We start from the raw sequence: 275,458 nt of genomic DNA, 5'->3' as shown, positions 1-275,458 counted from the left end.
AACTACCCATATAATAATTCTGGAGCATCTATTCTTATTACCGTATGTTGTGCCATTCCTCTATTATTCCTGCTAGAAGTTATGAATGACTTACAGCAGTTTGGTGTTACCAGTGGGGGTGGGGAGAACCCTGCACAGTCGGACATTATCCAATCAGTGCTTCATGAGGTTTCATATGGCTAAAAGCTTTGTTTTCAGTCTGGCTTTTAGGTCCCTCCCACACGTCAAAGATTGGAGCTAGGTGCTGAAAATTTCATTATTTGCAGATCTGAGCAACACCTGTTACCTCTTCAATTTACATAAATTTATGGCTTGTCCTTGTTGGTGCGGCAATTGTTGAGGACAGTATATAGACTGTATAAAATAAGACATTCTTGTGGAGACTTTTGGCCTATACATCTGGAGCACTTTCCCAGTGTATTCTCCAAATACGCAGTGAGAATACAGCCTTACCTGCACCGACACAAAGTCGCCACCTGGATTTAACTAAGCAAACAGTTCTGAGCCTCCCATTGGATAATTACTGCCTGGGCGATTTATCTTTCAGCTGGCAATAAGTTATTTAACCCCGACTGGTGCAATGAGTTGCTTCTCATTTCTTAACCATGTCGAAAGACACGTCTCGTGGTCGTGGAAAAGATGTCAGTCTGTTTGAGAAGGGTCAGATCATTGGCATGCATCAAGCAGAGAAAACCTCTAAGGAGATTGCAGAAACTGCTAAAATTGGGTCAAGAACTGTCCAACGCATTATTAAAAACTGGAAGGATGGTGAACGAATCCGACTAAAGCATTCCCGGCAGTCATGTCAATTCTCCAAACTTTTCATGTCCTATCTAATTTCTCAGTAAATTTCTCCAAATCCACAGTTTTGAATGTTTCCATTCCACTAAGTGAGCAATCCGATTTACAAGGCACTACTCCTTTTCAATGGACTGACCACTCGGTTACGTTTCTAGGTATAAAACTTACTCCTGAATTTGCACATTTATTTCAGGAAAACTTCCAGAAGATGCCAAGACAGTTGGAAGATCTGATAAGTTCCTGGGATATCCCCTTTGTTTCATGGTTTGGCCGTAGATCTCTCATCAAAACAATACTCTTGCCGACTGTCTTGTATCATCTTCAAGCCCTTCCTATTCCAATCCCCAAGACCTTTTTTTTTTTTTAAAGAATACAGAGAATTTTCTTGAAATTTCCAACAAAATAAGCTAGGATACCTTTGAAATATATAACCTTACACCCCACTAAAGGTATCCCAGATCTACATAGTTATCACAGGGCTATTTTATGTCTTAGATGTCTGGAATGGTTGCGGCCATACACAGGTTGATTAGCTATACTAGCAGAAGAAGCTATAGCTAAGCTACCATTAAGATCCCAGATCTTTTTGGACTGCTCTCACAAAGACCAAATGCTCCAGAGACACAGCTCTATAACCAGATGCTCCATCGAACATTTGATCGACTCAAACCTTCTGGAGCACTTGATGCCCAATCGTTTAGCTCTCATACAAGTTAGAGATATACTATGCCATTCCTCCATTTACTTTTAGAAAACCCTTCCTGAACAGGTAAAATTGATAGATACCCCGGTTCTGTCCCTATGCCCGGACGATGATGCCCCCTCTTACGCGGACTTAAAAAAAATCACCCGGAGTTAGCCAGCCTATCTACGTTTCAGGTTGCCCACTGCTTGCAATTTATCAAACAACATCTGAAAAATGTTCCTAGTCAAACTGATCACTCTGTGTTTGACAAAATGATATTGCAAACAAGAGAACCGAAAAAGAAAATCTCAATTATATACCCTCATTCTCTCCTTAACGTGCCCCAAAAGTTACCCATTCATTTCCAAATGGGAACAGGAACTAGATATCCGGTTCTCTCGGCAGGATCTGAACAGCTTATTGATTGCTCCATGGAGGGTATCCAGGTGCAGGAAAACGGCTACAAAGTCCTCACCCGGTGGTATTATACACCACAGCGTTTGTTCACAGAGGTTAGCCCCCTATGTTGGAGATGCGGCACGGATACGGGGACACAGAGCCATATATTGTGGACATGCTCAAAAATCAGTCTGTAAGACTCTTTCAAATATATGTGAGTCACACATTCCAGTCTTTTGGAGAGTATGTCTATTTGGCGTGTTCCGGGATCTTAAAAGCTCTAAACAAACACAAAATCTATGTAAAATTTTACTTGCATCAGCTGGATTACTTGTTGCGGTGTACTGGAAACAACTGGAGCCCCCACCTATGCAACAATGGTTTCAGAGATGCGATCAACTCTATCCATTGGAACAAATTGCTCACTGGGATTCCCAAACACCCCAAAAATTCTCAAGCATATGGAGTCCTTGGCAAAAATTTAGACGTTTTACTGTATAACGAGATCAGAGATCAACTATGACTATAAATCCCTTGATTCACTTAGGTACTTTTGATATTACAGTACATATGCGGTAATCTCTACTTGTACCAAAGGTTCTGACACTGGTTAGCGTCTACAGTGGTCCCCCCCTTCCTGCCCAGCTCCTATCTTCCCCTCAGACTTTCCTCGTAACCCCTCTGTTCTTTTGTTACGATTTATTTTCAAAGATATATGGCAAGTGATGGGAAGGTATTGTTTATTCTACTTGCCGTGTAGACCTCATTCAATCCTGTATAACTTGATCACTGTACCAGCACTCTATACTTCTGTCCTTGGTTATGATGCCAATGTTTTGAGCTCAGGTTCTATTGTTCCTTGTATGTGTTTTCTAAAACCATTAAAAACAAATTTTTAAAACAAAAAACTGGAAGGATAGTGGGGACCCATCGTATTCGAGGAAGAAATGTGGCAGGAAAAAAAAATCCTTAATGATCGGCGATCACTTAAACGTTTGATGAAATCGAAGAAAAACAACGGTAGAACTCAGGGCTATGTTTAATAGTGAAAGTAAGAGCATTTCCACACGCAGAATACAAAGGAAACTCAAGGGATTGGGACTGAACAGCTGTGCAGCCGTAAGAAAACCAGGAAAAAAAAAAAAGGGCTTCAATTTGCTCGGGAGCCCTAAGATTGACTCTGGAGCAATGGAAGACGGTGATGTGGTCTGATGAGTCCATATTCACCCTGTTCCAGAGTGATGGGTGCATCAGGGTAAGAAGAGAGGCAGATGAAGTGATGCCCCTATCGTGCCTCCTGTGGGGGCAGCGCTATGATCTGGGGTTGCTGCAGTTGGTCAGGTCTAGGTTCGGCAACAGTATGTGCCTCCAAGAATGAGGCCAGCGACCACCTGAAAATACTGAAGGACCAGGTTATTCCTTCAATGGATCTGTTCTTCCCTGATGGCACGGGCATATTCCAAGATGGCAATGCCAGGATTCATCGGGCTCAAATTGTGAAAGAGTGGTTCAGGGAGCATGAGACATCATTGTCACACATGGATTGGCCACCAGAGTCCAGACCTTAACCCCATTGAGAATCTTTTTTTTGGGACAGGCAGTGTATCTGTATGTGAAAGAGGTGGGTTTAGCTCAGAGGATTTTCTGGACTGGATACAAGTGTAGCAAACCCTCAGCTGTGAGATGGTTTTGCTCTGTATAGGATGAAATCAGACATTTTATATGATAAGACTTGCTGGTTTTTCAGTTAGAATAGCGTAGTCTAGGGTTGTGGCTGGCTGATACCTGCAGTCACCACTAGGGGGAGCTCTCTGCATACCTCTATTATGGAGGTCAATGTATAAACAGTACACAGTGGGCTCCTGAGCTCCCTCTAGTGGGCACTGAAGATTCACTCAGGGAAGATGTAAGAAAAGGATGGCCGTTCTGGCTTGTCATGGGAGGCATGTGGACAGAGATTTGTTATTTGGCCTCCGCAGAGCATCATGGATATAAAAACAGAATGATAGACTTGATTATGTGCCAAGAAAACGGGCGTTTATGGAAGGTACAAGTACCGAGATAAGCGCCCAGTCATGTAAAAGCTGGGCTGCGTACCAAATACGGCTGCATGGAGCGAAGTGCCTGAAGACCATTATAAACATTAACCCATTAGTTTCTGCCCAAAAACATTTCCGCCATTCCTGAAAAATGTCCCAATCGCAGAAGTGATGAAATGTAATACGTGTACTGAGAAGTCCTGCGCTTTTCCTTTCCTGTCTAAAAACGATGTTTTACTATATGCAAATGAGCCTGTAGGAGTAATGGCAACGCCCCTGTTGTTCCTGGAGGCTCATTTGCATATAATACATAATTTTTCTCATATAAAAAACATGGGACCAACACAGATGCCTTCAGCTGCCAGGTGCACATGTAACAGGTCAGCCAGCGTCATAGGTACAAAACTGCTGACAGATGCTCTTTAAGAAATTTCTTTAACCACCTCCGGACCGCCTAACGCAGATGTGCGGTCCAGAGGTGGCAGCCCTGCGCACGACGACGCATATACGCGTCATCTCGCGAGGGCCGGGATTTCCTGTGAACGCGCGCACACAGGCGCGCGCGCTCACAGGAACGGAAGGTAAGCGAGTGGATCTCCAGCCTGCCAGCGGCGATCGCTCGCTGGCAGGCTCGAGATCCGAATTTTTTAACCCCTAACAGGTATATTAGACGCTGTTTTCATAACAGCGTCTAATATACCTCCTACCTGGTCCTCTGGTGGTCCCTTTTGTTAGGATCGACCACCAGAGGACTCAGGTAGGTCAGTACAGTCGCACCAAACACTACACTACACCCCACCCCCCCGTCCCTTATTAACCCCTTATAAACCCATGATCACCCCATATAAACTCCCTGATCACCGCCCTGTCATTGATTACCGCCCTGTCATTGACCACCCCCCCTGTCATTGATCACCCCCCCTGTCATTGATCACCCCCCCTGTCATTGATCACCCCCCCTGTCAGGCTCCGTTCAGACGTCCGCATGATTTTTACGGATCCGATCCATGTATCCATGGATCCGTAAAAATCATGCGGACGTCTGAATGGAGCCTTACAGGGGGGTGATCAATGACAGGCGGGTGATCACCCATATACACTCCCTGATCACCCCCTGTCATTGATCACCCCCGTCATTGATCACCCCCCTGTAAGGCACCATTCAGACGTCCGCATGATTTTTACGGATCCATGGATAGGATCCGCAAAACACATGCGGACGTCTGAATGGAGCCTTACAGGGGGTGATCAATGACAGGCGGGTGATCACCCATATACACTCCCTGATCACCCCCTGTCATTGATAACCCCCCCTGTAAGGCTCCATTCAGACGTCCGCATGCATTTTGTGGATCCGATCCATGGATCCGTAAAAAATCATGCGGATGTCTGAATGGAGCCTGACAGGGGGGGGTGGTCAGTGACAGGGGGGTGATCACCCTGATTACCCTGATCACCCCCTGTCATTGATAACCCCCCTGTAAGGCTCCATTCAGACGTCCGCATGCGTTTTGTGGATCCGATCCATGGATCCGTAAAAAATCATGCGGATGTCTGAATGGAGCCTTACAGGGGGGGTGATCAGTGACAGGGGGGTGATTACCCTGATCACCCCCTGTCATTGATAACCCCCCTGTAAGGCTCCATTCAGACGTCCGCATGCGTTTTGTGGATCCGATCCATGTATCCATGGATCCGTAAAAAATCATGCGGATGTCTGAATGGAGCCTTACAGGGGGGGTGATCAATGACAGGGGGGTGATCAGGGAGTCTATATGGGTGATCACCCCCCTGTCATTGATCACCCCCCCTGTCATTGATCACCCCCCCTGTCATTGATCACACCCCCCCCCCCCCCCCCCCCCCCCCCCCCCCGGTAAGGCTCCATTCAGCCATTTTTTTTGGCCCAAGTTAGCGGAAATTTTTTGTTTGTTTTTGTTTTTTCTTACAAAGTCTCATATTCCACTAACTTGTGTCAAAAAATAAAATCTCACATGGACGCACCATACCCCTCACGGAATCCAAATGCGTAAACATTTTTAGACATTTATATTCCAGACTTCTTCTCACGCTTTAGGGCCCCTAAAAAGCCAGGGCAGTATAAATACCCCACATGTGACCCAATTTCGGAAAGAAGACACCCCAAGGTATTCCGTGAGGGGCATATTGAGTCCATGAAAGATTGAAAATTTTTGTCCTAAGTTAGCGGAAAGTGAGACTTTGTGAGAAAAAAACAAAAAATCAATATCCGCTAACTTATGCAAAAAAAATAAAAAATTCTAGGAACTCGCCAGGCCCCTCATTGAATACCTCGGGGTGTCTTCTTTCCAAAGTGGGGTCACATGTGGGGTATTTATACTGCCCTGGATTTTTAGGGGCCCTAAAGCATGAGAAGAAGTCTGGGATCCAAATGTCTAAAAATGCCCTCCTAAAAGGAATTTGGGCCCCTTTGCGCATCTAGGCTGCAAAAAAGTGTCACACATGTGGTATCGCCGTACTCAGGAGAAGTTGGGGAATGTGTTTTGGGGTGTCATTTTACATATGCCCATGCTGGGTGAGAAAAATATCTTGGTCAAATGCCAACTTTGTATAAAAAAAAATGGGAAAAGTTGTCTTTTGCCAAGATATTTCTCTCACCCAGCATGGGTATATGTAAAATGACCCCCCAAAACACATTGCCCAACTTCTCCTGAGTACGGCGATACCACATGTGTGACACTTTTTTGCAGCCAAGGTGGGCAAAGGGGCACATATTCCAAAGTGCACCTTTCGGATTTCACAGGCCATTTTTTACACATTTTGATTGCAAAGTACTTCTCACACATTTGGGCCCCTAAATTGCCAGGGCAGTATAACTACGCCACAAGTGACCCCATTTTGGAAAGAAGACACCCCAAGGTATTCCGTGGGGGGCACGGCGAGTTCCTAGAATTTTTTATTTTTTGTCACAATTTAGCGGAAAATGATGATTTTTCTTTTTTCCTTACAAAGTCTCATATTCCACTAACTTGCGACAAAAAATTAAAAATTCTAGGAACTCGCCATGCCCCTCACGGAATACCTTGGGGTGTCTTCTTTCCAAAATGGGGTCACTCGTGGCGTAGTTATACTGCCCTGGCAATTTAGGGGCCCAAATGTGTAAGAAGTACCTTGCAATCAAAATGTGTAAAAAATGCCCTGCAAAATCCGAAAGGTGCACTTTGGAATATGTGCCCCTTTGCCCACCTTGGCAGCAAAAAAGTGTCACACATCTGGTATCGCCGTACTCAGGAGAAGTTGGGGAATGTGTTTTGGGGTGTCATTTTACATATACCCATGCTGGGTGAGAGAAATATCTTGGCAAAAGACAACTTTTCCCATTTTTTTATACAAAGTTGGCATTTGACCAAGATATTTTTCTCATCCAGCATGGGTATATGTAAAATGACACCCCAAAACACATTCCCCAACTTCTCCTGAGTACGGCGATACCAGATGTGTCACTTTTTTGCTGCCAAGGTGGGCAAAGGGGCGCATATTCCAAAGTGCACCTTTTGGATTTCACCGGTCATTTTTTACACATTTTGATTGCAAGGTACTTCTCACACATTTGGGCCCCTAAATTGCCAGGGCAGTATAACTACCCCACAAGTGACCCCATTTTGGAAAGAAGACACCCCAAGGTATTCTGTGAGGGGCATGGTGAGTTCCTAAAATTTTTTATTTTTTGTCGCAAGTTAGTGGAATATGAGACTTTGTAAGAAAAAATAAAAAAATAAAAATAATCATTTTCCGCTAACTTGTGACAAAAAATAAAAAGTTCTATGAACTCACTATGCCCATCAGCGAATACCTTAGGGTGTCTACTTTCCGAAATGGGGTCATTTGTGGGGTTTTTCTACTGTCTGGGCATTGTAGAACCTCAGGAATCATGACAGGTGCTCAGAAAGTCAGAGCTGTTTCAAAAAGCGGAAATTCACATTTTTGTACCATAGTTTGTAAATGCTATAACTTTTACCCAAACCATTTTTTTTTTTTGCCCAAACATTTTTTTTTTATCAAAGACATGTAGAACAATAAATTTGGTGAAAAATTTATATATGGATGTCGTTTTTTTTGCAAAATTTTACAGCTGAAAGTGAAAAATGTCATTTTTTTGCAAAAAAATCGTTACATTTCGATTAGTAACAAAAAAAGTTAAAATGTCAGCAGCAATAAAATACCACCAAATGAAAGCTCCATTAGTGAGAAGAAAAGGAGGTAAAATTCATTTGGGTGGTAAGTTGCATGACCGAGCGATAAACGGTGAAAGTAGTGTAGTGCCGAAGTGTAAAAAGTGCTCTGGTCATGAAGGGGGTTTCACCTAGCGGGGCTGAAGTGGTTAAAAAAAAGTAACAAAAAAAGATTTTTTAATTATTTTTTTTTTATTGTTGCCAAAGTTCATGTTGCCTCAGATTTTCTGCTGTAAACACATTAAACTTTCCTCTCATGGAAGTGAAGATAACATACGAGACACATGTGAGATATATATATATATATATACTCTTCTATAGATTCTCTCTTTGGTGATGGGAACAGAACACCTAATGTGAAATCCTATCCGCGCTGTAAACATCTTCTGGATCTTCCGTGGTCACAGGAGTCTCCTACTTGGCCATGTTGTAGAAGTACAGTGTTCCAGTTAAAGGGGTAATCGGGGTCAGGCTGGCTGCTAAGGAAGGGCGACCCAACTACCCTACTGTTATTAGAGATGTTATTGTTATGAAATATGGTTCATTTGGTGGTAAAAGCAGAATTGTGTTATGGATTCCTTTACCACGGACCATAACGTAATTCTATGACTGAACGCCTTTAGAGGCGTTCCGTTATTTAATCCTTCATAGTAGAAGTCTACAGATCCGTCCCGTTTTGCAGCCCATAGACTTCTATTATGACAGAATGCCTTTAAAGGCGTTCAGTCATAGAACTGTGTTATGGTCCGGAATCCATAACGCAATTCTGCTTTTACCACCAAACGAAGCGTGAATTTCTAAATATGAGATTCGCTCATCTCTAGTTGTTATGTAGTGTATCCATAGCAACCAGACTGACTTAAACTGTATAGGCGCTAGGCCGCCAACAGAGGCAAGCACAAAGTTGGTGGGGGGCCCCTTTAAGTGGACAGCCGCTGCCTTCATTCCTTTTGTTTTCTCAGGCCAGGAAGATGCTTGTAAGGGCCACGTAAATGTGAATGTCAGACGATGATAATTGGTTAATCCCAGAGATTATTAAGTTAACCCTTTCTGTAACCTAGTGCCATGCGCTACCATAAGACACGGTACTACGCCGCGGCCGCCTGTACAGACCGGAACATCGCTATTGGCAATTTCACAAATACAGATGATTACAACACAAGGGAATTGACCTACGCAAAAAGTGCAACTTAAGAAGACATTGAAAAGACAACAGACACGTAAACGGAAGAGCACGGCCTAGAACTGCAGCTCCTTCTGGATACCCCATAGTGTGTCTGCGCTCTTCCTGAGGCGCTCCTCCTCCTCAGCCTTCAGGGTCATGTTCACCACATCTGTAATGCCCTGGTTACCCAGGACGGATGGGATGCTGAGGAAGACGTCCTCCTTTACACCGTACATTCCCTGGAAAAGAGGCATATATACTGAATATCTGTCACATGGGAGCAGTATTATAGTAGTTATATTCTTGTACATAGGAGGCAGTATTATAGTAGTTATATTCTTGTACATAGGAGCAGTATTATAGTAGTTATATTCCTGTACATAGGAGCAGTATTATAGTAGTTATATTCTTGTACATAGGAGGCAGTATTATAGTAGTTATATTCTTGTACATAGGAGGCAGTATTATAGTAGTTATATTCTGGTATATAGGAGGCAGTATTATAGTAGTTATATTCTGGTATATAGGAGGCAGTATTATAGTAGTTATATTCTGGTATATAGGAGGCAGTATTATAGTAGTTATATTCTGGTATATAGGAGGCATTATTATAGTAGTTATATTCTGGTATATAGGGGCAGGATTTTAGTTGCCCTTTTATAAAGTAGACACCAGTCCAGTGAGAATCATGTACCTTCACCATAGTGGAAATGGGATGAACGCGTCTGAGGTTCTTCAGGGTAGTTTCAGCAAGATCTGCGACTGAGAGGCCGATGGCCCAGGACGTGTATCCCTTCAGCTTGATCACTTCATATGCACTACAAGAAATGCAGATTCTCCATCAGTAACATTCTCCACCATGTATAGCAGATGAATGATAACGCGAGTGTAAAACCATATGAACCAGGGTATAATATAGAACAGGTCATTCACATTTCTGACAATGTATAATATTACTAGATGGGATTAGTGTATTTTTTTAATATCCAGATTGGATGGCGCATGAACTGGAATTCCCTACAATTTAATGCGACTCCACCTTTGATTAGCATTGCTCTGTAGTCAACAGGAGGATCTGAAGTTTGTCTCCACATTAGTCTATTGGTGTAAAGGTAACGGAGCCAAACGTCTGACACCAGCGCAAAAGGAGAGTCAGAGACCATTGGAAAAAGCCAGTTTTCAAGACCCCCAATCTCTATGATAGATAAGGCCAAAAGCCAACACGCTCTGCTGGAACACCCACAAACTGCTGGATTTCTGACATTGACTTTGCAGGAGCAAAGAGTTTGGCCTGTCACAGACTAGAGACATTGGTTTTGGGTAAATTGTGACTTTTCAGTAATTTTACTTGTAAAGCAAGTTTGATAAATCAGAGCCCAAATGTAGAACTTGCCATTTATGTAACATATCTTCATTACACGGTCTGTTGCTTTCACTTATTTTACTTTTTTCCCCCCACATTGTAAATAATGATCTGTTGCTACCTGGAAACTGACAAGTTGCTGTTGACGGACTTTATTATTTATGTACAAGGACCCAGTGTAGCTCAATCCACACATGAATACATGGCAGTGATGCCTCCACCTAGTCTGATCTATTGAGATCAGTCAGAGCACCTACAGCCCGGTCAGTCAGTCAGAGCACCTACAGCCCGGTCAGTCAGTCAGAGCACCTACAGCCCGGTCAGTCAGTCAGAGCACCTACAGCCCGGTCAGTCAGTCAGAGCACCTACAGCCCGGTCAGTCAGTCAGAGCACCTACAGCCCGGTCAGTCAGTCAGAGCACCTACAGCCCGGTCAGTCAGTCAGAGCACCTACAGCCCGGTCAGTCAGTCAGAGCACCTACAGCCCGGTCAGTCAGTCAGAGCACCTACAGCCCGGTCAGTCAGTCAGAGCACCTACAGCCCGGTCGGTCAGTCAGAGCACCTACAGCCCGGTCGGTCAGTCAGAGCACCTACAGCCCGGTCGGTCAGTCAGAGCACCTACAGCCCGGTCGGTCAGTCAGAGCACCTACAGCCCGGTCGGTCAGTCAGAGCACCTACAGCCCGGTCGGTCAGTCAGAGCACCTACAGCCCGGTCGGTCAGTCAGAGCACCTACAGCCCGGTCGGTCAGTCAGAGCACCTACAGCCCGGTCGGTCAGTCAGAGCACCTACAGCCCGGTCGGTCAGTCAGAGCACCTACAGCCCGGTCGGTCAGTCAGAGCACCTACAGCCCGGTCGGTCAGTCAGAGCACCTACAGCCCGGTCGGTCAGTCAGAGCACCTACAGCCCGGTCGGTCAGTCAGAGCACCACTAAATAGAACACTTGTCAGCAGCTTGTTGATGGTTTTCATATAGCAAAAAGGAGTGAAGAGGGTCAACTAGCTGCCAACACATCTGTTATTCTACTAATGGGGTTGTCCAGGATTAGAACAGCTTGTCTGCTTTCTTCCAAAAACAGCACCACACCTGTCCAGAGGCCATGTGTGGTATTACAACTCAGCCACATACCAGACAACCCATGAACAGGTGAGGCGCCATTTCTGGAAGAAAGCAGCCATGTTTATCCAAACCTGTATAAACCTTTTAATTGCTTCACTTATGTATTGGTCCCCCGCACTGGGTTGATGAAGACAAGTAGAACACATGAAATGCCCAGCTTGTCCTCATACGAGTATCTGCCAAGTGGAGGAATCTGTGCAAACCAGAATAAGATCTGTCAGCAGTCACTTGCTGATGGTTTCCAGATTTATTTATAAAAAGAAAAATAAATTATGTATTTAGTAGAATAGTGGAGAGTTTAAACAAGGACAGGATTGGAATACTATCCTGTCTGTATGCACAGAAGTCTAAAGCTGTGATCAAACTACATCTCCCATCAAGCTTTGACTGCTGCATGCCTGACTGGAGTTGTAGTTTCGCCACACAGAAGCTTTACCTGTCAACCACTTGTTTGTGAACCTCCTTCCAGTTCTCCTTGTCGTTGTCCGTCCCCATGTCAGGATTCAGGGTCTTCAGGCTGACGCCGGCTACGTTAACCCCGCTCCAGACGGCCACTGGAAGAGGAAGGGTATAGTGATCAGCTTCACCCTGCTTTTCCAGACCCCTGAATGGCACTTCTATGTACGCCCTGACACCTGAGGATTGCACATGTTATACTGTGAAGATGAAGCAGAGCGAACCAACGAGGACGTCCCGGCAATGAGCGCCCAGTGCTCCAGAACCGTCCTGTACACAGCAGAGCCGACCAGCAGGAGGCTCCACTGCTTCACCCGGGTTTGCCATCTGACATTCAGCGCAGAAGTGATATAACCTTTGTGGAGCCTGCAGGGTGAAGGCTGCGGCGTCTGACCTACTTGTGTTACCGCCGTGACCTTTCAGAGGAGATATATATAGAGCGTGTCTAAGGGTATGTGAGGTTTCGTCTCACCACTGGAGTCTCCGTGTTCACCGATGATCCAGCCGTGACAGCTCAGGGGGTGGATGCCCAGCTTCTCTCCCATCAGGTAGCGGAAACGAGCAGAGTCCAGGTTGCAGCCGCTGCCAATGACGCGGTGCTTGGGGAAGCCACTGATTTTCCAGGCCACGTAGGTCAGGACATCGACTGACAAAGAAGAAAACACAAGTTAGAGCAAATAAAGGGGCCCCCAGGATATGCACCCCCTGCAGTCTACTGCACCGTCATCTACTGTACTGGGACTAGAGGTCCGGGGTGAGGCCGACCAGCTGCCTCCATTAGTGCAGCATCCTCATTGACTATGTCCCCCCCCTCAGGGGTCAGGTAGTCAATGTGCAGAGTCGCATCCCGGGACTCACCAGGATTGGAGACAATCAGCAGGATGGCGTCAGGACTGTACTTTACAATATTGGGAATGATAAATTTGAAGATGTTGACGTTGCGCTGCACCAGGTTCAGGCGGCTCTCCCCTTCCTGCTGACGGGCTCCGGCTGTCACCACCACCAGCTTAGAATTGGCTGTGACGCTGTAATCTGCAATAATAATAAAAAAAAATAAACAGTTTATCCATTGATAGAGTCTCGCGCCAGTGATGCCACGTGCATATTCAAGATCTCTGCTTGCTGCCAGTAAAATGAAAATGTTTTTGAATTTTGATCATGTCCTGCTCACACAACTGCACATTACCCTGCTACAGAAAGCTCCGATACGCAACCAGTCTGGACAGGTTTTGGCCTGAATGGAAACAATCATGGTTACCATTCACTGCCAGCAAGCAGAGATCTTCAAAAACTGAGGAAATGAAACGAAGTTGGTATAACTTTTAATGAACCCTTAGCTCTAGAAAAGTCAGATGACCCTCTAAAGAACACGTGCCAGCAGGATCAACACTATTAAACCAGACATGCTGCCTGATGGGGTTTATCCTGCTGAACAAAAGGATACCTGTCTTGTGAAAATCGGATGCAGCGTTCCAGAGGAAAAATACTTTTATTCTTTACATAAATATGGGCTTTCCATGCACTGAGGGGGAGGGGCCAGCCCTGGATAACTAAGGGTCCAAGCCCCGCCCCTCAGTGCAATGACGTCTTTATTTGCGTAAGGAATAAATGTATTTTTTCTATGGATTTTTCACGAAACAGGTATCATAACGATCAACCCTACCAGGTGGTACAACCAATTTTAATAGCTTTGTTCCTACTATTGGATGCCCTTTAAGAGCAGCTGGAGGAAATCAATAGTTCTTGATGGGTAGGATGGCTCAGGGATCATTTAAAGCCATCAGGAGGGCCCTTTGCTATGCATATCCATTCCCACAGGCCGGCTGGTGACCACTACTGTGACCCATAAAGGACTGCAGAGGTGGACTTACCTTTGCCAGACACAATCTTAGGAGTCCGCAGGAAGAGGCTGCCATGCTGTAAATCCATCATTTCGCCCTTCAGCTTGTCCTCAATCACGTCGACCAGGGCGAGCTCATCGGCCAGATCCTGCAGGGCGAATGCAAGAGGGAGACGTATGAAGCAGAGCCAGGATCCTACAGAGACCTCCGGGGTCAACGGTCAGAGCTAGCCTCACCTTCTGCAGGATACTGATGGCGCAGGCCATGCCCACTGCGCCAACGCCGACAACGGTGACCTTGTTCTTGGAGACGGCCGGCTCGGACACCACATTGTGGATCAGCTTCTCCTTGGTGCTTGCCATCTTGTCCTGTAGAAACATGCACAGAGCGGAGAGGTCACGTGCAGGTCATACATTAACACGCAGCCTCCACATCGGAGTCCGTAAACATCCAGGCGATGACGCAACCCAGCCACGGACCCGATCAGGTGACCCACGTCAGCAGACGTCTAGACTACTGGAGTTGTTAAAGGGTATTTCCACCTTTTAAAAATCTATTCATCTGGGAAAGCTGGACGACGACAACCCATTTGGCCGCAATGGTGGTCACCACAGTTTCCCAGGCTCCTGTATAGCCAGGCAGGACCGCCATGCGGAGTCCTGGAAAAGTTGGGAGGCAGTCTGTAGGACGCCACTTCCTATTATAACAGGACCGGTACAAACCCATCGCGGCCTGACCCCATAGAAGTGCCAATAATGATAGGGCGTTCCTTGAGCGCTGCAGTGCAGAAAATGTGAAGATGAAGCAGAGCCGACTTGGTTATCGTTCTAAATAAATACTGACCCCGGCCCTAGCACATGTTAAGGCATATTAGTTAATTGCATTATTTACAGGTGGTCAATCAGACCAAAAAAGCCTTGTTTTGTGCCATTTACTACACGTTAAAAACATAACTTTATAATTACTCGTCTACTGACTAAATAAAAAGTATTTAAAAATATCAGCTGCGTCACTTGGTTACACATCTTCAGTTTCGGCCTAATGGATTCTGAATAGATAAGGATCCGCTCAGAATGCGTCAGTTTGCCTCCGTTCCGTCTCCATTCCGGAGGCGCTGCCTGCAGCGTTTTGCTGTCCGCCTGACGAAGCAGAGCCAAACGGATCCACAAGGTAAGGCTCCATTCAGACGTCCGTAAAAATGGGTCCGTATCCGTTCTGCAATTATCCGAGACGGGTGCGGACCCATTTATTCTCTATGGGGCTGGAAGAGATGAGGAGAGCATACTATGTGCTCTCCGCATTTCCAGTCCGCAGCGCCACAAGAAAATAGAGCAGGTCCTATTCTTGTCCGCAATAGGCATTTCTATGGGGGTGCCGGCCGGGTGAAATGCCGTTCCGCAACGCACTACGGACGTGTGACTAGAGCCTGAGTCAATGGGGACGGTCCGTTTTCTCTGACACAATAGAAAACGGATCCATCCCCCATTGACTTTCAAAAGGTGTTCAAGACGGATCCTTCATGGCTCTAGAAGACATAATACAACCGGATCCGTTCATGATGGACACACGCGGTTGTATTATTGTAACGGAAGCATTTTTTTGCAGATCCATAACGGATCCGCCCAAACTGCAAGTGTGAAAGTAGCCTGATGCAGCTGGTATTTATAAATACTTTTTATTTAGTCAGTAGACGAGTAATTATAAAAGTAGCAATAAAAGTTAGGTTTTAATATGTAGTAAATGGCACATGTAGAATGAGGCTTTTTTGGTCTGGTTGACCACTGTGCAATTGCACCATGTGTGCCAAATTACAAACTCAGCTCTGCTATGTGTTTGCCAGCGTCATGTTCTAATAACGGCTCCTTGCGGCGTTTCCTCTGCATCAGAAGAGCTGGGACTTCACCCAAACGACGGCAGGAAGTGAAAGGCGGGGGAGGTAAAGCTCGTTATATTCACAGGCGGCGTACGGGCCTCGACTCGCCACAGGCACCGAGACAACAAAATCCGGCTGCGACGTAGGTGCGATAGCCGCCATACTGGGAAGGAGGGGGGGGGGGGGGATTGGTCTGAAGGCAGAGGATCAACATATAGATCATATATATCCGTACCGGACGGCGCCTAAATACCCGTAGATAGAGCTACATCTTCTAACACCTTGGAAACCGGTTGACAAGGTCACCTAGATGGAGGTTTCTCCTCTGGGGACTTCTCATTGTTTCTGTGACACACACTCAATCGCATCAGAACACTTAACAGGCAGATGTACTCAGCTCCATTGTTTTTTATGTTCCATGTCATGCTCAACCTGTGGCCCTCCAGCTGTTGTAAAACTACAACTCCCACAATGCCCTGCTGTAGGCTGTTTGGGCATGCTGGGAGTTGTAGTTTTGCAACAGCTGGAGGGCCTCAGGTTGAGCATGCCTGTTCTATGTGATGTGACATAACCAGACAGTAACCCTGCTGGCTGTCCTCCTATAGGCGCAGTCGGTGACGTCTCGGGTGCAGCAGCAGGAGGTTTGTATTCAAGGACACAGGGATGCAGCGGATCCCCTCCCCCATCACATGGTCCAGGAGGCTGCAAATAGATGCTTCATCCTACATGGACTTGTGCCCACTGAATTATAGATCAGAGCGCGCCCGGACCCCGGGAAGACATCCCTGCAAGAAGTCTCAGAGCGCGCCCGGACCCCGGGAAGACATCCCTGCAAGAAGTCTCAGAGCGCGCCCGGACCCCGGGAAGACATCCCTGCAAGAAGTCTCAGAGCGCGCCCGGACCCCGGGAAGACATCCCTGCAAGAAGTCTCAGGCTATTTTGAGGAACTGCCTTGGCATCCATTAACGACTCGAGGTCAAGTGATGTGACCTCTACAGAGTACAGTGAGCCCTGCCCCGTACTGTATGATGAGACCCCACGTATGGTGCCAACCCCCCCCCCCCCCTCCCCTGCACAGTTATTATGAGATGGCACCGTCCCTTTGAGGATCCCTATTAACGACCCATCGCAGGGGCTGGATGGTAATCAGATCAGAAGGGTTTAGGCCTCGGGTCACCAGCAGGCGACATGTTTAGTGCACCTGTCACTTGTGATGCATGGAACGGGGGGGGGGGGGCAACCCACTAGGTGGGCATGCTCGCATTTCTAGTTCCACCAAGCAAAATGAAAAGAGAGAGGGGGGGGGGATTGGCTAATATTGTCCAATACTCTATAGAAAACTGTTTCCACCAAGCAGCAGCCCCACCCGTCACGTCTGCACATCTCCCCCCCCCCCAGGACTGACTCACTGCAAGGATGCGGAGGACGAGGGGCACCGCGCCAACCTGACCCGACCCTGCAGCCCCCACTTGTGTCACAGACGCTTCTGCAACTGAAACCCTGGCTCTAAATACTGCGACGGGCCCCGCGAAGAACTGAGAAAGAGTGCAAACAGACATATGGGGATATGTGCAGTATATAGAGGTGCATCCCCCCACCAGGGCAGGGTATATGGAGGTATACACCCACCAGTACAATATATAGATGTATACACCCACCAGTACAGTATATAGATGTACACCCCCACCAGTGCAGTATATAGATGTACAGCCACCAGTACAGTATATAGATGTACACACCCACCAGTGCAGTATATAGATGTACACACCCACCAGTGCAGTATATAGATGTACACACCCACCAGGGCAGTATATAGATGTACACACCCACCAGTACAGTATACAGATGTATACACCCACCAGTGCAGTATATAGATGTACACACCCACCAGGGCAGTATATAGATGTACACACCCACCAGGGCAGTATATAGATGTACACACCCACCAGTGCAGTATATAGATGTACACACCCACCAGTGCAGTATATAGATGTGTAGCCACCAGGGCAGTATATAGATGTACAGCCACCAGGGCAGTATATAGATGTACACACCCACCAGGGCAGTATATAGATGTACGCAGCCACCAGGGCAGTATATAGATGTATACACCCACCAGGGCAGTATATAGATGTATACACCCACCAGGGCAGTATATAGATGTGCAGCCACCAGTACAGTATATAGATGTACACACCCACCAGGGCAGTATATAGATGTACACCCCCACCAGTGCAGTATATAGATGTATACACCCACCAGGGCAGTATATAGATGTGTAGCCACCAGTACAGTATATAGATGTGTAGCCACCAGTACAGTATATAGATGTACACACCCACCAGGGCAGTATATAGATGTATACACCCACCAGGGCAGTATATAGATGTATACACCCACCAGGGCAGTATATAGATGTATACACCCACCAGGGCAGTATATAGATGTATACACCCACCAGGGCAGTATATAGATGTACACACCCACCAGGGCAGTATATAGATGTACACACCCACCAGTACAGTATATAGATGTACACACCCACCAGTACAGTATATAGATGTACACACCCACCAGGGCAGTATATAGATGTACAGCCACCAGGGCAGTATATAGATGTGCACCCCCACCAGGGCAGTATATAGATGTGCACCCCCACCAGGGCAGTATATAGATGTGTAGCCACCAGTACAGTATATAGATGTGTAGCCACCAGTACAGTATATAGATGTACACACCCACCAGGGCAGTATATAGATGTACACACCCACCAGGGCAGTATATAGATGTACACACCCACCAGGGCAGTATATAGATGGTGTAGCCACCAGTACAGTATATAGATGTACACACCCACCAGTGCAGTATATAGATGTACACACCCACCAGTGCAGTATACAGATGTACAGCCACCAGGGCAGTATATATACAGTAACATCTGATTGTAACATTTTGTTGCAAAAATGTAAACTATAAACACAAAACACATCCACTGCTGATATATGATATGACTACATTGTATAGTGAAATTTTAAAGCTACAAGTGATGCTGTAATGTAATGTAATGTTGGGGTCCAGGGAGGAGGGACTACAGCGCTCACCTGATGCCCGTTAGGTGTCTTCCTCTCGCTGTTGCCGCACTCTGCTCTTCTGCGTAGGAGCTCTGGCGGAGGGATACAGTTTTATAACCGGCTCTCCGCTACGTCAGCGGTGATGCGACCTTATTTGCATAGGACGCGGACGTGCCCGGGCTCAGGTTCTGCGGCTAGCGGTAGGATCTGAGGAGGTGATACAGTAATGAGGCCGCGTGAATGAAGGGCTGAGGGATGCTGTAAATTAACGGGCTGTGACTGTGACATGGAACCGTCCGGGGGGACCTGTGACATGGAGGAGTCCGGGGGGACCTGTGACATGGAGGAGTCCGGGGGGACCTGTGACATGGAACAGTCCGGGGGGACCTGTGACATGGAGGAGTCCGGGGGGACCTGTGACATGGAACAGTCCGGGGGGACCTGTGACATGGAACAGTCCGGGGGGACCTGTGACATGGAACAGTCCGGGGGGACCTGTGACATGGAGGAGTCCGGGGGACCTGTGACATGGAGGAGTCCTGGGGACCTGTGACAGGCTGGCATGGAGATGGTGGTGGAATATGGGCAGCTGATCCTGCGTAAGAGAACAATTTACAAAAGTTCTGGTTGAGAATGTGCCAGCCGTCCAAAGACTAGTGACAACATGCCAGATACATATATACCACAACAAACTGCCAGCTGTAAAAGCCCCCATAATAATGTGCTGGGCACAGATCCCCTATAATAATGTGCTGGGCACAGATCCCCTATAATAATGTGCTGGGCACAGATCCCCTATAATAATGTGCTGGGCGCAGATCCCCTATAATAATGTGCTGGGCACAGATCCCCCATAATAATGTGCTGGGCGCAGATCCCCTATAATAATGTGCTGGGCACAGATCCCCCATAATAATGTGCTGGGCACAGATCCCCCATAATAATGTGCTGGGCACAGATCCCCCATAATAATGTGCTGGGCACAGATCCACTATAATAATGTGCTGGGCACAGATCCCCCATAATGTGCTGGGCACAGATCCCCCATAATGTGCTGGGCACAGATCCCCCATAATGTGCTGGGCACAGAACCCCCATATTGTGCTGGGCACAGATCCCCCATAATGTGCTGGACGCAGATCCCCCATAATGTGCTGGGCACAGATCCCCCATAATGTGCTGGGCACAGATCCCCCATAATGTGCTGGGCACAGAACCCCCATAATGTGCTGGGCACAGATCCCCCATAATGTGCTGGACGCAGATCCCCCATAATGTGCTGGGCACAGAACCCCCATAATGTGCTGGGCACAGATCCCCCATAATAATGTGCTGGGCACAGATCCCCCATAATGTGCTGGAGACAGATCCCCCATAATGTGCTGGGCACAGATCCCCCATAATGTGCTGGACGCAGATCCCCCATAATAATGTGCTGGGCACAGATCTCCCATAATAATGTGCTGGGCACAGATCCCCCATAATGTGCTGGAGACAGAACCCCCATATTGTGCTGGGCACAGATCCCCCATAATGTGCTGGACGCAGATCCCCCATAATGTGCTGGGCACAGATCCCCCATAATGTGCTGGGCACAGATCCCCCATAATGTGCTGGGCACAGAACCCCCATAATGTGCTGGGCACAGATCCCCCATAATGTGCTGGACGCAGATCCCCCATAATGTGCTGGGCACAGAACCCCCATAATGTGCTGGGCACAGATCCCCCATAATAATGTGCTGGGCACAGATCCCCCATAATGTGCTGGAGACAGATCCCCCATAATGTGCTGGGCACAGATCCCCCATAATGTGCTGGGCACAGATCCCCCATAATGTGCTGGGCACAGATCCCCCATAATAATGTGCTGGGCACAGATCTCCCATAATAATGTGCTGGGCGCAGATCCCCATAATAATGTGCTGGGCACAGATCTCCCATAATAATGTGCTGGGCGCAGATCCCCATAATAATGTGCTGGGCACAGATCCCCCATAATGTGCTGGGCGCAGATCCCCATAATGTGCTGGACGCAGATCCCCCATAATGTGCTGGGCCCAGATCCCCCATTGCCAGCCACAGATGCCCCAGGGGTCTTGAGCTTCTGAGGCCAGGGATAGATGTGATACAATCTGCCTCCAGAATAGACGGGGATGCGGTATAACCACATATCCTGCAGCGCTGTACAATCAGCTGATACACGTCCAGAAGACATTACTGAGTATCAGACCACAGGAGGACTGAGGGCCCTGCTCACAAGAGCTTACAATCTATAAGGACGGCACCTTCCTGCCGACCCCGTATCACGGCCTCCATGAATTGCACTCCCCTATAGGACGGCACCTTCCTGCCGACCCCGTATCACGGCCTCCATGAATTGCACTCCCCTATAGGACGGCACCTTCCTGCCGACCCCGTATCACGGCCTCCATGAATTGCACTCCCCTATAGGACGGCACCTTCCTGCCGACCCCGTATCACGGCCTCCATGAATTGCACTTCCCTATAGGACGGCACCTTCCTGCCGACCCCGTATCACGGCCTCCATGAATTGCACTTCCCTATAGGAGTGTTTCATCATATGGCCGCGTCATAGCAGAAGAATGTGCATTGTACAGATAATTAACTCTTTAGTGTGCACACAGCCCCACAGTGCCCAGCAATCACCACAGTCAGTTATATATCGCCATCACCCCCATCGTGATACATTTGCTTCATTCTGGAGAAGGAATTTTATTCCATATGCAAATGAGCAGTAAAGTGCACCAAGGGCGGGCCCAAACCTCTCTGTGCACCCTTGCTCCTCCTGCTTCCTCTGACAGTCCCGCCCCCTCCTGTTTGATTGACAGGGTCAGTTTCCTGCATAGTCATCTGACCCTATCAGGAAAAGGAAGCAGGGGGTGCAAAGGTGCACAGAGAGGTTTGGGCCCGCCCTCTGTGCACCTAACTGCTCAAGTGCATGCATGTGCATATATACATCTGTATGTTCACAGGATGTGACTGATTATGGTGCGGAATTATAAACTTATTATAGACCCGCACTGTCGTGCAACATGTCGCTGTTCCTTTAAGTGACCACTTTCTACCTCCAGGACGTAACGCGCTCCTCACTCTCATGACTGTCAGGAGGAAGTGACAATAATGGAGAAATGTCACACCAGCCTCTGCTTTCTCATATCCTGCCCTCAGTTATTTCATCACCCCCCCTGTCACACATGTATACCTTAACCCATTCACTGACCAATCACCGGTCTGTACACAGAGGAGGGGGCAGTAGTGAAGTGGTTGTAAATTCCACACCAGTGAATAATGGAGACCCAGAGACTCCGGCTACTAATGATTTCCAGTGGTAATGTGTGACGCGTCTGTATGCCAATGGTGTCCTGCCCGTGTCTATTATATTTATACCAACCCTGGTACATTACTTTTCTGATACTTTAGCTGATTGTAATGGTGAAGCAGGAGCCGTCCGCTCTCCATTTCACCATTCAGAGGCCGCGCTCCCCAGCAGCACGATGCCCTCACACATGGCGCTGCCAGTCTGTGGAGGAGAGGCGTGCCAGCCGGGAATCAGCCTCCGCTCCTCCTACACAGCAAGCACCATGTGTGACTGTATCCTGCTGCAGCAGAGCGGTGATCATCGGAGGAACCAGGTCAGTAGTTACTGGTTTCTTTTTTTTTAGTTTCCTGTGAAGGGACAGATATATATCCATAACTACTGTGAGGGGGCACATATCTAGTATAACTACTGTGAGGGGTCACATATCTGGTATAACTACAGTGAGGGGGCACATATCTGGTATAACTACTGTGAGAGGGGCACATATCTGGTATAACTACTGTGAGGGGGGCACATATCTGGTATAACTACTGTGAGGGGGGCACATATCTGGTATAACTACAGTGAGGGGGCACATATCTGGTAAAACTACTGTGAGGGGCACATATCTGGTATAACTACTGTGAGGGGGCACATATCTGGTAAAACTACTGTGAGGGGGGCACATATCTGGTATAACTACAGTGAGGGGGCACATATCTGGTAAAACTACTGTGAGGGGCACATATCTGGTATAACTACTGTGAGGGGGCACATATCTGGTAAAACTACTGTGAGGGGGGCACATATCTGGTATAACTACTGTGAGGGGGCACATATGTGGTGTAACTACTGTGAGGGGGCACATATCTGGTGTAACTACTGTGAGGGGGCACATATCTGGTGTAACTACTGTGAGGGGGCACATATCTGGTATAACTACTGTGAGGGGGCACATATCTGGTATAACTACTGTGAGGGGCACATATCTGGTGTAACTACTGTGAGGGGTCACATATCTGGTCATAACTACTGTGAGGGGGCACATATCTGGTGTAACTACTGTGAGGGGGCACATATCTGGTATAACTACTGTGAGGGGGCACATATCTGGTATAACTACTGTGAGGGGGCACACATCTGGTATAACTACTGTGAGGGGCACATATCTGGTGTAACTACTGTGAGGGGTCACATATCTGGTGTAACTACTGTGAGGGGTCACATATCTGGTATAACTACTGTGAGGGGGGCACATATCTGGTATAACTACAGTGAGGGGGCACATATCTGGTATAACTACTGTGAGAGGGGCACATATCTGGTATAACTACTGTGAGGGGGCACATATCTGGTATAACTACTGTGAGGGGGGCACATATCTGGTATAACTACAGTGAGGGGGCACATATCTGGTAAAACTACTGTGAGGGGCACATATCTGGTATAACTACTGTGAGGGGGCACATATCTGGTAAAACTACTGTGAGGGGGGCACATATCTGGTATTACTACTGTGAGGGGGCACATATGTGGTGTAACTACTGTGAGGGGGCACATATCTGGTGTAACTACTGTGAGGGGGCACATATGTGGTGTAACTACTGTGAGGGGGCACATATCTGGTATAACTACTGTGAGGGGGCACATATCTGGTATAACTACTGTGAGGGGCACATATCTGGTGTAACTACTGTGAGGGGTCACATATCTGGTCATAACTACTGTGAGGGGGCACATATCTGGTGTAACTACTGTGAGGGGGCACATATCTGGTATAACTACTGTGAGGGGGCACATATCTGGTATAACTACTGTGAGGGGGCACACATCTGGTATAACTACTGTGAGGGGCACATATCTGGTGTAACTACTGTGAGGGGTCACATATCTGGTGTAACTACTGTGAGGGGTCACATATCTGGTATAACTACTGTGAGGGGGCACATATCTGGTGTAACTACTGTGAGGAGGCACATATCTGGTGTAACTACTGTGAGGGGACACAAATCTGGTATTACTACTGTGAGAGGGCACATATCTGGTATAACTACTGTGAGAGGGCACATATCTGGTATAACTACTGTGAGGGGGCACATATCTGGTGTAACTACTGTGAGGGGGCACATATCTGGCCATAACTACTGTGAGGGGGCACATATCTGGCCATAACTACTGTGAGGGGGCACATATCTGGTAAAACTACTGTGAGGGGACACATATCTGGTATAACTAATGTGAGAGGGGCACATATCTGGTATAACTACTGTGAGAGGGCACATATCTGGTATAACTACTGTGAGAGGGCACATATCTGGTGTAACTACTGTGAGGGGTCACATATCTGATGTAACTACTGTGAGGGGTCACATATCTGGTATAACTACTGTGAGGGGGCACAGATCTGGTGTAACTACTGTGAGGGGGCACATATCTGGTATAACTACTGTGAGGGGGCACATATCTGGTATAACTACTGTGAGGGGGCACACATCTGGTATAACTACTGTGAGGGGCACATATCTGGTGTAACTACTGTGAGGGGTCACATATCTGGTGTAACTACTGTGAGGGGTCACATATCTGGTATAACTACTGTGAGGGGGCACATATCTGGTATAACTACTGTGAGAGGGCACATATCTGGTGTAACTACTGTGAGGGGACACAAATCTGGTATTACTACTGTGAGAGGGCACATATCTGGTATAACTACTGTGAGGGGGCACATATTTGGTGTAACTACTGTGAGGGGGCACATATCTGGCCATAACTACTGTTAGGGGGCACATATCTGGTATAACTACTGTGAGAGGGGCACATATCTGGTATAACTACTGTGAGAGGGGCACATATCTGGTATAACTAATGTGAGAGGGGCACATATCTGGTAAAACTACTGTGAGGGGACACATATCTGGTATAACTACTGTGAGAGGGGCACATATCTGGTAAAACTACTGTGAGGGGACGCATATCTGGTATAACTACTGTGAGGGGGCACATATCTGGTAAAACTACTGTGAGGGGACACATATCTGTTATAACTACTGTGAGAGGGGCACATATCTGGTATAACTACTGTGAGGGGCACATATCTGGTATAACTACTGTGAGGGGCACATATCTGGTATAACTACTGTGAGGGGTCACATATCTGGGCATAGCAACTGTGAAGGGGGCACAGTGTGGGCATTACTACTGTGTGCTGGCACAAAGGGGGAATAATTACTATATGGGGGCATTAAGGGGACTGGGTGTGTACAGTTATGTTTCAGGCAGAGTTAAAGGCATGGTCCAGTATGAAAACTATTTCTGCACCTATTGCTATTCTGCAGGTGCAGTCACTGTGTACATACATTACTTATCCTGTACTGATCCTAAGTTACATCCTGTATTATACTCCAGAGCTGCACTCACTATTCTGCTGGTGCAGTCACTGTGTACAAACATTACTTATCCTGTACTGAGCCTGAGTTACATCCTGCATTATACTCCAGAGCTGCACTCACTATTCTGCTGGTGCAGTCACTGTGAACATACATTAATTATCCTGTACTGATCCTGAGTTACATCCTGTATTATACTCCAGAGCTGCACTCACTATTCTGCTGGTGCAGTCACTGTGTACATACATTACTTATCCTGTACTGATCCTGAGTTACATCCTGTATTATACTCCAGAGCTGCACTCACTATTCTGCTGGTGAAGTCACTGTGTACATACATTACTTATCCTGTACTGATCCTAAGTTACATCCTGTATTATACTCCAGAGCTGCACTCACTATTCTGCTGGTGCAGTCACTGTGTACATACATTACTTATCCTGTACTGATCCTAAGTTACATCCTGTATTATACTCCAGAGCTGCACTCACTATTCTGCTGGTGCAGTCACTGTGTACAAACATTACTTATCCTGTACTGAGCCTGAGTTACATCCTGCATTATACTCCAGAGCTGCACTCACTATTCTGCTGGTGCAGTCACTGTGAACATACATTAATTATCCTGTACTGATCCTGAGTTACATCCTGTATTATACTCCAGAGCTGCACTCACTATTCTGCTGGTGCAGTCACTGTGTACATACATTACTTATCCTGTACTGATCCTGAGTTACATCCTGTATTAGGCCTCATGCACACGACCGTTGTGTGCATCCGTGGCCGTTGTGCCGTTTTCCGTTTTTTTTCACGGACCCATTGACTTTCAATGGGTCCGTGGAAAAATCGGAAAATGCACCGTTTGGCAGCCGCATCCGTGAGCCGTGTTTCCTGGCCGTGAAAAAAATATGACCTGTCCTATTTTTTTCACGGCCAACGGTTCACGGGCCCATTCAAGTCAATGGGTCCGTGAAAGAACACGGATGCACACAAGATTGGCATCCGTGTCCGTGATCCGTGGCCGTAGGTTTTAGTTTCATACAGACGGATCCGAAGATCCGTCTGCATAAAAGCTTTTTCTGATCTAAGTTTTCACTTCGTGAAAACTCATTTCCGACAGTATATTCTAACACAGAAGCGTTCCCATGGTGATGGGGACGCTTCTAGTTAGAATACACTGCAAACTTTGTACAAGACTGCCCCCTGCTGCCTGGCAGCACCCGATCTCTTACAGGGGGATATGATAGTACAATTAACCCCATCATATCCCCCTGTAAGAGATCAGGGCTGCCAGGCAGCAGGGGGCAGACCCCCCCCCCTCCCCAGTTTGAATATCATTGTGCGGCCCCCCCCCTCCCCTGTTGTTAACTCGTTGGTGGCCAGTGTGCGCACCCCCCTCCCTCCCTCCCTCTATTGTTTTAATACATTGGGGCCAGTGTGCGCGCCCCCCCCCCCCCCAACCCCCCCTCCCTCCCTCTATTGTTTTAATACATTGGGGCCAGTGTGCGCACCCCCCCAACCCCCCCCCCCCCTCCCTCCCTCTATTGTAATCATCATCGGTGGCAGCGGAGTAGAAGATTTTCATACTTACCTGCTTCTTGCTGCTGCGATGTCTGCGTCCGGCCGGGAGCTCCTCCTACTGGTAAGTGACAGGTCTGTGCGGCGCATTGCTGTCACTTACCAGTAGGAGGAGCTCCCGGCCGGACGCAGACATCGCAGCAGCAAGAAGCAGGTAAGTATGAAAATCTTCTACTCCGCTGCCACCGATGATGATTACAATAGAGGGAGGGAGGGGGGGGGGGGGGGTTGGGGGGGTGCGCACACTGGCCCCAATGTATTAAAACAATAGAGAGAGGGAGGGAGGGGGGGTTGGGGGGGCGCGCGCACACTGGCCCCAATGTATTAAAACAATAGAGAGAGGGAGGGAGGGGGGGGTTGGGGGGGCGCGCGCACACTGGCCCCAATGTATTAAAACAATAGAGGGAGGGAGGGGGGGGGGGTTGGGGGGGCGCGCGCACACTGGCCCCAATGTATTAAAATAATAGAGGGGGGGTTGGGGGGCGCGCGCACACTGGCCCCAATGTATTAAAACAATAGAGGGAGGGAGGGGGGTGCGCACACTGGCCACCAACGAGTTAACAACAGGGGAGGGGGGGCCCACTGGCCACCAATGAGTTAAAAACAGGGGGGGGGGGTCTGCCCCCTGCTGCCTGGCAGCACCTGCCAGGCAGCAGGGGGCAGTCATGTACACAGTTTTTTTGTATATTCTAACCTGAAGCGTCTCCATCACCATGGGAACGCCTCTGTGTTAGAATATACTGTCGGAAATGAGTTTCACGATGTAGCTCATATCCGACAGTATATTCTAACATAGAGGCGTTCCCATGGTGATGGGGACGCTACAAGTTAAAATATACCATCGGATTGGAGAAAACTCCAATCCGATGGTATAACAGAACTCCAGACTTTACATTGAAAGTCAATGGGGACGGATCCGTTTGAAATGGCACCATATTGTGTCAACATCAAACGGATCCGTCCCCATTGACTTGCATTGTAATTCAGGACGGATCCGTTTGGCTCCGCACGGCCAGGCGGACACCAAAATGACTTTTTTTTCATGTCCGTGGATCCTCCAAAAATCAAGGAAGACCCACGGACGGAAAAACGGTCACGGATCACGGACCAACGGAACCCCGTTTTGCGGACCGTGAAAAAAAACGTCCGTGTGCATGAGGCCTTATACTCCAGAGCTGCACTCACTATTCTGCTGGTGCAGTCACTGTGTACATACATTACTTATCCTGTACTGATCCTGAGGTACATCCTGTATTATACCCAAGAGCTGCACTCACTATTCTGCTGGTGCAGTCACTGTGTACATACATTACTTATCCTGTAGTGATCCCGAGTTATATCCTGTATTATACTCCAGAGCTGCACTAACTATTCTGCTGGTGCAGTCACTGTGTACATACATTACTTATCCTGTACTCATCCTGAGTTACATCCTGTATTATACTCCAGAGCTGCACTCACTATTCTGCTGGTGCAGTCACTGTACACATACATTACTTATCCTGTACTGATCCTGAGTTACATCCTGTATTATACTGCAGAGCTGCACTCACTATTCTGCTGGTGCAGTCACTGTGTACATACATTACTTCTCCTGTACTGATCCTGAGTTACATCCTGTATTATACTCCAGAGCTGCACTCACTATTCTGCTGGTGCAGTCACTGTACACATACATTACTTATCCTTTACTGATCCTGAGTTACATCCTGTATTATACCCCAGAGCTGCACTCACTATTCTGCTGGTGCAATCACTGTGTACATATATTACTTATCCTGTACTGATCCTGAGTTACATCCTGCATTATACTCCAGAGCTGCACTCACTATTCTGCTGGTGCAGTCACTGTGTACATACATTACATATCCTGTACTGATCCTGAGTTACATCCTGTATTATACTCCAGAGCTGCACTCACTATTCTGCTAGTGCAGTCACTGTGTACATACATTACTTATCCTGTACTGATCCTGAGTTACATCCTGTATTATACTCCAGAGCTGCACTCACTATTCTGCTAGTACAGTCACTGTGTACATACATTACTTATCCTGTACTGATCCTGAGTTACATCCTGTATTATACTCCAGAGCTGCACTCACTATTCTGCTAGTGCAGTCACTGTGTACATACATTACTTATCCTTTACTGATCCTGAGTTACATCCTGTATTATACTCCAGAGCTGCACTCACTATTCTGTATAGGGAACCTGTCATCAACTTTATGCTGATGTCACTGAGGGCAGCAGAAATTAGTTAAAGAAATGCTGATCTCAGCGCTGTCACTCATCAGCTAAAAGTAAGTGATTGCCGAGAACCAGCATCATAATCATTGCAGCCCAGGCCCTGAGAAGAGTCCTGGTTATCCATAATCTCCTGTTCTCCCGTCCATCTGCTTATGATTGGCAGTTCATTTCTAGAGAGAAAGGGAGAAAACTCATTATTAGGGCTCGTTCACACGACCGTGTGATGCCCGTTGCCGTATTGTGGATCCGCAATACACAGGCAGTGTTCCATGGCCATTCTGCATCACGGATGTGAACCCATTCATTTCAATGGGTCCGCAAATCCGGAGATGCAGAACAGAAGAACAGAACACTACGGAGTGCTTTCTGGGGTTCCGTTCAAGGCTTCCCCACCGCAAAAAGATAGAACATGGGATCCCCATGCACCTGCCCCACGGACGGTGCCTGTGCAATTTGCGGTCCTCAGCACGGGCTTCACACGTTCATGTGGACGAGCCCTTAGACTGTCAATCATCAGCAGGGAGAGCAGGAATTCATGAATAATCATGACTCCTCTCAGGTGGCCGTGACTCTTTTCCAGGCCCAGTCTGCCACGATTGTGATGTTGGTTATCGGCAACCACTTAGACCTCTTTCACACGGTCGTTGCGGGAAAAAGTGCGGGTGCGTTGCAGGAACATGCACGATTTTTCCACGCAAGTGCAAAACATTGTAATGCGTTTTGCACGCGCGTGAGAAAAATCGGCATGTTTGGTACCCAAACCCGAACTTCTTCACAGAAGTTCAGGTTTGGGTTAGGTGTTCTGTAGATCTTATTATTTCCCCTTATAACATGGTTATAAGGGAAAATAATAGCATTCTGGATACAGAATGCATAGTAAAATAGCGCTGGATGGGTTAAAAAAAATAATATATAATTTAACTCTCCTTAATCCACTTGATTGCACAGCCTGGCTTCTCATCTGGCTTCTTCTTTGCTGTGCACAGGAATAGGTGACGTCACTGTGCTCATCACATGGTCCAATCACATGGTTCATCACCATGGTGAGGGACCATGTGATTGGATCATGTGATGTGACATCACCACAGGTCCTTAGCTGGCAGCTCAACATTACAGAAGAAGACAAGAGATCCGCAACTACGCGATCAAGTGGACTCGGTGAGTTAATTTATTTTTTATTTTTAACCCCTCCATCACTATTTTACTTTGCATTCTATATTCAGAATGCTATTATTTTCCCTTATAACCATGTTATAAGGGAAAATAATACAGATCGGGTCCCCAGCCCGATCGTCACCTAGCAACCATGCGTGAAAATCGCACCGCATCCGCACTTTGTTTGCGAATTTCACACGGCCCCACTCACTTCTATGGGGCCTGCGTTGCGTGAAAAACACAGAATATAGAGCATGCTGCAATTTTCACGCAACGCACAAGTGATGCGTGAAAATCACCGCTCATGCGCACAGCCCCATAGAAATGAATGGGTCTGGATTCAGTGCGGGTGCAATGCGTTCAACTCACGCATTGCACCCGCGCGGAAATCTCGCCCGTGTGAAAGGGGCCTTACTTTTAACTTATAAATAACTTCTTCTGTAATGTTGAGCTGCCGGCTAAGGACCTGTGGTGATGTCATGGTGATGAACCATGTGATTGGACCATGTGATGAGCACAGTGACGTCATCAAAGGTCCTATTCCTGTCTGTCTCTGCTTTATGCTGCTGTTAGTATGGGCAGCGTAAAGGTGATGACAGGTTCCCTTTAAGCTCCTCTACCATCTCATCATAAAATAGACCCATTATGGTTGTACACAGTCCCTGCCAGGACAGGCGAAGAAGCAGGGTGAACAGGCCCTAATCTTTCTGGTATTGTGTGGCCATGGTGATAAGGGACGGACAGCAGCTCAAGTAATCACATTACTGGTCTGCGGATTAATCAGAACAGATCAATTACAAGAGCTGCAGCAACACTGGGCACATACTGGGCATAAACAGCTCATATGCTGGTCACATACTGGTTACAGTTGAAACCAGAAGTTTACATACACTATATAAAAAGACATATAAAATCAGAATAAATCTTTCCTGTTTTTGGTCAATTAGGATTACCATAAATATTATTATTTGCCAAATACCAGAATAATGAGAGAGAATGTTTCAAGGCATTTTTATTACTTTCTGCAATGTTAAAGGTTTACATACATAAGATTACTGAGCCGTTATACAATTCTGGATGGCCCATATGGTGACGTCATGTGTTTGGAAGCTTCTGTTTGTTGGCAACATCTGGGTTAATTAGGGACACACCTGTGGATGCATTTAAATGCACACCTGACGCACACTTCTTCTTTGTGCAGCGTCATGGGAAAGTCTAAAGAAATCAGCCAAGATATCAGGACGATAATTGTGGACTTGCACAAGTCTGGCTCAACCTTGGGTGCAATTTCAAGATACCTTAAGGCGCCTCGTTCATCTGTACAAACAATTATACGCAAGTACAGCCAAGATGGGAATGTCCGGCCATCGTACCGCTCAGGAAGGAGACGGGTTCTGTGTCCCGGAGATGAACGCGCTTTGGTCCGACACGTGCATATCAACCCAAGAACAAAAGCAAAAGACCTTGTGAAGATGATGGCGGAAGCTGGTGAGATTGTGTCAATATCCACAGCGAAACGAGGACTGGATCAACATGGGCTGAAAGGCCACTCTGCCCGGAAGAAGCCATTACTCCAAAAAGCCAGATTAATGTTTGCAAATGCACACAGGAACAAAGACCTACATTTTGGAGACATCTCCTGTGGTCTGACAAAACTAAAATCAAACTTTTTAGCCGTAATGACCATCGTTACGTTTGGAGGAAAAAGGGAGAAGTTTGGAAGCCTAAGAACACCAGCATCATGCCGGGGGCGGCAGCGTCATGTTGGGGGGTTGTTTTGCTGCAGGAGGGACTGGAGCACTTCACCAAATAGAGGGCATCGTGAGGAAAGAAGATTATGTGGAAAAACTGAAGCAACGTCTCAAGACATCAGCCAGGAAGGTAAAGCTTGGGTGGAAATGGGTCTTCCAAATGGACAATGACCCGAAGCATACCGCCAGACTGGTTACAGAGTGGCCTAAGGATAACAAAGTCAATGTTTTGGGGCGGCCATCACAAAGCCCTGATCTCAGTCCTAATGAAAATTTATGGGCAAAGCTGAAAAGGCAGCGACCAACTAACATGGCTCCGTTACACCAGTTCTGTCAGGAGGAATGGGCCCAAATTCCGACCAACTATTGTGAGAACCTTCTGGAAGGATATCCAAAACGTTTGACCAAAGTCATACAGTCTAAGGCCTCATGCACACGACCGTTGTATCATTCCGTGTCCGTTGTTCCGTTCTTCGTGATTTTCTGCAGACCCATTGACTTTCAACGGGTCCGTTGAAAACTCAGCTAATGGACCGTTTGTCATCCGCGTCCGTAATCCGTGGTTCCAGTCCATCAAAAAAATATAACCTGTCCGCGGTTTAAAATATAAACGGTCCGCGGACCCATTCAAGTCAATGGGACAGTGAAAAAAGGCACACAAGATTGTCATCCGCGTCCGTTTTTTTCCTATCATTTGCATGGCAAACTTGACTTAGGCTTTTTTTACTTTCCTTCGTGTCTGGTGATCCTCCAAAAATAAAGGAAGACACACGGAAACAAAAAACGGAAACGGATCACAGAACAACGGAACCCCATTTTGCGGAACGGTCGCGTGCATGAGGCCTAAGGGCAATGGTACCAAATATTAATGAAATGTATGTAAACTTTTGACTTTGCAAAAAGTAATAAAAATGCCTTAAAACATCCTCTCTCTCATTATTCTGGTATTCTGTTCCAAAACTACAACTCCCAGCATGCCTGGATAGCTTACAGCTATTAGAGCATGCTGGGAGTTGTAGTTTTGCAACAGCTGGAGGGCCGCAGTTTGGACATACCTGGTGTATGTAAACTTCTGGTTTGAACTGTATATACTGGACACATACTGGTCATGTACAGGACTCATACTAGCTGTATACTGGTCATGTACTGGATACATAATGGTCATATACTGAACACATACTGGTCATGTACAGGACTCATACTAGCTGTATACTGGTCATGTACTGGATACATAATGGTCATATACTGGACACATAATGGTCATGTACTAGATACATAATGGTCATATACTGAACACATACTGGTCATGTACTGGACACATAATGGTCATATACTGGTCACATTACTTGTCAGATACTGGTCATAGCTGGAAAATCTCTGTTGCTTTCCATCTTAATCCGCCGTCAGTTTTTCCACTTCCCTCGATAATATTTTTTTTATTGTTCAGAATCTGTACGTTTTCTTCCGACTCGCGGCTGCTCCAGAAGATCCGTCACATTCCATGAAGCCTCATTGTACCTGCACTATGGGTAGGATTCCTACACCTCATCCAGTACCCGAGGGCTCAGTGCATTACTACCCCCATCATTCTGGGAACTGACAACCACCTATATTTTCCACTGACAGTGGAGACCCCCTTTAAGTAAGTAAGTCATTAAATTCTAATTGATTTAAAGCAGCAACAAGGAAACCACTGTCATTTTCTGTCGTCCCCCAGGACCCGCTTCCATAGAAACAAAAAGGTCCCTTTACCAGTGTTGTCACAGGACACGCCCCTTTTGCACACAGTTGTATAAACCCCACCTCTTCTCTGTTTTGCAGACAGTCCAGGGGGAGGGGGGATTAAAATGGGAAGCCCAACTTGATGAGCGATGCACAAATTGCTTTAATTAGAGGAGAAGCATCTTCCAGCAGTGGCTGAAGGTCGACAAAATCAATCGTGTGACCTTGCGGTGTGCGGCGCCGACGTCATAAATAATAATGTATCATCTGGAGGAACCGTCACATGGATACAATGTTATTATAATTGTAGCACAGGATTTCAAAAACATGGCTGCTTTCTTCCAAAAACAGTGCCACAGCTGTCCGCAGGTTGTACGAGGTATTGCAGCTCATCCCCATTCACTTCAAGGCAGCTGAGCTGCAGTACCACTCAAAACCAGGGACAGGTGTGGCGCTGTTTTTGGACGAAAGCAACTATTTTCTAATCCCTTTCAGCCCCTTTAAGACAGGTAAACGTCAGAGACCCCCAAAAAATAAAGATTACAGAAGAATGGAGCAGAATTTTAAGGTAGGGATATTAGACAGTTTCAAGACGTCTGCTTGCTGTCTCTGAATGAAAACACAGTTACTATCCAGATGCTGAAAACCTGTCTTGATAATGTCCAGCTGGTTCGGGCACACGGCTGATTACAGGAGAGCGCTCTGATGCTCTGTAAGGTCCAGTTCACACTTCAGTTATTTCCATCAGTCATTGTGAGCCAAAACCAGTAGTGAAGCCTCCACAGGGATCAGGTGTAATGGGGAGATCGGCTCCCGTTCTGTGTTTCTGACCCTCCTAGTTTTGGCTCACACTCAGTGTCGGACTGGGGTACTTAGGGCCCACCAGTGTAACTGATTCTGGGGGCCCACCTTTGGGCTCCTGCACACAAACTTATTTTTTTCCCATGTCTGTACCATTAACTTCAATGGGGCCGCAAAAAAAATGAAAAAAGACTACGTGTGCATTCCGTGTCTGTATGTCCGCAGGGCCGTTCTGCAAAATGATAGAACATGTCCTATTATTGTCGGCCTTACAGACCAGGACAGGACGGTTCTATTAGAGGCCGGCGGTTCTGTTCCGCATAATGTGGAATGCGCCAACCCGGTATCCATGTTTTGCGGATCCGCAATTTGCAGACTGCAAAACATCCAACGGTCGTGTTCATGAGCCCTTACAGTGATAGCAGAAATATTACAGGTGAAGTATGATGGCGGACACTCACAGCACAATGCACAGACATACATGTGGCAGAATTTACACATATATGGATATCCTGCACTTAAGTCAGTCAGAAACAAGACACAGCAGCGCACACCAATCGCTCGTTGGACACGTGGCACACAGGACACTTATACGTGGCTCACATGCCACTGATGCATATGTCACATACTTAATCCAAAGAAAAAACTGGTGGTCCAGCTTCCCATAAAAACTTGCAGCTTTATTAATAACAATAAAAAAACTGTTATCCAAACATGAATCACATACAAGATCCACGATGTCTACGCGTTTCGGACTCCACAATCTCGGTCCTTACACATGACATACAGAAAAGGGAATGTTCACCTCTCTTTAAACATGTGGAGCACCAGGTAATCAAAACCTCGGCATCACAGGCTCAAAGGGGAAGGAGAACTAATCAGACACCAAAAACCAACACCCAACGATATAGTAAAATCTGCGTGTTTTCTGTTCAGACCTGTGGGAAAGCAACTTCCCAATTCAAACATCCAATACAGAATGGCTTAAACAGAAGAAAATACACCTTCTGGAGCGGCCCAGTCAGAGTCCTGACCTCAGCCCGATGGAGATGTTGTGTGACCTCAAGGAAGCGATTCACACCAGACATCCCAAGAATATTGCTGAACTGAAACAGTTCTGTAAAGAGGAATGGTGAAGAATTACTCCTGACCGTTGTGCACGTCTGATCTGCAACTACAGGGAACGTTTGGCTGAAGTTATTGCTGCTAAAAAAGGTTCAACCAGTTATTAAATCCAAGGGTTCACATACTTTTTCCACCTGCACTGTGAATGTTTACATGGCGTGTTCAATAAATACATGGTAACATTTAACTCTTTGTGTGTTATTAGTTTAAGCAGACTGTGATTGTCTATTGCTGTGACTTAGATGAAGATCAGATCACATTTTATGACCAATTTGTGCAGAAATCCATATCATTCCAAAGGGTTCACATACTTTTTCTTGCAACTGTATGCCTCACGGCAGAGGAGTTTTCGTTTGTGATCTCCTCCTCTATAATGGGACGAGTAACCCTTTCCACTCCCTGAAAAGAAAACTGGCTGCAGATACAGTGCGAGTTTCATTTATGGTCTGATAAATGTTTGCGTATTCTGCTTTTTATTTGTTTTAGAAACCTAGAATGTGTCGGCAGATAAGAACCATTTGGCCCATCTAGTCTGCCCAATATACTGACTACTATGGATAGCCCCTGGCCCTATCTTATATGAAGGATGGCCTTATGCCTATCCCATGCATGCTTAAACTCCTCCACTGTATTTGCAGCTACCACTTCTGCAGGAAGGCTATTCCCTGCATCCACTACTCTCTCAGTAAAGTAATACTTCCTGATATTACTGTTAAACCTTTGCCCCTCTAATGTAACACTCTGTCCTCTTGTAGCAGTTTTTCTTCTTTTAAATCTTCTCTCCTCTTTTCCCTTGTTGATTCCCTTTATGTATTTAGCAGTCTCTCTCATCTCCCCTCTGTCTCGTCTTTCTTCCAAGCTCTACATGTTAAGGTCCTTTAATCTTTCCTGGTAAGTTTTATCCTGCAATCCATGTACCAGTTTAGTAGCTCTTCTCTGAACTCTCTCCAAAGTATCAGTATCCTTCTGGAGATATGGTCTCCAGTACTGAGCACAATACTCCAGATGAGGTCTCACTAGTGCTCTGTAGAGCGGCATGAGCGCCTCCCTCTGTCTACTGGTAATGCCTCTCTCTATACACCCAGCATTCTGCTAGCATCTCCTGCTGCTCTGTGACATGGTCTGCCTACCTTTAAGTCTTCTGAAATAATGACCCCTAAATCCCTTTCCTCAGATACTGAGGTTAGGACTGTATCACTGATTGTATATTCTGCTCTTGGGTTTTTACTCCCCAGGTGCATTATCTTGCACTTATCAACATTACATTTTAGTTGCCAGATTTTTGACCATTCCTCTAGTTTTTCGAAATCCTTTTCCATTTGGTGTATCCCTCCAGGAACATCAACCCTGTTACAAATCTTTGTGTCATCAGCAAAAAGACACACCTTACCATTGAGGCCTTCTGCAATTTTGCTGATAAAGATATTAAACAATATGGGTCCCAGAACAGATCCCTGAGGTACCCCACTGGTAACAAGACCTTGGTCTGAATAGACTCCATTGACTACAACCCTCTGTTGCCTGTCCTTCAGCCACTGTCTAATCCATTCAACAATATGGGAGTCCAAGCCCAAAGACTGCACTTTATTGATAAGCCTTCTATGTAGGACAGTATCAGAAGCCTTACTGAAGGCTAGATAAGCAATGTCTACTGCACCTCCGCCATCTATTATTTTAGTCACCCAAACAAAAAAATCTATAAGATTAGTTTGACATGATCTCCCTGAAGTAAACCCATGCTGTTTTTCATCTTTCAACCCATGGGATTTTAGATGGTCCACAATCCTCTCCTTAAGTATGGTTTCCATTTATTTCCCCACTATTGATGTCAGGCTTACTGGCCTATAGTTGCCCGATTCCTCCCTACTACCTTTCTTGTGAATGGGCACAACATTTGCTAATTTCCAATCTTCTGGGACGACTCCTGTTACCAGTGATTGGTTAAATAAATCTGTTCATGGTTTAGTGTAACCTACATATTGTAGAAGACAATCTCTGCAGGTGATTAAATAAACTGCATAATCTGTGTTAGGGAACTTTCACACGAGCCTTTTTCTTTTCCTGGATTGAGTTCCGTCCTAGGGGCTCTATACCGGAAAAAAACGGATCCGTTTTATCCAGAATAGAGAGCATTCCGTTCAGGATGCATCAGTTCAGTCCCTCTTACGTTTTTTGGTAATTTTTCTCTCCGGCCCAAAATCCTGAACACTTGCCGGAATGCTGGATCCAGCATTCATTTACATTGAAATGTATTAGTGCCGGATCCGGCATTAAAATTGCCGCATTGAAGGATCCATTCTTCCGGTCCGCGCATGCGCATACCTTTAACTCTGTGGGGAAAAAAAAATACCAGATCCGTTTTTCCGGATGACACCGGAGAGAGGGATCCGGTATTTTAATGCATCTCTCAGACGGATCCGCATTCGGATCTGTCTGACAAATGCATCCGTTTTGCGGCCGGATTAGGCAGTTCCGGCGACGGAACTGCCTGCTGGAATCCTCGCACGTAAGTGTGAAAGTAGCCTTACAGTTCAAATATTGTCTTATGGTGTAATTCCTGCCATTCGCAGTAGATGTCACATTTTGACACACTGACGTATTCACAACAGATACATCTGTTACTACCTACCACATTTGTAGCTCCCTTTATAGGTGAGCACATACTGTAGGTGGAGCTGCTGATCGTTCCGGAAAAGCCCCATTTTATAATGATTTTTAATGACCTTTATCTCCTTGAAATGTCGGAAGCTGATGGACCGAGCACTGGGAGCCTCGGTGGCCACTGGAAGTCGCAGGAAGGCCAATCTCCTAAGGTCAGACAGGAGTCTCTGGTGCCAAATGTGATCTCTGACAAATGTCACTGACTGGCCCCTGGACCTCCTCACATGCCTCAGCTCCATGTAGGGGCGGAAGGACAAATGCAGCAGTCTAAGCCACTATGGGACCGACGAGTACGGTGTTTGCTATTGACACGTGCATAGCGCTCCATTCACACAGGCGACCTTCTGTTCTCGGGATTTTCAGCGATCAGACATTTATTGCCTATCCGGCCGTGTTCTCACGTGGTGAGGTGGATCTGCTGAGGCTAGTTTCAGAGCAATCCGGAAGTTCTCCGGATCCAGTGTAGCCGGATACTGCTGTTCACTGCCGGAGCCCATTGACTGTAATGGGAGCTGCCGCTGGCATACATGCAGGGGTCATCCGGACAACGTAAATGGCGACCAGCAGCCAGATTCCCACCAGATCCCATTATAGTCTATGTGGTCCAGTGGGAACGCAACATTATCCGGCTATGCCGAATCCGGAACTGATGTCATAACAGTGATGTAGCGGTGTGCTGTTCGCATCCGTTGCTCCGTTCCGTGGTCCACAAAAATTATGAGGCAAGTCCTATTGTCCGTTTTGCGGACAAGAATAAGCATTTCTATAATGGCCCTCCTGTTCTGTTGCACAAACTGCGGGAAGGCACACGGGCGGAATCCGTGTTTTGCGGATCCGCAATTTGCGGACCGCAAAACATGGCACGGTCGTATGAACAAGCCTTAAGGGTACGGCCACACAGTGACATGTGCCCAGCGACATATCATGTAATGATTTCAATGGTGTCGCAACACGACAATCGCAACAAATCCAGACATGCAGCCAGCCTTCACCCCTGCAGGAGTTCGTCAGCTTTGGGTGATCTCCAATTAACCCATTGATGTTTTTACATACGGTATGTGCAATGACCATAGTAGGGCCCATGATGCAAGTAAAAAGCGTAATGTATTTAGGTGTTAATGCAGCGTCAGTAAAATGCAGCCGGGATCCGGGGGCATCTGTGAAAACTGACCATACAGTCCGTCAGCTATAAAACCACAAGTGACATGCCCGACATTCCTCACAGACTGAGCGAGGACACTGCCAAAAAGGGGCTTATGTAACCTTTCAAGTGACAGCGAAGAACACAACACATGACCTTACTAACCGCTCATACAGACCAAACTATGGGAACTATTTTATGCTTTGCATCAGCTTTATATCCCTCATATGTAGGTGATAGAAATATTTGGCTTATATTTTTCACAAGAAGTACATTCCACTTATATATAGAATTACTGTACATTAACATGACTTATCCTGTACTGATCCTGAGTTACATCCTGTATTATACTCCAGAGCTGCACTCACTATTCTGCTGGTGCAGTCACTGTGTACATACATTACATTACTTATCCTGTACTGATCCTGAGTTACATCCTGTATTATACTCCAGAGCTGCACTCACTATTCTGCTGGTGGAGTCACAGTCTACATACATTACTTATCCTGTACTAATCCTGAGTTACATCCTGTATTATACTCCAGAGCTGCACTCACTATTCTGCTGGTGCAGTCACTGTGTACATACATTACTTATCCTGTACTGATCCGGAGTTACATCCTGTATTATACTCCAGAGCTGCACTCACTATTCTGCTGGTGATCTCTTTTAATGTGATTCTAATGATTCTCCTACTATTCATCTTCCGCTACTTGTACTCCTCATACATTATTCACTATGCTGGTAATTCATTCAATAAAACCCTGAGACGCATTGAAACGCGCGGGGGGGGCGATCGTCTTCTCAACACCTAAAGGAAATCCAAGCCCCCACAGAACATACAGACTGCGCCGATGTCCTCGTTGGATCCAGAGTCAGGACTTCATTGCTTCGAGGCTACAGAGCCGACCTCTGGTGTAATGAATGCAGGCAGCTGCTCTCTATGACAGTGGAGACCTCTGAGAACCTGCTGACTAGGCACAGCGCCGTACACTTGGGTGTGGCTAGGCCTGGTACTGCAGCTCTATACCATTCATTGGAATAGGACTGAGCTGCAGCACTAGGGGCAGCGCCTTCAGTCTGTTGATCGGCAGGGCTGTCAGCATATCCCAAGTTACAGTTCTGGAATACCTCTTTAAAGGGGTTCTCTCACTTCAGCGAATAGCATTTATTATGTTGAGGAAGTTAATACAAGCCACTTACTAATGTATTGTGATTCTCCACATTGCCTCTTTTGATGGCTGGATTCATTTTTTTTATCACATTATACACTGCTCGTTTCCATGGTTACAACCACCCTGCATTCCATCAGCGGTGGTCGTGCTTGCACACTATAGGAAAAAGCACCCGCCTATGTACGCTGCCATGGTCCCAGCTACCAGAGAGGTTGGCGCTTTTTCGTATAGTGTGCAAGCACGACCACCACTGATGGAATGCAGGGTGGTCGTAACCATGGAAACGAGAAGTGTATAATGTGATGTAAAAATTAATCCAGCCAGCAAAGGAGGCAATATGGACATTACATTACATTAGTAAGTGCCTTATATTAACTTCCTCTACATGATAAGCGTCACTTGCTGGAGTGAGACAACCCCTTTAAGGGGTTAATGGTTCTGATTTGTTGCTGCAGTGTGGTGTGTTTACCATATAGTGCCGCGCTGTACTACAACCCCCAGTGTGTGTCTGTGGCAGACCCCTATAAAATGATCCCAAGGTCCATATAATACTGCCGTCGGCCGACACAGGAACAGCTCCGTCCTCTGCGCTTACATCGGCGCTGGATTCCCCTGGATCTCACCCAAGATTTCAACATGAACTTTGCACAATCCCAATTACTAACACAAACACCAAGCCCAAAGGTCACTGCACAAGCGCCGCGCCGAGCCAGACAAGTAGTGCCTCCAGTCATTGAGTACATAGACATTACTTTTTTTAATAGCGATCAGAAGGTCTGCCATCAGCAGTGCACGCCACCATAGGGAAGGGAAATCCCAAAGATTTATCTGCGGGATCTCTGATACCACGGTGAAGCCTAGATCTAGTAAGAAATGGGAATCGACCTGTTACATCTCCCCCTGGTGGTCAACCATAGGTATGGGTTGTTCTATAAAGACCAGTGTTTCCCAACCAGTGTGCCAAAGGCTGTCCAGGCATGCTGGGAGTTGTCGTTTTGCAACAGCTGGAGGCACACTGGTTGGGAAACACTGCTATAGACCTACCTATATCTAACATCACGGTTTTCTTGATTTCCACATGTAGAACCGCAGTCTCCTCCAACTGCACCAATATCATAACAACATTACACAGACGGTGTCGCCTGAAACTCCTGGGCCACAGATAAAAATCTGTACCTGCCAAGTGCTGGAGACTTTGGGCCAGTTGCTACTTCTGCCAATCACTGACCACAAGTGGGAGATTGCAGCCAGGCCACAATACCAGACACAACCTGTAGACAGGAGTGGCGCTGTGTCACGGAGAAAGCAGCCTTGTTTTTCTGGAACTTTTTATTCTGCTATGACTTTGTATCTGATGGTGTAGCAAAAATGTCCAACAACAATCCCCATCATCCTTGTGTTCTTGTCCTACAGCGTCCAGCATCCACCCCTGGCGGGCACGGGGCCCCTCCGCGCTCTCGTGTAGATAATACGATTAGACGCCTGGCAGGACGTTTTCTCAGCTTCGCCTTTTCTCCTTGTTGGAAGGATTTAGTCAGGAATGTTCATTTCATTCCTCTAATGAAGGAGAAAAATAACAAGCGGAAGGGGCTTCACCCGCCACCCTGGCAGACAGCGGCGGAAATGTCCCATAGAGGGCAAAGGCAATCATTTACCTGTTAAGGACTGGGGTATTTTGGGCCTTGGGGGGGGTCATGGAAAAATATGTAATGGGTGGGGTACCAGAAAAGTGGCTGGATACATGTATACATGGTGGTTCAATACTCTCCATATTACATGGCCGAGTTATGAAAATGATATCAGGGCGAGCGACATGTACGGTGGGGGGGGGGGGGGGGGGTAGTAGAAATTCGGACTTTAGGCATGTACCGTAGGAGAAAGCCTCCCATCTCCTGCCCCGGCATACCCAGGTTTAAAGTATATTGCACAGTACACTTTTCTTGCGGGGTGCCACTTTATAGGTGAGAGCAACAGGGTTCCTATGGTTTTTTGTTTTAGTTTTTTATTATAAAAAAAGGTGCACAGCAGATGCCAGAAGGTCCCAGTTTTGGCATCTGTAGATGACTCGGGTCTATAGAGACATTCTATGTATGTGCCAGAAGTATCCGCCACGTTCGGCAGAGTTCACACTTCAGTTATTTCCATCAGTTAGGCCTCGTCCACGCTTCCGTGTCCGTATGACATATGCGAATTAAAACGTCCTTATATAATCCGGGAAGTTGTCCGTGAAGGATCTGTGGTTGGTCCGTCTGTCAGCTTTTACTCTCCGCGTGGCATCCGTAATCCGCAGACGTTGTTGCACAGATGGAAATTAATTTTTCATTAACATTTTCTACCTGGCTTCTGTGGAAAACGGATGCAACGCAGATGCTTGTCCGTGATTTTCACGGACCCATAGACTTCAATGGACATGCGCAGTGCGGGGCATGGATGAAAGTAGTGCAGGCATCCGTGGATTTTTTTGGTGGACACACAGACCGCAAAAAATTCACAGAAATGTAGATAAACCTGTTAAAATAAATGGATCAGTATGCTGTCCGTAAAAAAACAGAAGAGTGGACGAGGCCTTGTTGTGAGACAAAACCAGGAGAGGGTCATAAACACAGAACAAGTCGAAATCAAATCATTGCACTGGATCTCTGAGTAGAACTCACTACTGGTTATGGCTCACAATAACTGACGGAAATAACCGACCAAATAACTGCAGTGTGAACTGGGCCGTACAGTATTTTGGTGAATCCGGGCTGATAGCGCCGGGCTGACTGATCGGACAGCTATTATGCTGAACTTCAGGAGCCAAGAGTACAGGAGCCCAATATTAAACCCATAGGCGTATGCACAGGGTGTGCCGGGTGTGCTTGGTGTGCTTGGTGTGCTTGGTGTTCCTGGTGTGCGTGGGCACACCCAAATCAAGCCGACTCGAGGTTCTATCAGGACCGGGAAGCGCTATACTCAGCTCTTTCTTCCTGCTCCACTGTGAAGGCTGCGCACCGTGTGAGGCCGCGCTGTGACCTCACACAGTGCGCGCCCACACAGCAGACTGTACAAGAGGGTTACTGAGTGGGGGCCGTGAGGAGCGGCAGCATTCGGAGCAGGAATAGTAAGTGTTTTTTTTTTTTTCTTTGGGGGGGGGGGGCTGAATAGGGGCATTGGGGGCTGATATGAGGCACTGGGGGGCTAAAGAGAGGCTGCTGGGGGGCTGGAGAGGGGGACTGTGGGGGATAAGAGGGGCACTGCGGGCTGAAGAGAGGCTGCTGGGGGAATGAAAAGGGGCACTGGTGGCTGATATGGGGCACTGGGGGGCTGAAAAGAGGCTGCTGAGGGGCTGATATGAGGTACTGGGGGCTGAAGAGAGGCTGCTGGGGGGCTGATATGAGGCACTGTGGGGCTAAAGAGAGACTGCTAGGGGGCTGAAGAGGGGCACTGGGGGGCTGAAGAGGGGCATTGGGGGTTGATATGAGGCACTGGGGGGCTGAAGAGGGGCACTGGGGGCTGATATGAGGCACTGGGGGCTGATATGAGGCTGCTGAAGAGGGGCACTGGGGCTGATATGAGGCACTAGGGGGTTGATATGAGGCACTGGGGGTTGAAGAGGGGCATTGGGGGCTGATCTGAGGTCTTATTGGGGTCTTATTAACATTAGGGGTCTTATTGGGGCTGTCAGCTGAGGTCTGATTAACATTTGGGGTCTAATTGGTGGTCTGACCTCAGGTGTAATGAATTTTTTTTTCCAGGGATTTATTCTGATTGCCTGATTGGAGTCGGGAAGGAGTTTTTATTCCCCTAAAGTGAGGAAAATTGGCTTCTACCTCACAGGGGTTTTTTGCCTTCCTCTGGATCAACTTGCAGGATGACAGGCCGAACTGGATGGACAAATGTCTTTTTTCGGCCTTATGTACTATGTTACTATGTTATTGTCCCCCTCTAAAACCTAGGTGCGTCTTATAGGGCGAAAAATACGGGTACGTTTAAAAATGATTTCTTCTCCCATCATTATATTGATAGTGCGAGTCTGTATGTATGCAGAGTGTATTTGTGTATATATATGTGTCTATGTGTATATAATATGTACACGCGCACGAGTAGCATGTGTGTTTGTGCTTTAGGGTACACACACTAATGCAATAGGCTGCGCACGCCTATGATCAAACCCCTGCCTTGGGTGAGCTTGTCCTGTCCATATATGACAGAGGATGGAGTGTGCTCGCCATTTGGTGGTCACAGGAAAAAATGCTCTGCCACCTGGGGCTCTCTAGCTAATGTAAAACAATTCCCAGCATGTCACAGCAGACACGATACGCTGGGGTATCCCAATCAGCCTTCTTCTCCCTCTGGTAGCTGTAAATACAGTCCTATTAAGTTCCTAAGTCAGTCTCCTTCCCTCTCTGGCAGCTATAAATAAAGTCCCCCAATAAGTTTCCCAGTCTGCCTCATTTCCCCTCTGGTAGCTGTAAATATAGTCCCCAGTACATTCCCTAGTCAGTCTCCTTTCCCCTCTGGTAGCTGTAAATATAGTACCCAGTAAATTCCCCAGTCAGTCTCCTTTCCTCTCTGGTAGCTGTAAATATAATACCCAGTACATTCCCCAGTCAGTCTCCTATCCCGTCTGGTAGCTGTAAATATAGTATCCAGTAAGTCCCCCAGTCAGTCTCCTTCCCCCTCTGGTAGCTGTAAATATAGTATCCAGTAATTCCCCCAGTCAGTCTCCTTCCCCCTCTGGTGGCTGTAAATATAGTGCTCTGTAAGTCCCCCAGTCAGTCTCCTTTCCCCTCTGGTGGCTGTAAATATAGTGCTCTGTAAGTCCCCCAGTCAGTCTCCTTCTCCCTCTTGTAATTATAATCCCCACTAAATATAGTCCCCAGTAAGTTGCCTAGTATCCTTCCCTCTCTGGGAGCTGTACAGTCGTGGCCAAAAGTTTTGAGAATTACATAAATATTGGAAATTGGAAAAGTTGCTGCTTAAGTTTTTATAATAGCAATTTGCATATACTCCAGAATGTTATGAAGAGTGATCAGATGAATTGCATAGTCCTTCTTTGCCATGAAAATTAACTTAATCCCAAAAAAACCTTTCCACTGCATTTCATTGCTGTCAGTAAAGGACCTGCTGAGATCATTTCAGTAATCGTCTTGTTAACTCAGGTGAGAATGTTGACGAGCACAAGGCTGGAGATCATTATGTCAGGCTGATTGGGTTAAAATGGCAGACTTGACCTGTTAAAAGGAGGGTGATGCTTGAAATCATTGTTCTTCCATTGTTAACCATGGTGACCTGCAAAGAAACGCCTGCAGCCATCACTGCGTTGCATAAAAATGGCCTCACAGGCAAGGATATTGTGGCTACTAAGATTGCACCTCAATCAACAATTTATAGGATCATCAAGAACTTCAAGGAAAGAGGTTCAATTCTTGTTAAGAAGGCTTCAGGGTGTCCAAGAAAGTCCAGCAAGCGCCAGGATCGTCTCCTAAAGAGGATTCAGCTGCAGGATCGGAGTGCCACCAGTGCAGCGCTTGCTCAGGAATGGCAGCAGGCAGGTGTGAGCGCATCTGCACGCACAGTGAGGGGAAGACTTTTGGAAGATGGCCTGGTGTCAAGAAGGGCAGCAAAGAAGCCACTTCTCTCCAAAAAAGGGACAGATTGATCTTCTGCAGAAAATATGGTGAATGGACTGCTGAGGACTGGGGCAAAGTCATATTCTCCGATGAAGCCTCTTTCCGATTGTTTGGGGCATCAGGATAAGGCTTGTCCGGAGAAGAAAAGGTGAGCGCTACCATCAGTCCTGTGTCATGCCAACAGTAAAGCATCCTGAGACCATTCATGTGTGGGGTTGCTTCTCATCCAAGGGAGTGGGCTCACTTACAATTTTGCCCAAAAACACAGCCATGAATAAAGAATGGCACCAAAACACCCTCCAACAGCAACTTCTTCCAACAATCCAACAACAGTTTGGTGAAGAACAATGCATTTCCAGCACGATGGAGCACCGTGCCATAAGGCAAAAGTGATAACTAAGTGGCTCGGGGACCAAAACGTTGACATTTTGGGTCCATGGCCTGGAAACTCCCCAGATCTTAATCCCATTGAGAACTTGTGGTCAATCCTCAAGAGGCGGGTGGACAAACAGAAACCCACTAATTCTGACAAACTCCAAGAAGTGATCATGAAAGAATGGGTTGTCAGTCAGGAATTGGCCCAGAAGTTGATTGAGAGCATGCGCAGTCGGATTGCAGAGGTCCTGAAAAAGAAGGGCCAACACTGCAAATACTGACTCTGCATAAATGTCATGTAATTGTCGATAAAAGCCTTTGAAACGTATGAAGTGCGTGTAATTATATTTCACTACATCACAGAAACAACTGAAACAAAGATCTAAAAGCAGTTTAGCAGCAAACTCTGTGAAAACTAATATTTGTGTCATTCTCAAAACTTTTGGTCACGACTGTGTATATATAGTCCATAGTAAGCTCCCCAGTCAGTCTCCTTCTCCCTCTTGTAAGTGTAGTCCCCACTAAATATAGTCCCCAGTAAGTTGCCTAGTCAGTATCCTTCCCTCTCTGGCAGCTGTATATATATAGTCCATAGTAAGCTCCCCAGTCAGTATCCTTCCCTCTCTGGCAGCTGTATATATATAGTCCATAGTAAGCTCCCCAGTCAGTATCCTTCCCTCTCTGGCAGCTGTATATATATAGTCCATAGTAAGCTCCCCAGTCAGTATCCTTCCCTCTCTGGCAGCTGTATATATATAGTCCATAGTAAGCTCCCCAGTCAGTATCCTTCCCTCTCTGGCAGCTGTATATATAGTCCATAGTAAGCTCCCCAGTCAGTCTCCTTCCCCCCATTTTGTAAATGTAAATCCAGCCTGGCACCACAAACTACCCAATGCTTCACCATATCAAATTTGCCAACCATCCCGATTTTGCCAGGAAAATCTCACGAGACACAAACCTTGCCCAAAAGTGATTGTTATCGGGGGTGCCCAGGTTTTTTGGGTGGGGCTTAAAGGTCATGATTTTGACTTTTTAAATGTTGCCCAATATGCACAATATCCAGAAAGAAAAAAAAGAAACCATAGAACCCACGGCCGCCATCTTCCCCTAATGTGAGGGGCAATACTGGATCTGTACCGCTCGTCCTTGTAGGATCCCATCTTCATGCTGAGGTAGGGCGACATGGCGACCTGTGGTCATACGGCGCAAGACTGCAAGGACGCACTGCTACATCGTAACTGAAAATACCAAACGCGGTCCCCGCAATTACCACGACTCAACAGTGAGCGGAAATCCAAACCTGCCGGGTTTAGTTACGAGTTTAGGAGCACAACATTGCGACCTTACGTGGCCCACCGCGTAGCTCTAGCCTAAATGGGACTTGCGACATTGTCTAAAGTGGAATAAAGTTTCATTTGTACAAAATAAAAAGAAGCAATGCGAAGCACAGCGCTTCTCATTAAATTTCAATGTGTAATTAAAAATGTGTGTAATTGGTAAGTCAGGGTTACTAAAGCGCAGTTGGGCATAAATGTTTAGAATTGTCCCAGGGGACATTTTCATAGAATTCTATAGGAGAAGAGAAGTCTACTGCTGTGACGTATTAACAGTAAGGGTCTATTCACACGTCCGTTTTTTCTTTCCTGATCTGTTCTGTTTTTTGCTGAACAGATCTGGACCAGATCTGGACCCATTCATTTTCAATGGGTCCTGAAAAAAAACGGACAGCACAATGTCTGATTTTTTTTCAGGACCCATTGAAAATGAATGGGTCCAGATCTGGTCCAGATCTGTTCAGCAAAAAACGGAACAGATCAGGAAAGAAAAAACGGACGTGTGAATAGACCCTAAGTACTGAATAGGAAGCCATTTTGTTGGTGGGATCGGCTTCCGTAGTAAGCGTCATACGTCACTACGTTTTTAGCCCATCCCTCCTCTGCTCAAGGGATTCCACTGACGCGTTTGTGGCACGTCCCACGTGATTCGGAACAACCAATGTGCAACTCCTATCCCAACTGACCAATGAGCTTCCATTAGCGGCCGCCGGCTGTCACCGGGGCCCATGTGATTCTATCGAGCCAATCAGTGGTCGAGAGTGAACTGCTCTACGCACGGGCTAGTTTGGACTGCGCGAAGCTCCGTAGCTAGAGCCAAAGGAAAGGAAAAAGGAAGCGGTGAGCGGGGCCGCCTGGGAGCATGGAGCTGCTGCCTGTGTGCGCCTAACCGGAGCGGTAGGTGTCTCCATTCGTCACCTACCTGCGTGTACACACCTAGAGACCCACCGTGTACATATGTATCCATAGTAACCCCTACCTTATATGCGCTAATACACAGACCTCTATGCTCAGTGACTGCACCTTTACGTTGCCAACACCTCAGAAGCCCCTGTTACCTTATATATTTGAATACACCTGCAGTATGCCTTTATACAGTGCAGACCCCTCCCTTATATATGGTAATAGACTGGCCCCTACACCTGTCAGCTCTGTACCCTAATACTACACAGTCCTCCATACCGTATATATACTAATACTCCAGCCTTTGTGTAGCTGGGGTAAGAATTATGCATATGGAACGGAGACCCTAAATAAGGGCCCCTGAGATTAGGACCCGCAGGTGTCATCAGCGCCATAGGTTACACTGTTTATGCCTCTTTGCAGTTTTGCAACACTGCTGACTGCCAAATATTAGTAGGGCGCCATAGACGTAACCGCCGGAGCGATGGCGGCACCGATTGATGTGCATGTTGCTTTTATGTTTTTTTTCTCACCGTTCTGAGAATCTCTGCTTGCTGTCAGTGAATCAGACCATTTACAATCCAAGGCTCAAAACCCCCATCCTGTGTTACTGCTTCTCATGGCTTTGTTACTCTGTTTCCAGTCTGTGAGCCTGCAACAATGTATCAGCCTGAAGGCCAGGTTGTCTAGGCCGGATATGATTGTAACAGACGCCGGGCTGTCAGAGTTAGTGGTCTGTATAATCAAAAGTGACAGCAAGCAGAGATCTTAAAAATGATCTGTATCTGTAGTTGTCGCCATAGTGACCAGTCAGAGCTGGGATCTGACTGGTTGCTATAGGCCAGGCATGGCCAACCTGCGGCTCTCCAGCTGTTGTAAAACTACAACTCCCACCATGCCCTGCTGATAGCTGTATACTGTCTGGGCATGATGAGAGTTGTAGTTTTGCAACAGCTGGAGAGCCTCAGGTTGGCTAACCCTGCTATAGGCGATTGCTCCACTTTTGCCTTACACCCGTTTTAGTCCATTTCTGCCCTCCTTCCCAGAGGATCCTGCCGCACGTACGGACATATAGATGGTGGTTACTCAGCACTTGCTGCCTATAATCCTCTCCTCACGTGCCTGTGATTCATTCATCGCACGGGTTTAATTGCTGCCACTGACGTACGGCCAGAAAATAGGGAGCGGCGATTAGGATTTACTTTATATATAAGTAATGTACCTGGATCCAGGCCACCGATAGTCTCTCATTAGTGCAGCTTCATAGTTAAAGGGGTATTCCAGCCATTAGCATTCAGAAATGTTAGAAGGGGGGGGGGGGGGGAATCACCCACGGCCCCCCCCCCCCCCCATTGTATAAGTGATCCCAAGGCACCCCCAATGGTCTAACATTTATTGCCTACATCATGCAGATCACTCTGCTTTCTGGGGTTAGGTAGTGGTCACAAAGCTTTCCTGTGGGGGTGTCATTATTTTCAGGGTTGGGGTAGACTCAAAATGCTCTAGTTTAAGGCAGCAGTCAGGGGGTAGAGGATGAATAACGTGGTAAAATTGCCACCCAGGAGCTTGGGAATGCTGGGTGACAAGCCCAATGGGAGCTGTAGTCCCAGAAGTATTGAACAGGTACAATTAGGAGAGCACCTATAGGGTTAATAGACAATTATACTTCCTGACCCATCACTCCCACCATCCTGCCTGCATTCCTGCTGACGCAGATCTTATCCCCTCTTCTTACTGTGATGTGACTCATCAGATTATCCGCTCCGTGTCATCGGTCTCCTCACTGTCACCTTATGCCCGCAGCGCCCGTGCCGTCTCCACCATGGCTACGTCATCCGAAGAAGTGTTACTGATTGTCAAGAAGGTGCGCCAGAAGAAACAAGATGGGGCCCTTTACTTGATGGCGGAAAGGATTGCCTGGGCCCCTGAGGGGAAGGACCGGTTCACTGTGAGCCACATGTACGGAGATATCAAATGTGAGTGGGTGACGTAGGGTCCTGTGGTCATTGTGTCCGGATTGGGCCACTGTTAAGACTTTTGCTGCGTTTGTCGCTGATGTATTGTGAGTAGAAGCAGAAGACTGAATCAGTAGTGCAGACTAAGGCTTTGGGCCCATCTTCCTCTAGGAGACAGAATCCATAGTGCAGCCTCAGGCTTTCATCCCAATATACTACAGAACAGGGGCCAGCAACCTTTGGCACCACAGCTCCCAGCATGCACACTTGGTTAGCTGGTTTTGTAACTCCCATAAAAGTGAATGAAACATTATGGGAGTTGTAGTTGCAAAACAGCTGGCATGCCAGAGGTTGCTGATCCCTGCTCTAGAAGGAGACAGAATCAGTAGTGCAGCATCAGGCATTGATCCCACCTTACTCTGGAAAGATACTGAATGAGGTGTGCAGCCTCAGGGTTTCATCTCTTTCTACTGTACAAGGAGGCGATATCAGGATTTGATCCCACACTAGCCTAGCGGGGGACAGAATCAGTAGTACAGCCTCATGCTTTGCTCCCATACTGCTCTAGAAGGAGGCAGAATCAGTAGTGTAGCCTCAGGCTTTGCTCCCACCCTCCCTTTTACCTCCACATTAGGGCCCATTCAGGTGGCTGTATGAACGGGTCCGCACCCGTTCTGCAATTTTGCGGAACGGGTGCGGACCCATTCATTTCAATGGGTCCGCAAAAGATAAGGACAGCACACCATGTCCGCATCTGTGGTTCCGTTCCACGGCTCCGCAGAAAGGATGGAGCATGTCCTATTCTTGTCCACAATCGTGGACAAGAATAGGCATTATGGTTGGGGCCATGTGCGGTCCACAAATTGCAGAACGCACATGGCCAGTATCCGTGGTTTGCAGATCCGCAATTTGCCGATCTGAAAACACTACGGCCGACCGAATGAGGCCTTTAGCAAATTGGAAGCTCTGAAAGTGAGCAATCCCTTTAAGATCTTATTCTTGACGTCCATCTTTCTTCTCACATGCGACCTTTCCCCTGTTTACTTTCTCCAGGTCAGAAGATCAGCCCCGATGGCAAAGCAAAAGTCCAGCTCCAGCTTGTCCTGCACACGGGAGAGAACACAAACTTACATTTCTCCAATGAAAGCACAGCAATAAAGGAGAGGGACGCCGTGAAAGAGCTGCTGCAGCAGCTGCTCCCTAAGTTCAAGCGGAAGGCGAATAAGGAACTGGAGGAAAAGAACAGGTGAGGGCCCTAAATAGCGTACGGACTGCACTCTGCGCGGGGCCCCCAGTCTTGTGCTCAGGTTCTGCAGCTTTCTATTAAATCTAGCTATATACTTAGTGTGTGTGTATATGAATATATATATATTATAATATATATTTTTTTTTTCTTGAAGACAGTGGCCCGTATTTACTAATGTGAAAAGTGGGCAAAATGGCACAAAACGGGGCATCTAGGATTTCCCCACTTTTTCTCAACATGCTTGAAAAAGTGGGCTGAGTTTCATAGAAAAGTAGGCAAGGCTTAGGATGCAGCATTTTGCACCAAATTTTCGCGCAATTCTACTGTAAAAAAATCTGTTTCAAAGCAATGTCTATCCCTTCCCCAGATCTATCATCCAGCCTGCGACCCTGTGATAAATCTAAAGCCGGTCTAAACTTATACTTTCTACAGGCTTAGTAGATCTGGGCAATGGTTTTTGTTTTTGTTGGTACCATTTTGGGGTCTTTACTACTTTTTGATCTTTTTTTATTAAATTTTTGTGAGACGTTATGTTAGGTTTTATTTTATTTATATTTATATATATATATATATATATATATAGATTTTTTATTTTTTTTTCATGGCTCCTGCAGCCATTGGCTAAGTGTGTCAGTACTTGATGCTTCTAGCAATAATTAAAGGGAATCTGTCGGCTCCAAACCCCCCCCAAACTAAAGTAAGCAGTGTATGAGATTCCCCTTATAACGCTTAGCGCATCAGATCATTATGTACCCAAGTAGCAGCTGTGAGGTGGGCACAGGTGGCCCCCTAGGCATCAACCCACTGGGAAATTTCTCTTCTCTGTAAGGTCTATGGCCAGTCCACCTCTGATTACATTAGGGGGAGGGGTGACTGGGTGACAGAGAGAGACGGCTTCCTCTGTAATAAACTGACTGCACATAAGGGGTTAAAAGGCCAGGATCTGAGTTATCACCATTGCTGCTGATGCCTGGCTGTATATTAGTCTACTCCCGGTGTGGGATCATCTCCTAATGGTCCCCGGTGACAGTGCCAAATGCATATGGTGCATGTCGCAAAGTGGTTAAGGCTGGGTTCACGTCACGTTTTTCCCATCCTTTTAACATATACAAAAAACGTATACGTTAAACGGATGCCTCAGACTGATGCCGTACAGTGGCATCCGTTCACCATAGAGGTTCTATTGTAAAAAAAAATTGAATATCTTTTTACCGGTCTGTGCAGGAGACAAGAACGTATACGTTAGGGATGAGCGAATCAACTTCAGATAAAACATCGGAAGTCAATTTGCATAAAACGTTGTTCCAATACTGTACGGAGCAGGTGCTCCCTACAGTATTAGAATGTATTGGCTCCGATGAGCCAAAGTTATTGCTTTGCGAAGTCTCGCGAGACTTCGTGTAATAACTTCATAAATTAATTTGTACTGTAAAAAACCATTTCCCGAACTCATGTTCGGTTCCACTTTAATTAATTTATGAAGTTATTACGTGAAGTCTCGCGAGACTTCGCAAAGCAATAACTTCAGCTCATCGGAGCCAATACATTCTAATACTGGAGCTCCTGGAACTAAGTTTTATGCGAATCGACTTTGGATGTTGTATCCTCATCCCTAGTATTCGTCAAATGGAGGCATAAAACGTGATGTGAACCCACCTTAATTCAGTCAATCACTGCTTACATTCAGAGGCTGCACTTTGTTACAATGTATCAGCGTAGGAGAGAGACTTGTGCTGCTGCGCTCAGCTCACTGAGAACTGCCTAGGCCCACACTGTAACGAACTCATCAGCTTTGGCAGAACGCGTCTTCTGTCTCCGAATGTAAACAAAAAGGTTTCCGTTCAGTGACAGGACGTGAAACACTTTGGTTGATATGAAAGCAGAGTTCTTTCCTTCCTGCAGGATGCTGAAGGAGGACCCGGTCTTGTTCCAGCTCTACAAGGACCTGGTGGTCAGTCAGGTGATCAGCGCCGAGGAGTTCTGGGCTAATCGCTTGAGCCTCAACTCCCTGGAGAACAGCCTGTCCAATAACAAGCAAGACGTAGGGATCTCCGCCGCCTTCCTGGTGCGTTTTTTTAAGGGGGATTTTTATTAATTAAAATGTATGAGACGCTATTGATGAAATAAAAAAATTTCAATTTTTCTCCTAAGGCTGATGTTCGTCCCCAAACTGATGGCTGCAATGGTCTGAGATATAACCTGACCCCGGACATCATCGAGTCCATATTCCGCACATATCCAGCAGGTGGGTCTGTGATCATAATCACAGAGAATGCACCATCTCCAGGTAGATGTGGCCCTTGGTCAGATTTGAACCTTGGACCCCCAGGAAACATGTACAGAGGCCGGCCATACACTTTAGACTGGGATCACATCACTGTTTTGCCATTCGTTTAACGTATACAAAAAACGTACATGTTAAACAGACGTCTCAGACAAATGCCATACAGCAGCATCCATTCACCATAGAGTTCCACTGTAAAAAAAAAAAAAAAAATTCTTTTTATTTTTTCTTTACCGGACTCTGCAGGATAGAAAAGTGTGGTGTACTGTGCTTTTGTATCCTTTTATTTATTTATTTTCTTCCCCCCCCCCATGTGTATGTTAAACAGATGGCAAAAACATGATTTTAACCCATCTTTAGATGGTTGTCAGAATGCTTCTTTGTCTGAGAGCTGCTCCTGCCATGCCGAGGATGCATTTGTTCTCAGTAAAGGCTCTTTCACACGAGTGGATGCTGTGCGGCTAGTCCGCTGCGTGAAAGATAGCCAAATCCCGTTCTGGACAGCAGAGACACGGAGCAGTAACATGATTGATAATGCTCCGTGCCTCTCTGTGACCTTTTTACTATAAAATCACGGTGACAACTTTATCTCGCTGTGATTTGGTAGTAAAAAGGTCACAGAGGCACAGAGCATTATCAGTCATGTTAATGCTCCGTGTCTCTGCTGTCCAGAACGGGGCTTGGCTATCTTTCACGCAGCGGATTACCTGCACAGCATCCACTTGTGTGAAAGAGCCCTAAGGAGAGTGGAATAAGTCACTGCTAGTCACTGGAACATGTCCTATTATTGTCTGCATTACGGACAAGGCTAGGGCTGTTCTGTTAGGGGCCAGCTGTTCTTTTCCGCAAAATACGGAATGCACACGGATGTCATCCGTATTTTTTGTCGTGTACATGACCAATCATTCTTATCCCCACCTTCTACCAAGAGGGCAAAGTCTAGAAACTCAACCCCCATACACATTAGATGTTTGGCCCATGCTACTCTAATGTGTATGACTGAACTAGTGCCGCCCACGGAAGTTTAGCTCTGCCTGATTTAAATTCCTTAGAGCAGGGGCAGTGCCAATCATTTTCAAAGTATAGTACAAATCCGTTTATCCAGCATCGGGTAGTTCACAAAATTCCATTAGTTCGGTGCTTGTATCTGACTCAGAACTGCATAATTTTTTCAAATTTTTCTGTGTAGTGAGATTAATGACCTCTTTTTTATTTTTATTTTTTTGTGTTGCAGTGAAGCTGAAATACGATGAGAACGTTCCCCACAACATGACGGAGAAGGAGTTCTGGACTCGCTTTTTTCAGTCACATTATTTTCACAGAGACCGGCTCAACACTGGATCCAAAGACTTGTTTGCGGAGTGCGCCAAGATGGATGAGAAAGGTCATTGCTGCTTTATATAACGCCAACCTATTCTGCAGCGCTGTACACAGGGTCTAGTCACTGACGGGGCTCACAGTGTAATTTCTCCATCCTTGATTCACACACGGCTTAAAGGGGTTATTTGGGTTGTGCTGAGATCCCATGCGGCGGTCACTTCCGGGATCGTGTGCCGTTCATTGGGCACGTGATCCTAGCCTGGTGTTAGAACCCGAAGCACATGTATGAGTCTGAATCTCTCCCTAGCGCTATGGTGACAGATTCAGACTCATGCGCTGGTATCATGTGCCCCACCCCCTTAACAGTGACCTCTACAGTGCCCCACCCCCTTAACGGTGACCTCTACAGCGCCCCACCCCCTTAACAGTGACCTCTACAGTGCCCCACCCCCTTAACAGTGACCTCTACAGCGCCCCACCCCCTTAACAGTGACCTGCACAGTGCCTTGTCCTCTTAAAATGTGGCCTCCACAGCACCCCGCTACCCTAACGTGACCTCCACTATGGCCTGACCCCTTAATACCCACAGCGCCCCACGCCTTAATTATGACCGCCAGAGCAGCCCATCCCCTTAACTGTGACCTACAGTGAAGAAAAATGTCTGAGTCATGGAGACCTGATGTAAAACTGTGTGTATGTCAAGACTGAAGGGCCTGCGATCTCCTATTGGCTAATACAGGTCATGTGATGGTGCAATATTTGCATGTTTTGGGAATAACTCAAGAACTGTAAGTCATAGTTAGCTGAGACCTGGCCTAACACCTTCCTGGACACCTGTTGAGCCTATATGCCAAATTTGGTGCAGATCGCTCCAGTCATTTGGCTGCGCATAAAGGACAGACAGACAAATTCATTTTTATATATATGTAGGGGCATCATGCATTATGTAGTGTCCGCGTCCCGTCCCCTTTATTGTTTACAGGTACAGCACCGTGTATTATGTAGTGGCCGCGTCCCGTCCCCTTTATTGTTTACAGGTACAGCGCCATGCATTATGTAGTGTCCGCGTCCTGTCCCCTTTATTGTTTACAGGTACAGCGCCGTGCATTATGTAGTGGCCGCGTCCCGTCCCCTTTATTGTTTACAGGTACAGCACCGTGTATTATGTAGTGGCCGCGTCCCGTACCCTTTATTGTTTACAGGTACAGCGCCGTGCATTATGTAGTGGCCGCGTCCCGTCCCCTTTATTGTTTACAGGTACAGCACCGTGCATTATGTAGTGGCCGCGTCCTGTCCCCTTTATTGTTTACAGGTACAGCGCCGTGCATTATGTAGTGGCCGCATCCCGTCCCCTTTATTGTTTACAGGTACAGCACCGTGCATTATGTAGTGGCCGCGTCCTGTCCCCTTTATTGTTTACAGGTACCGCGCCGTGCATTATGTAGTGGCCGCGTCCCGTCCCCTTTATTGTTTACAGGTACAGCACCGTGTATTATGTAGTGGCCGCGTCCCGTACCCTTTATTGTTTACAGGTACAGCGCCGTGCATTATGTAGTGGCCGCGTCCCGTCCCCTTTATTGTTTACAGGTACAGCACCGTGCATTATGTAGTGGCCGCGTCCTGTCCCCTTTATTGTTTACAGGTACAGCGCCGTGCATTATGTAGTGGCCGCGTCCCGTCCCCTTTATTGTTTACAGGTACCGCGCCGTGCATTATGTAGGGCCACATCCTGTCCCCTTTATTGTTTACAGGTACAGAGCTCTGCATTATGTAGGGCCGCGTCCCGTGCCCTTTATTGTTTACAGGTACAGCGCCGTGCATTATGTAGTGGCCGCGTCCCGTGCCCTTTATTGTTTACAGGTACAGCGCCGTGCATTATGTAGTGGCCGCGTCCCGTGCCCTTTATTGTTTACAGGTACAGCGCCGTGCATTATGTAGTGGCCGTGTCCCGTGCCCTTTATTGTTTACAGGTACAGCGCCGTGCATTATGTAGTGGCCACGTCCTGTCCCCTTTGTTTACAGGTACAGCGCTGTGCATTATGTAGTGGCCATGTCCTTTATTGTTTACAGGTACAGCACCGTGTATTATGTAGGGGCCGCGTCTGGTATTTGCTTGGATGGGAGCGAGCTGCAGAAAGCTGCATATATAAATACCAGGTGTGGCCTTTGCTAACACTTGGGACGGTCACTTGTAAACAGCTGATTGTCAGGAGCGCAGGGAGTCAGACCCCGATTGACCTGGTATTGATGTCCTTCCCTAAAGACACTGTTCTGGGAATCCTTCTGCTTCCGGATAATGAACTTGTCTATTGATCTGTTTCTAGGTCTGAAGTCTTTGGTCTCCCAAGGGGTAAAGAATCCAATGTTAGACTTGATGTCTCTGGAGGACAAGTGTCTTGATGAGGTAAGATGATAGAAGATGTCCCGTGCTGGTCGTCCTGAAGGGTTTCGTCCCTTATGTGACCTGTGGTTCTCTATGCTCTTCCCGGCCGCTGTGTTGTTCTAAGTAGGTGACCATGATCTGTCTTCCTGTTTCAGGGATATGGGATGGCGTCTGTGCCATCAACTTCAAATGCAAAATCTGTGAAAGAGAACAGCAATGCTGCCATCATCAAACGATTCAACCACCACAGTGCCATGGTGCTGGCAGCGGGACTCCGAAAAGAGTGAGGTTTATCTCCTTCTCGCCCATATACATTACATAGCTGTCAGCTGCTCAGGAGTGTCCAAAGAAATGTCTATGGTTTGGCTTTAGGGCTCATGCACACGAACGCGTGCCCGCCGGGCCCATGCTGCAGACCGCAAATTGCACGGGCACCAACAGGTGTGCCCAACATCTGTGGACGAGGACCCATTCACTTGAATGGGGTCTGGACTGCAAAAATGGAGTGCATGCACAACTTCTTTGCAGTACGTGGCCACGGGCAGAAAACCCACTCTGTAGTGATTACATGGGCTTCCGATCCGTGCCTCAATTTCATTCAAGTGAATGGATCCGCATCCGTGGTAGGGTGTGCACACGGCTGGTGCCCATATATTATGGACCCGCTGTTTGCGGGCCACAGTATGGGCACGGCTGGGCAACGGCCCTGTGTATGAGCCCTTAAAGTGAATGTCTTAAAGCAGTGTTTCCCAACCAGTGTGCCTCCAGCTGTTACAAAACTACAACTCCCAGCATGCACGCACAGCCAAAGGCTGTCTGGGCATGCTGGCAGTTGTAGTTTTGCAACTGCTGGAGGCACGCTGTTTGGGAAACACTGTCTTAAAGGGATTGTCTCACTTCAGCAGATAGCATTTTTTTCCCTTCACCCACGACTGCACCACAAGAGAGAGAGGCTCCGCGCCCATGGACAGGAAACCTGAAGTACAAAAAGGCGGAGGCTCTCCTCCCACTTCAGTATGGTTTCCGGTCTCTGAGGGAAGCCTGTGGTACTGTGTGGCTTCTCCCTCGTGAATTAGCGGCACGTTCTTATGCGTTGGGGGGGGGGGGGAGTGGGCAGCAGAGACGCGGTAGCCAGTATTAGGGGGCTCTTGAGCGTTATGGAGGAATGTTGCTTGGTGGCATAGATGCGCACCTTGGGCAATTTCCTATGTGGCCCAGAGGAGAAGCGGTTGCTAGCGGCTTTTTTTCTTATATCGCCGTATTCTGACCCCCGTAACTTTTTTTTTTTTTTTTATAGTTCTGTCTACTGAGCTGTATGGGGGCTTAATTTTTGCTGGACGATCTGTAGGTTTTATTGATATGATTTTGGAATGTGTGCAAATAGGCCATTTTGAAATATATTATTATTTTTATTTTTTTTACATTACGCCATTCGCCGTATGGGATAAATATTTTTATATTTTAATAGTACAGGCATTTTCGGACACAGCAATGCCCATGATGCCCTCTAGGAGTCTACAATACTGACTAGTCAGATTTATTTTTAACCTATACTGTAGTTCCGTAGAACTACAGTATAACCTGAATTTGCAATTCTCCTATGTTGGCCTGCCACCTGCAGACCGACATAGGAACTGCAGCTCTAATACGCTGGATTTCTTCAGAGAGACTTAGGCTACTTTCACACTCGCGTTTGGTGCGGATCCGTCATGGATCTGCACAAACCCTTCTGTTCAGATAATACAACCGCATTCATCCGTTCAGAACGGATCCGTTTGTATTAGGCTACTTTCACACCTGCGTTAGGTGCGGATCCGTCTGGTATCTGCACAGACTGATCCGCACCTATAAATGCAAACGCTTGTATCCGTTCAGAACGGATCTGTTTGTATTATCTGTAACATAGTCAAAACAGATCCGTCTTGAACACCATTGAAAGTTAATGGGGGACGGATCCGTTTTCTATTGTGTCAGTGAAAACGGATCCGTCCCCATTGACTTACATTGTGTGTCAGGATCCGTTTGCCTCTGCATCGTCAGGCGGACACTTCTAGAGCGGAATGGAGGCGAAACGGAGGAAAACCGATGCATTCTGAACGGATCCTTATCCATTCAGAATGCATTAGGGCAAACTGATCCGTTCTGGACCGCTTGTGAGAGCCCTGAACGCATCTCACAAACGGAAACCAAAACGCCATTGTGAAAGTAGCCTAAGCACATTAGAACGAAGGACCAGCTTCCCTGATCGCCACATGGGAGAGCTAATCTTAACCCGGAAGTGTGCGCTTCTGGGTTTTTCGCCATTTAGATCCCATGATCGAGCTTGACCGCAACATCTAAAGCAGGCATCCTCAAACTGCGGCCCTCCAGCTGCTGTAAAACTACAACTCCCACAATGCCCTGCTGTAGGCTGATACCTGTAGGCTGTTCAGGCGTGCTGGAAGTTGTAGTTTTGCAACAGCTGGAGGGCCGCAGTTTGAGGATGCCTGATCTAAAGGGTTAAATGCCTGTGATCGTTATCATTGCCGGTCGTAGACATTAACTGCGGGCCTCTGCTGTTTGAAACAGCAGAGTCCCGCCAGCTAGTGTATCTGCTGCACGTGCGAGCGGGCACCATGTTTAAAGACTCTCCCAGCTTTCTCCACGCTGATTATACATTGCACTCAATAATAATTATCTGTGACTATGCAGGGGATTTGGAGCTCTGTAACCGAAAAAAACATTCTCCAACCATTATAAAGATGTATTTAAAAAGTGAGGGCGAACAAAATTAGGTCATAATCTTGTGGCTAAACTGTTTTCATAAAAGATTTTTTTATTTTTATTGCAAATCTTTACAGATAGAAACTGTAGCCTCTTCTTTGTGTTTGACAGCGCCACACACTGGTAGATGAGCTGCACTGCAAGTTTACTACAGTGCAGAATGACTGACTGAGAATTTTTTTCCCCTCCAGAGAAGCACAAAATGACCAATACAGTGAGACGAGTAGCACAGATGGCAATTCCCGGGACTCTGACTTCTTCCAGCCCCCTGTAAAGAAGGTAATAATGACGGCACTTCGCCCACTAGGTGTGAGCGAGGGGCAGCTGTTGCATGAGCTGTAGAGTAGATTCTTTGTCTTCTGCCTGTGTTATTTTGCTCCAGATCTGCCATATGTATCAGGACTACTGTATTGTTGATTGCTGTAGGTGAAGTTGCAGGAGGCCATAGACTATGAAGACTTAGAAGAACGTAAACGTATCAAACCAATAGCACTAAACCTCAAGAAATCAGATAGGTAAGTTGTAAACCCACGGACGATGTTAAAGGGGTTGTGCCAAGTTTAGATGTTATCCTCTATCCACAGATAGAGGATAATAAGTAGTTGACAACCCCTTTAAAACCAGCACTCTGTGCATCTGATGGTAATGTTTACTGGTTTATTATCTGGTGTTTCTGCAGGTATTATCATGGTCCAACTCCGGTCCAATCCCAGCAATATACAACCAGTCAGGATATTATTAACTCCTTCAATAGTATTAAACAACAAATGGAAAGCTATGTACCAAGACTAACTCAGGTGGGTGACGGGTATCAGTGCAGGTGACACTGTTACAAATGATGTGAACAATTCTAAACCACATAAAGTTGAGTCTTAAAGGAGCCCCGCAACCAACACTGATGTGCTGTCATATTCCTAATGCAGGACCTGAGAGGACGCAGCATGACCAAGAGATTCAGAGAGCTTCCCTGAGTCATGCCCTGCCCCCCAGACCCTGCATGTCAGTGTTTTGTTTCAGCTGGAGCAGTCCTTTAACCCTTTTCCCGACCACCGCTGTACGTGTATGGCGCTGCTCGGGTCTTTAAAGATGACGCCTGCTCGCAAGCGCCATAGCCACCAGGTTTCTGCAGTTTTAAACAGCAGACACCTAGGGCTAATGTCTGCGATCGGCGATAATGCAGTTTGTAGACATTTTAAGAGGTGTGCTGAGGTTTTTTTAACTGATGACCTATCCTATGGGATAGGTCATCAGTGTCTGATCAGACCAACATCCGGGACCTCGGACGATCAGCTGTTTGAGAAGACAGTAGCGCCATGGCCTTCTCATAGCTTAGCCTAGGCCTCTTGACCTCATGGTCTTCAGTCACATGACCTATGCGCAGCTTAGTCCTATCATGCCTGCAACTCTGCACATTGTCTGTACTCTCCTCACTTCCTAGATTATCATGCCTGCCACAGGTATATTTCTGTGGAGGCCTGCAGGGGGCAGTGCTCCATTGGAATTAATTGAATTCTTACATAACGTAAATACAGTCTATAGGAGTAGCGATCTTAAGATCGCATGTTAAAGTGCCCTAGTGGGACTTTGGTGAGAAAAAAAAGTTAAACATTTTTCATTAAAATTGGAAAAAAAATCAAATCAACCTTTTTCCCTATATTAAAAATAAGAATAAATTTAAAAAAATAAGGATCATTTGCACGGTCATGTCCCAAAACACCTATACTATTAAAATCTAAATGTATTTATCCCGTAAGGTGAAAATTAGAAAAAATCAAAATGGCTGATTCTCCATTTATTTGTCACTTAACTGCCCAGAAAAATTAAAGTACAGATTGCGCAGCAAAAAATGAGCCCTCACACAGCTCCATAGACTTAACTAGAAAAAAGTTTATGGAGAAGAAAAGAATACATTATTTCCAAAGTTTTAATTTCATTTTTAGTATTAAAACGCAAAAAAAACTATCCACCAAATGTGGTATCGTCGTAATCGTACTGATCCAGAGAACGAAGGTAACAGGACATTTTTACCGCATAGGGAACGTGGTAAAAACAAAACCAATAAAACTATGGCGGAATTGCTTTTTTTTTTTTTTTTCTTCAGCTTCCCACTACACTGGGAAGACAGGAAAAAAACTTTTACATTCCCACATGGATTCTTTGTGTCGTGGTTGGCTTTTTTTCTCTGCATTGCCCTTTCTGTGAATATGTTGTACTGATCTTGAGATACCTGGTGCTTTTTCCTCTAGTCCCATCCAAAGCTGCAGTTTAAAATAAATTTCATTTTTAAATTTAGCCATTATAGGAGGTGTACAGAAGAATCAGCTTGTTACAAATATGGCCTTCATCTCCATTGCATCTTTCTCTATTCTGATTTAGGTTCTTTCAAATAGCGCTGCTAGTAGTACAATTTCGGCTTTGTCCCCTGGAGGTGCTTTGATGCAAGGAGGGACCCAGCAAGCCATAAACCGTAAGTTCTGAGCTCCCTTCCACAGTACATGGATGATGGCAACATCCTGGCCAAGCCATCATATTTACAACCTCATCATTTAGATACACTGCTTAGGTATCCTATAGAATACCCGCCACCAGATATGGGATAAGTATATGATTGGGGGGGGGGGGGGGGGGGTTGGTGTCAGACCATTCCCACCAATCACCAGAACTGAGGTCCTGAGTTTCCCAGGTGAGTAGGTGTATTTCCGCTCCATTCATTCTCCATGGGACTGCAGGAAACGGCTGAGCGCTTTACTCGCCTATCTCCAGCAGTCTCATAGAGAATGAATGGAGCAGCAGTATACATGCTCGACTGGCGCTCCTTTTTATTTTGGACTCTGGAATCTCCTGTTCTTAGGATTGGATCAACTACTTGGAACAACCACTTTAAGGGCTGTTTCACACGAGCGAGTCCATTGCGGGAATCGTGCTCCGTGTGGGAGTGTGATCCTCTGCTCTGGACTTGCAGGAGCGCACAGCATTATCATGATTTATAATGCTATGTGTCTCTGTATTGCTTTTTTTTCCACAGAATCATAGTACCATAAAGCTGTCAGTATGATTCAGTAGAAATAAGGTCAAGCAGAGACGCATAGCATTATAAATCATGATAATGCTGTGCGCTCCTGCAAGTCCAGAGCAGAGGATCACACTCGCACACGGAGCGCGATTCCCGCAATGGACTCGCTCGTGTGAAACAGCCCTAAGGGTCTGTGGCACTTAAGCAAGCACTCGCAGCTCTGCTAAAGTTTAGGGGTGCTGGGTGATTGGACCCCCAGCAATTACACATCAAAGGTCATCTTAAGTAGAGACTATCACTGCTAAATCTTTGAAAACCCCGTAAACTATAAAACTGATAATAAAGATCTTTTTATATTTGGGATTTTCATCGATCGGTCACTTTGCTCCTTAGCAGCATTTTGTGCAGCATTTCTTTAGTGACTCCATAGTGGCAGGAGGACCCAACCTGTGGAGGGTTGTAATCATTGCATGAGCTGAATAAAGTTCCCCTTTCCCTTTTAGAGATGGTGCCAAACGATGTCCAGTCTGAGCTGAAGCACTTGTACGTGGCGGTGGGTGAGCTGCTCCGTCATTTCTGGTCCTGTTTCCCCGTCAATACTCCCTTCTTAGAGGAAAAGGTAAGTCATCGAGTACTACCTGCCTCTCTCGGATTCTATAATACATTGATATTAGAGTATATGTTACATAGTACATAAGGCCGAAAAAAGACATCTGTCCATCCAGTTCGGCCTGTCATCCTGCAAGTTGATCCAGAGGAAGGCAAAAAAAAAAAAACTGTGAGGTAGAAGCCAATTTTCCCCACTTAAGTGGAAAAAAAAATCCTTCCCGACTCTAATCAGGCATCAGAATAACTCCCTGGATCAACGACCCCTCTCTAGTAGCTATAGCCTGTAATATTATTACACTCCAGAAATACATCCAGGCCCCTCTTGAATTCCTTTATTGTACTCCCCATCACCACCTCCTCAGTCTCACCGCTCTTACCGTAAAGAATCCTCTTCTATGTTTGTGTGCAAACCATCTTTCCTCCAGACGCAGAGGATGTCCCCTCGTCACAGTCCTGGGGATAAATAGATGATGGGAGTGATCTCTGTACTGACCCCTGATATATTTATACATAGTAATTAGATCTCCCTCAGTCATCTTTTTTCTAAAGTGAATAACCCTAATGCTGATAATCTTTCAGGGTACTGTAGTTGCCCCATTCCAGTTATTACTTTAGTTGCCCTCCTCTGGACCCTCTCCAGCTCTGCTATATGTGCCTTGTTCACTGGAGCCCAGAACTGTACACAGTCCTCCATGTGTGGTCTGACTAATGATTTGTAAAGCGGTAGGACTATGTTCTTATCACCGCCATCTATGCCCCTTCTGATGCAACCCATTAACTTATTGGCCTTGGCAGCAGCTGCCTGACACTGGTTTTTACAGATTAGTTTGCTGTTTATTAAAATTCCTAGATCCTTTTCCATGTCAGTGTTACCCAGTGTTTTACCATTTAGTATGTACAGGTGACTTGCATTATTCCTTCCTATGTGCATAACCTTACATTTGTTAACCAGTATTTTTATATTCATGTTTCTGGAGAAGCCTAAAAAAAATATATGTATATACACTACTCACAAAAAGTTCGGGATATTTGGCTTGTGGGTGACATTTCAGGAAGAACCTAAAATGACCTCTAACCTTTACAGGTGACCTTCTCTAAACTTTTGAATGCACATGTCCAACTGTTCAATGTTTCAGTACTTTTTGCACAACTTGCTGTTCTCTAACAAGGAGCTTAAAGGCAGAATTAACAACAGGTGTTTGATCCATGAATCGCCCCAAAAAATTCCTAGTTCAATTAGAATTTGTATTTAAACAGTCCTCCTCATCATGCTGTTCACATTTTGACAACATGAGACCAAGATGACACCTAACAATTGATTAACAGTACCTCGCCATTGCGAGGCTTCAAGCAGGATGTTCTCAGACGGAAGTGACCACTGAGCTTAGAGTGTCGCAGAGTGTCATCAGCAGGTTGTATCAGAGATACAGAGAGACTGGACGTGTCACAGAAAGGAAGAGAAGTGGACGTCCTTTGGCCACATCCCACACTGATGACCGCTTCATTGTTAACAATGCCCTGCGGAACCGGATGATGAATGCACCACAACTCCAGGCACATTTAAGGGAGGTGAAAGGCACCCAAGTGTCACGTCAGACTATTGGAAACCGTTTACATCAGCGTGGTCTGCTTGCTAGGGTACCTGACCACATAAGGCATCGTCTTGCATGGGCCAGGGAGCATCTACACTGGACGATGGACCAGTGGGCCTCAGTGCTGTTCACTGACGTCATGGAGAGCGCTATGCATCAGCCACTGTTGTCACCAGATAAGCCTTTGATGGTGGTGGTGGTGGTACAGTGTGGGCAGGTGTGTCTAGTCATTACAGAACCGCCCTACACTTTGGTACTGCAACAAGCCCATACTACTTCAAGAACATTATTAATCCAGTCATTGTGCCTCTGCATGAACAACACAGGCCTAATGTCACCTTCATGGAGGACAATGGGCCAGCTCATCGAAGGTCGCATCATTAGGGGACTACTGCAGGAGACTGGGGGACCTTAAATGGAGTGGCCTGCACTTTCTCCAGACCTGAATCCCATTGAAAACCTATGTGATCAGCTGAGTCGCCGTGCAGAGGCTCATGACTCCATACCCCAGAACCTCAATGACCTGAGGGCCACCCTTGAAGAAGAGTAGGATGCCATGCCTCAGCGGACAATAAAGTCGCCTTGTGAACAGCAGGAGATGTCATTGTCGAGCTGTATTGATGCTGAAGGCCACATGACCAGTTCTTGAGACACTGACATTTTGTGGCGGTATACCCAGCACTGGGGGTCGGCTTTTGTTTCAATAAATTGTCTGAGATGAGGAAATCACCATTGCTGCTTCTACTTAAATGCCCGACTTTCATGTTATAATATCACTGGAGCCGGAACTTTTTTAAGTTTTCCATAAATTTCACCCGAAAGCCAAATATCTCTACATTTGTGTGTGTGTGTGTGTGTGTGTATATATGTATGGTTTGAGGTCCCCGGGGGCAGGATTGTAGCTTTTTTTCTATTTTATTATATTCATCTGCTTATTTATTTATTTTTTTATACATCGTGACCCCCTGTGAACTTTTAACATCACAATATCAGTTTGTATTGCTGATTTGGCCTTTAACTAGGGTTACATATTACCAAGGCAGTATGGCTTCTCGACAAAGGCAGCAGTGCCGATCTAAACCTTTACAACCCCTTTAATTCCTTGCTGTAAGCCGTTTGTGTAGTCGGTGACCATGTTGTTTCTTTTTCAGCTTATTAAGATGAGGAATAACTTGGAAAGGTTCCAGGTTACTAAACTGTGTCCATTCCAGGAAAAGGTGAAGAAACTCTACCTTAGCACAAACGTGAGTCCTGTCCGAGGATCAGTACTTTGTCCGTCCATCTTTTAAGAGGAAGTGATGCTGCCCCCATTAATCCACAAGAAATTTGAAGCATCACAATAGAAACTTCTTGTTATTACTTAGTGTACTTCTAGTTAAGAGGGCGGCTGCATCGCCAGCTTAGATGATGTGCAGTGGATTTCCCCTAAAAGGGGATGCGCAATGAAAATATATTGATGACCTATCCCCACACGGCCTCCTCATGGTGACGTGCACAAAATGCATACAGTCTTGTGCATAAGGCCTAAGTAATGTAATGTATGTTCATAGTGAGTGCAGCTCTGGAGTATAATACAGGATGTAACTCAGGATCAGTACAGGATAAGTAATGTATGTACACAGTGACTGCACCAGCAGAATAGTGAGTGCAGCTCTGGGGTATAATACAGGATGTAACTCAGGATCAGTACAGGACAAGAAATATAATGTATGTACACAGTGATTTCACCAGCAGAATAGTGAGTGCAGCTCTGGAGTATAACACAGGATGTAACTCAGGATCAGTACAGGATAAGTAATGTATGTACACAGTGATTTCACCAGCAGAATAGTGAGTGCAGCTCTGGAGTATAACACAGGATGTAACTCAGGATCAGTACAGGATAAGTAATGTATGTACACAGTGACTCCACCAGCAGAATAGTGAGTGCAGCTCTGGAGTATAATACAGGATGTAACACAGGATCAGTACAGGATAAGTAATGTATGTACACAGTGACTGCACCAGCAGAATAGTGAATGCAGCTCTGGAGTATAATACAGGATGTAACTCAGGATCAGTACAGAATTAGTAATGTATGTACACAGTGACTGCACCAGCAGAATAGTGAGTGCAGCTCTGGAGTATAATACAGGATGTAACACAGGATAAGTACAGAATTGGTAATGTATGTACACAGTGACTGCACCAGCAGAATAGTGAATGCAGCTCTGGAGTATAATACAGGATGTAACAGAGGATCAGTACAGGATAAGTAATGTATATACACAGTGACTGCACCAGAATAGTGAGTGCAGCTCTGGAGTATAATACAGGATGTAACAGAGGATCAGTACAGGATAAGTAATGTATGTACACAGTGACTGTACCAGCAGAATAGTGAGTGCAGCTCTGGAGTATAATACAGGATGTAACAGAGGATCAGTACAGGATAAGTAATGTATGTACACAGTGACTGTACCAGCAGAATAGTGAGTGCAGCTCTGGAGTATAATACAGGATGTAACAGAGGATCAGTACAGGATAAGTAATGTATATACACAGTGACTGCACCAGAATAGTGAGTGCAGCTCTGGAATGTAATTCATCAGTACAGGATTTCCTTGGTGCTCAGGTCTAGAATGTATCATCTGTGTTTTCTCTTGCAGCTCACGAGTCACTTAGAAGAAATGCTTCAAACAGCGTACAACAAGTTTCAGATGTGGCAGTCCCGCCGCATGTTGAAGAAAACGTGAGGTTTTTCTGTCCCAGACATGGGGGAAAAAAAGAAAAAGAAGAAAAACAATAAATACCACACAACTTGCAGATTGCGACGGGCAAACCCATATAGAAAATATACAAAACATGACACCTGGCAGACGTGCGTGGGGCGGGGCGGTGTTTGCTGTGGTGGTCAGAAGTCTCTCGTGGTCATTGGCGCTGGAGAAATGATAAAATAGATTCCTAAAGGAACCAAAAGTTTTGTATACAAATGGCCAAAAGGAAAAAAAAAAGGAGAGATGACATCTGTTCTGTGCGGTCACTCAGGAAGACGCGACCTGGACCCTCTCCGTAAGAAGCTGCTCTGGAAATCTGGAAAAGTCCCTTTTTCCGTTCCTAATTATTCTATCCACTATTCTTGCTACTTTGTATATCCCGTTTCTAGCGGCGCAGGAGATATGTGTCTTGGTCTTACTTAGGTTTTAAGCGAAGATTTGTACTTGATCATAGTTTTAGTAAAAGATTATTATAATTTTTTTTTCAAAAACTTGAGAAAAGCAGTTTCACTTTCCCCTCCCCATAGTTGTAAAGACAAGAGGATCACTTGCACTGCCGGGTTAGAGTTTTGTGTCATAAAATGCCCAAATGACGCAATTTATATATGCAAAGTATATTATACTGTCCGTAATAGTCGGAAAGGCCGAGGGGGAAGAAAAAAAAAATATTAAGATTTTTCTCACCATTCCTGAGAGATTAGGGAGGCTCCGTCCTCTCTTCATGACTGTTACCGTACAGTCGGCGACTTGATAATCATTGAGCACTGAGGAACGTGACCCGCAGTCAGCAAGTCCGTGTTTAACGCCAAGCCTGTGCCATAAGACGTCATTTCACTTTTTTGGAATTCGCTCATCCTCAGACAGTGCGTTGTATTATAGACGTTTTCTAAATGCAGTTTTTATGTCGTTCTCTCCTCTGGCGACTTTATTATCTATGCAGATGGGACGATGACGCGGGAGGTCAAGCTTTTTTTTTTGTTTGTCATTTTGCTTAAAGCAAAGTGTATTTAGATTTCGGCATGTTGTTTCCACCCCCTCGCCAGATATTGGACCTTACCAGGATGATTATAATTATTTTTTATTGTGGGTGCGTATGAAATGAGCATTGTGTCACTGGACAGTTTTGAGCCAGGATCTGTCACTTGAAGTGTTGCAAATGGATTCCTTGTTATGCAGCCAACTTTAAACAGATCTCCTTCATTTTCTTTTCTTTTTTTGTTTTTTATATATAAAATTAAAAAAATAAATTCCTAATTTCTACTAGTGTGGTCGTCTGTTTTAAAGGGGTTGTCTGACTTCAGAAAATGGCATTTATCATGTAGACAAGCCACTTACTAATGTATTGTTATTATCCATATTGCCTCCTCTGCTGGCTTCTTTCATTTTTCCATCGCATTACACACTGCTCGTTTCCAGGGGTTATGACCACCATGTAATCCATCAGTGGTGGTCGTGCTTGCACACTATAGGAAAAAGCACCAGCCTGGGCACACTCCTGTGGCCACCACTGCTGGATTTGCTGAAGCGAGACAACCCCTTTAAAGGGTAACGCAACGAAATTAGAAAAATACTGTAGTTCTGCTTTTGGATCAATAGATGCAGCAGAGCAGAGTTTGTCAGCACCACAGTGGAATATCTGGTCACGGCTGTACAATGGGGCAGGAATGCAGAATGTCAACTGAAACTGCACCCCTTTCCCCTTCCTAGGAAACCAGCGAGCTGCTATACATTCTCAGAGTCAGATACTATGCAAGTCTCACTAATAAATGTGGAGTAGAACTCATTAACGGGGTTGTCTCACTTCATCACATTGAATTTATCATGTAGACAATGTTAATACAAGGCACTTACTAATGTATTGTGATTCTCCATATTGCCTCCTTTGCTGGCTGGATTCCTTTTTCCATCACATTATACACTGCTCTTATCCAAGGGTTACGACCACCCTGCAATCCAGCAGCAGTGGTCGTTCTTGCACACTATAGGAAAAGGTGACGGCCTCTTTATCAGGGACTGTGGGACCGTGCATAGGTACGCATGCGCAGCAGCTCCTGTCCTGGCCACCTTGCATCTGCGCTGCAACAGTGGTCGTAACCCCTGGAAACGAGCAGTGTTTAATTGTCACGGTCCCTCAGGTGACTGATGTCAGGAGATCAAGGAGACTGGCTGAGCGTGGAGGAATCTAACAGCCTCCTTGATTTCTCTTGATTCAGTGTTGATAGGGTTAATGACCACTTACCTTGTCTCAGCTGTTGCTCAGTGGTCATCACTTCTACCCTTTATAGTCTGACCCCTCCATCCTGACTATGCGGTACATTGCTTCATTTGGTTTTGGAAAGAGCTGGAGTGTGGTTCTCCCGGAGTTCTTGCTCATTCTTCTACAACAGAAGCGAAGTGTCTTGCTTGTTTGTATTTTGTCTTTTCCCCTTGGTTGTGGTTACTAGGCCTCAGGGAGATGCTTGTTCCTTCACCTTGGAAGGAACGGGTTGTCTCAGCCCTGCCAATATCTTATGGGCTCCTCAGGGTCTCCAGGTCTTCCAGGTTCCTGTGTATGGGCATTTCTACCTTCAAGGGGTGGCCATCTGGTTAGGAGTCAGGTCCAGGAGTAGGGTTCTTTAGGTGGTGACCCTTTCCCTTCCCTAGCGTTAAGGCCTAGTGGCTTTTCCCTCCCCCCCTGGTTGTCGGTGTGGTGTTTACTCCTTTACCTCATCCGTGACATTAATATGATGAGAAAATGAATCCGACATCAAAGGAAGCAATATGGGCAATCACAATACATTAGTAAGTGCCTTGTATTAAAGGGGCTGTCCCACAAAATATATTCTACAATTTTCAAACCAGCACCTGGATCTCAATACTTTTGTAATTGCATGTAATTAAAAATTGTTTAATACTGAGTTATTCACTGAAATCTATCTGTAAAGCGCCACCTGCTGTTTTTTCTTTTTCATATTTCTTTGTCCTGTGCACTGAGAAGGCCGCACATGCTCAGTTTCATCCTTCAACTGCCCCCTGAGCTGTAATAGGGAGAGAGCTGCAGCAGAATGAGCAACTCCCCCTGAGCTGTGATAGGGAGAGAGCCACAGCAGAATGGCCACGCCCCCTGAGCTGCAGCAGCAGAAAGGACACTCCCCTTGAGCTGTCAGCTTGACATAAATCTAGCAGAGCAATGATTTGTGGAGATCTCTGGATCCATATGAGGTACAGGCCTGGTTCTAGCTTTGTTATAAAGAGTCATGTACTATATGATCTCTGATTTTCTGTACATTAGTCATGGGATAGCCCCTTTAACTTTCTTCACATGATAAATGCCATTTGTGAGACAACCCCCTTAACATACTGTAGCTAACTATGCCCCTTTGTCCACCCATTTTCCAAACTGGAACGAGTGGTGTAAAAATGCAAAAGTCAACATTCATTTGTGCCAGTTACCTCAAAAAGTTGCAACGCCCCTATTATGGATTGTTGATAATTATATTTGAAGGTGGCTCACCTATTTACTGATATGGAATAGGTGCACTATTGATGTGATACATCCAATCATCTTGCGTTAAAAATAAATTAATTCCAAAAGATAGGCACTCAACATCTGGGATCGCTCTGAATCCATATTTAATTCATAAAAACACATTAAAAGATCAATTAATAAACACTATCCAATGTATTGCAATAGCCCTTTATTATAAAAATTTGGGTGATATATTACACCTAAAAGAGGATCAATATGAATCAATCTCGTTATGACCTCAATTAGCTGGAATATCCAATCATAAAACACATTGAATATAATCCACCGCAAGATTTCACTCTCTGTATTCTCCGGCCTGATTATCTCACTGTGTATCGGTTCTGCTTCAATGTGGGATACTTATTGATAGTATGTATCACACTATATATCTTAAAGGGATTCTGTCACCTCCCCTCAGCCAAAAAACGATTTAAAAGCAGCCATGCAGCACAGCTTACCTGGATTAAGCTGTGCTGTTTTATCTTGAAATCCGTCCAGCAGTTACTTCAAAAAACGACTTTGATCAATAAGGAAATGCGTCCTGAAGGTGCCCAGAGGGGCGTTTTTTTCTTCCTAGTGAGCCCAGTACCGCCCCTCTTTCAGTGCCCAGCCCGCCTTCCTTGTATTTTCTAACTGCCGCCCCCAGCCTGCCACAGCCTCCCCTCCCTCTCCTCCCCCTCCCTCACGCCGAACGAAGTCTCGCACAGGCGCAGTACCCACTGAGGGCTGCGCCTGTGCGATCATCAGGAGACTGAGGGCGGCAGCTTCATCCTCGTCACTGGGCATGCGCCGAGCCCAGTGACGTCCGATGTTAGCTCTTTCCCTCAGTCAGCAGGGAAGAGCGAGCATCGGACGTCACTGGGCTCAGCGCATGCCCAGTGACGAAGATGAAGCTGCCGCCCTCAGTCTCCTGCTGATCGCACAGGCGCAGCCCTCAGTGGGTACTGCGCCTGTGCGAGACTTCGTTCGGCGTGAGGGAGGGGGAGGAGAGGGAGGGGAGGCTGTGGCAGGCTGGGGGCGGCGGTTAGAAAATACAAGGAAGGCGGGCTGGGCACTGAAAGAGGGGCGGTACTGGGCTCACTAGGAAGAAAAAAACGCCCCTCTGGGCACCTTCAGGACACATTTCCTTATTGATCAAAGTCGTTTTTTGCAGTAACTGCTGGACGGATTTCAAGATAAAACAGCACAGCCTAATCCAGGTAAGCTGTGCTGCATGGCTGCTTTTAAATCGTTTTTTGGCTGAGGGGAGGTGACAGAATCCCTTTAAAGACCTAATATATAGCCCTTCTAAGTGATGGTGTATATAAATTCAGTTCTCTTAATCCAAATAAATGTGGTCCTAGCAGCGATACCAGTTCATGTCTTTTGTTACTTATATATGTATGTATACAGATTTCTTGATGTTTTTCCCAATATTTGGCAGTTGTAGGTAGTTCGTTCTAAGTGCCAATTTATATTTGGCTGTTATAGAAGTGCCCTTTCCTATTGGTAATCCGCATGGATATGCGGTGTATCGATTACTCACTGTTCAGGAGCGGAAGTCGAGAGTCGGCTGTGGCATCCCACATGAAGCACTGACTCAAATGCATCTTACCTCCGTCTCCCCCGTGTATGTAGTTATGTGCTTCGGAGGATCTGGTCGGCGTCCCACGTGATCAGTGGGAACACGTCACCTAGCCGGTCTATTTCTTGTTCTGTGCGAAAGGTCTGTTCAGCGTCCCACGTGTCAAGGGGGTAAGAAGCCTGGACCTGCCGGCGGTGGATCATATTGAATGTGTTCTATGATTGGATATTCCAGCTAAGGGCTCTTTCACACCTGCGTTCTTTTCTTCCGGCATAGAGTTCCGTCGTCGGGGCTCTATGCCGCAAGAATCCTGATCAGTTTTATCCTAATGCATTCTGAATGGAGTGAAATCCGTTCAGGATGTCTTCAGTTCCGGAACGGAACGTTTTTTGGCCGGAGAAAATACCGCAGCATGCTGCGCTTTTTGCTCCGGCCAAAAAAACTGAAGACTTGCCGCAAGGCCGGATCCGGAATGAATGCCCATTGAAAGGCATTGATCCGGATCCGGCCTTAAGCTAAACGTCGTTTCGGCGCATTGCCGGACCCGACGTTTATCTTTTTTAGAGTGGTTACCATGGCTGCCGGGACGCTAAAGTCCTGGCAGCCATGGTAAAGTGTAGCGGGGAGCAGTATACTTACCGTCCGTGCGGCTCCCGGGGCGCTCCAGAGTGACGTCAGGGCGCCCCACGCGCATGGATGACGTGATCGCATGGCACGTCATCCATGCGCATGGGGCGCTCTGACGTCATTCTGGAGCGCCCCGGGAGCCGCGCGGACTGTAAGTATACCGCTCCCCTGCTCCCCGCTCCTACTATGGCAACCAGGACTTTAATAGCGTCCTGGCTGCCATAGTAACACTGAAAGCATTTTGAAGACTGATCCGTCTTCAAATGCTTTCAGTACACTTGCGTTTTTCTGGATCCGGCGTGTAATTCCGGCAAGTGGAGTACACGCCGGATCCGGACAACGCAAGTGTGAAAGAGGCCTAATTGAGGTCATAACGAGATTGATTAATATTGATCCTCTTTTAGGTGTAATACTGTATATCACCAGAATGTTGTTGTTTTTTTTTTTTTTTTTTTTAAATAATCAAGGGCTATTGCAATACATTGGTTAGTGTTTATTAAGTGTTTATTTTTAATTTTTATGTTTTTATTAATTAAATATTGATTCAGAGTGATTTCAGATGTTGAGTGCCTATCTTTTGGAATGAATTTATTTTTAAGCCCCTATTATGCAACTTTTTGAGCCAAGAATTCTGAAATGCATTATATATATTTAAAAAAAAATTATAAAGATGCAAAATTCATTATATTGAGTGCTGTGATATGCATTATTGTTTACATATAAATGACCAAAAAAAAAAAGTCTTGGTCTATTTGGTAAATTCTATAAGGCCCGGTTCCAACAAGCCTATTTTATCAGCTTTTTTGCTGTACTTTTTGGTCATGTTTTTGACACATTTATTGAGGTGTTTTTTCCTCCTTGTATGGAAAAATTCCTGGAAAAAAAACACAACAAAAATCTTTTTAGTGCATTTCGTATTTTTCTATTCACCTTTAGCTTGTCCGTATTTTGTTCAGCCTTTTGTGGTGGCATTTCTTTTATTTGATAATATTTGTAATAAAAATGTTTTAGGTTTTGTAGAGAGACACTTGATCAAATTGAGATCCGGGTCCCACCTCTAGGACCCGCACCTATACTTATAACAGAGCCCACAAATTGCCGGAGGGCGCACTGCAATGCGTAGCCGCCCTCCATTCATTCCTATGGAAGCGCTGAAAATAGCAGAGCACTATTTCCCTCAGCCCCATACAAGTGAAGGGAGCAGTGGCTGCACTTGCGCGGTGCGCTTCCTATTCATTTCAGTGGGACTTCAGAAAATAGGCTAGTGTGCTGCTCCGCTATTTTCTGCACGTCCATAGAAATGAAAGGAAGGCGGCCATGCATGCACATTGCGGGCTCCGTTCTAAGTATAAATGCGGGACCAGCACATATCAGACCCTGGGGGCATATCCTAGCGATAATCCTCCAATGTCCAAGATGGAAAATAATATCGTTGGCATCAAGCAAAGTGATGACTATTGGATAGCCATGCTTTTAGACCCTCGCTATCAAAGCAAAATGGGGGAATGTTTTTCTGATGCTGTAAAGGAGACAACATTGCTGTATTACCAGGATACACTGTGCACACAGCTTGCACTGAGCAGGTGCCTGCAAGTCTGACACCCCTCTCCGCCCCCCCCCCCCCCCCCCCCCCCCGACTCTCCTATCTCCTGCGTATCCCTGCAAGGTGCATAAGACACACCAGCAACTGGCAATTCAGATTGCTGAACATGATGAAACAGTTTTTTCATGTGCTGCACCAACCTAACACCAGCAAATGGATATGCACGCCCTGGACCAACAAGGTTCTGTCCTACCTGGACTCTGCCCTTTCTCCTGCACCTACCCTGCTCCTGGACCTCATGGACTTTTGGGCAGGCAGATTGAAATAGTGACCAATGAATAGTTCTCCTATTACTGACGGTGGCAATTTAGCCGCTTTCAGACGAGCGTATTTGCAATGCGTATATATTCTCTGGATATAATGTAACAGACTGGGGCTATTCACATGGGCGTATAATTTCCATCAGTGTTTGAAATCCGCAGCATGTCCGAGTTTTGTGCGGATTTGTTTCCAGTCTGTGCAGTGCATAAACTATGAAGGAAGGAAGAAATGTGCATATAAATCCTGATGACAATACTAATGGTACATCATCGGGATCCTGAGCCAGAATACTGACGGATTTCAATATGTACGTCTGAAAGCGGCCTTTATCACTGGCCCAATTCTGCCACTGCTGCTGACTGCATGTCCATCATGTTCAATACCGTACTGCTGTTACTGCCACTACTACTGTTACCCCTACACAGCCGCCCATCAGGCTCCATATTGTACTGCCGCTGCTCCCGAAAAAGGGAGCCAGCCTGTTCAAAGGATTCTACTGTAGGTGTATAAACACCGGCAGCATCTGCCCCCAATAAGGGACAATTCTGGGAAAGTTTTTATTTTAAAAAGCATAACAAATCCAATTGTTAACACCGTCAACCATGCATTTACCCGTAGCTATATATGTGTCAGTCTGACATGATATATTCTTGCTTTCTTTGCATTAAAGAGCTTAAATGGGGAGAGAAAAAAATATATTATAAAAAGAGAAAGGTGAGATGAAAAATATGAGTCCTGGGAGACCTAACCGTGTCATACACCAATTTTCAGGGCAATTGGAGCAGTTTTGATTCTGGATGAATTTATTTTGCTTGGACTAGAAACATATTTTAAGAAATCAATTCACTTTTAATGAGGTTCTCTCTTCTATTGTAGTCTATGGATCAGGAAAATCATGGACCCCAGACTGGAGCCAACCACATCAGTATATAGAAAGAGCAGAACTGATAGTACAGGGATAATACACACAGTGATGTCACAGTACAGAGATGATACACACAGTGATGTCACAGTACAGGGATGATACACACAGTGATGTCACAGTACAGAGATAATACACACAGTGATGTCACAGTACAGGGATGATACACACAGTGATGTCACAGTACAGGGATAATACACATGGTGATGTCACAGTACAGGGATAATACACATGGTGATGTCACAGTACAGGGATAATACACACAGTGATGTCACAGTACAGGGATAATACACACAGTGATGTCACAGTACAGAGATGATACACACAGTGATGTCACAGTACAGGGATGATACACACAGTGATGTCACAGTACAGAGATAATACACACAGTGATGTCACAGTACAGAGATAATACACACAGTGATGTCACAGTACAGGGATAATACACAGTGATGTCACAGTACAGAGATAATACACACAGTGATGTCACCGTACAAGGATAATACACACAGTGATGTCACCGTACAGGGATAATACACACAGTGATGTCACCGTACAAGGATAATACACACAGTGATGTCACAGTACAGAGATAATACACACAGTGATGTCACCGTACAAGGATAATACACACAGTGATGTCACAGTACAGAAATAATACACACAGTGATGTCACAGTACAGAGATAATACACACAGTGATGTCACCGTACAAGGATAATACACACAGTGATGTCATAGTACAGGGATAATACACACAGTGATGTCACAGTACAGGGATGCTAGACACAGTGATGTCACAGTACAGGAATAATACACACAATGATGTCACAGTACAGGGATAATACTCACAGTGATGTCACAGTACAGGGATAATAAACGCAGTGATGTCACAGTACAGGGATAATACACACAGTGATGTCACAGTACAGGGATAATAAACACAGTGATGTCACAGTACAGGGATAATACACACAGTGATGTCACAGTACAGAGATAATACACACAGTGATGTCACAGTACAGGGATAATAAACACAGTGATGTCACAGTACAGGTATAATAAACACAGTGATGTCACAGTACAGAGATAATACACACAGTGATGTCACAGCACAGGGATAATACACACAGTGATGTCACAGCACAGGGATAATACACACAGTGATGTCACAGTACAGAGATAATACACACAGTGATGTCACAGTACAGAGATAATACACACAGTGATGTCACAGTACAGGGATAATACACAGAGTGATGTCATAGTACAGGGATAATACACACAGTGATGTCATAGTACAGGGATAATACACACAGTGATGTCACAGTACAGGGATGCTAGACACAGTGATGTCACAGTACAGGAATAATACACACAATGATGTCACAGTACAGGGATAATACTCACAGTGATGTCACAGTACAGGGATAATAAACGCAGTGATGTCACAGTACAGGGATAATACACACAGTGATGTCACAGTACAGGGATAATAAACACAGTGATGTCACAGTACAGGGATAATACACACAGTGATGTCACAGTACAGAGATAATACACACAGTGATGTCACAGTACAGGGATAATAAACACAGTGATGTCACAGTACAGGTATAATAAACACAGTGATGTCACAGTACAGAGATAATACACACAGTGATGTCACAGTACAGGGATAATACACACAGTGATGTCACAGTACAGAGATAATACACACAGTGATGTCACAGTACAGAGATAATACACACAGTGATGTCACAGTACAGGTATAATACACACAGTGATGTCACAGTACAGGGATAAAACTCACACTGAACTCAATAATAATCAGTAGGCAGAGAGCTCCCCCTAGTGGCAACAAAATTTACTTCATATGAGTCAGTGGAGGGGATCAGGTATTCTAACTCCAGTCTCCATCTACTTAGTGACTTGCAGTAATTTTATTAAGAAGCGCACCTCTCTTAATAATGTTGGTGCATTCGGGCAGGCCCTGGCACCAGAATATGAAATCCATTTTAAGTGAAACATAAACCAGACAATTGACTTATTTCTGAATATGTCAGGCCACATGGGTCCTGCCCCTTTCCCCAGACCCATTATTATTATTTTTTTAAGTGCAGCACATAAAGTCACACATTTTTGTGCAAACTGGGACTTATGCAAGAATGTGCAAATTTCTGGAGTAGAACATTGAATAAATTTCCAGAAATAATTAAAGGGGCTCTCCGCACTGGACACAGGGCGAATACAATATTTCTAGATTTATGTTCTATATTATATCTCAGGGAAGAAGAGAAGTAAGTGTCTGGCTACAACTACACCAGCCACTAGGAGGCGCCAGCCATGCAGCAGAATGTACTATACATGGACACTATGGAGTGGAGATGAATGTATTCAGGGGGGCCCCTGGGACTTGGGAGCCTTCCATCTATCTGGACGCCACTTTGTATGGGGGGTTATTACAGGGGTCCCAGGTCGGAGGCTCCATAAATCTTTTTAGCTCTTTTTTTCTGGGATATTATCTACAGTCTAATGTGACTGACAGTGAGGACAAGGAGGGACTGAGGAGATAGAAGAGGCCCCGACCGACACCAAGTGTAAGTAAGTACCGCGGCCATTTTTGGGGAGCCCATCACATCTTATTGTTTTTTTGTTTCTTTTTTTCTCTCCTTTTTATTCTGTAGAAGATCGTGACGCTGGATCGGGAAGAAGACCATGTGAGTTATAAGACAGAGACCATGTGGCTACAGAATTATTCTTCCTTTGGGGTGGGGGGGGTTCCTCCTCTACATGATTCATTTTGCAGGTCGCAAAATATGGTCGTGTGCATGAGGCGGTGTAGTTTATGCAGATTTTCACTTTCACTTTTTTTACGCACCAAAATACACATCCAGATTTTAATGCATTGCAAATGGTGAAATCTACACAAACAATTGACATTTTGCATATTTTCTAAATCTGCATCACAGGTCAATGTCCGCAACGCCTTCAGGAGATTTAAAAAAAAAGGTCATCTACTCAGCCGGTTCCTTCTTTATGGGATACACCGCCGCCGCCGTCTGTATGTGTGATTCCAGCCCTTAAAAATGCAATAAAAATTAGAAGAAAAAAAAATGGAACAAATAAAAACATGCTGTTTTTAGTGCTTTTCATAGCTTCCTATTGGCTTTTTGCAGACATTTGCAAAAAAACAAACAAAAAAAAACAACACAAACAAAATGCTACACGTGACACCACCACAGATCCGTCTCCTTGCATTTCTAGCAGTTTGCATGGTCTCTGCGGTGGCTCAGGACAAGTGAAGCCGCACTTTGCATTCCTGAGCGCAGTAATTGCTCTGACTGCAGATGAGGCCATCACTAATGAGAGGCATGTGACACAGCAGTGAGACCAGCACAGTGCACCCCCCCTCTCCAAACCTACAGCCAATCACAATCCTCATTACAGGAGCAGCTGCCAGAGGCGGCCAATCACCAGGCCCGGCTCATCCTCCCTCTTCAAACCAACTCTCCCATCTGATCAGATTGTAGCACTCACATAACACTTGTGACTTCCAGGAAGAAGCTTCATAGTAAGTACCTGGCTGTTAGATTGTAAGCTCTGTGGCCACAGGAGACCGTAAGCGTGGCTCAATACTCATCTGATACATTGTGCATGTTTCTGGATTAGATAACTTCTGAACCAGAACCTTGTCGACCTCTGGAATAACCTAAAAGTAAACCTATGGGTTACAATGTATCAGAATTTCTCATACATTGTTTACTTTTGGGCTATTACAGAAGAGGACGAGGCTTTTTGCTTTGTTATAGCTGATTAGTGATGGTTAATTACTGTATATACCTTGTGTAGGGACATAAAGGGTGTTTCTGGTATCTGTCACTAGGATCTATGGTGGTCATCGGACTGTCCAATCGGATTGAGATCTCGCACGTGATCATCTCTATGGGAGCAAAATGGCGTGTGCATGAAAGAGCCTTTACCGGTGGGATTTCATGCCTTTCTAGTGGCGATATGTCAATCCGATCTATGGTAAATCTGTTCTATCTTGAGAATAGGGGTTTCCTGACGCCCATCTCACATCTGTCTGAGAGTGCGCCTCTGCGTTCACGTCTATGGGACGCCAGAAAACACCCGATCGTGCCTGCTGAAAGGGGTTTTCTGAGATTAATTTTTTTACTGATGACCTATCCTCTGCTATAGTTTAGAACTCCCATGGAAGTCAATGGAGGGAGCCGTGCATTTGCAGCAGTCGCCCCCCCCTCGCCTCTCCGTTCTCGGGATAGGCGCCTATCCCGAGAACGGATCCCGTCGATGGGAATGTTCATTTCAGCAGTGTATAATGAAACTTTCTGATATACTTTCTGTTTCAGTTTGTTTTCAGAATGCTTGCTGTCAGTGAATGAGACCGCTCTTACATCCAGAGGCAGTAAACCTGGACGTCACTAGTCCTGCTCTCAGATAAGAAATGGATGCAACTGAATCCAGTCTAGACAAAACACATCAGCAGCAGCTGCACTAATCTCACTGGTGGTTTGCTACAATGTATCAGTCTAGAGTCCAAGCTCTCACAGAGCAATGTCTAGACTGGATACAATTGTACATGAGATGTACAGAAATACTGAATGTTAGCAGATGTGTTCTCATTCACTGACAGCAAGCAAATGGTGCGGAATTGAAAGACAAAGGTTTAGATTTACTAAGGATACTTTCACACTAGCGTTAGAGTTTTCCTGTATTAAGTTCCGTCCTAGGGTCTCAATACCGGAAAAAAACGCTTCTGTTTTGTCCTAATGCATTCTGAATGGAGAGCGATCCGTACAGTGTGCATCAGGATGTCTTCTGTTCAGTCCTTTTTACAGTATTTGGCCGGAGAAAATACCGCAGCATACTGCAGTATTTTCTCCGGACAAAATTCCGAAACACTTGCCTGGTTGCCAGATCCGCCATTAATTTCCATTGAAATGTATTAATGCCGGATCCGTTACCAAGTGTTCTGGAAAAATGGATCCGGTTTCTCGGTCTGCGCATGCGCAGACCTTTAAAAATGTAAAAAAAAAAAAAGAAATACTACATCCGTTTTTGCGGATGACACTAGAGAGACGGATCCGGTATTTCAATGCATTTGTCAGAAGGATCCGGATCCGGAAACAAATGGTATGCTTTTGCACACGGATTTCCGGATCCGGCAGACAGTTCCGGAGATGGATTCCTCTAACGCTAGTGTGAGAGTACCCTAACCCTGGTGTAATTTTAGACCGGCTCCAGATTTATCGCTGAGGCCGGAGCAGCGAGAGATGCTCTTCTCTGACTATACCGACTATTGGTTGGCTTACTTTGAGACAGATTTTTACACCAGTATTGTGGTGCAAAAATGGCGCGCCTTAGGGCTGCCCATTTCTGAAAAGCCCCCGCCAGTCAAGCAGATTGGAAAACTGTGCGGAAACCCTAAATGTGCCCAATTGCACCGTATTGCGCCACTTTTTGTGCCTCTATTTTTTGGCGCAGTAACAATAGTAAATCTGGGCCAAAGTCCTTTAGAAAGTTATATACTTTTCATTCCAATGACAAATCCTCGGGCAGAATCTGAGTGACATGCAAATTAGGTGCAGGTTTTTCTACAGGTTTCATCCTGTGCATTGGAAAGAATGAAATGTGAGGTGGAAGGCGGCAGCGAAACATTAAAATTTGCATCGCAGGTCGGCTTTTCACATGGTTTCTGTGCAGAGTTTTTTGGGGTTTTTTTTCACACCGCTCGGATGAGATTCCTACTTTTCTGCAACAGAAAATCTTCAGCGTATCCACCGCATGTGAACATAGCCTTAGGCCTCATGCACAAGGCGCTAAGTTTTTAATGATCCACAAAAAAAAACCTGATCCCGGCGGTGACCAAGATCTGCTCTCATCATCCATCTCACCGACTGGTCTTGTAATAATTTCCTAATCTTACAATGATTATGTGCAGCGAGCGGACAAGAGTCACAGGGCCGGACGGATCTCCGCTCATCTGCCCCCATTCAGGGTCCACAGCTGCCGGAAAGAGGAATCTCATGACTTGCATTAACCATTTAGTCTCCTGGCAGAGATTACATAACCCTCTGACCGGTTAGGCTGGGGGAGGGGCGATGATAGTGTGTAAAATATATTACAGCACAAATTCCAATAATCCAGAATATCTGATAATCTGTCCCCATTCAAATGCCATTAATCCCGAGGGATAGGACGCTTGCAGTACGGGCACATGTGGCTATGAAGTGAGAGGGCAGATCCTGGGCTGTAAGGACTTATTCATGTGTCGGGTTCAAGTTGCAATTTGCTAAAAATGCAACAATGTGAAAAACCGTAAGGGCTGAGGAGATATGGCGCCAGACGCCAATCGCAACAATGTGTCCTATAAATGTATCGTCATCGTCATCCCATAGGAAAACAGAATAAGGGATGAGATCAGCGGCGCCATGTTCTCTCTTTTCCATCACTGCTGTAATGACCTTCTGAGGAGGACGAAGCCCTGAAATATGATCAATACTGAGCAGGTAGTGGTCGGGAACATTACTGTACGATCGGCCCCGGATCCGGATCTCTAGGGACCAGTAATGTGACTGAGGAGGGAAGCTACAGGAGCACAAAGCAGAGCATTGCAGAGCGCAACCGCCGAAACGGCCCATGATTACTGCTCACTGCAGAGAAAAATACCCAGGGGGCAGAATAATAATAGTTATATTCTTATACATAGGAGCAGTATTATAGTAGTTATATTCCTGTACATAGGAGGCAGTATTATAGTAGTTATATTATTGTACATAGGAGGCAGTATTATAGTAGTTATATTCCTGTATATAGGGGCAGTATTATAGTAGTTATATTCCTGTACATAGGGGCAGTATTATAGTAGTTATATTCTTGTACATAGGAGGCAGTATTATAGTAGTTATATTCTTGTACATAGGAGGCAGTATTATAGTAGTTATATTCTTGTACATAGGAACAGTATTATAGTAGTTATATTCTTGTACATAGGAGCAGTATTATAGTAGTTATATTCTTGTACATATGGGCAGTATTATAGTAGTTATATTCTTGTACTTAGGAGGCAGTATTATAGTAGTTATATTCTTGTACATAGGAGGCAGTATTATAGTAGTTATATTCTTGTACATAGGAGCAGTATTATAGTAGTTATATTCTTGTACATAGGAGCAGTATTATAGTAGTTATATTCTTGTACATAGGAGCAGTATTATAGTAGTTATATTCTTGTACATAGGAACAGTATTATAGTAGTTATATTCTTGTACATAGGAGCAGTATTATAGTAGTTATATTCTTGTACATAGGAGGCAGTAGTATAGTAGTTATATTCTTGTACATAGGAGGCAGTAGTATAGTAGTTATATTCTTGTACATAGGAGGCAGTAGTATAGTAGTTATATTCTTGTACATAGGAGGCAGTATTATAGTAGTTATATTCTTGTACATAGGAGGCAGTATTATAGTAGTTATATTCTTGTACATAGGAGGCAGTATTATAGTAGTTATATTCTTGTACATAGGAGGCAGTATTATAGTAGTTATATTCTTGTACATAGGAGGCAGTATTATAGTAGTTATATTCCTGTACATAGGAGGCAGTATTATAGTAGTTATATTCTTGTACATAGGAGGCAGTATTATAGTAGTTATATTCTTGTACATAGGAGGCAGTATTATAGTAGTTATATTCTTGTACATAGGAGGCAGTATTATAGTAGTTATATTCTTGTACATAGGAGGCAGTATTATAGTAGTTATATTCCTGTACATAGGAGGCAGTATTATAGTAGTTATATTCTTGTACATAGGAGGCAGTATTATAGTAGTTATATTCTTGTACATAGGAGCAGTATTATAGTAGTTATATTCTTGTACATAGGAGCAGTATTATAGTAGTTATATTCTTGTACATAGGAGCAGTATTATAGTAGTTATATTCCTGTACATAGGAGCAGTATTATAGTAGTTATATTCCTGTACATAGGAGCAGTATTATAGTAGAGTATATTCTTGTACATAGGAGCAGTATTATAGTAGTTATATTCTTGTACATAGGAGGCAGTATTATAGTAGTTATATTCTTGTACATAGGAGCAGTATTATAGTAGTTATATTCCTGTACATAGGAGGCAGTATTATAGTAGTTATATTCTTGTACATAGGAGCAGTATTATAGTAGTTATATTCCTGTACATAGGAGGCAGTATTATAGTAGCTATATTCTTGCACATAGGAGGCAGTATTATAGTAGGTATATTCCTGTACATAGGAGGCAGTATTATAGTAGCTATATTCTTGTACATAGGAGCAGTATTATAGTAGTTATATTCTTGTACATAGGAGGCAGTATTATAGTAGTTATATTCCTGGACATAGGAGCAGTATTATAGTAGTTATATTCCTGGACATAGGGGCAGTATTATAGTAGTTATATTCCTGTACATAGGAGCAGTATTATAGTAGTTATATTCTTAACCATATTTCTATTTATTGAAAGAAAAATCAAGGCCACGGCCCACACATGACATTACAATGATGGCAATATGGTACAAGATAGTTATCCAGCAAACATGTCAAGTATAAACCATACAAGCTGTCATTGACATACATCATATAGTGAAATCAAAGAAAAGAGAACAAAAGGAGGGGGGGGGGAGGGAAGACAGGGGAAAAGGGAGGAGAGGGAAACAGGGAAGAGGTATACTTCTGCTCAATCAAGTAAAATTCCTATAGACTTTCCACGGAGTCCACAATTTTAAAAATCGAGAGCGTGAATTATTTTCCCAATGGGCTAGTTCCTCGAAACGGTAGATCTGATCTACCTTCTCAGACCACATAAGGGCAGTCGGCGGGGAGTCGTTCTTCCACAAAAAAGGTATGAGCAACCTAGCCGCTGTGAGCAACATCGTTGGAAGGTCATGCTTGGTAGGTGTAAGGGACTTGTTTGGGCACCATAACAAAATAAGCTTGACATCCAGTGATATCTCAGTATTACATATTCGGTTGACTAGTGCCTCAATAGCGCTCCAAAACGGCCGGATCTTAAGACAGAACCACCAAATATGTGATAGAGATCCATCGTCTGTGCCACATCTCCAACATTTTTCGGAGACCTCTGGGTTCAATTTATGTAAAAACTCAGGTGTTTTGTACCATCGACAGAGAAGTTTAAATGAGTTCTCCTGGATTCTCACACAACGGCTGAAACCGTGCGAATGAGCCAGAATAAACGCCCTTTCTGGATCCGTGAAGGCTATGGAGAGTTCACGTTCCCATGAAGCCATGAAACGAAGCTCCGGGGGCAGGGAGGAGAGCAATTCTTTATACATCTGAGATAGCGGCCGAATAGGAGGCTTAGTAGTCAAAACCTTCTTTTCAAGCCAGGAAGGGGAGCCACTACCAGAGAAGAGTCCAACACAAAGTTTGGTATCCCTCTGGAAGTTCGCTAGATGGAAAAAGGGTGCAGCTTTGACCTCAGGGAGGTCCATTACTGAATCCCAGTGCCAGCTACCGTCCGGGAGAAGGACATCCCGCAGAGCAGTGTCAGCGAGCCTAGACCAAATCCCGGAGGGGCGTGACACGGCAGGGTGCAGGTGACATTGAAGAAGTCTAAGCGGCATACAAGCGTTTGGAAAGTTGAAAGTGTGTGAATGGACCATTTTAGACCACTCCACCAACATGCCCTTCCAAACCGGGGACGTATAACAGTGGTTAGCTGAAATAGGCCTTATACCCCACATAGACAACAATTCCTGGTCAGTCAAAAGAGCATTTTCAAGACGGGAGCAAAGGGAGTTGGACTGGCGCGACATAATGGTAACACATCTACCTAGCTGTACAGCAGTGTAGTAAAGCTTGACATCTGGCATCCCAAAACCTCCTAACTTCTTATCCCTTGTAAGCACAGAGTAGGCAATGCGTGGCGATTTGCCATTCCATAGGAAGCGTGTGAACACCCTACGGACTTCAGTAAAGTATGAATTTGGAAGCCAAATAGGGAGGGATTGCAGCAAGTATAAAAATTTGGGGAGGATAAAGGTCTTGATGTAGTTTTTACGACCCACCCAGGAAACAAACGGGAGTTTCAGATTTTGTAAATGTGAACGTACATTTTGCAGAAGCGGCATATAGTTAAGGGAGATTAGTTCCTGAACATTAGCTGATATATGCGTCCCCAAATACACAATGTCTCTGGAGGCCCAAGAAAAAGGAGTGGTCCGCTTAAGAGCAGTAATCACCGCTTGTGAGCATGAGATGTTGAGAGCCATGGATTTCCCATAATTAATTAAAAAATTCGATACGAACCCAAAGTCTTCAAATATAGTCAGCAACCTGGGCAAGGCCTCCTTAGGGTTTGAGGTCATGACTAAAAGGTCATCCGCGAATGCTGCAGCAACGTGAGTACAGGAACCGATACGTAAGCCCTCAATCTCTGGGTCCAACCTAATCTTACATAGGAGGGTCTCCATCACCAGAACGAACAACGCAGGAGATAAGGGGCACCCCTGCTTCGTCCCATTAGTGATGCGAAATGGCGGCGATAGTGTTCCATTCACTTTGACCATGGCAGAGGGGGCCGAGTATAACGTATAGATAGCTTTAATAAATTGGTCCGGTAGACCGAACTTCGACAAGGCCTCCGACATAAAGTGCCAGCTGACCCTGTCGAAGGCCTTCTCCGCGTCCGTGCTCACCAACACCAAGGGCTTAGCCGATCGTTTGGCCCAATTTACAAGATGAAGAAGCCTCACAGTGTTCTCAGACCCCTGTCTGCCATGGACATATAGTAGTTATATTCTTGTACATAGGAGGCAGTATTATAGTAGTTATATTCCTGTACATAGGAGCAGTATTATAGTAGTTATATTCCTGTACATAGGAGCAGTATTATAGTAGTTATATTCCTGTACATAGGAGCAGTATTATAGTAGTTATATTCTTGTACATAGGAGGCAGTATTATAGTAGTTATATTCTTGTACATAGGAGCAGTATTATAGGAGTTATATTCTTGTACATAGGAGGCAGTATTATAGTAGTTATATTCTTGTACATAGGAGCAGTATTATAGTAGTTATATTCCTGTACATAGGAGCAGTATTATAGTAGTTATATTCTTGTACATAGGAGGCAGTATTATAGTAGTTATATTCTTGTACATAGGAGCAGTATTATAGGAGTTATATTCTTGTACATAGGAGGCAGTATTATAGGAGTTATATTCTTGTACATAGGAGGCAGTATTATAGTAGTTATATTCTTGTACATAGGAGCAGTATTATAGTAGTTATATTCTTGTACATAGGAGCAGTATTATAGTAGTTATATTCTTGTACATAGGAGGCAGTATTATAGTAGTTATATTCTTGTACATAGGAGGCAGTATTATAGTAGTTATATTCTTGTACATAGGAGCAGTATTATAGTAGTTATATTCCTGTATATAGGAGCAGTATTATAGTAGTTATATTCTTGTACATAGGAGGCAGTATTATAGTAGTTATATTCTTGTACAGAGGAGCAGTATTATAGTAGTTATATTCTTGTACATAGGAGCAGTATTATAGTAGTTATATTCTTGTACATAGGAGCAGTATTATAGTAGTTATATTCTTGTACATAGAAGCAGTATTATAGTAGTTATATTCCTGTACATAGGAGCAGTATTATAGTAGTTATATTCTTGCACATAGGAGCAGTATTATAGTAGTTATATTCTTGCACATAGGAGCAGTATTATAGTAGTTATATTCTTGTACATAGGGGCAGTATTATAGTAGTTATATTCTTGTACATAGGAGCAGTATTATAGTAGTTATATTCTTGCACATAGGAGGCAGTATTATAGTAGTTATATTCTTGTACATAGGAGGCAGTATTATAGTAGTTATATTCTTGCACATAGGAGGCAGTATTATAGTAGATATATTCTTGTACATAGGAGCAGTATTATAGTAGTTATAGTCTTGTACATAGGAGCAGTATTATAGTAGTTATATTCTTGTACATAGGAGGCAGTATTATAGTAGTTATATTCTTGCACATAGGAGGCAGTATTATAGTAGTTATATTCTTGCACATAGGAGGCAGTATTATAGTAGTTATATTCTTGTACATAGGAGGCAGTATTATAGTAGTTATATTCTTGCACATAGGAGGCAGTATTATAGTAGATATATTCTTGTACATAGGAGCAGTATTATAGTAGTTATAGTCTTGTACATAGGAGCAGTATTATAGTAGTTATATTCTTGTACATAGGAGCAGTATTATAGTAGTTATATTCTTGTACATAGGAGCAGTATTATAGTAGTTATATCCCTTTTTTTTTTTTTTTTTTTTTTTTTTTTTCATAATAAGGAAGTGACTGATACATTGTGGTGGATGGGTTAGATGGTTGAGATTTTGGTTATCATCCTGACGCAGTAAAATCTGCTGCTTATTTACACATGGTACAGCAGGCTGACTGCAGATATTTAGCGGTAGTATTGTGTATAGTGACAGCAGGTATCATAAAGCATCCCATCAGTATATGGTACAAGTGAATCCTGTTATGTAGAACAGTCTACAATCTATAATTTTTGGATACGAGAGACATTTTTGCTCCATCTTGTGGTCAGACATGGTACTGCAATACGTGTTTACACTCCTTTTAGGAAATGTGATGTGCAGCAAAAGATATGAGTGTCCTTGTGCCAGACGCCTCCAGCCATGTCCTGGCAGAATTTGACTCCCTTGACCCTTTACTGTCAGCCCTGCGCTTAGATTCCAGCAGATTGAAGGTAACATTTTTTTTTTTTTTAAGTTGTATTGCTATAGAACAGTCTAGATCTGTAATATAGGTTATGCATTCTTTAATCTCTGCATCCCGTCAGTGACTGGAAACCTGGGTTAGATGCAGAGGCATACACTGATACATTGTAACAAACTCTCAGGACTGGAGAGTAGATTGTGGATACAAGCAACCCTCAGTTGTGAGAAGTATTCGGTGTGGACAGATTTGCACAGCTGCATTGCTTGTTACAATGTATCAGGTTTCAGTGACGGCAAACAGAGATCTTAAAAAATGGCAGTGAATAGAAATGCAAACTAAACGGTATTGGAGAGTTGAGAAGTATTCCATTATAGGATGCATAAGCTTAGAAATGGCGAGCAGCATTTGTAAGGGCTGCCGCCATTTTTGTGTCATCCGAGCGATACGTGATATGTACTAAGCTTCAGTCCTCCATACATGTGTTCGCAGTGTACATGCCTATCCGTGTCCAGGAGATGGCTGGCGCTTGGGAGCTCGGGGGGAGGCTTGAACCTCATCCAGAGGGACGGCTGGAAACAGAGGCTATTCCTTACCCACAAGGTACGTGGTGGTGGTGGGGGGGGGCTGTATTTTGGGGTGCCTCAGAGGTCTTTAGTGAATCTATCGCCGCAGTCATGTCCATCATGTCTCCATTTTTGCCATTACAAAGCCCTGATGTTGACCCAGTAAGATTTCTATTTTTTTGTTGTGGTTGCAGGAGGGCGCCATCTCCAGGGTCGCCTGCTGCCCCCACGATGACGACTTTGTGGCTGTTGCCACCAGGTATGGACTTTTCTCTAAGTTCTCGCTGCAAGAAACAAAGGAGCGCCCATTGTATAATGAAGTGTCCTCTAATTGTCTATTATAAAGTCCCTTTCCATTCCTGACCATTTTTAGTGCTTGCTGTCAGTGAATACAATATTCTCATTCACGTCCAGATCTAATACTTCTCACAGCTGAGGATTTGTTACAGTTGCCTTCAGCCTCTGTGATGTAAACACATGAGCAACACACATTTCTTTCCTGTACTGATGGTTTGTTACATTTTACCTGCACTGATACATTGTATCAGCCTGGTGTTTATGTCTCTAGGTGTTAAATGACACATTAGGTTTTCAGCTTGGAGGGGGACATGAAGCACTATGGAGATTGTGGGTTTATGATATAGCTCAGCGTCTCCTTAGTCTGAAATGGCGGAAACCGGAACATAAAATTGCCGGGGGGTTAATGTCCCTTTAAGGGGTCCGTACGTCATGTTTCCACTTTGACGCTTGACCCTGTTCCTGCAGTCAGGGAATCGTGGTCGTCTGGGAATTGAACCAGGAACGTCGTGGGAAACCAGAAAGGATCTATGTCTCTTCTGAGCACAAGGGTCGCAAGGTGACCACCCTCTGCTGGGACTCTGCGGTACTGCGGGTGTTTGTCGGTGACCATGTGGGCAAAGTGTCTGCCATCAAATTAAACTCTTCCAAGCAAGGAAAGGTGAGTACAAAGCAGCCTGGTCATATGGAAGTGCACCGTGCTATCATTTCTGTGCATACAAGGGGAGATGAATTTTCCCACTATATAGATTCTGGCTGTGCTGGCTGCTATTATCAATGACTGCAGTTCACCTAAGCTGCCTGTCGGAGTCTGCAGTAGTCAGAAATCCACTTCTGAGGTTACTGCTGCTCTTTTACTATCTGTCCCCTATGCTTTACACTGCAGCCATGCTTTTTCAGACTGGCTGCTATGTATAAGCAGAAGCTCAGCAGCGAGTCAGTGCATGGAGAGAGACTTTCTATTACAGCAAGGACTGTAAATAAGGGAGAGCCTGGCATCCCCTTTAATGCTGCCTTAACTCTTTCCTGCCCAGGCTGCTTTTGTGATGTTCGCGGTTCAGGTAATCACCAGCGTTGACTCGCGCGTCGTGCAGTTGGATTACACAGACGGCCGCCTGCTCATCTCCTCCATGACCCGCTCCTATTTGTGTGACACTGAGAGGTGAGATGCTTCCCCCCCAATGTGAATCCCTGTGTGTTCTAGGGCGCCCCCTTATGGACGGGCTGAATAGTGGCAGATATGGGTGTATATGTGACGTTACATTGATTTAATTCGTGATTTGGATTTTTAAAAAAACGGCAATGGCAATGAATCAATGATCTTATCTGTCATCATCAAGGGAAAAGTTCTGGAAAATTGGGAACAAGGAAAGAGATGGGGAGTACGGGGCCTGTTTCTTCCCGGGAGGACGCAGCTCGGGGTTTCAGCAGCCACTCATATACTGCGCTCGTCCTGGATCCAGGATGTGGGAGGTGGACTATGAAGGAGAAGTGCAAAGTACTCATCAGTTCAAGCAGCTCCTGTCTGCAGCACCCCTGCCGATCATTAACATGCGGTAATTAATGGCTCCACGGTGACCTTTCCTTAATGGCAAGTCTGCAGGGAGAATTCTAGATGTTGGCAGCCACCACCAGGGGGAGCTTACTGCACATAGATATTTATATTGTTCCTATTGACTTAAATGGGAGCTATATAAATGTATACACATGGAGCTCCCCCTTGTGGTGGCACCTAGAAACCAGGATTGTTCCTCTTTGTTCTGACTGTATAAGGGGAAGTGGTATTCTGGGACTGCTTATGGGGGCACCCTACTGGCAATGGATATAGAGACAAGTGGTGGCTTCCTATTTTAAGAAAATATATATTTCTTTGTCCTCAGGTCAGACCCTCAGTACGATGCTTCCCCTGGTCCTCCTCAGTCTTTAGCTTTTGCTAAGCTCCTGTTCATCAGGTGAGAGAGATGATGAGGGTTTTCTTCCTGTGGAGTGGGAGAAGACGAAGCTGGACTAATGTTGTGTGGTCTTCCTCCTCACAGTGATCACAGCGTCCTGACGTGGACAGAGCGGGGGATTTATGTGTTCATCCCTCAAAATGTTCAGGTTCTGCTCTGGAGTCAAGTGAAAGGCAAGTATTGTCCCTCCTTTCTATTTCCAAGAAAGCTGGGTGGCAGTAATGACAATGCAACGTAGATTGTCACCCGGCTTAACAAGGTTTTGGAAATATGTAAAATGTACATTCGTGTTATGTAGGGGTGCAGTCCCTTCTCTAATGCACAGGGGTGTAACTAGAAAGTGCTGGGCCCCAATCCCATAGCAAATGTTTGAATGGGCCCCGTCCTTCAGCATTTATCAGAGCTAAGGGCGCACAACTAATGGTTAATTAACAGTTCATTTAAACACCAGGTCAAATCCCCAAATAAAACCAGATTTCAAAACAGACCAAACTACAAAATAAGTTTAAACCCCCCCCCCCCCGACCCAAATATAAGTTCAGACCCCAGACCAGAACCCAAAAGGAGCTCAGATCTCTAAATAAACTAAGATTTCAGAACAAACACCAACACAAATTTAGACCCCAAATCACAAAATACATTCAGACCCTGAAACCAAATTAGACCTCATAGACCCCGAATAAATTCAGATTTCATACTAGACCCCAAAAATAAATTCAGACCAGAGAGCACACCACCTAATAAATTCAGAACCCAGACCAAACCCAAAAATTCATGCCCTAGGCCAGAACCCAAAATGAGGTCAGATACCAGACCCCTCTCTTTACTTCTCCTTGCTCCCGGCTTCTTTTCAGTTGTGGCCAGCATCGGGGGGGATGTGACGGGGGGGGGGCGAGCAGGCTCCCAAGGTTTTGGCGCTGGCCAGACTGACAACACTTTTAGCTTTGTCATTGCTCATGCATCACTAGGTAGATGTGCCATTGAGGAAAGCTGGATGTTGTCCCGTCACCCAGCTTTCCCACAAACAGAAATTTAATCCAACCCCTTCCTCTGCAGGTATCCAGGATATATCCATATACAAGAATGAGCTCTTCTGCCTCCACGTGGATGGGAAGATCTCGCACCTCTCCCTGCTCCCTGTGGACAGATGTGTGGAGCGAATAATCAAACGCAACCTGTGGGGTTTAGCGGCCAAAGTCTGCCATATATTTCCAAATTCCATCATTACCAGCAAAGTGAGCGATCGGCGATGCCCATACATACAATGAGGTCTGTAAACGAGCCGTGTGTAACCCGCTGCCATGTTTTATCACCTAGGCCCGCAAGGCGTTACCTATAGATAAGCTGGAACACTTAAAGGCTCAGCTAGATCTGGTGATCCAACAAGACCTGATCGCTCAGATGGAGGATATTCTGTCCAGAGCGGAGCCCATGGACTCTGCCTGCAGCAGCAGAAGGAGCAGCATCTCGTCTCATGTAAGCATCGGGCTCCTTAATGTTACTGGAGGCCCCAGAGATTGCGGCCTCCATAAAGGCAGAAAGGGTAAAGTACTGCACTGCAGGTTCAGACTACACAAGGTTTGTTTGTAGTCTGTAACCATAGAGATTCACAGCTCTGCATGGGAAATAAACAAATGCTTGCAAGTGAAGACTGGATAAAAGCGGCCCATGTCTCTGTCTCTCACACACATTGGGGGTGACAGGTAATGGTTATTTGGGTATAGGGGGGTCTCTGTGATATCACATCCCGTCATATCTGCTTTACAGGAGAGCTTCAATGTGTTGGACTGTGGGATCTATCGGGTGATCAGCCGCAGGAACAGTCAGTCTGATGAAGACTCTGGGTCGTTGCACAGTCAGACGCTATCGGAGGACGAGAGGCTGCGGGAGCTTTCTGTCCATCCGGATGAAGAACAGGCAGAGCTTGGTAAATTGTGTAGTAGATGTACAATGTATCCAGCAGGAGACGCAATGCCATCAAGATTGTGAATGCAGCTCTGGATGTGACTGGAGTATAAGATGTGATGTAACTCAATATCCTAAGTGGGAGCATTACTGTCATCATGTTATACTGTATTATATAGCACCTCACAGTCATTGATATCTCTATCTCTATCTCTATCTATCTTATTTTTTACTTATTTTGGCCTTTTATTTTGTCATGCATGTTCTCCTCATCAGACACGGTTTCTCATGCCTCTGTGAATACGGAGAGCGATCGGAGCGAGCCCCTCCTACCATTTAACATCTCATTACCATTCCGCTCCACATCACCCCTTGTGTCTCTCCAAGCAGTAAAAGAAAGGTAATGTAATGGTTAATCACATGACGTTGGTTGTTCACACAAAAATAGGAAATCTGGTCCAGAATCTGCAGTGTTAAAAATAATTGAGCAAGCAAATGAACGAAAAGATTTAAAAAAAATAAAGTTTGCAGTACCAGTTATAACCACTGGGTGTCTCAAAGTATCATAGCAGTAATATAATTAGTAGTTTATACTGGGTAGGAATCCTATATACCAATAAATATTACACATTTGAGACTTTTTCACACCAGAAAAAGAGGCGTACACCTTTGCTAAATGTGCCTCAAGGTCCCTAACACAAAGCTTGGGTCCAAGGGAACGCAGGAAGTGTTATCATGGGCACGCAGGAATGGAGGATTTGCAGGGTCTTACTGAAGGGGGATTTCTAAAGTTCAGTTCCATTGTAAGGTTGCTGTGCACTGGAATGGTTTTCTATAGTAACCTGCACCCTCCTCCTCCCTACTTTGTTGGCTCTAGTGTCTCCAGTTTTGTTCGAAAAACCACAGAGAAAATTGGGACCTTTCATATGAGCCCTGAAGTCAGGAGAAAGCAGGAGCCCCCGGAAGAACGTCCCTTGGAAGTGTCTGCCAGTGGGGTGACCCAACCAGAGGAGGAGAAGTTTGAGTGAGTCCTTTATGACAAAGAAGGATGAGGGGTAATGTGGGGAAGGAAGGGTTTGTAGTTTTATTTTTGTGTTTTATAAATGTCATTTTTTACATATTGGTTTATATCAATCAGTCTCCGGTGATGTATTATCCAGAGAGCCAGTGGATTAGGATTATTCTGCACTGCTGCTGTACTTACCAGCTTCTGCCACTAGGTGGAACTCTCTTGGTCCATTGAAGTTGATGCAGCGACTATTATTATTACAGAACATGTAATTTTTACCAACTTTACACTTTTGAATTACAGGGTGGATGATCTGCAGCCTCCAGAGCCCACGGCAGAAGAAATCCTACTAGGCGAACTGAAATCTGCAACTTTGGAGACCCTGTAAGTAATGAATATGAGCATGTAAGGCTGTTATATGTCTGTAACAAAATGGCCATTTCACCCTAAGGGAAATCTGTCTTTTTATCAGACAATTGGTTCCCTGCAGTATACCCCAGAGCTGCACTCACTATTCTGCTGGTGCAGTCACTGTGTACATACATTACTTATCCTGTACTGATCCTGAGTTACATCCTGTGTTATACTCCAGAGCTGCACTCACTATTCTGCTGGTGGAGTCACTGTGTACATACATTACTTATCCTGAACTGATCCTGAGTTACATCCTGTATTATACTCCAGAGCTGCACTCACTATTCTGCTGGTGCAGTCACTGTGTACATACATTACTTATCCTGTACTGATCCTGAGTTACATCCTGTATTATACTCCAGAGCTGCACTCACTATTTTGCTGGTGCAGTCACTGTGTACATACATTACTTATCCTGTACTGATCCTGAGTTACATCCTGTATTATACTCCAGAGCTGCACTCACTATTCTGCTGGTGCAGTCACTGTGTACATACATTACTTATCCTGTACTGATCCTGAGTTACATCCTGTATTATACTCCAGAGCTGCACTCACTATTCTCCTGGTGCAGTCACTGTGTACATACATTACTTATCCTGTACTGATCCTGAGTTACATCCTGTATTATACTCCAGAGCTGTACTCACTATTCTGCTGGTGCAGTCACTGTGTATATACATTACTTATCCTGTACTGATCCTGAGTTACATCCTGTATTATACTCCAGAGCTGCACTCTCTATTCTGCTGGTGCAGTCACTGTGTACATACATTACTTATCCTGTACTGATCCTGAGTTACATCCTGTATTATACTCCAGAGCTGCACTCACTATTCTGCTGGTGCAGTCACTGTGTACATACATTACTTATCCTGTACTGATCCTGCATTACATCCTGTATTATACTCCAGAGCTGCACTCACTATTCTGCTGGTGCAGTCACTGTGTACATACATTACTTATCCTGAACTGATCCTGAGTTACATCCTGTATTATACTCCAGAGCTGCACTCACTATTCTGCTGGTGCAGTCACTGTGTACATACATTACTTATCCTGTACTGATCCTGAGTTACATCCTGTATTATACTCCAGAGCTGCAGTCACTATTCTGCTGGTGGACAATAGTAGTAAAGGACCAGCACTCGCTGGTAGTCTGTTTGCATCAATTGTTTATTGCCACATACAAACTTCTGGGACTGTGTCCTAGCTATATGCCCCCCATTGTCTGAGATGGGAATACCCCTTTAATCAAAATTTATAGCCTGTATCATGCGTTGCTTGTATTATTGTATGTGTTATATTATGTAGCTTCAGAGCTGATTTCTCCCAGCACTCCTTGCTTGTTCAGTGTCTGCACTAGTAATTTGCATCTTTACACCAGACACTGTATGGTCCTCTAACCCCCCCCCCCCGGTTACAGCTTGAAAAAATCTACTGCCTTATATGAGCGCTCTAGCGTCTAGCCAAAACCTCCATAAGGAACCTCCCTTTGCATTATATAAATGTATGGCTCCCTGATCTCCACCTAGGTAACTGGGTGACAGCTGGTATATGACACAGTATTGCACACCTTTTGAATATATAACTAATCGATATGATATCTCACAAAGAGATTTCTAGAAGACATGCGTTAATAATCCTAATAATTATTTATTAGAATTTCCTAAGCAAATACAAGAGTTCCTCTCTACTAACAGACCTTCCATAAAAGGTATAATTTTTATTTATTTTTTACAACATTTTTTTTATCGCCCAGGGCATCAATAAAACCTTCTTTTGTACTTAAATGGGAAGAAGAATTAGGGGTTACACATTCTATGGAGGAATGGTTCTCGGCCTTCCCTATTGTGAAACAAGTATCCAAGAGACTGGGAGACTGCGTCCAGAATACTATTAAAGATGGTCTCTTACACCAGCCCATAGTCACTAAACCAACCATACATGGCCACCAAGTTACTGGAGACATTGTGCCACTTCTAGACCTGTCTGGTGGGAATGTCCCATTGTGTCCACTACGTTCCTTCTTCTCAAGAGTTGTGGGTGGGCAGATCACTAAATCGGCGTCGTTGGCCCTGTGTTTTGTGGGATTGGAAATCTTGCCGATGCAGGTCAGGACAGTCTGTGGTCAGATCATCTCGGCAGCCAGAGCGATGATTGCCAAGTCATGGAAATCTAGCTCCCCATTAACCATTCGTGAGCTAATCACTTCTGTACAAGCGAATTTTGAGTTGGAAAAATGATACGCTCTCCGAGCTAATAAATAGTCAGAACTAATGTCTAAATGGGGAAATCGGATCCAATTTACCGGCCGAAGATCGATTCGTGTATGAATGATATCCTGCTGAACCCCTGTCGAGCAGCCAACGTCTCTGAATAATTCATTGCTCTTGTTTCAGAAGAATGTTTTGACTTAATGTGGAGTTTTAGTCAAAATCTTGGTCTGTACCATATACAAGTCTTATTTCTCGATGGTTCATGATAATTGCAATATCATTCGTTTTTGTTTTTTGTTACAGATGTGATTGTAACTTAGATATGATAATAAAAATTAAATTATATATATATAAAAAAAAAAACTAACTTCCCCCACATTAGCTCAGCTATTAAAGGGTGTCTTTAGACTATATTGGCAAACATTTCCAATAATAGATTGAGCAGAATTGTGATTGCAGCTCTGGAGTGTCATTTTACTCACCAAAGTGCTCAATCTACTGATGGACTGTTCTAATCCCTAATAAGGGGGTCACATTTTTTTAAAGTTGGGGTCTCATCACTGCTGACCTAAGGGAAGAGCGAACATCCACACCATATGAACTTATCTCCTGCTTTTATTCCTAGACATAAAAGTCAAGATCCTCAGGTGTTATTTAACTTGGAAGCCATGAGGAAGATCTTAAGAGTTTGGCTCGGGCACCTGGAAAAAGCATTAAGGTTCCGAGATCATCCCAGCCGATGCCCAAGCGAGTCTCCTCACGGCACCCTACAGTCATCTGGAGAAGAAGGCGTCCTCCATGTGGACACCACAGATGACCAAGAGATCCTGGAGGAGAGGACCACAGTCCACCCAAAGCCACAGGACCATCTGGGCTTCCGACTTGAAGCCCCTTTCTTTCTAGAAGAGCCCTTACACAAGGATGTGTCCGACCTCGCCATGATGTGCCTGGAGTTCAAAGCATTTTCTGATGAGGCTCCTTCAGAGCTGGATGCGAGTGCTTGTCACTTCATACAGAACTACTTTTACCTCCTGGACCTTAAGAGGATAAAACGCTGCATTGTGCTCAATTATACAGATGCCCCCGGGGTCTGGAGCACCTACATGGAGGGGCTAAAAGGTAATGTGAAATTATTCTTACTGTTCTGGAAAATTCCTTTAATCCGGCATCAATGACATCTGCCAGAATCTCAGATGTTCTGGATTCTTTGATGGTCATAGAGAAGTTCAATAAAACTTGTAAGACTAGAGAGCCTAGCTGCCATGGGTCCTTAGGACACTTTAGGGGCCCCTTCTCAGGTTGCCCCCATGATGTGAACCTGAAGCTTCTCTCCACAAGCGGAGCTTTTGCATGAGCCTTTAGTTACATCCCTGCAGGTAGTTCTGTCTGCTGTACAGTGGACTGTCACTCCATGCTGCACAGACTTGTTCAGGTTCTTGCAATCACTTTTGAAGCGCTTTGATAAATGCTGACCACTGACAATCTAATGATGGGCTGATTTCAGAGCTGACAAGTTCAGGACCCGAGGCCCAGGCCATAGAAAACGGTGATCTGGTGAGGTCGATAGAAGCGTTGAATAATATGGAGCCTTGGGACAGCCCCTTGCTGCTGGCACACGTGTCCAGGTAGTTCCCATAGGCACGTCTGGACTATCGGATGCCACTGTACAGGATCTGCACGTGAATCCAACTTCTCTTGTTTGGCTTCTTGCAGGATTTATGAAAAGTTTGGTGAAGCAGCGGCGAGGGCTCTCATCAAGTTTTACCCGTCGGTGTTGGCCGCCGACGTTGTACGGATCTGCAGGGACAACCCTGGACACTTCTTGGCATATCTGGATAATCTTGTCAAATCAAAGCCTGAGGAACAGAGGTAACTGGTTAAATAAAAGGGACAGTTCTTCTTAAAGGGATACTCCAGAACTAAAACTGTATCTTTGCAGGATCGGGGGGCGGGCAGGACACAGGAATTCTTTCATTGAATCCAGTAACATACCCATTCCCTCAGGCCTCTCTGTATCATGCCCCCCCCCCCCCCGAGTAAGGCTTATTGCACACGAACGGATCCGCAATACACGGGCACCATTCTGTGTGCATTCACTTCAATGGGTCCGCAAATCCGGAGATGCAGAATGGTGCGGAACGTGGGGTTTTGTCCCGTACTTCCGTTCCGCAAAAAGATAGGACATGTCCTATCTTTTTGCTGAACGGCTGGATCGCGGACCCATTAAAGTGAATGGGTCCGCGATCGATACGGCTGCCCCACGGTGCGTATTCGTGCAATTTGCGAGCCGCAGCACGGCCATGGGGCGCACACGTTCGTGTGCAAGAGGCCTTACGTTGTATCAGTTTTGCACAGGGTGTATCTTTTATGGGGTATTTCTTGCAGTGTTGTATTGATGTCACCTGTGTTCTGGTGTTACAGATTATCTCTGCTGCAGTCCCTTGTTCAGCCTGAATCCTTAAAGCTGGACTGGCTCCTTCTGGCGGTTTCCCATGATGCACCGCACCCATCCAACACCGTGGACCCTGATGGAAACCCAAAGTGATTCATTTTGTTGTTACTTTTTTTTAATTCTGTCTTGACATCATATTTTTGCATTCCTTGTCCTTCTCTATAGACCCTAGTTTTCGCCCAGTAACACGCCTGCTGCTTCCTAGGTGCTGAGTAGAGATGAGCGAATTTATTAAAAGTTCGATTCGGCTGCTTTGCCAAATTTTCCCGTAAAAAAATCTGCTTTGTGATAAATTACTTTATCACAAAGCTCGTTTCTTTGTAAGTAGTGGGTGCAGCAATAATAATAATAATATTTCTATAGAGCCGCTATATTCCGCTGCTCTACAAATTCAGAGGGTTCATGTACAAAACAAAATACATTACAACGTAACTGGCGGATATACAAACCGAAACACTAGGAGTGAGGGCCCTGCTCGCAAGAGCTTACAATCTATGAGGAAATTGCCGTCCCCTCATTGTACCCCTCAGATGCAACGTTCATACATAATCGCAGCGTCTGATATAAATAAGTGTAAATTTTTTTTTTTCAAATCATACTTACCTGCTCCATTTGCTCACGACAGGCCGGCCGCCGCCATCTTGCTAGAAGATCTGGCGCAAAATCTTGTGCGGTCCGCAATGACGTCATCGCGCCAGCCGGCATGGTGACATCATACATCAGCGGGATTTTGTGTGAGACCTTCAAACAAGATGGCGGCGGCCGGCCTGTCGTGAACAAGTGGAGCAGGTGAGTAGGATTATTATTATTTTTTTGATGTGTTTTTATTTTTATTTTTATTTTTATTTTTTTTTATTTTACACTCTTGATATAAATAAGAGTGTAAAATAAAAAAAATGTATAAATAAGATAAAATAAAAATAAAAACCCTACTTACCTGCTCCATTTGCTTACGACAGACCGGCCGCCGCCATCTTGTTTGAAGAAATCGCACAAAATCTGGCTGATGTATGATGTCACCATGCCGGCTGGCGTGATGACGTTATTGCGGACTGCGTAAGATTTCGCGCCAGATCTTCAAGCAAGATGGTGGCGGCTGGCCTGTCGTGAGCAAATGGAGCAGGTAAGTATGATTTTATTTAAATTTACACTTCAGATGCTGCGATTATGTATGAACGTTGCATCTGAGGGGTACAATGAGGGGACGGCAATTTCCTCATAGATTGTAAGCTCTTGCGAGCAGGGCCCTCACTCCTAGTGTTTCAGTTTGTATATCCGCCAGTTACCTTGTAATGTATTTTGTTTTGTACATGAACCCTCTGAATTTGTGAAGCAGCGGAATAAAGCGGCTCTATAGAAATATTATTATTATTGCACCCACTATTTACAAAGAAACGCGCCTCGTGACGAAGTAATTGGTCAGGAAATTCGTCACTGACACGAAGCATGAGGAAATTCGGCTTTGCGGTAAATCTAATTTATCCTGAAATTCGGATCAAAGTCCACTTGGTGGACTTTGATTCGCTCAACACTAGGGCTAAGCCTGCAGTTGCTTTACCCGGCATCGTGTGTGGTGTTCTCACCTGTTTACCCACCTGGCACCATGTGTCCTAAGGTTTATATTTGGCTCCGGGGCCCCACAACCCTCACGTGCCATTTATAGTCCTCGCGTGGCTCCTTCCAGTACCAGGGACCCCTGTGTGCCTGGAACTTCAGTAACTTCTATACCTTCCTGCTTTTAGGGCGCATCCTCCCGGGACAGAGCGGAACTATTGTAGACGTCGCCACAAAATCCTTGTTTTAGATGCTGATTTTTTGGGGGATTTTCTTGTGCAGTCGTCGCATGTGTCGCCCAAAGAAAATCCAGGGAAAGGAATCAAATGCTGCCGATTTGAAATCCGCACCGCGTATTAACTTATGTGCAGCAGTTTTTTTCGGCAGCATGTGGATGGAATGTATTAAAATCTCATCCGCTTCGCTTCTTTTGTAAATGTTGAACATTGATGGCATTTCTGCTGCGTGCGCACAAAGCCGCGCTGTTGTGTCGTGTTATATGTGACCTTTTAGAGCCATGACCCCTATATGTCATTCCATACCCAGGCCGCGGTCACACTTGTTCACCTGGGGATACGGGCAGCTCATGGCGCTATTAATTAAGCTGCCGTCCAACTTCACAACCAAGGAGAAGATGTTGGAGATTTGTAAGACATTTGGGTAAGACGCTGAACAGAATTTATCTGTAGGATTAGTATATTTCTACCTTCTTGTAATATCGCTTTGTTCATCTCGCAGATATTGGCCGGGTTATATCGCACTTTGTTTGCAGCTGGAGAAAAGACTTGAAGCCCTGACTTACGTAGTCTGTCTCGATGACATGCAACTAATTGATGAGAAAAATGGTCAGTAAATCAATAATTGATCCCATTTACTAAAAACCGCCATCCCCCTGCCTTGGTAAAACCTTTTCCTTCAGTCTTCGTGCAGCAGTATTTGATCCTGTCCTTGCTGTTATGGAAATCGTCTCTCATGTAAAGACATAGCAGTCAATCTGAACAGGAAAAGCTGCACTGTAAAGTATGGTGAAGGGGCAGAACTTCAGATTACTTATGTCGGTTATGTCATGCTGTTATTCCTTTGCTAATATATAGTTGCACTATAGTTAATTTGTATCACTATATGTTTTTATCCGATCTTTATGTTTTATATTATTCCTGTAAAATATTATATTTCATTAGGTTTATTACCAGAGACAATGGAAGAATGGAAATATGTAATGCACTTAGCCCAAAACCATCACCAGCACAACAGCACCATGAATGGAGAGGCCTCAGGTGCTGGGTATTCTGACTGCACCAACTGCATCACAGTGGAGAATGTGGCGCTTCTCCTAGCAAAAGTGATTGGTCCAGATCGTGCACTGCCATATTTACAAGACTGGGGTGTGACTGAGAGATTCTCTGACAGATACTGCAAGATCTGTGATGTTATGAGGGTGGCAGAGAAAAGACAGAGGTATATTGTCATATTACATTAAAATATTGTCATTGATAAGCACAGAACACCTGACATTACCAAACCATAATACTGCCTCCTATGTACAAGAATATACTCTACTATAATACTGCCTCCTATGTACAGGAATATAACTGCTATAATACTGCCTCCTATGTACAGGAATATAACTGCTATAATACTGCTCCTATGTACAAGAATATAACTACTATAATACTGCTCCTATGTACAAGAATATAACTACTATAATACTGCCTCCTATGTACAAGGATATAACTACTATAATACTGCTCCTATGTACAAGAATATAACTACTATAATACTGCCTCCTCTGTACAAGAATATAACTACTATAATACTGCTCATATGTACAAGAATATAACTACTATAATACTGCTCATATGTACAAGAATATAACTACTATAATACTGCCTACTATGTACAAGACTATAACTACTATAATACTGCCTATGTACAAGAATATAACTACTATAATACTGCTCCTATGTACAAGAATATAACTACTATAATACTGCCTCCTATGTACAAGAATATAACTACTATAATACTGCCTCCTATGTACAAGGATATAACTACTATAATACTGCTCCTATGTACAAGAATATAACTACTATAATACTGCCCCTATGTACAAGAATATAACTACTATAATACTGCCTCCTATGTACAAGAATATAACTACTATAATACTGCCTCCTATGTACAAGGACATAACTACTATAATACCGCTCCTATGTACAAGAATATAACTACTATAATACTGCCTCCTATGTACAAGAATATAACTACTATAATACTGCCTCCTATGTACAAGGATATAACTACTATAATACTGCTCCTATGTACAAGAATATAACTACTATAATACTGCCCCTATGTACAAGAATATAACTACTATAATACTGCTCCTATGTACAAGAATATAACTACTATAATACTGCTCCTATGTACAAGAATATAACTGCTATAATACTGCTCCTATGTACAAGAATATAACTGCTATAATACTGCTCCTATGTACAAGAATATAACTACTATAATACTGCTCCTATGTACAGGAATATAACTACTATAATACTGCCTCCTATGTACAAGAATATAACTACTATAATACTGCTCCTATGTACAGGAATATAACTACTATAATACTGTTCCTATGTACAAGAATATAACTACTATAATACTGCTCCTATGTACAAGAATATAACTACTATAATACTGCTCCTATGTACAGGAATATAACTACTATAATACTGCCTCCTATGTACAAGAATATAACTACTATAATACTGCTCCTATGTACAAGAATATAACTACTATAATACTGCTCCTATGTACAAGAATATAACTACTATAATACTGCTCCTATGTACAAGAATATAACTACTATAATACTGCCCCTATGTACAAGAATATAACTACTATAATACTGCCTCCTATGTACAAGAATATAACTACTATAATACTGCTCCTATGTACAAGAATATAGCTGCTATAATACAGTACTGATCACTACATTGTGATGTCTTTGCAGGGCTCTGATTCAGTCTATGCTGGAAAGATGTGAAAGATTTCTATGGTCCCAGCAGGTGTAATGCCACCAGCTACAGTAACACAGTCCTGACAATAAATGGCAGCTGACTTTCTAATGCTTCTTCTGGGGATGACATCATGAAGCGTCCATCTGACTGTTACTTATAGATGTGCAGGTTATATAACCCATATGCCAAGAGATACATACTTCACTGTGCCTATGGGCTTCACCCACGTTCACATGGAACGCAAGATGCCATTATGGCTTGTTATCTTCAAGGCGACTGAGGGGCGGTGCAAGACGCATTGGCCCCACAATACCTGTGCTAATAAATAGTATTCGGCCGTTTCTCATTTATATCAGCTTCTGGGAAAGCTGGGTCACTAGCACTATATATCTTTTAGGGCTCATTCACACAACCGTAGTCTGTTTTGCGGTCCACAAATTGCAGATCTGCAAAACACGGATACCAGCTTTGTACGCTCCGCATTTTACAGAACGTCCGGCCCATAGTTACATAGTTAATACGGTTGAAAAAAGACAAATGTCCATCAAGTTCAACCAAGGGATCGGTGGGGACGCGAATCCCAGAAGGAAGAACAGTCCTATCCCTGTCAATGTGAACAAGAATAGGACACGTTCTATATTTTTGCGGGGCCACGTAACGGACAAGCGGATGCAACAGCACAAGGCGTGCTGTACGCATCTTTTGCGGCCCCATTGAAGTGTATGATTCCGCATCCGACCCGCGAAAAATGCGGATTAGATGTGGACAATAAATGCGCTTGTGTGCATGAGCCCTAACAGAGGAGGCCAGAGTTTGTTTTTCTTCCTGACACAGAGCTCCAAATCCTCTGCTTTCTTTGGTACAGTTGGATGATCAAATTTAGGCTGCCTGCATCCACCACTAGAGGGAGCTCACTGAAGACCGGGTTCTTCTATACAATAATATATCAATTGTATGCAGTAAGCGCCCCCTATTGGTGTCTGCAGGCAGAGCGCATCTTCGGGCACCACAAGCCGTGACCTCAAGGTCCATTCTCGTTATTGTGTACAGAGCACAGCAATAGGATTTTTTAAGCATGTGCTAAATGTTCCTAATGTGTCCAATGATAATGATGTGCAGTCACTGGAGGGCGTCTCCGTGAACTGGCTGTGATTTTTGGCTGTTGAATGCTAAGATCACTTCTCCTTACGCACAATGAAGAAAAATCAATCTGCAATAGACCATAAAATGGCCCCTGTGGCTTCTATACAGCTGCCGTTCCAGTGCATTAAAGATTCACATTGCTCAGGGGTGTGGCCAAACTAGGATGCTCCTCCCCCAAGGGGGCCAAGCAAAGCAATACTAAACTGGCAAATCAAGAAGGCAGCCTAATGGTCACACGGCCTTGGAAGACGGCAGAGGAGAACACTTGTCACCAGTAAGACATGGCAGGGTTATTTAACTGAAATCCTAATTTTATAGGAAAAATGTATTTTACTTTTAGCTTTTTCTGAAAATAAATAAATAAAAAACTGCAATAAAAATAAGTTTATGAACATTTTTTCCTGCATGTCCTATTCTGGTCTGTCTGGTGCACATGAGCTTATGTGTCCTGGTTGAGTTACAATAAAATATATTTTGCAGGTGAAATGACCAAAACCAGCAACTCTGCATTTTATTATTATTCTTTACATGTGACAATTTTAAAGTTCCAATTATTTTTTTGACTTGGAAATACAGATCGTTTATTAGCAGATGATGTCATGATAAACCCTTGGTCATTGTGCCGTTGGCGGTGGGGGGGGGGGAGAAGGGACCCCTTCCTTTGGTTAGATGCTAATGTCACGATTTTCGGTGGCGCCCAGGGGAGGGCTGGGAAGGGGGGCAGGGAGGCAATTGCCCCCCAGGCCACCCTAAAGCATGTTAAAAACGGCTGCTGGGCCATCTTTAACAAATAATTTTATATTTTTTTTTATTCCTCAGCGCCACACCGCCGATCACCACAGGCGGCGCGGCCCTGGTTCAAGTTGCTGGCGGCGGTTGGGGGGCAGTAGGAGATGAGCGCTTCTATTGTGGAAGTGCTCATCCCCATATTCATCTGTATCGCTGTCCTCAGGACAGCGATACAGATGGCCGTGCTGTGGGGCAGGGGAGGGAGAGGTGCGTCCCTTCCCTGTTCTTCTGATAGGCTGAGGGCACTAATGTCTGCAGCTTATCAGAGGCCGGCTCAGTCGGGCAGCACACAGTGGGGGACACAGGCCGGCAGATGCCTGCATCGCATCACTGCTGATGGAGGTAAGTATTAGTGTTTTTTGTTTTTGTTTTTTTCTTTGCGGGGGGAGCTGGCACTATGGGGGCATCTGGCATTTCTTACAGCCCCATTTTTTTTGGGGTGGCACTCTGGTGGTATTTATTTCTTGCCCATTTGTTGGGAAGGCACTATGGGGAAATTTCTTACTGGCACATTATGGGGGGGCACCTTTGGGGAGAGGAGCACTATGGGGCATCTGTTGGCACTATAGGGGTATTATTTGGGGGCACTATGGGGAAGTTGGGACTCTAAAGGGTCCTTTTTTATTGGCACATTATGGGGGGCACTATGGCATCTAGTGGCACTAAGGGAGCATTTTTTACTGGCACATTATGGGAGGCACTATAGGGAAGAGCGGCACTATGTGGCATTATTTGAGGGCACTATGGGGGAGTGGAGCACTATTGGGGCATCTGGTGCCACTAATTTGGGGAGCACTGTTACTATGCCAGGGTGCCCCCCAAAGTATCAGCTTAGCACAATTATTTTTGAGGGACATTATCTTCATACTATTAGTGTTTGGGCGCAGTTTTTTTTTAGAGCACTGTGTCCCAATAATTGGTGAAGGGGGCACTATCTGTGTGGTAGTAGTATTTCCAGGAGTACTGTTTCTGCAGTATAGTATTGGGGGCACAGTATTAGGGGCACTATCTGTGTGGTAGTAGTATTTCCAGGGGGACTGTTTCTGCGGTATAGTATTGGGGGCACAGCGGGCACAGTATTAGTGGCACTATCTGTGTGGTAGTAGTATTTCCAGGGGGACTGTTTCTGCAGTATAGTATTGGGGGCACAGTATTGGGGGTGGCAGGAAAGGGTGTTCAGAAGATGTGAAGATGATGGAAATGTGGGAAACTGTCTGTCAATCTCTGCAGAGACGGGAGATGGCAGAAAAATCATCATGGCGGTCTGGTCTGAATGGAGAATATAGAGGAAGAGAACATTTACAACAAAGGTGACATCACTGGATGTAAGAGGTAGGGGGCGCTATGTAGGAGAAGAGATGCTCCCGCTCACCCCCTGCCATTTGCAGAAGGAGGATTCAGAGCTGGGTGAGGACGGCGAAAGGGGGCAGCAGGCCACGGGTGGGTTCAAGCCTTGAGCAGGATCTGGGGAGGGAGGAGCTTCCTGGCTGTAGCCGGCTGTTTATAGTACAGGCCTCCCCTCCCCTCTCTGTATGATGTACAGACAGGCCTCAACAATAGAATTTCAGCTGTACAGTGTTTGTTGGGAGTGGCCTATTATATGTAGGAGGGGCTTTTAATAATGGGTGGGGCTAAAATGGGCCACTTGACTGGATTTGCCCCCCAGGACTAAGGCTGCCAGCCCTCCCCTGGTGGCGCCTATAGTTTTACCCGCTCCGGATCGCGTAGCATGCGTTATAAATATCTGATTCATGTGGAGCCACACCTGTCTTTTCCACACACTCCGAAAGCTTCCTGCTGAGGCGATCACACATGTGCAGGACTGTCTCCTTTCAAATACATGGGGGTAAGGCCTCATGCACACGACTGTTCCGTTTTTTTGCGGATCCGCAAAACACGGAAGCCACCCGTGTGCCTTCCGCAATTTGCAGAACAGAACAGGCGGCCTATTGTAGAAATGCCTATTCTTGTCTGCAAAACCGACAAGAATAGGACATGTTATATTTTTTTTGCGGGGCCTTGGAACGGAGCAACGGATTCGGACAGAACACAGAGTGCTGTCCCCATCTTTTGCAGCAGAATTGAAGTGAATGGATTTGCATTCGAGCCACAAAAACTGCGGCTCAGATGCGGACCAGAACAACGGTTGTGTGCATGAGGCCTAAGGGCGACTGCTGAGCAGGGGCGGATTGGCCACAGACCTTACAGGGAAATTTCCCAGGGGGCCGCCTGAGCCCTCCTCACAGCCGCCAGCGGAAGTTTTTGGGGACGTGTTTTGTGATGCTCTGTTGGGGAGGTATCATGTGCCACAATATGGTATTGCCGGCCCTGCCTTCCATCATTTTGGACCAAACTACAAAACGGGGCCACTCTTAGTATTTTTTTCAGGGCCACTATAAGTTCCCAGTCTGCCCCTGCAGCAGCGCATGCTTTCATTCTAGGAAGAATTCTCCCATTACCTGACAACAAGCAGAGATGTTGAAAATAGGGGAAATTGATGCGCAAAGTAAATTCAAAATAAATGCAATATTTATTCTCTGTTCACATCCAAAGCTGCTATTGAAATTATTTAGCTTTTCTGGCAGGCGCCCAGATCCCATTCCCACCCTGTGCTCTGTGTGCTGACGGGTCTGACAGCCTGCAGCTGACGGGAATGAGAAAAAGACCAGATAAAATCAATGCAGAAGTGAATTTAAGGGTTTGTGAGGCCATTTCACTATTCAATAGATGAGGAAGCGTGAATTCCCTCTATAGCGATTTCTGTACTCGGCAGGAAGCAGCAAGTCAAATGGGAAGCGACTGAGGTTGTTTGTGCCTCGCGACCTTCCGTAGCACCTGCACCCTGTTTATAGTAGGTCACATGCTCAGTAGCGGCTTGGCTTTGCTGCGTCACGTGACGGGGCGGGGCTTGTGACGTCGAGGCCGAGGAGCAGTATGGGTGAGTTGTGAGTGACTGCTCGGAGCAGCCGATGGCCGCAGTCACCGGGGAGGAGGGAAATTCAAACCCCCGTTGGTCGTCTTGTGAAGCCCCGGTCTGCGGCCGCCTGCCGCGCGGTGCTCCGTCTCCGTTTATGTCCGTCTGGTTGAGAAGTGCGCTGTTGTGACTGATAATCACCCCCCCCCCCCCGCGCTGTCGCAAATGGACTATTCCGTGTCACTAATCTGTCTCTGAGGATTTGTGCTGCGCTCCTAGCCCCGGATGTTTGTGGCCCCTGAGGGCCCGAGCTCACACGACTCCGTGGATAGTTTGCTGTGATAGAGCTTCTCCTTTGATGGGTTTTCCATTTTATCTTGCTCTTACATTGCGCACAGGCTGCGGGAGTGAGGGGCAGGTTGTAGGGGAGGCGCTGACCGCAGGGTCTCCGTTAGGGGATGCTCACACTGAGCAGAACCAGTACCTCTGAATGGGATTGTTCCTGGTGCAGGGTTTCCACACAAAACACAAGTATAACCCAATACTGCAAGAAGATGGTGGCGGTGTTATTATACTCCTGCCATTCCCCTATAGATGGTGGCGGTGTTATTATACTCCCGCCATTCCCCTATAGATGGAGGCGGTGTTATTATACCCCCTGTCATTCCCCTATAGATGGAGGCGGTGTTATTATACCCCTCTCATTCCCCTATAGATGGAGGCGGTGTTATTATACCCCTCTCATTCCCCTATAGATGGAGGCGGTGTTATCATACTCCTCTCATTCCCCTATAGATGGAGGCGGTGTTATCATACTCCTCTCATTCCCCTATAGATGGAGGCGGTGTTATTATATTCCTGCCATTCCCCTATAGATGGAGGCGGTGTTATTATACTCTCATTCCCCTATAGATGGAGGCGGTGTTATTATACTCCTGCCATTCCCCTATAGATGGAGGCGGTGTTATTATACTCCCGCCATTCCCCTATAGATGGAGGCGGTGTTATTATACTCCCGCCATTCCCCTATAGATGGAGGCGGTGTTATTATACTCCCGCCATTCCCCTATAGATGGAGGCGGTGTTATTATACTCCCGCCATTCCCCTATAGATGGAGGCGGTGTTATTATACCCCTGCCATTCCCCTATAGATGGAGGCGGTGTTATTATACCCCTGTCATTCACCTATAGATGGAGGCGGTGTTATTATACCCCTGTCATTCCCCTATAGATGGAGGCGGTGTTATTATACCCCTGTCATTCCCCTATAGATGGAGGCGGTGTTATTATACTCCTCTCATTCCCCTATAGATGGAGGCGGTGTTATTATACTCCTCTCATTCCCCTATAGATGGAGGCGGTGTTATTATACTCCCGCCATTCCCCTATAGATGGAGGCGGTGTTATTATACTCCCGCCATTCCCCTATAGATGGAGGCGGTGTTATTATACTCCCGCCATTCCCCTATAGATGGAGGCGGTGTTATTATACTCCCGCCATTCCCCTATAGATGGAGGCGGTGTTATTATACCCCTGCCATTCCCCTATAGATGGAGGCGGTGTTATTATACCCCTGTCATTCACCTATAGATGGAGGCGGTGTTATTATACCCCTGTCATTCCCCTATAGATGGAGGCGGTGTTATTATACCCCTGTCATTCCCCTATAGATGGAGGCGGTGTTATTATACCCCTGTCATTCCCCTATAGATGGAGGCGGTGTTATACCCCTGTCATTCCCCTATAGATGGAGGCGGTGTTGTTATACCCCTGTCATTCCCCTATAGATGGAGGCGGTGTTGTTATACCCCTGTCATTCCCCTATAGATGGAGGCGGTGTTGTTATACCCCTGTCATTCCCCTATAGATGGAGGCGGTGTTGTTATACCCCTGTCATTCCCCTATAGATGGAGGCGGTGTTATACTCCTGTCATTCCCCTATAGATGGAGGCGGTGTTATTATACCCCTGTCATTCCCCTATAGATGGAGGCGGTGTTGTTATACTCCTCTCATTCCCCTATAGATGGAGGCGGTGTTGTTATACTCCTCTCATTCCCCTATAGATGGAGGCGGTGTTGTTATACTCCTCTCATTCCCCTATAGATGGAGGCGGTGTTGTTATACTCCCCTCATTCCCCTATAGATGGAGGCGGTGTTGTTATACTCCCCTCATTCCCCTATAGATGGAGGCGGTGTTGTTATACTCCCGCCATTCCCCTATAGATGGAGGCGGTGTTGTTATACCCCTGCCATTCCCCTATAGATGGAGGCGGTGTTGTTATACCCCTGCCATTCCCCTATAGATGGAGGCGGTGTTGTTATACCCCTGCCATTCCCCTATAGATGGAGGCGGTGTTATTATACCCCTGCCATTCCCCTATAGATGGAGGCGGTGTTATTATACCCCTGCCATTCCCCTATAGATGGAGGCGGTGTTATTATACCCCTGCCATTCCCCTATAGATGGAGGCGGTGTTATTATACCCCTGCCATTCCCCTATAGATGGAGGCGGTGTTATTATACCCCTGCCATTCCCCTATAGATGGAGGCGGTGTTATTATACCCCTGCCATTCCCCTATAGATGGAGGCGGTGTTATTATACCCCTGCCATTCCCCTATAGATGGAGGCGGTGTTATTATACCCCTGCCATTCCCCTATAGATGGAGGCGGTGTTATTATACTCCTCTCATTCCCCTATAGATGGAGGCGGTGTTATTATACTCCCCTCATTCCCCTATAGATGGAGGCGGTGTTATTATACTCCCCTCATTCCCCTATAGATGGAGGCGGTGTTATTATACTCCCCTCATTCCCCTATAGATGGAGGCGGTGTTATTATACTCCTGCCATTCCCCTATAGATGGAGGCGGTGTTATTATACTCCTCTCATTCCCCTATAGATGGAGGCGGTGTTATTATACTCCTCTCATTCCCCTATAGATGGAGGCGGTGTTATTATACCCCTGCCATTCCCCTATAGATGGAGGCGGTGTTATTATACCCCTGCCATTCCCCTATAGATGGAGGCGGTGTTATTATACCCCTGTCATTCCCCTATAGATGGAGGCGGTGTTATTATACTCCTCTCATTCCCCTATAGATGGAGGCGGTGTTATTATACTCCCCTCATTCCCCTATAGATGGAGGCGGTGTTATTATACTCCCCTCATTCCCCTATAGATGGAGGCGGTGTTATTATACTCCCCTCATTCCCCTATAGATGGAGGCGGTGTTATTATACTCCCCCCATTCCCCTATAGATGGAGGCGGTGTTATTATACTCTTCTCATTCCCCTATAGATGGAGGCGGTGTTATTATACTCCTGCCATTCCTCTATAGATGGTGGCGGTGTTATTATACTCACACCATTCCCCTATAGATGGGGGGGCGGTGTTATTATAATCCCCGCATTCCCCTGTACATGTGGGGAGTGATATTATTATAATCTTGTCACAGATGATAAACTCGCTTCCCATCTGAATTGTACACTTTGCGGTAGCCATTAGGTTGCTCGCCCCTTTTGGGGTGTATAAACTGGAATGATACTCACTGATGCACAGCTCCCTCTAGTGGTTGCTGTATAATCTGTATGTAGTGAGCTCCCTCTAGTGGTTGCTGTATAATCTGTATGTAGTGAGCTCCACCTAGTGGTGGCTGTATAATCTGTATGTAGTGAGCTCCCTCTAGCGGTGGCTGTATAATCTGTATGTAGTGAGCTCCCTCTAGTGGTGGGTGTATAATCTGCACGTAGTGAGCTCCCTCTAGTGGTGGCTGTATAATCTGTATGTAGTGAGCTTCCTCTAGTGGTGGCTGTATAATCTGTATGTAGTGGGCTTCCTCTAGCGGTGGCTGTATAATCTGTATGTAGTGAGCTTCCTCTAGCGGTGGCTGTATAATCTGTATGTAGTGAGCTTCCTCTAGTGGTGGCTGTATAATCTGTATGTAGGGGGCTCCCTCTAGTGGTGGCTGTATAATCTGTATGTAGGGGGCTCCCTCTAGTGGTGGCTGTATAATCTGCACATAGTGAGATCCCCCTAGCGGTGGCTGTATAATCTGCACGTAGTGAGCTCCCTCTAGTGGTTGCTGTAAGCAGCTAGAGATGAGTGAATTTCCGCTTATGAAATTCGTTCACACTTCGTTTGGTGGTAAAAGGTGAATTGCGTTATGGATTCCATTACCACGGACCATAACGCAATTCCATGACGGAATGCATAACGGAATGCCTTTAGAAGTCTATGGCCTGCATAATGGATCCGTCCGGTTTTCGTTATGCAGGCCATAGACTTCTATTATGACGGAATAAATAACGGAATGCCTCTAAAGGCCTTCCGTTATGGATTTGGGCTATGGTCTGTGGTAACGGAATCCATAACGCAATTCAGCATATACCCCAACTCAAAATAGGAATTTCGCTCATCCCTGGTGCTGAGCAGCACCGCCGACACATTATCGGGGGCAGCAGCAGGATGGGACTTTGTGCAGATGGAAGGGACCTGCTGGGGAAGCATGTGACTAAAGATGTCTGTGCAGCAAACTATGCAGAGGCGCGTTATGGCTGGAAGAAGTCATGATGGCCGTCAGGGCCAGATGGAGAGCATTGGTAAACTGCAATTAAGATAAATTTAAAATAGCCGTTACTCTGTTTGCCCCTTTTGGGGTGTGTAATGTGGCTTAGTACGAGAATCTGTAAATGTAGCAAATCTATTTCCATGAACATTGTGCATGTACAGAGAACGCCCCTATAGGGCTAACACTGCTCACACCCAGAGCGCCCCCTGTTGCAGCTGTCACTGTTATTGCTGATACGCCGTGATACTCGGGGCACGGCTCTAGTATTTCTTAGGGAGCCCTTTTAGGTCTGAAGTGATTGGGGTCACGGCCGCTTCGCCCCCACTTGTTCACCCTCTGATCTGCAGCGCTGTCTGCAAGTCCTCTGCCTCCGATGGTCTGGATGCGTTCTCCTGCATTAGTGGGGAAAATAGAAATGTGCACAGTCTGTGTATAGTGGTTGATGTGATTGGACTCAGTAATCTGTGGTGTTAATGTCCCTATAGTATAGAAGATATTGCTCAATCAGATTTCCTTCCTGTAGTCGTTTTCAGTCCCCCCCCCCCCCCCCCCTACCTTGCACACATTAATGGGGAGGGGAGTATGTTGTGTGGTTTAGAAAATTCATATTTGAATATTGGGAAATCCTGCTACATTAGTACATTGTACATACATTTGCTACATTAATAGAGGGGATGTCCCATTTAGAACAGTGTTTGCAAACCACATTCTTATCTTCCGGGCTATATTTTGCCCTAGTGTCAGTGCCTAGGGTGGCTCTCAGTAAGAGGCGCTCATTGTACAAGGACCCGGTGATGGCCAGCGTCAGGATGTTGTCTGTTACAGCGGGCTAGGCCCTGATACTGTGCCACAGTGAAGCCAGGAGCTGGGAGAGTTAAATATTTTTCTCTCTTGTGGCCTGATTTATTTAAAGAGGAGCAGACCCTGCCGCAGCCAGGGAGAAAAAACTGATCGCCTTTTCCCGTGCTCGGCTTCGATCGGACCGCACTGCAACCAGGGAGAGGGAGACGTTCCCCGAGAAAAGCCTTTCCTCTCCGTACCGATGCTATTACAAAACCAGAACAGGGAGCACAGCGGGGCAACAGAGCAACCAATCGGGGAAACAAAATTGCAGCCATGACATCTGCTAGAAATGCCCTACAGTGCCAGGTACATATATTGTAATGTCAGGACCAGTAAAAGGTCCTCTTTAACTGGTCTGGAGTCTGAATTAGTCCAAGGGTTTGGTCTGGGGGTTTGTATTAATTTAGTGTGTCAGTAAGAATTAGCTTGGGAGTTCTGCTCTGGGGTCAGAATTCATTTATAGGGTCTCAACTGTAGTCTGATTTAGTTTAGAGGTCTGGTCTGGGGTCTGAATGCTGTCGGCACTGCTTATAGGGCAACTTTATATGGGGCAGTTAGGGTTATATTATCTTAGTTTGAGACTGTGCCCTATCTATGTATGGGCTGTCACATTATTAGGAGCAGCAGGATGGCGGTTTGTGAAGAGTGAGGGGACCTGCAGGTGAAGTAAGTTACCAAAGATGTCTGTGCAGCAAACTATGCAGATGTAACTTATGGCTGGAAGTCATCATGGCGGTCTGGGCAAGGTGGAGAAGATTTTGTTATTGTCGAATAGCATTATATATTAGACAATATAATCATCATGTGTTCGCAGCAGTGATATTTTATAATACATTACAGTAAATACAAGGATCTGTAAAAGTAGCAGAAGAGCTTTATTGCTTCCATGAATGTGCATGTACAGAGAATGACCCTACGGGGTAACGCTGATCACATCCAGCAAGACCCTATAGCTGCTGCCGGTCATGGTTCACGCTGATGTGTTGGGATAGGGCACGGCTCTAGTATTTCTTAGGGAGCCCTTTAGGTCTGAAGTGATTGGGGTCACGGCCGCTTCGCCCCCACTTGTTCGCCCTCTGATCTGCAGCGCTGTCTGCAAGTCCTCTGCCTCCGATGGTCTGGACGCGTTCTCTTGCATTACTGGGAAAAGACAGAAATGGACACCGTCTCAGGATATTGTTGCTGTGTCACATCCAAAGCTGCCTTCAAAATCCTACTGGCATCCTGTTAACTCGCTGCAGCCCCTGCTGGTTCAGTTCTATGCTGAGCTATTGACAGGGCTATGATGTTGAACTCATTGTGGTGGTGATCGGGTTCCCCATTGCTGACAACCAGATATAATCTTCCAATCTCGTTAGTAAATGGTTCCCTATTGGAGATTCCACCCCCCACCTCAGTATCTCCCAGCACACAGGGGGCATAGTGCCTGGGGGAGGCAGTCTGCTTAGCTGGTAGGGGTGCAAGTGCAAGGCGACTTCTTTTTCGTTCCAAGCAGCTACCACCACGATTCTGAATGCAGCTTTGGGTGTGACCAGAGTACAAGTTGAAAATAGGTTTAAAAAAATTAACCGAATCATCATTCTATGAATATTGTGTAGTGAAGGGTGGGTAACATTATTAGGTCAGTACATCACATCCTGATGATTAGGGTGTTCCCAGGTCTATAGGGACACTTACCTTATAACCCTGGCCGCCCAGGCGCCACCCTTTCCTCTCTTTGCAGCATCGTAATTCCCCCGGGCATGGAAATACTTGTCGGCATTCTTCCAGTTGGCATCTCTCATATCTTTATAGGCTCGAGCCATGTCCAAGGATCCTGCAGGACATCATGAGTCAGTGTTACCCTAAAATAAGTGCCCCCCCCCCCCCTCTTTATATTTCATTAGAACTGAAAATATATTATTAGGATTGCTCCCCTGTTGGATAAATCTGTGAGGCTGCAGCCTGCAGTTACCAGATGTATCCAACAGGGGAGCAATTCCAATAACACAATAGCTGGGCACACTATTGTGATCTACAATGTAGGGAATTTCACTCTTTCCTTGTCTTGTCCTAAATATCTAGTGATGGGGGTAGCAAGGAAACCGCGAGATCATCAAAATTTCCCTGAAAGTCTACGGTTTTGTGTATACCGCTGCTATGCAGACCTATGTGCTCTTACAGCTCCTCTGTCTATTAAAGTGGAGTAGCACAAGACTGATGAGATTACACAAATCTGCAACCATGGAGGCACATAGATGTGCACGGGAGCTGCTGATAGAAAACGGCAGGTTTTTTATTTTTATTTTTTGGTAAATTTAACATAATGGAAATGCAGAGGAACAGTAAAAATAAGTTGCAGAAGTGAGCATACCCTTTATAGAGCTTTGATCACTCGGTAATACAAATGACTTATTTACCAGTAGCAGCTCCCCCTAGTGGGCACAGAATGGAATTTTATTGTTTCGCCATGCCTCCTCGGTTGGCACCTACCTTTAGCGGCCTGCTTTGAAAATCTGGCAGCGTCTCTAACGTTGTTCTTGACTTGTCTGCCTTTGTTTTTTAACCATTGCAACTGCGCCTGAGCCACCGCCAGCGACAGCAGCAGCAGGAGAAGCACGGACAGCCTCATTGGGAATCAGCAGGGGGCGCTCTTGCCTGCAGGACAGGATAGACACAGATTACAGGAGAGCTCTAGCATTGAAATGATGAACCAGCAGCTCCTGGGTCCAGCACAGGAGAAAACTGTGATTTGCAAATTATGACCTCGTATCCTTTACCTAGACTGTATACTACAACTCCCAGCATGCCCTGTTTGGAGAGCCTCAGGTTAGATGGGACTACTCTGAATCCCACTCTCCAGACAAGTGTAATGAGAATATTTATGCCATTCCCTAACACTATATAAGGAAGACCATGGAGGCAGCCTTCCTTACATAGAGATGTTACCTGTACTCTGAGGACGGGTGAAGTGTGGAGGCCGACTCCCTGAGCATTACCCGCAGTGGCACAAGGGGGCACACCTTGTTTGTTTCTGCATCTCAACGGAATTGACCTATCCTTAGTATGGTCATCTATATCGGAAAGGTAGTGCTGCATGCCAGGGGCAATCTCATATTGATGACCCATCTATCACTTTTGTAGGGGTTCCTCCATTTATTTATTTTTATTTTTTGTGACTTAAAATATTATATTTGTAAAAAGACACTAAAGTGTTTAAATCCAGCAGTCGGATTATAAAATATTCTGCGTTCCTGGAGAGTCCAAAAAATCTTTCACTTTACGTGTAAAGAATCCCCCTGGATGGAAAATCCTATTAGAAAATATGTTTTCTCTGATAGATTGTCGTCCCTCCATACACTCTTGTTTCACTGCGTTTTTTAACCCTGGGGGGGGGGGGGGGGGGGGGGGTGTTTAGTAAAACATAACCTTTTATTAGAAAGAAAAAGGAGTAGCTCAAAGTAATAAGATACATGGAGAGTCCTGAGGATATACAATGTATTAATGAACAGCGAACAGGCGGATACGTTGTGACTTCATGCACCAGATAACACCCTGTCTGTCTGCAGGATATGAGCATTCCCGACCGTGTGTACTTTGCAATCCGCAAAATACAGATGGCGTCCGTGTTGCATTCCCATTGTTTTAGACTTATTGACTTCAGTGGGTCGGTGGTCTGCATTTTGCGGTCAAGTATAGGACATGTTTGTGGATCTGCATTTTAAGGACCACAAAATCCATACGGTCATGTGAATGTGTCTATTTCAGCCTGGATAGCCCTATTATGAAGTGGACAGATCGGATGGCTAATAAGGCCAATATGCTCCTGTGGCTCACAATTTATAACACTTATCTCCTTTGGCCTACAGCCATCTCTTCCGCCATGGCTGAGCTTGTATATGTAGTGAATGGAGAGAGGGGAGAAAGCTGCTGCCGGACACCTCAGTCCTGTATGGGCACCTGGTAGCGGCTGATCTCCGATGTCTTTTGTCGGCAGCCGATGGTGCGGTGTAATCACGTTCTGCTGCCGGTAAACAACGAGTCAGTATGGAGAAGAATGATGGCATTAGCGATCCCTGCTCCCCATACCGTGGAGGAGATCGCTGCTTGTAATAACAGCGGTCTCCTCCACCAGCAGGCAGCAGATTGCCGGGAAGGAATGCCGTCCTGTTGTCCTGTTTACAGAGACCTTAATGTCCCCCAGCGTCGGGGAGGACGTCAAACACATTAGATTTAGATCTCACATATGGCCCGCTTCACTGTCTCTTATCCCTACATGTGCAGATATGTTCAGGGCGCGCAGACAGACTTGTATTAATGCCGGGAAATGCTCAGAACCAGGAGCCTTATTCCCATTTGTTCCATCCCTAGAAGCACGTCTGGCCCCTGATGAGGCACAAAAACAATGTGACAAATCGCACAGGAATTATTCAGGATTGAGTGCGTCAGCCATGTAAGATCTTGAAGGTCCCTTTACTTGGGATCCCGACAATCTGCTGCTCGCTGGTGGAGGAGAGCGCAGCATTTACATGCAGGGATCTTCTCCACAGTATGGGGAGCAGTAATCGCTAATTCCATCGCTCAACCCAATACTGAATCATTATTTTCCGGCAGCTGAGCACTGATTACACAGCATCATCTGCCACCGGCAAACAGGTTTGTGTGCGCACAAATGATGGGATTACCGATGAACGAGCGTACATTTACACTGCCAGACAGTCGCTGAAGAGCGGTCCTATGAACAATTATCTTTAGGATTCTCAGCCTGTGTAAAGGGCCCTTTAGACCAGGGTTTCCCGACCAGTGTGCCTCCAGCTGTTGCAAAACTACAACTCCCAGCATGCCAGCACAGCTGTGCGTTGTAGTTTTGCAACAGCTGGAGGCACGCTGGTTGGGAAACACTGCTTTAGACTATTCAGGCTGTACATATCTCAGGGAAATCTATGTCGGAGAGAGAATTATGAGCCCGATGAGCAGTCATTCTTGTCACTAGGTCAATGACAGGGAGCAAAGTTAAAGGGGTCCTCTCACATCAGCAAATGGCATTTATCCTCTAGAGCATGGTTTCTCAACTCCGGTCCTCAGGACCCACCTACCAGTCAGGATTTGAGAATATCCCACAGAATAAATACATGGATGCATGGACACTAATTATATCAACTGCTCAATACTAAGGAAATCCTGAAAACATGACTGGTAGGTGGGTCCCGAGGACCTGAGTTGAGAAACCCTACGCTAGAGAAAGTTAATACAAGGCGCTTACTAATGTATTGATTGGCCATACTGCTTCCCTTGCTGGCTGGATTTATTTTTCCATCACATTATACATTGCTTGTTTCCATAGTTACGACCACCCTGCAATCCATCAGCGGTGGTCGTGTTTGCACACTATAGATAAGAATGCCAGCCTCTCTGGTGGCCAGGAGCGCACATGGGCTGGTGCTTTTTCCTATAGTGTGCAAGCATGACCACCACTGATGGATTGCAGGGTGATCGTAACCATGGAAACGAGCCGTGTATAATGTGATAATTGAATTCAGCCAGCAAGGAGACAATATGGATAATAACAATACATTAGTAAGTGCTTTGTATTAACGTCCGCTACAAGATAAGTGCCTCTTGCTGAAGTGACACAACCCCTTTAATCACAAACTGATCTGTCCACCTAGGGCTATCCTAGGCTGAAATATACAGCTAGCAAAATCCTGCAGACCAGGTATTAGACTGACAGAGTATCAGTACTGGTGCACGCTGTAACAATGTATCTCTCTGTTTACGGTTTGTAAGTACATTGTATCCTCACAATTCTCTTATCTTTCAAAGCTCAGCCTTTTCCTTTGCATGTCACCCAATACAAAATCTGCTCCAGTATCTTCTGGATCGCGCTGTTCTGCTCTAAAAATCAGTTCTGGATAATTTTCCTGCAAATTTTAATCCAAAATTAATTCCTACCATAAACTCGTAAGTTTGGGTTCTTTTCTTATTCCCAGGGTACTAAAAAGTCATCTTGGTTGCTAAGTTCTCCAGAATTATCTCTGCAGCAGTAAGACAGTAATAATGCCCTCACCTGTATCAGGATCTGCAGTCTGCTCCTTGCCGGGCTCTGGGGTCCGTCCGGCGGCAGCGCTATTTATCCCAGTTGCTCGCCGGCTGCTCCAATCACATCCTGCAATCTGTGAGTCATTAATATAATTACAGTGTAAAAGCCTCTGTCCTAGACATTTCTCAATCTGAGAATTTCTTAGTTTCAGTTTATTCTGGGTTTACGAGAATCTCTACCCTTGCATTGGCCTCGCAGTTCCCTGCCCAGTGCCAGGCTGGGAGGAGAAAGCTTTATGCACTTGGAATTTCCACTTGGACTTTGCTAATAATAAGAAAAATGTCATTTATTGTGGGGGGATCTGAAATGCTACAAGAAATAGAGCAGGACACGTAGAAGCAGAAGTGGGGTAATGGCGGGGAAATCTTATGCTAAAAGCGATGTCTGGGGTAGAAAATGCCTGTTTGTCACATCCTCAGAACTAAAACCGGGTGCATGCAGTCTCCATTAGTGTCAATGAATCGTCGCCTCAGCCATCAAGACAACTTACTGGAATTATGAGCTGAAACTAATGCCACCCTTTACATACAAAAGGTGAGTGGGGTTAGCGCTAGGATAGAGAGGAAAAACGGTAAAACCAGTGAAGTGCCGCAGTAAATAATCTGGTCAGCAGTCCTTTCATTATCTTAAGGCAGGATTATGATGAGTTATCTCTATTATAAAGCTGGGGGCAGATAACAAAGGATCCACCAATTAGAATAGGTGATGGACACAGGTCGCCTCTTTTGCTTTCCTGCGCAGTGACTTTTGCACAGGTCACAGAGCATGCCCACAACGCTCCCTGAGTGAGCTCTTCCGAGATGTCCAAACCCTCAGTAAGGCTACTTATACATCTGCGTGATCCGGCCGAGGATCTCAAAACCAGAATTAAACGGATCCGAGCCACTTATTACATCCGGACGCATCCGTCCCATTCGAACGCGGTTGTATTAAATCAAAACTGAACATCCAGTTATTTCGCTATAAAAAAACGGATCCGGCACCATTGACTTACATTGCTTTTAATGCCTGGTCCAGTTTGTTCAATTTTGCAAACTGGACACAAAACTGCAGCTTGCAGCGGTTTTATGTCCGGCAGCAAAACGGAACAGATACGTACTTAACCTAATCAGTTTTGTCCCCTCTGCCGGGTCTCAAAACCGGAATTGAAAACGCAGATAGGAAAGTGGCCTAAGATGGGCCCACGTTGTGTGTGGCAGCAGAAGTAAGGTCGTGGTGCTGGATCCGATAAGGACCTTACCTGCGCTGCCCGTCCTGAGGCACAGAGAAGGCAGCAGCGGGGAGAGGTGTAAGGAGGCCGAATGTATGTTTTCCCATCTGATCTACAGTCTGCGGTATGTGACTGCCGCTAATGTGACAGACCCTGCCCCTCTGATAATGAGACTGCCGCTAATGAGACAGACCCTGCCCCTCTGATAATGTGACTGCCGCTAATGAGACAGACCCTGCCCCTCTGATAATGTGACTGCCGCTAATGAGACAGACCCTGCCCCTCTGATAATGTGACTGCCGCTAACGAGACAGACCCTGCCCCTCTGATAATGTGACTGCCGCTAATGAGACAGACCCTGCCCCTCTGATAATGTAACTGCAGCTAATGAGACAGACCCTGCCCCTCTGATAATGTGACTGCAGCTAATGAGACAGACCCTGCCCCTCTGATAATGTGACTGCCGCTAATGAGACAGACCCTGCCCCTCTGATAATGTGACTGCCGCTAATGAGACAGACCCTGCCCCTCTGATAATGTAACTGCAGCTAATGAGACAGACCCTGCCCCTCTGATAATGTAACTGCAGCTAATGAGACAGACCCTGCCCCTCTGATAATGTAACTGCAGCTAATGAGACAGACCCTGCCCCTCTGATAATGTAACTGCAGCTAATGAGACAGACCCTGCCCCTCTGATAATGTAACTGCAGCTAATGAGACAGACCCTGCACCTCTGATAATGTGACTGCAGCTAATGACAGACCCTGCACCTCTGATAATGTGACTGCAGCTAATGAGACAGACCCTGCCCCTCTGATAATGTGACTGCCGCTAATGAGACAGACCCTGCCCCTCTGATAATGTGACTGCAGCTAATGAGACAGACCCTGCACCTCTGATAATGTGACTGCAGCTAATGAGACAGACCCTGCCCCTCTGATAATGTGACTGCAGCTAATGAGACAGACCCTGCACCTCTGATAATGTGACTGCAGCTAATGAGACAGACCCTGCACCTCTGATAATGTGACTGCAGCTAATGAGACAGACCCTGCACCTCTGATAATGTGACTGCAGCTAATGAGACAGACCCTGCCCCTCTGATAATGTGACTGCAGCTAATGAGACAGACCCTGCACCTCTGATAATGTGACTGCAGCTAATGAGACAGACCCTGCACCTCTGATAATGTGACTGCAGCTAATGAGACAGACCCTGCCCCTCTGATAATGTGACTGCAGCTAATGAGACAGACCCTGCCCCTCTGATAATGTGACTGCAGCTAATGAGACAGACCCTGCCCCTCTGATAATGTGACTGCAGCTAATGAGACAGACCCTGCCCCTCTGATAATGTGACTGCCGCTAATGAGACAGACCCTGCCCCTCTGATAATGTGACTGCAGCTAATGAGACAGACCCTGCCCCTCTGATAATGTGACTGCCGCTAATGAGACAGACCCTGCCCCTCTGATAATGTGACTGCCGCTAATGAGACAGACCCTGCCCCTCTGATAATGTGACTGCAGCTAATGAGACAGACCCTGCCCCTCTGATAATGTGACTGCCGCTAATGAGACAGACCCTGCCCCTCTGATAATGTGACTGCAGCTGGGGAGAACATCTTCCATATAGGACTTTATATGGATTTCCTGCCTCACAGCTGCCAGACCTGTAGGGGGCAGTAAAGTAAATGATAACCGGTCCAGCATGGCTCTGTATATAGTGAGCTCCCTTCTCGTACAGATATAATGGGTGTCTTAATGTGGCACTTCTACTGTACAAGGAAAGATGGGGTGGAGAGGAGTCATATAATATGCTAAATATGTGCAGAGTTGCTGCTAATCATCCTATCCTTTGAATAGGTCATTAATATCCGATCAGTGGTCTGACAAACGCCAGTCCTGCCTATCAGCTGTCCTCAGCCGCCACCGGGAAACCCACAGTGGAGGGAGCAGGAAGCCGAAAGCTCCATCCACGGTCTAGTGGGTGTGCTGGGTTCCTGCAGCTCAGCTCCCCTTCAAGGAAGGTTTTAGACCCCATTGACCTAATATTTATGACCTATCCTAAAGAAAGGTCGTCAGTATCTAGAGCTTTGACAGCCCCTTTAACCCCTTAGCGCAGAAGGCCGTGCATGTACGGCGGGGAAAACTGTGCCAGAACGCCGTGCATGCTCCCCTACCAAGATTGCGCACCTGAAGCGCAACTTAGACCACTTGTGACTGTTCAGCTCCCACAGAGGCCTCATGCACACTACTGTGTTTTGCGTTCACACTTTTTGGGGGATTGGACGGGGACCCGTTCATTTCTATGGAACCGCAAAAAATGTGCTGTCTACATCCATGTGACCGTCCAGCAAAAAAAATAAAAATCAGTTTTGCAGATATTGGGCATTTTGACAGTGGGACCCAAGAAAAGTGCAATTTATGGTGGTAATTCTGGCGTGTCATCCTGTCACACTCTGGGGTGGGGGCCGCATCACTGAACCCCGGGCTCCGGTTACGCGCTCGTCAGCAATGCTTTGTGTAAATATCACTGAGCGGCATTTATCAGTCTCGCCCCCAGTAGCAGTTTTAACGGCGTGATAAATGATCAGAATTTGTGGATCATGGCGATAACCGGCAAGTGGTAATGTGCCTTTAATGGGACGTATTCAGGTCCAGTACCTGGAGCGGCACGGCCTGTAAGTACAGCCCTGGTTATGTCTCTACAGCTGCTGCTCCAGCTAGACAGCCGCCCCCATAATAAAGTGGCGGCAAAGTAGAATAAAACACAATCGGAAAATAAAACCTGATTAGGAAAAATAAAGTGTTGCAGTAAAAGTTTTTATTTAAAATATATTTTTAGCCTTTATATATAAAAAAAAATTAAATAAAAAATACATTCCTTTAAATCCCAAGTTGCAGAATGATGGCAGATATCAAAGGGCATCTGTCCCCAGGATCCTGGACTGTTGCAGATAAGAGGTCCAGATGGCTAATTTGTTGTTTTCCTACTGCCTCCCATTTCCCCCTCGGTCAGCGCTCAAAGCTGCACCCCTTGTCAGGACTGCTCAGCGCATGCACAGGAGTCCTCTCTGTTCGGTCGGCCCAGCAGTCCTTACTGTGTATTTCAGTGCAGCTTTGAGCACTGACGGGGGAGGCAGTATCTGTGTATTCCTGCTGATAAGAGTCCAAGCTTGTGCCGACAGATTCCCTATTATGTATTGTGCAGCGTCTCGTGCCCGTTCTGTGTCTTGGTCTCGTCTTCCCAGAAATGTTTGAAATTTGTAAAATGTATCCGTGTAAAAGTCACTTTCTGCGGTTAGGTGGCGAAATTGCTTTATATATTACCGGTATATATTCTGCAACATAGGACCATCCAGAGTCATCCATCGGTTGCAGTTGCCCAATGTTTACATGACCGAAACTTGGCTGGAAGTTGCACAATATCGCTGTACAACTTGGGTCACGCGCGTTGAGGCACCGTCCAAGCCGCGTAGCCTAGGACTTGGGTGACAATAGCTTTATTAGGCGATCAGTGTTGCAAATGTGACTTTGCAAAGCAACTTTTTTTTTTTCTTCACTTTTTGTTGCTCTCATTGTGGCAAAACCATTGCAGCGCCTTTTACACTATGCAAAGGGTGAAACATCCGGCATGTGTAATACATTCCTATTTTGCTGAGATTTCACATAAATGGCGGCAGTAATTGCAATATGACTGACGCGTGAATACAAATGTGATACTGTTAAGTGCTGCCAGCAAGTGGCGGCATTACTCTGCGATGCACCCTCCTGCTTAGGCTACATTCACACGAACGTATTTCGTTTCCGTGTCCATTGCATTTTTTTGCATTTTAGATGAGGACCCATTATTTCGCAGATAAGAATAGGCATTTACAATGGATCCGCAAAAATAATGGATGCAACACGGAGGTCACACGGACGTCATCCTTATTTTTTGTGGATCCGCATTTGTTCGTGTGAATGTAGCCTTATGAAGTGGGCTGCAGGAGGGGCCCAGAGGAGGTATTTCACATTGGGAGCGAGGGGTTGTGACCTGGGGTTGGTGGGGCAGATGTCTGATGCTATTATACGAGGTGCTGACTTTTGTGAGGGTGTTCCAATGTGCAGGCTGGTGTCCCCCCTTGTGGGGAGTCTGAAAGTTGTGAAGTGTGTACATACAGCGGTATAGAAACTCAAGCATCTAAAGATAATGCACCTTTTATTCCTATAGGGGGCGCTCTCATTAGTGAATACAGAAATAATTACAACTTGTGGATGAGACAATTGGCATTAATTACACTATCCCGCCATAGAATTGCAGCGTCCAGGTCTAGTATTTGTCAGGGAGACCTTTAGGCCTGTAGTGATTGGGGTCCCGGCCGCTCCGCCCCCACTCGTTTGCTCTCTGATCTGCAGCGCTGTCCTCGGCCCCTCTTCCGCTGCTTGACGACTGCATGGATTCTCTTGCATCACTAGGGAAAGATGGGAATAATTGCAGACTGAGTACAGGTTTACACTCGAATATGTCACTTTTCAAGTACTTTGCTTTAGTAGTATTGTCTACTCCAGTCGCAGCCAAAGCTGCATTAAAAATGTTGCTAGTTTTACTTTTAGCTGCAGGACATCTCCCTGGTGGGATAATGTATAGACAGTGGTTTGCAATCTGTGGGCATGCACCGCTGCAGACCACTACTTCTGAGCATGCTTTGTTGTGGTGCCTTCTGGGAGTTGTAGTTACTAATGAGGCCCCTTTCACACGGGCGAGATTTCCGCGCAGGTGCAATGCGTGAGGTGGAGACCTGATCATCATTATTATTTTTCCCCATATAACATGGTTATAAGGGAAAAATATATAATTCTTAATACAGAATGGATAGTACAATAGGGCTGGAGGGGTTACATTTTTTTAAATTTAACTTTCCTTAATCCACTTGTTCGCGCAGCCGGCATCTCTTCTGTCTTCTTCTTTGCTGTACCGGTCGTCATTCGGCGCAGGCGCTCTGAGAGAAGGACGCTCGCTTGGCTGCTCCTTCCTCAGTGCGCCTGCGCCGATGACGTCAGCCCTACACCCGGAAGAGAAGTCTTCTCTTCCGGGTGTAGGGCTGACATCATTGGTGCAGGCGCACTGAGGAAGGAGCAGCCAAGCGAGCGTCCTTCTCTCAGAGCGCCTGCGCCGAATGACGACCGGTACGGCGCAGGCGCGGAATTTGAGCTGCAGGCAGGGCCACCTGGAGAATGAGAGCGCTCGCTGGCCCTGTCAATCAAGTGGAGGAGGGGGTGTTTTTTCAGACAAAGGATGCGGCGGCTACCAGCACGTCCGCCCAACTTGCTGGTAGTGAAGAAATTTACATTTCACTAAAGTCCGATTTTTACTGAAATTGCACCACAGCCTGAGGAAAGAGGGGTATATATTGAATCTGTAAACATTAGCAAATATATTAAGTCAAAAACTGAAAATTGGTGCTTGGGGGGTGACGGAAGCCCTTTAAGAATGTATTATTTCCGCTTATAACCATGTTATAAGGGAAAATAATAGCAATCTACACAGTCCCTAACCCAAACCCGAACTTCTGTGAAGAAGTCCCTGTTTTGGTACCAAACATGCAGATTTTTCTCACACACGTGCAAAATGCATTACAACTCGCGCAGAAAGAGGCCTTATGGTCTGAAGGCCACATGTCCCAGAATGACCTTGATGGTTTCTATAAAGATGGGGCCACGTACCTTATAATCCTGGCTGCCCACTCTCCACCACAACCTCTCTGTGCGGCATCGTAATTCCCCCGGGCATGGAAATACTTGTCGGAATTCTTCCAGTTGGCATCTCTCATATCTTTATAGGCTCGAGCCATGTCCCAGGATCCTGCAACACGTTAAAGAATACAAGTCCAACTGTTGCCATCCATTAGCTGCCATGTTGATGTATTGTACTCCGCATGTGACTGCAGACACTAGGAGTAGTAGTCAAAGAGCTACATACTGAAGACCCCTCCTCAGAACAACTTACCTTGACCGGCTTCTTTAACAAATCTGGCACCGTCCTTGATTTTCCTGCCGGTGTCTTCTAGCCAGTCTAAGACTTGTGCATGAGCCACAGCCATAGACAGGACCAGCACAAGGAGCAGCGGGACCTTCATTGGGATCTGCCGGGATGTTCTTTTCTGGCAGAAAAATAAAGTAGACAAAAATTTGCTTTTGTCACGGACTGTGGTTGATGCTGCAGTTTATCCCGTACATATTAATTAGAATTTTTTTTTTTACGGATCCTGAGCTACATCCTGTATTATACTCCAGAGCTGCACTCAATATTCTGCTGGTGCAGTCACTGTGTACATACATTACTTATCCTGTACTGATCCTGAGTTACATCCTGTATTATACTCCAGAGCTGCACTCACTATTCTGCTGGTGCAGTCACTGTGTACATACATTACTTATCCTGTACTGATCCTGAGTTACATCCTGTATTATACTCCAGAGCTGCACTCGCTATTCTACTGGTGGAGCCACTGTGTACATACATTACTTATCCTGTACTGATCCTGAGTTACATCCTGTATTATACTCCAGAGCTGCACTCACTATTCTGCTGGTGCAGTCACTGTGTACATACATTACTTATCCTGTACTGATCCTGCGTTGCATCCTGTATTATACTCCAGAGCTGCACTCACTATTCTGCTGGTGCAGTCACTGTGCACATACATTACATTACTTATCCTGTACTGATCCTGAGTTACATCCTGTATTATACTCCAGAGCTGCACTCACTATTCTACTGGTGGAGCCACTGTGTACATACATTACTTATCCTGTACTGATCCTGCGTTGCATCCTGTATTATACTCCAGAGCTGCACTCACTATTCTGCTGGTGCAGTCACTGTGTACATACATTACTTATAGGATGTAACTCAGGATCAGTACAGGATAAGTATTGTAATGTATGTACACAGTGACTGCACCAGCAGAATAGTGAGTGCAGCTCTGGAGTATAATACAGGAGTAATGTCCTGTATTATAAATCAGCGTTGGGGAGGATGTCAAACACATTAGATTTAGATCTCGCATATGGCCGCTTCACTGTCTCTTATCCCTACATGTGCAGGTATGTACAGGGCGCGCAGCCAGACTTGTATTAATGCCGGGAAATGCTCAGAACCAGGAGCCTTATTCCCATTTGTTCCATCCCTAGAAGCACGTCTGGCCCCTGATGAGGCACAAAAACAATGTGACAAATCGCACAGGAATTATTCAGGATTGAGTGTGTCAGCATTGACAGATCTTGAAGGTCCCTTTACTTGGGATCCCGACAATCTGCTGGTGGAGGAGAGCGCAGCATTTACAAGCAGGGATCTTCTCCACAGTATGGGGAGCAGTAATCACTAATTCCATTGCTCATCATCTGCCACCAGCAAACGTGTTTTTGTGTGCGCACAAATGATGGGATTACCGATGAACGAGCGTACATTTACACTGCCAGACAGTCGCTGAAGAGCGGTCCTATGAACAATTGTCTTTAGGATTCTCAGCCTGTGTAAAGGGCCCTTTAGACAGTCGGCAATTCAGTGTTTATTAGGCAGTCAGTCCATTCAGGCTGTACATATCTCAGGAGAATCATGAGTCCGATGAGCAGTCATTCTTGTCACTAGGTCAATGACAGGGAGCCAAGTTAGTGTAACTGCCGTTTCATTTTTTATTCCCTAATGGTATAGTACACTCTGCTGTAAAAGTGCTTTTGTGATTTAAAATTCTATCATTTTCAGTTTTACCTGCTAATAACCCCCACAAATGCTACTTTCCTTTTCAGCAGCTCTCGTCTCACTGCGCTGCCATGTGCAGTCCTTCTTTTCAGTATTAGGCCGAATGCACACGGCTGTGAGCGGTCCGTGGTATGATGGGCTGGATTCCTGCTGACAGCAGGAGCACATGGCGTCATTGGTTGCTATGACGCTGCGCGCTTCATGCCGCCGCTGCACTACAGTAATACACTCGTATGATCTATACGAGTGTATTACTGTAGTGCAGCGGCGGCATGAAGCGCACCAAGCCAGAGATAAAGGCAGTCAAAGCAGCCCCCTCACTGTCAGTCTGGAAGAGGGACAGCTGGCTATTTAGAGGTTAAAAGAAATGCTTACTAATTTAATGTAATTGCCAGGCTTGTCTCTGGTTAGCTGTATGTGAGGATACACACTGCTCTGGGTACTGTGGGAAGTTATCTGCGTTCTGATTGGTCCTGCTTGTTCATGTGAGGAGAGCGAGGGCTTATGGGAAGTGAGGGAAATACAGGATGGCCTCAAGGAAGGGCAAAGATCACCGCAGGAAGAGCAGCAGAGGCCATCTTAGGACGTTGCTGAAATAGCGGCACAGAGAAATATGGTTGCTAAGGGCTGAATACAGACATCAGAAAGGTAAAGTTAGCTGAAAAATGCAGCTTCATGAATATCTTCCCTTCAGCATCACATCTGTTGGGAATTTCAGTTTTGGTAGTGAAATGGCAGTTACACTTTAAACGAGTTGTCCAACTTTAGCAAATGGCATTTATCCTGTAGAGAAAGTTAATACAAGGCGCTTACTAATGTATTGTGATTGGCAATAATGCTTCCCTTGCTGGCTAGATTTATTTATTTTTCCATCACATTATACATTGCTTGTTTCCATAGTTACGACCACCCTGCAATCCATCAGCGGTGGTCGTGTTTGTACACTATAGATAAGAATGCCGGCCTCTCTGGTAGCCCGGAGCGCACATGGGCTGGTGCTTTTTCCTATAGTGTGCAAGCATGACCACCACTGATGGATTGCAGGGTGATCGTAACCATGGAAACGAGCCGTGTATAATGTGATAATTGAATTCAGCCAGCAAGGAGACAATATGGATAATAATACATTAGTAAGTGCCTTGTATTAACTTCCGCTACAAGATAAGTGCCTCTTGCTGAAGTGACACAACCCCTTTAATCACAAACTGATCTGTCCACCTAGGGCTATCCTAGGCTGAAATATACAGCTAGCAAAATCCTGCAGACCAGGTATTAGACTGACAGAGTATCAGTACTGGTGCACGCTGTAACAATGTATCGCTCTGTTTACGGTTTGTAAGTACATTGTATCCTCACAATTCTCTTATCTTTCAAAGCTCAGCCTTTTCCTTTGCATGTGACCCAATACAAAATCTGCTCCAGTATCTTCTGGATCGCGCTGTTCTGCTCTAAAAATCTGTTTCGGATAATTTTCCTGCAAATTTTAATCAAAATTAATTCCTACCATAAACTCGTAAGTCGAGGCATTTTGGGTTCTTTTCTTTTCTTATTCCCAGGCTACTAAAAAGTCACCTTGGTTGCCTGTTGCCAAGTTCTCCAGAATTGTGTGTCTCTCTCTCTGCAGCAGTAAGGCCGAGTTCACACTTCAGTTATTTGGTCAGTTATTTCCATCAGTGAATTTGAGCTAAAACCAGGTGCTGCTCTAAACACAGAACAGGAGCCGATCTCTCCATTATACCTGTGGAGGCTTCACTGCGGGTTTTGGCTCACAATAACTGATGGAAATAGCTGATCACATAACTGAAGTGTGAACTCAGCCTAAGACAGTAATCATGCCCTCACCTGTATCGGGATCTGCAGTCTGCTCCTTGCCGGGCTCTGGGGTCCGTCCGGCGGCAGCGCTATTTATCCCAGTTGCTCGCCGGCTGCTCCAATCAGATCCTGCAATCTGGAAGTCACTAATGTCATTACAGTGTAAAAGCCTCTGTCCTAGACCTTTCTCAATCTGAGAATTTCTTACTTTCGGTTTATTCTGGGTTTCCCAGAATCTCTATCCTTTCATTGGCCGGGAGGAGAAAGCTTTATGCACTTGGAATTTCCACTTAGACTTTGCTAATAATAAGAAAAAGATGTCATTTATTGTGGGGGAATCTGAAATGCTACAAGAAATAGAGCAGGACAGGTGTACATAGGGGTTTATGTAGTAGAAGCAGAAGTGGGGTAATGGCGGGGAAATCTTATGCTAAAAGCGATGTCTGGGGTAGAAAATGCCTGTTTGTCACATCCTCAGAACTAAAACCGGGTGCATACAGTCTCCATTAGTGTCAATGAATCGTCGCCTCAGCCATCAAGACTGGGTGTTGGGGCTGCCACCCGACAACTTACTGGAATTATGAGCTGAAACTAATGGCACCCTTTACATACAAAAGGTGAGTGGGGTTAGCGCTAGGATAGAGAGGAAAACCGGTAAAACCAGTGAAGTGCCGCAGTAAATAATCTGGTCAGCAGTCCTTTCATTATCTTAAGGCAGGATTATGATGAGTTATCTCTATTATAAAGCTGGGGGCAGATAACAAAGGATCCACCAATTAGAATAGGTGATGGACACAGGTCGCCTCTTTTGCTTTCCTGCGCAGTGACTTTTGCACAGGTCACAGAGAATGCCCACAACACTCCCTGAGTGAGCTCCTCCAAGATGTCCAAACCCTCAGTAAGGCTACTTACTCATCTGCGTGATCCGGCCGAGGATCTCAAAACCAGAATTAAACGGATCCGAGCCACTTATTACATTCGGACGCATCCGTCCCATTCGAACGCGGTTGTATTAAATCAAAACTGAACATCCAGTTATTTCGCTATAAAAAAACGGATCCGGCACCATTGACTTACATTGCTTTTAATGCCTGGTCCAGTTTGTTCAATTTTGCAAACTGGACACAAAACTGCAGCTTGCAGCGGTTTTATGTCCGGCAGCAAAACGGAACAGATACGTACTTAACCTGATCAGTTTTGTCCCCTCTGCCGGGTCTCAAAACTGGAATTGAAAACGCAGATAGGAAAGTGGCCTAAGATGGGCCCACGTTGTGTGTGGCAGCAGAAGTAAGGTCGTGGTGCTGGATCCGATAAGGACCTTACCTGCGCTGCCCGTCCTGAGGCACAGAGAAGGCAGCAGCGGGGAGAGGTGTAAGGAGGCCGAATGTATGTTTTCCCATCTGATCTGAAGTCTGCGGTATGTGACTGCCGCTAATGAGACAGACCCTGCCCCTCTGATAATGAGACTGCCGCTAATGAGACAGACCCTGGCCCTCTGATAATGTGACTGCCGCTAATGAGACAGACCCTGCCCCTCTGATAATGAGACTGCCGCTAATGAGACAGACCCTGCCCCTCTGATAATGAGACTGCCGCTAATGAGACAGACCCTGCCCCTCTGATAATGAGACTGCCGCTAATGAGACAGACCCTGCCCCTCTGATAATGAGACAGACCCTGCCCCTCTGATAATGAGACAGACCCTGCCCCTCTGATAATGAGACAGACCCTGCCCCTCTGATAATGAGACTGCCGCTAATGAGACAGACCCTGCCCCTCTGATAATGAGACAGACCCTGCCCCTCTGATAATGAGACAGACCCTGCCCCTCTGATAATGAGACAGACCCTGCCCCTCTGATAATGAGACAGACCCTGCCCCTCTGATAATGAGACAGACCCTGCCCCTCTGATAATGAGACAGACCCTGCCCCTCTGATAATGAGACAGACCCTGCCCCTCTGATAATGAGACAGACCCTGCCCCTCTGATAATGAGACAGACCCTGCCCCTCTGATAATGAGACAGACCCTGCCCCTCTGATAATGAGACTGCCGCTAATGAGACAGACCCTGCCCCTCTGATAATGAGACAGACCCTGCCGCTAATGAGACAGACCCTGCCCCTCTGATAATGAGACAGACCCTGCCCCTCTGATAATGAGACAGACCCTGCCCCTCTGATAATGAGACAGACCCTGCCCCTCTGATAATGAGACAGACCCTGCCCCTCTGATAATGAGACAGACCCTGCCCCTCTGATAATGAGACAGACCCTGCCCCTCTGATAATGAGACAGACCCTGCCCCTCTGATAATGAGACAGACCCTGCCCCTCTGATAATGAGACAGACCCTGCCCCTCTGATAATGAGACAGACCCTGCTCCTCTGATAATGAGACAGACCCTGCCCCTCTGATAAGGTGACTGCCGCTAATGAGACAGACCCTGCCCCTCTGACAATGAGACAGACCCTGCCCCTCTGATAATGAGACTGCCGCTAATGAGACAGACCCTGCCCCTCTAATAAGGTGACTGCCGCTAATGAGACAGACCCTGCCCCTCTGATAAGGTGACTGCCGCTAATGAGACAGACCCTGCCCCTCTGATAAGGTGACTGCCGCTAATGAGACAGACCCTGCCCCTCTGATAATGAGACTGCCGCTAATGAGACAGACCCTGCCCCTCTGATAAGGTGACTGCCGCTAATGAGACAGACCCTGCCCCTCTGATAAGGTGACTGCCGCTAATGAGACAGACCCTGCCCCTCTGATAAGGTGACTGCCGCTAATGAGACAGACCCTGTGTTTTGGATCTGATCAATGGTCAGTAAAGTGGATGTGCTGGTCCAAATGATAGAAGTAGGTTTACAGGCCTGGAGAGGAATGACACTGACTACGCAGGAGGGAGCCGGCGCAGATCTCTGGTTTATTGCAGAACAGCAGACAGTCTATATGCGGGGGAGGCGGTGTGACGCATGTCTTTACTATGTGCTAGAAAACACATAGCTTATGTCACATCTGTGTGCGAGAGGAGGTTCACCCCCCCCCCCCCCCCCCTCCTTTCCTTGTGGGTGAAGCTGTTACTTTCTGTTTCTTTGAAGCTGCTTGCTTAAACTGAACAGAAACAGTCTTGTGACACATGATAAAGCAGAAAACAAGATTCTTTGTTCTAGGCGTTGGCTGGGTACCTGGCAGCCATTTAACTATAGTATAGTTCTCAATAAGCAAGTATCCTTTTTGTCTCAATATTCCATAACACCTGCCGCTAATTAGACAGACCCTGCCCCTCTGATAATGTGACTGCCGCTAATGAGACAGACCCTGCCCCTCTGATAATGTGACTGCCGCTAATGAGACAGACCCTGCCCCTCTGATAATGTGACTGCCGCTAATGAGACAGACCCTGCCCCTCTGATAATGTGACTGCCGCTAATGAGACAGACCCTGCCCCTCTGATAATGTGACTGCCGCTAATGAGACAGACACTGCCCCTCTGATAATGTGACTGCCGCTAATAAGACAGACCCTGCCCCTCTGATAATGTGACTGCCGCTAATGAGACAGACTCTGCCCCTCTGATAATGTGACTGCCGCTAATTAGACAGACCCTGGCCTTCTGATAATGTGACTGCCGCTAATGAGACAGACCCTGGCCCTCTGATAATGTGACTGCCGCTAATGAGACAGACCCTGCCCCTCTGATAATGTGACTGCTGCTAATGAGACAGACCCTGCCCCTCTGATAATATGACTGCAGCTAATGAGACAGACCCTGCCCCTCTGATAATGTGACTGCCGCTAATGAGACAGATCCTGCCCCTCTGATAATGTGACTGCAGCTGGGGAGAACATCTTCCATATATGACTTCATATGGAATTCCTGCCTCACAGCCGCCAGACCTGTAGGGGGCAGTAAAGTAAGTGATAACCGGTCCAGCATTTCTCTGTATATAGTAAGCTCCCGTCTCGTACAGATATAGTGGGTGTCTTCATGTGTTAATCCTACTGTACCTTTTGTAAGGGATCGTCTCTTTTTAGGGGGTCACACTCACAGATATCTCACCAGACAACGGATTTTCATGTCCAAACTGCATTTATTTTGACAGTCTTCTTATAAAGGATAGTCCAGTTATACATCACTGGGTGGGGTGAGGTTCCCGCACCGCCAACACTTAAAACACAAATAAACTCCTGCCCGTCTAGGCGCTACCTAAACACAACACGTCCCTACCTCACTCATAGAGCTCAGTTCACACATCATATGCGGCTTTCCTCAGCCAACATCAACACTGCAGCCTCCAGGCTGTGGCAACTCCAGTACCTTTTGGGGGAGTGTGGCCCAGTAGTCCTCCAGACGCTGGGCGTGCAACCCTTGTTCTCTAGGTGTCGCTAGGTCCTCCAAACCTCAGGCTATTCAAAGCCTTGTGGCCCCTCAGTCCTCCTGACTGAGACCACACACACTGAGCCTCTGCTTCACAAAACAGTCTCGCTCTCCCTCCTCAGACTGACCTCCTCTGAGGCGCTTTATGGCAGCCTGATTACAGAAGGCCTCACCTGTGATCACCTCAGGTAGAAAGAAAAACCCGTACTGGAAGGGTGTGGACTGGGTACTCCCTCTACCAAGCCTAGCCACCAGTCCAAGTAAAATCCAGCCCAGAAAATGTATACAGAAATGTCTCAGCAAACTATGCTTTACTGGGGCTACTGTCACTCTCTGGATTGTATCTGTCTCACCATCTGAGGTACCTGAAGTGGGACAACACACCTTCCAGCACTGTTCGCATTACCACACTTTGTAAAGTGTCAAAAGGAAAAATAGGGTGGAGAGGAGTCATATAATATGCTAAATATGTGCAGAGTTGCTGCTGATTATCCTATCCTTTTGAATAGGTCATTAATATCCGATCAGTGGTCTGACAAACGCCAGTCCTGCCAATCAGCTGTCCTCAGCCGCCACCGGGAAACCCACAGTGGAGGAAGCTGGAAGCCGAAAGCTCCATCCACGGTCTAGCGGGTGTGCTGGGTTCCTGCAGCTCAGCTCCCACGGATCTTATATTGATGACCTATCCTAAAGAAAGGTCGTCCGTATCTAGAGCTTTGACTGCCCCTTTAAGACAAATCACAGTCCACATCACTGAACCCCGGGCTCCGGTTACGCGCTCGTCAGCAATGCTTTGTGTAAATATCACTGAGCGGCATTTATCAGTCGTGCCCCCAGTAGCAGTTTTAACGGCGTGATAAATGATCAGAATTTGTGGATCATGGCGATAACCGGCAAGTGGTAATGTGCCTTTAATGGGACGTATTCAGGTCCAGTACCTGGAGCGGCACGGCCTGTAATACAGCCCTGGTTGTGTCTCTACAGCTGCTGCTCCAGCTAGACAGCCGCCCCCATAATAAAGTGGAGGCAAAGTAGAATAAAACACAATCGGAAAATAAAACCTGATTAGGAAAAATTAAGTGTTGCAGTAAAAGTTTTTATTTAAAATATATTTTTAGCCTTTTTATATTAAAATAAAATATACATTCCTTTAAATCCCAAGTTGCAGAATGATGGCAGATATCAAAGGGCATCTCTCCCCAGGATCCTGGACTGTTGCAGATAAGAGGTCCAGATGGCTAATTTGTTATTTTCCTACTGCCTCCCATTTCCGCCTCGGTCAGCGCTCAAAGCTGCACTCCTTGTCAGGACTGCTCAGCGCATGCACAGGAGTCCTCTCTGTTCGGTCGGCCCAGCAGTCCTTACTGTGTATTTCAGTGCAGCTTTGAGCACTGACGGGGGAGGCAGTATCTGTGTATTCCTGCTGATAAGAGTCCAAGCTTGTGCCGACAGATTCCCTATTATGTATTGTGCAGCGTCTCGTGCCCGTTCTGTGTCTTGGTCTCGTTTTCCCAGAAATGTTTCAAATTAGTAAAATGGATCCGTGTAAAAGTCACTTTCTGCGGTTAGGTGGCGAAATTGCTCTATATATTACCGGTATATATTCTGCAACATAGGACCATCCAGAGTCATCCATCGGTTGCAGTTGCCCAATGTTTACATGACCGAAACTTGGCTGGAAGTTTCACAATATCGCTGTACAACTTGGGTCACGCGCGTTGAGGCACCGTCCAAGCCGCTGTGTAACCTAGGACTTGGGTGACAATAGCTTTATTAGGCGATCAGTGTTGCAAATGTGACTTTGCAAAGTAACTTTTTTTTTTTTTTTCACTTTTTGTTGCTCTCATTGTGGCAAAACCATTGCAGCGCCTTTTACACTATGCAAAGGGTGAAACATCCGGCATGTGTAATACATTCCTATTTTGCTGAGATTTCACATAAATGGCGGCAGTAATTGCAATATGACTGACGCGTGAATACAAATGTAATACTGTTAAGTGCTGCCAGCAGGTGGCGGCATTACTCTGCGATGCACCCTCCTGCTTAGGCTACATTCACACGAACGTATTTCGTTTCCGTGTCCATTCCATTTTTTTGCAGATTGGATGAGGACCCATTAATTTCAATGGGTCCGCAAAAAATGCGGACAGCACACAGTGTTCTGTCCGTTCCATAGCCCTGCAAAAAAATATAGAGCATGTCCTATTCTGTCCGTTTTGTGGACAAGAATAGGCATTGTTACAATGGATCCACAAAAATAACGGATGCAACACGGAGGTCACACGGACGTCATCCTTATTTTTTGTGGATCCGCATTTTGCGTACTCCAAATCATATATGGTCGTGTGAATGTAGCCTTATGAAGTGGGCTGCAGGAGGGGCCCAGAGGAGGTATTTCACATTGGGGGCGAGGGGTTGTGACCTGGGGTTGGTGGGGCAGATGTCTGATGCTATTATACGAGGTGCTGACTTTTGTGAGGGTGTTCCAATGTGCAGGCTGGTGTCCCCCTTGTGGGGAGTCTGAAAGTTGTGAAGTGTGTACATACATGGGTATAGAAACGCAAGCATCTAAAGATAATGCACCTTTTATTCCTATAGGGGGCGCTCTCATTAGTGAATACAGAAATAATTACAACTTGTGGATGAGACAATTGGCATTAATTACACTATCGCGCCATAGAATTGCAGCGTCCAGGTCTAGTATTTGTCAGGGAGATCTTTAGGCCTGTAGTGATTGGGGTCCCGGCCGCTCCGCCCCCACTCGTTTGCTCTCTGATCTGCAGCGCTGTCCTCGGCCCCTCTTCCGCTGCCTGACGTCTGAATGGATTCTCTTGCATCACTAGGGAAAGATGGGAATAATTGCAGACTGAGTACAGGTTTACACTCGAATATGTCACTTTGCTTTAGTAGTATTGTCTACTCCAGTCATAGCCAAAGCTGCATTCAAAATGTTGCTAGTTTTACTGGTGGGACAATGTATAGACAGTGGTTTGCAATCTGTGGGCATGCACCGCTGCAGACCACTACTGAGCATGCTTTGCTGTGGTGTCTTCTGGGAGTTGTAGTTACTAATGACTCTTAAGAAGACTACATGTCCCAGAATGACCTTGATGGTTTCTATAAAGATAGGGCCACGTACCTTATAATCCTGGCTGCCCACTCTCCACCACTCCCTCTCTGTGCGGCATCGTAATTCCCCCGGGCATGGAAATACTTGTCTGAATTCTTCCAGTTGGCATCTCTCATATCTTTATAGGCTCGAGCCATGTCCCAGGATCCTGCAACACGTTAAAGGGAACCTGTCACCGGGATTTTGTGTATAGAGCTGAGGACACGGGTTGCTAGATGGACGCTAGCACATCCGCAATACCCAGTTCCCATAGCTCTGTGTGCTTTTATTGTGTTAAAAAAATAATGATTTGATACATATGCAAATTAACCTGAGATGAGTCCTGTATGTGAGATGAGTAAGGGACAGGACTCATCTCAGGTTAATTTGCATATGTATCAAATCATTATTTTTTTTACACAATAAAAGCACACAGAGCTATGGGAACTGGGTATTGCGGATGTGCTAGCGTCCATCTAGCAACCCGTGTCCTCAGCTCTATACACAGGATCCCGGTGACAGGTTCCCTTTAAAGAATACAAGTCGAACTGTTGCCAGCCATTAGCTGCCATGTTGATGTATCGTACTCCGCATGTGCCTGCAGACACTAGGAGTAGTAGTCAAAGAGCAACATACTGAAGACCCCTCCTCAGAACAACTTACCTTGACCGGCTTCTTTAACAAATCTGGCACCGTCCTTTATTTTCCTGCCGGCGCCTGCTAGCCAGTCTAAGACTTGTGCATGAGCCACAGCCATAGACAGGACCAGCACAAGGAGCAGCGGGACCTTCATTAGGATCTGCCGGGATGTTCTTTTCTGGCAGAAAGATAAAGTAGACAAAAATCTAATTTAGTAAATCTGCTTATTTTGCTTTTGTCCATGGACTGTGGTTGATGCTGCAGTTTATCCCGTAGATATTAATTACATGTTTTTTTTTTACAGATCCTGAGTTACATCCTGTATTATACTCCAGAGCTGCACTCACTATTCTGCTGGTGCAGTCACTGTGTACATACATTACTTATCCTGTACTGATCCTGAGTTACATCCTGTATCTTACTTCAGAGCTGCACTCACTGTATACAGTGACTGCCCCAGCAGAATAGTGAGTGCAGCTCTGAAGTAAGATACAGGATGTAACTCAGGATCAGTACAGGATAAGTAATGTATGTACACAGTGACTGCACCAGCAGAATAGAGAGTGCAGCTCTGGAGTATAATACAGGATGTAACTCAGGATCAGTACAGGATAAGTAATGTATGTACACAGTGACTGCACCAGCAGAATAGAGAGTGCAGCTCTGGAGTATAATACAGGATGTAACTCAGGATCAGTACAGGATAAGTAATGTATGTACACAGTGACTGCACCAGCAGAATAGAGAGTGCAGCTCTGGAGTATAATATAGGATGTAACTCAGGATCAGTACAGGATAAGTAATGTATGTACACAGTGACTGCACCAGAAGAATATACATTACTTATCCTGTACTGATCCTGAGTTACATCCTATATTATACTCCAGAGCTGCACTCTCTATTCTGCTGGTGGAGTCACTGTGTACATACATTACTTATCCTGTACTGATCCTGAGTTACATCCTGTATTATACTCCAGAGCTGCACTCACTATTCTGCTGGTGCAGTCACTGTGTACATACATGACTTATCCTGTACTGATCCTGAGTTACAGCCTGTATTATACTCCAGAGCTGCACTCACTATTCTGGTGGAGTCACTGTGTACATACATTACTGTTGATCCCCATAACAAACTCGGGAAGTTTTCAACTGCAGAATTATAAATGCAGCTCTGGAGTATAGTGCAGTTTTGCTTGTTCCTATAAATAAGTATGTAGTGCAGCTTCTCACCTTGTTAGTGATGTGGAGTCTTCTCCTGGGTCCTGGATTTGCTTCCTCTTATTATTGCTGCTATTTATTTCGGTTGCTGGTTAATTATTGCACCAATAGGAATCCTGGAAAATCCACCTTTTTGTTTTCCTGATGGCCGGTGCCAGAATTTCCAGTAATCTGTTATGCATATGTGGAAATTTCTTCCGGAAAGTCTCCATTCACCTTGTATTGAGCTGCAATGTGTGGTAAGGGGGGGGGGGGGGGCGTCTCTATATGGGATGGGACTTTGTATTTTGCAGGGGGCTTGGGGGGGAGGGATGTGATTATCCTCTGGGAATTTCCACTCCGGGTTTCCCACTGAGTGTTAATGTTCAGTGTAGGAGAACACTGCAGGGTCCGCCAGCCTTTGTGAAACTACGACCCCCAATATACCCATGCTTCCTTCATACTTCATAGTCTACAAACTGTGGCTCTCCAGCTGTTGTGTAACTACAACTCCCAGCATGCCCTAGATTCCTGCATATTGTACTTTCAAATGCACGGAGAAGCCTTTTCTGTGGCTCTCCAGGTGGAACAACAACTCCTAGCATGGTGAGAGTTACATGACTGCTGGATACCCACAGAATGCAGACTGCTGCTCTAGAGGAAGCATGGCAGGACACCATGGCCTCTGTCACGACACACAGACATATTGACTTCAATAGAAAAAAACGCCTTCCAAGTTTGGCGCGCTTCCCAGCACCTGTGGTCATGTGACTACGACAGCCGAATTGCTGCCTGCTGGGGTGACCATATAACATTACTGTCAGCGTTAGGTCGCAGCAGTCACGTGAATGCTGCATCGGGTTATGCCGTCTTGGCGATATGTCATCTGACTAATCTTTATCCGCTCCCCTTCCACAGTGGCGCTCCTCAGCACCGGTCGTCGGGGGACTGCAGGTCCTTGACCAGCAGGAGGTTGGGGGGCGCCACTGTGCACGGAAAAACAGTAAAGGAGGTCCAGCGCTAAACCAGAAGGGCAGCTTCTTTATTCTCTGTGTCATCGGGGACCTGAACCAGTCATAAAGTGATTGATTGGGCCATTCCTTCTAAAGGGGTTCTGCCCAGCTTTCAAAACTGTGCATACGGGACACGTGTCAGATCGGTGGCGGTCCAACTGCTGCGACTCCTGCTGATTACGATAAATGGGGGGGGGGGGGGCACAGCCGCTCCATTCATCCTCTATGGGACTGGCTGAGATAGCTGATGAGCACAGTCCCCACTACCTCCAGCAGTCTTATAGAGAACACGTGGATGACTGCGGGTGTGTGTGGTCTGCCTCTCCATTCATGCAGGGGACGGGCACCGACCATGTAATTGTTTGGGGTTCCTGCAGTCAGACCCCCAACGATCGTAAAACGTGGCACGTGGCATGAACTCCATCCAACCTATAGCCTCTGGTGCTGGTCTGTGCAGGCCACGGGCACCGCAGATCTCTCCGGACTGGTTGGACTGAATATTTGGTTGACGTTTATTGAGACCTTCGGTCACACAAATAAGATTTCGTCACAGTAAATACTCTACATCTGATTTCCAGTTATTATAACTTTTTATTTAGAGTCGTTATCTGGCTTTTGTGGTTTTAATAAGGGAATTGGCCGCTGCTTTTGCTTGTTTAGAGCCTCTGCCAGCCTTTTGGGTTTTATCTGCTTCACGACATCGGAGAAGATCCTCTCGGTTGATTCTCGTCTTTATTCATCGAGTTTCTGGATGCATCTAATAATCCTCGGGCTCTTGCTGTCGCCTGTAATGATCAATATATGGATTTGTGTCACATCACTCTGCATATTGTGTGCAAATACGTAAAAACGTCAAGACGTGCGTCAGTTGTCATGACCTATACTGGAGATTCCTGACTCCCCAGTACACACGCATGCTTGGCTGCATATGCATGTTTTTTTTCAATGGGGAAATTGGGAAAGAAGCCTCTGCCCGCATCTTTCGCCAATCACCCCTGCCCCCTCTGTCCTGCTCCAGCTACCTCTCTTCCTGGCTTTTCTCCCCTTAGAACAGAAGGATCAGGCATTTATTATCTAGAGAAAGTTCATACAAGACACTTACTAATGTATTGTGATGCTGGCTGGATTCATTTTTCCATCACATTATGCACTGCTCGTTTCCATGGTTACGGCCACCCTGCAATCCAGCAGCGGTGGCCATACTTGCACACTATAGACTATATAAAAAAACACCAACCTATGTACACTCCCATAGTCCCGGCCACCAGAGAGGCAGACACAATTTTTTCTATAGTGTATAAGCACGACCACCACTGCTGGATTGCAGGGTGGTCGTAACCATGGAAACGAGCAGTGTATTATGTGATGAAAAAATGAATCCAGCCAGAAAAGGAGGCTATATGGAGAATAACTATACATTAGTAAGTGTCTTGTATTAACTTTCTCTAGATATTAAATGCCACTTGCTGAAGTGAGAGACAACCCCTTTAAGAGCTTTTGGTCTCTTATTACAGATAGAGCAGCGGGGGAGGGCTCCTGCTGGAACCAATCTATTTTATGGCAGTGAGAAGCTTAATATCAGTAGAAACAACCCAAAAAGTTACATCCTCATGGGAAATGTTTTAGCCATTTGTCCAATTACGATAAACTTTTTGGGTAGAACGATCATTTTTTTTGTCATACAGGTATTTGGGGGGAGGCTGTCTGTTGGTGGGGGACTTATACATGCATCTCTATCGTATGTAGGGCCGCTGTGATATTTTCCTTTACCTTCGCTGTCCAGAGTTTCTGCCTCGTCTACCACCGTATTGTGATCCATATTGACCACCTCTGCCCGATTCCTCCTCTTCTCCATCGTAGTCTGATCCATAGCCATTTCTGCCTGATCCAGCTCCTTGACCAAATTTCTTGCGTGTTCCTCCACATCCTCCTGATGATGAGCCGAATCTCTGCCCTTTACCTAAAAACTTCTCTGCAAGACCTTTTAATGGGCACTTTGTACCATCCCCGGAGCCTGGAACTGAGCCAAACTTCTGGACCAAACCAGAGAGCAGATCTTGTAGTTGTCCCCTCGATAACCCAAACTGTTGGGCCAGTCCGAAGAGCTGTTCTTGGAGTTTTCCTGGATCTCCAGCAAACTTCTGGCCAAGGCCTAAGAGCTTCTCTATAAAACCACCTTGTAATTGGTTTGGTAGGCCTAATGACTGTGTTAGTTCAGAGAGATGACCCATTATTCCACCCTGCGCTCCTTTTTGATGTCTGCAGCCTCCTCCTCCTCCTCCTCCTCCAGACGGCCCACCATAGTCTCCTGAGAAGCCATGTTAACAGTGATATGATAGACTGCCATATACTTAGAAAATAATAATCATTTCATGTAATTATCAAATATAAACCACAGTTACTGACAATTACTTCTTCATTACATGTCCCAATGGGTACCATCATAAACTGACGCTATAAGCTGTGCTGTCCCCACAAGAAGCATCTTACCTGGAACAGTCTGAGCTCTCTCTCTTAGAGTTGCAAATCCCCTGCATAGACATTGAATTAGAGGCTAACATCCTGCAGGCCTGTAGCCACCACTAGGGGGAGCTCATGGCATACTGCCTTATGATTAATAGCAAGCGCAATCTAGTGAAACAGCGCCACTCTCACCATGGGTTGTGTCTGGTATTGCACTATTTAAAGGGAACCTGTCGCTAGTTTTATGGTGTCCTAACTATGGGCAACATAAATAAGTGACTGATTCTCTTAGCAAAATGCTGGGTCACTTTCTTTAATTGACCAAGTCAATCTGCCAACATCTTGTATTGAAAAGCTCCAGCTGATAATGATGAGTCCTGAATATTCATGAGCTCCTGACTCTCCCCGCCCACCTGCTGCTGAATGACAGTTATTTTCCACATGAATCAGCAGCAGGTGGGCAGGGGAGTGCCAAAGCTCTGAATTAAATATACGCTGGACTCAATGACATCACGCTGGACTCAAATCAGCTCATTGGCATGCGGCATCTTTGTGTATATATTATGAGGTAACCATCTGTCACACCAGTAAGTGAATACATCTAAGGTACTTTGTAGTAGTTAATGATTGTATATAATTAGTTAGATTATAATTAAATATCCACATGACAGGTTCCCTTTAAGTGAAGGAAACTGAGCTGCCATATCGGACATACCTCAGGACACTTCCATTGGCTATCAGTAGGGCATCTAACTAGGTAAGTTTGGGTGGTATAAAAGGTCTGCAGGGGGGGTATACCTTTATTGAATTCCCTGGTAAAGCTTTTGGAATTATAAAAGGAATAAAGAAGAATCTAATTATCTTAAGGGTTTAGATATTGATGACTTCTCCTCAGAATAAGTCATCAATATCAGATCAGTGGGGGTCCGACACGCCTGCTACACAGTGGATGGATACTTGGGTTACCGACTCTGCCCGAAACAGCTATTCAGTGGACAGAACCAGAAGCCCAAGTTTCCATCCACTGTTTACTGGCTATTCATGTGAATGTGGCATACCCAAACCAGTCTGATCCCGATGACCTATCCCCAAGATCGTAGAAGAAGAAAAAATATAGTGGCTCACCCGTTTCAATTTCTGGATCTAGGTGCGCTGTTATCAGACTGCCCCCACAGTAAGTCCAAAATTATGTTTAAAAGTGTTAACAGAAAACCAGTATTTTATTATACCAAGTGTAAATAGATCAATACAAACAAAAATATATAAAAAATGAATAAAAATAAATTGGTAGATATTTACATTACAAGTACACGTCACAAATTAGCTGTCAATTGTAAGTTCTTCTATGTTACTCAGTCAAATACAAACTGACTGCCAGTGTTACATAGGACTGTGCTAGATGTAGGCTGGCACTCAGGCTGGGTTCACTCCTGAGAGTATCCGATAAGCGCTGTTTACAGGCGTTTTTATTGGGCGTTTTTGAGGCGTACTTTGGGGCGTTTTTGTATTTTGGAAACGTGCGTCGTACGCGCGTTCTTGCTATTGACCACAGAGGTGTACAATGAAAAACAGAGGTGTTACGCGCGACAATACACCCCAAAGAAGCTCCTGTACCTCTTGGGGCGTAGGGCGTTTTACAGCGCGTTCGTACTCGCTGTAAAACGTTCAGATGAGAACCATGCCCATAGGGAAACATTGGTTTTTGCCTGTTGTGCGTTTTACAGCGCGTAGGAACGCGCTGTAAAACGCTCAGGTGTGAACCCAGCCTAATAGTGTAACTAAGCAAGACAGGGACACATCCTGAACCAATATACACCGGATAGTTAGAATCAAAGACAAGAACACTAATCATAAAAAGTGAAGAGAGTCATAAAAAACTAGCTCTGTGTACCTAGTTCATCCAATAATCAGGCTACTTTCACACTAGCGTTTAAGTTTTACGGTATTGAGATTCGTCATAGGGGCTAAATACGGGAAAAAAACGCTTCAGTTTTGTCCCCATTCATTGTCAATAGGGACAAAACTGAACTGAACAGAACGGAGCGCTCCAAAATGCATTCCATTCCGTTTAGTTGCGTTCCCATACCAGAGAGAAAACCGCAACATGTTGAAGTTTGCTTTCCATCCTGGGATGCGGAGCAAGACGGATCCGGCATTACCCACAATTCGAGTCAATGAGGACAGATCCGTTTTTTCTGACACAATAGAAAATGGATCCGTCCTCCACTGACTTTCAATGGAGTTCATGACGGATCCATCTTGGCAATGTTGCAGATAATACAACCGGATCCGTTCATAACAGATGCAGACGTTTGTATCATCAGTAACGGAAGCGTTTTTGCTGAACCCTGCCGGATCCAGTAAAAACGCTAGTGTGAAAGTAGCCTAAATGTGTGTTCAATTTAATGGATCACGTTTGGAAGGAAATTTAAAAGAATTATGGCTATTAAGGGTTACATATGTTTTACACCTACATGGAGTAACATTAATTTAAGAGAAGTTCAAAAGATTAAGCACTATGTGAATTGGGAAATAAAGGAGTTCGATGGTTGTCACAATGGTTTGAAGATTTTGTAACATTGAGACAAGAATTTTGGATAAAGATTTCTTTAAATACTTGTAATTCAGGGATGCAATTGATTCAGCACAGGCAGATTCTCAAAAATATAAAAAGGCTCCGATGGAAAATATAAAACAGTTTTTGGATAACAAAAGAAAAAGGGAGTATTTCAAGAAGATATAGAGTATTGATAAAAATGAAACGGGGTAAGATAAAAATTCTGGCTAAGGAGAAATGGAAAAGAGATATTGGAGGAATATCGGAGGAACAGTGGGAAGATATATTAAGGAATAGGCCCATGGGGTTTCCCAGTTCTTCTTTATTCATAGACTGTACCGCTCTCCAGTGTTGCTTAAAAGGATGGGTCTGAAATCCTCGGATGAATGTTCTAGATGTGGTATGGAAGAAGCAGGGCTTTATCATTTAGTTTGGAGGTGTCCCAAATTGTGAGATCCAGTTGCTTGTATATTGGGAGGTACATTACAATTCCTCCTTTCAAGAATGGATAGGAGGGTACTCTGTAAACTTCTATTTCAGGCAAGACTTGTTATAGTTTAAAAGTGGATTAAGAAGGACCCACCCTTGATAGTGGACTGGAAGAGGTCAGTGGAGAATATGATAAAGATGGAGCGGAAAGTATATAATAATAGAGGAGAGAAGGACTATTTTGATAAAGTTTGGAAACGTTGGTTAAACAATAAGGTATTATTACTAGATTACTAGTTGTTGTTTTTTTCGTTTTTTTTTCGTTTCTCTTCTCTCTCTCTGTGATAGGTGGGGGTCGGGTAAAATAGGGAATGGAAAAATATCTGTTTGTTGTGTATATTTATCTATTATGTGAATTTTTGTATCTGAATAAAAAGATAAAAAATAAAAGTATAAATAAACGTTAGGCAAAAAAGCGTTTTTTGACACTTTCCCCAATAGAGGTCAATTAGTGGGGAGGTAGGATAAGAAGCCTTTATTGTTCATTTATCAAGAATAAAAGAACGAGTATAATGATAATGAACAAGTAAAATATGTCTAATCATTGGCCCTTGAGTGTTAAAAATGTATAGGTCCACAGTACTTAGGAACAGAGAATTTGTTTATCTTTATTTATATTTTTAATCTATACCATTTTTTTTCTTATTTTTGAAGAAATGTATATAAAATATACCAAAAATATATTGAAAACGCAAATGCGTCCTCGGTCATACGTGGAATAGGACTGGTGTAACAAAATGGATATCTCTATAATTTGCAAAATACAACATGTTGCGGTTTGCTCTCCGGTCGCACTAAACGTAACAATGCATTTTGGAGCACTCCGTTCTGTTCAGTTTTGTCCCCATTGACAATGAATAGGGGCAAAACTGAAGCGTTTTTTTTCTGTATTGAGCCCCTAGGACGGAACTCAATACCGGAAAACTTAAACGCTAGTGTGAAAGTAGCCTTAACCAAATCGGAATGATTATTGGATGAACTAGGTACACACAGAGCTCGTTTTTTATGACTCGCTTCACTTTTTATGATTTTTATGATTTATGTTCTTCTCTTTGGATCTAACTGTCCGGTGTATATTGGCTCAGGATGTGTCCCTGTCTTAGTTACACTATAGGTGCCAGCCTACATCTAGCACAGTCCTATGTAACACTGGCAGTCAGTTTGTATTTGACTGAGTAAAATGTAAAAATTTGTGACGTGTACTTGTTTTTAAACTTTTTTTTTAAATGTAAATATCTGCCAATTTATTTTCGTTTTTTTAAAATATATTTTTATTGTTTGTTTTGATTTATTTAAACTTGGTATAATAAAGTACTGGTTTTTGGTACAGTTCCCCCAGTGATTGAGTGCCAATCCTGAAGATAGTTATCAATATCTAAATCCTGGAAACCCCCTTTAATAGCACTCATACCCTGATCTGAGAGGTGCAATTCATGCAGCACTATTAAAGGGACCGGACAGAGGAAGCTATCAAAGTGATTAGCACCAGTTTTGGGGCAAACAAATATTTCATATATATCATATTTGCGCAATAATTTCTGAATTTTCACTTTCTGCTGCTGTTCAAAAAGCGACTGGGATTTATTAGGAGGCGAGGTAACGTTTAAATTTTTTTTAATTAAGTTCTGTGACCGAAACTGAAGCAGAAATGCAGCCGGGGCTGTGCCAAATTTATTAAAGTAGACCTATACCTTAGGTGAGACCATGACCATGCAGCCCCGCTTCTCGGATCGCTGTGGTCGGGGGTTTCCAGCATGTACAGCCACACAACGTATGTGGGATCTGTAACTGCTGCTGGAGAAGCCGAACAGAGCAGATGAACCCGGCAGCGCAGAGCGCCCTGAGGAGCGGTGCTGAACGATCATGGTTTCTCCAAAGGTTTACCTCTTCATCAGACACCCAGCATGTTGTACTCCAGCGCTGTTCAGTTTAAAGGAGTTGTCCTTCCTAAATACAAAATTGACAGTGGGAAACGGCATAAAAAAAAAAAAAAATAATCAATCCCGCTGTTTCAGTGACGCTGCTCCTGTTTTTTCCAGACTGAAAGAAATGATCTCCTATACCTTTATTATAAGCTGGGACCGTTGAGCCTCTGTGGTCATGTGCCATTCACTGCTGACATCATCATCATTTCTGGTCTGTTGGGGTTAGGAACTACGGACCTGGAACAGTGGCACTTTTTTTTTAAATACATTTTGTTGCCTGTAATTATTTTTCTTGTTGTTTTGGTCGGGCAACCCCATTTAGGCCAGTCTTCATCTCCCCCCATATGTATAAAAAAAAATCTGATTGTGTGTATAGGAAGCACCCTCCAAAGTGCCCCCGTGATCACTAAGTCTTGTTTGGGCACCAATTTGCTTTTGTCATCATTTTTCACTCACCTTCATCTCCATACCCATTTTGCTGACCATAGCGTCTGCACTCCGCAGGATGTAGGATCATGATGAGCAGCACCACACAGAATATGGACTTCATTGTAATTTGGATCTCTTTGGGATAAAACGTTTCAATATTTAACACGCGTCCGTGTCACCACTAGTCTATATACAGATATAACTACATAAACAGTTTTATATATTACATTACCTATCCTGAGTTACATCCAGTATAATACTCCAGAGCTGCACTCACTATTCTGCTGGTGCAGTCACTGTGTACATACATTACTTATCCTGTACTGATCCTGAGTTACATCCAGTATAATACTCCAGAGCTGCACTCACTATTATGCTGGTGCAGTCACTGTGTACATACATTACTTATCCTGTACTGATCCTGAGTTACATCCAGTATAATACTCCAGAGCTGCACTCACTATTCTGCTGGTGCAGTCACTGTGTACATACATTACTTATCCTGTACTGATCCTGAGTTACATCCTGTATTATACTCCAGAGCTGCACTCACTATTCTGCTGGTGGAGTCACTGTGTACATACATTACTTATCCTGTACTGATCCTGAGTTACATCCTGTATTATACTCCAGAGCTGCTCTCACTATTCTGCTGGTGCAGTCACTGTGTACATACATTACTTATCCTGTACTGATCCTGAGTTACATCCTGTATTATACTCCAGAGCTGCACTCACTATTCTGCTGGTGCAGTCACTGTGTACATACATTACTTATCCTGTACTGATCCTGAGTTACATCCTATATTATACTCCAGAGCTGCACTCATTATTCTGCTGGTGGAGTCACTGTGTACATACATTACTGATGCTGTACTGGTCCTGAGTTACATCCTGTATTATACTGCAGAGCTGCACTCACTATTCTGCTGGTGTAGTCACTGTGTACATACATTACTTATCCTGGGTTACATCCTATATTATTCTCCAGAGCTGCACTCACTATTCTGCTGGTGCAGTCGCTGTGTACATACATTACATTACTTATCCTGTACTGATCCTGAGTTACATCCTGTATTATACACCACCAGCAGAATAGTGAGTGCAGCTCTGGAGTCTGTGTACATACATTATATTGCTTATCCTGTACTGATCCTTTTAATTAAAAAAGTGTCAGGAAGGTTTTTAAGAACAATTTCAGCATCTTGTCCAATACTTGATGTCATGTATGAAGTAACTTACTGTTGCAGGAGAGTCACTGGTGGGATGACGGGATGCGTCTTCTCCAGCACATTTATAAAGCCTTTGTCAGGTGTCTGCATTATATAATGTATGAGGAGGGACGGGTGGGTTGTGTTTGGCTGAATGTCGTCTTCTACTTTATTATTGTTGTTTGTTTTCTGTTATTCAGGGATTTTCGTGTTTTGGGCGTTTTCTGTGCCAGACTGAAATGTCAGTTGATTAGCAGAAGGTATTAAGTATCAGCTGAGCTGATCCAAGATTTAATAGGTTTTATGTAGATATATTAAAGGAGACAGAAGCCTAAAATTACAGCTTATAATAGTATAGTACAGAGGTGGGCAAACTTTTTGACTCGTGGGCCACAATGGGTTCATATTATTGGACCCGGGGGTCAGACCAAGAGTAGATGGATGGGGCGTTTGTGTGAATTAATATAAATTAAATTTAGTAATATTAAAGGTGTAGTTTAATTCAAGGTAGAAAAGCATAAAAAGTTATTGTACAACACTTTTATGCAATGTATTTCTTTCATAACATAGTATGTATAACTCGCCTTCAATTTTAGTGGGAACAGTGTTGTTGGTCTCCCTTTTTTGCGAAGGCATCAAAGTCTGGAGTTAGCTTTGTTGTTGCATAGAGCCCCCAATAATGAGTGCCAGTATATAGGGCTCCCAGTAGATGCCCCCATAGTGCTCCCCCCCCCACTTCTCCATAGAGCCCGCCAATAATAAGTGCCAGTACATAGGGCCCCCCAGTAGATGCCCCCATAGTGCTCCTTCCCCTCTTCTCCATAGTGCCCCCCCATATTGTGCCAATATATAGGGCCCTCATAGTGCTCCTTCCCCTCTTCTCCATAGTGGCCCCCATAGTGCTTCCCCCTCTTCTCCATAGTACCAATCCATATTGTGCCAGTATATAGGGCCCCCACCCCCTTCTTGCCACAGTATACTATAAATAATAAAAACAATGAACACATATACTTACCTTATGCTGCTATCAGTGATGCGATGCAGACCTCTTCCGGCCTGTGTCCCACTCTGTACGGCTCAGGCGGCGAAATGACGTCATCGCGCCGCCTGCACTGGCCTCTGATAGGCTACAGGCACTAGGCTGCTCCTCCGCACCATTCATCTGTATCGCTGTCCTGAGGACGGTGATACAGATGAATATGGAGATGAGCGCTTCTCCTGCTGCCTCTGAACAAAAAGGGCCCCCCTGCGGCGCTGGGCCCTGCTGATGGCGCCTCCCTCTTCTGTCCTCCTCGCCCAGCTGTAGAAACGGCCCTGGGAGGAAGCATGTAATCCGTAAGCCGCAATCCTCAATCGCCGCCTGAACTCCACCCCGGCTCCGTCACATAAGCAGCTCTGCTGGCCGGATAAAAAGATTCGCCGGGCCGTAGTTTGCCCGTCACTGGTATAGTAGCATTATAAGAGGAGCAGATATATCGGTCACATACAGTATATGGATGTAAATGTCCTCAGACATTCTCAGCGCTGGAGATATGTGACAAAGTAGCGATCATGGGGAAATGGTTTTGTAAACCACCCGTGCCTGTGGGAGAAGTGCCGATACCAGTGGTAAAGGAAGACTTGAACAAAGCATAGCATTGTGGATGTGCGATCCAGTTCTGCTTTTCTCCCCCTGATACGTTGTTTGAATCTTCCTTCTTTACCACTGGTATCAGCACTCGTCCCATTCGGCGCAGGTGGTTTTAATTTCGCAGAAGTCTGCATGGAAGTAGTCATTGACCTGTAGCCCCTGATAGCAATGGACATGTTGTGTTAGACAACTGTTCACATGGTGCAGTACGGCGTGGTGGCCTTTGTTTTTGTGGCGGTGGGTTGGTGGGACCCAGTGTCATGGGTGGCATTGTCAGACAGCAGGGCTGCTGTTGGACTCCTGGGTCCCGCCGCCTACTAGGGCAGTGCCGCTTTGTCACCGCATTGTGCTGCGCCTTTTTGTCAGAGTAGGTCCCACTCAAAGAGGCGACCTTGGCGTGGTGAGTGGGCTTATGCCTTTTGATCAAAATGTTCACTAATGCCTCATTTAGGATGTAGTATGGGGGGCTGTACACTTTAATATAGCACTGAGAAGCGAGTTTAATTAGCTCAAAGCATAGCATTGTGGATGTGCGATCCAGTTCTGGTTTTCTCCCCCTGACATCCTGTATCATACTCCAGAGCTGCACTCAATATTCTGCTGGTACAGTCACTGTGTACATATATTACTTGTCCTGCAGTTCCTGTACTGATCCTGAGTTACATCCTGTATTATACACCAGAGCTGCACTCACTATTCTGCTGGTGGAGTTACTGTGTACATATATTACTTATCCTGAGTTGCGTCCTGTATTATACTCCAGAGCTGCACTCCTTATTCTGCTAGTGGAGTCACTGTGTACATACCTTACATGACTTGTACTGGTTCTCATCAGAGACAGCCTTATGACCCTCAACATCTTGTGAGCTTCGTTTCTACTACATCAAAAGACTGATACTTCCCAGTAGTGTGCAGAATTATAACTGCAGCTGTGAAGTATAGTACTGAGGGAGGTTTATGGCACTTTATTCACTACTGTGGCCTGATAATAAGTCATGGGAATAGGTAGACTGCTATATATGTGACCACTGGTGGGTAATAAGTTATTGAAATACATTTCTTGGGGTGCTGAGGCCTTGATATTTCAGCTCATATGATGTACAGTCGGGTTGGTAACAGTTTGAGCTTTAACTTTGTGTTTCTCTCTCCAGAGAAAGAGAAGGTTGACTCCAGCCCGAATGTCCTGGAACCGTTGTGTGATATGGATCGGAACCCCTCACCCCCGACTAGTGACGATGAAGAGGGACAGACGGAAGACTCCATAGGGAGCACTGTATACAGCAAGCACTGGTTCTTCAGCACGCTGACCACGCTCATCGAGGTGATGTAACAGCAGAGTGTGAACATTGCTGACCCATACGTAGGATTATACATCAATATTAGATCAGCGGGTGTCTGAATCCCAGAACCCCCACCAATCGGCTCCGGGCTCCAATGCTCTGAGTCTCATTCAGTGTTTTCCAGGTGTAGCGCCATACTTTTCTTAATGGCTGTGGGTGGTACTGCAGCTCTGTCTCATTGAAGTAAATAAGACTGAGTTGTACCGAGCACCACCATTAAGAAAAGATGGTGCTCTCCTGACTGCCTAATGTAAATTTATATTGGGTATTTAAAGATGGCGCCGGGGTGCCTGCTGTTTTAAACATCAAACACACGGGGCTAATGTATGCGATCGACAACGCTGTGTGCGGCAGCCTCGGTCCTCCTGAATGATCCGAGGCTACCGCACATAGGCTCCTTTGGAGACCCTGCCAGTGGCAGAGCTCACGTAGTGAAATGCTCATAGACTCCAAAGCCACTGCATTGAAATCTGAGAGCAGTAATCTAATGATTTCTTCGTTAAGTTCCCTATGCAAACTATTAAAATGTGTAAAAAAAAAAAAAATAAAAAATATATATAAAAGTTCAAATCACCCCCCTTTCCCTAAATATAAAAGTTCAAATCACCCCCCCTTTCCCTAAAAGTAAAATAAAAATACAAAAAAAACCAATCATCATAGGCATTGCCATGTGCAAAAACGCCCGTACTATTAAAATATTTATTCCATGTGAGAAACGGTGAAATGAGAGAAAAGAAAAAAAGAAAAAGAAATGCCGATTCGCTTCACGTCCCACATAAAATTGAATAAAAAGTGATCAAAAAGCCACACATACTCCAAAATAGTATCAATAAAAAGTGCAGATCGGCCCGCAAAAAATTAGCCCTCACCCAGCTCTGTACACATAAATACAAGTTATAGGGGGGGCAGAATATGGCAGGGATCATCAACCTTTAGCACTCCAGCTGTGGTGAAACTACGACTCCCAGCATGCACACTTGCCTAGCAGTTTTCAGAACTCCCATAGAAGTGAATGGAGCATGCTGGGAGTTGTAGTTTCACCACAGCTGGAGTGCCGAAGGTTGCTGACCGCTGGAATATTGCAATGAAAAGATTATTATTATTTTTTTTAAGGTCTTAATTTTTTTTATTCAGTATTAAAATGGAAGAAAAACTATACAAATGTGGTATCGCCATAATGTTACTGACCTGGAGAATGAAGAGGAAGGGTCAGTTTTACTGCATAGGGAACACTGTAAAAACACAATCTGACAATGGGAGCACTGACTGGATAGAGTGAGTCTGTGCAGGGACACCCCCAACTGGTAACGCCCCTCTGTACCCTTACTGCAGACTGCTAGCAATTCATTCATAACTTCTAGCAGGAATAATAAAGTAATGGTGCAACATACAGACATAAGAATAGATGTTCCAGAATTGCTGTTACATGGGGAATGCATGGAGCTATTAAACCAGGCCTGTCAGGAACGGGTTTTGTGATTTTATTTTTTGCACAAACTTACGATAGACATGGCAAAAAACCGACGCCTATGAATACACCTACAGTAATGTCTTTGCAGGAAGTAGAGATTGGTAAGATGCTACACACATATTGGTAGATGACCGCCATTGTATTCCCTTCAGTTCGTCACAAAGAAAGACAAATCCCAGGCCGAGGATGATGAAGACGAGATCTCGGGGGAGCTGGATGAAGACATGGAAAATGACATTTGTAAAGTTTGGGACATGTCTATGAATGAGGTATGGAGACGCAGGAGGTGACAGACCGCTAGAGGAAGGAGCTCCCGGCCGCGCACACCTTTCACGTAGAGAAATTACCTAGTGAGAGGAGTAGAATTCCCCAGCAGCACAGAGTATTTCACGTAGAGAAATTACCTAGTGGGAGGAGCAGCAGCAGCACAGAGTATTTCAGATGAAGAGTGTGCAGATCTCATGGGAGGTCACAGGTTGAGGGGAGCACAGAGTATTTTAGGAGAGTAGTGGGCTGATATTGTGTAAGGTGCACAGTCTCTAGCAGCACAGAGGATTTCAGGAAAGCAGTGTGCTGATCATGTGTGATATATAGACCACCTAGCCAAGTCAAAGAATTAGATGATCTACTAGTTGAGGAAATGGCTAAAATGACATTGAAGGGGGAAGTTATCATTATGGGAGACTTCAATCTTCCTGATGTAAACTGGAAAACCAAAATAGCTAGTTCTGCCAGGAGCACAGATATTCTAAATTCTCTACTGGGATGTGGCCAAAATCATTAAAAACAAAAAGCATTTAGTAATTATAAAAAAAAAAAATGAGGATGACAGGCAAATTTATAAGATTAGGCAGAGAGAGGCCAAACAAGTTATAAGAGCTTCTAAAGCACAGGCAGAAGAGAAATTAGCTCAGTCAGGGGAAAAAGGACGATAAGGCATTCTTCAGATACATAAATGAAAAAAGGAAACTAAAACAAGGAATTACCAAATTACAAACAAAAGAAGGAAGGTTTATGGGAGAAGATAAAGAACTAGCTGACTGCCTCAATGAATACTTCTGTTCAGTTTTTACAAAGGAAAATGAAGGAAAAGGACCTCAGTTAGGGAAGAAGACTAATGAATCTTTTGATGCATGTGTCTTTACAGAGGAAGAGGTTCTAAGTCAGCTGTCTAAAATTAATACAAATAAGTCACAGGGGCCTGATGGGATACACCCAAAGCTATTAAAAGAGCTCAGCGGTGAACTGGCAACAGGAGTCGTCCCAGAAGATTGGAAATTAGGAAATGTTGTGCCCATTCACAAGAAAGGTAGTAGGGAGGAATCGGGCAACTATAGGCCAGTAAGCCTGACATCAATAGTGGGGAAATTAATGGAAACCATACTTAAGGAGAGGATTGTGGAACATCTAAAATCCCATGGGTTGAAAGATGAAAAACAGCATGGGTTTACTTCAGGGAGATTATGTCAGACTAATCTTATTATTTTTTTTTGATTGGGCGACTAAAATAATAGATGGCGGAGGTGCAGTAGACATCGCTTATCTAGCCTTCAGTAAGGCTTCTGATACTGTCCTACATAGAAGGCTTATCAATAAATTGCAGTCTTTGGGCTTGGACTCCCATATTGTTGAATGGATTAGGCAGTGGCTGAGGGACAGACAACAGAGGGTTGTAGTCAATGGAGTATATTCAGACCAAGGTCTTGTTACCAGTGGGGACCTCAGGGATCTGTTCTGGGACCCATATTGTTTAATATCTTTATCAGCGAAATTGCAGAAGGCCTCAATGGTAAGGTGGGTCTTTTTGCTGATGACACAAAGATTTGTAACAGGGTTGATGTTCCTGGAGGGATACACCGAATGGAAAAGGATTTAGGAAAACTAGAGGAATGGTCAAAAATCTGGCAACTAAAATTTAATGTTGATAAAGTGCAAGATAATGCACCTGGGACCTAAAAACCCAAGAGCAGAATATACAATCAGTGATACAGTCCTAACCTCAGTATCTGAGGAAAGGGATTTAGGGATCATTATTTCAGAAGACTTAAAGGTAGGCAGACCATGTCACAGAGCAGCAGGAGATGCTAGCAGAATGCTGGGTGTATAAGAGACACATTACCAGTAGACGGAGGGGGGCGCTCATGCCGCTCTACAGAGCACTAGTGAGACCTCATCTGGAGTATTGTGCTCAGTACTGGAGACCATATCTCCAGAAGGATACTGATACTTTGGAGAGAGTTCAGAGAAGAGCTACTAAACTGGTCCATGGATTGCAGGATAAAACTTACCAGGAAAGATGAAAGGACCTTAACATGTAGAGCTTGGAAGAAAGACGAGACAGAGGGGAGATGAGAGAAACGGCTAAATACATAAAGGGAATCAACAAGGTAAAAGAGGAGAGAAGATTTAAAAGAAGAAAAACTGCTACAAGAGGACATAGTTTTAAATTAGAGGGGCAAAGGTTTAAAAGTAATATAAGGAAGTATTACGTTACTGAGAGAGTAGTGGATGCATGGAATAGCCTTCCTGCAGAGGTGGTAGCTGAAAATACAGTGGAGGAGTTTAAGCATGCATGGGATAGGCATAAGGCCATCCTTCATATAAGATAGGGCCAGGGGCTATCCATAGTATTTAGTATATTGGGCAGACTAGATGGGCCAAATGGTTCTTATCTGCCGACACATTCTATGTTTCTATGTCACAGACTGTTACATAGTGGAAGGTGCAGTGTCCCAGCCACAGAGTATTTCAGGAGAGGAGTGCGCTGATCTTGGGGCAGGCAGTGATGCTGGGGTCCTCATGGCTGAATGTATAATAGTATCCGCTCCGCCATGTCTGGTGATGGTTCAGTATATTAAAGCTGCATCTTAAGATTTCACCTGTAAAGGTCACAGATGATGGTCTGTCTGGGATTTTCCATCTTTCTGCTGCCAATCTCTAAATACACACTTGTAAATGTCAGATTGAGATTAACCTTTTTGGATTGAATTGCATATATTGTTATTGTGATAAGACTTGGCCTTCAGCACAGTCGGCACGCCCCCAGTTCATGTGGTAAAATCCTTCTCTGGGGTCTGCAGAGATGGGGTCACATATCGCCCGGATTTTATGTTAATGTTGGGGTGAAGGTTCTGTACGAGAGGCTTCATCCACACATAAATACAGTGGAGCCATCTAGTGTTCAAATTAGTGTAGTGGTGATGAGATATTTACTTACTAGTACTCGTTTACTACTCCTCTTCATCAGCAACATCATCATTCTTATATAGGGTTTGTCTGCCATGTGTTTAGGGCACAGCATCAATCCTCCAATCCCCTAACTTTAGTGTTCCCCAACCTGGGACTCTCCGCCATGATTGGAGTTGTAGATTTGGAACATCTGGAGAGCCACAGATTGGGGACCAGTGCTTTATGGAGTCTGATCTGTATAGAACCATATACCACTACTTATGTCAGTGCCCGCTGTATACAGATCACACCCTCTAGTGGTGACAGCTGAGTTTTACAGGTAAGAGCTCATGCACACGAACGTGCTGTGTTTTGCAGTCCACAAATTGCGGATCCGCAATGCCGACCATGTGCCTTCCACAATTTGCAGAACGGAATGGGCGGACTACTATAGAAATGCCTATTCTTGTCTGCAAAACGGACAATAGGACATGATCTATAATTTTTGCGGGGACACGGAACAGAGCAACGGATGCGGACAGCACGTGGAGTCCTGTCCGCTTTTTTTTTAGCCCCACTGAAGTGAATGGGTCCGCATTTGAGCCGCAAAAAAATGTGGCTCGGATGCAGAACCAAACCACAATTGTGAATGCGCCCTAAGTCTTAGAAGACTGTAGGATCTGGACTGTAGAAAAGCCATACTGCTAGTACTGTATCAGTGCAGCATAATGCTAGTGCTAATACTATGCACAAGTAAAAAAATAGTGGACCTGTTTCTAGTCTTGCTATAAATTGAATGTTACTGTTACTTTTATTATATTCCAGGAGGTGGCGCTGTTCCTAAAGGAGTTCAATGCACCTGAAATTTTTTTAGGCATAATCTCAAAATCCAAAAGCAACCGGTTAACAGTAAGTAATAGAGGTCCTGGATTACCAGAATAATATACATACAGAATGGCATTTAAAGGGAGTCTCCCTATCAAACCAAGAGCATCTGAATAAAACTTACCGATCCCACGCTCCGCTCCATGAGAATTTTTGGAATATGCAAATTATCTGTTTGATGCAACAGGGGGTGTCACTGTTGTGCTCGTTGCACCAAAGCTCCATTTCCTACATAATCTGGTTAATGCTCAGAAAGTGGCGATGTAATATTGCCTGGCCCTGTGTCTTCATGCATGCGTTGTCGCTTTGGGTATTGATGCATGCACAGTACAAGCCAGATACTTGCCTGGTGGAATTTGGCTGCGCATTCCGGTGGAATCTACTGCGCATGCGTGAGAACACAGGTCCAAGTGAGACGCGTGGACTGGGCACTGGAAGGAGTGGAGCTTTGGTGTGACAAATGGAGCCTTGGATCGTGAAGGAGAAGAAAAACAAAACAATTATTCAGGTGACCTAGGGCTAACCGTAAAATCACTTTAACCACAAAATACTAGACCTTGTCTAACATTCATCCTGCAAAATGTCTCTTCCTGCCAGGAAATCTGTGTGGGGATCCTGGGTAACATGGCCTGCTTCCAGGAGACATGTGTGGCCATCAGCAACAACAAGGACTTGGGGTAAGGACTTTTAGCTTTGTTTTAAATCCCTTAAACCAGTGGGTTGTCATTTATTTCATGTGAAGCAGGAGTCGTGCGGTTCTATAGCGTACTGGACAGGTAATGAAACGATATAGAGCATGTATGTCAAACTCATGGCCCTCCAGCTGTTGCAAAACTACAACTCCCATCATTCCCTGATAGCTGCAGTATGCCCAGGCATGATGGGAGTTGTAGTTTTGCAACAGCTGGAGGGCCAAGAGTTTGACATCCCTGATATAGAGCATACGCATCTTATTCAGAGACAGCCCATTTTAGAATGTGGTCCCCAGGACGATCAGCTAATGACCTGGAGTACTGCTTCTTGCACCCCAGGAAAACTCAGCTGTGGCTTTGCCAGACATTGAGCAGAAAACTGTAGTAATACATGGTCGCCTTTGCTTTTCCAGAACAGTGGAAACTACTGCAGAGCAGCGCTCTGTTCTGGCTCATACAAAAGAGTCCTGAGCAGAGGACTGAACCTCTGTGATGTCCATATGCCCAAAATAAGGGCTCATGCACAAAAACATATTTTTTTGTCTGTGTCTGTTTCTTATGGGGCTGCAAAAAAACGGAAATGACTCAGTGTGCATTCCGTATCTGTATGTCCGCAAATCCGTTCCACAAAAAATAGATCATGTCCTATTCTTGTCAAGGATAGGCACGGTTACAATGGATCCGCAAAATGTAACACAGATGTCACCTGTTTTTTTTTTTTTGCGGACTGCAAAATACATACGGTCGTGTACATGAGCCCTAGGGTGTATGCACAGGATTTATCTTCATGAGACAATCCCTTTCAGATTTGCAGCGGTCACTCTGTTCAGAGCCCTGGCGTCGCAGGTGACATTTTTCACTGTTCTTTTCACCATTTGCAAAGCAGGGGGCGAAATGTGAAGCAGAATCTGCATGTAATTTGTAGTTTTTCCTCTACAAAATATGACGCGTGTGAAGGCACCTTAAGCGAATCACTTTGAGAAACCAACGTTTTCAGCTTTGGCCAAGTAAATGACTCTCGTTTCCTCTGGACTTTTTGCAGAGAAGTGCTGCTGATGCTGATGTGTGACACGGACCCCCCGACTCTGCTAGAAACCACCAGGTAGGTGGCTGCACTTACAGGAATTATTGCCGCACAGACATGGCTGGAATATCGCTAGGAGAGCGCACTGGCATTTACTGGCTGTGCTCGGCTTTTTCCCCCCAGAGATTGCAGATGTTTAGTGCCATTTTCTGCATGTATAAAGTCAGCACTGGAGCCGCATGGTATGTGCAGAGTGACGCGCGGTTTCCGCATGCAGTGCAAGAGGACAGACACTATGATGGAAACTGACAGACCGTATTATAAATCAGCGGGGTCTGTCAGGCACTGTTGGTGTCATCCAGCACTGCCCAGCAGCTTTAATGGGAACAAAGAGCACCTCTCTGGAGGTCCTGCCTTGCATTACACGGACAACTCATTGATTTTAATGGACACGGTGTAATGTTTAATTTCCCCTGTTGTGGCTTGTAGGCAAAATGTACATTTACACCAGGTTAATCCACAAATTATAGCCGACTGCTAAGCCGGGCAGGGGCACCTTGTGATCAGTTTATTGTCCAGGGCGCCTTCTAACAGGTAAGGATTGTCCAAAGCAAATAACCACTTTAACCCTTTTGCGGCCAGGGGGGTTTGGAAATTTAGCACTTCTGGTAGCCAGGACTATTTTTGCAGTTTGAATAAAGCCTAAATTCTGGAAAGAAATTTATAAATCGTGCTTACACACACATACTTTTATGCAATTTTCCATCAAAATGTAATTTGATCTAAAAAGTTGATATTAGTGGGTAATAATTTGACCCAGGTATAGTTTCACCCCTCTGACAAATAACCTGTCAGTATGTATAATTGACAATAGTGGTAAAAGGGAAGTGCAGAATCGCAGACGACCACCATATAAAACGTAGCCTTTATTTTGTATACTATTAAAAATACCCTTATGTGCCAAAAAACGAAGAACAAAAAAGCAAGGATGGGTATAAAGGGTAAACTAATGAAGGTCTAGCCCTACGTCTCACCCTGTGCTCGGTGCCCTGCCTATAAACGGAAAAGCCGCCCCGATATCAGGAACCTCCTATATGCCCGAGGAAGCCCTAATAGAGGGATAGATGGCCATACCCGTATCAATTGGTAGTAGATGCAGATACACTAAAAATAAAAAATTTATTAAACACAAAATAATAATGAAATAGGAAATGTGCCAAGATCCTATATGTATTGGAGTATAGAAGTTACAGCGATATATAGTGAAATAGTAGATGAATACTAGGAGAATAATATACAACAGACCTCAGTATTGAGAAAAGCGTTGATTGTAGATGTAATATGTACTATGACCATAGGGCAACAATGTCCCTTGCTATGAATGACACTATTCCAACTCGTTTCGCCTATTGTTTGCAAAGGCTCGACAGGGGACTATAATTTATTTGAAAGAAAAAAAAGAAAAAAAAAAAAGGTCTGGAAAAGAGATTTAGATTTAAATAGATGATAAAAAGGTATTCCACAAATGCCATATAGATAGACCACGTTATATGGACACAACAAGACGGCATATATATCACCACCCCATGTATCATAAGTGGACACAGAAAGATACATAATCCATTGGCCACAATCGGCCTATACCTGCACGCCCACGATTTGAATCGCCTGGGGCCAGGCCAATATCCCATAACCAGGTATGATAGCCGGCATGTGGAGTAAAGTTGTCCATCTGGTGAGGTCAGTGTTGCGTCCGTTGTAATGTGGCATTCACCAGACGCTAGTGTGAAACTGAAGCAGAGACCGTGTAATATTTGGCGGTCCTCCACAAATGCATTTGAAATGTTTTCTATAAACGGCAATCAGCTGCTGTTTACAAAATCTACCTACACCTCAGTGGTTATATGGAAAATTGGATAAAATATAGTCTGTAAAAATAAAATAAAAAAAAAGTGTGGTTTGTATGAACTCCTCATATGTCTACATTTAGTGCAGTATGTGTTAAAGAAATGCAAAAGCCGCAGGAATGCACCAAAGCAAGGTTTGCATGCCAGTAATGGCCATTATGTAGTGTATCATTTTCCATCTCCCTATACAAACTGTAATCCTAATTCAACATAATACATTCCTAAACCTAAAGTCATGCATTAACTAAGGCCGCTTTCAGCCAGGTATAATGTTGGCGTTTTACTGCTCCTGTATTTGGGGCACAACACCTGCATCTTCTGCAGTTGGGCACCAGAAGGGCTCATGCACACAAACGTATTTTCTTTCTGTGTCCGTTCTGATTTTTTTGCAGACCGTATACAGAACCAATAATTTCAATGGGTCTGCAAATAAAAAAAACACGGAAAAAAAATAGAACATGTCCTATTATTGTCCACATTACGGACAAGGATAGGACTGTTCTATTAGGGGCCAGCTGTTCCATTCCACAAAATATGGAATGCATACGGACGTCATCTGTATTTTTTGCAGATCCGGTTTTGCGAACCGCATAATACATACGGTCGTGTGAGCAAGCCATAACTCTGATTCATGTAGATAACCCCCCCTCCCCTCCCCCTCGGTTATCTACATGTATACAGGAAAAGAAGAGGATCTGTGTGTCTCCTCTTCTCCTGCGGCCTATCAGCATGGCCCCCTCCTCTCCTCCAGGCTGGATGACATCACAGCCTGCTGAATGGGGAGGGCTGCTTTCTCCTGGAATATCTCAGACTTTGTAGCAGATAGCAATATGAGTCATGTTAGGCTACTTTCACACTAGCGTTCGATCGGATCCGTTCTGAACGGATCCGATCATAATAATGCAGACGGAGGCTCCGTTCAGAACGGATCCGTCTGCATTATTTTAGCATATAACAGCTAAGTGTGAAAATAGCCTTGTACGGATCCGTCCAGACTTTCAATGTAAAGTCAATGGGGGACGGATCCGATTGAAGATTGAGCCATATTGTGGCATCTTCAAACGGATCCGTCCCCATTGACTTACATTGTAAGTCTGGACGGATCCGCACGCCTCCGCACGGCCAGGCGGACACCCGAACGCTGCAAGCAGCGTTCAGCTGTCCGCCTGTCCGTGCGGAGGCGAGCGGAGCGGAGGCTGAACGCCGCCAGACTGATGCAGTCTGAGCGGATCCGCATCCATTCAGACTGCATCAGGGCTGGACGGAAGCGTTCGGGTCCGCTCGTGAGCCCCTTCAAACGGAGCTCACGAGCGGACCGACGAGCGCTAGTGTGAAAGTAGCCTTAAAAGAAAACATGGATCAAAGTGATGGCTGCTGAACATCGAGAAATAAAGCCTTTAGAAATCAGGTTCAGAGTGTGAGCTGCAGGTATATGCAGTTCTCACTGGGACATCTTAGGCCTGTAAAGCTTACATGTAAGGTTTAACACAAACCCTGGCTGATATGTCTAGCTGCTCCACAGCTAGAGATCCAGCTATCAGTAGCAAGAATGTATGCGATACGGCTCAGGATTTGGAAGCACTGGTTTATCATGCTGACGCCTGTGTCATCCTCTGTTCCAGGCTGCTGTTGACTTGCCTATCTCAGGTTGATGTGATGAGCACATGGGTGGAAAGGATCCGGAAGCGTCCGACTGTCAGAGATAACCTCTGCTTCATCATGAGCAGCTCCACCAATGGTAATGGTCACATGCATGTAGTCAGTCTGCAGAAATTTGAGAAATTGAGAGACAGAGACTGTTAAAAAGTTGTAGAACTTTTCATTTATGCAATGATTAGGCTTTTTTTTATATTAAACCAAAGAACCTCATTGAAGGGGTTTTCCTGTTCCTCGAATTAGGTTTGCACTGTTCTCTAATAATATCTTCTTGATTAGTCTCCCTCAGTCTTTTGCATTGCTGCACCCCTTATGACCACCTCTCTGCACTCCTCTACTGCGGGTTGATCATGCAGTTTCTCTGTGTTTACACCCACACTATATGAACTTGCATTTTCCAGCACCTGCACACTTAGCGGTTTCTCTGTGCTGCCAGTTTAGTACATCAACTCTGTGGGATGGTTCCAGAAGGCATCTAACAAAGCAGTGCATCCATGAAGATGGATTACTCTATAAGGGTCAGTTCAAACAGCTGATTTTCAAAATACACGTGTAAAATTTTGGCGCTGAATCCAAGCACATTTTTAAACCTTAAAATCACATTTAAAAAAAAATGAAATTTTTTTTTATACAGTCTTTTTCTGGCACGTTTTTTACATTATTAAATTCTATAATACTTTTCCCTCAAGCGTTTTTTTGCTCTTTTACGTGCACATTTCAAATAGTGCGGTTTTTTTTCTGCTTCCCATTAATTTGAAAGGGAAAATTATCGCTGATTCTGCCCCAATATTGGACACTCTGCTTCTTTTTTTCAAATGTGAAAATAGTGGGAGGCTGTTTTGAAGAATTTTTGGAGCTTATAGTGAGGCAGACACACTCCAAAATCGGTGCCAAAAAAACTCAGTGTGAACTGACCCTAAAGGCTCATTCAGACGCCTGTATGAACAAGTCCACATCCATTCCGCAATTTTGTGGAACAGGTACAGACACATTCATTTTAATGGGGCTGCAAAAAAAAATGTGGACAGCACTCCGTGCGCTGTCCGCATCCATGGTTTCATTCATGCTGACCGTACTGTCAAAGCGGCGAGAGATCCTACTGAAAATGTGTGCGTCACAAGCCTCTGATTAACCGATGGGGATTAGAGCCTCTCGTGAGTGCGCACAGTATAAGAAAAAGCAGGTAGATGGCGTCACACAACAGAGAACGCGCTCTCCACTGTGTCCTTCTGGAAAGGAGAGCAGAGCGGGAAGATGTGGGGTGCATCATAAAAAGGAGTTGCTTCTGCGGCTGATGTATCGGGTTAGTTTACATGCAGCAAATACACACCAACAGTACATGAGTTAAAAAATGTTACATAACCGGATATTCTTCAATGGGGTTTTCTGACGTTTTAATACTGATGGCGTCAGTATATGGGATCAGTATCACCCCCCGCCGATCAGCTAGTCAAGAAGACAGTGGTGTCGCCAGTGAATACAGAAGTAAATGGGACTGAGCTGCGATACCAAGCACAACGGCTATACAATGTACGACGCTGTGCTTGGTGAGCATGGAGAAGGGTGCCTTCTCAAATAGCTGATCAGCGGGGGTCCCGGGTGTCAGACCTCCACCCATCAGATATTGAAGACCTATCCAGAGGATAGGTCATCAGTTAAATAATGTTGGGATACCCTTTTAAAGGCATATGAAATCCTTCTGCACAAGACTTTGTCTTTACATAGTTTTCTATGTTTGCTCTCCAGGGGACCTGCTCGTTAAAGTGGGGGAGCTGGTGGACAAGGTGTTTGATGTGGACGAAGACTTGATGATCGACTGGATAAAAGCTGGATGTCAACAGCCGGAAACACTAGTGAATGATATTGAAGAGAAACTTGTGGTGCTCGGACTGGTGCCCTCACTACTAGAGGCCGCAAAGCAGCTCAAGTGAGACCCTGCTGCCCTCTGTGTCGCCTCTGCTGCTACTACCCTCTCCCTCGGTCTGTGTCTGGCCCCTGCTGTCTCCCCTCTCTGCTGCTCTTGGCTTGGGTCTAGTCCCTGCTGTCTCGTCTCCTCTTTCTGCAGGTCTTGCCCTATCCCTCAGTCTGTGTCTGGCCCGTGCTGTCCCCTTTCTCTCCCTGCTGCTCTTGCCCTCTCCCTCAGTCTGTGTCTGGCCCGTGCTGTCCCTTTTCTCTCTCTGCTGCACTTGCCCTCTCCCTCAGTCTGTGTCTGGCCCGTGCTGTCCCTTTTCTCTCTCTGCTGCACTTGCCCTCTCCCTCAGTCTGTGTCTGGCCCGTGCTGTCCCCTTTCTCTCTCTGCTGCACTTGCCCTCTCCCTCAGTCTGTGTCTGGCCCGTGCTGTCCCTTTTCTCTCTCTGCTGCACTTGCCCTCTCCCTCAGTCTGTGTCTGGCCCGTGCTATCCCCTTTCTCTCTGCTGCTCTTGCCCTCTCCCTCAGTCTGTGTCTGGCCCGTGCTGTCCCTTTTCTCTCTCTGCTGCACTTGCCCTCTCCCTCAGTCTGTGTCTGGCCCGTGCTATCCCCTTTCTCTCTCTGCTGCTCTTGCCCTCTCCCTCAGTCTGTGTCTGGCCCGTGCTGTCCCCTTTCTCTCTCTGCTGCTCTTGCCCTCTCCCTCAGTCTGTGTCTGGCCCGTGCTGTCCCTTTTCTCTCTCTGCTGCACTTGCCCTCTCCCTCAGTCTGTGTCTGGCCCGTGCTGTCCCTTTTCTCTCTCTGCTGCACTTGCCCTCTCCCTCAGTCTGTGTCTGGCCTGTGCTGTCCCTTTTCTCTCTGCTGCTCTTGCCCTCTCCCTCAGGTCTGTGTCTGGCCCGTGCTGTCCCCTTTCTCTCTGCTGCTCTTGCCCTCTCCCTCAGTCTGTGTCTGGCCCATGCTGTCCCCTTTCTCTCTGCTGCTCTTGCCCTCTCCCTCTCTGTGTCTGGCCCGCGCTGTCCCCTTTCTCTCTCTGCTGCTCTTGCCCTCTCCCTCAGGTCTGTGTCTGGCCTGTGCTATCCCCTTTCTCTCTCTGCTGCTCTTGCCCTCTCCCTCAGTCTGTGTCTGGCCCGTGCTATCCCCTTTCTCTCTGCTGCTCTTGCCCTCTCCCTCAGTCTGTGTCTGGCCCGTGCTGTCCCCTTTCTCTCTGCTGCTCTTGCCCTCTCCCTCAGGTCTGTGTCTGGCCTGTGCTGTCCCCTTTCTCTCTCTGCTGCTCTTGCCCTCTCCCTCAGTCTGTGTCTGGCCCGTGCTATCCCCTTTCTCTCTCTGCTGCTCTTGCCCTCTCCCTCAGGTCTGTGTCTGGCCTGTGCTGTCCCCTTTCTCTCTCTGCTGCTCTTGCCCTCTCCCTCAGTCTGTGTCTGGCCCGTGCTATCCCCTTTCTCTCTCTGCTGCTCTTGCCCTCTCCCTCAGTCTGTGTCTGGCCCCTGCTGTCCCCTTTCTCTCTCTGCTGCTCTTGCCCTCTCCCTCAGTCTGTGTCTGGCCCGTGCTGTCCTCTTTCTCTCTCTGCTGCTCTTGCCCTCTCCCTCAGTCTGTGTCTGGCCCGTGCTGTCCCCTTTCTCTCTCTGGTGCTCTTGCCCTCTCCCTCAGTCTGTGTCTGGCCCGTGCTGTCCCCTTTCTCTCTGCTGCTCTTGCCCTCTCCCTCAGTCTGTGTCTGGCCCGTGCTGTCCCCTTTCTCTCCCTGCTGCTCTTGCCCTCTCCCTCAGTCTGTGTCTGGCCCGTTCTGTCCCCTTTCTCTCTGCTGCTCTTGCCCTCTCCCTCTCTGTGTCTGGCCCCTGCTGTTCTCTTTCATCCATCCTTGTACCCTGGCTTTTCTTCCATGTCTCATACTCTTGCATTAGATGATACATAATTCAGGTATGTCTGTTCTGTTTCCAGGTATGACAGTCCTGAGGGTCTTGATGTCTATATGCACATCCTGCAGCTGGTGACCACGGTGGATGAGGGCATCCAGTCCATAGGTGAATGCCATCAATGTATATACCGCTGTGTGCTCATACGACTCCTCTATTGTGCACACACAGCAATCTTCTCAGCCTCCAGCTATGATTCTTGGTACATGACACAGGAGAGACTTAGAATTATCTTACAGGATGGGTATTTTTTAGATTTTGGACGTTCAGTAATTTTGTTTTACTCTCCCCCCAGTACAATGTCCTGAAGATGGGAAGCAAATATGGGAGTTTTTGTTTGATTTGACGTGTCGGGACTTGTGCCAGTCGGATGACCCTCCTCTGATCGTACAAGAGCAGAAAACCATCTTATCCTCCGTCCTGGCTGTCATGTCTGTCATTTTCTCATCCCAAACTGAGCAGAAGTACACGGAGATGTGGAAAAGTAATTATCACTTATATGTATGCAGCAACCTGCTGATTCCTACATTACCAGTAGAGGGCGACGAATAAACGAGCGATATGAAACGGATTGAACTTTGTTTATTTTTCTAGATCTTTCTCTCATCGGGAGCCTGACCCGAATCCTGGAGAATCTGGAGACGTGTCAGAAGAAGAATGGGGAGAGGCCGCTGTCTGCTGAGGACGAGCCGCAAGAGGAAGATTTTCACTTAAAAATCCTGAAGGATGTCTGCTGCGAATTTCTCTCTAACATTTTGTCTCAACTAACAAAGGTAAGAATGTTTTTTCTTTCTGTGGAGGGGGCAGAAGCCAGAATAAGAAAAATTTAGAATTTTCTGCGTAATGTTCTTTTACACCAAAAGTCGCTGGTGGCTGGGACCATAAAACCGCCATAAAACCTTCAGGTTGCACCCGTTGACCTTTATGGCCCTTCTGTACCTCTCCACCTATGGCGTATTATGGAGGTATTCTCCCCTAGCACAGCTTGTAACATACATAATACAGCACCATATGGAGCACCAGGACGCACACTATGGATGTGTAGTACAGTTGTGAAAGGTGCATGAGTCCTTAAAGGGGGATGTTTATTTTTTCCTGAAACGGCACCACACTTGTCTATAGGTAGCGCCTGGTATTACAGCTCATTTTCCTGGAAAACTCCTTTAATTGTATCTGCATCTTTTTGCTGTGGTTCCTTAATGAGAGGATGTTTTATTCTCTCTAGGAGAACATACTACGGGCCCTTACGGAAGGTCACATCACAGAAAAGAAGAGCTTGTGTACACTGCGGAACCTGCTCCCCCTCTACGCCGTGTCTGTGAGTCATTCTTGCTCTAAATTTTTTAAATATATTTTCTGACCCCTGAAATTGTAAAAAAAAAAAAACAACACCCCTAATAGAAATGTGTAACTTTTCCTGCGTCATTGTCTCCAGGTCCCAACCATTCCCTGTAACCCTTGCTGAGCGGTGACTCATCGTGCAGCGTTCTGGCCTGACATCTTCCTTGTACTTGCAGGTGAATAGCTTTATAGCGGTTTTGGGTGAAGCCGACCAGACTCTGTACAAAACTCTAAAGAAAGAGGTCTCTGTTCTTGGAGAGGATTCATGAGATGTAGCCTCCACCTTCCAGACAGCCGCTGAGCACGCCTCGACAGTGACTTGTGTTTGGCACCCCCGTCCTCCATGACGACGATACAGTGTGTGAACTGATAGACATTTTTGATGTTTCAATTGCTGCATTTCCATATGTCAGCCAGCAGGGGGCGCCATGGATATTTGTTCTCCATTGAAAAGCATCTACTAAAAGAGCAAATGTCTGCAAGTATATCCAGAACCTCCCTCATATTAACCCAAGTGACAGTATACGGTAAAACTCCTCTAATCCAGTATCTGATGGGCCAACATATAATTTTCAGTAGAAAGCCACCCGTTTGTTTGCAGTTACAGAGCAGTAGTTCAGTCGTCTTGTGTAATTTCACATCATCTTTTCAGTACAAGACTGCTATATAAAGTGCTGGATTTTTACATTCCAGATTAAAGGAATTTGATGAATGTTTTTAATGTATTAGAATATATATTTTTGTAGGACAGCAGGATCATGTTTTTGTCTTCCTGGAAAATGTCCTCCGCTCTTAGGGCACATGCGCACGGCCATTGGTCGGCTGTTCTGTGCATTGGGGACAGCAATTTGCGTTCCTCAATGCACGGGCAACATCTGTGCGAAATCCGCAGACTGATTCAGACCCATTCAACTTAAATAGATGTTCAATATTTTTTTGTGGAGCGGAGGCAGGGAGAGAAACCCCACGGAAGCATTCTGTGCCTCCATTCGGCACCGCACTTTCCGGATTGCGAACCCATTCAAGTGGACAAGTCATATAAAGGTCTGTCTGATTGATGATACGGCATCTGTTGGGCCCTGTGGATGCTGGATTTAAAAGGGTTATTTCCAACTTTAGACAGTGATGGCATATCACTAGGACAGGTCATCAGCTGTTTGACCTTTGGGACCCTCACGGATTTACAGCTATATCCGCTACACAATCCTTCCCTGCACAGCGGCAGCTTGGGAGGAAAACTGTCAGGTTGAACATGATGTCTGTGACTGACAGGACCGCCTCTTCATAGAGGGAAGGCTATCAGTGATTGACATGCTGCCCTGTATGAGGTGGTCCTATCAGCGATTGACAGCTCATAGAGGGAAGGCAGTCAGTCACTGCTAGGACCTCCTCATAGAAGGAAGGCTGTCAATCACTAATGGGACCTCCTCATAGAGGGATAGGCTGTCAGTCACTGATAGGACCTCCTCCTCATAGAGGGAAGGTTGTCAGTCACTGATAGGACAGTCTCCTCATAGAGGGAAGGCTGTCAGTCACTGATAGGACCGTCTCCTCATAGAGGGAAGGCTGTCAGTCACTGATAGGACCGTCTCCTCATAGAGGGATAGGCTGTCAGTCACTGATAGGACCTCCTCCTCATAGAGGGAAGGCTGTCAGTCACTGCTAGGACCTCCTCATAGAAGGAAGGCTGTCAATCACTAATGGGACCTCCTCATAGAGGGAAGGCTGTCAGTCACTGATGGGACCTCCTCCTCATAGAGGGATAGGCTGTCAGTCACTGATAGGACCTCCTCCTCATAGAGGGAAGGCTGTCAGTCACTGATAGGACCGTCTCCTCCTAGAGGGAAGGCTGTCAATCACTGATCCTCCTGACTTCAAAGCCCAGAATGAGCAGGAATTTAAATGAATGAAACGCAAGTTTTACTGAATCTTTTCCCATAAAACTATATATCAATCTGCTCAGATCCTCCTGCTCTATAACATGCTACCTGCAGCTCAGACACCATGTTCAATGTGACAGGTTTCCCTTAAGTCAATGGTATCCATTGCACAGGAAAAAATTGCAAACGGGAAGTAGCACTTAGGGTACTTTTCACACTAGCGTTTTTCTTTTCCGGTATTGAGTTCCATCACAGGGGCTCAATACCGGAAAAGTTTTATCCTAATGCATTCTGAATGGAGAGCAATCCGTTCAGGATGCATCAGTTCAGTCCCTCTTGCGTTTTTTTGGCCGGAGAAAATACCGCAGCATGCTGCAGTTTTCTCTCTGGCCAAAAATCCTGAACACTTGCCAGATCATTAAATTCCATTGAAATGTATTAGTGCCGCATTAAAATTTCCGCATTGACGGATCCGTTCTTCCGGTCCGCGCATGCGCAGACCTTTAAATCTATGAAAAATAAATAAATACTGGATCCGTTTTTCCAGATGACAACTGGAAAGATGGATCCGGCATTGCAATACATTTGTCAGACGGATCCGTCTGACAAATGCATCTGTTTGCTTCCGGATTGCCGGAATCCTCTGCTGCAAGTGTGAAAGTGCCCTAATTCGGCCCTGAGATCCTTTCATTTTCAGGATTGTTCGGGGTCCCAGAGGTCAGACCTCTACCGATCATACATTGATGTCACAACTTAGCGCTATGCTGTCACTTAATCAGATGGGAGTACCCCTTTAATGAAATGTTACGGTGATTCTGTGCTTTAGAAGATGTGATACTGATGTTTTCCTTAGAGCAGAAAAGCCTCTTTGCTCATGTAGATATTGTTTGGGATTATAATATAGTGAAGTGTATTTTCTGTTGATTATAAATCTTTGCATTTGTCACATGTTTCTCTTTGCCCCTTTGTCTCGCTGCCTGACATTCCCTCTTCAGTAAATAGCATATGTAGCAATTCCCTAATATAGTGTTCTGACCAGAATACTGATTGCAAATCATCCTCCAGGAAGTGCGGCCGAATACAGCTGCTTTTTATGGCAGCCTGGATCCTGGAAACGCACCTTTATGGGCCCATGGCCCTCTTTTGAATGGAATGGTGGACACCCATGTGCGTCTCAGCCCCATTCAGCTCGTTGCAGCTTGTACTCTGCCAGTCTGATGAAGCTGAATGGAGCAACAGGAAATAATGGCCACCCCATTCAAATAGGAGAACACAGCCCCCAGTGATCGAACCCCCCGCCCAAATGACACTTCATCCATCCAGCAGCCTCTGGCACTCCAGGTGTTGTGCATGCTGGGATTTGTAGTTTCACACGTGCTCAATTGTTTTCTCATGTGAAAGGACCATGCTGGGAGTTGTAGTTTCACAACATCTGGAGCGCCAAAGGTTGCTGCTGATCCCTAAAGGATAGGGGATAACTTGTCGTGTGACAACCCCCTATAATACTGAGGGTCAGCACAGCTCCTGTTCTTATACATTGTACATATGAATATAATCCCCAAACCTGTTTTTTTTTTTTCTTTTCAAAATTTTTGTATTTTTATTATATTCTGTAACTAGATTTTTCTGTTTTTTCAAGAAGCATATTTTGTGCACTGCGCATTTTCTCACTCGAATCAACAGAAATGACTTATTCCGCAATACGGACCAGAGTAGGACATGTTCTATAATTTGCAGAATAGAAAAGGATCTGCAAAATATACTGATGTGTGCATGGCCTCATAGAAATGAATGGGGTCAGCATACTCTGCTAAAAATGTGCTTGTGTGAATGAGGCCTTTTATCTACACTGATACACTGTAACAAACCCAGTAGATCAGCTTTGTGCTTTCTGGACATGAGACGAGCTGAGCTCGATGGATTTTGGCTTTGATGTGTCGTGGACACACTGTATATAACTGATCACATTTTGACTCTCCTGCCTCATTACATGGCTGAGTTCTATGGAGTAGTTACATGACACCATAGAGAACACAGGGATTATCGCTTTACAAATTAGTTTTTTACCGATATTATCTATAAATGGAATAAGAAGTGACATTATTTTCTGGATATATGTCCCTTTGACAACCTGCATCCCAATAGTAAAGGACATGGGAGCGCCGCTGCTCAGACTCTACCTAGTATGACCAGTCACCCACTCACAGGGTCAGGCGATTTATTTAATTCGTCTCATCTGTTAATTTCGGAGATTAGTCCTCCCTCAGTCTCTGGTCGGATTAAGGTTCTTGTTACAAGTTCTTTGTGAAGTTTTAATTACTGGGGTGCAGGAACGAAATCCTCTTTGTGCCCCGTGATGGCAGTGTCCTAGATGTTTGGTCTATTCCTGTACGCCAGCGGAGACTGCTAGTACTACCAGACAGAGGGAACTATTGGTGCGCGCTCTTTGGCTGCCTTGACCACCTTCTGAGATGTTTCCAGAAGATGCCTTTTAAATGGCTTGTCTCAATAGGGATCAAAAAAAGGGTCTGATGTTTATCCAGCAGGTATTAGTTGGTATTGAAGCTCACTTTCATTTAAAGGGGTCGTCTGGTCCCTCTATCTTGATGGCCTAGCCTTAGGATAGGCCGTCAATATATGATCGGCAGGTGTGTGACACCCCACACCCCAGGCAATCCACTGTTCTGCAGTAGCTCTGTCCACTGGGTAGTGGAGTTCAGTGGGAGCGGTGCTGCACTGAGCTACGGCTGATTGGTGCGGGTGCGGGATGTCGGACATCCGCCAGTCAGATATTGATGGACTATCCTGACAGTCAATATAACGGGGCCGGAAAACTTCTTTAAGTGAATACTGCTATACTAGACACAAACTTTGAAGAGGGATGGCACATTTAAAAAAAAAGACCTATTTTCCATCATCCTGGATCACTCGTAAGTCCTAAAAAAAAAGCAATGGATGTTCTTATAATCGCTGTTGGTATATGCATTGTATTTGCTGTCAGGTCTATATATGCAAACTTTGCAGCTATTACTTTCCCCCTGGGGTCAAATTTAAAAGTAGTCGTCCAATATGTAAAAACATCCAAAAACAGCTCCACCCCTTTCCTCAGGTCAGGTGTGGTATTGCATTTCAACTCTTTTTCTTACAGCTGAGCTGCAATACCAGTCGCAACCTGTGGGCAGGTGTGGCGCTGTTTCTGAAAGAAAGCAGCAATGTTTTGTTTTTGTTTTTTAACCCTGGATAACGCCTTTGAGAAAAGGTATGTATGCGGTTCTACACAGTCATAGTTTACAGGTATCCATAGCAGCCGCTCTGTCTGGTCAGTCATCTTTAGTGCGACTCTGGTATATGTGGAGGTAGACGGCACGTGGCGCTCACTAATGCGATTACACCCGCTGTACTATTCACAGTCTGGATAAGAACATCTGAGCTCCTTGTGTCAAGTGAAGGCTCAGGATCAAGTCAGGTGACCGTCGGCCTGCAAAGAAGCAAGAAATACCGCTCTACGTGGAAAGACACTTAGGCCCCTTTCACACGGGCGACTATTCAGTGCGGGTGCGATGCGTGAGTTGAACGTATTGCACCCGCACTGAATCCTGACCCATTCATTTCTATGAGGCTGTGCACACGAGCTGTGATTTTCACGCATCACTTGTGCGTTGAGTGAAAATCGCAGCATGTTCTATATTGTCCAATTTTCACGTGACGCAGGCCCCATTTCACGCTCCGATCGGGCTTGTCTGGCTCCTCTGGAGCGCTCCAATATCTTTCAGTATAGCAGAGAGCTTTTAATGCACGATTTTCAAGGTTGTGGATTGTGATAAAAAAGCACAAATTAATGGTGTGTTTTAATAAATTATATACAGAAGTTCAAAAGTCTCGGATCTGCCAATGAGTGTGCTCCGGAAGTCCTGTCTGTGCTCCCTGGTGATAGCGGCTAGGTCTTGTATCCCCGCGAGATGGAAACTCTCGGTGCCTCCGACTGTCGGGTTTTGGATCCAGAAGGTAGAGGAGATCCGGAGAATGGAGGAACTTACCTCTCAGCTGAGAGCCAAACATAAAGCCTTTCTTGATTCATGGGCTCCCTGGTTTTCTTTTCAGGAGTCTCAGGAGTTCCAGGACCTTCTGGTCTAATTGGTGGATTCCACTTGATACTTTTTATTTACTCCTTATGTGATATCCTCTCCCTCCCCCTTTAATGTCTTCTGTTTGTGTGTATTGTCATCCTTCATCTGTTGTTACTGCTTAAGGTCGCTCGTCCTAGTCTGTGTCCATTTAGGCATTTTACTCATTCTGGGAATTTTCGGTATGAGGCTAGGATGTTGTCCGTGTCGGGTTTGTCTCTTTTTTATTTTTATGGGCCAGTTATAGAGGGTCCTTGCTTGGGCGAGGTGCCTTCCATTATGCCACAAGTGCCATAAGATATTATTATGGGAAATTGTTGTTTGGTGTAATTTTATTTTATGTAATTTTATTTTATGTGCTATATTTTTGTTACAAGGATTGTATGTCCTTACGAATGCATATTTGGACTTTATTTAAGCAAATATCAAAGAATTTTAAAAAAAAAGTTCAAAAGTCTCTGAATAATCCCAGATGAAGTGCGCCTAAAATGATAACTACTTAAAGGAATCTGATGAAGAACACGGCTTAACCCCCTCTCTGCTGGAACAGATTTTGCTTTTCTCTATTGTCCTTTTTTACTGTGCCGTCACATTATTTCTCGTATATCACTATATACAGAAGCAAAACTCGTAGAAAAGATTGCTATTACGCAGGGTCAGCTGTTGTGAAGCTACACCTCCCAACACGCGGCCTTCACTTCTGTGGGCATGCCTGAAAACAGTTCAGCAAGTGTGCACGCAGGGAGTTGTAGTTCTTTACGGACTGGGGTATCACTCCTATGTAGTGTGCAATTTGTACTGGTTATAGTGCCAACAGCTTGATATTCTGGGTGTGGTGGTGCCCTATGCGCGTATACCAGTGGTCACTGCCATGATTAAGGTTTCTTGCCCCCATGCAGCTCCATTTGCCTCCCTGACAATACAATGTGGGAAAAGAGGACAAAGATATCTGGTCTCCTGGCTACGTAATATTGCCTATCACTGTTCTAACCAAACTGCGGCTCTCCAGCTGTTGCAAAACTACAACTCCCACCATGCCCTGCTGTAGGCAGTCTTTGCATGCTGGGAGTTGTAGTTCTGCAACAGCTGGAGAGCCGCAGTTTGCCTATCACTGGGTTAGGACGAACTTCAACAGCCTAGGGGTAGGAGACTAGAGCAGTTTTAAGCTAATGCACCAGGATACCACGAGAATTACAAAGCTGTACCGCAAACAGTGGCGATACCCTAATCTGTAAAATATTCAGAGGCTGTGGTCTTTATCCACCTGATATTTTGCGTATTACAGAATTGGGATGCACGCTGTAGTAGAATTGTTTGACATGTATGTCTACGTGAAGGACGTCACACGTGTTCCCAGACTTTGTGGGCCCTCTTGTCTGGCTCTTGTCTAAACAGCAGCGTTACACTGTGTAAACAGTCTATGGAGCCAATGCCTTGTACATTATGTTTGTTGCTGCGCACAATATCATAGAGGACACTAGTGTTTAAACAAGAAGCCATAACTGTGAAGCCCCATCTGCCCAGGAGGAAGCACCGTGTCCATTATTGCAATAAAACCCGCCATATCATTTCCTGACACTGCTTTACTATCTACTGTCAATAGGCGGATATTGAAATCCAACGTCGAGCTCAACAAAGAGGCCACGCAACTTAATGAAACGCGTGGGGGATGTGACGGCCGAGGCTTTTCATTATTAAAAATATCTTGTTTAATTTGACATCATGGAATTTGGCAGAGGCTGAAAGTTTGTGTTCTGAGGCCGTGTATTAATAGTGCCGAGAGGATATCCTGCTAATTTATATAGGCCGAGTGTTAAGCACAGCTATAATGAGGTTTACATATGTAGTAGTCATAAGTAAAGTCAATTTCTCAGTTCCTGACTTGTCCTTCTATATTTGCTGACATGGAAAACGGAGACTTTGGAAAAATGTTTTATGCAGATAATAAAAAATAAACACAAAATGTAAATGGGTGCAAAATGTGCTGATAAATTTACATTTTTCTTATACAGTTCTCCAAATCCCCCGCTTTGTTTTACTCAGCTGTGCAGTTGTTTGCTAAAATTCTAGCTGCGCGCAGCCACCACTAGGAGGAGCTCACGGCACAGGGATTCATTGAGAAGTTCAATGGAAGATGTACAGTTCTGTAGGCAGTGTGCTCCCCCTAGTGGTGGCTGCAGACTGTTAGAATTCTCTCGTGTGACTCTATGGCTTTGTGAAAGGCAGAGGATTTCCCCTTCACAGTGACCCTACAACTGGTCAATGGTCCCAATACTACATATGCTACAGACACAATAAGAGAAGTCGTACGGTACAAGGATCAAAAGTCAGTCGGTCAACGAAGTGCCAGGAATGCCAGATGCAAACGAGAAAGCCAGACACGCTGGAAAGTCAAAAACAAGGAAAGCAATACAAGACCAAATCAGCAAAAGCAAGAAAACATAATTTCAGCCAAAGTAAATGCAATACCACAAGGGAACAGAAATTAACTGACACCGTAGGAGTCAACCGATCCGCATGGACCTCCTCAGCCGACACCCATGACCTCGCCTCAGGACCATAACCTTTCCAGTGAACAAGATACTGTAGTTTATTATGGATCCTTCTGGAATCCAGGATTCTACCAACTTCATACTCAGTCTCACTTTCTACCTCCACCGCACCAGAAGGTTCTTGTGAAATCAGGAGAGTAATCTTTTTAATAAAGACTTATGAAACCCATCATGGATTTTGAACGAGTCAGGTAATTTCAGGCGGAACGACACAGGGTTGAGAATTTCAATAATCTCCTACGGACCAATAAAATCCAGCGACATTTATTTTATTTTTTTACAGAACCTTAAGATGAATGTTTTAGTGGATAACCGCACCTCGTCTCCCAGCACAAAATGAATTCCTCAAGACCACTGTTAGTGGTTTCTTTTAAACCTCCTGGGAATTCCTCAGGTTTGTGTAAACCTGGGCCCAGACTGTTTGTCAGACATAACTTCAACCTCAGGATGATCAGAATTAAAAGATTTAAAAGAACCCAGGCGAGGATGGAAACCATAATCGCAGAAAACGGTTTCAGACAAGATGTTGTACGAAGAATCTAAAAGCAACGATACCAGTGATTGTGAGCCACAGAGCGTGATTAACTTGGACAGTAGTGATGAGGAATTTTGGGGGTTCCCTGATGAATAAAGTACTGTACCTGGACATTTAAGTCAGTAATTATTGTTAATGCAGCTGGTTACTACTGTTAACACCTTTTGTTCAAAATATTTTTTTCCCCTTTTTTTTTACCCTCTAAGGCCTCATGCACACGACAGTTTTTTTTTTAAGGTCCGCAAAAACGGGGTCCGTAGGTCCGTGATCCGTGTCCGTTTTTTCTTCCGTCCCCCATTGACTTTCAATGTAAAGTCAGGAGTCCCTATTATACCATCGGATCGGAGTTTTTACCAATCCGATGGTATATTTTAACTTGAAGCGTCCCCATCACCATGGGAACGCCTCTATGTTAGAATATACTGTCGGATACGAGTTAGATCGTGAAACTCAGATCCGACAGTATATTCTAACACAGAGGCGTTTCCATGGTGATGGGGACGCTTCAAGTTAGAATATACTAAGAATTGTGTACATGACTGCCCCCTGCTGCCTGGCAGCACCCGATCTCTTACAGGGGGCTGTGATCCGCACAATTAACCCCTCAGGGGCCACACCAGTCTGGCCCCCCCTCCCTCCCTCTATTGTATTAATTTAATTGGTGGCCAGTGTGCGCCCCCCCCCCCCCCCCCCTCCCTCTATTGTATTAGTTTCATTGGTGGCCAGTGTGCGGCCTCCCCTCTCCCTCTATTGTATTCATTTCATTGGTGGCCAGTGTCCGCCCCCCCTCCATTGTATTAGTTTCGCTGGGGCTCAGATCGGTAACCATGACAACCAGGACGCTACTGCAGTCCTGGTTGCCATGGTTACTTAGCAATATTAGAAGCATCATACTTACCTGCTGCGCTGTCTGTGACCGGCCGGGAGCTCCTCCTACTGGTAAGTGACAGGTCTGTGCGGCGCATTGCTTAATGATCTGTCACTTACCAGTAGGAGGAGCTCCCGGCCGGTCACAGACAGCGCAGCAGGTATGATGCTTCTAATATTGCTAAGTAACCATGGCAACCAGGACTGCAGTAACGTCCTGGTTGCCATGGTTACCAATCGGAGCCCCAGCGATTAAACTAGGACTCCGATCTGAACTCTCCGCTGCCACCAATGAGCCCCTGATCTCTTATAGGGGGCTATGATATGCCCAATTAACCCCTCAGGTGTGGTATCTGAGGGGTTAATTGTACAGATCACAGCCCCCTGTAAGAGATCGGGTGCTGCCAGGCAGCAGGGGGCAGTCATGTACACAGTTCGTAGTATATTCTAACTAGAAGCATCCCCATCACTATGGGAACGCCTCTGTGTTAGAATATACTGTCGGATCTGAGTTTTCACGATATTTTTTTGACGGACAGGAAACACGGATCACGGCCGCTGATGAACAATGGTGCATTTTCCGAGTTTTCAATGGACCTATTCAAAGTCAATGGGTCCGCAGAAAATCACGGAAAACGGTCGTGTGCATGAGGCCTAAAACCTAGGGCAGGTGCATCTTATAGGGCGCAAAATACGATACCTTTTTTCCCATTATCTCTAGAAACCATAACCATATCCCGTGGGCACTTGAAACATGACTTGATCCAATGGTCAAGCAGCACCACAATAAAAACAGAGCCTCTGCCATCAGGAAGAGGTGTATTGGAAGTGGAAACCATATCAGGAGGAGACCTGGGAAGCTGCACATTCCCTACTACGTTCCCTAAGCCGGCAATCCAAATGAACTACTAGCGTCATGGTCTTGTCAAGGGTATCGGGGGTAGGGTAGCTAACCAATAAGTATTTTAAACTGTCAGACAGACCCCAGCGGAAATGGCACCGTAAAGCAGGGTCATTCCAACTGGAAGCAACACACCACTTCCTGAACTCCACACAGTACTCCTCCACAGGCCGGGTATCCTGTTTTAAACAAGTTTACTTTCCACATACACCACTCTGTCTGGCTCATCATACAACAGGCTTAGTGTAGAGAAAAAAAATTGTCAACGGAAGCTAAGACAGGCGATTTCAGTGGGGCGAGAGAACACCCACTTCTGGGGATCCCCCTGTAATAGGGAAATAATTCCAACCCATTACTGCTCTGAACCTTAAGATAGGGGACTCAGTCTAAAATAAAGCCGGCAGCTCTCCTTGAAGGCAAAAAATTGCTTCCAATTGCTCGCAAACTTCTTAGGCAGCTTAAGTTTTTGTTCCATAGGCGAAGAAGCCAAACTACTGCCCAATGACCCCTGTGGTGTTCCCTGTTTCTGAAACCTTTGGGCTAGGTCCTGTCCCGTCAGGGATGGATTCTGCATTTGTTCCACCAATTCACGGAGGGGAGTCACGACGTTAAACAACAAGCAGAGTTACGATAGTCACCGGCCTATCACGCAAGGTGTAGATATGGATTGTAGCAGCACTTGAGGGTTGAAGATACAGAGCACATTTGGGTGAATAAAGCGTACTCCTTGAAGACCTGGGATTGCTGCGGTTCCTTTCTACTTTCTGGATGTCGGGGACACTACAGACTGGTACCCATCACCACTGGCACCACCACTTTAAGGGCTGAAAATACCGAGCACATTTTGGTGAATAAAGCGTACTCCTTGAAGACCTGGGAGTGTTGCGGTTCCTTTCTACTTTCTGTAGGCCGGTGAATATGTCAGGATATGACGGCAACGAGGCATGCACACACAGGGAGACTCCCACACATCATAACACTTCATTGTCCCCAGGCTAAGAGGACTTTATCACAATGTCGTTTCCCCTGGCAACCGGACACCACTGCCGCATCGAGGCAGTGGCGGCCATGACATCCTGTAAGGGTCCATTCACACATCCGCAAAATGGGTCCACATCCGTTCCACAATTTTGCGGAACAGGTCCGGGCCCATTTATTTTCAATAGAACCGGAGTTCCAATGCTCACCCCTGTCCACCACCGAAAGTACCTACAGTGGGCATGTGAGCATCAGAACTGGACCATCGAGCAATGGAAGCCAAACTACCGCCCAATGACCCCTGAGTTTGTTCCCTGTTTCTGAAACCTTTGCGCTAGGTCCTGGACCGTCAGGGATGGATTCTGCATTTGTTCCACCAATTCACGATGATGATGTGAAACAACAAGCAGATATCGAGGATCCCAGCAATTGTGGGGTACTCGGGGACCCCTAGCTGCTGGGAGATCTGCTGAAATACAAAGTGCTGTCTGCTATAGGGGTCTGTCAAGTGCTTTCTACAGTCCACACACACAGTAAGTGCCCACCCCGACATCCGATAAACCCGAGACCAAGTCAGTTTTGATGCCCCGAGTGCCTTTTTTACGTCCCGTGGATGACACATGCAGACAACGCAGTAGTCTGTTATCCTGCCACTGAAAGATGGGGACAAAATTAGTCTCTCCAGGTGCAAGACAAAAGAAAGCTTTGATGGTTCAGTGATGCATTGCGGACAGTAGAATCATCTGTCATCTCCTCTCCTCCCACCTCTTCTATACAGCAGTGACGCCAAATACCTGCAATCAGGAGAAACCCCAAGGGTTGTGTTTTGCATCTATCAAATCCCCCAGGTACCCCTAGAATGGTGATTTTTTCCCACAGTTATTTTCTGTTCCTAACGGGAATCTGAGTGGAATCACCAGCAGGGGGCACCGTGAGGTGCAATTATTAATTCACTATCTGAGCCTTATCCTGATAGCACTTGGCCTTGAGCTTAACACAGTGAAACAGATCTTATAAGGTGGCCTAATGTCAGCCGGTGATTTAATTACTGCTGCCTACGTGCCATGAGCAATGATCCTCCGGCTGGAGCGGAGCCATCTTGGAGTGACTGCACAGCTGATTTGCAATTTGCCTGTCGGGTACAAGACATAAATTACACGTAATGATTCACTTGCTGACAATTCCATATTAAGATAACTATTCAGTTTATCAGATGATGTCTGGCGCTTTGTACGACCCTCACCGCCGCTGGTCCTTTCCTCATCAATGAGTATAAGACCCCAGATTATTGCAGATGAGGCAGGAACCAGAGCAGACAGAATGGTCGGCAAGCTGTGGCTACCTAGCTGCTGCAGAACTACAACTCCCAGCATGCAGTAAATTGGAAAGCCAAAGGTTGCAGACGACTGATCTAATGCATGCACTCATCATCTCTCCTCCAAATTGGAAGACCAGGACCGGGAGAGGGAGAGGGAGAACCCCACCGCTAGGGTCATTTCACTCCCTGGAAACTGCAGGGGATCATGGTTTATTCTTGGACAACCTCTTTAAACAGACCGATTTCTCTCAAGGCTCATGCACACAAACTTATTTTTCTTCCGCGTCCGCTCCGTTTATTTTGAGGCCCGTATGCAGAACCATTCACTTCAACGGGTCCGCAAAAAAAAGCAAAAATTACTCCATGTGCATTCCATTTCAGTATGTCCACATGGCCGTTCCGCAACAAAAAGATAGAACATGTCCTATTCTTTGTCCGTTTTGCGGACAAACATAAGCATTGTTACAATGGCAGACTTCCCAAGTGTCCCTCTTTTGGCGGTACAGTCGCTCTTTCTGACCCAGTGTCCCTCTTTGCTTCTTAAATGTCCCTCGTTTTGATCTGAGGTATAGATTTGCATTACTACATTTACAATATTAACCCAGAAAGTTTTTGTCTGGTTCCGCTCTGTATATTAGAGCCTGTCTTGTATATTATTTCATCATTTAATGCAGTTGGGATTTTAGACATGTGTATATTCAGATTATTTTTGCGCTATTTCTTAAGAAAAAACAACTGAAGTGCATAGAGCCTTCACACAATGAACCATAAGTGTCTCTCTTTGACCATCCAAAAAGTTGGGAGGTATGCGTAATCCATATTATTTGCGGATCTGTGTTTTGTAGACCGCAAAATACATACTGTTTTGTGTGCTGTAATCTCAAGGGATCAGTAATCCTCACAACACAGATCACCCTGACCTACGTCTCGCTCAATGTCAACAGCATAGAAAGCATTTACATACCCCATGTTTGCCTCATCTTCCTAGGTCATTACCACGAGCGTCTCCTGAATACCTGCAATGAACTGCAGAATAATGGAAAAGAGGAGTGGCGGGGCGCTACATAGTGTGAGGACCATCCGTAAAACAAATACGGGGGTAATCGTCTGTGTGGTTTTAATACTAGCCATGGTGCCACCTCCTTTTGTTCACAGGTGAAATTTTTTAAATACAGTTTTTTAAACTGTGCTAATGTAACGCCCCGCTAGGGGGCATTACCACTCTTTTTGCCCCATCACTATCTCTTATAGTTGATCTAATGTCATTCTGTGTACTTATTTCATATCCTGCAAAATGTGTATTTATTTCCTAAGCATCTGTTGTATTCATGTAATGTGCCTGGTTCACCTGCAGATGGCAGCAACATTGGCAGAGCTAATTTCTCTGGAATGGAACCTTTTTGTCCATTCCAGCCCTCTCTAGAGGTCAATCTAACCTTCCCCTCCTTGGGGAGAGGTTGTGTGTGGAGAGGCTAGCCTTCCCCTTCTTGGGGAGAGGGGGTGCTGCAGGGAGCTCGTCCTTTGCGGGAGAGCCCTGCCTAAGTCTGCAGAACCTCTTCAGTTCTGTTGGACCCAGAGGCCCAAGCTGTGAGCCTCAGGAGCCGGAAAGTGTAGTTCCCTGGATAGAGATAAAAGATAAAGACAGAGTCAGACTACAGAAAGCTACGGTAAGTTAAAGGGAACCTAATATGCTAATCTCACTGAGAGAAGCATAAAATAGTGACAAAAATGCTGATTTCAGCAGTGTGTGAAGATAAAAGTGAGTGGTTGCTGAGAACCAGCATCATAATCATTGCATCCCAGGCCTTGAAAAGAGTCAAATCTACCTGAGAAGAGTCCTGGTTATTCATAATCTCCTGCTCTCTCACCTATCTGCTGATGATTGGCAGTTCTCTCCTAGAGAGAAAGGGAGAAAACTAGGTAGAAGACTGTCAGTCATCAACAGGGAGAGCAGGAATTTATGAATAACCAGGACTCTTTTCCAGGCCCAGTCTGCAATGATTGTGATGTTGGTTCTCAGAAACCACTTACTTTTAACTTTTAAATGACAGTCCACTGAAATCAACTCTCCTGTCTCTACTTTATTCTGCTGTTAGTATGGGCAGCTGTCACCGATGGTGTTGCAGAAAACTAGAAGGCACCAATAAAGATTCGACTGACTTGATCCCAAACTAAGGAACATAAGGGTGAGCCCTATAAAAGCCCTAGACCTCTCCCCGACTGCTCAGCCCATGCAAAGATCTTTATGATAGATAATTGCATGCCCTCGTACCTAGACTGTGTGACACCTGAAAACCCTATAATAGTGAGGGGACACGACCACCGGCTCCCTACATTTAATACGGAGAGAGTCAGGGTCACCTAGGATCAAGCCAACAGGAAAACACAAATAAAGGAACAGACTAACTGAGGAACCAGCAGTTGCAGCATGTAGCAGTGAGCACAATCCAGGAAGTTGTATAAACCGCAAAGTGATGCAGTATGGGAGGGGATATAAAGGGATGCAATCAGTGCAACTAGATGACAGCTGAGAGGGAAACGAGATGACAAAACTAAACCAAAACAAAAGAACCTCAAGCAAGAGGTTCTGAAGAACGTCTGTCAGAGCTTCTCAGAGATCTGGCGGTGACAGCAGCATAAAGGTGATGATAGGTTCCCTTTAAGCAGAAAGGAAAATTTTCTATTTAATCCCGTCAACACAGCAGAACCAAAGAGTGATATATGTAGCAGAGCTGGATGTGTTTGCCTGCCAAGAGTCAAAATGATAAAGCTTGAAGATTGTTTCTGATGCAAGTTTGTTCAAATAAAGCTACCGATCAACCATATACAAGGTCTGGACTCATTTATTTAATCCTCAACACCATTCAAGCACCCTTTTTCTGCAGTGGACGGCCTCGCTTGGGGTTACAAGATATCCAGGTAGGAGCACCGTGACAAGTGCACAGCCACAACACCACCAAGGGACGTTAGGCCACCCTTACACCACTGTGACATTCCTAACCTGGGTACCACCATATCTACTAAAAGGGGGACCCTGTCCCTCGTTGCTGAAATGCAACTGGCGTCCCGAAAAACACTTAAACCTCTTAAAGGGACCCTGGCATACGCATCCACTTTGCTGCACTAGCACCTTTGTGAATTATCTCCTGCAATGTTCCTGCGGCATCCAGCACGTGGGCCGCACGATACAGCACATGAGATTACGTATGAATTAATCCAGAAGGGTGTCACAAATCACAGAGTTTCCAGACACTTCCTGTCAGTTCACAATAAAGAAACATCAGATCCTCTATTGATTATTTTGGAACAAATCAGTGAATCAACTAAGGACAGATTTCATACACTCATAAACCGTGAATCCTTCTAAATTGGACAGTCTGGTACCCTTTGGGTTAAATGAAACCATTGATCATGTCCAATCATAATTATTCATCTGGTGTTTTCAATTACCATATTTCTCACCCTATAAGACGCACCTGCCCATAAATAGCACCTAGGTTTTTTATGAGGAAAATAAGAAGAAACATTTGAACCAAAAGGTGTGCTTTTGGTGGGTTTTGAACTAATGGTGGTCTGTGGCTGACACTATTATGGGGGATCTGTGGATGACGCACTGTTATGGGGGATCTGTGGATGACACTTATGGGGGGTATCTGTAGATGACACTTATAGGGGGGGGATCTGTGGATGACACTATTATGGGGGGATCTGTGGATGACACTATTATGGGGTGGGGATCTGTGGATGACACTATTATGGGGGGATCTGTGGATGACACTTATGGGGTGGGGATCTGTGGATGACACTGTTATGAGGTGGGGATCTGTGGATGGCACTGCTATGGGGGGGATCTGTAGATGACACATATATAGCATCTTATAACACTGTCCTTCTGTAAATAGTGAACCCCAATACAGGGGGTGGAGGCCAGCAACTTGTGTTGGAATCGCAGTGGGGCCCGGTGCAGTCACTGTTCTCTATTACACCGGGCCCCGCTCACAGCAGTATTTATTAAGTGAAGTCATGGGTTAAGCTTTGTTAAGGTATAGCAATCCTCTGCAGCTGTAGCACACGTAGTACTCACTATGAAGCTCCCGTAGCAGGCAGGGCGGCCGGCAGCGTAACGTCCCTCACTCCGTCACACGCCTTCTCTGCCTGCTTCATTCATAAAGTAGGAGGAGCATGCGCGTGAGGAAGTAAGTGACCGGCCAGCCTGCCTGCTACGGAAGTTTTGTAGTGAGTACTATGTGCGCTACTGCTGCAGAGGATTGCTATACCTTAATAAAGCATTACCCATGACTTCACTTAATAAATACTGCTGTGAGCGGGGCCCAGTGTAATAGAGAACAGTGACTGCACCGGGCCCCGCTGCGATTCCAACACAAGTTGCTCGCCACCAGCCCCTCCTCCCTCCCCGCTGATATATCACAGGCCGCGCTGTGCAGCATCGCGGCTGGCGATGCATCAGTGCAAAGAAAAAATGGCAGCATTCGCCCCATAAGACGCACTCCCAAAAAATTCTTATAGGGTGAAAAATAGGGTATGTCACTTCCTGACATGCTCTATTTAATATCAATGGATTTGTTTGTCTGACATATGTCTAGATTTGCCACTAGGGTGACCAGAGGTCCAGTTTTAGGCCGGACAGTCCAATTTTAGACTCCCTGTCCTCCGTCCGGCACACGGCCAGGACAGATTCAGGGATGTCCTTTTGAACAGCTCACACAGCAGCACTGTTTAAATCCCCGTCGGCTGGTGGCATGGCCTAACTGGGTCAGGGCGTGGCTTAGCAGAGCCGGGGGCAGTGTTTTACAGTCTTTTGAAGGTGGCCTTAGTGGCCACCTTTCTCAACAATAAATACCAGCCAGGTAAGTTGGGGGAGGGGGGGCATGGCTTAACACAGGTGTCGCTAAGTCATAATGTGTATTAATAGTGCCCCCCAGAATGTAACGTAGAACTGGCTTAGTTGCCCATAGCAACCAATCAGATTCCACCTTTCATTTTGGACAGCTTCTTTTGAAAATTAAATGTGGAATCTGATTAGTTGCTATGGGCAATTAAGCCAGTTCTACTTGACACCAGTTTGATAAATGACCCCAAAAATTCATAAAATCGTGGTGAATTTTTTTTTTTTATTCCACCCCAGTTGGATTTTTTTCCCACTTCCCACTAAATTAATGCAACTGTAAATAGTGCCATTAAAAAGTATAGCTTGTACCGCAAAAAAAACAAGCCCTCATACGGCTATAGAAATGGAAGAATAAAAAAAAGTTATGCCTCTGGGAAGACTGGTAGAAAAAAATGAAAATCTTTGGTCATGGAAGGGTTAACCTCTTGTGCAAACACCTGTAAGGGAGAAGTGTCAGCTGCTTTATCAGATTTTACACTGAATTCATCTGCTCAGGCTATGTGACGGTCATGATTTGTGGACTATTATGCAGAAAACCAGTTAACGGTTGCATGCCAGATTCACAGACATTATTCCATGATTTTACCCTTTCGTTCAGATTTTTGCAAAGGGAAGCATACTTACCTAGTCCCCGCTCCTTCGTTCCCCTACCTAGGGCTGCCTCGCTCGAGCTTCCCCCCATCCACTTTGACACTACTGCAGTTGGTGACTTGACTCCCTCCCCCCCCCCCCCCCCCTTGCGTCATGTCAACTTTTCATGTGGGCAGGTCACTGCTGTGGCCAGTCATTGGCTGCAGTGGCGTCCAGGTTGATATTGACAGCAGGGGTCCTGAGCACGGCAGCGAAGGAGCGGATCAGCGAGCAGATTAGTATGTTTCCATTTGCAAGTCTGACCAGGAGAGGTTTGCCATAAGGTGGCCAACCCCTTTGAAGGGGTTGTCAAGGATTTTGATATTGATGGCCGATCGTCCGGAAAACCAGCACGTGGATCGAATAAAAAATCCGAATCTTAATTCAGCCAATCGGTCTGTTTTTCTGCAGCAGAGGTCACAGTCTCTTTATATGGGCTTCTGGCCCTTTGAATTCCACAGCAGCAAACTTTATGCACCATTTTCATGCCCACCAACTGCGACAACTTGGGGGAGAATTCGACCATAGGAATCTCCTTCTTCTGGGTTAAGGCTGCTCATTCACTATACAGGCTAGCTTTCTCTAGCCTAGCACCATGACTGACTGACACACGTCCATACCAGAACTCGATGGCTCCTGCGGGCTGGCAATGCTGCTCTTCTGCCATGCCTGAGAAGCTCACAATTCATTCTCAAAGCTCTTCTAAGTGGTGCGTAATCAGCCCAAAACACAGGTGGAGTGGATGCAAAAAGTGGAGTCAGGAGCTCTCCCTCCTCTCCCCCAACTACGGCAATCCAGGCCCTTTTCTGGGTTTGGACTTAAAGGGGCTATCCTATGATTAATGTAAATGAAAATCATACATCATTTACTACACGAGAACCTCTTTCTAACAAAGCTAAAACCAGCCCTGTATCTCACGCAGGGGCGTAGCTATGGGCTCATGGGCCCTGGTGCTAGAGTTCAGCTTGGGTCCCCCCTTCCCTCAGTGCTTTGTGGCCAGGGGCAGGGAAGAACATAGCCTTCATGCTGCCTGAGGCAAAAACATTACCCTCACCCCTGACATGCCAAATTCTTGGCCTAACCCCTTCCCTCCAGCCAGAGGGGTAACTTGACCAGCATGCACTTTCTATAATGCCAGCGTCTTTTTATGAGGCATAAGGGTCTTTGGGCCCCTTTCAGGCTCCTGGGCCCAGTAGCGACTGCTACCTCTGCACCCCCTATAGCTACGCCCCTGATCTCACGTCGATCCAGAGATCCCCACCATTCACTGCTCCAATTGTTCTGCTAGATTTATTTCAGGTTGGCAGCTTGGGGGGGTGTCCTTGTCCTTACTCAGAGGTCGTGTCCTGTCTGCTGCAGCTATTGGCGGTTGAAGGATGGAACTGAGTATGTGCGTCCATCTCAGTGGGCAGGCGAGAGAAATTAGAAAAAGAGCAGGTGGTGCTGTACAGATAGATTTCATTAAATAACTTTTAATGACATGCAATTACAAAACTATTCAGATCCTGGTTTGCAAAACGTTGAATATTATTTGTAAGACAATCCCTTTCACTCAAATACTTTAGGGTCATAAATAAGCCATTCTAGCAGCCACACTGCACAGGGCTTATAGACTCCATCATACATGCCAACGTCTGAAGGCTGGCATCTGGGAGAAGGTTGCATTGCACATAGTGCTCCGCCGTTACTGACCCTGTCCCTTTTTGAGTGGCATCTCACCCCCTCAAGGTATTTTGGCCATGGCTACGCCTAATGGCAGCAGAGTCCCGAAGACACATACAGTTCTACTTAGCGGCTGCTTTCTGGGAGACCAGCCAAGCATGGACACCTTAGACCCATACCATTCAGCTTATTGACAGGAAGACTTCAATTACAATAGGCCACAGCCGCCCTGTTTGCCCATGTGCTGTGCACACAGACCCACAGAAGTAATAATGGTGCCATGAGCACCTCCATTTCTCCGCATGGACCCTAGGAGACACACACTACTTTGGTCCATGTCTCACGGAAGTGGACAATTGTCTCCAGAAGTTTCCGGGTCTGAACATGAACATTTATGGTAAAAATCGTCCCCGTGTTGCGGCTACAACACGGATGATCTTTATTACGGTCGTCTGAACCCGGCCTATGAGTATGAAGGTTCACTGAGGCCTGCTCAACTTGTGAGGAGCTGCCAGGCTAAACTGGCATTTAAGACATAAGACATGAGAATATCACCGAGAAATTCCCCATTTTGTTGGTGTTCCCCTTCAAATGACATGGGATATTTGGTTTATCTGCAGAGCAGTCGTCTGTACGGCCGCCACTTTGAAATGCATGCAACAACAAAGACGGATGAATGGGACGGCGGCTGCGAAGAGGTCTGTGACAATGACACTATGAGGCGGCGTTAATCAATCATTTCATTATCCTTTACAGAGAGCCTGCAGCCTTTTGTCCATTGTACCCAGAATGATACGGCATACATGTATTCACATCCTGCTCTCCTCCAGATTATTTATGCATCTCATTACGTGACATGCAAATAATATACAGATTGCATCCTGGAGCGTGTTGCGCGATTCTGTATGTTTACACTGCATAGCAAGCATCTCATCAGCAGGTTACATGAGAGCGTTCTGGATCATATGTCTAATTTACTAAATGTCATCTGTCTTTTCCTAAGGGCTCATACACACGGCCATGCCTGCATTGCGGTCCGCAAATTGGGACATGTTTATCTGTAGATGCCATCACGGCCACCTGCACATTTACTTTATATTGTTTCCAGTTTAATTTTGTATCATTCCATTTGTGCATTTGAGTTGCTGCCTCTAGTTCGGTTATGCACAGCTACCTACCTGTCCAAGGCACAGTGTAGCTGGATCGTACCTACCCCTTATTACCTGTCCTGGGGCTAGGCATTAACATTTTTAAGTCTGACAGTGTAGGCCGAAATCAGGGTAGTGCTAGGGACTCAAAGCGCAGGGATAGTTGTGTGGCCGGGATGAATCCCTACAAGGCCAGTGGCAGCCGTATAAGTACCCGACCCCAACGCACAGCACTAGGGTCAATTTCATAGTGAGCCTATTTGCATATTTTTGGACTGTGGGAGGAAACAGGAATACCCATATTAACTCCATGAGGATGTTGTCCCTGAAAGGCACCAGGGCTGACCACTGAGCCACCATGCTGCCCTGACTTCTCTTTCTGCGATGCATTCCTGACACCACAATTAGAGCTCATGAAGGGCGGCTTCCCAGGAAAAAGAAGCCCTCCATATGTGGGAGATTTGCCAACTCTTCCAGGCATGTCAGGAGAGTTGGCAAGTATGATCTAACCATCTCATATCTACAGTATTCCTCCCTCTCTATCTCTCTCCATCCATCCTTCTCTCTCTGTATCCCTCTCCTCCCATCCATCTCTCCATCCATCTCTCTCACCCTCCCTCTATTTTCCTCTTCTCCATCCATCTCTCTCACCCTCCCTCTATTTTCCTCTTCTCCATCCATCTCTCTCACTCGCCTCCCTCCGTTTCATTCTTCCGAGATCCCCCATAAATTCTTTTTTCAGTTTGCAGATAATACCGGGGCTGCAGTGAGGTTATCAAAAACTGAATGAGAGGTTCGATAACGCAAAAAATAGTCCCTGTACAGGGTCACCTTTATTGAGATAAAATGTAACTTTTACTATTTATGCTAAAAGAAAATAGAATTGTGACTCCATTAAACCTGTCGGGGGACCGCTGTGACTCCATTATGTTATGGCGTACAAATCCCGTCAATCATCTGATAGGATATTGGAGTCAGGTGTTGGATTAAAGTGCACACGAAATTCTGGTGGGGGGTTGATCCACCGGTATTTTAGGGTGAATCTATAGGTACCTTGATCGCTTAATACGTCCCAGGTGTAGTGGTCTCTGGGTGGTCTGGCTGCAGGCTACCTATTGGATTCTCCCGAAATAGCAGAGGAACACTCGATTTTGTGAATAATCGCTTCGACGAGCAGTTGTACATAGCGTGGAGAGAGACCGCTTCTACTCCTAGGGTCTCCCCTTGCTCCATTCTTAGATACTTAGACGGGGGAAGGAGAAAGGGGAGAAGGTACGCTCAGCTCACACATACTCCTATCAGGTGTGGAGAGAGACCTCTTCTACTGCTGGGGTCTCCCCTTGCTCCATTCATAGACCCTTAGATGGGGGAAGGAGAAGAGGGAGAAGGTACGCTCAGCTCACACATACTCCTATCAGGTGTGGAGAGAGACCTCTTCTACTGCTGGGGTCTCCCCTTGCTCCATTCTTAGATCCTTAGATGGGGGAAGGAGAAGAGGGAGAAGGTACGCTCAGATCACACATACTCCTATCAGGTGTGGAGAGAGACCTCTTCTACTGATGGGGTCTCCCCTTGTTCCCTTCTTAAACCCCTGAGAGGGGGACGTAAAAAGAAGGAAAAGGGACACTCAAGTTGCCCACACACTTCCATCAGGAGGTAGAGTCTGTAGGGCTGTTAATTAGCAGGCACAGTTCTGTGCCAGAGGTAGAATAGAAGTTCCTTGCCTAAAAAAAAAAACTTAAAAAAAACCTCTCCCTACATGTTTTACCAGCGCAGTGGCTTCATCAGGGGAGTTTTGGTTGTACTAAAGGTTATATTTCTAGGAGTTTGTGTCATGCTGGGACTGAACGCACGTACTGTGGATCTTCATTTACGTGGGCGAGTGTCTTTAGTGACTTATTAAAGAGTAATGAGTGCTGCTGTCTTTGATGATCTTTTGTGACGAGACCTGAATAAATAGCTGCTGTGTATCACAGTTAATTAGGAAGCCATAACGCAGCACACCCGCTCACTTGCTCTCTGTGCTGCTCTCATTCTCTCTCTATGATGGATATTTTGTAGTCTTTGTGTCGTTCGCAAGTGTTCACCGTGGGTAGATCCACTCTGCAATCGGCTTACCGTGTTAAAGGACCAATATTACCGTAATTCTTTACTCATTACAGAGGTTATAGAGGCAGTTATATTAAAGGCTGTCCTTACCGTTCTGCAAATTGCGGAACGCACACGGATGCCATCCGTGTTTTGCGGATCCGCGGTTTGTGGACCGCAAAACACACAACGGTCGTGTGCATTAGGCCTTACAGACAGAAATAAACTGAAATTATACATCTCATTAAGGCCCTTCGGATGCAACGTCTCCAGAATTACGTTGGAAAGAAAAGTTCCTCTGTCATCAATCTCATCTCTCAACTCTCGGTTACCTTTTTGTCACATATATCTGCTCTCATCAGATAATTATTAGTTATTTTCCCTTTTCTATCTATAGAGCTGTATTTAGAGAGCGCTGCGACCCAGAGGAGTAGTAGTCCTCACAGTTCACAGTGGCATCCCTAACCCTGGCTCCCTGGGGCAAGCATTGTGAATGGAGGGTGCACCCTTTTTTTCTTTGCGGCACTCCCAGACTTTCTGGGGCTCCTGCCTGGTGGTAGTTGGGGTGCCCTTGATGGTGTACAGATGGCGGGGTACAAAAGCAGAGGCCGGCGGACGATGGAGGCAATATACAGACCCAGTTTAATTAGAAGTAATAAAAGTCTTTTTTTACTGAGTAGATGATGAGAGTTGTAGTCCAAATAGCAGCAGCTGGTACAGTCCTGAGTTACATCACAGAGCTGACTATTCCCAATGGCTGTGTATAAGCATTGGCAATGATAGTGGTAGTACTCCACGAGTCTTACTCTAAATACTCTTTGCAATCTTTCCAAGTAACCCCAGGTAGCCATTGACTTCAATGAGTCCTTGGTCTGCATTTTGCGGACCAGACATACGGATGCAGAAAGCACACTGAGGATCCATGCGTATTCCACACCCATATGTCCATTTCACAAAAAGATAGAACATGTCCTATACTTGGCCACAAAATACAGACCATGGACTCATTGAAGTCAAGGGGTCTGCAAAAAATGCGGATGCGACACGGACAGTGTCATGGTTTTAATCTCTGTGACAATGGCCACACCCACCTGCCTCCCAGCCAAGCTCTTGAACTAATCCCTGCTTACCTCATTTGCATAGCCAATCAGAGGGGGTTTTACAATTTACCAATTAAAAGAGGTGTTCCAACTGTCAATATAAATATATGTGGGGCATTCAATAAAGAATTTAGAGAGCTGTTGCCAATATATGGTGCCAACCCATCCGAGACCGCCATACAGAATGCCATCAGAGACATCCAGCTGCAGGATAAGTGGCAAGAGAGAGAACTAGAGCGACAAGAGAGAGAATTGGAGCGACAACATGAATGGAGAATTGCGGAAATACGGCAATCAGAGACAACACCTAGAGATACAGCACCTGTCCGTAAGTTGCCCTTTCGCGCATTCAAATTGCTTAAGGAAGGAGAGGAGGAAATAGAAGAGTTCCTCCAGGACTTTGATAGACTGTGCCAGATACATAAAGTGCCGTCCCAAGATCGGGGTCGTCTTATTGGCGAGTAACCTAACTGGCAAAGCTGCGGAAGCGTATCGGGCCATGGAGGATGAGGACGCCATGGATTATGACCAGGTAAAAGAAACCCTGCTAGCCCGATTTGTCATTACCCCTGAAGCCAGACGGATTAAGTTTTGAGAATCCCGTAAACAAGGCAACCTAACCTACGTGGAGTGGGCACATCTTCTGCAGCGGAACCTCAAGGGCTGGTTCCAGGGAAGCCATGCTCATACCATAGAGGACATCACCCAGCTAGTTCTCTTAGAGCAGTTCTTTGACCACACCCCTCCGATAGTACGGGATTGGGTGCGAGATAAGCGGCCACAGAAGGTACAGCAAGCGGCGACTTTGGCTAATTAATATCTGGACTCTCGGAGATCTATTGGAGGCCAGCGCTATCCACTACCGTGGCCCAGTGTACCGACCTCGAGCCCAACTCCAGTATCTCAGTGGGCTGCCTCTAGACCAGGGGTGTCAAACTCAAATTCATCGGGGGCCGCATCAGCAGTTTGGTCACCCTCAAAGGGCAGGTTGTATCTGTAGGACTATGTGTCCACTCTTTATTATCATAAATTATTGTCACTGCATTCAATTATTACTGTTTTTTGTAATAATGTAAGTAATAACTAGCTCTGAAAGCTTGACCTGCAAGCGCTGACTGGGGTCACATAGCATTATACTGATTTATGATGCTATGTAACCCTTACAGTTCTGGAATGTGTTGGATAACACTGACATAATGCTGTCAGTGTTATCCAACACATTCCAGAACTGTAAGGGTTACCGTATTTTTCGCCCTATAAGACGCACCGGCCCATAAGACGCACCTAGGTTTTTGAGGAGGAAAATAAGAAAAAAAATATTTTGAACCAAAAGGTGTGCTTTTGGTGGGTTTTGAACTAATTGTGGTCTGTGGGTGACACTGTTATGGGGGATCTGTGGATGGCACTGTTATGGGGGATCTGTGGGTGACACACTTATGGGGGATCTGTGGGTGACACACTTATGGGGGATCCGTGGGTGACACACTTATGGGGGATCCGTGGGTGACACACTTATGGGGGATCCGTGGGTGACACACTTATGGGGGATCCGTGGGTGACACACTTATGGGGGATCCGTGGGTGACACACTTATGGGGGATCCGTGGGTGACACACTTATGGGGGATCCGTGGGTGACACACTTATGGGGGATCCGTGGGTGACACACTTATGGGGGATCCGTGGGTGACACACTTATGGGGGATCCGTGGGTGACACACTTATGGGGGATCCGTGGGTGACACACTTATGGGGGATCCGTGGGTGACACACTTATGGGGGATCCGTGGGTGACACACTTATGGGGGATCCGTGGGTGACACACTTATGGGGGATCCGTGGGTGACACACTTATGGGGGATCCGTGGGTGACACACTTATGGGGGATCCGTGGGTGACACACTTACGGGGGATCCGTGGGTGACACACTTACGGGGGATCCGTGGGTGACACACTTACGGGGGATCCGTGGGTGACACACTTACGGGGGATCCGTGGGTGACACACTTACGGGGGATCCGTGGGTGACACACTTACGGGGGATCCGTGGGTGACACACTTACGGGGGATCCGTGGGTGACACACTTACGGGGGATCCGTGGGTGACACACTTACGGGGGATCCGTGGGTGACACACTTACGGGGATCCGTGGGTGACACACTTACGGGGGATCCGTGGGTGACACACTTACGGGGGATCCGTGGGTGACACACTTACGGGGGATCCGTGGGTGACACACTTACGGGGGATCCGTGGGTGACACACTTACGGGGGATCCGTGGGTGACACACTTACGGGGGATCCGTGGGTGACACACTTACGGGGGATCCGTGGGTGACACACTTACGGGGGATCCGTGGGTGACACACTTACGGGGGATCCGTGGGTGACACACTTACGGGGGATCCGTGGGTGACACACTTACGGGGGATCCGTGGGTGACACACTTACGGGGGATCCGTGGGTGACACACTTACGGGGGATCCGTGGGTGACACACTTACGGGGGATCCGTGGGTGACACACTTACGGGGGATCCGTGGGTGACACACTTACGGGGGATCCGTGGGTGACACACTTACGGGGGATCCGTGGGTGACACACTTACGGGGGATCCGTGGGTGACACACTTACGGGGGATCCGTGGGTGACACACTTACGGGGGATCCGTGGGTGACACACTTACGGGGGATCCGTGGGTGACACACTTACGGGGGATCCGTGGGTGACACACTTACGGGGGATCCGTGGGTGACACACTTACGGGGGATCCGTGGGTGACACACTTACGGGGGATCCGTGGGTGACACACTTACGGGGGATCCGTGGGTGACACACTTACGGGGGATCCGTGGGTGACACACTTACGGGGGATCCGTGGGTGACACACTTACGGGGGATCCGTGGGTGACACACTTACGGGGGATCCGTGGGTGACACACTTACGGGGGATCCGTGGGTGACACACTTACGGGGGATCCGTGGGTGACACACTTACGGGGGATCCGTGGGTGACACACTTACGGGGATCCGTGGGTGACACACTTACGGGGGATCCGTGGGTGACACACTTACGGGGGATCCGTGGGTGACACACTTACGGGGGATCCGTGGGTGACACACTTACGGGGGATCCGTGGGTGACACACTTACGGGGGATCCGTGGGTGACACACTTACGGGGGATCCGTGGGTGACACACTTACGGGGGATCCGTGGGTGACACACTTACGGGGGATCCGTGGGTGACACACTTACGGGGGATCCGTGGGTGACACACTTACGGGGGATCCGTGGGTGACACACTTACGGGGGATCCGTGGGTGACACACTTACGGGGGATCCGTGGGTGACACACTTACGGGGGATCCGTGGGTGACACACTTACGGGGGATCCGTGGGTGACACACTTACGGGGGATCCGTGGGTGACACACTTACGGGGGATCCGTGGGTGACACACTTACGGGGGATCCGTGGGTGACACACTTACGGGGGATCCGTGGGTGACACACTTACGGGGGATCCGTGGGTGACACACTTACGGGGGATCCGTGGGTGACACACTTACGGGGGATCCGTGGGTGACACACTTACGGGGGATCCGTGGGTGACACACTTACGGGGGATCCGTGGGTGACACACTTACGGGGGATCCGTGGGTGACACACTTACGGGGGATCCGTGGGTGACACACTTACGGGGGATCCGTGGGTGACACACTTACGGGGGATCCGTGGGTGACACACTTACGGGGGATCCGTGGGTGACACACTTACGGGGGATCCGTGGGTGACACACTTACGGGGGATCCGTGGGTGACACACTTACGGGGGATCCGTGGGTGACACACTTACGGGGGATCCGTGGGTGACACACTTACGGGGGATCCGTGGGTGACACACTTACGGGGGATCCGTGGGTGACACACTTACGGGGGATCCGTGGGTGACACACTTACGGGGGATCCGTGGGTGACACACTTACGGGGGATCCGTGGGTGACACACTTACGGGGGATCCGTGGGTGACACACTTACGGGGGATCCGTGGGTGACACACTTACGGGGGATCCGTGGGTGACACACTTACGGGGGATCCGTGGGTGACACACTTACGGGGGATCCGTGGGTGACACACTTACGGGGGATCCGTGGGTGACACACTTACGGGGGATCCGTGGGTGACACACTTACGGGGGATCTGTGGGTGACACACTTACGGGGGATCTGTGGGTGACACACTTACGGGGGATCTGTGGGTGACACACTTACGGGGGATCTGTGGGTGACACACTTACGGGGGATCTGTGGGTGACACACTTACGGGGGATCTGTGGGTGACACACTTACGGGGGATCTGTGGGTGACACACCTATGGGGGATCTGTGGGTGACACACCTATGGGGGATCTGTGGGTGACACACCTATGGGGGATCTGTGGGTGACACACTTATGGGGGATCTGTGGGTGACACACTTATGGGGGATCTGTGGGTGACACACTTATGGGGGATCTGTGGGTGACACACTTATGGGGGATCTGTGGGTGACACACTTATGGGGGATCTGTGGGTGACACACTTATGGGGGATCTGTGGGTGACACACTTATGGGGGATCTGTGGGTGACACACTTATGGGGGATCTGTGGGTGACACTTATGGGGGTACTTACAACTACAAGCGCTCGCCGCTCGGTAGGCAGAGAGGAGGGAGGAGGCAGGCCGGGAGGACAGGCGCTGGCAGCGCGAGTCATACGTCATGCGCCCACGCCGCCTGCTTCATTCATAAAGTGGGCGGCGCAGGCACGTGACGTATGACTCACACTGCCAGCGCCCATCCTCCCAGCCTGCCTCCTCCCTCCTCTCGGCGAGCGCTTGTAGTTGTAAGTACCGGTAATACACAGCGCTCCTTATGCGATTTATTATCACTTCCTGCAGGGGCTGCCTGCAGGAAGAGATAATAAAAGGTGAAGGCTGGCGGCCGGTGGCGGCTACGCGGGCCACATGAGGAGGTCTGGCGGTCCGGATTCGGCCCGCGGGCCTTGTGTTTGACAGCCGTGCTCTAGACCCTTAGCCCGATTAAAACCTTCTACTGGGCCTAAGTGCTATACATGTATCCAGACAGGTCATCTGCAGCGTTATTGCCCTAACCGATCCCCGAGGCACCAAGAGACTGCCCAGTCATCCAGGTCGGCGACTTATTGCCTCCAGAACGAGGCCAACCCTCTAGATGTTCAGGAAGAGTTTGGCGAGCTGTTCGAGGCAGATCCCGTCCAGGCCGCAGCTGTAGATAATCGGCAGCACCATCGTCAGGCGGTATGGGTTAATGGGCAGCCGGCCCAGGGACTTTGTGATTCCGGGGCTACGATTACCCTTATTCAGCCTCCCATGGTTCCTCAGTCGGCCCGAACCGGCCAGACTGTGGGAGTCAGGGTAGCAGGGGGCAAGGTTCTGCGTTTATCCACCGCCAGAGTTCACCTGGATTGGGGCTCAGGGAAGCGACAAGTGCGAGTAGGGATACTCCGTGAGTTACCCGCGGAAGTACTTTTGGGGAACGACTTGGGGCAATTGACTTCTTCATTTGCACCAGAGACCACCATGGCCGTGACCACTCGACAACAAAGCCACCTACAAGGCAACTCCACTCCTATGGGGACACAGGTAAGCCCAAATCCTCCCACGTTCCCCGACTTGACAACCCCATGTCCTGGGATTCTCCTTCCGACATTAGGCAAGCAACCCCCCGGAGAGACTCTACTTTAGCGTGCTATCGGGACAGGGCGGGCAAGGATCCAGGGGGGTTAGGAGAAGACAGAATAGAGTGGGAGGGAGGGCTTCTTTATCGTTACACTGAAGGGGTGGGCAACGGGAAGCGCAAGGGCCCCCACAAACAGCTAGTCGTACCCCAGAAGTACAGACAGGAGCTTTTGAGGCTGGCTCACGATATCCCCGTGACCGGACATTTAGGGATAGCTAAGACCCGGATTCGGTTGTCTCGTGCTTTCTTCTGGCCTAGGTTACATGCAGAGGTATGAGAATACTGCCGGACCTGTGAGACCTGCCAGAGGGTAGGAAAGGCGGGGGATCATCCAAAAGCCTCTCTGCACCCCATGCCGATAATTAGGGAACCCTTTAGCCGGATAGCAGTAGACATTATTGGCCCACTGGCCCGCCCCAGTGCCACTGGGAAGAAGTATATTCTTACAGTGGTGGATTACGCTACCCGGAAGCCATTCCCCTATCCAATATCCATGCTGACACAGTAGCTGATGCCTTACTGCGGGTGTTCACTAGGGTAGGATTTCCCAAGGAGATATTGTCTGATCAAGGAAATCAGTTCACCGCCGAGCTGACCCAGCAGCTATGGCACCTCTGTAGTATTAAAACCCTCCAGAGCGCACCCTACCACCCCCAAATGAACGGGCTGTGCGAGAGATTTAACGGGACCCTAAAACAGCTACTTCGGGCCTTCATGGAGAGTAGGAAGGATTGGGAGAAATATCTTCCCCACCTACTGTTTGCCTACAGGGAGGTACCTCAAGAGTCCACAGGGTTTTCACCATTTAAGCTGTTGTATGGGCGAAGGGTTAGGGGACCCTTAGACTTAGTTAGAGCCTAGTGGGAAGGGGGAGAGGATCCGGAAGGCCTCCCCATCCTTAGTTACGTCTTGGAACTCAGGGAGCAACTGCAGGAACTTGCCGAGCTAGTCCATGAGAATATGCAATCAGCCCAGAGTCAGCAGAAGGTTTGGTATGATCGATCTGCTCGGAATCACACTTTTTGTGTCGGACAGAAGGTCCTAGTACTAAAACCCTTGAAACAAAATAAATTACAGGCCTCCTGGCAGGGCCCCTATCAGGTGGTAAAACAGCTGTGCGACACCACCTACGTGGTCGCCAGCTGTGCAGACACAAGAATTAGGAGGACATTCCACATGAATATGATTAAGGCCTATCACGAGAGGGCTGAGGCAGTAGCCGCCATATGCGCTCCTGCCACCGGGAACTCTGAAGACCTGCCGATGCTGGAGCTTCCCACAATCAGTAACCGTTCTGGGGGGGTGGAAGATGTTCAGTTAGGAGAAGGGTTAGGACCCCAGGAACAAGAACAGGTCAGGGAATTACTCCAGGACCGGAAAGAGATGTTCTCATTACTCCCTGGATACACTCACTTGGCAGTGGACAAGGTGGAGACCCTCAGGCAGAAGCCCCTGAGACAATCAGCCTATAGGATTCTCGGAGCTGTGCAAGAAGGGATGAGAGCAGAGATTAGGGAGATGCTTGAGTTAGGGGTGATCGAACCATCATCAAGCCCCTGGGCTTCCCCTATAGTATTAGTCCCAAAATGGGATGGCACGACCTGATTTTGTGTGAACTATAGGCGACTGAATGACTGTACTGGGAAAGACGCCTACCCCATGCCCCAAATGGATGAATTGTTGGACAAAATAGCTCAGGGACATTATCTGATGACTATTGACCTGTGTAAGGGCTACTGGCAGATTCCCCTGGAGGCGGACGCCATTCCAAAGTCGGCCTTCATCACCCCGTTTGGCTTTTACCAGTTCCGGGTAATGCCATTCGGGATGATAAATGCTCCGGCTACCTTCTAACGAATGATAGATCAACTCCTCGGTGGTCTGCAGGATTTTGCATGCGCATATCTTAATGACATCGCAATCTATAGCCAGACATGGGAGGAGCATCTCAGACACCTGGGCATAGTCCTAGACAGAATCAGAGTTGCAGGCCTGACACTGAAGTCAGACAAGTGTCATATCAGGATGTCTGAGGTACAATATCTGGGACATAGAGTGGGATGTGGGAAGTAGAGGCCGGAGCCTGCAAAAATCGAGGCCATCCTAAACTGGCCGGTTCCCAGAACCAAGGCCCAGGTACTTGCATTTTTAGGGACAGCCGGGTACTACAGAAAGTTTGTACCCCACTATAGTGACATAGCCAAACCACTGACGGACCTGACCAAAAAGAATCTCCCTAGACAGGTCCTGTGGTCCCTGGAGTGCGAAACAGCATTTCAACTGTTGAAAACCACCCTAACACAAGCTCCCATCAGGGCCGTCTTTACCAAGGGGCAAAAGGGGCAGCTGCCCCGGGCCCAGTTGCTCCTGGGGGGCCCAAGGCAGCTGCCTCTTGAGCCCTGCTAGCTACTGCCCCTTTCGTCAAGCTGCCTGTGGACTTTAACGCAGGGGCTGACTGGCAACTTTTGGCCCAGGGGGCAAGTAACACCCAGAGGGCCACTGAGCCCCCCTCCTGCTTTCCCATTTCCCCTGCCTCCTCCTGACCCCCCCCCCCTTGCCACTTTCGTCAGCCATGTAAATTACAACACAGGAAAACAAAATAAACTAGGTATGCTCCGATATATCGGCCGCCGAAACATATCAGCCGAAAATTGAATTTTTGGTATAATGCCGTAAGTGTCATTTTCTGGCTGATACAGTGTTGCATCCGTGTATTCTCTCCACCCCGCTGGGCGCTGCTCTGTGTCCCCCCCCCATGACACTTGATGACTTTTGCAGAAGAAACTGTATATTATGGGCCACAGTGTATGCTATATGTGTATAACAAACATATTTCATATGAAAACTTACGATTACTTGGCTCGGCCCTTGGGGATCTCGGACACCTCCACACTTTGGCCGGGGGTTCGGCGGAGCTGATGTGTTTTATCCTAATGAGAAAAATTTCATAATAAGGATTTGGAGAAGGGGCAGAGGGATAGCAGAGCAGGGAGAAGCTGGTGCTGCTACTAGGGGGCTCAGACCATGGGGGAGTAATAAAGCCCACCATAATGCCCCCCCTAGTAGAAATAATTCTCCTTATAATAAAATACCCCCTTGTAATGTCCCCAATTGAGCTAATGTCCCCATAGTGCCCCCTATAATGTGGCAGTAGCCAATAGCTCCCCTATAATGTGCCAGGACCCATAGGCCCCCCTATAATGTGCCAGTAGCCATAGGCCCCCTATAATGTGCCAGTAGCCATAGGCCCCCCCCTATAATGTGCCAGTAGCCATAGGCCCCCCCCTATAATGTGCCAGTAGCCATAGGCCCCCCTATAATGTGCCAGTAGCCATAGCCCCCCCTATAATGTGCCAGTAGCCATAGCCCCCCTATAATGTGCCAGTAGTCATAGCCCCCCCTATAATGTGCCAGTAGCCAATAGCCCCCCTATAATGTGCCAGGAGCCAATAGCCCCCCTATAATGTGCCAGGACCCATAGGCCCCCCTATAATGTGCCAGTAGCCATAGGCCCCCTATAATGTGCCAGTAGCCATAGGCCCCCCCTATAATGTGCCAGTAGCCATAGGCCCCCCTATAATGTGCCAGTAGCCATAGGCCCCCCCTATAATGTGCCAGTAGCCATAGGCCCCCCCTATAATGTGCCAGTAGCCATAGGCCCCCTATAATGTGCCAGTAGCCATAGGCCCCCCCCTATAATGTGCCAGTAGCCATAGGCCCCCCCTATAATGTGCCAGTAGCCATAGGCCCCCCCTATAATGTGCCAGTAGCCATAGCCCCCCCTATAATGTGCCAGTAGCCGTAGCCCCCCCTATAATGTGCCAGTAGCCATAGCCCCCCCTATAATGTGCCAGTAGCCATAGCCCCCCCTATAATGTGCCAGTAGCCATAGGCCCCCCCCTATAATGTGCCAGTAGCCATAGGCCCACCCTATAATGTGCCAGTAGCCATAGGCCCACCCTATAATGTGCCAGTAGCCAGATAGGGCCCCCCCTATAATGTGCCAGTAGCCAGATAGGAACCCCCCCTATAATGTGCCAGTAGCCAGATAGGAACCCCCCCTATAATGTGCCAGTAGCCAGATAGGAACCCCCCCTATAATGTGCCAGTAGCCAGATAGGAACCCCCCCTATAATGTGCCAGTAGCCAGATAGGAACCCCCCTTATAATATGCCAGTAGCCAGATAGGAACCCCCCCTATAATGTGCCAGTAGCCAGATAGGAACCCCCCCTATAAAGTGTCAGTAGCCAGATAGGAACCCCCCCTATAATGTGCCAGTAGCCAGATAGAAACCCCCCCTATAATGTGTCAGTAGCCAGATAGGAACCCCCCCTATAATGTGCCAGTAGCCAGATAGGGCCCCTATCAGTGACAGAAATGACAAAAAAATAAATAATAAATAGAGTCTCAGTCAGACTTATACTTACCGCACCTTCACTGAATCACCCCCGTCCTGCCTCCAGTGCTGCTGATGTCTTTACGGCAGCGTAGCGGCTTAGTCAGGCGGACGCGATGACGTCATCGCGCCGCCTGCGCCGGTCCGGCGGCCTCTCTGATAGGCTGCCGGCAGCACACCTCCCCTTCTCCCTCCGCAGCAGCAGGTAAGTAGTATTAGTAACAGCGGCGGCGGGGGCAGTGCCCTTAGTGACTGTGACAGTCTGATTCGGGGCTGGCCGGCCGGCCGGGACAGTGAGGCAACAGAGGCCCGGGGGGCAATTGCCCCCCTGCCCCCCGGCCCAGTCCGCCCCTGCTTTAACGTGATCTAGGACCTTAATGACATCATCACCATGTGACCAGTAACCTAGCAATTACTGGTCACATGGCTATGAGGTCATCACAGGTCCTATCAGGAGTGTTGCAGAAGTTAACTGTGGAGCTTTTTTGTGTGAAGATTACATCAGAAAAAGGTGACAGGGGCTGTTATGTTAATATACTGTAAACTACTGTATAGTGGGGTGCTGTATATTGTGTGGGGGCCTGTATACTGTGGGGGGCTGTATATTGTGTGGGACTGTATACTGTGGGGGGCTGTATATTGTGTGGGACTGTATACTGTGTGGTGGGCTGTATACTGTGTGGTGGGCTGTATACTGTGTGGTGGGCTGTATACTGTGTGGTGGGCTGTATACTATGTGGGGGGGAGGTCTGTATACTGTGTGGGGGGCCTGTATACTGTGTGGGGGGCCTGTATACTGTGTGGGGGGCTGTATACTGTGTGGTGGGCTGTATACTGTCGGGGGGGCTGTATACTGTGGGGGGGGGGCTGTATACTGTGGGGGGGGGCTGTATACTGTGTGGGGGGGGGGCTGTATACTGTGTGGGGGGGGGGGGGCTGTATACTGTGTGGGGGCCTGTATACTGTGTGGGGGCCTGTATAATGTGGTGGGCTGTATACTGTGTGGTGGGCTGTATACTGTGTGGGGGGGCTGTATACTGTGGGGTGCTATACTGCTCTACTATATACTGTGGGTTACTGTATAGTGTGGGGTGCTATACTGCATACTGTGTGGTGCTGTATACTATAGGGTGCTATACTGCATACTGTGGGGTGCTGGGGTGCACTGTAACACTAGGGTGAGCCGAGCCCTGGTCTCCTTCCTGCAGAGCGGTGCCCACTTCCAGCCTGAGCCCAGCTGCCCAGAACACTGATCCTGAGCTGCTGGAGTCTTCAGAACTGGAAGTATTTACAGTCATTCACTGGACTCTACCAGGGGTGTGGATTTTTTGTGTGTGTGTTGTGGTGGAGGGCGTGATTGCCTGCTAAGGTGTGGGAAGGCGGGATCCAGGGGGCCCAAGTAAATTTTTGCCCAGGGTCCAATCAATATTAAAGACGGCCCTGGCTCCCATACTGACGGCACCCGATCCTAACAAACGCTTTGTCGTACATACAGACGCCTCCATGTTCGGACTAGGAGCCGTACTAAGTCAAGTTGGCGACGACGGGAAGGAGCACCCGGTGGCGTATCTCAGCCACAAGTTGTTACCCCGTGAAGTTGGATATGCTGCCGTGGAAAAATAATGTTTGGCTTTAGTCTGGACTTTAAAGAAATTGCAGCCCTACGTGTATGGACGCTCTTTTATCGTCATGAAGGACCACAATCCCTTGATATGGCTAAACTTGGTGGCGGGAGAGAATGGCCGATTACTAAGGTGGAGCCTGGCTTTGCAACCCTACAATTTCACCATACAATATCGGCCAGGGCCTCGAAACGAGAATGCGGATGGATTATCCCGGCACAGGGTCCCACTGTGGCTGTTGGACTGTTTCCCGGGTGGGGGGGGGGGGGGGGGGTAATGTCAGGGTTTGAATCTCTCTGTGACAATGGTCACACCCATCTGCCTCCCAGCCAAGCTCTTGAACTAATCCCTGCTTACCTCATTTGCATAGCCAATCAGAGGGGGTTTTACAATTTACCAATTGAAAGAGGTGTTCCAACTGTCAATATAAATATATGTGGGGCTCAAAAGAAAAGTATCTTGAGATTTTGTGTTTCAGCGGCAAGGTTGGTGATTCCCCGACATTGGCGTACATCCCGTGAACCCTCCATCAGAGAGTGGTATCAAGAGATGCTATATATAGCAAGAATGGAGGAAGTCTCTACGCTATTCATTCTTGTCCTGTCAATATTCATATAAAATGTTTAAATAAAACAGTTTAAACATAAATATATGTGGGACATTCAATAAAGAATTTTGTCAGTTTGAAGTCACATACAGCCTGACTCCCACGAGCGGTCGTTTGAGGCCGGATCATCAACAGCGGAACCAGCAGATATTGTGGACACATCAGGGAGTGCCGTGAGAGCAGAGTAGAGCGAGCAGGGGCTCGTTACGGACAGTATCCGTAATTTGCAGCCCACAAAATACATACGATCGCGTGCAATAAGGCCTTTGTATGGACTTTATGTCAACTATTTGATGTGAGCTGGAAGGATAAGGTCTTTCTGTTTAAATTAAATGCAAAAAATTAGATATAGGATGAGTCCAGGGGTTTGTCATGCAAATGTAACTTACTTGGCTGTAGGGAATCATTTATGAATTTCTATGATGGCACTACCTCAAGGACAAGCATTGGTTGTTTCCAACGTATATACTGTTTGCGGGTTGAATGCGACAAATGTCTAAGGGTACTTTCACACTAGCGCTATTCTTTTCCAGTATTGAAATCCGGTAAAGGGTCTCAATACCGGGAAAAAAACGCATCAGTTTTGTCCTAATGCAATCTGAATGGAAAGCAATCCATTCAGTGCGCATCAGGATGTCTTCTGTTCCGTCCCTTGTCCCGGCACAATACCGCACTTGCCAGATCTGGCATTAATTTCCATAGAGATATATTAATGCCGAATCCGGTACCAGGTGTTCTGGAAATTGCCACTTTTACACATCGGGGAATCATGCACATGTGCAATAACTTCGGCTCATCGGAGCCAATACATTCTAATACTGTACGGAGCTCCTGCTCCGTACATTATTGGAACAAAGTTTTATGCGAATCGACTTTGGATGTTTCATCCTAAGTCTATTCGCTCATCCCTAGTTACGACCACCCTCCAATCCAGCAGCGGTGGTCGTGCTTGCACACTATAGGAAAAAATGCTGGCCTATGCACACTCCCACGGTCTCAGCCACTCAGCCAGCACCTTCCCCAATAGTGTGCAAGCGGGACCACCACTGATGGATTGCAGGGTGGTTGTAACTAGTGATGAGCGAAGCGAGCGTCGGATCCTAGCTCCAAAGTCGCTTCGGTCAAAACTTCGGAATAATGCTGTATGAAGTACCAACTCCATACAGCATTTAAATGTACAGCCTCCGATGAGGAGAAGTCAGTTAGAAAAATGAATCTAGCCAGCAATATGGAGAATCACAATACATTAGTATGTGCCTTGCATGAACTCTGTCTACATGATAAATGCCATTTGCTGAAGTGAGAGGACCCCTTTTAATCCTGATAATACTGGTAAGGTGCAACTGATCACAAAACTAGAGATTGGTGGGATTGTTCGAGAAACTGGGCAGGTCCCATGTCATATCAACAGATTCATAAAATGGTTTTGTGATTTGCAAAGAGACATAGGGGGAGTTTTATCAAATTGGTGTAAAGTAGAACTGGCTTAGTTATCCATAGGAACCAATCAGACGCCACCTTTCATTTCTAAAGGAGCTGTCAAAAATGAAAGGTGGAATCTGATTGGTTGCTAGGAGCAACTAAGCCAGTTCTACTTTACACCAGTTTGATAAATCTCCCCCATAATTTGAATGTTGAGGGTCTGGTTAGAAAGAAAACAGATTGTGGATTACAGTCATGCAAAATTATGGACAGCAATGGCAGACAGAAGACATTCTTAAAGGGGTTGTCTGAGTTCAGAGCTGACCCCCTTATTCCCCCACTCAGCCTCTCTGAATTGTGCTGAATCACGCAGGACAAGGGATTTTTCTAGAGATCCGGTAACATACCAGGGTCTTCATGGGTAAGTTAGGCAGAGGCTTCCACCTTGCAAGTCAGCCCAGTGATGTCACCGAGAACACTGCTAGGCAGACGCCTCTGCCTAGCAGGGTAAAAATTTTAACCAAAAAGCCCTTGCCCAATGCTCATGTCAGAGGGGCTGAGTGGGGGAAGAAGTGGATATGTTCAACCCCATAAAAAAAATGTTGAAGGCATTATACGGGGTAGCTTCATATATACATATCGTTATCTAGAAAAGTCAATCAAATGAAGTAACTACACGTACTAAGTGCTTTAAAACATGGCGCCGTGGTTCATAGAGTGACGTTCTTTCACACGGGCGAGTATTCCGCGCGGATGCGATGCGTGAGTTGAACGCATTGCACCCGCACTGAATCCCGACCCATTCATTTCTATGGGGCTGTTCACATGAGCGGTGATTTTCACGCATCACTTGTGCGTTGCGTGAAAATCGCAGCATGCTCTATTTTGTGCGTTTTTCACGTAACGCAGGCCCCATAGAAATGAATGGGGTTGCGTGAAAATCGCAAGCGTCCGCAAGCAAGTGCGGATGCAGGGCGATTTTCACGCACGGTTGCTAGGAGACGATCGGGATGGAGACCCGATCATTATTATTTTACCTTATAACATGGGTATAAGGGAAAATAATAGCATTCTGAATACAGAATGCATAGTAAAATAGCACTGGAGGGGTTAAAAAAATAAATAAAATAATTTAACTTAGCCGGCATCTCTTCTGTCTTCTTTCTTTGCTGTGTGCAGGAACAGGACCTGTGGTGACGTCACTCCGGTCATCACATGATCTTTTACCATGGTGATGGATCATGTGATGGACCATGTGATGACCGGAGTGACGTCACCACAGGTCCTGTTCCTGCACACAGCAAAGAAAGAAGACAGAAGAGATGCCGGCTGCGCGATCAAGTGGATTAGGGTGAGTTAAATTATTTTTTATTTATTTTTTAACCCTCCAGCGCTATTTTACTATGCATTCTGTATTCAGAATGCTATTATTTCCCCTTATAACCATGTTATAAGGGAAAATAATACAATCTACAGAACACCGATCCCAAGCTTGAAACTCTGTGAAGAAGTTCGGGTTTGGGTACCAAACATGCCGATTTTTCTCACGCGAGTGCAAAACGCATGACAATGTTTTGCACTCGCGCTGAATTGCATGTTCCTGCAACGCACCCGCACCTTTTCCCGCAATGCCCGTCTGAAAGAGGCCTTAGATTTCACCCTCTTCATTGCAAAGGGTGAAATCTGCAAGAGAAATCTGCTGTATAAATGGACATGCTGCGGATTTCAAACCCACAATGCTGCCTGCAACTTTTCCACTGCGTATTTCTTACGCAGCGTGTGGATAGGAATTGTATTTTTATTTTTCCATTATTGGGTTCACTGCTCAGGGAAAATAGTCAGCAATTTCAATAGCTTGATAATTTTCTGATGCATCAATAACTGTTATGTTTATTTTTATATGTAAAATCGGGAAAGGGAGGATTTTTTTTTTTTTATATATATTGAAAACTTTTTTTTTTTTAACTGTAATATTTCAGCCCTTTAGGGGACTTGAAGATGCAATCTAAATAGTACTACTTAAGTAAATGAGGTTTTTATTGGCTGTGTGTGAAGCAGTGCCTCGGGCATAGCTTTTCAGACATCTCACTATGGCAGGTATGGGAACCTTCATAAGGCCCCAGGGCTGCCACAGCATCTGACTGGAGCTCCAGAATTTCACTACAGGGCTCTAAACGGAAGGCAGAGGGAGCCCCCTACTTATGTCAAAACCCATAGAATTATACCCAGAACTATACAGCTGGCACAGTTCGTGTACGGACTCATTCATGTACCATTCATTCCCTTAAAAGGGTTATCCAACCCCTGTACTGACCCCCCTATTTCCCAGGCACCTCATATAGGTTATACTTACCCTGCTCCCCGTCGCTCAAATCAAAGCATCCGGCGACAATGGTGGGGGGTGGTTCAGCCAATGGCAGGCAGCAACAGGAATGAGCCTCCCTAGCGTCATCCGCAATGCTAGGGAGGCTCATCCCCATCTTGACCTGCTATTGGCTGCACCCCCCCATCGGCGGATGTTTTGATGCAGTGGCGGCTGTGCGGGCATCAGGAGAGACGCGGATGGCGGGGAGCGGGCTAAGTATAACCTATATGAGGTGTCCAGACATTGGGGGGGGGGGGGGGGGTTATTATAGGGATTAGATAACCTATTTAATGCTAATGCTGTACATATACGCATCATGCGTTAACCTCTAAGGACATGGCCATATTTCATCTTAAAGGACCAGGCCATTTTTTGCAAATCTGACCAGTGTCACTTTAAGTGCTGATAACTTTAAAACGCTTTTACTTATCCAGGCCATTGTGAGATTGTTTTTTCGTCACATATTGTACTTCATGACACCGGTAAAATGGAGTAAAAAAATTATTTTTTATTTATAAAAAAATACAAAATTTACCAAGAATTTGGAAAAATTAGCAAATTTCCAAGTTTCAAATTTCTCTACTTCTATAATACATAGTAATACCTCCAAAAATAGTTATTACTTTACATTACCGATATGTCTACTTCATGTTTGTAGCATTTTGGGAATGCGATTTTATTTTTTGGGGACGTTACAAGGCTTAGAAGTTTAGAAGCAAATCTTGAAATTTTTCTCAAAATTTCTAAAACCCACTTTTCAGGACCAGTTTAGGTCACTTTGTGAGGCTTACATAATAGAAACCACCCAAAAATGACCCCATTTTACAAACTACACTCCTCAAGGTATTATTTTTTACGGTATTCACCTGAGGGGTTAGGTCATGTTATATATTTATAGAGCAGGTTATTATGGACGTGGCGATACCTAATATGTGTAGTGAATTTAATTTTTTAAATTTTTAATCAGTGATAAATGTGTTTTTTTATTTTTACTTTTTTTTTTACCCAGACCCACTTGATTCTTGAAGATCCAGTGGGTCTGATGTCTGTATAATACAGTACTCTATATAGTGTACTATACTGTACTGTATTTTCACTTTACTTTACTTACTGTGAAAGCGTCCGGTTGCCACGATAACCATCACTCGCTGCCTCAACAGAGCCAAGAGTCACTACGGACCGCGGCATGGAAAAGGTTAAACGGCTGACATCACAGCACAGATGTCAGGCGTTTCAAGCAGAGTGTCAGCAATGTGCTAACACTCTGCTAAAACCGCTCGGCCATCCTGGAAATTAGAGAGGGCGGGCGGGATGACCGGTACATCATGTGTCCCGAACAGGTTAATGGATTAAAGAAAATGTGTGAGGCAGGGCCTTTCAAAATGCCAAAAACTCTATGTAAAGGCTCATGCACATGAACATGTTCACCCCGTGCTGCAGACCACAAATAGCGGTCCGCAATGCACGGTACCAGCTCTGTGGCCACCGTTTGCGGATGTGGACCTATTCATTCAGTATGCACCGCAAAATAAATAGTAGTGCTACTGTTTCGTGCCTCCGCACCTCTCCGTATCTTGTTGATTTCGGACCCGTTCAAGTGAATAGGTCCGCATCTGTGATACGGAGTGCACACGGCCGGTGCCCGTATATTGTAGGCCCATGTGCATTAGCCCAAAAGATAGCCTTTTAGTCCCTAATCAATGCGGCATGCCGCAGTGGGTTGCCCCATAGGGTGTGTGGATTCAGACATGGATTTGTTGATCTTCATCAGTGGTCGCCCTTTATACTTTGTGCCCCTCATAAGATCATACAAGACCTTTGGGGGACATTTAACTTAACTTTAAAAAGAAAAATGCATTGTTGATTTCCCCTGCGACATAGTAGCCCAAGTTATAGGAGGCATACAGCAGAGCAGTAGCTCTCGAAGACGCACTGGAACAGGAGCGGGAAGCGCCATTTCCGCTTTCTGATCTCTGCACACAACTCTCATTGAGCTCTGTGTATACAGCAATGGGCAGGGGCATTGCTAGGTTAAAACATTCGGGGCCTGGGCCCCTGATGTTTTGTCCCAGGCCCCAAATGTACTGCATGCCAGCCAGATCCAACTGTATTGCCCTCCTCAGGAGGGCAATACAATTGAATCTAATGCCCTGCAAGAGCTGAAGGACCTGTGATGACATCACAGTCCAAGTGATCAGTTCTAAATGCAGTAGCTGGAAAGGACCTGCGATGATGTCACCATCATTTGACCAGTGCAAAAGAGGACTGCTCAGCAGTGAAGAGAAGTACTGGTGAAAGAAGCTGTGGTGAGGTCTGCTACATGAGGAGAGGTAAGTGAAGGGAGAGGCAAAGCAATGCTGGGAGTTGTAGTTATTTAACTGGGACTGTATGTTAGGGCTGAAGGAAGGGGAGTTATTTATATGGGACAGTGGGGTGGAGTGATGTTATTTACATGGGACTGAAAGTTGAGGGGGTGATGTTATTTACATGGGAATGCATGGAGGTGGCTGGGGAGGGGATGATTTTATTTACTTGGGACTGTATGTTGAAGATGTCTGGGGGAGGGAGTGATATTATTTAGATTGGACTGAAAGTTGAGGGGGTGATGTTCTCTACATGGGAATGCATGGAGGTGGCCGGGGAGGGGGTGATTTTATTTATATGGGACTGTATGTTGAAGGTGTCTGGGGGAGGGAGTTATGTTATTTATATGGGACTGAATACTGAGGGGATGATGTTATTTACATGGGACTGTATGTTGGAGGGGGTGAGGTTATTTACATGGGACTGTATATTGGAGGGGCAAGAGACATGGTGTGATGTTATTTACATGGGACTGTATATTGGAGGGGCAAGAGACATGGTGTGATGTTATTTACATGGGACTGTATATTGGAGGGGCAAGAGACATGGTGTGATGTTATTTACATGGGACTGTATATTGGAGGGGGCTGGAGAGATGGTCCAGTCACAGAGTGGGGAGGGTGGAAACCGCATGAGGAGACAACTCAATGGCCCAGTCACAGAGTAGGAAGATGGGGGGCAACATCAGTGGCAGTAACAGCAAGATAATGGGTGGCAGTAGGAATAGATGGCAGCAGGTGTGGGACAGCATCAGAATAGTGGCTGAAGCAGGAGTCCAGAAGAAACTGGTCTTTTTTCCTAAAGTTTTGTTGTGGCACCCAGAATGATCTAGTCCGATGCATCAGGAACTGGTGTGTGGAAATCCTGGCTGATCCACGCCTGATTCATCTTTACAAAGGTTAGTCTCAACATTATGGGTGGAAAGGAGAGTTCTCTTTAGGGTAACCATGCCCCCAGCAGCACTAAACACCAGCTCTGATGCCACACTACTGGCCGGGCAGGAAAGCGTGTCCACGGCAAACTCGGCCAGTTGCCTCCACAAATCAAGTTTGGCTGCCCAGTAGTTTAGGGGATCTTGGATGTGGGTTGGCAGGGTCTGCTGGTTCAGGTTTTGCTCCATGCCGTGCTGCTGGAGGGTGGTTCTTCAGTAGGCAGGTTAAGAAATGTGCTCATAAGAGACTCCAGACTTAAGTTGCTGCTGATGGAGCTGGTGCTGCTCCTATACCCCCCACCCCCAGCAGTCAGGGCATTGGAAAGTGAGGGCCCTTCATGAGGATGGGCAATGGCGCACATAGACAGCGCCCAACATAGGATGTCTCGATAGTAGTTGAGTTTATCCTTGCTCTCAGCAGGTAGAAAAAAGGACCCCCTATTTTGGAGTGGTAGCGAGGGGCTAACTTGGTGGAGAGCCAGTAGTCATCTCTCTGCCAAATGGTGATAATACGGCTGTCACTACACAAGCAACTGAGCATGCATCTTGCCATTTGCGCAAAGGACTTAGAGGGACTCCCTGCCTCCATCTCCACTGCATACTGCCACGGTGTGAGTGGTCATCTGCCTTGTCTTTCTCATTGCCCTCTAGCTCCTCATGCTTCTCTCCTGTCACTTGTGCAGATAAACCACCCATTTCTGTATACATTAATTGTGCGTGGATGTCCTCCTCCTTAGGGCTGCAGCTATTGACTCTTTTTGTATTTGAGTATTCCATCGATTAATCCAACAATTAATCGAGTACTCGAATAACAAAAAACTAATTAAAAGAACATTTTTCTTTATAAAAACTCATCAGCCCCCCCCTCCCCGTGCCATCAGCTGCCCCCTCAGTGCCACCAGCTAACACCCTAGTGCCACCAGCTGCCTCCTCAGTGCCACCAGCTTGACCCCCAGTGCCACCAGTTTGACCCCCAGTGCCACCATCCCCCCCTCCTAGCCATGTCCCCAGCGCCAGTACTTATCTTTCCGGTAGGGGCACTGCTCCACAGCTCCACGTGCACTATGACCTGACGATGTGTCAGGATACAGTGCAGCACAGTACGGGCCGGCGGGTGACCACGGAGTGGCGAGTAATAGCAAACCCTTCACTCCAGCTCTGTAGTCACATGACACAAACGAATCCTCGGTGCAAAAAAGTTCACCAAGGCAAACCAGGTGGAGAAACGCGCGATATCACCATGCTCTGCATGTTAAAAGAAGGCGGCCCCTGCAGGAAGTGATAATAAATCGCATAAGGAGCGCTGTGTATTACCGGTACTTACATTTACAAGCGCTCGCCGAGAGGAGGGAGGAGGCAGGCTGGGAGGATGGGCGCTGGCAGTGTGAGTCATACGTTACGCGCCTGCGCCGCCCACTTTATGAATGAAGCAGGCAGCGTGGGCGCATGACGTATGACTCACGCTGCCAGCGCCTGTCCTCCCGGCCTGCCTCCTGCCTCCTCCCTCCTCTCGGCGAGCGCTTGTAGTTGTAAGTACCGGTAATACACAGCGCTCCTTATGCGATTATATACATACAGTAACCATTAACTATTAGAGATACGATTATACAGTGAGCGGGGCCGTGTAGTAGAATAGTCACTGCACGGGCCCCGCTGTCATTATAAAAGCAGATGCCGGCCGCTAGCCCGTGTATTGAGGGTCATTCACTACTAAAGGGACACTTATGGAGGGGATCTGTGGATGACACATAGCATAAGATGCTATATATGTGTCATCCACAGATCCCCCCCATAACTGTCATACACAGATCCCCCATAAGAGCCACCCACAGATCCCCCATAAGTGTCACCCACAGATCCCCCATAAGTGTCACCCACAGATCCCCCATAAGTGTCACCCACAGATCCCCCATAAGTGTCACCCACAGATCCCCCATAAGTGTCACCCACAGATCCCCCATAAGTGTCATCCACAGATCCCCCATAAGTGTCATCCACAGATCCCCCATAACAGTGCCATTTACAGATCCCCCATAACAGTGCCACCCACAGACCAGAATTAGTTCAAAACCCACCAAAAGCACACCTTTTGGTTCAAAATATTTTTTTATATCTTATTTTCCTCCTCAAAAACCTAGGTGCGTCTTATGGGCCGGTGCGTCTTATAGGGTGAAAAATACGGTAACCCTTACAGTTGTTCTGGAATGTGTTGGATAACACATTGAGGGTGACCAAACTGCTGATGCGGCCCCCGATGAATTAGAGTTTGACACCCCTGCTCTAGACCAAGGTGTGCTCCTTCCATGATTGCACATCCCAGGGAGCGCCAGAGATTTTGTCTCTGAGTGTACATTATATATAACATTATGTAATTACGCTATATGCAGTACATCTGGGGGTCTTCAAGAATAACTATATAATGGCCTTCCGCTGGCTATATTACTACCTCATATGAATGTGAGTGACCAGTTCTTTGCACGCCTGCCCTTGTGTCAAAAAAGATTAAGAGATACCTAAGAATCTCAGCATGAGAGCGAGGAGTGACTTAGTGAATGGGGCTCAGCAGATTTAGTATTAGACTGATCTAATCCTGTCTGTAAAAGGATTTATTCACATTTATTTTACTGTAATTTCACTCTGCCCCTTCAAGTGGCTAGAACGTTCTCACCCTACAAAACCAAGGCTCCTTACAGTCTTCTCATGACCTTCAGAGGATAAGACGAGCAGCATTTCTGATTATCCTTACTGTCTTTAATTAATCTCATTTAAGGTCCTGTCTTCCTAGAATGCAGAACCCTTGATGTGACGTGCCATGGAGGGTGGGAATGTCAAATGTGATGGATATCATTACCTTAGGCAACTGAAGGACTGACAATCTGTATCCTTATTGCATGAAAAAATCATCAATATATAGTTTACATAGAGCAAGTTACTCCATCAAAGAGATACTTTGCCAGACCGTTTCACCTAAAGGGGTCACCATAAACTAATGACATATAGTTTGTGATATTCGTAGATATACAGTACAGACCAAAAGTTTGGACACACCTTCTCATTCAAAGAGTTTTCTTTATTTTCATGACTATAAAAATTGTAGATTCACACTGAAGGCATCAAAACTATGAATTAACACATGTGGAATTATATACATAACAAAAAAGTGTGAAACAACTGAAAATATGTCATATTCTAGGTTCTTCAAAGTAGCCACCTTTTGCTTTGATTACTGCTTTGCACACTCTTGGCATTCTCTTGATGAGCTTCAAGAGGTAGTCACCTGAAATGGTCTTCCAACAGTCTTGAAGGAGTTCCCAGAGATGCTTAGCACTTGTTGGCCCTTTTGCCTTCACTCTGCGGTCCAGCTCACCCCAAACCATCTCGATTGGGTTCAGGTCCGGTGACTGTGGAGGCCAGGTCATCTGGCGCAGCACCCCATCACTCTCCTTCATGGTCAAATAGCCCTTACACAGCCTGGAGGTGTGTTTGGGGTCATTGTCCTGTTGAAAAATAAATGATGGTCCAACTAAACGCAAACCAGATGGAATAGCATGCCGCTGCAAGATGCTGTGGTAGCCATGCTGGTTCAGAATGCCTTCAATTTTGAATTAATCCCCAACAGTGTCACCAGCAAAGCACGCCCACACCATCACACCTCCTCCTCCATGCTTCACGGTGGGACCCAGGCATGTAGAGTCCATCCGTTCACCTTTTCTGCGTCGCACAAAGACACGGTGGTTGGAACCAAAGATCTCAAATTTGGACTCATCAGACCAAAGCACAGATTTCCACTGGTCTAATGTCCATTCCTTGTGTTCTTTAGCCCAAACAAGTCTCTTCTGCTTGTTGCCTGTCCTTAGCAGTGGTTTCCTAGCAGATATTCTACCATGAAGGCCTGATTCACACAGTCTCCTCTTAACAGTTGTTCTAGAGATGTGTCTGCTGCTAGAACTCTGGGTGGCATTGACCCGGTCTCTAATCTGAGCTGCTGTTAACCTGCGATTTCTGAGGCTGGTGACTCGGATGAACTTATCCTCCGCAGCAGAGGTGACTCTTGGTCTTCCTTTCCTGGGGCGGTCCGCATGTGAGCCAGTTTCTTTGTAGCGCTTGATGGTTTTTGTGACTGCACTTGGGGACACTTTCAAAGTTTTCCCAATTTTTCGGACAGACTGACCTTCATTTCTTAAAGTAATGATGGCCACTAGTTTTTCTTGCCATAATACAAATTCTAACAGTCTATTCAGTAGGACTATCAGCTGTGTATCCACCTGACTTCTCCACAACGCAACTGATGGTCCCAACCCCATTTATAAGGCAAGAAATCCCACTTATTAAACCTGACAGGGCACACCTGTGAAGTGAAGACCATTTCAGGTGACTACCTCTTGAAGCTCATCAAGAGAATGCCAAGAGTGTGCAAAGCAGTAATCAAAGCAAAAGGTGGCTACTTTGAAGAACCTAGAATATGACATATTTTCAGTTGTTTCACACTTGTTTGTTATGTATATAATTCCACATGTGTTAATTCATAGTTTTGATGCCTTCAGTGTGAATCTACAATTTTCATAGTCATGAAAATAAAGAAAACTCTTTGAATGAGAAGGTGTGTCCAAACTTTTTGTCTGTACTGTATATATATATATATATATATATATATATATATATATATATATATATATATATATATATATATGTGTGTGTGTGGAACCTGCATTCCCTGAATGTAATGGAGGCCAGCATGGCACCAGTTAATGTGGTATTTAGTGTTAGGTTCCCGTCCTACTGAGATCACCATGACGTTTGGCAGACAGCCCAAATAATTTTGTACAAAATGATTTGCCAAGCATCTAAAATTTATTAGCGTAGCATTAGCACCAAAATACTTTCTATTATTTTGGCATCATTGTACTTTATTTGGTTTGCAGAGTGCTTTTGCATTGTATGGAGGTACGCCCCATCACCATTGACTATAATGCGGGTGTTTGCGGAGTTCCGGCGGCAGCGCGGTAGTGCACGCCGAGAGGGGGCCGGAATAAAAGTCCTGCATGTAGTACTTTTATTCCGACCTTCTCTCAGCGTGCGTTGCCATGCTGCCGCCGGAACTCCATCCCACCCCCATTATAGTCAACGGGGACGGAGCGTACCTCCGGCGGCACGCGTGCACTAGCGGCAGCACGGATCCGACAGGCTGTTTACCCGCCGGAACAGCCTGCCGGAGTTCCTTGCCGCTAGTGTAAAACTAGGCTTAACAGCTAGGACTCAAGACTGATACATTGTTGCAAACTATTAGAGAGAAGTGTTTACCTCACAGAGCAATATCTAGACTGGATACAACTGTGTCCACTTTTCAGCTGAGTAGAGAAGTGTTCTCATTCATTAACAGCAAACTCATATCTTGCAAATGATGAAGAAATGAAACATTTAATAAAAAGTTGTAGAACTTTTCATTAACACAGCAATGATGCTTTATATAATCGGAGAACCACTTTAATTCCTCAGCGCTGTGATTCTCATTTATCATAGTTGCCCATTAGAGATTTGATGTTTATGAAAATCTGTACTAATATATATAATCTGTAGTAATATACCACAATATAAGCTCGTCATCGGTGCCCGGTCCTATCCATGACATTAGTACTACCGTCATCCCCAACATCTCCTGCACGTTCCACCGAACGTCATCATATAAACTTCACTATTGAAAACATCCTTTATAAATGAGCCCGGGTATTGTGTGTCGATCATAAAGTGACAGTTCGTTCACCTCAATGTGCAAACATATTTTGTGTTCCTGCTCCGATACATTTCCTTGTCAGGACAAAGGGCTCTGACGTCTGTTTGACCCGATACATAGTCACAAAGAGCTGTGCATTGATACAACACTATTCACAATGTCTGAGCACTTCATTGTCATTCTTTCCAGGAAAGCCTCATAGATTATGACAGTGGGACAGCACATTACAGCAGAAAAAAAAAGTGACTTGTATTAAAACGGTACTGGCAACTCAAAAACAGAGCTCCAAACCTGCATACCTTTATACATTGAACACAGTATACAGGGAGCTCCCCCTTGTGGTGGCACTAGGTAAACTGAATGCTGTAAAAGTTGGTTATGTCCACAACCTGTTCCAAAGTAAGAATACAGCCATGTAGCGTACGTGGCCCAAACAATAACTATTCCTAAGAAGGTTTTTAGTGCACAGTGGGGATGTTCTCTCTGTTATAGGGTTGTCTCACTTCAGCAAACAGCATTTAACATGTAAAGGAAGTTAATACAAAGCACTTACTAATGTATTGTTATTATCCATATTGCTTTCTTTCCTGGCTGGATTCATTTTTCCATCACATTATACACGGCTCGTTTCCATGGTTACAACCACCCTGCAATCCAGCAGCAATGGTCGTGCTTGCACACTATAGGAACAAGCACCAGCCTATGTGCGCTCCCACGGTCCCGGCCACTAGAGAGCCTGGCGCATTTTTCCTATAGTGTTCAAGCACGACCACCGCTGGTTGATTGCAGGGTGGTCATAACCATGGATACAAGCAGTGTATAATGAGATGGAAATATTAATCTAGCCAGCAAAGAAGGCAATATGGACAATCACAATACATTAGTAAGCACCTGGTATTACCTTTTATAAATGCTACTTGCTGAAGTGAGACTACCCCTTTAAGTGCACCGGGTTTTCCCTGTGATATTGCTCTGAAATCTAAGGGACTGTCAATCAAACAAGAGTGGGAGTTCCTGTGTTGGTGCACCAAAGGATGCAGCCCCGCCCACAGTGCACCAAAAACCTCATCTGCATGAAAAGAAGCATTTCACGGGTTTAGAGGATCGGATTTTCACTAATAAAGTATGGTTATGTTTCAGGCCACCTATTCTACATGGCAGCATACATACTTTGAAACTGCTTTTGGAGTTGACCGACTCCCTTCGATTCTACGTCCACGCAGGGTGTTTAAAGCTCTGTATCATAAAAACCATAACAAAAGATAGCACATAGGTTTGGACCTAAAGACAAAATGATCTTAAAAAGGGGACATTATTTTCTTTATACATCCTCTCTGAGGGGGCAATTTTCAAAACAATGTCTGATTACCTTTATTGAAAAGGTCCTCTCTAGTATAGCTTTTGCTGTCAGGCACCTATATGCTAGGAACCGTGCGCTATTAAAGGGGCTCATGTAGTATTGTATATCCCTGCACTGCCCATTTGTTACCATACGTACAATGGCATATCATTGCTTATCCCTTTTCTTCATAGAAGTAAACAGTTAATATAAAGTCATATCAATGAGCTGGTGTTCATAGTCAACTTTTCACCTTACTTAGATACAACTGGTTGTTAGGCCTGGGCCTTCTGCCATACATCCCGTTGTCTCACCTGTCACGTCCCCAGCATCTCCTGCCTCGCTGCCCGCTGCTTTCTCCGCCAGGTGTGGCGTCCTCTGGCAACACTGCCTCCGTGCTCCATCCCATGCTGGCGTCCCATCAGGGGGCGCGCCAACCGCTTCCTGTCATTTATGCTTCCAGGTGCGCGTGCTTCCTGCTTCCAGCATGGCCCCTGGGCAGGGTTAGAGTGTTGCAACCCGCATCTTCCACCTCTGCAATAGAAATTTTAGCAGATACAGTATGTCTGAACGAGATTGTCCTAGCATTTTAACAATAAGAAGTACAATTATACTACTCCAGAAAGTGACAAACATGCGCCTGCTGCTCCATAGCCAGAATACAGGCCGTCATAATCCACACTTACATCCTAGTTATGGATTTGCAAGTTAAAGGGGTTCTCTGGCTGTGTTTTTTTTATTTAGTCGCCCAGCTCCATATGTTGCCCCCCTTGACTTGTCTCACCACCACAGTCGCTGAACACACTACACAGGGGCTGAGGAGGTCCATGTACAGACCCGAGTGGCTCGGACAAGGAACTTGATCTTATAATCAAATATGAGACTGTTACAATATTGCAGTACATATTATAAAAGAGTAATTAATATACAGTACATCCTAAGCATCCAGTATTAAACTTCTGCTTTCGCCCATATAGGTAAAATGTTTCAGCCTCTGCTGTGCTCACCTGGACTGTGTCCTGTGGGTGGTTACAAAAGTTTCAGCACCTCCCAGATGGGACAGCTCCATGCATTCAGACTATCTGTCATCTAGGCAGCTGCTGCCATTCAGGTCGCCACAGCCGAGTCCAGAAACAGGGCTACGGCTGACATGGATGTAAAGGCTGAATGACAAGGTGCTGAGCAGTAAATGCTTCACAAGCAAAGAAATGGAAACCATGTATCTATTATTATCCCTCATATTCTCTACAATAAGGTATCACCATGTTCTGTCACCTATAGGATCAGACTTACAGGACCAGCAGGAAATGATCCCTTGTGAAAATAAAATGCAGAATCAGAGTCAGAACAGAGCACAGATCATATTCTCTTTACCCTGACAGGAGTATTCTTTTGAGATGAGATAAGAGTCATTCCACTACTAAGAAATATACTTTGTATGACAACAGAAGTAGTACTATGATAAGGCCTTTATAGATAAGAATATAATTACTATAATACTGCTCCTATGTACTAGTATATAACTACTATAATACTGCTCCTATGTACAAGAATATAACTACTATAATACTGCTCCTATGTACTAGTATATAACTACTATAATGCTGCCTCCTATGTACAAGAATATAACTACTATAATACTGCCTCCTATGTACAGGAATATAACTACTATAATACTGCTCCTATGTACAAGAATATAACTACTATAATACTGCTCCTATGTACAAGAATATAACTACTATAATACAGCTCCTATGTACAAGACTATAACTACTATAATACTGCCTCCTATGTACAAGAATATAACTACTATAATACTGCTCCTATGTACAAGAACATAACTACTATAATACTGCTCCTATGTACAAGAATATAACTACTATAATACTGCTCATATGTACAAGAATATAACTACTATAATACTGCCCCTATGTACAAGAATATAACTACTATAATACTGCTCCTATGTACAAGACTATAACTACTATAATACTGCCTGCTATGTACAAGAATATAACTACTATAATACTGCTCCTATGTACAGGAATATAACTACTATAATACTGCTCCTATGTACAGGAATATAACTACTATAATACTGCTCCTATGTACAAGAATATAACTACTATAATACTGCCTCCTATGTACAGGAATATAACTACTATAATACTGCTCCTATGTACAAGAATATAACTACTATAATACCGCCCCCTATGTACAAGAATATTATTACTATAATATGGCTCCCATCTATTCTCACATCTATCAATCTATCTCTCTCTGTCTCTCTCATATTTCTCTCTGTCATCTATCTGATGTTGATCTCTCCTATTTTTTCCATTTGCTTTTGGAAGAGATTATGACAATCAATCCCCCCTCCCTTCTCAGTATAAATACTTGTGTCAGGCTCAGTGTGACGAGAAGATCTAGTGGCAACCAGACCGTGCACTACACACCAGCCCAGAGCACTCTGCCCTCTGCTGCATCCACAGAGGCATGTACAGCCGCCAAGCAGACAGACCTCGCAGAGTTAAGTCTTTTGACTCCATGAGCGTAAATTGTGAGGATGGCCAAATAAATAATGAGGTAAGAACACAGCAGACACCCTGTCGCCTGGAAGAAACAATCTTTGAATTTTTGCAAACTATATTTTCAAACCCTTTATATTTATTTATAAGCATGTTTTATATTACTTTTATTTATTATTGATGTATTACTTATTAGCAATATTTTATAAGGCTAAAATCACGCATGGAGCTTATGATGCCTTTAGTGGATCCATCTGGTTGAAAAAGTCCTTCCTTTGTTATCTGCTAGTTGCTTTCAAATCCACTTCAGGCTTTGGCTCAAAAAAGCTGCACCAAATAACTGTATGTGTGATTGTAGCTCGAGCAAAGATGGAGATGTAGCAGTGCTCGTGTGTTTCCTCTGTTCACGGTGATGACTCGCTGTAGGGCTGATTTAGTCCCGTAGAGAACCACAGACATCAACACGATTCCTACCTGATGCCTTATGACAAACTCTGCTGATAATGCAGATATTTACGAGGTATCTTGTACTATGCCCTGCACAGATTTATAGATCACTTGGCTAAATGTATTTTACTGGTGAAAATATAAATGCAAAAACCAGGGAAACTTTAAAAAATTGCAATTTTTAACTAAAGATATATATGTTAAAGAACTAAAACACCAATTCAGCATTGTTATTATATTTTTTTTTATTATTGTTGGCCACTTTGCACCGTTTTTCTTTTCCTCACTGTATTTTAGTCCCCGTTGCTGATGTGTTCAGTAACTTCCATCCATATTCTGTTTACGCTACTTTCACACTGGCGTTTTGGCTTTCCGTTTGCGAGATCCGTTCAGGGCTCAGCGGTCTAAAACGGATCAGTTTTGCCCTAATGCATTCTGAATGGAAAAGGATCCGCTCAGAATGCATCAGTTTGCCTCCGTTCCGCTTTGGAGGCGGACACCAGAACACCACTTGGTGTCCGTCTGACGAAACTGAGCCAAACAGATCCGTTCTGACACACAATGTAAGTCAATGGGGACGGATCCGTTTTCTATGACACAATCTGGCACAATAGAAAACGGATCCGTCCTCCATGGACTGTTCATAACAGACCAGTTGTGGCTATGTTAAAGATAATACAAACGGATCCGTTCTGAACAGATGCAGACAGTTGTATTATCTGAACGGAGCCGTCTGTGCAGATCCATGACGGATCCGCACCAAACGCGAGTGTGAAAGTAGCCTTATTCTGCTCTATTGCTCCTTGCTGTGGTGTTTTTTTGCAGCTGTTGTCTCCCTTTTCAAGTCACCATTGCGTGCCCCATACTTTCTTCTACTGTGCAGACTCCACAACAGACTCCATCTGCGCAGTATAAGCAATTCTCCTCTGACTCCAGTATCCCGTCCTATATGTGCAGCTGCAACGTGAAGCGAGCGTGCACACCATTCGTCCCCAGGTGCAGAGTCTGAGTTGAGCCTGTACTGGACAAACGAGCGCTTTCACAGTGCGCACGTTCACCTCACTTGGCAGCTGCACATACAGGATGGGACACTGGAGCCCATGGGGAAATGCTCATACTGCGCAGACACCCAGTGCTTGTTGGGATGCTCACTAATTTTACCAAATGCCGGTGCACAGCCTGCTACTACCGTATAGCAATTTACAATTCATTTGCACACAATGCACTACTACTTTCACACTTGCGGCAGAGGATTGCAGCAGGCAGTTCCGTCAAAACGCATGCAAACTAATGGCATTTGTCAGACAGATCAGGATCCTTATGACAAATGCATTTAAATGCCGGATCCGTCTCTCCGGTGTCATCTGGAAAAACGGATCCGGCATTTATTTCCTTCACATTTTTTGCAATCTGAGCATGCGCAGACCGCAATGCCGGATCCGTTTTGCCAGAACACTCTGGGGAGGATCCGGCATTAATGCATTTCAATGGGAAAAAATGACAGATCCGGCATTTCGGCAAGTGTTCTGGAGTTTTGGACGGAGATAAAACCGCAGCATGCTGCGGTATTATCTCCGTCCTGAAAAGGCAAAAAGACTGAACTGAAGACATCCTGATGCATCCTGAACGGATTGCTCTCCATTCAGAATACATTAGGAAAAAACTGATCAGTTTTTTTCCGGTATTGAGCCCCTAGGACGGAACTCAGTGCCGGAAAAGAATAACCCAAGTGTGAAAGTAGCCCAAGTTAGAACACCGGCTGCATATATGGCACATGTGAATGCTCCAGGCAGATGATAGCAGTATCACTAGTGGTATTAGCTAAGTAATGGATGAACAGTAACAATGTCTCTTACCAGTTCCAATATTGTATCCAACTGGTAACAGTATCGCTTAGGGCTCTTTCACATTTGCGTTGTTCTGTTCCGGCATAGAGTTCCGTCGTCGGGCTCTATGCCGGAAAAATCCTGATCAGGATTATCCCCATGCATTCTGAATGGAGAGAAATCATCATCAGGATGTCTTCAGTTCAGGACCGTAACGTTTTTTGGCCGGAGAAAATACCGCAGCATGCTGCGCTTTTTGCTCCGGTCAAAAACGTTGATGTTGGCTTCAGGATTTCCGGATCAGTATCTTACCAAAAAAGCATCCGGAAAGAAAAAATTATGTGTTCTTACGCGTTTTTCCGGATCCGGCGTGTAATTCCGGCAAATGGAGTACACGATGGATCCGGACAACGCAAGTGTGAAAAAGCCCTAACCCTCCTTGATGGGATCAGCGTCTGCTGGGCTTTATTGACTTTTCTGATGTAGCAGGGCTCAGTCAGTCATTTGGACGCTTAATCTGATGGTTGGCCTGGGCAGGGGCAGATTAAGTGCATGATAGGCCTAAAGCTGTCCACCCAACTTAGGCCCCCCCCCCCCTCCTCCATTTTAGTTTAGTTTTTTTTTTTTACACGAAGAGCTGCAGTGCTTTGTGAGCGCCACAGTCTCTTCTTAGGCCATATGACATCTTCAGACAAAAAAAAATACCACAAATTGGGTCCTAAACAGAAAAATTTGGTCGCCAAATTTAAAATACATAGAATTATAATAAAAAGGACAAGGAGGAGAATACAGCACCACGTACCTCTTACATCCAGGGACATCTCCTGTCATGTAGACCTTCTCTTTCCTCTTCTCCTGCAGCTGACCCAGACCACCATGACAACATCTTTCAGCCGCATCTCGTCTCTACAGAGTTTGTTACACAGACACGTTAGATTTCTCAATTTTTCCATTAACCTCCCCATCCTGGTGTCCCCACAGTGTCATCCTGCTGCCACCCCAAATACTGTGCCCGCTGTGCTCCCCAATGCCCCAGGTACTATACCGCTAAAAAAATGGTGTCCCAAATAGACATAATGGGGTCATTTATCAAGCTGGTGTAAAGTAGAACTGGCTTAGTTGCCCATGGCAGCCAATCAGATTCCACCTTTCATTTTCCAAAGGAGCTGTCCAAAATGAATGGTGCAACCTGATTGGTTGCTATGGGCAACTAAGCCAGTTCTACTTTACACCAGTTTGATAAATGACCCCAAATGTCCCTATAGTGTCCACAACAGCTATAATGTCCTCTAGAGTGCCCCCACTAATAATAAAACCCTATATTGTGCTCCAGGCAATAATCCCTGTATAGTTTCCCTAAAAATAATAGAATTGCCTCTACAGTGCCTCCCCAATATAGTAATTTCCCCCATAGTAATTTGCCCCCACACTGCCCCAACACAGTAGTTTTACCCACACAGTCATTTCCCCCACACTGCCCCACATAGTAATCTGCCCCCACATAGTAGTCCCTCCCATAATAATTTGGCCCCACATAGTAATCCCTCCATAGTAATTTTCTTCCACATAGTAATTTGCCCCCACATAGTAATTTCTCCCACACTGCCCCAACACGGTAGTTTTGCCCACACTGCCCCACATAGTAATTTGCCCCCACATAGTAATCCCTCCATAGTAATTTTCTTCCACATAGTAATTTGCCCCCATTCAGAAGCCCCAATATAGTAATTTCCCCCCGATGTACTCAATGCCTCTTTACTAATATGTCCTCCTGTGTGTACCCACATGTCCCTCAAAGTAGGCAAATGAAATAAAAAAATGAAAATAATTAAAAGCTATATACTCACCTATGTCCAGGTCCAGGCGCTTGCTCGCAGAGGAAGGCGGGATGAGGCAGGCGCGCACACATCACAGTGCTGCGTCCAGGCACAAGCGTGCGATAACGTCATCACGCCCACCTGTGTCGGGATTTCACTGCCGCATAGGCCTCAGGCCTAGTAGGCCTGAAGCCTATAGCAATAATTAGCGGCAGGGAACTATGCGCTCCCATGCCCCGCCGCAGTATGTGGGCGTTCGGGACGGTGTTGGGCTCCACAGGGGCTGCCAACCTGAACACCCCTATTGTAATCCGCCACTGGGCCTAGGACCGCAGCTAATTTACCACATTATCACAAAGTATGAACAACTTGTCCCAAAGAGTTATATGACAAATTCCGCCCTGCAACATCTGCACATATTTTTAACCCCTGCTAACCCATCTGTAGATGTATTCCCAGATCATATCGCTTGGTACAGTGAATCCTTTTCCAGCACATCTGTCATGGTTCACGAGATTTTATTAAACATATTTTGCTATAATCGGACAGATGACAGATAAATACCAAGATGATGATTAGCGGTGACAATGCAAACTGCGAGCCGTTATCAGAGGGACATATTTACCCTGTAAGTGTACAGACCGAGCGAGGGGCCGGGCGCTGAGAAGACAAACGCTCCAATGTTTATATAAAATGTTAGTGAATAAGGACGGAGAGATTTCAGTTTGCTATTATTATCACAGAGGTGACTTGTTGGTTTTCTTTAATTGGTTTAATGGAACTAAAGCTGAATTATAGTAAAATGAAAAGTTCTACAACTTCCTAATAGACATTGCATTTCAATTCCTCAACCTTTTTCAGATCTCTGCTTGCTGTCAGTGAACGAGAACACAAATTTTCCTTCAAAGGCAGTAATCCCACTAGTCCTGCTCTCAGCACATCAGCATTCAGCCTTTCCGCTCTCCTGCTCCGTTATAGGAGCAGGAGAACGGAAAGTACAGATTCGGCACATAACTGAGCCGAACAGAGCCTACGGACCCCATAGACTATAATAGGGTCCCTTATGTTTCCGCACAGAAGATGATTTTGGGGCGGAGACAAAAGTCCAGCGCGCACAACTTTTGTCTCAGCTTCAAAAATCTTCCTCTGAGCGTAAACCTAATGGACCCCGTTATAGTCTATGGCATCCGTAGGCTCCGTTCGGCTCAGTTATGTGCCAAATCCGTCCTTTCCGTTCTCCTGCTCCTATAACGGAGCAGGAGAGCAGAAAGGCTGAACGCTGATGTGAACTCAGCCTTAGAAGTATCCAGTCTACACAATGCTCTGTGAGCAGCTCTCTGCTAGTCTGCTACAATGTATCAGCCTGGAGTACAGGATGCTTAGCAGACAGAACACGATCGTATGTATGGGGCCGCATCCATTCCACAATTTTGCAGAACTGGTGCGGGGCCACGGGCCCATTCACTTCATGTCTGCATCCGTAGTTCAGTTGTGCGGCCCCGCAAAAAATAAAGCATGCCCTATTCTTGTCTGCAATCACGGACAAGAATAGGCATTTTCTATTTAGTGCCGGCCCTGTGGGTTCCGCAAAATGCAGACCGCACACAGCCAGTATCCGCGTTTTGCATACCGAAAAACACGGCACGGTTGTATGAATGAGCCCTTACAAGAACAAAATTGAGAGTTCTCAGTCATTGATACCTTTAAACGGTTAACTGAAATAATTATAAAAGCCTGCTGTGGAGACTCCTCAGGTCTCCTCATTGGGTATGGTATAAGACAATCTCTGAAGGGTCACATAATTATACACAAAAGGCCAAAGAATTAGAAAACAAGTTGTATCTATCTATCCTCTTATTTCCATCCAGCTATCTAATATCTATACATAAATCTATCGATCCATCTCATATCTACATCTTATATATACATGCATCAATATCATACCCATCCATATCTATCCCATATATATCCATCCATCTCATATCTCTATCTAGCTCTATCTCTCTACTGTATCTGATATCCATCTAATTCATATCCGTCTATCTATCATATTAGTGTAATAATACATCTCTGGTTATTAATGAATAGTGTTGATCACGAATATTCAAATAGCGAATTTTTATCGCGAATATCGGCACTTTGGGAATTCGCTAATATTTAGAATATAGCGATATATATTCGTAATTTCAGATTTTTTTTAAATCTGTACACATGATCCCTCCCTGCTTCTAGCTTGTGGGCCAATGAGAAGGCTGCAATATCTTCAACTTTAGGAGTAGTGTTGATTGCAAATTTTTTAATTACCGTTTAACGCAATCAAGAAAATAATAATGACTGGAGATAACAAATTCTCGAATTTGCGAATATTCGCGAAATATCACAAATTCGGATATTGCCCCTGCCGCTCATCACTATTAATGAAGATATCTCATTACACAGACACACTGAAAGCACTGCTGTGTTATAGGACATTACACTCGCTCACCTTATGGTCCAGGTTTTTCACTATACTAACCCTTAGGGCCCATTGTGCAGGGCCACGCCCCAATGTCATCATCTTTCAGAGTACTACTGTATAAATATCGCCCTTCAGGTTTTGCTGCATCTTGTAATCACTGGGTATGGAACAATCTGAAATCAATGCAAGGACCTATTCATTGCTGGAGAGTCAGGATGCAGAACTACAAGACTCAGAAGACCTTTATGAGCATGAATACAGACTAATGGACAAACTGAAGACCAATGCAGGAGCCCCCGACATGACTGAAGAAGAAGCCTTCACCACCAGGCAGAGCGGGGTCTGAACCCTTCACCATTACTGTTTACCACATGAATGTGGCTGGGGGTTAAGTGAGACCTCATCTCCAGACATCTTAAGAAGGGCACAGGATGGGAACTTGTGTCTGATGTGTAAATCTCTGAGTCTGGACATATTTGTGCAGTAACTACAGATGGGCGCTAGTCAATGGTGGAGATATAGGGTGCCACTAACCCCAAAAGTCAGGTGGTAAGGGCTAAAAATATTTGGGTTGTTTTCTCTAGATGTCTGTGGAGGCGCTCGTGTTTTATTCACATGTTGCAGTCATATTCAAGGTTTTGATTTAAAATTCTACTTTGCTGCTAGTTTGTTGTGACTGGGCCCTAGGACTGCCACCTTGTGTGAGGACAGCAGGATCATCAATAGATGGCAAAAGGATGTGACGGTATAATATACAGTATACACTGCAATATATGGTTTACATGGTAGTAGTCAATACATGGGACAGGGGAAGGGGGCCCTTACCAGTCACCATAGTTATGAAGCACTGGAGCTGGGCACATTGCATTTAATTAAACATTTTCTCCTGAATTTTTGCAGCCCATGCAATAATATGCAAATGATATACCATATTTCTCTGTGTTTCCCAGCTCAACAAGTCAAATTACATGAGTAGTGAAGACAACAAAGAGAATAATGAGAACGCGGTGCAGGAGGGCCGAGTAACTGTGATATTTTCCATAAAAAATGAAGTCGGAGGACTTGTGAAGGCACTGAAACTTTTTCAGGTACGTGGATTGTTACTGGCTTCTTTATTCACCAGTCCAGTTTTATCAAATTGATTTTACATTATTATTTAGATTAGATAAAAAAATAGACAGATTAGCTAAATAGACGGATTAGATAAATAGATAAACTGGTTAGATAGATAGATTCGATAAATAGATGGATTAGATAAAAATAGACGGATTAGATAAAAATAGACAGATTAGATAAAATAAATAGACCGATTAGATAAACAGACGGATTAGATAACTAGATAGATGGATTAGATAAAAAGATGGGTTAGTTAAATAGACAGACGGATTAGATAGAGGGATTAGATAAATAGACGGATTAGATAAAAAGAAGCAGTAGCGGTTCAGAAAACTGACACATTGGGGGTGAATAAAGGACACGACTTATTCACATTTTTTTTTTCTTTATCATTTGCCTTGGAAGGTTTTGATAGATAGATAGTTACAGTTACAGCACTGGCATAGAAAGACACATTTTAAATCTTTATCTCTCTAGCAATTTAGAAAGGTGACTCCTCATTATTGAACAGATTACCCATACACTGCCTTATGTCTATTTCCAAAAGAAAAAACGGAGACAAATCTCTGTTAAGAACTAGGCCAGTGTAAACGATTACCTAGTTGATATCATCGGTCATACAACTTGTCGTTTTCCTCCTTAGGAGAAGCATGTTAATCTCATTCACATTGAATCTCGTACATCAAAAAGAAATTCTGAGTTTGAAATATTCCTGGACTGTGACAGTAACCGAGAGCAGCTGAATGAGATCTTCCAGCTGCTCAGGCCACATGTCAATCTGATCACCATGAACCCGCAGGAGGACTTCAGTGTTGAGGAGGATGGTAAGAGCATGGGGGGGGGGGGGGGGGACACCTAGTCAGAACGAACTGGAATCATCACACCGACTAAGCCAACTGCATTTACAGAGCCCGCTGCCCTGTGAGATATATACGTGCATGCCCATTTAAGTAGCAAAATCTGGAAATAATTTCCGGTGATCCCTCCTTTTTTTGTTAACGAAGAACTACAAGCAATTGTGTGTGATATCTAGTTCAAGGCCTGGGAGGAAGCAGCGACTCTCTTGGGTGTGCTTTGAATCCCTATGTCATGCTCCACCCCCTCAGTTCTAGGTGGAACACATTGTATCAGGTTTGCCTTGTGATACTTCCCTTTAAACTCCTGACACTTATATGTATCTCCACAAAGAACTTAAAAACTTTATGAGGTGAGGGCGATGTAAACCCCCCCCCCCCCCCCCCCCCCGCCCCGAAGAGGTTGTCCAGTCCCATGTTTTTTGTATCCTAAAAGCTTAAAAATTGGTGTAAAATAACAAATTGAGTATTAGTCATAGTACCCACCACCCGCGTGCTGCTGCTTCTCGGGTCCCCGTCTGTCTCTCTAGTATTTTGATGTGGACATGTGACCACTGCAGCCAATCACTGGCAGCAAAAATATTATTTTGAAGAAATAATCTAGTTTTGTTTTTTTGCAGATATGGAAAGTGTTCCTTGGTTTCCCATTAAAATCTCCGATCTGGATAAATCGGCAAACAGAGTGCTGATGTACGGATCCGACCTGGATGCAGATCACCCTGTAAGTAACAGTGCTGAAACAATGTTTCAACTCTTAAAGGGCCACTAACCCTATAGTCAGAGGAAGTGCAATAAAGTTATAATACTATCAATTACAGTGAACAATTGTGTCACCGATAATGATCATTTTCACATAACATTCACAACCAACTTCAAAGAGGAGATCCATCTTCACAGCGGCCTCTAGTGGCTGAAATAAGTCATCACAGTCTATGTAACACAATATTGCAGATATCTGTGCAAAGAACAGTATTCTAGGGGCTGAGAGGCAAGAGTCAGTTTAAAGAATGTGATAAGTCTGCCTGAATAAGGAACATTTAAGGCTAAGAAAGTTGTGAATTACCTTGAATGTCCGTTCAGTGAATTCCAGAGAGCGGGTGCAGCTCGAGAAAAGTCTTGAAGACGGGAGTGAGAGGTTTGAATTATGGAGGATGTTAATCTTAGATCATTGTCAGAACGGAAAGTGTGAGTATTGTGGTAGACAGAAAAGAGGGAGGAGATGTACGGAGGTGCAGCACTGTAGAGAGAGTGAGTGAGGTGGTAGACAGAAATGAGGGAAGAGATGTACGGAGGTGCAGCACCGTAGAGAGTGTGAGTGAGGTGGTAGACAGAAATGAGGGAGGAGATGTACGGAGGTGCAGCACTGTAGAGTGTGAGTGAGGTGGTAGACAGAAATGAGGGAAGAGATGTACGGAGGTGCAGCACTTTAGAGAGTGTGAGTATTGTGGTAGACAGAAATGAGGGAGGAGATGTGAGGAGGTGCAGCCCTGTAGAGAGTGTGAGTGAGGTGGTAGACAGAAATGAGGGAGGAGATGTACGGAGGTGCAGCACTGTAGAGAGTGTGAGTGAGGTGGTAGACAGAAATGAGGGAAGAGATGTACGGAGGTGCAGCACCGTAGAGAGTGTGAGTGAGGTGGTAGACAGAAATGAGGGAGGAGATGTACGGAGGTGCAGCACTGTAGAGTGTGAGTGAGGTGGTAGACAGAAATGAGGGAAGAGATGTACGGAGGTGCAGCACTTTAGAGAGTGTGAGTATTGTGGTAGACAGAAATGAGGGAGGAGATGTGAGGAGGTGCAGCCCTGTAGAGAGTGTGAGTGAGGTGGTAGACAGAAATGAGGGAGGAGATGTACGGAGGTGCAGCACTGTAGAGAGAGTGAGTGAGGTGGTAGACAGAAATGAGGGAGGAGATGTACGGAGGTGCAGCACTGCAGAGAATGTGAGTGAGGTGGTAGACAGAAATGAGGGAGGAGATGTACGGAGGTGCAGCACTGTAGAGAGTGTGAGTGAGGTGGTAGACAGAAATGAGGGAGGAGATGTACGGAGGTGCAGCCCTGTAGAGAGTGAGTGAGGTGGTAGACAGAAATGAGGGAAGAGATGTACGGAGGTGCAGCACTTTAGAGAGTGTGAGTATTGTGGTAGACAGAAATGAGGGAGGAGATGTGAGGAGGTGCAGCCCTGTAGAGAGTGTGAGTGAGGTGGTAGACAGAAATGAGGGAGGAGATGTGAGGAGGTGCAGCACTGTAGAGAGTGTGAGTGAGGTGGTATACAGAAATGAGGGAGGAGATGTACGGAGGTGCAGCACTGCAGAGAGAGTGAGTGAGGTGGTAGACAGAAATGAGGGAGGAGATGTACGGAGGTGCAGCACTGTAGAGTGTGAGTGAGGTGGTAGACAGAAATGAGGGAAGAGATGTACGGAGGTGCAGCACTTTAGAGAGTGTGAGTATTGTGGTAGACAGAAATGAGGGAGGAGATGTGAGGAGGTGCAGCCCTGTAGAGAGTGTGAGTGAGGTGGTAGACAGAAATGAGGGAGGAGATGTGAGGAGGTGCAGCACTGTAGAGAGTGTGAGTGAGGTGGTATACAGAAATGAGGGAGGAGATGTACGGAGGTGCAGCACTGCAGAGAGAGTGAGTGAGGTGGTAGACAGAAATGAGGGAGGAGATGTACGGAGGTGCAGCACTGTAGAGAGTGTGAGTGAGGTGGTAGACAGAAATGAGGGAGGAGATGTACGGAGGTGCAGCACTGTAGAGAGTGTGAGTGAGGTGGTAGACAGAAATGAGGGGGGAGATGTACAGAGGTGCAGCCCTGTAATGTGTGAGTATTGTGGTAGACAGAAAAGAGGGAGATGTACGGAGGTGCAGCACTGTAACGTGTGAGTATAGTGGTAGACAGAAAAGAGGGAGGAGATGTACGGAGGTGCAGCACTGTAACGTGTGAGTATAGTGGTAGACAGAAAAGAGGGAGGAGATGTACGGAGGTGCAGCACTGTAACGTGTGAGTATTGTGGTAGACAGAAAAGAGGGAGGAGATGTACGGAGGTGCAGCACTGTAACGTGTGAGTATTGTGGTAGACAGAAAAGAGGGAGGAGATGTACGGAGGTGCAGCACTGTAGACAGTGTGAGTGAGGTGGTAGACAGAAATGAGGGAGGAGATGTATGGAGGTGCAGCACTGTAAAGAGTGTGAGTGAGGTGGTAGACAGAAATGAGGGAAGAGATGTACGGAGGTGCAGCACTGTAGAGAGTGTGAGTGAGGTGGTAGACAGAAATGAGGGAAGAGATGTACGGAGGTGCAGCACTGTAGAGAGTGTGAGTGAGGTGGTAGACAGAAATGAGGGAAGAGATGTACGGAGGTGCAGCACTGTAGAGAGAGTGAGTGAGGTGCTAGACAGAAATGAGGGAGGGGATGTACGGAGGTGCAGCACTGTAGAGAATGTGAGTGAGGTGGTAGACAGAAATGAGGGAAGAGATGTACGGAGGTGCAGCACTGCAGAGTGTGAGTGAGGTGGTAGACAGAAATGAAGGAGGAGATGTACGGAGGTGCAGCACTGTAGAGAGAGTGTGAGTGAGGTGGTAGACAGAAATGAGGGAAGAGATGTACGGAGGTGCAGCACCGTAGAGAGTGTGAGTGAGGTGGTAGACAGAAATGAGGGAAGAGATGTACGGAGGTGCAGCACTGTAGAGAGTGTGAGTGAGGTGGTAGACAGAAATGAGGGAGGAGATGTACGGAGGTGCAGCACTGTAGAGAATGTGAGTGAGGTGGTAGACAGAAATGAAGGAGGAGATGTATGGAGGTGCAGCACTGTAGAGAATGTGAGAGGTGGTAGACAGAAATGAGGGAGGAGATGTATGGAGGTGCAGCACTGTAGAGAGTGTGAGTGAGGTGGTAGACAGAAATGAGGGAGGGGATGTACGGAGGTGCAGCACTGTAGAGAGTGTGAGTGAGGTGGTAGACAGAAATGAGGGAGGAGATGTACGGAGGTGCAGCACTGTAGAGAGTGTGAGTGAGGTGGTAGACAGAAATGAGGGAAGAGATGTACGGAGGTGCAGCACCGTAGAGAGTGTGAGTGAGGTGGTAGACAGAAATGAGGGAGGAGATGTACGGAGGTGCAGCACTGTAGAGTGTGAGTGAGGTGGTAGACAGAAATGAGGGAAGAGATGTACGGAGGTGCAGCACTTTAGAGAGTGTGAGTATTGTGGTAGACAGAAATGAGGGAGGAGATGTGAGGAGGTGCAGCCCTGTAGAGAGTGTGAGTGAGGTGGTAGACAGAAATGAGGGAGGAGATGTACGGAGGTGCAGCACTGTAGAGAGAGTGAGTGAGGTGGTAGACAGAAATGAGGGAGGAGATGTACGGAGGTGCAGCACTGCAGAGAGAGTGAGTGAGGTGGTAGACAGAAATGAGGGAGGAGATGTACGGAGGTGCAGCACTGTAGAGAGTGTGAGTGAGGTGGTAGACAGAAATGAGGGAGGAGATGTACGGAGGTGCAGCACTGTAGAGAGTGTGAGTGAGGTGGTAGACAGAAATGAGGGAGGAGATGTACAGAGGTGCAGCCCTGTAATGTGTGAGTATTGTGGTAGACAGAAAAGAGGGAGATGTACGGAGGTGCAGCACTGTAACGTGTGAGTATAGTGGTAGACAGAAAAGAGGGAGGAGATGTACGGAGGTGCAGCACTGTAACGTGTGAGTATAGTGGTAGACAGAAAAGAGGGAGGAGATGTACGGAGGTGCAGCACTGTAACGTGTGAGTATAGTGGTAGACAGAAAAGAGGGAGGAGATGTACGGAGGTGCAGCACTGTAACGTGTGAGTATTGTGGTAGACAGAAAAGAGGGAGGAGATGTACGGAGGTGCAGCACTGTAACGTGTGAGTATTGTGGTAGACAGAAAAGAGGGAGGAGATGTACGGAGGTGCAGCACTGTAGACAGTGTGAGTGAGGTGGTAGACAGAAAAGAGGGAGGAGATGTACGGAGGTGCAGCACTGTATAGAGTGTGAGTATTGTGGTAGACAGAAAAGAGGGAGGAGATGTACGGATGTGCAGCACTGTATAGAGTGTGAGTATTGTGGTAGACAGAAATGAGGGAGGAGATGTACGGAGGTGCAGCACTGTAGAGAGTGTGAGTGAGGTGGTAGACAGAAATGAGGGAGGAGATGTATGGAAGTGCAGCACTGTGGAGAACACAAGTAGGGTGGTAGATGGAGATGAGGGAGGAGATGTACGGAGGTGCAGCACCGTAGAGAGTGTGAGTGAGGTGGTAGACAGAAATGAGGGAGGAGTTGTATGGAAGTGCAGCACTGTGGAGAACACAAGTAGGGTGGTAGATGGAGATGAGGGAGGAGATGTACGGAGGTGCAGCACCGTAGAGAGTGTGAGTGAGGTGGTAGACAGAAATGAGGGAGGAGATGTACGGAGGTGCAGCACTGTAGAGAGTGTGAGTGAGGTGGTAGACAGAAATGAGGGAAGAGATGTACGGAGGTGCAGCACTGTAGAGAGTGTGAGTGAGGTGGTAGACAGAAATGAGGGAGGAGATGTACGGAGGTGCAGCACTGTAGAGAGTGTGAGTGAGGTGGTAGACAGAAATGAGGGAGGAGATGTACGGAGGTGCAGCACTGTAGAGAGAGTGAGTGAGGTGGTAGACAGAAATGAGGGAGGAGATGTATGGAGGTGCAGCACTGTAGAGAGTGTGAGTATTGTGGTAGACAGAAATGAGGGAGGAGATGTACGGAGGTGCAGCACTGTAGAGAGAGTGAGTGAGGTGGTAGACAGAAATGAGGTAGGAGATGTAAGGAGGTGCAGCACTGTAGAGAGAGTGAGTGAGGTGGTAGACAGAAATGAGGTAGGAGATGTAAGGAGGTGCAGCACTGTAGAGAGAGTGAGTGAGGTGGTAGACAGAAATGAGGGAGGAGATGTATGGAGCTGCAGCACTGTAGAGAGTGTGAGTATTGTGGTAGACAGAAATGAGGGAGGAGGAGATGTACGGAGGTGCAGCACTGTAGAGAGTGTGAGTATTGTGGTAGACAGAAATGAGGGAGGAGGAGATGTACGGAGGTGCAGCACTGTAGAGAGAGTGAGTGAGGTGGTAGACAGAAATGAGGGAGGAGATGTACGGAGGTGCAGCACTGTAGAGAGAGTGAGTGAGGTGGTAGACAGAAATGAGGGAGGAGATGTACGGAGGTGCAGCACTGTAGAGAGTGAGTGAGGTGGTAGACAGAAATGAGGGAGGAGATGTAAGGAGGTGCAGCACTGTAGACAGTGTGAGTGAGGTGGTAGACAGAAATTAGGGAGCTCTATGGAGGTGCAGCACTGTAGAGAGTGAGTGAGGTGGTAGACAGAAATGAGGGAGGAGATGTAAGGAGGTGCAGCACTGTAGACAGTGTGAGTGAGGTGGTAGACAGAAATTAGGGAGCTCTATGGAGGTGCAGTAGGGTGGACACCTTTGTGGGTGAGGAGTGGGAACTGTATTCTGTGGTGGAGGGGCAACCAGTGAAGTGACTGGCACAGGATAGAGGCATCGGTGTACTGGGTGGACAGATAGATGACCCTCGCTGCTGTATGTAGGACAGACAGAAAGGGGGAGAGTTTAGTAATGAGAAGACTGATTAGTAATGAGTGGTCAAGACGAGAATGAATCAAAGCAACAAGAGTTTGGGCCGTTTCTAAGGACAGATTCTAGAGATGTTCTTGAGGTGCAGATGACACGAGTGTGCCGGTGATTGAAAATGGGAAGATCTGAGTCGAACATAACCCTGAGACAACTTTTGTGCTGCCCTGGAGTTATGATAGTACCCCAGACCAAGATTGAATTATCAGTTTCAGATGGGTTACTAGATGGGGGAAAGACACCGGGCCAGATTTATCATTAGCTCCGGTCAGAATAATGGAGTGAAAAAGTCCCAAAAAAGTCCCAAACGCTAAAACTGCGCACAAATTTGCGACTTTTTTCTGCTCTGCACTATGCTCGCCAGTTTTCAGAAAGTGGGCGTGTTTTCTTATGTAAATGAATCTCTAGACAGATTTACTATTGGGACTATTTAAAAAGTTGCTAAAAAGTTGCTAAAAAGTCGCAATTTCACTCCAGTGAGGACTTTGCTTATCTTATGAGACTTTTTAATAGAACATGTGACTGTTTCATAAAAACGTGCGACTTTTTCATAAAGATGTGCGACTTTTGTAAAGCTGCTTACTGACGGATAAACTGCTACCGTCAAACCACATTTATTACAGTCTTAAAGGGCCGATCATAAATCTGACTTGGCTAAAACTGACTTTAACATATGGCTAAAGTGGAGTGAGCTGTCAGAGTCGTGATAAATCTGGCCCAATGGGTTCAGCTTTTAAGAGATCCAGTTTCAAGTAGAGAGAAAACATGAAGTCAGAGACAGCGGACAGATAATCACTGTTCTGTAGTACTGCGGCTGTGATGTCACGGGATAAAGTATATAGTTGGGTACAAAAAAACAAAATGGCTGCACACCGTTATATATACAAACAATAGAGCTAAGAAATGGGGGTCATTCTAGATAAGTGATACAATACCGACTATAAATGAATAATGGAAGCTCTTAGCGCACATACGTGTCGGGCCCATCTACCAGGCGTCAAGGTGGCTTCTGCAGATGGGTCCCTATCACTGAATACAGTTTAATATGATCTTACACTTCCCTGAATATTGTAGGCTTAAGTAAGTCCAAAGTGAGGCAGTATATTTAGTGATAGGGACCCATCTGCGGAAGCCACCTTGACGCCTGGTAGGTGGGCCCGACACGAATGTGCGCTAAAAGCTTCCATTACTCATTTATAGTCGATATTGTACCACTTTTATCTAGAATGACCCCCATTTCTTAGCTCTATTGTTTGTATATATAACGGTGTGCAGCCATTTAGTTTTTTGTAATTATGTTTGCTTCATGGATCTGCACCTGTGATTCTGAAGGTTCTATTCTAAATTTTCTTGCAGTATATAGTTGGGTGTCATCAGTATAGAGTAGAGATGGTACTGAAAACCAAATCTGCTGATAGTCTGTCCAATAGGGGATATGTAGAGAGAAAACAGGAGAGGACCTAGGATTGAACCCTGAGGAACCCCAAGATGAAGAGGAGAAGACGTAGAGCCGGCGAATCATGCACTAAAAGATTCTTTAAATTTTTTCTTCTTAGGGTTTCAAGGACAACGTGTATCGCAAGAGGAGGAAGTACTTTGCAGATGTGGCAATGAACTACAGATAGTACGTACACTGCCTCGTAACTGATTGCTTATTAAGGGCAACCTGTCTGCTCCATAATGCTGCCCTCTCTAGGGACCACCAATTTCAGCGGTCTTTTACTCACTGTTTTGCGGCAGTTTTCTAGAAGTCAGATGCCAAAGTGCAGGGCTAGTGCTGGCAGAGAGGAGGGCGATGCTCTGCTTTCTCTGCATGCTGACCCCACTCTCCAGACAATGGTTAACTGTTACACCAGGCACACTGCCTTGCAGGGCTAGCTCAGCTAACTACAGTATAATGATATCTTTCACTTATTGAGTTGTGTCATTCTAGAGAAGGACTTTGAATACATATGCAAATGAGCAGTCAAGTGCACCAAGGGCGGGCCCAAACCACTCTGCGCTCCCTTGCCCCTCCTGCTTCCTCTGCCACCCCCCTCCTCTGCTTCATGATTGACGAGACAGGTGAGATGACCATGACCTGCCAGTCAAGATGGAGAGGGAGGGGCTGTCAGTGAAAGCAGGAGGAGCAAGGGTGCACCGAGTGGCTCAGGTTTGTCTTTGGTGCACTTGACTGCTCATTTGCATATGGATTTAAAGAACGTTTTCTCCAGAATGAAGCAACAGATATCACTGCATTCAGCTGACCAGCCCTACAAGGTGTTGTGCCTGGTGTGACAGTGTATTCCCTAGTGACAGACTCCCTTTAGGGAGAGTCTCTACTTTATTCATGAAAATGAATTACCATTGCCGTGGCTGACTTTACTGCAGGGCCAGACAGATTCAAAAGCAGCTTTGACATATAAACCTGACCAGCCTTCATACAATATCATCTCCCACCCCCCATATTGCAGAAATATAATGACACATAATGAAGGCTGCAGCAAATCTTTCTGCCCCTGACAGCTTCCTAAAATATGTAATAGTCTGCTCTGGGTCAGGCATCAGGCGTATGACATGGTTATAAACCCAGTAAATCAAGGCTTCTCAAACGTTTTCTACTTAGCTTCATTAGTCAATCCATAGTGAAGGATATTATCAAATACCACCATGCAGCTAGCACCAACCAAATGCACCCTTGCAGTGGATATCATATGCCCTAGCAAAGTCAAATACCACAATGCGTCAAAACATCCCTTCTAAGGCTCCATTCACACGTCCGCAAAATGGGTCTGCATCCTTTCCGCAATTTTGCGGAAACTGTGCGGACCCATTCATTCTCTATAGGGACGGAATGTGCTGTCCGCATCCACATTTGCGGATCCGCACTTCCGCATCCGTGCTTCCGTTTCCGCAAAAAAATAGAACATGTCCTATTCTTGTCCGCAATTGCGGACAAGAACAGGCATATTCTATTATGTCGGCAATGTGCGGTACGCAAAATGCGGAACGCACATTGCCGCTTTCCGTGTTTTGCGGATCCGTGTCTCCGTGTATCCGCAAAACACATTGCGGATGTGTGAATGGAGCCTTAGAAGCAGCAGACAAATACCACATAGCAGAACCACTGGCAGCAGTATTGTCCCCCTTCTGACACCAACATTGTTCCCCTTCCCACCCCTCCCCTACTAGTAGCAATATTCTCCCTGCATTATTATTATTTTTTTTATTATGACCATTTGGATTAAAAAAAAAGTTAAAGATTCCAGTTTCCACAATGGCCACTACCGTGTACAATTGGAGCTTCCTGTTTTCTGCAGCTCACTTATCAACTTTTCTGTATAAACTTTGACAGAATGAGCAGTGTCATCTCATACACATACTGGGCGTGGAAGGTAATAAGAGCTCTACTGTACAGATATGTCAGAATGGTGACACTATACTACAGATAAGATTCTGTATGCAGCTACCCTGTCACTACGTAGCAGTACTGGGGAAGTAGCAGTACTCCATCACTTACTGGAGACTTTAACAGTCTAAGGCCTCATGCACGTGGCCGTTGTGTGTTTTGCGGTCTGCAAATTGCTGATCCGCAAAACACGGATGGCGTCCGTGTGCGTTCCGCAATTTGCGTACAAGATTAGGACAGGTTATATTTTTTTTGCGGACCACGGAACGGAGCAACGGAAGCGGACAGCACACGGAGTGCTGTCCGCATCTTTTGCGGCCCCATTGAAGTGAATGGGTCCGCATCCGAGCCGCCAAAACTGCGGCTCGGATGCGGACCAAAACAACGGCTGTGTGCATGAGGCCTAATAAAGGGGTTGTGCAAATGTTTAATACTGATTACCTATCCTTTGGTCATCATTATCTGATCACTGGGGGTCCACACCAATCAGCAAAGACTGCAGCACCCTGTGAGCACTGCAGCCTCTCCCTAGGCCAGTGAGATAACGTCCATTCATCACATGTCCTAGACGCAGCTCAGTCTCATTCAAATAATGGGACTGAGCTGCGCAAATCATTAGTCTTTAACACCCAGACAATTCCTTTAATATTTCTATGTCACTTAATCCCCATTCATTTCAGTTGCCATAAAACATGCTGTACTTGCCTATACAGACAATGCAGGAAGGAAGTATATATCTCCAATATGGCCTATATACTAAACAGCTATTATGTTATAATTTTACAGCCCACTATATGGATCTGTATTAATTCATTTTTCTACGATAGTAACTTACATATCAATTGTCAATCTTTCACAGTGGGGATCCAATACCTCGTATTGAATTTACTGAAGAGGAGGTGAAGACTTGGGGCACGGTTTTTCGAGAGCTGAATAAATTATACCAAACCCATGCCTGCCGAGAGTATCTGAAGAACCTTCCTCTACTAGTCAAACACTGTGGATACCGGGAGGACAATATTCCCCAACTAGAAGATGTTTCAAGATTCCTTAAAGGTAAAGAATTAATCAGGATTTTAGGGCAATAAACAGAGCCAGTTTAGAACAATTAACGCATTTCTGTTTTGCAGCTGAATGATATTTATGGTTATATTCCCCCTAGTGTACAGCAGGTGTAACAGCAAGTAAAAATATCAGTTGTGGGCACAGTACAGCATGTCAAAATAATTTGGCTTCATGGTGCACTATATGGCGGTACAGAGACTGACACAGGGATTTTGTGTGCTATCTGGTCACTCACTAATTGTGCAAATAAGGCTTGTCATTGGTTTTTTGGAGTCAGCACCAGCATGGGGCCAACGTGTCAGGGGCCTAGGAACCACCTGCAGCGCTCCATAGTAATGCAGTCAGTCTAGCTTTGGGACATTAGGTCAATCTTTTTATTTATTTTATTTTTTGCAGAGCACTCAGGCTTTACAATCCGCCCTGTTGCTGGCTATTTATCGCCTAGAGATTTCTTGGCTGGCTTGGCATTTCGGGTCTTCCACTGCACCCAATATGTGAGACATAGTTCTGACCCCCTGTATACCCCAGAACCGTAAGTAAATATGCCGTTTCTAACACTGTAATAATATATATATTTTTTTATATAACTCTGATCTTTGCCTACTCACAGCAACCACTTTCTCAGCCGCTGTCGAAAGTGGCGAGAATAGCGTAAAATGGTGTGCAGCAAAATATCCAACTTTCTGGCAGAATGGGAATTTTTAAAAGTGAAACAGAGTTGATTAGATTGTCTGGCCTAGTCCAGCTGATGGACCTGTTAGGATAAGTTCCGATTTATTTTTTGCCGTGGCCACAAATCCATAGTAGATTCACATATGCTAGTGTTACATGTTGATTTGGCCATAGATTCTGTGTGTATAAACACAAAATGTTCACAATTTATGGGCCGGATTTAATTATAAACACTTTTTTTTTTTTTCATGGGACGATCCCTTTAAGGATTTTGTTGTAGAATTTACACAGTCTGAACTTGGCCATACGATCCTATACAGTCTACACAATCCTACCTCCAAAACAAATCTCTCTCCAGTCCTGGACTATGGGCTGAATGCACTTACTTACCTACACTGATATGGTCAGCTACTAAACTGGAACAAAACTGTTTCCATTCTGCCAGAAAGCAGAGAAATTTAGAATTAACAAGCAAAGTTTATTAGAAAGTTGCCGATCCCAAGTTACCATTCACCTTGGGTTAAAACAATATTAAAAATAATGACTGTAAATAATGAAAAAAATAAATAAAACATATTTAGAAGTAAGGATCTGCATTCCTTTTGCCAGAAATGGCTTGGAATTACAGCTTGGTTTCATGCACGTAAACACTGCAATACCAGACTCTGCCAGTAGACGAGAGTGGCGCTGTTTCTGGAAAATCAACTTTTTTTTTTTATTTCGCAGTTACATGCTGACAGGAATAAATAAGGGAAGCTATGGGAGCAAAGATTAGAAGAGGGGGGTACTGACTCATTGAAGAGAATCAGCGGGGTATGGAGACTTATTTTCAAGCAATGCTCCATGGGAAAAATAAGCACATTATCTAATATCAGCCTAACCAGAGACCCCTCTGTAGTCAGTACTGTTCCACAGAGCAGTAGGCCACGTCTTGTATGTGTCCCTCCCCTTCATGTGTCCACCTGCTCAGTAGGGATTCTCTACCTCCTCTTTTACTTCTATGTATCAAACCTAAACATATTGCAATTAATATGCACAATGTGTCAACCTTGATGTCTTTGATTGCTTTTAGTGACACTTGCCATGAGCTCCTTGGACATGTTCCTCTTCTGGCTGAACCAAGTTTTGCACAGTTTTCCCAAGAAATTGGCCTGGCATCTTTAGGGGCATCGGATGAAGCTGTTCAGAAACTGGCTACCGTACGTATAGATTAAAGTACAATAATGAGGAGACATCATTAGCACATGTGCCATAAAAGGAACCAGAAATCCGTAGTGGTTGTGCAGAATAACTGCAGTTTTTCATCCCATTCTCTTAAAGGGAAAAGAAGCTGTAATTCCCTCCACCACCACTACTATGTAGAACAGGCATGCTCAACCTACGGCCCTCCAGCTTTTGTAAAACTACAACTCCCATAATGCCCTGCTGTAGGCTGTTCTGGCATACTGGGAGTTGTAGTTTTGCAACAGCTGGAGGGCCGCAGGTTGAGCATGCCTGATGCAGAAGCATTTGTAGTCTCCTCTTGCAAAGGAGTAGTGGAGGGCTCTGCAGCCAGTTGCCTAACAGCCAGACTCAGGTTTACGCTAAGAGAGGAGAGTCCAATTGTGGACCTCCTGGGACACACATCTATCACAGTATTGATTGCAGTATAAGCCTTGGGTAAGAGAAGGGGTATTAGGAATAGTTCAGATTACCTTAAAAGGGAACCTGTCACCTCCAAAAACCATCCCAAGCCGCCAGCAGTACCTGACAGTAGCCAGCAGCGTGTTTCCCGATGATAATTTTCTTCCTAAAGGCCGATGCGGCTAAAGCTCAGAAAACGTTCTTTTATCCCCTGCCGGCGCGCTTCTCTCGTCATGGTAGTCAAGATAACCACACCCCCTTCCCTGCCCCTACGCTGTGACTGACAGCCGGCAGTTTGGCTGGCTTTGCCGAACTCTCTGCATAAGCGCTGTCAGTCACAGCGAAGGGGGCGTGGTTATCTTGAAGCAAGGAGGCCGCTGCCCCCTTGACTTTAAGCATGACTAGAGAAGCGCGCCGGCAGGGGATAAAAGAACATTTTCTGAGCTTTAGCCGCATTGGCCTTCAGGAAGAAAATTATCGTCGGAAACGCGCTGCTGGCTACTGTCAGGTACTGCTGGCGGCTTGGGATGGTTTTTGGAGGTGACAGGTTCCCTTTAAAAAAACACTCAATGCAAAACTGATACACTGTGCCATGCCTAGTGCAGGGCCATAGGGGATGGATCGTGACGCAGGGATTCTCTCTTTGGTTTTCTCTGGATCCATGAATCCTGCACTGGACACAATACAGTATTTTAGTTTTGCTATGAATGATCCACTAGATCATCTAGGAGGGGGAATATTGCTAATTAAAAGGGGCATGCACTTATAACTCACAGAGCTACTTAATGCATTCCTTTTAAAAAAGTTTAGACACCGAAAAATGTAAGGCAGAAAATTTAGACACACAAGAAATATAATGCATATATGTTTTAGATATTGATATGCTAGCAGTGAGTATATGGATCTAATAGAATCATTCTATATTGTACAAAACCCAAACCAAAGCAGTGATCATTTCAGGCTGACCTAACAATACATGCTTGCGTGTTACATTGTATACACATTATTATTGACTATCTATACATTGCATGCCATCCTCGGGTCTCTTGGTGTATTTCAATAGGTAGTAAGATCAGCCACACTGTGTAGAAGGGAGACCAATGATATGAATGGCTGTTTTCCTTCACCACATTTTTATTGATTTTTATTTTCGTAGTGCTACTTTTTCACAGTGGAATTCGGTTTGTGCAAGCAAGAGGGGATGCTAAAGGTGTACGGAGCTGGATTGCTCTCTTCCATAAGTGAACTCAAAGTAAGTTTCCATGCAATGTTCAAAATGGAAGGAGAACAAAGCACACTATTTGTTGAGATGGAGCCAGGGGATTAGACAGCAGTAAACTGCAATATCTGACACACTGAGTTTTTGTGTCTATATATAATTCCACCATAAAACCACTGAACAAATATGACCTGCAATACCACGCCTGGCCACATGGAGTGCTGTTAAAATGGAACACATTCATGACATGCACACAGAGTGCAAAACACTTTCGATTACACACCAACAGTGTAATATGCTACATTGCCACCTACTGGTAAAAGTGTTTAATGCAGTCTATATTTAATAAGTTACAAATTGCAAATGAGAAGTGTTTTCTTAACACTACAGAATACATTAGAATCATGTGCATTGATTTATGAATGAAATTGGACCCATTATATATAGTCTAAAATACAACGATTCATTATTGACTCATAAATCAAATGACATAACATTTGAATCAAGTTATCATCTATCGTATATAATCATGGACATGAATGGGAAAATGGAATGAAATCATGATAAAGTGACATTTTTCTAGAGATACAAAGGACATTTTCAATTAGATCTGTGAACTCCTGGCACAGATTAGGTTTATACTACACTTCCTTTCCTTGGATTCTAATACATGTATATACACTGATCAGGGTGTGTTCCTGACTTCCTCGGTGTCAGACACATCGTTTGCAGTGCACTGCTTGTCATTGAGTTGGACGGGTAAACATATAACTGATCTCTGTATAATTTATTATATTTTTATTTCTCTTTTTATACTTTACAATTTTTTATTTGTATTTTTAAGTTGCATTGTGCTGATGATTGTGCTGATATTGGACTTATTTAGATTTTATTAAATATCTGTTTTTGGTACAATTCCTGATGATCAAGTGCCTGTTAATACTTTAGATATGAGAATACATTAGCTTATAATGTCCAGTGTTAGATGATATGCAGATGTATTAAATATATTTGTGTTTTGCACTTTTTTTGTAGCACTCGGTCTCAGGGAATGCCATTGTAAAGCCTTTTGACCCTATGGTAACCTGCACTCAGGAGTGTATCATTACCTCCTTCCAGGAGGTATACTTTTACTCTGAAAGTTTTGAGGAAGCCAAAGAAAAAATGAGGTAAGCTCAAGACAAGGCAACGTCTCTGACAGCACTATGTGTGAGGCAGCAGAGAATGGTACCTTCTACAGGGAGATAACACACCTATTATTTTCTACCAACAGGGAGTTTGCAAAGACCATTAAGAGACCATTTGGACTGAAATACAATCCATACACCCAAAGTGTGCAGATCCTTAAAGACACCCAGAGCATCACCAACTTGGTGAGCGAGTTGCGCCATGAACTAGATATCGTCAGCGACGCTCTGAATAAGATGAACAAGCAGCTCGGTGTCTGACCGAACAATCCTGGAAACCGAAGGTCAAGCCTGACAATCAGAGAACTGTTTTGTTCTTTACACTTCTTTAAGGAATATTATTTATGTATATCCTAGCACTTGAATGTAACACAATTTTTCCAGAGATTTATTTTTGTAAATGAATAAGTGGTAGCAGAATTGATTATCTATAGGAGATTGTATGCGAAATGTGCAAATATCGTAGATTTTCACAGGCGAGACTGTCTCTTACATAGCTGTTGGTCTGCTGCTGTGTGTATATATAGAAGGACTTAAAAACTTTGGGATTTTTTCAACTTGACAACATGTATCGTCTTAAAGACCATTAAGAGACCATTTGGACTGAAATACAATCCTTACACCCAAAGTGTGCAGATCCTTAAAGACACCCAGAGCATCACCAACTTGGTGAGCGAGTTGCGCCATGAACTAGATATCCTTCAACCTTCACTTTTGTCTATCTTCTGATACAGAAATGATAAGGCCCAACTTAAAGCTCAGAGGGGCCGACTTTCGCCACTGAGAAGGGTGGTAAATGTACAAGCTCCCCCCCCCATTCAGATTTTAGGCCTAAAATTCAGCATTGAATAATTCCAGAAAATATCTATGTAAGGGAGCTCTGTTTATCTGACTGCATAATTCATATAATTCTGACTACCTACAGCCACCACTAGAGGGAGCCAACTACATATGGACTTACAAAACTAGCACTGAACCGTGGTAGCTGCAATAGCTGCTATGACAGTGTCGGGGGAAGCATTTGTGGACTCTCTTCTATCAACAATCATATATAACATGTCTTTATGGCAGGTACATTAAATGGTAGTGCCTAAGGGTACTTTCACACTAGCGTTGCTGGATTCCGGCAGGCAGTTCCGGAACTGCATGCCGGATCCGGCAATCTGTATGCAAACGGATACCATTTGTAGACAGATCCGGATACGTCTCACCAATGTATTGCAATACCGGATCCGTCTCTCCGGTTTTCATCAAGAAAAACGGATCCAGTATTTATTTTTTTCACATTTTTAAAAGGTCTGTGCATGCGCAGACAGCAAAGCCGGATCCGTTTTTTTTCGGAACACTTAGGCATTAATGCATGCGGTATTTTCTCCGTCCAAAAACCGTACAGTGACTGAACTGAAGACCTCCTGATGCATACTGAATGGATTGCTCTCCATTGAGAATGCATTAGGATTAAACTGATCAGTTTTTTTCCGGTATTGAGCCCCTAAGATGGAACTCAATACCGGAAAACAAAAACGCTTGTGTGAAAGTACCCTAATCCGAGATCCTCAGTGACTGGTTGGATGAAAGGTAAAGATACTTTCTTTCCAAACTTAGCTCACAGATTTCCATATATACAGTGGATATAAAAAGTCTACACACCCCTGTTAAAATGTCAGGTTTCTGTGCTGAAAAAAAATGAGGCAAAGATAAATCATTTCAGAACTTTTTCCACCTTTAATGTGACCTATAAACTGTACAACTCAATTGAAAAACAAACTGAAATCTTTTAGGTAGAGGGAAGAAAAAAATAAAAATAAAATAATAATAATAATAATGTGGTTGCATAAGTGTGCACACCCTCTTATAACTGGGGATGTAGCTGTGTTCAGAATTAAGCAATCACATCCACAATCCTGTTACATAGGAGTCAGCAGACACCGGCCATCATGTAAAGTGCCTCTGATTAACCCCAAATAAAGTGCAGCTGCTCTAGTTGGTCTTTCCTGAAGTGTTCTTAGTCCCATCCCACAGCAGAAGCCACGGTCCACAGAGAGCTTCCAATGCATCAGAGGGATCTCATTGTTAGAAGGTGTCAGTCAGGAGAAGGGGACAAAAGAATGTCCAAGGCATTAGATATACCATGGAACACAGTGGAGACCGTCATCATCAAGTGGAGAACATATGGCACAACAGTGATATTACTAAAAACTGGACGCCCCTCCAAAATGGATGAAAAGACTAAAAGAAAACTGGTCTGGGAGGCGACCAAGAGGCCTACAGCAACATTACAGGAGCTGCAGGAATATCTGGCAAGTCCTGGCTGTGTGGTCCATGAGACAACAATCTCCCGTATTCTTCATATGTCTGGGCTATGGGGTAGAGCGGCAAGACGAAAGCCTTTTCTTACCAAGAAAAACATTCAAGCCAGGCTACATTTTGCAAAAACACATCTGAAGTCTCCCAAAAGCATGTGGGAAAAGGTGTTCTGGTCTGATGAAACTAGGGATCGACCGATATTGATTTTTTAGGGCCGATACCGATAATTTGTGAACTTTCAGGCCGATAGCCGATAATTTATACCGATATTCTGGAAATTTTCATTTTTGAAAAAAAAATACAAAATTCCCACAAATCTGCTGAAAATTAATGTTTATTGTTAATGTGTATTTTTTTTGTAAATCTTTCTTTTTCATTTATATTTAATATTTTGGTGTTTTTATTATTATTTTTTGTAACTTTTTTTTTTTAACTAACTTTTAGCCCCCTTAGGGACTAGAACCCTTGTCCTATTCACCCTGATAGAGATCTATCAGGGTGAATAGGAGCTCACACTCTCCCTGCTGCTCTGTGCTCTGTGCACACAGCAGCATGGAGCTTATCATGGCAGCCAGGGCTTCAATAGCGTCCTGGCTGCCATGGTAACCGATCGGAGCCCCAGCATTACACTGCTGGGGCTCCGATCGGAGGAGCAAGGGAGAGGGGATCCTGTGGAGGGGCGCACTGCGACTGGGGTGGGGGGGCCCTATGCGCCACCACTGCTTAATACTGGGGGGGAGGGGGGGCGCACTGCGCCACCAATGCTTAATACTGGGGGGTTTGGGGGGGAGGCGCACTGCGCCACCAATGCTTAATACTGGGGGGGGGGCGCACTGCGCCACCAATGTCTGATACTGGGGGGCTTGGGGGGGCGCACTGCGCCACCAATGAAGCTTAATCTCACATTTATTCATATACAGGAGGCGGGAGCTGGCTGCAGGATCACATAGTCGGCCGGCTCCCGACCTCTATGAGCTGTAGCTGCGATCCGCGGCACCTGAGGAGTTAACTACCGCAGATCGCAGCTACAGCTCATAGAGGCCGGGAGCCGGCTATGTGATCCTGCAGCTCCCGCCTCCTGTATATGAATGAATGATAGATTAAGCTTCATTGGTGGAGCAGTGGCCATAGCTCCTCCCCTCCTCCTGTCCCCTGTCCTTACATTGGCGGCAGCGGCAGCAGCAGCACAGGGGGAGGAGACACTGCTCCTTCTCCCCTGTGCTGCTAAGGGGAACACGGAGAGCGCTGTCAGCAGCGCGATCTGTGTTCCCCATACACTATCGGAATACCGGCAGAATAGATGCCGATACCGATAGCGTTCAAAATCCTGAATATCGGCCGATAATATCGGTAAATCCGATAATCGGTCGATCCCTAGATGAAACCAAGGTTGAACTTTATGGCCATAATTCCAAAAGATATGTTTGGCCCAAAAACAACACTGCACATCACTAAAAGAACCCCATCCCCACAGTGAAGCATGGCGATGGAAGCATCATGCCAAGGGGCTGTTCTTCTTCAGCTGGAACTGGGGCCTTAGTTAAGCTAGAGGGAATTCTGAACGGTTCCAAATATCAGTCAATATTGGCCCAAAACCTTCAGGCTTCTGCTAGAAAGCGGAACATGAAGAGGAACTTCATCTTTCAGCATGACAACGACCCAAAGCATACATCCAAATCACCAAGGAACGGCTTCACCAGAAGATTAAAGTTTTGGAATGGCCCAGCCAGAGCCCAGACCTGAATCCGATAGAAAATCTGTGGGGTGATCTGAAGAGGGCTGTGCCCAGGAGATGCCATCGCAGTCTGTGAGGTGATCTGAAGAGGGCAGTGCCCAGGAGATGCCATTGCAGTCTGTGAGGTGATCTGAAGAGGGCAGTGCCCAGGAGATGCCATCGCAGTCTGTGAGGTGATCTGAAGAGGGCTGTGCCCAGGAGATGCCATCGCAATCTGACAGATTTGAAGGGTTTTTTGCAAAGAAGAGTCAAAATGTGCCATGCTGACTCATACCCAAAAAGACTGAGTGCTGTAATAAAATCAAAAGGTGCTTCAACAAAGTATTAGTTTAAGGGTGTGCACACTTATGCAACCATATTATTCTATTTTTATATGTTTTCTGTTTTCTTCCCTCCACCTAAAAGATTTCAGTTTGTATTTCAATTGAGTTGTACAGTTTATAGGTCACATAAAAAGGTGGAAAAAGTTCTGAAATTATTTATCTTTGTCTCATTTTTTTACATCACAGAAACCTGACATTATAACAGGGGTGTGTAGACTTTTTATATCCACTGTACATGTTGTTATGACAAGAGTTTGATTTACTTTAATAGAACTGAAATGCATAGACTCCTACTGACAAAAGTAGAGATAACGTTCTATTAAAAGTAACACACTTTGCATGCAATATCAAGACTGGCCACATGATGTGCTATTAACAGAAGTAGGTCATGCCCTTTAATTCATGTAAGAGTAGTACAATACTCAAAAGCTCCACCTAGTGGTGGAAATGGTAAATGCAAAATCTATCATTCACTTTTGCTGTGCAAATACAAATTACACTTTGTGCAATGTGTTTTACAGTCTATATAGATCTCAGGAAATCGTTGAAATGTGCAGTTTCCTGATGAAAAATCACTGCACACATCACTGGGACAATCCTTGAGTCTATAGTACAAGATACAGGGCAACATTGCTGTTGTTTCAGTTATAATACTTTTCAGCTGAAGGGTGCAATGGACGACTCCCAGATCTAACAACCTAATCCTGCTAATCTGCTGAATGTATTAATGCCCATGATCCTTAGGATGTGCAATGTCTAACTTTAAGCTGGTTATTGGTCACGTTTATGTAATGACGTGTCTCTTATTATATTATCCATAATGAATATTTTTATTTTCTGTGTCAAGACATTTGCATTGCAATTAAAAACCTAATCCTACTTACAAAGGTGCTAGAGAGGATGTTCATGTAGCTATCATGGGGCCCATAAGCAGAGAGGGGCCCTGTTATGGCTAGTCTTACTACAGCAATGTGGGGGGTGGGATCCAGCCAGAAAGTCATGCTAGCCTTCTACTACAGTGGATAGAAGACTCATGGCGCAGTCTTGTCCTGGATCATGTAACGGTAGGGACACCAGGGGGCACCATTTTAATTTTCCTTTGCTACCTGCTGCTTTATTCCCTTCTTGATTTTTTTTCTCTTTTTATTCCGATTCAAAGGAATTACCTGTACATCGATTATTCACATGGTGCCTAAAATGGAGTGTCTTTCTCACAATTGTTTGTCTTAATATGTATGTATTTGTCACATTCTGTGTATTTAGAGAAACAATAATAAAATATAAATATATATATATATATGTGCTCCTATAGCTGTGGTGTGTCTATCCTTTTATGTCCTTTAGTCAGCATCTAACTGTCACGGCTGAGGATGGGGAAAATCCTCAGCCGTGCGATGCCAGATGATGTTAACCCCTGCTCGGCCAGGACGACAGAATTAGGGAGCAGGTCACCTCCTAATCGCATCCCTAATCTGACCCCAACTCCTAGCTGCATGGGCCGACCTTTAAGGTAGGAGGACCCATGCTCAGGAACCTCGGATCCCTAACTCACCCTCCGACCGGTCCCTGGACTAGGAGTCAGGGTAAGACGGCCTGTTCCTTCTGGACACGGAGGAACAGGGGTTTCACTGGCCAAGCTGCAGGGAAAAGGGGAAACACAAACAGATCTATGGACATGGCAGGTGAACTGAACCAGTTCCACCTACCTGCCACAGCCTTGCTGACTGGATCCCTGTGGTGGCAAGCTGAAGATCCCAATGCATCCACACACGGAGACCCAGATCCATAGCTGCACAGAAAAACAAGGAAAAGATCAAATAGACATCACACATAAACTTGACATAAACTTATGACCACAAGGGTGGCCCCCACTGGCAGGTGAAATAACAGGAGGCTGCTCCAGCTAAGCATGGCTGAAGTAACCCACAGACTGGAGCTAACAGTGAGGCTTTATAGGCCCAAGTAGCCACACCCAACAAACACACCCAGTGTTCACAGACACAGAAGGGAATTAACCCTTCAAACACAAGGTAAGGGAAGACGGACACTTAAAAGGGGAATACACACATAAAACACACACTACACCTGTTGCCGCGGGCAACGGCATGTGTGACAATCATGTCCTGGGGATCAGCCATAGGGCTGGGACACTGCCACCACACGCACAAAAGACCACACGTTGCCACGGACAACCAAATGCAGGGAAGTGTCACACAACAAACCCTAGGCCGTGACACTAACAGGGATTGAAGGGTTCCAGGCTGTTCTGGATTATAGAATTCACTGCAAACTTTCTGTATAAAATGTTTCTGCTATAACTAAGAGTCTTATCATTGCCTATGGAGGTTCTGCCTTCTGCTCCTGTAACATTCTGGAATTTCCGATATACTGGTATGGTACTGGTAAAGGATTCCACATATAGTGCGCCAAAATCGGCTATAGCACAGCTCAGAGGTTCTCTTGCAAACTTCCAACGAATTCCAATCAGTAGCAAAGCATGATGGATATTAGTAAATTAATCTTCCTTATACCACACATATAAATATAGAAATGTTGTAGTTAAAACATATCAAAGTCCATACTGTATACAAAGTCAAGTTTACGGAGGCAGACAAAAGCATGTTACTGTGCTTATTCACGTTGAGAAGAACACTGATCATGCCTGAAGAAGGAGCCACACGCCCGAAACGTCGTGGTAGCAGCGACGTGCTTCTGCCTCCGTGTATTGGACTTTACTATGTTTTTTCTACAACATTTGTATATATATATATGTGTGGAATATAGAAGATTAATTTAATAATATTCAGCATGCTCTGCTGCTGAATGGGATACTGTAGACTGGTCTCATACTGGGAACGCTGTTATGTCCTGACCCAAAAAAGTCACAATATCCCTTAGGCCAGTTGCATACGAGCACAATATAGGCGTATTCGTGCACTCGTGTTCTGGCTGCAAGTCACAGACTGATTGCGGGTATAATGACCCAATGATCCCTATGGTGCTGTCAGTTGCGGGTCATTAGAATTGCAGTCTCACTGTAACATGGGTGCACAAATGCACCAATATGATGCTTCTGTAAAACTGGCCAGATCATTCATTTCTGTCCTGCAAGGGCTGAGTGCACAGAGTTGGTGGTAAACGTTTTTTTTTTTTTTGCAAATATCTCGTCCCTTACAATGTGTCCTTTCACCCAGATTTGCAAATCTATGACTTCCATCATCCACTGAGGGCACCAGATTGTTAGCGAATGCTGATAGTAGTAGTTTTGCAACAAATGGAGAGTTACAGATTGCAAACAGAGACATACATTTAGGCACTTTTAATCAGAGGCTAAATATTGGAGGTGGGAAAACACATGGATGACCTGGTAGGCTACTTTCACACTAGCGTTCTGCTGTCCGCTCGTGAGCTCCGTTTGAAGGGGCTCACGAGCGGAGCAGAACGCTTCCATCCAGCCCTGATGCAGTCTGAATGGATGCGGATCCTCTCAGACTGCATCAGTCTGGCGGCGTTCAGCCTCCGCTCGCCTCCGCACGGCCAGGCGGACAGCTGAACGCTGCTTGCAGCGTTCAGCTGTCCGCCTGGCCGTGCGGATCCGTCCAGACTTACAATGTAAGTCAATGGGAACGGATCCGCTTGAAGATAACACCATATGGCTCAATCTTCAAGCGGATCCGTCCCCCATTGACTTTACATTGAAAGTCTGAACGGATCCGCTCAGGCTGCTTTCGCACTTAGAAATTTTTCTAAGTTATTAATGCAGACGGATCCGTACTGAACGGAGCCTCCGTCTGCATTAATATGATCGGATCCGTTCAGAACGGATCCGATCAAGCGCAAGTGTGAAAGTAGCCTTAGTGATGCAGTGCTGCAGTTAGTTGGCACAGCTGCACGTATAGATGTCCTGCTGTAACATTCAAGAAGCGCACAACCCCATTGTCCTGATTGGTAAGAGCCTGGGGTCACGTCCCCATATGGTCACATTTTTGGCCAATCCTAAGGACATGTGCTCTACATATATTACTGGAAAGCCCCATTTAAAGTAGTGGGCTGAGTGTGGTCTTCTGCCATTACTGTCCAGTTGCCCACATTTTCGCAGCACCTTTAACAATGTATTGCAAACTGCCCAGTGCTCTCATTTCCTAAGGTACCCCACCCCAAAAACTGGACATCCAGAGCAGGCCAAAAATTGTCAATCAAGTCAAATTGGGCAGAAGCCACACATCGAATTCTTGTCTCAGTGCCTGGACTCATCTGCTCATTCCTTGCACATTTTTAAACTACGGCCACAAAAGTCACAAATTATGTAGCACACCATATTTACAACTTTTTGCGCTTCTCATCAATTTTTTAAAGTGACTATAAAAGGCCCAAGGTGTAGCAGGAGGGGCAGAGCCTCAACGTCCCACTGGACTTATTATAATTTATTCCAGGAACTGGCATAAATTATAGCTCAAGTCTAAGGCCCCTTTCACACGGGCGAGAGAGGCCGGACTAGGACGCAGGTAAGGGGAGGCCGCCATGATGGGTTTTGGTAGGAAGGGCCTGGGTGGGAATTAGTTAACGGTGGTGGGGAGGAGTGGTTAGGGTGATTAGGTAGGTGGAGTTTAGGGGTTAAATGGGGGAAAGCAATCTCCCTCCCTCCCTCCCTTAGGTTTGTGGGGTGCAGTTGTAGGGTTGGTGGGCCATGTCGCGGCAGTCGGGGCGGTGGGAGATCATAGAAGCTGGTGGTTTATGACGGTAGTGGAAATGGGAGGGCCTCAATGGTGGGGCTGGACTCTCATAGTTTAGGTACTTGGTTAATTGGAGAAGGCATCCATCAGTTGGTGTCTTCGAGCTGGTGCTTACGGCTGGAGGCAAGATGGAGTTGCCAGGTTGGCTTATGGTGGATGGTAACATTTTGGGGCTTCTACAATCTTTCTCGTCAGGGGTTAATGTTAATTGTAATGTTATTGTTATTTATGGATGTATTTATTTTATTAATAAAACGGCTGCTGTGGCCGATTTAATCCAAGCAAAGCGTGTGGTGTCTTATTGGGTTGGTACTTGGTTGGGGGAAAAAGGGGAAGTTATGGTAGGCCCTGGGTAAGTAACCAATAACCCATCAAGTATTCCGCGCGGATGCGATGCGCGAGTTACATACAGTAAGCTTGGTTCTTCTACAGTATCTACACAGTAAGCTTGGTTCTTCTACCGTATCTCTACAGCAGGGGTCGGCAACCTTTTTTGGATGGAGTGCCGATAAAAATCAAAAAATCAAAGTTGAAGCACTCAGTGTGCCAGACAATACAGAAAGGTCTTATAAAACAAACTGTATGTGACAAAAAACTAATAATCAGTTTACCTTACTACTCAATGCGACCCTTGTTCCTGAATTTCTTTGCAAAGACGATCCAGCTTTAGTTCATATGAGAAGACTTTTAGGTCCCTTTGGCAGTCACATATAGGCTCACTAAAGTGTCAGAAGCTTGCTGGCCATCCCCCCTCAGCAATAATATGTAGGCTCACTATCCTCCACACCCCCTAAAGTTGTCAGAAGCTTGCTACCCATCCCCCCTCCAGCAATCACATGTAGGCTCACTATTCTCCACCCCCCCCAAAGTTGTCAGAAGCTTGTTCCCCATTCCTACCAGCAATCACATGTAGGCTCACTATCCTCCACACCCCCTAAAGTTGTCAGAAGCTTGTCCCCCCATTTTCCCCAGCAGTTACATGCAGGCTCACCATTCTCCCACACCCCAAAGTTGTCAGAAGCTTGCTCCATATTGTCCCCCCATAACCCCTAGCAGTCACATGCAGACTCACCATCCTAAACCCACCGCCAATTTAGTCACAAAGCTTCTCCCATTCTCCAAGCTCCCTATCAACTTTCCATCTGACTGCCCCATCACACCATCCCCTGCTGCCACCTGTGCCACTACTACTCCTAACCCTCTGCTGTCACCTATGCCACTACTACTCCTAACCCTCTGCTGTCACCTGTGCCACTACTACTCCTAACCCTCTGCTGTCACCTGTGCCACTACTACTCCTAACCCTCTGCTGTCACCTGTGCCACTACTACTCCTAACCCTCTGCTGTCACCTATGCCACTACTACTCCTAACCCTCTGCTGTCACCTGTGCCACTACTACTCCTAACCCTCTGCTGTCACCTGTGCCACTACTACTCCTAACCCTCTGCTGTCATCTGTGCCACTACTACTCCTAACCCTCTGCTGTCACCTATGCCACTACTACTCCTAACCCTCTGCTGTCACCTGTGCCACTACTACTCCTAACCCTCTGCTGTCACCTGTGCCACTACTACTCCTAACCCTCTGCTGTCACCTGTGCCACTACTACTCCTAACCCTCTGCTGTCACCTGTGCCACTACTACTCCTAACCCTCTGCTGTCATCTGTGCCACTACTACTCCTAACCCTCTGCTGTCACCTATGCCACTACTACTCCTAACCCTCTGCTGTCACCTGTGCCACTACTACTCCTAACCCTCTGCTGTCATCTGTGCCACTACTACTCCTAACCCTCTGCTGTCATCTGTGCCACTACTACTCCTAACCCTCTGCTGTCACCTGTGCCACTACTACTCCTAACCCTCTGCTGTCATCTGTGCCACTACTACTCCTAACCCTCTGCTGTCACCTGTGCCACTACTACTCCTAACCCTCTGCTGTCACCTGTGCCACTACTACTCCTAACCCTCTGCTGTCACCTGTGCCACTACTACTCCTAACCCTCTGCTGTCACCTGTGCCACTACTACTCCTAACCCTCTGCTGTCACCTGTGCCACTACTACTCCTAACCCTCTGCTGTCACCTGTGGCACTACTACTCCTAACCCTCTGCTGTCACCTGTGGCACTACTACTCCTAACCCTCTGCTGTCACCTATGCCACTACTACTCCTAACCCTCTGCTGTCACCTATGCCACTACTACTCCTAACCCTCTGCTGTCACCTATGCCACTACTACTCCTAACCCTCTGCTGTCACCTATGCCATTACTACTCCTGCAACAAGCAAAATTCTGGGAGTTGTAGTTTCCCAGGCGGCAGTGCCCTCTGCCAGCCGGCCACTACATCCAGTCACACACACCATAATAATGGTATCTGGCGGATGACAGTCCGCTTCCAGGCTGCACATGTGGGCTCAAGTCACTAACAGGAAGTTCCAATGGGAGACAAACACACATCCTGCTGCACGGGAACCAATGTCACAGTCAGAATGGCCCCCTGGATACAACATACGGTTTCTCTAGTTCCGCGGCCAGGAGTTCCCAGTGGAGTCTGGTAGCTGGTTGGCACTGCGGGAAGCATGTGGGGCGGGCCTAGTAGACGCACCTGAATTTAAAAAAATTAAAGGTGCAGTGCGTCGTGGTGCGTGCCAGTCAAATATGACCTGCGTGCCATCTCTGGCACGCGTGCCGGGGGTTGCCGACCCCTGCTCTACAGTAAGCTTGGTTCTTCTACCGTATCTACACAGTAAGCTTGGTTCTTCTATCGTATCTATACAGTAAGCTTGGTTCTTCTATCGTATCTATACAGTAAGCTTGGTTCTTCTATCGTATCTATACAGTAAGCTTGGTTCTTCTACCGTATCTACACAGTAAGCTTGGTTCTTCAACAGTATCTACACAGTAAGCTTGGTTCTTCAACAGTATCTACACAGTAAGCTTGGTTCTTCTACAGCATCTACACAGTAAGCTTGGTTCTTCAACAGTATCTACACAGTAAGCTTGGTTCTTCTACCGTATCTACACAGTAAGCTTGGTTCTTCTATCGTATCTACACAGTAAGCTTGGTTCTTCTATCGTATCTATACAGTAAGCTTGGTTCTTCTATCGTATCTATACAGTAAGCTTGGTTCTTCTACAGTATTATCAGTTATCAGTACTTATCAGTTTTCAGAATCTGCAAGCACATAGCAGATGATGAAGTAACTCTAAGATCAGGAAGAACCAAAACCAACTGGAGGGGTGGTAATCAAGGAAGCAAAAGAAAACTGGATATTAAAAATGACAACAAAAATAAAAAAGGAAAAGATGATCTATTACAGGTAATAAACCTTTCAAAGGTTATATTGACACCAGATCAACTTAAAGTGTTATCTAAAGGACTCAGTTTTTGCCCCACAACTAACATGGATCTTTTTACAGTGACCAAAGATGTACACTTGTATGCCCGGAAACTGCTTTTAAAACGTTTACATTTCCATGGAGAAGAACATCAATGGTTCAACACACTAGCAGAAATGGAGGCTCTTCAAATTTTGGAAGACTTAGAGAAAGAAAATGAGGGTGAAGAACAGGTAAGCCTATTGCCCAGAGGTATGGGCAAAAAGTCCACAACTTTCCCGCCATTTAATATTTGTCCTGCTTTGGACATTTTTGTCAAATTGGTCTGCGAGGACCTGAAAAAATTAGAAAAAGAAACAGGGAGATTCAACCTGACTAGAGTTGAAAACAATGCCTTACAAGATTTAAAAAAACTTAAAGGCATTGTAATTAAACAAGCAGACAAAGGGGGCAACGTTGTAATCTGGCCCTCAGAAATGTATGAAAAACAAGTCTTTAAGTTATTAAAGGACAAAACTTGCTATAAATGCATGCCTAATAATCCCATACTAACTTTTCAGGAGAACCTATGTGAAATGCTTCTGCAGGCTTTTGAAAATAATATCATCCCCAAAAAGACTTTGGAAACTCTACAAGTAATTCATCCTAGGACGCCAACCTTTTATATCATCCCCAAAATCCACAAAAATAAAGAAGATCCACCAGGAAGGCCAATTGTGGCTGGCAATGAAGGTCTTTGCGAGAATATCTGCCGCTTTGTAGATTATTATTTGCAATTGCAGGTGGCCAATTTACCGTCATTCGTACAGGATACTACAGCAGTGTTAAAAAGACTACAAAATATCCAAATGGAAGATGACATGTGGCTGGTTACGGCAGACGTCGAATCATTATACACAAGTATCAGACATGACAATGGCCTGAAGGCAACAGCGGATTTCCTGAAAGGTAATAATTGTGACCAACATTTCAATGGTTTTATCTTGAACCTTCTACAATTTATACTGGAACACAACTTTTTCGTCTTCAAGGACAAATATTATTTGCAACTGCAGGGGGTTGCGATGGGGGCCACTTGTGCCCCCTCGTATGCCAACTTATTCCTTGGAGCATGGGAAAGGTCCATTTTTCAGGATGGGCAAATCGTCAATGTAGATAAGGTCCATAATTGGATACGCTACATTGACGATATCCTATTTATTTGGGAAGGACCATTGGAGGATCTAAATGATTTTATGTGTATGCTCAATACAAACGAGCTTAACATCAAACTTACCTTTCAGGCTGCTAGAGAGCTGGATTTTCTGGATCTTCATATTTCGGTGGGTGAGGATGGAATGCTCAAAACAGACATCTACAGAAAAAAGACGGCAGTAAATTCCATCCTACATGCAGAGTCAGCACATCCCAGGACAACTATCAACGGAATCCCCACAGGTCAGTTTCTAAGGCTGAAAAGAATCTGTTCAGAAACAACTCAATACCACAAACAATCTAAAATAATGAAAGACAGATTTCTAGATAGGGGGTACAGCAATCGGCAACTCAAAAAAAGTATGAATGTGGCAAAACAAAGAACAAGAGAAAAATTGCTATACCCTAATGATAAAATTAATAAAGATCAGAGCCAGGAACCAAGATTCATAACTAATTACAATAGACAGTGGGGGCAAATCAATAAAGTCCTAAATAAACATTGGGAGGTGCTTCTAACTGATATTAAACTAAAACAAATTGTCATCAATAGACCCCTAATCACTGCAAGAAGGTCCAAAAATTTAAAAGATATTCTGGTTCACAGCCATTACATACCTGAGACAGTTGGAATAAAGGATGAAATGAAAGGCGGCTCCTATGCTTGCGGTAGATGCAAAGCCTGCAGGAATATGGAAAGGACCAATGTTTTCACGGACGCAAATAAACAAAGAACTTATGAGATTCGGGAGTATATATCCTGCTCCTCCACGGGAGTAGTATATTATGCTACTTGTCCGTGTGATAAAATATATGTAGGCCTGACCACACGAGAATTGCGTAAAAGGATTAGAGAACATGTCAGGGACATAGAAAAGGCGAACGATGAAGATGATCTAGCAAACCTAAAAACCATACCCAAACACTTTAAGATCTTCCACAAAGCTAATCCAAGTGGACTTAAGTTTAGGGGAATCGATTTAATCCATCTAGGGACTAGAGGAGGAAATAAGGGTAAAAAATTAGCACAACTAGAAAGCCAATGGATCTTTCGATTAAATTCCCTCACACCGGTAGGACTTAATGAAAATTTCGGCTTTAGTTCCTTCCTCTGAGGTACTGTGTCTTTTAAACTTATTTTATGGGGAAAATAAATGTTTTTTAACGTCTCTTAATTATTTCAGGATATAGTATCCTTACATAATATTATTATTACTATTATTTTTAACAGGTTCATTCAATTATGACCATATATACTTACTTTGGTTTCTTTTTGTCCAAAATTAGTATAGGCTCCATCTTTCTAGATACATGTGCGACCTCTTAAGAGAAGTAACAAGTACTATTCTGGCGATTGAATCCATCAGGAGAAGATACAGCACGTTTGGTCCTATAGAGGACAGATTTAATGGACTGTTACGTTGGTGGCTTCTTTAAATGAATTATTAGCCCTATTAAACCTCCTTTAATTTCTAAAGGCGGACTACAGAATAACATAGTATTTATAAATAAGATGTTCATATCTTTCTTTTATATTATATTTTTGCACTAATAATATTGTCCTTTGTGCACTGTCACTTTAATTAACAGCTGATCAATGCCGGCAATTGGATTTATATTCAATTAGCACTAAAGCACTTTATTGATCTGTACATTGTTATTTATTAATGTATAACTAATAATCCATGATGTTAATCATGCATAAAAAGGCACTTCTTTTCCCCACCTTCCCTCCCCCCTCCTTTCCCCACTTCATACCCCCCCCCCCACCTTCCCCCCCCCCCCTTTCTTCCCCCCCCCCTCCCCCCTCCTTTTTTCCTTTTTGATATTTTACACTAATTATCATAGTATTTCACTTAAATATTTAAGATTTAATGTTATTATATCACTTGTTAGTAGTGCCACAAATATTGTTGCCATACATGAATTCATTTTTAACCTGATATTAAATAATAGTTTAAAGTATATATTAATTTTAAAGAAAACTCACATTAGTAACGGTGGCTGTAGAATATTATTCATGATTATTCCATCTTTTTTTCATGAACAGCCTATATCCTCAGGCCGATATTTTGTAGAGTTTCTAAATATGGATACCGCTACTATAACAAACTAAAGTTCTTTTCCACGTGCTTCTCTAAATATGTCACATACCACTGTATCAGCCGCCAATTCAGGCACGCATTGTATCTGACGAGAGCGGCACAGTGCGCATGACGGTCCTGCGGCCAGCAGGCTTCCCTCCGTCTCCAAGGAGATCAGACGCCGGTGACGTCAGCCCGTGCCGCACGCGACACGCGGCTGCCCTTGCTGCCGTCGGACTCAGGGGACGGGCGGAAGCAATTACAGCAGCGGCCGGAAGTGACGTGTCATGCGCCAGCACAGCCTATCTCGATTTAGCCTGCACACGTGATTCCAAGTGCCTCCACTCATTGGACAACATTCCTTAATATAAACTGGTCATCTAGCCCCATTAATTTACTCCTCCTGAGGACGCAGAACGGCGAAACGTACGTCGGGGAGATCCAGAGCCTCAACCTTACCCCTCCAGACTGGTTCATCAAACGGTTAGTACTGTTAGACTTCAGCTTCATCAATTAGAATTTTGCTCACTGGACAGGTGATAGTCTCTTTAATATAGTAACATGGGAGTTTGCTCCTAGTATAATGTTCCTAGTGCACCCCAGATACATATCCTTACAGAGTCCACCATAGTGCAGTGTTCAGACCTAGATGTTTTCCTTTCCATGAGAATAGTCATACTTTATAAAAAGGCTCTTTAGCTATTAGTTAGCTTCACTCTAAAGGCTTGATACTACTTTTTCAATAAATTGTTATAAGTAATGTAATCATGTTCATACTTTGATTTTCTAATAAAGATAATATATATTTTAAAAAATATTTTGGGATCTTTGTGTACTTATTTAAAGGTGTTTATTATCTACATGATTAATGCCATTTGCTGAAGTGAGACAACCCCTTTAACAGTGAATTACACTATAAGCCAACCCCACCATCTTCATAGACTCCATATCAATGAGAAATGGGCTGCGGCTGTAAGCAGATACTATAACAGTAAGCTTGGTTCTTCTACCGCATCTACACAGTAAGCTCGGTTCTTCTACCGTATCTATACAGTAAGCTTGGTTCTTTCACACTTGCGTTCTTTTCTTCCGGCATAGAGTTCCGTCGTCGGGGCTCTATGCCGGAAGAATCCTGATCAGTTTTATCCTAATGCATTCTGAATGGAGAGAAATCCGTTCAGGATGCATCAGGATGTCTTCAGTTCCGGAACGGAACGTTTTTTGGCCGGAGAAAATACCGCAGCATGCTGCGCTTTTTGCTCCGGCCAAAAATCCTGAACACTTGCCGCAAGGCCTGATCCGGAATTAATGCCCATTGAAAGGCATTAATCCGGATCCGGCCTTAAGCTAAACGTCGTTTCAGCGCATTGCCAGATCCGACGTTTAGCTTTTTCTGAATGGTTACCATGGCTGCCGGGACGCTAAAGTCCTGGCAGCCATGGTAAAGTGTAGTGGGGAGCGGGGGAGCAGCATACTTACCGTCCGTGCGGCTCCCGGGGCGCTCCAGAGTGACGTCAGGGCGCCCCACGCGCATGGATGACGTGATCGCATGGCACGTCATCCATGCGCATGGGGCGCTCTGACGTCATTCTGGAGCGCCCCGGGAGCCGCACGGACGGTAAGTATACTGCTCCCCCGCTCCCCACTACTACTATGGCAACCAGGACTTTAATAGTGTCCTGGCTGCCATAGTAACACTGAACGCATTTTGAAGACGGCTCCGTCTTCAAATGCTTTCAGTTCACTTGCGTTTTTCCGGATCCGGCGTGTAATTCCAGCAAATGGAGTACACGCCGGATCCGGACAACGCAAGTGTGAAAGAGCCCTAAGCTTGGTTCTTCAACAGTATCTACACAGTAAGCTTGGTTCTGCTACTGTATCTATATAGTAAGCGTTGTTCTATTATCAGTCCTATTATCTATATAAAAGTTATATATGCTATCACTTATAACTTACCTTCCTCGTCAAGATTTGCTGTCTGGCAATCAAATGAATCTACAGGACGTGATAATACAACATCCACAATATTGACTGACTAATAAGTTTTTAGAATCTGCAAGCACATAGCACTTTATCTACATGATTAATGCCATTTGCTGAAGTGATTCCCTTTAACAGCGAATTACACTATATGCCAACCCCACTATCTTGCAGAAGAAGAAAGAAGATGAACCTTTGGATGGCGCTGTCAGCAGGAGTCAGAAGCAGGTAGGTATTGATAACAATACTTTTATTTTCAGTCAACGCGTTTCAGGGGCGGAGGGCCCCCTTCATCAGGACAGTATACAATTATTGTATACTGTCCTGATGAAGGGGGCCCTCCGCCCCTGAAACGCGTTGACTGAAAATAAAAGTATTGTTATCAATACCTACCTGCTTCTGACTCCTGCTGACAGCGCCATCCAAAGGTTCATCTTCTTTCTTCTTCTGCAACTTACTTCTCCCCGACGAAAGCTTCCAAGGCACGGGGCTGGAACCTAGGCAGCAGCGCAGGCACCCCGCACGCTGATCGGGAAAATCAGCACAAGCTTCATATAGGTGTTGTGACTTTTCACAACACCTTCTGGTAAGAGTTTTTTATCCATCTCTTGCACCTATTAATATACAATACCACACATGAGGCGCTGCCTCCTATCTCTCTTTTAACCCCACTATCTTCATAGACTCCATATCAATGAGAAATGGGCTGCGGCTGTAAGAAGATACTATAACAGTAAGCTTGGTTTTGCTACTATATCTATACAGTAAGCTTGGTTCTTCTACCGTATCTATACAGTAAGCTTGGTTCTTCTACCGTATCTATACAGTAAGCTTGGTTCTTCTACCGTATCTATACAGTAAGCTTGGTTCTTCTACAGTATCTATACAGTAAGCTTGGTTCTTCTACAGTATCTATACAGTAAGCTTGGTTCTTCTACCGCATCTATACAGTAAGCTTGGTTCTACCGTATCTATACAGTAAGCTTGGTTCTTCTACAGTATCTATACAGTAAGCTTGGTTCTTCTACAGTATCTATAATAGTAAGCTTGGTTCTTCTACCGCATCTATACAGTAAGCTTGGTTCTTCTACCGCATCTATACAGTAAGCTTGGTTCTTCTACCGCATCTATACAGTAAGCTTGGTTCTTCTACAGTATCTACACAGTAAGCTTGGTTCTTCTACAGTATCTATACAGTAAGCTTGGTTCTTCTACCGCATCTACACAGTAAGCTTGGTTCTTCTACCGTATCTACACAGTAAGCTTGGTTCTTCTACAGTATCTATACAGTAAGCTTGGTTCTTCTACCGCATCTATACAGTAAGCTTGGTTCTTCTACCGCATCTATACAGTAAGCTTGGTTCTTCTACCGTATCTACACAGTAAGCTTGGTTCTTCTACAGTATCTACACAGTAAGCTTGGTTCTTCTATAGTATCTATACAGTAAGCTTGGTTCTTCTACAGTATCTATACAGTAAGCTTGGTTCTTCTACCGCATCTATACAGTAAGCTTGGTTCTTCTACCGTATCTACACAGTAAGCTTGGTTCTTCTACAGTATCTACACAGTAAGCTTGGTTCTTCTACCGTATCTATAGAGTAAGCTTGGTTCTTCTACCGTATCTATAGAGTAAGCTTGGTTCCTCTACCGTATGTATAGAGTAAGCTTGGTTCTTCTACAGTATCTACACAGTAAGCTTGGTTCTTCTACCGTATCTATACAGTAAGCTTGGTTCTTCTACAGTATCTACACAGTAAGCTTGGTTCTTCTACCGTATCTATAGAGTAAGCTTGGTTCTTCTACAGTATCTATACAGTAAGCTTGGTTCTTCTACAGTATCTATACAGTAAGCTTGGTTCTTCTACCGCATCTATACAGTAAGCTTGGTTCTTCTACCGTATCTACACAGTAAGCTTGGTTCTTCTACCGTATCTACACAGTAAGCTTGGTTCTTCAACAGTATCTATACAGTAAGCTTGGTTCTTCAACTGTATCTATACAGTAGGCTTGGTTCTTCAACAGTAACTATACAGTAAGCTTGGTTCTTCTACCGTATCTACACAGTAAGCTTGGTTCTTCTACCGTATCTACACAGTAAGCTTGGTTCTTCTACCGTATCTATAGAGTAAGCTTGGTTCCTCTACCGTATCTATAGAGTAAGCTTGGTTCTTCTACAGTATCTACACAGTAAGCTTGGTTCTTCTACCGTATCTATACAGTAAGCTTGGTTCTTCTACAGTATCTACACAGTAAGCTTGGTTCTTCTACCGTATCTATAGAGTAAGCTTGGTTCTTCAACAGTATCTATACAGTAAGCTTGGTTCTTCTACCGCATCTATACAGTAAGCTTGGTTCTTCTACCGTATCTACACAGTAAGCTTGGTTCTTCTACCGTATCTACACAGTAAGCTTGGTTCTTCAACAGTATCTATACAGTAAGCTTGGTTCTTCAACTGTATCTATACAGTAGGCTTGGTTCTTCAACAGTAACTATACAGTAAGCTTGGTTCTGCTACTGTATCTATATAGTATGCTTTGTTCTATTATCAGTTCTATTATCGATATAAAAGTTATATATGCTATCACTTACAACTTACCTTCCTTGTCAGGATTTGCTGTCTGGCAATCAAATGAATCTACAGGACGTGATAATACAACATCATCCACAATATTGGCTGACTAATTAGTTTTCAGAATCTGCAAGCACATAGCTAAGGTGTTTGTTATTAGCACAGTAGATACTCATGGGGTTACTGTGACCCCACTTCACATGAGACACCTTGACCTCCAGGGGCACACCTAAACTAATGCACTCAGTAGCTTTGGCTACAGTTTCTTTAGCACTGCATTTACCTGCACTAGCAGTGTGTTACAGTTACAGAGTAAAGTCATATCAAACACAACTTTACATTACAGTCATCACAGAATTGTTGTGTCATTTTTCAGACGCCATCTCATGAAACACATTGGGGTAGATTTATTAAAGCTTTCACGCCACTATTGAGACATAAAAAGGACGCAATTTATGGAACATGTCCTATTTGTGCCAAAACTTGCAACTTTTTGCACTGCTTGCAATTTTTTTTTAAATAGTCATGAGAAAAGAGGCAGGGCCTTTCTGGTGCAAGGAGGGTCAGAGATGCTCTCAATAACTTAGGCACATGTGACTCCAGTGCAGGGGGATTAAAACTGGTGAAGGAGCACGGACCCAGCAGTGGCTTTGAGCATGTAAGTATGCTTCTCTTTGCAGGTCTGGCCAGGGTGGGGATTTGCAAAAAAAACAGTAAGCAAAAGGGCGCCAACCTCATTAACCCCTTTAAGCAACATCCAGTTTGGACCAAATGCTGTAGCCGATTTTTAAAATATTACATGCATTCCCATATAGCAACCATAGGCTAAACCTGCAATATCACGCAACCATCATTTAAAGGAGTATTCCCATCTCTGACTTTTCTATGCCATAAAAGTCCGATAGACACAATGTGACACATTTATTAAGCTCGCCTTTTTTTAGGAGACTGGCGTATTTGAAATGCCTGTTATTAAATTGCTCCAAATGTATTATGCCTTAATAAATCAGTTTAATTGTATCTGGTTTAAAGTCTAACCTCGTTTTCTTGTAAGACATGTTCATATTCGCTAAGACTTGTCTCGTTGGTCTGTGCATGAAAAAATTGCGCAAATGACCAGAAAAAAGTCAAAACTATCTATATTTTGCGGAACGGAATAGCTGGCCCCTAATAGAACAGTCCCTTCCTTGTCCGTAATGCGGACAATAATAGGACATGTTCTATTTTTTTGCGGAACGGAAATACGGACATACAGAAACGGAATGAACATGGAGTAACTTCCGTTTCTTTTGTGGACCCATTGAAATGAATGGTTCCGTATACGGTCTGCAAAAAAAAACTGAATGGACACGGAAAGAAAATATGTTCGTGTGCATGAGCCCTGAGCCTGGTCAGGGGTGGAATAGAAATAAAACTGTTTATGCGGCTAATTCAGGTGCACAAAAAGGTGCACCAACATAAATACTTCGGAGATAAGGCACAATGCAAAGAGAACTCCAAAATTTGTCTCAAAATAAGAATTAAACGAACAAGGCACAAATGCCTCCTAAACAGGCACAAAATGAGTTGGTAAATGAAACTTGGACCCGTTCCCACTCCTGACTCGTCTGATTTACTAGCTACATGAGTTCCCCATGTAATAACAATTCTGGAGCATCTGCTCTTATGACTCTGTGTTGTGCCATTCCTTTATTATTTCTGCTAGAAGTTATGAATGACTTGCTAGCAGTCTGCAGTAAGGGTACAGAGGGGTGTTAACTAGTTGGAGGTGTGTCCCTGCACAGTCTGACTTTAACAAGTCAGTGCTGCCATTGTCAGACTGTGCAGGTACACACCTCCAACTGGTTACCACCCCTCTGTACCCTTACTGCAGACTGCTAGCAAGTCATTCATAACTTCTAGCAGGAATAATAAAGGAATGGCACAACACAGAGTCATAAGAACAGATGCTCCAGAATTGTTATTACACGGGGAACACATGTAGGTATTAAAAAGGGCATGTCTGGAGTGGCGACAGGTCCTCTTTAAAAAATAGACTGTCTAAAACAGGCGCAGACACTGCAGTAAATGTGTCCCAGTCAGACGAGAACAAGGCTTCATTTGCCTACTGCAGTGTATGAGAGGTGGTTCCACATGTGTGGCTCTCTTGATTTACTTCTATGAAAGAAAGGGACCTGTGGTGGGACCTGCCTGTACCGCACTCCTGTCGATATACCATAAAAGTCTCACCTGCAGTCAGCAAAATGGGGAAAAAAAGCTGAAAAGAGCTGAAGACTTTCTGAACGCATTGTAAATCACTTGAATTAAGAAAATATTTAGATTGGGATTCAGTCAGAAAAGACAGTCTGGCTTTTGAGAAGTGAACCGTACACTAAGAGTAGAGGAACAGGTTTGTATCTGAGCCCCTACACCTGAAAAGAATGTGCTGTAAACACAAGCAGTGCCAGCAAAGGTAATACTGGTTCCCACCGTCACCACACAGAGGTTACTGACTAAATTCTGTCCACATTACTTCCTGGTACAACCCTACGGGTATCTACCTGATGCACACGTCTCCTACAAACTTGCATTTTTTAATTACTTTTTGCTCAACCCCCTTCCCTGCCCTTCTAGTACCAAAGTGAAACCACACGCTCATAATTGAGTGATACCATGTGACCTGAAGAAGCGCTGAAGCCGCACGTCTCTATGATATAACATTAGGGATATGTATATGATTAGCCATCCCTAGGACATTAGGATCACCCAAAAGAAAAAAAAAAAAATGTATGTGCCTTCCAGGTTAGATTGTACAGATGTGGCTCTGGGGAAGAGGGTCAATTTGTCTTGTTTTTCAAACCTTAAAAGGATCGGCTGGTTTAGTTAACCAACTTGCATACACTCTATAAGAAAAGTTTCAGTTAACAAAGGGAAAGGTGTAATACTTCATTTCTCCTGTGGGAGTGCTGTAGGGAAATTACACATTGCTGCCACAGATTAAAGCTGATCACCGTGAATCTTGCCGTACTTTATGTAGGACATCCTTTGATCAGTTCATCATCATCGGATGTCTGAAACAAAGAAAAAAAACAGCTCACCCACATGAATGGATTCAGCAATAAGGCTACTTTCACACTAGCGTTCGATCGGATCCGTTCTGAACGGATCCGCTCATATTAATGCAGACGGTGGCTCCGTTCAGAACGGATCCGTTTGCATTACCATGAACAAAAAAATAAATAAAATTTTTTTATTTTTTTTGTTCATGATAGTGCAAACGGATCCATTTTGACTTTACATTGAAAGTCAATGGGGGACGGATCCGTTTGAAAATTGAGCCATACTGTGTCAACTTCAAACGGATCCGTCCCCATTGACTTACATTGTAAGTCTGGACGGATCCGTTTGCCTCCGCACAGCCAGGCGGACACCCGAACGCTGCAAGCAGCGTTCAGGTGTCCGCCTGCTGAGCGGAGCGGAGGACAAACGGTGCCAGACTGATGCATTCTGAGCGGATCGGTATCCACTCAGAATGCATTAGGGCTGGACGGATCCGTTCGGGGCCGCTTGTGAGAGCCTTCAAACGGAACTCATAAGCGGAGCCCCGAACGCAAGTGTGAAAGTAGCCTAACCCAGAGTCAAAAATGGGGAGGATTCAATGTGCATGTAAAATCCAAGGCTGTTTTAAGTTCTATCCAATAAATGTACCACTTCTCAGTTATGATTTCACACTACCACTAGTGCGTTTTTATGCTGAGAAGGTGTACTTTTATTAGATGTAACTTACTAAAGCCTTGGATGGATCCTCCCTTTTTTACTTTGGAGTATTATGCAATATGAGGAGCTATTGGCCGACTCCTCACCTCCCCATATCTCAGCTTCCCGGAACCCTGTGAGTGTGAATGTTCTCCATATCGGCCTGAAGTGATGAGATGGTGAATGTGCACACCTACACCTCAGGCACACAACAAACACGCAGTTTCACTAAAATTATAAGAATGGATACAACAATTTGTTTCTTAGAAGGGGCCTCACATTGACATTGAGCAGACAGTTCTTTTTTGTTCAAGTAATCATTATATGAGACACACAGGAGGCAGCAGTAACATCCCACACAGGAGGCAGCAGTAACATTATCCATGATAACTGTGCAATAACACATCAAGAATGTGCATGGGTAGCGTGGCCGACCTTAGAAAGCTTCATCATATACAAGTGTGTATCCCAGCTGCAGGCATGCATGTACACACACTATGTGCTGTGATCTCCTAACACATGTGTTTAGCATAAAGCAACCTGTAGTTTCACAGGAGATGCGCAGCACTGTAAACAATGGGGCCAACAATATTGACCAGCACAGAATGACACAAGACATTTGTTCATGCATGTTTACCTACTGAAAAGCATCCACTAGGGCAGATGTTACCCCGCTGGAATGTGCACCCCCTACACCCCAGTGCTGACCAAACAGCTGCTTTACAACCAACAACTAATGTAATCAGATCATTATAATCCCCTCTCTGAACTGCTTCTTTTCTTCTGGACATGAAAACATTGCATTTTAATGATGCAGCCACCGCTAGCAGGAGCCTAATTGTCACCACCAGACATCTGAGAAGCTCTGACAGATGCCTTTCAGAACCTCCCCCTTGAGCTTCCTTTGTTTTGCTTTCAGTTCCTCATCTCGTTAGCCTCTCTCAGCTGTCATGTAGTTGTACTGATGGCATCCCTTTAAATTCCTCCCCATAGTGCATCAGTGTGCGGTTTATATTACTTCCTGGAGTGTGTGTGCATGCTGATCCTACTTCTCAGTCTTCTACAAGATAAGTGTTGTGCATTAATTTGTGTTTTTCTGTTTGCTGGATCCCAGGTGACCCTGACTCCCTCCGTATCTAGTGTAGGGAGCCGGTGGTCGTGTCCCCTCACTATTGTAGGGTGTTCAGGTGTTATACAGTCGAGGTACGAGGATATGCGATCATCTACCATTGGGATTTTCGCATAGGCTGAGCAGTAAGGGAGAGAGCCAGGTCTTATGCAGGGGTCTCCCTTTTTGTTCCTTAGTTTTGGATCCAGTGAGTCGTATATTCATTTTGTGTTGTCTTGTTTCCTGTACACATTCCGTGACACTAATGCAAAGGGATTATTACAGCTCCCATTGCATACAGCTCATTGTATAAATTCCTATGCACTGAGCTCCCCCTAGTGGTGGCATCAGGCATCAAGCTTTCTAATAGATGGGAAGCAGAGTATTTATCAATGTCTTTATGCCAGTTGTCTGTAGTGAATACACTGTAAATATGCTGTTCAAATTGAGTGCTATATTTATGAAACACCTGTTCCACTCTTTGTGACATAAAAGCTGAATAAAGTTGTTTTAAAATCAAAATTTCTTAAACTTAATAAAAAATAAATCATCAGGAATCTGGGGTGTTGAAGTTTACATTCTGCATTGCCTGGGATTGACTGACACACGCATACTGGGATACTGAGTGGGTGATGCCAAGTTTTGTTATGGGGCCCTATAAGATCGGTGCACCCCCATGACAGCAGGGAAGCAAAGCTTAATTCAATAGAACACAAATCACATACAAAATAATCAAATACAGTCTTAAAGGAAACCCGTCATCACTTTCTAAGCCTATTTATCCAATCACTTTTCTAAAAAATACTTTTTAATACATTAATAATGATATTAAAATTAATTCTGAAAGAACTATCAGTTCAGAGAAAAACCTAAAATAAATGTTCCTGCCATATATGTAAATGAACCTTAGATGAGTCCTGTCTCCTCCATGCTTCAGAGAGGAGTCCGGCATTCTCTGACTCTCGGAGTGCAGCCACGCCCACTG

At 45.5% G+C, this 275,458-nt stretch overlaps 9 protein-coding genes across 22 annotated transcripts; 4 read left to right on the top strand and 5 right to left on the bottom strand.

Moving 5' to 3' along the window:
- Nucleotides 1-8,306: 8,306 nt before the first annotated feature.
- Nucleotides 8,307-19,206, bottom strand: LOC122920187 (L-lactate dehydrogenase A chain). Its single transcript, XM_044269460.1, has 8 exons — nt 19,051-19,206; nt 14,313-14,444; nt 14,107-14,224; nt 13,094-13,267; nt 12,708-12,881; nt 12,216-12,333; nt 9,995-10,118; nt 8,307-9,539 (listed from the first exon to the last, which is right to left on the bottom strand). Exons 2-8 carry the CDS (start codon nt 14,436-14,438, stop codon nt 9,375-9,377), a joined length of 999 nt encoding a protein of 332 aa, XP_044125395.1. The 5' UTR covers nt 14,439-14,444; nt 19,051-19,206; the 3' UTR covers nt 8,307-9,374.
- Nucleotides 19,207-44,059: 24,853 nt separating this feature from the next.
- GTF2H1 (general transcription factor IIH subunit 1) lies at nt 44,060-70,487 on the top strand. 2 transcript variants are annotated; one of them, XM_044269778.1, is made up of 15 exons: nt 44,060-44,188; nt 51,116-51,288; nt 52,321-52,513; nt 54,416-54,578; nt 54,665-54,758; nt 56,032-56,181; nt 58,442-58,521; nt 58,656-58,783; nt 61,455-61,542; nt 61,690-61,778; nt 61,943-62,060; nt 63,640-63,730; nt 64,780-64,895; nt 67,629-67,721; nt 69,126-70,487. In XM_044269778.1, the coding sequence occupies exons 2-15, from the start codon at nt 51,135-51,137 to the stop codon at nt 69,210-69,212; spliced, it is 1,644 nt and encodes a 547-aa protein (XP_044125713.1). In that variant the 5' UTR covers nt 44,060-44,188; nt 51,116-51,134; the 3' UTR covers nt 69,213-70,487. The 2 variants fall into 2 exon arrangements, with proteins under 2 accessions (XP_044125713.1, XP_044125712.1); XM_044269777.1 differs by lacking the exon at nt 44,060-44,188 and adding an exon at nt 49,152-49,306.
- A 10,721-nt stretch (nt 70,488-81,208) lies between these two features.
- Nucleotides 81,209-107,411, top strand: HPS5 (HPS5 biogenesis of lysosomal organelles complex 2 subunit 2). The gene is made up of 23 exons (XM_044270233.1): nt 81,209-81,291; nt 90,403-90,528; nt 90,990-91,100; nt 91,258-91,322; nt 91,829-92,021; nt 92,395-92,522; nt 92,701-92,916; nt 93,241-93,312; nt 93,397-93,485; nt 94,369-94,547; nt 94,630-94,788; nt 95,080-95,239; nt 95,494-95,617; nt 96,095-96,241; nt 96,530-96,610; nt 99,485-99,978; nt 100,364-100,484; nt 100,573-100,728; nt 101,281-101,400; nt 103,412-103,525; nt 103,604-103,710; nt 104,047-104,323; nt 105,879-107,411. Exons 2-23 carry the CDS (start codon nt 90,427-90,429, stop codon nt 105,937-105,939), a joined length of 3,276 nt encoding a protein of 1,091 aa, XP_044126168.1. The 5' UTR covers nt 81,209-81,291; nt 90,403-90,426; the 3' UTR covers nt 105,940-107,411.
- A 3,225-nt stretch (nt 107,412-110,636) lies between these two features.
- SAAL1 (serum amyloid A like 1) lies at nt 110,637-172,855 on the top strand. 3 transcript variants are annotated; one of them, XM_044269353.1, is made up of 13 exons: nt 110,637-110,755; nt 155,193-155,362; nt 157,005-157,121; nt 160,846-160,929; nt 161,503-161,582; nt 162,640-162,699; nt 166,151-166,266; nt 167,931-168,111; nt 170,022-170,104; nt 170,292-170,480; nt 170,591-170,769; nt 171,222-171,314; nt 171,514-172,855. In XM_044269353.1, the coding sequence occupies exons 1-13, from the start codon at nt 110,752-110,754 to the stop codon at nt 171,604-171,606; spliced, it is 1,449 nt and encodes a 482-aa protein (XP_044125288.1). In that variant the 5' UTR covers nt 110,637-110,751; the 3' UTR covers nt 171,607-172,855. The 3 variants fall into 3 exon arrangements, with proteins under 3 accessions (XP_044125288.1, XP_044125289.1, XP_044125290.1); XM_044269354.1 differs by lacking the exon at nt 110,637-110,755 and adding an exon at nt 115,953-116,456; XM_044269355.1 differs by lacking the exon at nt 110,637-110,755 and adding an exon at nt 133,256-133,615.
- LOC122920146 (serum amyloid A-5 protein-like) lies at nt 117,007-133,134 on the bottom strand. 2 transcript variants are annotated; one of them, XM_044269365.1, is made up of 4 exons: nt 133,029-133,134; nt 118,623-118,787; nt 117,828-117,966; nt 117,007-117,290 (listed from the first exon to the last, which is right to left on the bottom strand). In XM_044269365.1, the coding sequence occupies exons 2-4, from the start codon at nt 118,759-118,761 to the stop codon at nt 117,152-117,154; spliced, it is 417 nt and encodes a 138-aa protein (XP_044125300.1). In that variant the 5' UTR covers nt 118,762-118,787; nt 133,029-133,134; the 3' UTR covers nt 117,007-117,151. The 2 variants fall into 2 exon arrangements, with proteins under 2 accessions (XP_044125300.1, XP_044125299.1); XM_044269364.1 differs by lacking the exon at nt 133,029-133,134 and adding an exon at nt 122,197-122,252.
- Nucleotides 127,627-133,153, bottom strand: LOC122920149 (serum amyloid A-5 protein-like). Of its 3 annotated transcripts, XM_044269369.1 has the most exons (5): nt 133,029-133,136; nt 130,943-131,071; nt 129,432-129,587; nt 129,149-129,287; nt 127,627-127,896 (listed from the first exon to the last, which is right to left on the bottom strand). In XM_044269369.1, the coding sequence occupies exons 3-5, from the start codon at nt 129,559-129,561 to the stop codon at nt 127,755-127,757; spliced, it is 411 nt and encodes a 136-aa protein (XP_044125304.1). In that variant the 5' UTR covers nt 129,562-129,587; nt 130,943-131,071; nt 133,029-133,136; the 3' UTR covers nt 127,627-127,754. The 3 variants fall into 3 exon arrangements, with proteins under 3 accessions (XP_044125304.1, XP_044125303.1, XP_044125307.1); XM_044269368.1 differs by lacking the exon at nt 130,943-131,071 and having other exon boundaries at nt 129,432-129,585; nt 133,029-133,153; XM_044269372.1 differs by lacking the exon at nt 130,943-131,071 and having other exon boundaries at nt 129,432-129,580; nt 133,029-133,133.
- Nucleotides 139,948-142,515, bottom strand: LOC122920148 (serum amyloid A-5 protein-like). Of its 2 annotated transcripts, none has more exons than XM_044269366.1 (4): nt 142,359-142,515; nt 141,151-141,304; nt 140,518-140,656; nt 139,948-140,217 (listed from the first exon to the last, which is right to left on the bottom strand). In XM_044269366.1, exons 2-4 carry the CDS (start codon nt 141,278-141,280, stop codon nt 140,076-140,078), a joined length of 411 nt encoding a protein of 136 aa, XP_044125301.1. In that variant the 5' UTR covers nt 141,281-141,304; nt 142,359-142,515; the 3' UTR covers nt 139,948-140,075. The 2 variants fall into 2 exon arrangements, with proteins under 2 accessions (XP_044125301.1, XP_044125302.1); XM_044269367.1 differs by having other exon boundaries at nt 141,151-141,299; nt 142,359-142,425.
- On the bottom strand, nt 143,916-269,684 carry LOC122920145 (keratin, type I cytoskeletal 9-like). 7 transcript variants are annotated; one of them, XR_006386883.1, is made up of 8 exons: nt 269,658-269,681; nt 263,614-263,677; nt 263,078-263,155; nt 222,877-223,096; nt 152,443-152,645; nt 151,229-151,336; nt 145,109-145,646; nt 143,916-144,123 (listed from the first exon to the last, which is right to left on the bottom strand). XR_006386883.1 is itself a non-coding variant. In XM_044269360.1 (8 exons), exons 5-8 carry the CDS (start codon nt 166,192-166,194, stop codon nt 144,096-144,098), a joined length of 702 nt encoding a protein of 233 aa, XP_044125295.1. In that variant the 5' UTR covers nt 166,195-166,292; nt 222,877-223,096; nt 263,078-263,252; nt 263,614-263,677; nt 269,658-269,684; the 3' UTR covers nt 143,919-144,095. The 7 variants fall into 7 exon arrangements, 6 of the variants coding, with proteins under 6 accessions (XP_044125295.1, XP_044125293.1, XP_044125294.1 ...); XM_044269360.1 differs by lacking the exon at nt 152,443-152,645 and adding an exon at nt 166,167-166,292 and having other exon boundaries at nt 143,919-144,123; nt 263,078-263,252; nt 269,658-269,684; XM_044269358.1 differs by lacking the exon at nt 152,443-152,645 and adding an exon at nt 166,167-166,292 and having other exon boundaries at nt 143,919-144,123.
- On the top strand, nt 224,911-249,975 carry TPH1 (tryptophan hydroxylase 1). The gene is made up of 11 exons (XM_044269357.1): nt 224,911-225,148; nt 232,589-232,726; nt 233,398-233,578; nt 234,229-234,329; nt 241,764-241,831; nt 244,455-244,651; nt 245,057-245,192; nt 246,405-246,531; nt 248,112-248,207; nt 249,210-249,343; nt 249,448-249,975. Exons 1-11 carry the CDS (start codon nt 225,059-225,061, stop codon nt 249,620-249,622), a joined length of 1,443 nt encoding a protein of 480 aa, XP_044125292.1. The 5' UTR covers nt 224,911-225,058; the 3' UTR covers nt 249,623-249,975.
- Nucleotides 269,685-275,458: the final 5,774 nt, after the last annotated feature.

This window comes from Bufo gargarizans, chromosome 10 (genome assembly GCF_014858855.1).
Source record: "Bufo gargarizans isolate SCDJY-AF-19 chromosome 10, ASM1485885v1, whole genome shotgun sequence".
NCBI classification, from domain to species: Eukaryota; Metazoa; Chordata; class Amphibia; order Anura; family Bufonidae; genus Bufo; species Bufo gargarizans.
The sequence above is the reverse complement of the archived record's forward strand: the minus strand, read 5'-3'. Positions and strand labels throughout refer to the sequence as shown.

Bases quoted from the DNA above. Each gene is read 5' to 3' on its own strand.
- LOC122920187 (XM_044269460.1), bottom strand. From the start codon at position 14,438: ATGGCAAGCACCAAGGAGAAGCTGATCCACAATGTGGTGTCCGAGCCG. The intron at 12,882-13,093 runs GTGAGTCCCGGG...CTTCTTTGTCAG, and splicing joins GCTGATTGTCTCCAATCCTG to TCGATGTCCTGACCTACGTG. The intron at 12,334-12,707 runs GTGAGACGAAAC...TTCCTCTTCCAG, and splicing joins TGAACACGGAGACTCCAGTG to TGGCCGTCTGGAGCGGGGTT.
- GTF2H1 (XM_044269778.1), top strand. From the start codon at position 51,135: ATGGCTACGTCATCCGAAGAAGTGTTACTGATTGTCAAGAAGGTGCGC. The intron at 56,182-58,441 runs GTCATTGCTGCT...ATCTGTTTCTAG, and splicing joins CGCCAAGATGGATGAGAAAG to GTCTGAAGTCTTTGGTCTCC. The intron at 61,779-61,942 runs GTAAGTTGTAAA...GTGTTTCTGCAG, and splicing joins AACCTCAAGAAATCAGATAG to GTATTATCATGGTCCAACTC.
- HPS5 (XM_044270233.1), top strand. From the start codon at position 90,427: ATGAGTGTCCTTGTGCCAGACGCCTCCAGCCATGTCCTGGCAGAATTT. The intron at 100,729-101,280 runs GTAACTGGTTAA...CTGGTGTTACAG, and splicing joins TCAAAGCCTGAGGAACAGAG to ATTATCTCTGCTGCAGTCCC. The intron at 101,401-103,411 runs GTGATTCATTTT...TTCCATACCCAG, and splicing joins GACCCTGATGGAAACCCAAA to GCCGCGGTCACACTTGTTCA.
- SAAL1 (XM_044269353.1), top strand. The intron at 162,700-166,150 runs GTAGGTGGCTGC...CCTCTGTTCCAG, and splicing joins ACTCTGCTAGAAACCACCAG to GCTGCTGTTGACTTGCCTAT. The intron at 171,315-171,513 runs GTGAGTCATTCT...TTGTACTTGCAG, and splicing joins TCCCCCTCTACGCCGTGTCT to GTGAATAGCTTTATAGCGGT.
- LOC122920146 (XM_044269365.1), bottom strand. From the start codon at position 118,761: ATGAGGCTGTCCGTGCTTCTCCTGCTGCTGCTGTCGCTGGCGGTGGCT. The intron at 117,967-118,622 runs GTAGGTGCCAAC...GATGTCCTGCAG, and splicing joins TTCAAAGCAGGCCGCTAAAG to GATCCTTGGACATGGCTCGA. The intron at 117,291-117,827 runs GTAAGTGTCCCT...GTCTTTTCCCAG, and splicing joins TGGGCGGCCAGGGTTATAAG to TAATGCAAGAGAACGCGTCC.
- LOC122920149 (XM_044269368.1), bottom strand. From the start codon at position 129,561: ATGAAGGTCCCGCTGCTCCTTGTGCTGGTCCTGTCTATGGCTGTGGCT. The intron at 129,288-129,431 runs GTAAGTTGTTCT...AACGTGTTGCAG, and splicing joins TGTTAAAGAAGCCGGTCAAG to GATCCTGGGACATGGCTCGA. The intron at 127,897-129,148 runs GTACGTGGCCCC...ATCTTTCCCTAG, and splicing joins TGGGCAGCCAGGATTATAAG to TGATGCAAGAGAATCCATGC.
- LOC122920148 (XM_044269366.1), bottom strand. From the start codon at position 141,280: ATGAAGGTCCCGCTGCTCCTTGTGCTGGTCCTGTCTATGGCTGTGGCT. The intron at 140,657-141,150 runs GTAAGTTGTTCT...AACGTGTTGCAG, and splicing joins TGTTAAAGAAGCCGGTCAAG to GATCCTGGGACATGGCTCGA. The intron at 140,218-140,517 runs GTACGTGGCCCT...ATCTTTCCCTAG, and splicing joins TGGGCAGCCAGGATTATAAG to TGATGCAAGAGAATCCATTC.
- LOC122920145 (XM_044269360.1), bottom strand. From the start codon at position 166,194: ATGTGCTCATCACATCAACCTGAGATAG. The intron at 151,337-166,166 runs GCAAGTCAACAG...TTTATCCCAAAG, and splicing joins ATCACATCAACCTGAGATAG to AGATCCAAATTACAATGAAG. The intron at 144,124-145,108 runs GTAAAGGAAAAT...TGATCATTACAG, and splicing joins AGAAACTCTGGACAGCGAAG to GCGACAGCAAGAGCCCGAGG.
- TPH1 (XM_044269357.1), top strand. From the start codon at position 225,059: ATGTACAGCCGCCAAGCAGACAGACCTCGCAGAGTTAAGTCTTTTGAC. The intron at 234,330-241,763 runs GTAAGTAACAGT...TTTTCTTCTTAG, and splicing joins ACCTGGATGCAGATCACCCT to GGTTTCAAGGACAACGTGTA. The intron at 244,652-245,056 runs GTAAAGAATTAA...TATTTTTTGCAG, and splicing joins TGTTTCAAGATTCCTTAAAG to AGCACTCAGGCTTTACAATC.